General features: G+C 39.8%; 1 protein-coding gene across 3 annotated transcripts; it reads right to left on the bottom strand.

The window, feature by feature from the left end:
* Positions 1 to 21,068: 21,068 nt before the first annotated feature.
* Positions 21,069 to 212,957, bottom strand: SPHKAP (SPHK1 interactor, AKAP domain containing). Of its 3 annotated transcripts, none has more exons than XM_027515326.1 (12): positions 212,242 to 212,866; positions 157,146 to 157,251; positions 137,268 to 137,375; positions 67,083 to 67,142; positions 64,704 to 64,835; positions 59,307 to 59,562; positions 53,150 to 56,921; positions 40,435 to 40,620; positions 38,491 to 38,577; positions 36,104 to 36,156; positions 35,832 to 36,016; positions 21,069 to 22,955 (listed from the first exon to the last, which is right to left on the bottom strand). In XM_027515326.1, exons 1-12 carry the CDS (start codon positions 212,271 to 212,273, stop codon positions 22,812 to 22,814), a joined length of 5,121 nt encoding a protein of 1,706 aa, XP_027371127.1. In that variant the 5' UTR covers positions 212,274 to 212,866; the 3' UTR covers positions 21,069 to 22,811. The 3 variants fall into 3 exon arrangements, with proteins under 3 accessions (XP_027371127.1, XP_027371119.1, XP_027371135.1); XM_027515318.1 differs by having other exon boundaries at positions 64,704 to 64,838; positions 212,242 to 212,865; XM_027515334.1 differs by lacking the exon at positions 38,491 to 38,577 and having other exon boundaries at positions 64,704 to 64,838; positions 212,242 to 212,957.
* Between the last annotated feature and the right edge of the window lie 56,706 nt (positions 212,958 to 269,663).

The following is a 269,663-nucleotide window of genomic DNA, read 5'->3' on the forward strand; positions in this document are numbered from 1 at the left end:
ATTGTAAATCAACTCAATGGCTATGAATTTGTAAAGCCACTATCAGGAGGCTGTGGAGGACAGAGGAGCCTGGCGAGTTGCAGTCCATGGGATAGCAAAGAGTCGTACACAGCTCAGAGACCAAACAACAACAAACAGCAGTTATTTAAACTCCACTGCATTTTTATATTCATTTGTATCCTGAATGGCTCCCATTTAAAAGCTATCCTAGTTATTTCTAGGAGTCCCTGTAAGTGTTTCTTGCCAGCTGAATTTACTCACAGTGTTTTGTTCTGGACTGCCTTGAATATGCCCTTGAACTTGAGGGGAACCACCCATTCTGCACATCTGCCTGTGTGTGTTAAGTCACATCAGTTGTGTCTGACTCTGTGACCCTATGGACTGTAGTCCGCCAGGCTCCTCTGTCCATGGGATACTCCAGGTGAGAATACTGGATTGGGTTGCCATGCCCTCCTTGCAAATCTGCCTAGTGGGTACCCATTATTGAGGACAAGTCACATGTTGGCTTCCCCAAATTTTCAAAGCTACCAGACCTAATAATGATAAATGACCTTCTGCTTACACCCCTATGCCTCACATAGTTCCCTGTGAAAACACTTCCTTCAACTTTTATCTGCAGACTCACCTACCACAGGGCATGGGGGCAGATGTCGTACTGCTCTCTGTTCTCTTCCTCAGTCTAACTCATAAACTTCTCACTTCTTGCAGATTATCTTTACTGAAATAAGAGTACAGTGGGCTGAGAGGCCCACTGTAGCAGGTACCGTTAGACATGCCCCAATTTCTCCAATATCTCTCTATATAATATATTACAAAGGAAAGGTTCAAACATGTTTGATTTTAAGCAGCATATTATTTTAAAAAATATACTTGGGATATTCTATCATGAGTTTTAATCTTCCCAACTCCCACTCAATATTCCTAGCCAGCTTTACACATGTATCTTTTTTTTGATTCAAATGTTAACATTTCCATCAGCTGGGAGCTTGTTAAAATGTAGACTTCTAGTCCTCACCCTAGACCTACTGAATCAGAATCTTCATTCCTGTTGACAATGCCACCATTTAACAAGGTACCAGGTGGACTGTGTGTGTCTTAAAATTTGAGAACACCGGTCTCTGTTACTCTGCCATTCCCTGAATTTAGGTAATGGTGAGTTGGGTAGTTTAGGCCACACCACCACTGACATAAATAAATAAAAAGGTCGGGATAAAATACAAAGTGAACTTAAGGCAGTCTGGACTGGAAGACTTAGATGTCAGGCAGAGCAGGAAAAGAATTCTCACTCGTGGAAGGTTCACCATCATATGCCTAAAATTATTTATACAATAGTTTTCCAAACAGAATATGCAGGTTGCTATCAAAAATATCAGATGTATAAGGAACCAGGATGACATGAATGAGAACCAACAGAACAATGGACAAGCCCAGCGTGACTTCAGATCTAGGAAGAGGAGTAAGGTGAATCTTCCTGTTACTTTGCTTGTAACAGGGAACCTAGTGGCACAACACATTTTTACTGTGCTATAAAATCCTGTGGGTTAGGAATTTAGACAATATGCAGCAGAGATGATCTGCCCCTGCTCCACGGCATGTGGTTCTTGGTCTGGGTGACCTGAAGGCTACACTCACTGGGACTGACAGCAGGGAGCGTGCACTTGGTTTGATCACCCTGGTAATTTTTGACTAGGCTGATTTTTTATTTGACAGCTGGATTCTCTCATAGTGAGTACTCAAGAGCACCAGGCAGAAACTGCTTGTCAATTAATTATCTAGCCTATCAATGACATGGCATTGCTTTTACTCAGCACTTTTGCGTGAAAATGTCAGATCCATGCTCAGATTCAAGTACAGGACATAGACACTGCCCAATGGTTGTTTTGAAAAAAAAAAAAATCACCTTATAAAATTACAAAAAGCTCGATATAAACTAAGGACAACTCTTCTTAGAGTCATGAATTATTGCATTTACTTAAACAAAATTGGTCTGATATGACCTTCAAGGTGCTTTATTGGGCATCTATCATAATTGACTTATAAGGCTACTGGTTACCAGAAAAGAGATGCCCAGGCCTAAGTACATCTTGTTCCACAGAAAGATATCATGGGGATTCTTTAGAGACACATTTAATCAATTTCTTGACCAGTGGGTTTCTATAACAACAATTAAACGGTTTCTAAAAGATTGTCAGAATGATCCTGCCATATTTAGAAAGGAATACATGGCAAGAAACATCAGTTTAATATGTAATACCAAGAATCCATCTGCCCATGCAGAGATGCAAGAGATGTGCATTTGATCCCTGAGTCAGGAAGATCCCCTGGAGAAGGAAATGGTGACCCGCTCCAGCATTCTTGCCTGGGAAATTCCATGGACAGAGGAGCCTGGCAGGCTATAGTCCATGGGATCTCAAAAAGAGTCAGACACAACTGAGCACGTGCACACACACACACCCCCAAATGTTTAATGAACATGTTAGAAAAATGGAAAAGTAAAAACAAACAAACAAGCCCATTTATCCTGATACATCTATTTAGTTAGACTTTAAGAGTCACTCAACCCTTGATTAACACTCTAGGCTCAGTTGTATGTCCACCCCTGAATCAACCACTGGGGCCAATGAGATAGAAAGCAGTGACTGGATTAGCCTAGGTCCTGTGTCAACCCCTGGGGGCTTGGCAGGTGTTAGTTTCCCTTTAAGCAAGCAGATACAAGGATGGAAATTAGGAGTCATTGGCATGGGAAAAACTGATGCTAGAAGATCCACTGTCCATGATGGGAGACTGTGTAGTCCAAACAAACAGAAAAAACGGCTTGTGTAAGTTTCTCTATGATCATGTATTGCTTGTGGGAAATGGCAAGGAACTGTTATGGCTGGAGTAAGTAGTACCTAATATCTCTGCCCACAAAAATACAGGAACCAGGCTATAATTATGTCACACTGAAAGATGATTACATAATTGATTCATTATCAACACTCTTTCAAAATAAAACAGAAATATGTATTTTCATGGAGCGGAGACATGAGACTTGGAAAATATATGGAATAGGCAAGTATAAATGCAGAAATTTTACATAAAATTTCATTAAAGAAAAAAACACTTAGGTTCTCCAAGATCTTAGCAACTGTTCTTTAAGCTAAAGTTGACTACCCTCAATTACAGGTTCTATTCATGGGCTCATGAACTTGACACTTGAAGGCTTCCCCTGAGAATCGTCTGTCAAAAGTATGCTCTGCCCAGCTGAAAACTAGATTTATAAATACTTTAGCCTGTTTCAACTCTGTCTCAGCAGACTTCTATGTCATTTACAAGCAGGCATCAATTGATGTGACCTTTCCAAAGGAGTCAAGGACTCAGGAATCACATTGACACTGTTCCTTGGATAGTGCCTTTTACTTACAAAGCATACTTGTAAATGTAGTCATATCGAATATTTACAACTGTTTAATGAATATATATATATATTTGATCATTTTATTAATATATTTATCTTATATTAGAGTATAATTGCCTTACAATATTGTGTTAATTTCTGGTGTACAACAACATGAATCACTTATCTGTATACATATATTCTCTCTCTCTTGGACTTTCCTTCTTCCTCCCCCAATGGCCTTCCTCCCACCATCCTACCCATCTAGGTCATCACAACGCACCAAACTGAGCTCCCTGTGCTATAAAGCGGATTTCCATTAGCTCTCTATTTTATACATAATAGTGCATTTATATCAAACCTAATTCCCAATTCATCCCAGCCTCCCTTTCTCCGCCTGTGTACACATGTTTGTTCTCGACATTTGTGTTTCTCTCTCTGCCCTGGAACCAGGTTCATTTGTACCATTTTTCTAGATTCCACACACATGTGTTCGTATATGATATTTGTTTTTCTCTTTCTGATTTGTTTCAGTCTGTGTGATACAATATATGATCCAACAATCCCACTATTGGGCATATACCCTGAGAAAACCATAATTCAAAAAGATACATGTACCCCAGTGTTTATTACAGCACTATTTACAATAGCCAGGACATGGAAACAACCTAGATGTCCATTGACAGATGGACAGATAAAGAAGATGAGGTACATATACACAATGGAATATTGTGCAGCCATATAAAGGAATGAAATTGGGTTATTTGTAAGATGAATATATGTTGATACCCATTTTACAGATGAATAAACTGAAATTCAGAAAGGTTGGTGATTTTCCCAAAGTTATACAGATAGTCAGTGGCAAATGAGTCTCAAGCCTAAACTCCCTTATTCCAAATCCAGCATTCTTTTGGCTGTCGCTTTTTCCTATCATGAATAATGCAGGCATTATCAGAAGCTTCTTCCTTATGAAAGTATGACTTGAATCACAGCGTATGTATGTTTTAAGCTGTTCCACATAACTGGAATTATAGCAATAATTTGCGTATAATCAGCATATTAGGATAATAGAAAATGCAAGTAACATACTTTAAGAACAGGCTTCCCAGGTGAAACTAGTGGTAAAGAACTGCCCTGCCAACGCAGGAGACATAAGAGGTTCGGATTCTATCCCTGAGCTGGGATGATCCCCTGGAGGAGGGCATGGCAACCCACTCCAGTATTCTTGCTTGAAGAATCCCATTGGATAGAGGAGCCTGGCAGGCTACAGTCTGTAGGGTCTCACAGAGTCGGACATGACTGAAGATACTTAGCACACATGCACACACTTTAAGAACAAATACATATAAAATACCATACTGCTCAGATGAAGTGTATTCAAGACCTTCCAAATTTTGTCTCCAACCACTTCCAAATCATAGTTTTCCATTCTCCCATCTGTATTGTTTGTATCCTGTATTGTCTTGGCTTTGATACCATCCTATTGTCTACTTTCTTCCTTTTGCTTAAAATTTTCTTCCCAACATGTCTTCCATTTCTGCTTTTCCAAATCTGATTTGGGATTTGAGGAACAACCACATGGAACTTGAAAGTCTCTATTCCCCAGATAACCCCTCAAGCTATCTCACTATAATTCTGTTCCTGTCCAACACCATCCCTCTGTCTCAATATGTGTGTGTGTGCACACACACGTGCACACGTGTGTGTGTGTGTAATAACAGGAAGGCTGATGGGAAAATCACTGAAATCTGAAGTCATCTTAGTCAGTTTGGGCTGTTGTACCAGAATCTCATAGCCTGTGGGACTTAAACAATAAACATTTTTTTTCCCACGATTCTGGAGGCTGTAAGTCTGATATCAAGGCACCAACTGATCTTGTGTCTGTTGAGGGAATACTTCCTGTTTTCAGATGGCCATCTTCCTTCTGTATCCTCTTATGGTAGACAGAGAGAGACATGACCTCTTCCACAGCTCTCCTTATAAAGGGCTATGGTTTTTCCAGTGGTCATGTATGGATGTGAAAGTTGGACTGTGAAGAAAGCTGAGCTCTGAAGAATTGATGCTTTTGAACTGTGGTGTTGGAGAAGACTCTTGAGAGTCCCTTGGGCTGCAAGGAGATACAACCAGTCCATTCTAAAGGAGATCAGTCCTGGATGTTCTCTGGAAGGACTGATGCTAAAGCTGAAACTCCAATACTTTGGCCACCTCATGCGAAGAGTTGACTCATTGGAAAAGACTCTGATGCTGGGAGGGATTGGGGACAGGAGGAGAAGGGGACAACAGAGGATGAGATGGCTGGATGGCGTCACTGACTCGATGGACATGAGTTTGGGTGAACTCTGGGAGTTGGTGATGGACAGGGAGGCCTGGCGTGCTGCAATTCATGGGGTCGCAAAGAGTTGGACACAACTGAGCTATTGAACTGAACTGAATTCCATTTAGGAAAAATTCACCCTCGTAACCTAATTAGCTGCCAAAAGCTCTGCTTGCAAACACTATCTCATTGGGGATCAAGGCTTCAACATATGAATTTTGGGAGGACAAATATGCAGCCTGTAGCATTTTGCCTGTAGCTTCCCCCAATTTATGTCCATGAAAAAGACATCTATTCCATCCTAAGAGACCCAGACATCTTAGCTCATTTCAATAGCAAATTTAAAGTCTAAAGTCTCATCTGAATGCCACCTAAATCAGATATGAATGAGACCAGAGGTAAGATTTATCCTGAGGCAAGATTCCTCTCCAGCTGGGAATCTGTGAAACCAGAAAAGTCAAATGGTTCTAAAACACAGTGGTGAATAGGATAGACACTTCTATTCCTGATATGCTCAGTTGCGTCTGACTCTTTGCGACCCCATGGGTTGTAGCCTGTCAGGCTCCTCTGCCAATGGAACTTTTCAGGCAGGAATACTGGAGTGGGTTGCCATGACCTCCTCTAGGGGATCTTCCTGACCCAGGGATAGTACCCGCATTGGCAGGAGGATTCTTTACCTCTATCGCCACCTAGAGGTATGAAAAAGAAGAACGACACAAATGGTCCCAAGCAAACCCAGTACCTAACAAGGCAATCAATCAATCCTGAATATTCATTGGAAGGACTGATGTTGAAGGTGAAACTACAATACTTTGGCCACCTGATGCGAAGAACTGACTTACTGGAAAAGACCCTGGTGCTGGGAAAGATTGAAGGCAGGAGGAGAAGGGGATGACAGAGGATGAAATGGCTGGATAGCATCACTGACTCTATGGACATGAGTTTGAGTAAATTCCGGGAGTTGGTGATGGACAGGGAGGCCTGGCGTGCTGCAGTCCATGGGGTCACAAAGAGTTGGACATGACTGAGAGACTGAACTGAACTGAACTGAACAAGGCTAACTCCATGAGCCATTAAGGCTCAAGAATAGTCCTTTTTAGCTTGATGCTCTACCTTCTGGACTCAGTGGGTCATGTAACCTGAGCCTCACACTTAGGAAAGACTTGCATTTGGTTTAAGGACTCTGTTGTTGCAATCTGGAAAATCTTAACAATTTTCATTTTGCACTGAAGCTTGCAAATTTTGCAGCTTGTCCTGCTTCCTTGATTTTAATTATTCCAACAAGTTGGCGTGGAAGGGAGGGAGAAGGAAAGAAACAGTCATTTCTTGTTTAACTGGCCAATTTTGAAATCCCCTCTCTCTTGGTTGGCGCTACTTCTCTGCCCAAAATTGATTTCTAGAAACAAGACAAGCAAGGCTGCACAGCTGTGTTGCTCAAGCCACTTCAGCCACCCTGCTTTGTTGTCAGCGCATGACTAGTGGGTCATCAACCTGTGCTCTCCTCTGTCTCGCCCTTGTGGGGAGGGTATTTTTGTTTCCCTTTCCTTGAAATCCCAGGAAGGGGCATTAAGATGAACCAAGATCAACCAGGAAGGTAGGGATTCTGATTTACTTACTTTTGATTGGCTGCCTGTTTGGACAGACAACTTGACGATTTCACTTTCGCACATTTGAGTGGAGAAGAACATTCCAGAGAGAAGACCCAGCTCAGATGAGGGGGAAAGAGGAACAGCTTTGGTGCGGATAAGATTCTTCCTATTCAGTGTCATGCATTTGCCAAAGGTCATTGCAGACATAGGGGTAGGTGACTATTTGAACTATTCTGATGGTGCGCACCCATGGAATTGTCTATTAAATATTGGAAACCAGGTGCAATAAGCTTGGATGTGGCAGGGAAGAGAGAGAAAGAGAGGGGTCATATGAGTGTGGGCCATATGAAGGAAAAGTAAAACTGGAGTTATACTTGTGTCTTCTGTTTTTTTTTCTTTTTTAATTTTAACCTCTTTATTCTCTTCCTCCTTTTATTTTTTTAACTTTTTACTTTATATTAGAGTATAGCCAATTATTAACAATAGAGGAGGAAATGGAACCCACTCCAGTAGTCTTGCTGGAAAAAATCCCATGGAGAGAGGATACTGGCAGGCTACAGTCCACGGGGTTGCAAAGAGCTGGACACCACTGAGCGTCTGAACACACGTAGCCGATAAACAGTGTTGTGATACTTTCAGGTGGACAGCAAAGGGACTCAGCCATACACATACATGTGTTCATTTCCCCCCAGACTCCCTTCCCATCCAGGCTGCCGTGTAATATTGAGTAGAGTTCCCTGTGCTATACCATAGGTTCTTGTTGGTTATCCATTTTAAATATAGCAGTGTGTCCATGGCCTTCCCAAAGTTCCTAACTTTCCCTTTCCCCAGTCTTTCCCTCTGGCAACCATAAGTTCATTCTCTAAGTCTGTGAGTCTGTATCTGTTTTGTAAATAAATTTATGTATATAATTTCTTTTTAGATTCCGCATATTAAGGGTGTCATATGATATTTCTTCTTGCCTGACTTACTTCACTCAGTATGACAATCTCTAGATCCATTCATGATGCTGCAAATGGCATTATTTCATTTGTTGTTATGGCTGAGCAATATTCCATTGCATCATATGTACCACGGCTTCTTTATATATTATTCTGTTGATGGACATTTACACTGCTTCCATATCTTGGCTATTGTAAACAGTGTTGCAATGACAACTGGGGAGCCTGTGTCCTTTCAGATCATATTTTTCTCCTGATATATACCCAGAAGTGGGATTATAGGGTCATATGATAGCTTCCCTCCAGGGAAGATGCCTTGGAGGAGGGCATGGTAACCCACTCCAGTATTTTTGCCTGGAGAATCCCCATGGACAGGTGGCACAGAGTTGGACATGACTGAAGCAACTTCTGCTTCTGTTAGGTCTATACCATTTCTGTCCTTTATCGAGCCCATCTTTGCATGAAATGTTCCCTTGGTATCTCTAATTTTCTTGAAGAGATCTCTAGTCTTTCCCATTCTGTTGTTTTCCTCTATTTCTTTGCATTGATCGCTGAGGAAGGCTTTCTTATCTCTCCTTGCTGTTGTTTGGAACTCTGCATTCAGATGCTTACATCTTTCCTTTTCTCCTTTGCTTTTTGCTTCTCTTCTTTTCACAGCTATTTGTAAGGCCTCCTCAGACAGCCATTTTTGCATTTCTTTTCCATGGGGATGGTCTTGATCTCTGTCTCCTGTACAATGTCATGAACCTCCATCCATAGTTCATCAGGCACTCTGTCTAGCAATACATGAACTGTGAACTTCCAGATTGTTCAAGCTGGTTTTAGAAAAGGCAGAGGAACCAGAGATCAAATTGCCAACATCTGCTGGATCATTGAAAAAGCAAGAGAGTTTCAGAAAAACATCTATTTCTGCTTTATTGACTATGCCAAAGCCTTTAACTGTGTGGATCACAACAAACTGTGGAAAACTCTGAAAGAGATTGGAATACCAGACCACCTGACCTGCCTCTTGAGAAACCTGTATGGAGGTCAGGAAGCAATAGTTAGAACTGGACATGGAACAACAAACTGGTTCCAAGTAGGGAAAGGAGTACGTCAAGGCTGTATATTGTCACCCTGCTTATTTAACTTCTATGCAGAGTACATCATGAGAAACGCTGGGCTGGAGAAAGCACAGGCTGGAATCAAGATTGCTGAGAGACATATCAATAACCTCAGATATGCAGATGACACCACCCTTATGGTAGAAAGTGAAGAGGAGCTAAAAAACCTCTTGATGAAAGTGAAAGAGGAGAGTGAAAAAGTTGACTTAAAGCTCAACATTCAGAAAACGATGATCATGGCATCTGGTCCCATCACTTCATGGGAAATAGATGGGGAAACAGTGGAAACAGTGTCAGACTTTATTTTTGGGGGCTCCAAAATCACTGCAGATGGTGACTGCAGCCATGAAATTAAAAGATGCTTACTCCTTGGAAGGAAAGTTATAACCAACCTAGATAGCGTATTGAAAAGCAGAGACATTACTTTGCCAACAAAGATCCGTCTAGTCAAGGCTATGGTTTTTCCAGTGGTCATGTATGGATGTGAGAGTTGGACTGTGAAGAAAGCTGAGGACCAAAGAATTGATGCTTTTGGAGATCCAACCAGTCCATCTTAAAGGAGATCAGTCTTGCATGTTCATTGGAAGGACTGATGCTGAAGCTGAAACTCCAATACTTTGGCCACCTCATGCAAAGAGTGGACTCATTGGAAAAGACCCTGATGCTGGGAGGGATTGGGTCAGGAGGAGAAGGAGACGACAGGGGATAAGATGGCTGGATGGCATCACCGACTCGATGGACATGGGTTTGGGTAAACCCCGGGAGTTGGTGATGGACAGGGAGGCCTGGTGTGCTGCGATTCATGGGGTCGCAAAGAGTCGGACACGACTCAGCGACTGAATTGAACTGAAGTGAAGCGACTTAGCACATGGTAGTTTTATTTTTAGTTTTTAAAGGAATATTGAAAGCGTTCTCAGTAGTGGCTCTACCAATTCATATTCCCACCAGCAGTGCAGAAGTGTTCCCTTCTCTCCACAACTTCTCCAGTGTTTATTGTTTGTGGATTTTTTGATGATGGCCATTCTGACTGGAATCAAGTACTTGTGTCTTCTATTCAGAGAAATATGTTCACCATGATCCACCAAGGCCTTCCAAAACACATGTATCCCATGGGCAGAGCAGTTATTTGGGTTCCTGCTCCAAGAAGCGCATCACCAGTGGGGTGATATTAACCAGAGAAGCAATCATAGTCAACAGAGAATTGTAGTTCAACTTCCAGATAAAACGAGAGACATCTGTCCTGCTTCCTTTCCTTCCCCCACTGCCTAACACTGACCAAGATAGAACCAGAAAAGTTTGGGGAGGAAGAACAAAAACAAAAACAAAAACAAAACAAACCCAAAAAACCAGCAGCACTGTCCCTTTTCCAAATTCAAGCTCCTTAGGCTGAAGCCTAGCTGGTGCTTAGCAGAAGGGAATAAGAACTTTAAATCGCACACCAGAGCCAGGCTACAAATTGGATTAGACTGGCTGGAGAATTTAGTAATGAAAGAGAATGGAAACTATGGGATCTGCCCTAGATTTATCATAGGACGGCAAAAATATATTTGACAGAACACAGTTGGCCCAGTAGTTGAAGGAACTTAAAAATGCATCACGTTTTGTTTGCCTCATGTAATTTAGGTCATTTAATAAACCATTTGCAGTTTGCAGTTACATTTGCAGTTTGGCTGCCAGAAGTAGCCAGAGAAATGCTTTCCTGTTCACTTTTTCTCAGGAGCTGGAGAAAGATAGATAGAATCTTCTATATAATTTCTTCCCTTTGGCTTGGGAAATTTAGGTCCCAAATTGACTCCTGAACTGATAAGAATTCTAACAAGGGAAGACTGGCTCCAATGGGCTTAGTCTAGCCTGTATCCATCCACGTTCTGGGATGGAATTAGTTTCTCCTACATTATATGGGTTATGTGGAGGAACCTGAATTCCTGTACATCATCAGGTAAGAAGGAGAGATGCTGCTGACTAGGCCACCAAAACTCCCCACTGCGTGGGGCCACCATATGTGATAATCATCTGCCTCCATTTGGTGATGACCCAGTTCCCCTGAGCAGTGTTGACCAATTTCCTTTGGGCTGCTCCATGGCAAGGATCTCCTCCATTCCTCACAGTCAGTGGGAGTCGCTCATGCCCGGATAAGGGAAAGCGGGGTGTGTCACTTCCAGCAGGTAAGTGCTGACCAAAGACCTGTGTGCTCTGGTCAGTTAATCATCCTCACTCTTCTCCCCATTGACTGGCCTTCAGAGCGGTTGTTCTAACTCCCGGATCCATCATGAGTCAGCCTTGGCATTTGTTTCTTTGAAAACACTCTTCTTTTATTTTATTTTTTTCTTTTTTCTTGCTATCTTCCGGAGTCATGCTCTAAAAACAGAATTAAAAATTCATCTCCCAGTGTGTTTCTGTGATGTTCATTCTGCCCATGCTGAAAATTTGGTTGGCACTCACTTCCTCTGTGCTCCGTAGAACAATTCTACTCTTCAGTTCACTAACTTATTTTGAATAGGTGAAAGGTATGGCATTATTGGTTGTGAATGTTTAATATAACATTAAAAACAATGACCTATCACACAATATTTTATAAACATTTATGAAAGCATTATGAGAGGAGCCAAATACTTATTTTTTTTTTTAATGATTTAAGAAGAAAATTTTATTGTGATTTTAAACTTTTTGGAAACCTCTTGTAACCTGGTGTTTATCCAGGTTGAGTACATCTTTACATTTTGCAGTTAAGTGAAGTGTTTATCTGGAGGGAGATTATGTGAATGATCTAGAAGTACGATCTCTTTGCATGGGGATGTTCTAAATAAGGAGTCCCCAGGCCCAAGACCATGAACTGCTACTGGTCCCTGGTCTGTAAGGAAGTGGGCCACCCAGCAGGAGGTGAGTGGCAGGTGAGCAAGGGGAGCTATGTCTGTACTTACAGTTACTCCCCATCACTTGCCTAAGCTCTGCCTCCTGTCAGATCAGCAGTGACATTAGATTCTCATAATAGCGTGAACCCTACGTGAACTCTGCAAGTGAGGGGTCTAGGTCGAGCACTCATGAGAATCATCGTGAAACCACCCCAAACCCCCTTGTCTGTAGAAAATTGTTTTCCACAAAACCAGTCCCTGGTGCCAAAAAAGGTCGGGGACCACAGCTCTAAAGAATTAACCCAAACTTTTAGTCGTCATCTCCACTTTCCCAGCCTTAACTGCTGTCGATGTCAAGTAAGTAACACAGAGTTCTGTTCATCTATTCTCTCTCTTTATTCGGGGAGCATGATGGTAGCTGAGAAAAGATGCGATTGAACCAATAAGGATGATTTGTGGTTTGTGACTCTGCTTCTTTTCCTGTCTGCCTTGTATCTCCTTTGGCCTGGCTCACTTCTCATTCCTCTAATTTATACTAATTTAAAACCTTGCAGCAGAAGTTCAGAGTGCAGGCTCTCATCTGTCTGGGGGTAAATCCTGCTCTACCTGTTTCTAGGTCTGTGATTATAAGCAAGCTACTTCTTACCATGTTCCAGATTCTTCAATAATGAAATGATAATAACAATATTAATTCAGAGGGCTGTTGGGGGGATTAAATAAGTTAATACATGTAGAACACTTCACATGTGTCTGGTACATGGATCAAATGCTCAGGAAATCTTAGTTACCATTGTTATTTTTCTTATTATTCTTTGAAACCTTGATTAAGTTCCCTTTCACCCGTGAATCTCCACTTTCTCACCTGCAAAACTGGAGCCATAATTTTTTTTTCCATACTCAGATGACTTATATGGACCTGAACGAGGAGCACAGAGGGAGTGGTCATTAATACAGTGTTGGTGAATTAACACCAGGAAGCTTCATACCAGGGCTGTCCTCTGTTTTCAGAATCATCAGAAGTTGATGAGGTTCGAACTTCAGTTAGATGCTAGCAGATGTCACCGTCTTCCAACTCAAGGGCTTGTCCAAACCTCCAGTGCTGAGTATGGAAAATTAATTTTCTCCCAGGAAGAAACTCATTTATTTTAAAATGTTACTTATTCTTTAGCCAGAGGAATTCTGATGATGACTGTATTGCTCTTGACATTCTAAAAGATGAGGTTCCATACCTCAGACAACAGTGTACTCAAGGAGTCATCAACCCATGCATTCCTGCAGGGCAAGGAAATATACAACCTGATGGGGGTGGGGCAGCAAGAGCTGGAGATAGTTCAGAAAATGTCAGGAGAGAATGTATTGGGATCTTAGCTGAAAGTGGGAAAATACACAATCTGAGAAACGCGGGGGTGAGAGGAAAAACCGCCCAGAGAATAAGGACGTATTGACTTCTTGCAGATTTCTGTTCTTTTTAAAAATTAAAGAAAATGTTTAAATTTTTATTGAAACATAATTGATTTACAGTGTTTGGATTGGGAAGATCCCCTGAAGGAGGAAATGACAGCCCACTCCAGTATTCTTGCCTGGACAATACCATGGACAGAGGAGCCTGGTGGGCTGTTCTCCATAGGGTCGCAGAGTCGGACACGACTGAAGTGACTTAACAAGCACAGTTTCAGGTGTACAGAAAAGTGATTAAGTTATACACATATATATGTATATTATTTTTTATTTTTAAATTAAACAATTTAATTAAAAGTTTTTTGACCACACTGTACAACTTGTGGGATTTTAGTTCCCCAACCAGGGATTGAGCCTTTGTTGTCAGTGGTGAGATAGCAGAGTCCCAACCACTGGACTGCCAGGGAATTCCCTATATAATCTTTTTAGATTCTTTTCCATTATAGGTTTTTACAAGATACTGAGTATAGTTCTCTGTGCTATACAGCAGGACCTTGTTGCTTACCTATTTTATATATAGTAGTGTCTATATGTTAATTCCAAGCTCCTAATTTATCTCCCCTCTTTTTTGGATTTCTTTCTCATTTAGGTCAATACAGAGCATTAAGTAGAGTTCCCTGTGCTCTGTTGTCAGCTCTCATTTGTCATCTATTTTATATATGGTATCAGTAGTATATATACGTCAATCCCAATCTCCCATTCATCCCACCCCTTCTCCCTTGGCGCCCATACATTTGAGAACACCAGACATTCTGCTAGGTTTCTTTTCTTGGCTTTCTTTCCCGTGAGTTGAATACTAGTTGGATTCTGGGCCTAGGAAGGCATGTGATGGAATATTGAGAAATGTTTAGTCAGATACTAACAGGCTGTTACGGACTTCCTAGCTGGTGCTAGAGGTAAAGAGCCCACCCATGTAGGAGAGCCCCGATGTAGGAGACATAGGAGACTCAGATTTGATCCCTGGATTGGGAAGATGCCCTGGAAGAGGGCATGGCAACCCACTCCAGTATTCTTGCCTGGACAGGGGAGCCTGGCTGGCTACATTCCATAGGGTCAGAAAGAGTCAGACATGACTGAAACAACCTCTCACTCACACATGCAACAGGCTATTATGGGCACAAGAAGTTGGTGGTAGTGGTTTAGTTGTGTCTGACTCTTGTGACCCCATAGGCTGTAGCCTGCCAGGCTCCTCTGTCCATGGGGGTTCTCCAGGCAAGAATATTGGACTGGGTTGCCTCCTTTCTTCTCCAGCACAAGTAGTTATGACTTCCTGTTTTTTCAGAGCTGTGTATAGGAGTTCTATTTTAACTGATGCATTTTTGAATGTTTTTTTTTTTTTTTATGGTAAAAAACATGGAATTTACTGTCTTAACCATTGTATTTGGCGCATTTTTAATGACAAGTAATACATTTCATCTGCACTGAGAGGCAGGTGGTTAAAACTGTGATCACTGTTTTCAACAAACTTGGATGAAGGAAAGAAAGTGAAAGTGACGGTTGCTTGGCTGTGTTCGGCTCTTTGCAACCCCATGGACTATACAGTACTTGGAATTCTTCAGGCCAGAATACTTGGGTAGCCTTTTCCTTCTTCAGGGGATCTTCCCAACCCAGGGATTGAACCCAGGTCTCCTGCACTGCAGATGGATTCTTTACCAGCTGAGTCACAAGGGAAGCCCAAGAATACTCTTCCCAACCCTGGAATCAGACCAGGGTCTCCTGCATTGCAGGCAGATTCTTTACCAACTGAGCCATCAGGGAAGCCCTAATGAAGGGCTTTCTAAGTGGCACTAATGGCCTGTCAATGGAGGAGACATAAGACAACTAAGTTCGATCCCTGGGTTGGGAAGATGCACCAGAGGAGAGTATGGCAACCCACTCTAGCATTCTTGCCTGGAGAATCCCATGGACAGAGGAGCCTGATGGGCTAGAGTCCACTGGGGTCACAAGAGTCAGACTGGACTTAGCACTCACTCAGATGAAAGAACAGATTCTCATGGCATGATTGGGGGAGTAGCATCAGGCCCACAATCCCTAGGATTTGAAGAGAAACTAGAAGTTCTTGGAGTTGAATGGAAACCTCTTTAGGAACCATGAATTATTTTCCAAAGATGATACCAAGTGTTGGTATCATCTTTACATTTACCTTTCTCTCTGCCAAATAGCAATTTGTCGAATGTTCTAGTTGGAAGCGTTCTCATATATTGCCTTATCTGCATCCTTTATTTGTTATGTTAAAAAACAAAATGTTTCAGAAACATTTAGTCCTGTGCTGGAGGGCACATACAGCTGGGATTTAAGCTACTGACTTTTCTACTGTATCTTTGCACTTAAGTTTTAGAAGGAGATCCTGATGTCAAACATGAGGAAAGAAGGAAATAAGTGAACTAATCTGATGAAGCTTTATTAGATATTTCTGTGAGTTTCACAAAAAGACAATATGTGGTCTACTGTCTTTTTCACTAAAAATGTTGCTAGGTGTAAAAAACTGTCCTATTGTTTGAAACAGTAGGCAAGAGTAACCTTCACAAATGGAATGTGACAATGGAGAAGAATCCGCTGAAACTAGAGGCTCTCCTGGTATCATCCATCTTTATTCTGTCTTAACAAATGGCAATTTGGTTTCTTCTGCTTTCCTCTGAAAGAAGGAAAACAGTGCTTGCTCCTACTTTATCTGTGCCACATGCTACTGTTTGTGACATGATAGGAGAGGAAAATGTTGCATGTGTATAAGTATTTGGACCAGGTGTTCAGTCCAGATGCAACACAATCTGCCATGAAACAATCTTTGCACCTGGGTTTTGTGGTGCTCAGAGCATCATGGTAGAATCTGGAGTCCTTGCTACATTCTGGACCAGAAACAGGCAGAGCAGAGAGTAAAGTGGCAGATGGGACAGAATTCAACAACACAGAGGGAATCTCCCAAAGGCAAACAAATAATTGTTGATGTCAACTACAAATTGGCGCTTGCCATTAGCACTTGCCATCTTCCTCTACAAGGATTAAATCATGTGCTGTAGCAGTTGTTGATTTTCAACACCCTCTGAAAGGAGTTCAGGTTGGAGAGCAGAAATAAGGCACTACTGACTATGCCAAAGCCTTTGACTGTGTGGATCACAATCAACTGTGGAAAATTCTGAAAGAGATGGGAATACTAGATCACCTGACCTGCCTCTTGAGAAATCTGTATGCAGGTCAGGAAGCAACAGTTAGAAATGGACATGGAACAACAGACTGGTTCCAAATAGGAAAAGGAGTACGTGAAGGTTGTATATTGTTACCCTGCTTATTTAACTTCTATGCAGAGTACATCATGAGAAATGCTTGACTGGAAGAAACACAAGCTGGAATCAAGATTGCTGGGAGAAATATCAATAACCTCAGATATGCAGATGACACCACCCTTATGGCAGAAAGTGAAGAGGAACTAAAAAGCCTCTGATGAAAGTGAAAGTGGAGAGTGAAAAGTTGGCTTACAGCTCAACATTCAGAAAACGAAGATCATGGCATCCGGTCCCATCACTTCATGGGAAATAGATGGGGAAACAGTGGAAACAGTGTCAGACTTAATTTTTTGGGGCTCCAAAATCACTGCAGATGGTGACTGCAGCCATGAAATTAAAAGACGCTTACTCCTTGGAAGGAAAGTTATGACCATCCTAGATAGCATATTCAAAAGCAAAGACGTTTTTCCTGTGGTCATATATGGATGTGAGAGTTGGACTGTGAAGAAGGCTGAGTGCAGAAGAATTGACGCTTTTGAACTGTGGTGTTGGAGAAGACTCTTGAGAGTCCCTTGGACTGCAAGAAGATCCAACCAGTCCATTCTGAAGGAGATCAGCCCTGGGATTTCTTTGGAGGGAATGATGCTGAAGCTGAAACTCCAGTACTTTGGCCACCTCATGTGAAGAGTTGACTCATTGGAAAAGCCTCTGATGCTGGCAGGGATTGGGGGTAGGAGGAGAAGGGGACGACAGAGGATGAGATGGCTGGATGGCATCACCGACTCGATGGACGTGAGTCTGAGTGAACTCTGGGAGTTGGTGATGGACAGGGAGGCCTGGCATGCTGCAATTCATGGGGTCGCAAAGAGTCGGACACGACTGAGTGACTGAACTGAACTGAACTGTGTTTTGGGAACAACTGGCATAACAAGTCTTCGGATACGGTTAGGAGCTGATTTTATGAGCTCAATTCTTATAGCTCTTCATATATAGAAAAGCACTGAAATCATGGTGACAATTGCTCCTTCTGATGAGCAGAAATCTGTAAAAATATGCACTTGATTGCATGTATTCCCCCCTTTCACCAAAATCACATGTAATACTGACCTGTCCTTCTCATTCTTTGGAGCAGTTTCTCAGAGCTATCTGAGGTGCTATCTCCAGGCTATAGTCCTCATTTTGCCCCAAAATAAAACTTGACTCCCAACTTTCACATGCATTTTTTTAAGTCGACATTGATAAGTTTTAATGAAAGGCTGTTTTTAAAGACAAAAGCAGAAGAAATAGGAAGGAGATATGAGAAGAAGTGAAACTGGATATGGGGCTTTGCAAGGGTATTTTTGAGGGGATTATTTTAGGAAAAGAAAAACTTAGGTGGTCAAAGGATTCTTACATCAGTAACAGTGATTAGCATTTTGTTCTTTTGTTTGAGCACAGAAAATCTTTACTGATAGGAAGGGAGGATCAAATGATTCTTCCCTTTGTCTGTCTTGTTCAGACCTAATCTGCACCCAAATGGCCTCTAAGTCTTGCTGATAATATCCTGGATATCACTTAAATTCATCCCAGGACCATGAAGACATTCTCCTTTCTGTGACTGAATGTTCTGATGCAACTAAAATAAAAGGCAAATATTTTTAGAAAGTTTCACTTACGTAAGTAAAAAAGTAATTTTATACAAAGTCGTGAGACATTTAATACAGCAGGTCTCTGGAAAACTAAGGAGAACTTTAGAGTAAAATTGTGTTTCTCAAATTAATGGTTGACCATCACTAGATGTAAATCAAAGCCTCAATTATCCAAGGTCCATTAGCTTTATCAGTTCAATTCAACATCTACCATGGACAAGGCATTGTGCTAGAGATGATGAGCAAGTTCATACATGAGTTAAAGATGGCTCCATCCTCAAGAAGCTTACAATCAGTGATGGAGACATAGATATTCAACTTATCATGCTGGAAGGCAGACTGAGATGGTTAACCTCGAAGGCCTTGGTACTCACACATACCTCTTCCTAAAAGAGGTCTGATTTCAGGTCTTGCCCTTGACTGGCTCCTAGGAGCTGAGCTCTGAGTCTTGGACCCATGGAAGCCCCCTTGTTCACAAGGACCCTCCAAATTTCCATTCTTGGTCTCATAAATCATTAGCTGAACTGTTTGTACCCACTACAGTGGGTACAACTAGAGGAATATACTTGTTAACCAAACTTTAGTTAAGTTTCTCGACTTTCTCCAGGCTCCTTAGCTTTGAGCCATCCTTGTTGGCAGGATCCAGTATTTAGTGTCTCCTTAAAGAATCCCTCCTGAGAATAGACTGAGCCCAGCATAGAACATTCTCTCATCTACTGCCCCATTATGACACCTGCACCGGCTCATCTCATTCTCCACACCTGGCTCTTTCTAGTCCTTTTCTCTTTGAAATAAAACCTCTTTTTTTGCCCAGAACACTTGTAGATCTCACAGTTGGAGCTTTCTTACTTTTTAATAGAAATAGTCCCCCTTCCTTCCTATTGTAACAGTCCTTTTCCCCTTCTTGTAGTAATCCTTTCAAATAAAGTCACTCCTTACTAATGCCTAGAGTTTATTTTTATTTGACATTGTCCTCTGGCAGATGGAGAATTCTTTACATAAGCATATCCAAGCCTTTTTATTAGTGAATAAAATAAAATGCTCAGGTATCTCAATACTTTATATAAATCTAATAATTTTTGAGGTTGAATATGTTTTTATTTATGTAGGCTGGTGTTTATGGTGAGTGTTTTTTTCAAACATAATTAACCTATAGAAAAAGAAAATGTTTTGTTTCATTAGTCTAAATATCTGAATAGTCAGCACACACACACACGCAGTCTCATACATAAATTAACCTCAACGAAATAATTTTGATTGTAAGAGATGCATTATAAATTTTTTACCAAATATGGCTTTGCAGTTGGAAAACATCAGACTGTAATTAAAATACTGATACAACTGTCTAGCTATTTCTACACAATCTTTCCAGTTTTCATACAGGTATTAGGAAAACAGATCTCGTTTAAAAAAATTTTAGATCTTATTTCATTTACTCAAGTTATAAAAATAGCACATACTCACAGCCAGAAGTATGGTACAGTGGTTAAGATTTGCGGTCAGACTGCCTGTGCTCAAATTCTTCATAGTTGTGGGAGCTGGAAAAAATTAGCTCACCTCTTTCAGTCTTATCAGCCCCCACTTTTGCCCCTCATTGTTTTAAGCATTGTACAGATCATTTAGGTTCTCTATATATTAGCTTTCCACTTTTGGAAAATCATCATAAAAATTTCAACTAACAAAACTGTTGAGAATAGTAGATATGTTATCCTTATTTTTAATTACCTGAATAATCTTTTTTTTTCTTTTGCTATATATCTGCATCACAATACATTCTAATGAGTTCAAAGAGTCCATTTATCTCTAAGACTGAACATTTACCTCTAGCTTACTTGCTTCTAGATTGGCTTAGTCCCAGGTCTGGAGACGCCTGATTGCCTTGTGCCTCTCTCTCTTGTCGCCGAGGTAAAGGCCACAGCCCAGTCAGTCCTGGGAGGGTGTGGCGAAAGTGAAAAGTGAAAGTGAAAGTCACTCAGTCTTGTCCAACTCTTTGCGACCCCATGGACTGGACAGTCCATGGAATTCTCCAGGCCAGAACACTGGAGTGGGTAGCCTTTCCCTTCTCCAGGGGATCTTCCCAATGCCTGTTTTTTTGGGTTCCTACTGGGGTTCTCCAGACTAGGGGCTATACAGGGCCTCCTCCTTTAACCTAATGCCTCCTAGAGCCTCAGGCTCTGCCTTTTCAAGGCATTATTTACACCAAAGATCCTCAACCAATGGTGATTTTGCCCTCCAGGATCTACTTTTTTGGTTGTTATAACTGGGAGGAGATAGTCACCGACATCTATAGGTAGAAGTTGGGAGAGGGGGCGCTACTAAACACTCGACAACATGAAGGACAGTATCCCCGCCCCCCTCAACAAAGAATTATCCAGCCTAACCTGAGAGTGGTGCTAAGACTGAGAAGTGCAGATTTATGTAAATACTACGGATCCCAACAATTTAGTCAAAGAATATCTGCTTATTCAAAAATTGAAAGTGGGACAGTGAAGTTGTATAAGAGATAAATCTACCTTCATCCAATCACACTGTGACTACTTTTCCTATGAGGCACTTAAGCTCTGGGAGAAAAAAATGATCAACCAGTTGGCAACAAAAATTTATTGATTAGTTTGCAACTTTAGATACAACATATATTTCATCACATGGTTATAATTCAGTATTTGTGCTTTGTAGGATAAGTAAACATTTGAGCACAACAGAAGTCTACACACAATATTACAATCTTTTGGGGTTGTTTAAAAAATAAACATATCCTTTTCCATCTAGTATCACAAAGAACTTTCACTTTGAGAGGATGGATAAATGTTCAAGTTTGGTATTTGTATCACATGTCAATTAAATATATAACCCAAATATGGACTATTTTTCTATAATAAATGCTTAATGAGTCCTGGAAAGGATTCTGGGGGATGGGTGGTAGGGAGGATGACTTCCAATAAAGTTTGTTGACATTTCAAGAAATTTCAATTTCTTGTCAATGTGGATGACACAGAAAGCTGATATGGATGGAGTGGGACTTTGTTCACATTTAAAATTACTTGACAATCTTAAAAATAGTGTAAAAGCATAGTATTTCAGGAAATCTTTAATAAACACTTTCTTTGATCAAGAAAATAAAAGCCAGTCTAGCTCATTTAGCTGAAAGGGAAAAAGACCTATTAGGGAGAAGTTAAATACCTTTATTTTTCAAAAAAGTAAATCTCTGTTTTTAAAATACTTCAATGTGACAATAGTTTCTTTTTCTGAAATTAAGTGCCAATATCCTTAAATTAGGAAGTATATGATCCTAACTGGATATGTCAAACCCTGCATCCATCATTATAAATGTCATCTGACTAGCAAGTCTGCATACGGGTACCAACGTGTTTATAATGAAATCATAGGGCTCAAGTGTCAACATACAACTTAAAACAATAATCTCTTCATATTTTATGAACCTCTAAGGCTAACTTGATATATTATTTATGATAGTCTCTTCATAATTTACAATAAAAATGAAAGTTTATATTTTATATAATTTAATATACAAGGAGATTTTCTCTCCAAAGACTCTCTTTAGTAGGAAAGCTTTCCCATAGGGTAAGAGTTCTGTAACCATGTCACTCATGTAATAAACAGATGGAAATAAGACAATCTTCCACCTTTCTCTCTCTCAGCTGAACACCAAGAGTCTTTTGATTAGCTGGGAACTCAAGACATTGCTGGGGAGATATGAAATATTTATCAGTGGGCTAGAGTGAACAAATGAAATCACCTCTATAGGAAACACTGAGATATCCTTGCATCTCTGTTAATATCCACTGATAATGGTCTAAAACTGAAAGGCTTTTATATCAAAATTTTGGAAATTTCTCACCCATATCTTAAGTATTTACCTGGGCTGAAAGACACTTTAATCTGCTCAAAAAAGTAAAATAAAGATTACAGCAGAGTTTATAAAATGATTTTGACCAGTGATGCTGTTTCCAGTTGATTCATGTTGGAGATATTACATGACATTTTATGTTATTAAAAATATGCAAGTGCAACTCTCCTGGAGTTTAGGCCTAGCCTGAAGTTTTCCATTTGGGCCCATTACAATTTCTGTTTCTCCAGCCATTCTAACACAAGCTCTTTTAAACTCCCCTACAGGTTGTGTTGATTTGTACAGACCTATATTTTGCTTTCCTTCAGATTTATTCCATGTGCAGCAGACTTGAGGAGCAGATTTTTTCCTAGCTCGGATAATGTGATGTGATGTTTTGAGAAAGTTTAGAGCGTTTAGAGCAAACCACTGTAATCTAAGCTGGAAAGAAGGAAAGGGATACTCTGCAGGAGACTGCTGCCTTATCCCAGTTCCAAGAGCCAATCAAAGAGACTCGGGGTCCCATCCCTCCGTTCCTCATGTATCTTGCAGTACTGAACCACTGCATGGAAGATATCCCCCACCTTCCAGGACTTCTGATGGACCAGCCGCACGACATCTAGAAACTAGAGAAAAGCACAGAGTTAGGACTCACATATCACAGAGGATCCTCAAAGTCATCTCATTCAACCATTCTACCAGAGCCAATGGCTCTCCAGGCTATTCTTGAATACCTCTAGTGGCAGGGAACTATATTTCAGGACAGTCTATTTTCTTTGTAGACAGTCCAGATTATTAGAGGGTTCTTTCAACTGAACTGAGATGTTCCTCACAGCAGTTGCCATCCACCAATTTTGAGAGTCTACATGGAATTCTTCTTTCAACATCTTATCTTTTAGGTATTTGAAGAGTTCCCTCAGATCCACCTTTCTCTGGGTTAGACTCTGTCTAATGGTTCTGTATAGCATGGTTCCCAGTCCCTTCTATTAGTGCCATACACAATCTTTCATAGGATGTACCATTTAGGCCAGATAAATTGTATTAAAATTTTGGGTGCTGGAGAAGACTCTTGAGAGTCCCTGGACAGCAAGGAGATCAAACCAGTGAATCCTAAAGGAAATCAACTCTGAATATTCATTGGAAGGACTGATGTTGAAGCTCCAGGACAATACTTCGGCAACCTGATGTGAAAAGCCAACTCATTGGAAAAGACCCTGATGCTGGGAATGCCTGAGGACAGGAGGAGAAGGGGGCGACAGAGGATGAGATGGTTAGATGTCATCATTGACTTAGTGAATATGAATCTGAGCAAACTCCAGGAGATAGTGAATGAAAGGAAAGCCTAGTGTGCTGCAGTTCATGGGCTCACAAAGAGTAGGGCATGACTTTAGTGACTGAACAACAAACTTTCGGGTAGTTTTACTTACTCGTTCCTCATTCCACTTTGAAAAGTTCCCTCCTCTGTCAAGTTTCAAGAGACACTGTCTTTCCATTGGAACAGGAAAAGGAAAGATTGAGGAAACATCCTAGACTCAGCACCTGGCTAATTATATCATTTTCAATTGGCCACAACTTAGAAAGCATCTGACTGCAGGTTGAGTTGGAGCACTGGAAGATGGGAAAATCATTACATATGATCCCCTTCATGAAACTGTAGCCTAAAGCTCAGCATGAAGTCCTCTCAAAATCCTTAGTCAGATATGTATAAAGAAAAGTAACAACTATTAAGAGCCAAAACCTGTAGGAAGTACCTTTCAAGCATGTAATCTCATTTAATTCTGTCAACAATGCTGCAAAGCAGGCATTTAAAGATGAAAAATTGTGGGTTTGTGAGATGAAAAGTTGGCAGTAAGATGGTCTTCTTTTTTTAATGTGGATCATTTTAAAAGTCTATCAAATTTGTCATAATATTGCTTCTGTTGTCCACATTTTGTCTTTTTGATCACAAGGTATGTGGGATCTTAGCCCCTTGACCAGAGATGGAACCTACACCCCTGCATTGGAAAGTGAAGTCTTAACCACTGAACCACCAGGGAAGTCCCAGGATGCATGGTCTTCTGACACTGCAGACCAAAGCTCTTTTTGCTACAGTACCCCATGCCTTTTGGTGGTAGGAGAATACACTAAGTCACTACAGTCGTGTTCGACTCTTTGCGACCCCATGGACTGTAGCCTTGGAGAAGCCAATGGCACCCCACTCCAGTACTCTTGCCTGGAAAATCCCATGGACGGAGGAGTCTGGTAGGCTGCAGTCCATGGGGTCGCTAAGAGTCAGACATGACTGAACGACTTCACTTTCCCTTTTCACTTTCATGCATTGGAGAAGGAAATGGCAACCCACTCCAGTGTTCTTGCCTGGAGAATCCCAGGGATGGGGGAGCCTGGTGGGCTGCCGTCTATGGGTCGCACAGAGTCGGACACTGCTGAAGTGACTTAGCAGGACTGTAGCCTGCCAGGCTCCTCTCTCCATGGGATTTTCCAGGCAAGAAAACTGGAGTGGGTTGCCATTTCCTTCTCCAAAGTAGAATAATGAGACATTAATATTTATTTGGAACATTGGGATAAAGGAAAGGCTGGGACTCTAGTCTCGTTTACTGAGGAAGAAAAATCTATTTCTTAAAAAGATGAGAGATATGCTTTAGTTACTATTTCTTCAATGTTTCCTTCTAGAATTTTTTTGCCCTGCTCATTTCACATTTGCTCAGACTTTGAAGATGAGCCAGAAATTGGAATGCTAATTTTTTCTGATCTTCCCCCGCCCCCTTCAGTTTGAATTTGCTAATTCATTTCAATTACTGAGAAGTTGTTTCCCAGAGAGCTACTATTAAATTACGTTTCTTCTTCCAGCTGCTGTGACAGCACCAGCTATTGCAGTTACAGAAATCAGTGCTTTATTGTACTTATTCGCCTTGTGTTGGCTTAATCAGAATAAAGCAATTTTCTAGGCTGGAAAATAAAATGCTTAACTTTTAATACATGGAAACATAAACATCATCTCAAAGAGTTTTAGGAAGATGCAAAAAGGGAGACCAGTGGGAAGCTGATGGCAACAGTATTATAGACTGTAATCTCCCTGCCAGAGGACACCATCTGAACTACCTCTGGCATTTTTTTTTTTTTTTTTTTGGCTTTACCAGGTCTTTGTTGCTGTGTGTGGGCTTTCTCTAGTTGAAGCGAGCAGGGGCTACTCTGTTGTAGTGAGAGGGCTCGTCATTGCAATAGCTTCTCTTGTTGGGGGTCACGGGCTCTAGAGTACAGGCTCAGTAGTTCAGTTCAGTTCAGTCGCTCAGTCGTGTCCGACTCTTTGCGACCCCATGAATCGCAGCACGCCAGGCCTCCCTGTCCATCACCAACTCCCAGAGTTCACTCAGACTCATGTCCATCGAATCAGTGATGCCATCCAGCCATCTCATCCTCTGTCGTCCCTTTCTCCTCCTGCTGCCAATCCCTCCCAGCATCACAGTCTTTTCCAATGAGTCAACTCTTCGCCTGAGGTGGCCAAAGTACTGGAGTTTCAGCTTTAGCATCATTCCTTCCAAAGAAATCCCAGGGCTGATCTCCTTCAGAATGGACTGGTTGGATCTTCTTGCAGTCCAAGGGACACTCAAGAGTCTTCTCCAACACCACAGTTCAAAAGCATCAATTCTTTGGCGCTCAGTCTTCTTCACAGTCCAACTCTCACATCCATACATGACCACTGGAAAAACCATAGCCTTGACTAGATGAACCTTTGTTGGCAAAGTAATGTCTTTGCTTTTGAATATGCTATCTAGGTTGGTCATAACTTTCCTTCCAAGGAGTAAGCGTCTTTTAATTTTGTGGCTGCAGTCACCATCTGCAGCGATTTTGGAGCCCCCCAAAATAAAGTCTGACACTGGCTCAGTAGTTACGGTGTACCAACTTAGTTGCTCTGCAATCTGTGGGATCGGACCCATGTCCCCTGCATTGGCAGGCGGATTCTTAACCACTGAAAGTTAACCAGGGAAGTCCTTAATCACTTAATACTGGTAACATCTTATGGAAAAGACGTGAATGAACTGTTTGGCCAACCCAATATCTTTTTGGAAAATAAGATAAGTCCCTGTACCTACTAGGGACTCAATAAATATTTGCAGAAGGCGGAACACCCAAATGTGAGTCAAATACATCAAATGCATTCAAAACGATCAATAAGACTACTTGAAATATGGAGTGACATCCAGAATCACTGAAGCTGAACCTTGTATAAATATTCATCCTTGAGTTTTACATATTTGCACTTATACCATTAAAAAATTACCAGGCACATCTTGGGGCTGCTTACTCAATAATTCCCTACTGATAGGATGCTCCAAAAAATGAGTCAAGGCTGAGAACCTAAGCAAAGGCAGAGCCTGAACTGGTGCCCTGGTAGTGGGCGAAGAGCAAAGTCAGAGATGGTCATGGGGCAGGTGTTTCATCACCTGTGACTGGGAGTGGGCATGCATGCTGTGAAGGTCCCAGGGGTGCCTGGGACCCCTCTTCACTGGTCATTATTACAACAGCCCTGGAAGGTTAGCTCCAATCAGCTCCATCAGGCTCAGTGACAGAATGTCAGACTGTTAGTTGTCCGGTATCCCTCACAAGTCTGTTGAGCTGTCTGTTAGACTCCTGAAATTTTAGAGAACTTAAATCCTTTAGGTTAAGACTTTGCTCAGAACACAAATACCATCAGAAAGAGGAACACTCTAGGTGGTTATTAGTAAATTCATGGAGCTGCATAAAAATAATTTTGTGAGCTGTTACTTGTATGTTGGTGTGTATGAAAGATCCCAGGCATGCATGTTTTTCTATTGGACTAGGTGGAAAAAATATGCAGCCTCAGGAAAAAGGGGAGAAAGGCTAGGATGTCTTTGCATGATTTTGTTAATCAGACTTTTCCAGCTCTTACTGGAGAAAGGTGCTCCCAGTGCAGAAGGTTTGAAGATCAAGTTTCTGAGGTCTCACTGAGAGAGGCTCATATTAATAATTCATCGACTTCTCATCAAGATTTTCCTCCAGGGTCATCAGCGGTCTTAGACCAGACTTATCCCTTGAGGGTGTTTTCTCTGCTTTAGCATGTTTTATAAAGATGCAGTATAAAGTACACAGAAATATAAACTTAGTCTCAGCACTTTTTTTTTTTTTCTTTCTGTACACTCTAGTTTTCTGGGCCACCATCTTATTCCCAACTTTAATCTCTGAGTCATTGCTCTGGGAGAGAATGAAAATTACAGAGCAGATGTCAATATTGGCTAAACTCTTCCCAGAAGGCTGTCTGCTTCAGACCTTTCTGGAAGGTATTAGCTACTTTCCAGTATTAGCTACTTTCCATCTATTTTGGGCCTGCCGAAGCAGGGTCTCCCATTGCGGTCTGTGATGATGACCACAGGATGTTGTGAACTGACCCCAAACTGTCAAAATGTCCTACCAACTAGGCTACTCTATCAGTATTTTGTGAAATGGCCACATGCTAGAATCTGTCTCATGACTTCTAAAGTCAGGTTGATATCCCAATAAATTGGAGAAAGAAATGGCAACCCACTCCAGTATTCCTGCCTGGAGAATCCCCATGGAAAGAAGAGCCTGGTGGGCTACAGTCCATGGGGTTGCAAAGAGTTAGACACAACTGAGCGGCTAAGCACATCCCAATAAAGCAATTTTTAAAAATGATCTGGTCCCACTAAATATAGCATGCTCTTAGTCTGTGATGGCTTCTTCTCAGACATTAAGACCTTGAAACATCGGTGGGGTTGATGAGTAAGGAAGGTCTTACATTTTCTTTTCTTTCTTTATTTAAAAAAAACTCTAGACAAAAATGAAGCTAAGATTGTAAATAAACCAGAAAAGGACACTTCCAGTTCATTACTACAGTCTTTAAAAACTGCATTCTATTTAGCAGCTGTCCCTATATCTTTCACTGTGTCTGTCCAGGCTACGGACTCAGTAATCAGCTTTAGGATGTCAGGGAATCTGAGTTTTTCTTTTCAATGTACTGACAAAAATAAAAAATTTTCATTTCCTATCATTGCACAATTAATAACAATTAGTTTCCCTTCCTATGTATCATATTTGCCATTTCCTTGAACAAATGTTTCATTTTAGGAAGCTAGAAGAATTCACATTCCTTGATGGCATGTTGTGACCTGTTGGAAGGAAAGTATCACATGGTAGGGACCTTTTATATTCTCAGGTGCATTTACTTAATTAGATTACTTGTTTATAAAATCATATGGTGGGATCTACGGGTTGTTGTTGTTTAGTTGCTAAGTTGTGTCTGACTCTTGGTGACCCCATGAACTGAAGCCCCTCAGGCACATTTATCTGTGGGATGTTCCAGGCAAGAATACTGAAGTGGGTTGCCATTTCCTTCTCCAGGAGATTTTCCCAATCCAGGGATCGAAAGGAATCTATGGGAGTTGTCGCAAATTGTTTAGATTTTTGGGGAAACACTCAATGCAGATTTCTGAAAGCAGCTACCTTCTTTTGTTCCAAGGCAGTCCATTTCATTAAGCACAAGTGAGCTGGTCTTTATATTGCTCCCGCAACTATGGCCTGTAGGAGTTGAGATTCTCAGCTTTGGCTGTACCCTGGGACTCCCCAGGGATCTTGGGAAAACCCCAAAGCCTGGTTCATCCCAAGAGAAGAGTTTGATTTGATTGGCTCGAGCATCAGGCCATAAAAGCATCCCCCGGGTCATGGGGATGGGGCTCCCAGGATGGAGCTCATGCCCTTCTAAGAAGATGAAGAGATACCAGAGCTGGCTCTCTGCCATGTGACAGCACAGAAAGGAAGCTGTCCCTCATCAGGAAATGCACCTACTGGTACTTTGACCTCAGACTTTCTAGCCTCTAGAACTCTAAGAAATAAATGTCTGCTGTTCAAGCCACTGCCTGTGTTATTTTACTAGAGCAGCTTGAGCTAAGACAATATTTAATTCTTTATTTTTCCTTTGTCAGGTACTGTTTTCAAAACTGAGACTTTAAGTGTAGTATTTTGGGAAAAGTTAACTTAATAGTAAATGACATCAATATTTTCTCTCTCATTCTGTTTCCTCTACTTTGCTTGTGGAAAAGAGTAAGACATTAAAGGAGAAGCGAGTCTTCTGACACTCACTTTCTTAGGAAGGCAGGTATACATCTGTTTCCTCTTAGGACATTCTGTTCTATTCACTGCCCTCAAGAGAAGGATGTAATTCCCCAAATGAGCTTAATGATGAGGAAGGTAACTGATTTACTATGAGGCCAGTCATCAGCTCATTCCAGCTCCCCGATTATTGAATTTAAACAGAAGAAAAAGAGCTGAAGAACAATAATACATTGCCTCCACAAAGCAGAACAATTAATTAATTGATATCCTTTTGAAAAAGAATGGCTTTCATGATTTTTCCCCTTCCATGAATTAAGTAGATTAAATTTAACTGATGTCAAGGTCACTGTGAATTAAATTTATAAACTGTATTTTAGATTTTCAAGTGCTATGATTCTCAGCAATCTTTCCTTTGGAATTTAGCATACTTAAAAGCCACCTCAAATTCTGCCACTCCTTCAAGATATTTCTTATGGAAGTGTTAGTTTCTCAGTCATGTCTGACTCTTCGTGACTCCATGGACTGGAGCCCTCCAGGATCCACCGTCCATGGGATTCTCCAGGCAAGAATACTGCAATGGGTTTCTATGCTCTTCTCCAGGGGATCTTCCCAATCTGCGGATCGAACCTACATCTCTTATTGTTTCTTGCATTGGCAGGTAGCTTCTTTACCACTAGAGCCACCTGGAAAGCCCATTTCTTATGGAAGGGAGTCTCAAACTTTAGTGTTCATCAGAATCATCATACTTGAACAAATATGTTAAAAATGCGTATCTCTAGGCCCCACTCTTAGAAAGGAAGCTCCAAGAAGGGGCCTAAGATGCGAGTTGTAAGTTAGTGTCCTGGGTGACTCTTTGCATTTGGCTCACGGTTTGCAGGGCAGAAAGTACTGTTTCAGTGTGTTTCTCATTTTCCCTTATTCAGAATACGCTCCCATTACACTTCAAGTTTGGTCTTTACAAGCTGAGCCTCCTATGGTTTACCCTCTCCCTGCCCTGGGCCCTTCCTAACCTGGAATATGAACTCCCAAAGGGTAGAACATCTTGCCTCTTTTGTTCCCTGTGTCCCCAGAGCCTAGAACAACGTTGGCATGTTGTACATATTCGATAAACTTTTGATGAATGTCCTGCATGTATGATGTTCAAGTGCACCTAGCATTTTAATAATTAGATGGAACACTAAAAGAGAAAGCCTGAGACTACAGATGTCATTTACTGGAGAGGAGTGACAGGACATTAGGGACCCAGAATGTTTGGAATTCATCTTTTGAATTGAAATAAGACTGCAGGTAGTTATAAGCTGATATTAGGTGTCCTTCCACTCCAAGGCCAAGTTCACAGGCAGTGATGGGACAGATGAGATGCTTCTGTATTCAATCATGACATCTCCCGGAACTTGCTCAAAATCATGTCCATCGAGTCAGTGATGCCATCCAACCATCTCACCCTCTGTCATCCCCTTCTCCTCCCGCCTTCAATCTTCCCCAGCAACAGGGTGTTTTCCAATGTGTCAGCTCTTAGCATGAGGTGGCCAAAGTATTGAAGTTTCAGCTTCAGCATCAGTCCTTCCAATGAATATTCAGGACTGATTTCCTTTAGGATTGACTGGTTTGATTTTCTTGCAGTCCAAGGGATTCTCAAGAGTTTTCTCCAACACCACAGGTCAAAAGCATCAATTCTTCCATGCTCAGCTTTCTTTATGGTCTAACTCTCACATCCATACATGACTATTGGAAAAACCATAGCTTTGACTAGACAGACCTTTGTTGGCAAAGTAATGTCTCTAATTCTTAATACTCTGCCTTGGTTTGTCAAAGATTTTATTCCAAGGAGCAACTGTCTTTTAATATCATGGCTGCAGTCACCATCTGCAGTGATTTTGGAGCACAAGTAAATAAAGTCTCTTGCTGTTTCCATTGTTTCCCCATCTATTTGCTAGGAAGTGATGGGACCGGATGCCATGATCTTAGTTTTTTGAATGTTGAGATTTTAGCCGGAGTTTTCACTCTCCACTTTCACCTTCATCAAAAGCCTCTTTAGTTCTTCTTCACTTTCTGCCGTAAGGGTGGTGTCATGTGCATATCTGAGGTTATTGATATTTCTCCCGGCAATTTTGATTCTGGCTTGTGCTTCGTCCAGCCTGCCATTACTCATGATGGCATTATAAGTTAAATAAGGAGGTGACAATATATAGCCTTGACGTAATCCTTTCCCAATTTGGAATCAGTTTGTTGTTTCACGTCCGGTTCTAACTGGTGCTTCTTGACCTGCATACAGGTTTCTCAGGAGGCAGGTAAGGTGGTCTGGTATTCCCATCTCTCTAAGAACTTTCCACAGTTCCACAGAACTTTCCACAGTTGTGATCCACACAAAGGTTTTTAGCATAGTCAATGAAGCAGAAGTAGATGTTTTTCTGGAATTCTTTTGCTTTTTCTATGATTCAACGGATGTTGACAATTTGATCTCTGGTTTCTCTGCCTTTTCTAAATCCAGCTTGAACATCTGGAAGTTCCTGGTTCACATACTATTGAAGCCTGGCTTAGAGAATTTTGAGCTTTACTCTGCTAGCATGTGAGATGAGTGGAATTGTGTGGTGTTTGAACATTCTTTGGCATTGCCCTTGTTTGGGATTGGAATGAAAACTGACCTTTTTCAGTCCTGTGGCCACTGCTGAGTTTTCCAAATTTGCTGACATATTGAGTGCAGCACTTTAACAGAATCGTCTTTGGGGATTTGAAATAACTCAGCTGGAATTCCATCACCTCCACTAGCTTTGGTCATAGTGATGCTTCCTAAGGTCCACTTGACTTTTCGCTTCAGGATGTCTGGCTCTAGGTGAGTGATCACACCATCGTGGTTATCTGAGTCATTAAGATCTCTTTTGTATAGTTCTTCTGTGTATTCTTGCCACCTCTTCTTAATATCTTCTGCTTCTGTTAGGTCCATACCATTTCTGTCCTTTACTGTGCCCATCTTTGCATGAAATGTTCCCTTGGTATCTCTAATTTTCTTGAAGAGATCTCTAGTATTTCTCATTCTATTGTTTTCCTCTATTTTTTCGCACTGATCACTGAGGAAGGCTTTCTTATCTCTCCTTGCTGTTCTTTGGAACTCTGCATTCAGATGGGTATATCTGTCCTTTTCTCCTTTGCCTTTTGGTTGCTGAACTTAACAGAGACACTCCTTTCACCTTTTCCAAGCTGATGAGGAGCTAATGAGACACTGCTGCTTTCAAGTGGCACAGCCTCCTTGGTGGGAAGCCATAGTCTCTCTTTCACACCACTTGAAAATGGCCACTTAACTTCCTGACTAATTAAAAAACAGTCAGAATGAGGGCTCCAAATAAAAGACAGGATATCAAAATTCTCATAAGGGTTTGCTTTATTTCACCAGTTCTGTCACAGAACTGGGCACAGGCAGTGCCCTTTTATGGAGAAGCCATTACCTGTAGAGAATTTTAACTGACTCAGAAAAACAAGATGATTCAGTCCTCTAAAATTATATTACTTAGAAATAAGTCCCTTGAGGTGATGCTAGATAGGAGTGAAATATCATTTAATGTATCTTGACATACTAATGGAACATTTATTTTTATGTTATGAGCAAAGACAGGTATCCCCTTTGATAACTGAAAATCACTGGGGAGAAATAAATATCATGTCAAAGCATTGTTTACATAATTAAGGTGTTAGCGACATATTCCTTGTCCTTTCATCTAAACAAAAATTTATTAGACATATATTCACATAGAGTGTTACACTGTTTCTTCAAAATGGTGGACTGTATAAAAATCAACGGGATATGAATGTGAGCAAACTCTGGGAGATAGTAGAAGACAGCGGAGCCTAGCATGCTGCACCCCACAGGGTCCCAAAGAGCTGGACCCAGAGCAACTGAACAATAACATAAAAATCTGTTTCATTAAGAAATCATCTAAAATACACCATGCAATGCTTTTATGCAGGAAGAGGCTGGGGATAAAACTAGAAACCAACCTGCCTTTCATTTTTCCAGGAAACCAAGAACTCTGGCTAAAAATGTCTTTGTTCTCCTCCCCCTGGCAGGCGGTCTTGGGATTATGTGTGGCAGGAGGGAGGGGGCAACACGGAAGCACTCTATCACTGCACCCTTTGCGCTGGCTGGCTGGATGGTAAGGTGGGAGGAGAATTTATAGTGAACCAGTACAGCAACCCACTCCAGTATTCTTGCCTGGAGAATCCCAGGGACAGGGGAGCCTGGTGGGCTGCCGTCTATGGGGTTGCACAGAGTTGGACACAACTGAAGCGACTTAGCAGTAGTATAGTGAAACACTCATCACCTTGAAAATAAAAGTGTGCCAAGTATGGGGTAGCATCTAGATTCAGAGAAGATAGAACTATAGGCAGTCCTAGGCATAAACAGAAACACGAATCACTGGCTAGAAAGAGAAGCCAAAGTGGATGAGTGTATGGAAAATAAACTAAGTCTTCTCAATTTTTCCAGTAGCCAAGTCCATTGTCTGGGGAGGCAGAGACAGAGAGAAAGAGAGAGAGAGATGCTATTCTAACTACCATGTACCTAAGCCTGAGCCAGAGAGTAAAGGACCTCTCATCTCAGGATGTTTCAAGATGCTAGATTTTGGCAATAAAAATTAAAATGCAGTTACACCTTTTAAGAAAATCTAGATTGTAACTTCAAGGCAATTTAACTTGAGAGAGAGAAACTATCGAGAAGTATATGTAGAGATAGTGAGGTTCTAGGACCAGGCTTAGCCATCAGTATCTGAGGACTCTCATGGACCAACCTCTCTGAGTCCTCACTTGTTTATCAGTATAAAAGGAATGGCAATATCCATTCTGCTCTTCTCACAGGGTTGTTGAGAACCAAGTATAATGAGTATGTGGAAATACTTTATAACAATAAGACATTAAAAAAATGCACAGTGGTAATGATAGGCAGTATCCTATCATTACCTATTAGCTCCCCAAATTTTCTGTCCTAATCCTCAGTACCATGAGTAGGACGAGATAATTAATGCCCTTATTAGGGCATATCTTAAATGTTATCTTAAATGGAAAATAGGATTCTTCAGTTACTTTTGAGTTATCAAAAGGGGGACTATCTGGTGAATTTAATCTGTGTAATTTGATTGAATGAACCCATTAAAAGCAGAGTTTTCTCTGGCTAGTGCAGAAGAAGTAATGGAAACTAACAGCATGAGGGCATAAAGGGACCACGTGACAGGAAATTGTACAACTTCTAGAAGCTGAGAGTGGACTTCAGCAAGGAAATGGGACTTCAGTCCTACAACCCCAAGGAACCGAGTCAGGACAACAACCCTAACAAGTGTGGAAGCTTATTTCTCTCTGTGGCTTCCAGATAAGTGCCAAGCCAGGATGGCAAGTTGATTTCTGCCTTGTAAGTCCCTCAGTAGAGAGAATGGAATTCACCCAAATGTCTAACAACAGACAGACCTGGGTGTTGCTGTTTTAAGTTAGTAAATTTGTAACACAGAAATAGAAAACCAATATAGCAACATTATTTTTAATTATTTTAAGAGTATACATTTAAATTATGGAAATTGAGCTTGAAAACATTGGTGTGCATGATCAATAGTTCAGTCATATCCAGTTCTCTGTGACCCCCTGGACCACAGTCTGCTAGACTTCTCTGTCCAGGCAAGAATACTGGACTGGGTTTCCATTCCCTTCTCCAGGGGACCTTCCTGACCTAGGGATGGAATCCATGTCTCTTGCATCTCCTGCATCCTTTGCTACTGAAATTTACTACTGAGGTAGGCAGATTCTTTACTACTGAGCCACCTGGGAAGTCATTGGTAGTTGAATTCTTGTTTTAACCTTAATAATTGATATTCTATAATAGTAAGTGATTGGTCTTAGAGAATAGGAATTAGAGTGACAGTTGCTATTAATTTTGATGTTGGCCAAAGATCTATTCCTTAGCTTTATATTTTTGGTAGGTGGAGAATAATAATGAGAAAATCCATCCAATGCAAATATGTTTCATAAGGAATTAAAAATGCCTTCTCTTTGACACCATGCCAGTTTGTTTTAATTATCAGTGTGACCTCACTTTGGTCTAGTATTATCAAATCTTTGCTTTTCTACTTTTAATTTAAATGAACATAAGAAGAGGTCAGTTCAAGAGCAAGGAAACACACCTAAAGAAAACAGACTCTGAAAATATTCTGTCTCCTCAATTTACTTTCTCATCATCCCCAACTAGTGGAAACAAGCTTCCAGTCAAAGAGTTGCCACGATCACATTTATGCAGGTGGAAGGCTTCAAAGTTCTAATCAAAATTCTAAGGTGAAAAGTCAAGAACAAAAACATTCAAAGGGGCCAACTGAACATTTACTCAGTTTCAAGCAGGGATAAAAACACAAAGCCTTATGATATCGAAGCAGGGGTCAAGGTACCTTTTCGATTCTGTTTTCTTGAGATTTCTTAAAGTAGATGGTGGGGATACCGAGTTCAGATGCAGCTATCCACTGCAGAGTGGCTCGCAGCTCCGTGTCAGGACACTCTGGCTCCAGGTCAAAGTTGATCACCAGCAGGCTCCCCTGGCGGCTGGCTGTTCCAACCGGCGTTCCAGAGGCACGTTCTGAACACAGACATAACCACCTTACTACGCTTTCCATGGGAATATCATAGGCAAATTGCATCTCAAAATTATGGGAAAGTTGCTTACCCTCCATGGTTTCTGCCTGTCCTTTAAGAATCTCCTTTTCTTCTACCAATTCACTTTGGGAGAAAACAACAGTATATGGTTGGTAATGTTTAGGAAGAACAAGCTGTAAATGGAAGATGAAGTGATGGGTCTTATTGATATAAAAGCTCTTGAAATATATTTATGGTTTTTGTGGAGTAAACGAATACTAGAGAAGTACTAACATGGCTATTACATTGGACTGCTGCTAAGTCACTTCAGTCGTGTCCAACTCTGTGCGACCCCATAGACAGCAGCCCACCAGGCTCCCCTGTCCCTGGGATTCTCCAGGCAAGAACATGGAGTGGGTTGCCATTTCCTTCTCCGATGCATGACTACTGGGTCTGAAATAGATATTCTTGCCCCTAAAAAAAAAGGCCACATAAACTGCATGGTTTTGGTTGAGATGACTGGTGTGGGAGACTCTGAGAGATGCAATTTTCAATTCTTCTCAACCTTCCTTCTACAAACCCTCACAGGTTTGAATAGTCAAGAAAATATTTAGTAGGTAACTAGATCCGATTGGAGGATTTATCCTTCTTCTGCATTTTATTTGTCATTTAAAGGATCTTGTATTTCCATCTCAAGACTGATTATTTTTCTATACCATGATAGCAACATAAATTTGCATTTTAGTCTGGGAAAATATTTTTCTACATATTATCTGGTTCTTTGACCTGAAATGAGGAAAAACACAATCACAAACTTTAGATCTTAAGTTGTACAACAAAATATCTCAATTAGTTGAAATTTTTCTTTTTTTTTTCATTTTATTGGGAATTGTTAGCAGGCTGAGGGTTGTTTAGAACTAGAGACTCATAACTGAAGTGAGTTCAGTTCATTCGCTCAGTCATGTCCGACTCTGAAAACTGGAAGTAAGGATCTCATTAAATATAGGCATGTTGAATATCTGAGGTATTTTCATTATAGTGAGTACTTATTAGGGAGCCTTGAAAATAGTGGGAAGCTTTAGTAAATGATTTTAAAATTAGAGTATATGTTCCAGTAGCTGGAAGCAAGTGGCCATATTGGGAAACTCATCATTGTCCCATATTTTTGTCCTGTCTAGAAATTAAACTGTAGGTGCTCTTAAAAATGTGTCTCTTTATGGGGGAGGATTCTTCCTTATATTCTCTGTTACTGCTAAAATCTGGCTAGTAAATTCCATTGTATTCCTAACGCCCAGAGAAAGTACAATTGTTCTTTCACAAACACCTATTTGTTTGTGGAAGAATGGCCAATTTCCCAAAGGGTCTGTATTTTTCGGTAGATCTCTATCCAAGGAACATAAGTGAAATGAGGTACTAGATACAGTTTCTGCTGTTATGAAGCAGCAGGATGCTAATAGGGGTAGTAGAGATGGTCTTGGTTTTCTCTTTCTGTATTCTGTGGGGTCCTAGACTCATACTGGGGAGAAAGACGGACAACTAAACAAATGTTGTCTGAAGGAGAAAAAGAAATTTGCCCCAAAGTAGTTTTGTTTGTTTTGTCTCCTTTCAAAACCAAAACAGACCCAAGATAATGTTTATGTTCATCTCTAGCTGCGAGTTATGGCTGTGTGGCTCAGTGAAGGATGCACTGCAACTTTTAATCACTGAGGAATATTCCCGCAGGCAGAATACTGATTGAATAGTGACATAAAAGTGCTTTCGCTATGGATAATAATAAAAAAAAAAAAGAACAGGGAGAAGCTTTAGCCCTATATCTCATTTCTATTTTTCTGAAATTTCAGAAATCTCCATATAATGTCATAATGGTCAAAACTAGCTTTTGGTTCATTTAATTTTCCAGAACAATCACAAATTCTAGATGAAGTCCTGACCTCATGTTGCTCTCCCTTTATATACCACATTTCATGCCTTACTGATTGTACTTTTTTCCCTTGGTATTTTAGAAGGGCCTCATAATGTGGGGAGCAGGTGATGTATCTCCATCATAGTGCCATTTGGTATTGGATTCATTAATGGCAATAGTCCCAGGTGTCTACAAGAAAAGGAAAAGCCTCTCACACTATATTCTACTGAACAATAGTTTTTGTTGGTTGTCATGGTACATTTTAAATGGGTTTTTGGTTCTCTGTATCCATCTAGGTAAAATGACATATATGTCTGAACACATGGATAAGCTTTATCCAAAACGATTATAGTATAAGGGATAGACTTGAAATATAGAAAGCGGTTGATGGTAGGGTGAGGCTACGGCACGCCTGAGTTCTTACTCCAGTGACATGAAACCACACGTCTCCGGGAACCTTGGTAGGACAGACATGATGAAGCCGGTGGTCGGGCACAACCTGAATGATCAAAATGGATTGCCAGATGGAATCAGAGTAGCGGGCTCACAATCACTGCATCTCAGTGGCTACTTACTTAATCATGGGAGAAGATGGCATGCTTTCCTGATAAATGTCCAGGTCCATAATGCCAAGACTGCTAGTGGCACTACTGTTGCCATTGCTGACAAAGCAAAAGTTTACATATTAATGCCAGTCTCCGCCACCTGGCCACACTGCCGACACCGACGTTCCACCATCCTAAGAGGTCCTTCCTTTGATCCCTAGGAGAATATTGCTTTGTGTCTAGGACCCCTAAACTGAGGTTTATTTCTGACCAAATCAGGAGAAAACACAATAAAAGACTCTTCTGACTCACCACCATCATCCTCATCATCAGTATTTTGTAATTTCTGCAGTGGGCTCAGACTTGGTGGATCACACCTGGTGGGTGACAATCAGCATAACCCCTTTCTTCCTCATTCTAGTAGCAGTGAGGATATTTATCCATCAGCAACAGGCTTCTTGGGTATACCTCCAGAGACTGAGATACTTCTGAGAATGCTGGCTTGGGGGAGATCTTCCTGCTTCTTGGCTTTTTGACAGAAACCAGTAGGGTTTTCCCTTTGCCATTCAGGGGATTTTTCTGAGGCATATTCCATAGGATATGCACTTGTCTCATTTTTTTTTTTCCCTATGGGGCTACAGAATTTGTAAGCACAAAGTTGGGTAATGTCAGAGTTTTATAGCTCCTTTATCTTAAAATCTTGGAGAAGGAGCCACATCTGATACTTCAGTGTGTTGTAGAGAAGGAGGAATTATATATTGTATCATTTTTGTAGGTTGCACAATTAACATATGGTCTAGTTACTAGCCTGGAATCTATTTACTGAAACACAGAAGAGTTGAGCCCATTTTTAGGTTCTGTCTGTACTTGCACAATGGAATGTATCCAATTTCACCAAACTCACCAAGTGTTCTCATACCTTCTCTAATTTCCAATGACTTCTCTTGCAAGTAAGGTTTTCTAAGGATGTGTGCTGGAGTGTTGCGTAATGGGACGGTCTTCCCTCTGGAGTTCTATGAATAAACAACTGAACCCCCTCATTTCAAATTCTTGTCTTGGGTTTCACGTGGGGGTACTGAATGTATTCACTGATTGAAATTTGATGACTCAAACATTACGCTGGAGTAATTAACTGTATAAACTTATGATAAACCCAAAGATTCAAATTCTCTTTGCTTTTTATCCCTATACTGCAACATTTCCACCAGTGTTTGAAATGTTCGATAAATCATTTAACACTGTGACATTTTCTAAGTCTAAACAGACTGAACTGCAGGAAAAAAAAAGAAAAATCTTTCCAGGAGGCATATACTCAGATGCAACTGAAGCCACTTTCCAACTGATCTTTCTGGAAAGTCCTTAGACTTGCTGGCCTGGTATCAAATAAGATTTGGGATAGAAACGTGAAGATTGTTTCATTTTCACCTCGCAGAGGACTAGTTTTTAGTTTATGTCTCCTGAGTGGCTTAGGTTCTCCTAAATCTAATCTCTCTAAGCTCCTGTCTAGCTTTCTAGAGCAACAATACAGAGGGCAGGGCAGGGCAGAAAAAGGGAGGAACAGTAAATCCAAGAAATACAACACAGTGTGAAAACACTTGCCTCATGTAAACCCAGCCTCTCTTGCATCTGAAATACAAATGAACCAGAAAGAAAGTATCAAACATACCAGCTGTAATAGCAACTCATTAAAAAAAAAAAAACAACAAACCTCACAGTTGTCACATAATTGAATGCACTAGCTGGAGCCTGCAGAGAAGGGAACACAGATGACTCTCAACCTTGGTCGAGCTAATTGAAGCCATAACTGGATATTAAGAGCTCTCAGCACAAATCATGACAGGCAGGCACTTGGTCCTAGCAGAAGCTTTCCTTTTTGCTCTTATCAGGGATCCTTTGGAGAGAATGATTTAAAATGCATTTCTGGAATCTGCGCTGAGACTTATTTCCCTGGGAAGTCAATTAAAGAGCAGGTACCTCATGGATCGCTCACTGAGCTGCAGGAAGCTGCTTGTGTCGTCTGGGTTGTCCTCCTCGTTGGCGAGCTGGGACCAACTGTCCATGCTCTCCCCACTGCTGCCGGGAGGGCTGGAGAACTCATCCAGGGCTCTGCCTTCTTTTGAGACTTCAGCCTCCGGTACATCTCTGGCATCAAGGGTTTCACTGTAGATGGTAAGACATTACTAAGAGTGTAGGCATAAAACTGAACTTTTCCGGGGAACCTCACTGCCCCTAGTGTATATCCCATATATTATTAAGAGTTTGTATGTGTTTGGGGTAGAGCTGTGGGCACACTAAATATTCTGTAAATTAATGTGTGTGTCTGTAAAGTTGCTTAGTTGTGTCCAACTCTTTTGCAACCCCATGGACTGTAGCCTGCCAGGCTCCTCTGTCCATGGGATTTCTCAGGAAAGAATACTAGAGTGGGTTGTCATACCCTCCCTCCAGCGGATCTTCCCAACCTAGGAACTGAACACAGGTCTCCTGCATTGCCGGTTCTTCACTGTCTGAGCCACCAGGGAAACCATAAATGAACATGTTATTGTTAAAACTGCCTAGCTCATAATTAGATGCATACTCTCAATTTAGGTAGCCCTACCTGTTAAGTCCCAAGTGGAAAGATCTGGATAACTACAGTATGGAGATGTGGCAGTTTCTATCACACTCTAGGCAAAAGAGTTGGGCACAACATACTGACTGAAAAACAACTGCTGCTAACACTTGGTGGACTTTCCCGGTGGCTCAGATGGGTAAAGCGTCTGGCTGCAATGCGGGAGACCCAGGTTCAATCCCTGGGTTGGGAAGATCCCCTGGAGAAGGAAATGGCAACCCACTCTGGTATTCTTGCCTGGAAAATCCCATGGACGGAGGAGCCTGGTAGGCTACAGTCCACGCGGTCACAAAGAGTCAGACACGACTGAGTGACTTTCTTTCTTTAACACTTGGTGAAAGAGGGTTCTTGACAAGCTTGACTTTCCATTTGTTTGCCCGGCAGTTATACATGCACACATACACAGGTGCTCTAGATTAGGGATCAGACCATTTCTTTGCATCCATTTCCTCAGTCTGTCCCAATTTCCTAGAGCACACTGCAGATGTAGTGAGGTTTGCACCACAGGAGAGGAGGCTCAAAATTAAGACCCTAGGACACATCTGCCTTCTTTTCTTCAGGGAGAGAGGGGAGAGAGAGAGAGATGGATGGAAGAGAGAGAACTTTGCTCTAGATTATAAATAAATTAAAATCTTCTCTGTGGAGAGGAGTTGGTGTCACCATCCCGGAATATAAACAACCAGCTCTAGGAAAATGAAGCTCTGTATCTCTCTAGAAGTCTCTTAACTTGAGGGTTTGTAATTGATCAACCATCAATCCAGGTGCCAGGGCTCTTGGCTCAGAGAGCTGAATGTACAGAAATGGGGAGAGATTCATGCAAACTTTTCTCCACAGGCTCATTGAAAACTAATAGCATGGACGAGAAGGGCTTTAATGACTGTAAACAAAAAGCAAGAGTGTATTTTTCAGTTGATGATGAAGAATAAGGTAACTCAGTGAGTGGACACTGGAATGCTTTCCTTAGCCATTGTGCACTGGCTGTAGAGAGTATTGAGGGCTTCCAGTGAGGACTGTCCTCAGGTCTGGAATTGTCTTGCCAAGGTTATACCCTTTCCCAGTGAGTACCCCAAGGATGCGATGATACAGAGCTACAAAAACCTACTCATTGGCTCCATTTGCACTAAACCTGACAGACCATCCCGGTTTCAGGGTTTCCTGGAGGCTGTGCTGTGCTTTCAGTTGTAAACACATTTAGGGAGGGGGGACCATCTCCCTCTGTCTAATCTTGTCTTGCCCTGCTCCTATACATGGATGTAGACTTTTCTCTGGAGAGCACTCCAAAAATTATCTGTCTGCAGCTCTCTTCAAGATCTGTTCCTGGGACATACAATTTAAGATATTTGATAAATTTCATTCAGAATTCTTGTGTTAGGTAGGAAGTTAGGCATGAGTAGCAAGGGTGGCCTACTGGAAAAAGTTGCAATCTGATCTCTAAACCTAGACTTGCCCAGGAGAGCACACAGTGGATACACACTAACTGCTGGGGCTTCCCCAAGTAAACTTAGTGAGCTAGAAGTCAATTAAGGGTTCATAAATATTCTATACTGATTATAACAGGCTGAATTATCAGAAGGCATGCACAACAGAGCAACTTTCAGTCGACCATGAGCATATGACCATCTGCAGTCCCTTTCTTGATTGGTAGTGGGTACAAGCCCTAAAAGTCTACATAATTTTCCTCAATCTTAGAATGAGTACTGTTATCCTTTTTCCAAAAATGATTGTATTAAAAAAAAACAAAAAAAACAAACCTCAGTTGGTAAAGAATCCACCTGCAATGCAGGAGACCCTGGTTCGATTCCTGGGTTGGGAAGATCCACTGGAGAAGGGATAGTCTACCTACTCCAGTATTCTTGGGCTTCCCCTGTGGCTCAACTGGTAAAGAATCCGCCTGCAATGTGGTAGACCTGGGTTCGATCTCTGGGTTGGAAAGATCCCCTGGAGAAGGGAAAGGCTACCCACTCCAGTATTCTGGGCTGGAGAATTCTATGGACTCTGTAGTCCATGGGGCCACTAAGAGTCAGACATGACTGAGTGACTTTCACTTCATTTCACTTCAGAGAGTTTCAAATGCTTAATTTTGGGAGTGTGATTAAATACCACCTCTGAAATGTGAATGTGTCACCTTGGTAATTTCACACAAGATCTCAGATTCCTTCTCACAGCATCTGGACAAGTGCGGTGTTGGGGTGTGGCTGCTTCCAGTGCAATCTGCTGCTAACCTTTGGTGCAAAGAGACCCATATAAACTTGATCTTTCTTTCAAAAATGTTGAGATTTTCTAAATTGAGCAAGGAAAAGGGGTGGGGAGGAATAGATGCAGCCAAAGAAACATTTACTGAATTTAACTAAATTCAAATGAAAGAGAAGTTCATTGATGACAAATGGAAATAATATACATGTTCCGCCAAGTGGAAATGAGCCAAGCGTTGAGCACAAAGGAGAGAGATCCTAAGCCAATTGTTCATTTGGTTAAAAAATAATTTCCTAGACCAATTCCTTACTGAGTTAGGACCTTATATTATTAGCAAAATTCGTTCCAGGACATTTCTTACTAAAGCAGAAGTTAAATCTCAGTGATTGACATTAAACATTCAGGTTAAAAAATGAAGCTGTCAGAATATTTTATTTTATCTCAATTTCACACTCTATTTACTGTAAACTTCATATCCCATGTTACATAACCAGGAATTCAGAATGAATAATGATTATCTAAAATAGTAGTTTTCATTTTCTTTTGAGAGAAATTTATAGCTTTGCTCATTTATTTATGAATAATGCACATATATGTTTTGCAGATGTATGTGTTGGCATTTTTTCCTACTTCTGATCTTACCGCTCACACACAGTGCTTTAAAGGACCGTACTTGATCTGACATCAAATTGAACTGTAGAATTTCTGAGTCAGCAGGGAGTTCAGAGACCACCTAGTTCAGAGTTCCTCCAACTTCATTTGCTAGCAAACCATTGTCATAATTTTTTCCATATTTGCATTACCCTTTATAATAATAATAAAAAATTTTAAATTAGTTTATATAACCAAAATACGTTTATTTTAGAAAGAAAATTTGAGTCATTACTATAAATGGAAAGCAGGAATCACTCGCCATAGGTAGACAGTAACAATAATCCTAATGTAAGTGAAATGATGTATTATGTTGGTTTATTAGCAGTAACAAGTGAACCACTGGTATACGATGGTGATAGTGGGGGAGGCTATGCTTATGTGGGGGTAGAGGACATGGAAAATTCTCTGTTCTATCCACTTTACTGTGAATCTAAAACTGCTCTTAAAAAATTAAGCCTGTTTAAAAAAATGAAAAAATAAGGCTATCAATAAATAGCAATTTTTATTTAACAAAATTTCACTAGGAGATTTGCACAGTAAGAAGTGCAGTGGAAGTCCTTAGGTGGAAGGAAAACACTACTGATTGGAACTTGGATACACAGAAACAAAGAACACCGCAAATAGTAAATAATTTTCAAGATGATAATTGTAACTCAGGCATGCTGATAAGTGCATTAATTTTTTAATGGTCAAAACACTCTAACAAGATTGTCACTTTTGTTTCAGATCCTTCCATTTTCTGCCTCTGAGACTGTCATATGACTATGATTATTAAGTTCAGCCCTAGATTTAAAAGGATGTTTATTACATCACTAGATGGTCAACACCGAAATCAGATTGATTATATTCTTTGCAGCCAAAGATGGAGAAGCTCTATACAGTCAACAAAAACAAGACCAGGAGCTGACTGTGGCTTGGATCAGGAACTCCTTATTGCCAAATTCAGACTGAAATTGAAGAAAGTAGGGAAAACCACTAGACCATTCAGGTATAACCTAAATCAAATCCCTTATGATTATACAGTGGAAGTGAGAAATAGATTTAAGGGACTAGATCTGATAGATAGAGTGCCTGATGAACTGTGGACTGAGGTTCGTGACATTGTACAGGAGACAGGGATCAAGAGCATCCCCATGGAAAAGAAATGCAAAAAAGCAAAATGGCTGTCTGAGGAGGCCTTACAAATAGCTGTGAAAAGAAGGGAAGCAAAAAGCAAAGGAGAAAAGGAAAGATATACTCATCTGAATGCAGAGTTCCAAACAACAGCAAGGAGAGATAAGAAAGACTTCATCAGCGATCAATGCAAAGAAATAGAGGAAAAAAACAGAATGGGAAAGACTAGAGATCTCTTCAAGAAAATTAGAGATACCAAGGGAACATTTCATGCAAAGATGGGCTCAATAAAGGCCAGAAATGGTATGGACTTAACAGAAGCAGAAGATATTCAGAAGAGGTGGCAAGAATACACAGAAGAACTGTACAAAAAAGATCTTCACGACCCAGATAATCATGATGGTGTGATCACTCACCTAGAGCCAGACATCCTGGAATGTGAAGTCAAGTGGGCCTTAGAAAGCATCACTACGAACAAAGCTAGTGGAGGTGATGGAATTCCAGTTGAGCTATTTCAAATCCTGAAAGATGATGCTGTGAAAGTGCTGCACTCAATATGCCAGCAAATTTGGAAAATGCAGCAGTGGCCACAGGACTGGAAAAGGTCAGTTTTCATTCCAATCCCAAAGAAAGGCAATGCCAAAGAATGCTCAAAGTACCGCACAATTGCATTCATTTCACACGCTAGTAAAGTAATGCTCAAAATTCTCCAAGCCGGGCTTCAGTAATACGTGAACCATGAACTTCCTGATGTTCACGCTGGTTTTAGAAAAGGCAGAGGAACCAGAGACCAAATTGCCAACATCCACTGGATCATCGAAAAAGCAAGAGAGTTCCAGAAAAACATCTATTTCCGCTTTATTGACTATGCCAAAACCTTTGACTGTGTGGATCACAATACACTGTGGAATATTCTGAAAGAGATGGGAATACCAGACCACCTGACCTGCCTCTTGAGAAATTTGTATACAGGTCAGGAAGCAACAGTTAGAACTGGACATGGAACAACAGACTGGTTCCAAATAGGAAAAGGAGTACATCAAGGCTGTATATTGTCACCTTGCTTATTTAACTTATATGCAGAGTACATCATGAGAAACGCTGGGCTGGAAGAAGCACAAGCTGGAATCAAGATTGCCGGGAGAAATATCAATAACCTCAGATATGCAGATGACATCACCATTATGGCAGAAAGAGGAACTAAAAAGCCTCTTGATGAAGGTGAAAGAGGAGAGTGAAAAAGTTGGCTTAAAACTCAACATTCAGAAAATGAAGATCATGGCCATCTGGTCCCATCACTTCATGGGAAATAGATGGGGAAAGAGTGGAAACAGTGTCAGACTTTATTTTCTTGGGCTCCAAAATCACTGCAGATGGTGACTGTAGCCATGAAATTAAAAGACGCTAACTCCTTGAAAGGAAAGTTATGACCAACCTACATAGCATATTGAAAAGCAGAGACATTACTTTGTCAACAAAGGTCCTTCTAGTCAAGGCTATGGTTTTTCCCGTGGTCATGTATGGATGTGAGAGTTGGACTGTGAAGAAAGGTGAGTGCCAAAGAATTGATGCTTTTGAACTGTGGTGTTAGAGAAGACTTTTGAGAGTCCCTTGGACTGCAAGGAGATCCAACCAGTCCGTTCTGAAGGAGATCAGCCCTGGGATTTCTTTGGAAGGAATGCTGCTAAAGCTGAAACTCCAGTACTTTGGCCACCTCATGAGAAGAGTTGACTCATTGGAAAAGACTCTGATGCTGGGAGGGATTGAGGGCAGGAGGAGAAGGGGATGACAGAGGATGAGATGGCTAGATGGCATCACTGACTCGATGGACGTGAGTCTGAGTGAACTCCAGGAGTTGGTGATGGACAGGGAGGCCTGGCGTGCTGCGATTCATGGGGTTGCAAAGAGTTGGACACGACTGAGCGACTGAACTGAACTGATTAAGTGCATTAATTTTTTAATGGTCAAAACACTCTAACAAGATTGTCACTTTTGTTTCAGATCCTTCCATTTTCTGCCTCTGAGATTGTCATATGATTATGATTATTAAGTTCAGCTCTAGATTTAAAAGGATGTTTATTATACTCAATCTAGGATTTCTAGGTGATTCATCCCGGGACAATTTTTGTCTGTCTAGAACACAATGATGTTAAAGATTCAGTTCAATTCAATTCTTCATATCATTGGCATCATTTCTCTCTTTTTTCACATTTTGTCTCAAATGCCAACATTCTATCTTAAGAAGCCACTCCCCCCAACTAGTTATTTTCTGTCACATTACTCTTCTTATTTTCCTCTCATCACACTCTACAGTAATCTTTTTCAAAAGGGTTTTTCCATGCACACTGTCTATTTCTCCCACTGGTGTGCAAGGTAGCCCTCTAGGCTGCTCTGTCCATGGGATTTCCCAGACAAGAATACTGGAGTGGGTAGCCATTTCCTTCTCCAGGGGATCTTCCCGACCCAGGGATTGAACCCAGGTCTCCGGCATTTCAGGCAGATGATTTACTGTTTGAGTCACCAGGGAAGCCCAAGAGCCATGGGTGCAGGCACGAAATCTTTATGTTCTCTTGTGCTTGCAGCTCCAGTGGCAATGTGTATCCCAGATGAGCATGCAAATATTTGTCAGGTGAAAATTTTTTTTTCTTGAAGCAAACATAATTGAATACACAATGTATTTCTAAAAAATTATATAAGGTGAGTGCAACATGTGAATGATCAAAATTTTCAGTTTGGTGTTTATACCTTGGTCTCCAATTATCAAAAAGTTAGATAACTGCTTTTCAATAATCTCAGAGAAGGTGGTTGAGTTAAGAACACATTGCTGTTCACCAATAGGATAATATTTTCCCAGAAATCAAGAACTGGGCTATCCTAAATCACTTAAGCTCTTTAAAATTGATTTAATTCGGTATGTGGACAAATGAGATGGCCTGAAATACAATAGTAGCAGTAGTGGTGTTAGTTGCCCAGTCGTGTCTGACTCTTTGCGACCCCATGGACTGTGGCCCACCAGGCTCCTCCGTCCATGGAATTGTCCAGGCAAGAATGCTGGAGTGGATTGCCATTCCCTTCTCCAGAGGATCTTCCCAATCCAGGGAAAGAACCTGGGTCTCCTGCATTGCAGGCAGATTCCTTACTGTCTGAGCTACAGTATTTCTATTTGGGTCTGATGGCCATGATGAATTCTGGTTTTACATAACAAAAAAGTAAGAATGTGATTTTTATTTCATTATGTTGAGCTTTTACGAAGCTTTTAGTACGAATTATGAGAATGTCCCTCAGAGAATAGCCTAATAATATCTTCAGGACATGACACCTCCCCACTTCCAAACAATCTAATGTGTGCCTATGTCATCTCCCTCCCTCTTGTGTATAAGTGGGTAGGAAGTCTTTCACAGGGAATTGAGCTCCATAGTCAGGTATTTTGACACATCAAATCTCCTGATAACAACCCTGAACTTAGAAAATGTGATCTAAGTATGACTAATTTCCCTCTTGCAAATCCTGAGAATTCTCTGGTTTTAATAAAATTCTCACACTGTTTATAACAAGTTTCTCTTGGGAAAAAGATCTTCTGGAATAAAAGCAACCATATACCTTAAGCCCAAACAACAACTATAGAGTAAACATTTATTGAGTGTTTGTAATAGACTAGGTGCTGAGTTAAGAGCCTGGCTACATTTCTTTATGTAAACCTTAAGAATCTTCTGATGATTACTGCCTACAGGTGAGACAGAGTGCCTGAAGAATGATGGATGGAGGTTCGTAACATTGTACAGGAGGCAATGATCAAAACGATCCCCAAGAAAGAGAAATGCAAAAAGGAAAAATGGTTGTCTGAGGAGGCCTAACAAATAGTTGAGAAAAGAAGAGAAGCAAAGGCAAATGAGAAAAGGAAAGATATACCCATCTGAATGCAGAGTTCCAAAGAATAGCAAAGAGAAATGAGAAAGAATTCCTAACTGATCAATGCAAAGAAATAGAGGAAAACAACAGAGTGGGAAAGATTAAAGATCTCTTTAAGGAAATTAGAGATACCAAGGGAACATTTCATGCCAAGATGGCACAATAAAGGACAGAAATGGTATGGACCTAACAGAAGCAGAAGATATTAAGAAGAGGTGGCAAGAATACACAGAAGAACTGCACAGAAAAGATCTTCATGACCCAGATAACCACAAAGGTGTGATCACTCACCTAGAGCCAGACATCCTGGAGTGAGAAGGCAAGGGGGCCTTAGGAAGCACCACTATGAACATAGCTAGTGGAGGTGATGGAATTACAGCTGAGCTATTTCAAATCCTGAAAGATGATGCTGTGAAAGTGCTGCACTCAATATGCCAGCAAATTTGGAAAATCCAGGTGACAGAACTGGAAAAGGTCAGTTTTCATTCCAATCCTAAAGAAAGGCAATGCCAAAGAATGTTCAAACTACTGCCCAATTGCACTTATCTCACACACTAGCAAAGTAATGCTCAAAATTCTCCAAGTTAGGCTTCAACAGTACATGAACTGTGAACTTCTAGATGTTCAAGCTGGATTTAGAAAAAGCAGAAGAACCAGAGATCAAATTGCCAACATCCACTGGATCATAGAAAAAGCAGAGAATTCCAGAAAAACATCTATTTCTGCTTCATTGACTATGCCAAAGTCTTTGACTGTGTGGATCACAATACACTGTGGAAAATTCTTAGAGTTGGGAATACCAGACCACCTTTCCTGCCTCCTGAGAAACCTGTTTGCAAGTCAAGAAGCAACAGAACCAGACATGGAACAACAGACTGGTTCCAAATAGGAAAAGGAGTTCGTTAAGGCTGTATATTGTCACCCTGCTTATTTAATTTATATGCAGGGTACATCATGAGAAATGCTGGGCTGGATGCAGCACAAGCTGGAATTAAGATTGCCAGGAGAAATATCAATAACCTCAGATATGCAGATGATACCACCCTTATGGCAGAAAGTGAAGAAGAACTAAAGAGCTTCTTCATGAAGGTGAAAGAACAGAGTGAAAAAGCTGGCTCAAAACTCAACATTCAAGAAACAAAGATTATGGCATCCAGTCCCCTCAGTTCCTGGGGAAAAGATGGGGAAACAATGGAAACAGTGACAGGCTTTATTTTCTTGGGCTCCAAAATCACTGCAGATTGGTGACTGCAGCCATGAAATTAAAAGATGCTTGCTTCTTGGAAGAAAAGCTATGACAAACCTAGATAGTGTATTAAAAATCAGAGACATTGCCAAGAAAGGTCTGTATAAAAGCTATAGTTTTTCCAGTAGTTATGTGTGGATGTGAGAGTTGGAACATAAAGGAAGCTGAGTGCCGAAGAATTGATGCTTTTGAACTGCAGTGTTGGAGAAGACTCTTGAGAGTCCCTTGAACTGCAAGGAGATCCAACCAGTCCATTCTAAAGGAGATCAGCCCTGGGTGTTCTTTGGAAGGAATGATGCTAAAGTTGAAGCTCCAATACTTTGGCCACCTGATGCGAAGAGCCAACTCATTAGAAAAGTCCCTGATGATGGGAAAGACTGAAGGCAGGAGGAGAAGAGGATGACAGAGAATGAGATGGTTTGACTGTATCATCAACTCAATGGACATGAGTTTGTGCAAGCTCCAGGAGCTGGGGAAGGACAGGGAAACCTGCTGCAGTCCAGGAGGTTGCAAAGAGTCTGACACGACTGAGTGACTGAACAACAGCAGGTGAGTAAGGTCTTTCCTGGTGCCTGAGTGGTGAAGAACTTGTTTGCCAGTGAAGGAGACATGGTTTGATCCCTAGGTTGGGAAGATCCACTGGAGAAGGAAATGGCAACCCATTCCAGTATTTCTGCTGGAAAATCCTAGGGACAGATTTGCCTGGTGGGCTATCATGCCCCTTGCACTGAAAGCACTTGGCCTGTGGTCTAACCCCTGGACCACAAGGGAAGTTCCTACAATTCTTTATATTGTGCCAAAAAGAAAAATATATTAAATGCTTAGTCTGGATGCTTTGAGAAAAGATTTAGCTCTCGAATTTTGAAGGCTGATGATTCTACCAAGTTTTTTTTCTCTTTCAGTGTTGGAAAATTGAATCAGGAATCCACATTATGAGATAATATGTGTTTGGGTCATTTATTGGGAACACAAACTAATTCAGTTGGAAGTTTTATTCATGCCTATTTCCCAACCTTTTGGAATGTTCTTAGGTTGTACCTATTTTGAGTATCATTTGTGACATTTAACTCAAAATTGTAGAATGCATGGTATCTAATTTCAGTGACCGCCACTATTAGATTTGAGCCTACAAGTATGAACCTTGTTGAACTATTGGTTCAAGAATGCTCCCTAGCTAGATGATCTTCTTTTACTAAGAATCTCAGCTGGAGTTTTCAAGTCAAACCCGGAATCCAAAACAAGTCTTTAATCACAATTAATACCTTGTCATGCATCATATTTCCTGGAGGTGGTAAACACTATGGTAAGATATGGTACTTCTGTAAGATTTTGACAAGTATTGTCGGAGAATTACAATATGTAAGAACTTGTCTTCTTAGTCAGTTCATGTTCTTTTGCTTGTACGTTTTCATGCCTTTGTCCCCTGCATTCTTCTAGGATTTAATCCAACTGGAAAGCTAAACTTTTAGCACTAAGTAGCTAAGAAAGTGCAACTGGAGCACCCACTGCCCATAACTTGTAAAGATGCTTTATAATGATCGTTTGTACCTGAAGATGGATCCATTTGGGGGATTTCTCATTCTTGGTGGGGGTGTGGATGTCCTAGGGATTTTCCAGAGCTGACAAAATTTGAAGAAGCCTATGTTCAACTGGTTAATTGCAGCTAAACACTTAAAAATCATAAGCTCTCTGAATGATAGATGTGTATCTCTGAAAAGATAATGCAAGCTATTTCTCAACTTATGTTTCCCAAAGCCAGTAGATTAATTTTTGTCTCTGTTTATTTCTGTAGCTTAGAAAAAAACTTAAAGTATATATCAAATTTTTAAATGCTACAGTGGTTTCATATTCAAGAATCTTATGAATTTGCTACAGAAAATGGGAGTTGTAAAAGGAACTGATATTTCTTTAAGCTGCCTGAGAGAAATAATTACCTTCTCTCAAATTCAAAATGCACTGTCACCTGCATTATGATTTTCTGGAAAAAGAACTATTGAAATAACAATATCCCAGTGTTTATTTCTGCACTTATCCTACCATGATTATGTTGAAGTTTAGTCACTAAGTCGTGTCTGATTCTCTTGCAACCCCATGGTCTGTAGCCTGCCAGGCTTCTCTGACCATGGAATTTTCCAGGCACAAAAACTGGAATGAGCTGCCATTTCCTTCTCCAGGGAATCTTTCCCACCCAGGGATCAAACTGTGTCTCATGGGTTGGCAGGTATTTTTTACCACTTGCACGGAAGCCTGTATTATACTATGAATCTAAAGAGTCAGCACTGTGGGACATGGTGTCCTTGCAAAGATCTTTAGGGTAAGACAAGAAAGAAAAACTTGAGAGAACCTGGGGGAAAATTACACCAAAATATTTAATGTCAGATTCCAATATTAAAACTTATTTAAATTTAGCTTTTTTTTCAAGTGATCAAGTTGATGTGTTTTCTTTTTTGCTTGAAAGTTGCCATGAATTAATTTCAAAAGGTAGCTTACTATGGGAGATTAATTTTAATGGGGAGAATGATATCGCATTTCTTTTATTATACACAGAAACCTAATTTGTTTTAGGAATTAAAAAAAATTTACTTCTGCCTTTCTATTATATGTATGCTAAGTCACTTCGTGTCTGACTCTTTGCCACCCTCTGGACTGTAGCTCGCTAGGCTCCTCTGTCCACAGGCATGCACATGTCTCCAGGCATGAATACTGGCGTGTGTTGCCATGCCTCCTCCAGGGGATCTTCCCAACGCAGGGTCTGAACCCATATTTCTTATGTCTCCTGCATTGGCAGGAGGGTTCTTTACCACTAGCACCACCTGGGAAAGTGTATATTAACTCAGGGAGGCCAATGACTATCTCAGGAATTCAGTTCCTGCACCAGTAAGTTCCTAAGATTTAGAATAAATAGTGATTAAGGTGCAAAGTGCAGTCCCATGAACCTTCGTTCGTCTAAGAGATCACTCACTCACCTGGGGTTCCGGCAGGCACTCAGGGCAGCGTCTTCACCCTTCCCTGACTCTGGGACCTTTTCTTCTTCCAAACACCTTTCTTTTTCCTCTAGGGGGCTGTGTTCGGAAATAACGTGTTCAGGTTCTCCCACACATTCTTCTCTCTGATCTGTTTCGATCTGGATTAAAGGCACTTCCCTTGAGCAAAGTGATCGCCGGGTGTGGCTTAGAGGGACCGCATGGTGGCATGAGGGAGTTTCCTTTTTAAAATCTAAACTGCTGTGACTTGTAAAAGGAGCAGCTTTGCTTGGGGACGACCCTGGGAGATGGCTGCTTTCTGTGATTGAGTTTTTCCTCGGATAATCCACAGACTCCTGCACAAGCAGAGCTGGTCCACTTTGCACCCTGCCCGAAGCTAATCTGCCCGCACACTTTTCCACTTGCAAGGAGGGGCCCCCTGAAGGAGGTTCAGCATCAGCCGCGCCGGCATCATCCACTATAATTTTGTTCTTCCGCATGAGAGCCTCGATTGAGTTTGCCCACGTCTCGTGAATTAACATGTTTGTGATGTGGTCAGCCCCGCCTCTGCTATACAGGCAAGAGTCAGATTTGCAGAGACCCGAGGAGGAAGCGCCGCCGACTGGCTGGACGCTGAGGAAGTCTTGCTGGCTGTGTTGAGAAAAGCCGTCTAAGGAGTTAGCTTTGATGGGCACGTTCACCGTGAGCCTGGCGCCCGGAGATCTGCCGTCGGGCACAGACGACTGTCTGTAGTACAAGGGGGACCGCAGAGAAGGCGAGAGCAAGCCAGTGGTCCAGTCCTGGCTGCCTTGCCTGGAGGAGGGGCCGTCTTTGCCCTCTCGTTCAATGTCCCTCAGCATGTACCTGTAGAACTCCTCGGTGATGCTTTCGGTGCTGGACTGCTTCGAGGGACAGCTTGGCTTCACACTCAGATGGTCGTTTTTCCGGCAGGCCTGTTGCACAGCTGAGTTCAAGATGCTGCTGGCATTCTTGCCTGCGTAGTAATCCAGCAGTAACTCGAAGCCTCTTCCTTCATTTTCCATCTGGTTCACCATGAACCTGGAAAACTCATCGGTGATGCTCTCACAGCTCGACTGCTTAGAGACGGAGCTGGCCCGGCTAACTGGCTGACTCAGGGTACTCATTAAACCCAGGCTGTTCACATAGGCCCGGGTGTTAGAGTCCTCCTCTGGAATGCTCTCGCAGCTGGAGGCCTTCAGGCGGTTCCACCTGTCCCCACCCAGTAACCGACTCCGGGGGTAGCCCTGTGCTTGCCACACACCGTCCACCAAGGAGAACTCTGTGAGGTTCATGATCTTGGCTGCCACTTCGTTTGCAAAAATACTGACAGAGTCTGGGATGTCCTCGAGGTTCATGGACTCGTCCACCACCCTGTTCATCAGCTTCTCTTTCAGCTCCGGGTGCTCATCGGTTTTCCTCTTGATCTCGCTGAGTCGCGGGGGCTTGTGTTTCCTCACAGTGGCCCCGCTGGCCTGGCTCTCTTTCTTCTTCTTCAAGGATCGGCAGGAGATGTTGGGGGTAACCAGAAACTCATTCCCTCTTTTCCATGCACAGAACCAGGGTTGTTTTCCATTGGAGTTGTCAAGGCAAATCGCTGCGATTTCCGTTGCCATGGAGACGATCGTCTCTGCTAATTCTTCTGCGAAGTCTGCAATGCAGTATATGTCTGGGTCTTTTTCTGGTAGCGTGGATTGAGCAGGAAGCAGCAAATCATCCCCCAACAAAGACGGGCAAACTTGAAGTTCACTGTTCAGAGGCAAGGCACCATTGTACTTTTCTTGAGCATTTGCAATGATGCTGTCCTCAGTGTCCTGAGAGATGATGCTGTACTTGCCAACTGTTGGTGTCATTTCTTCCTCTGGAGGGGCTCTGCATTCATTCTCATTATCACTGGGTGGTGCAGGAGGGTTTTTCATATCCTCCACCACCGATCCTTTCAGATATATTTCCTTGGGTGGTGTTTTAGCAGACATGCTGGTACTGCAGGATAATTCAGATTGCAGTGTGGGGATCTGGGAAAGACCTGACTCTGCTGGACCCTTGCTATCTTGCTTCGGATGTCCAGCACCTACAAGATCATTGATAACAGGACTGCTGATATGCAGGTTGCTAAGTGGATGGCAATTGGAGTATTCAGCGGCTTTTGTCCATGCTGGACAAATGGCTTGATCAGTTGGCTGGAAGTCTGGTTCAGTTTCCCTCCATCTGATGGTCTCCTTAGAAAGGACAGGGGGACATCCCCCAAGCTGTACAAGGTGGCTCATCTTCTCGAACGTGAAGCGTATCACATTGAAGAGCAGCTGATTTACACTTTCCATTAAGGATTCCAGGGTTTCAGATGAGTCCCTGTCATCATTGGGGTCTATCATTTTATTTTTCTGGTGAATTTCATCAATGGAATGCTTCAGGATAACATTAGACAGGGTCTGTGCCAGTTCATTCCCAAGGGTGTTTTCTGGGCACAAGGTCTGAGGCTTTGAAACAGCTTCTACGATCCTCCTATTCACTGACTCCATGAGGTCTCCAATGCTGCTGTAGGCATTAGGTCTTGTTAAGACCAAGGCAACCTCCTTGAGCAAGGCCTCTGCAATGGCTTCATTCCCCAGCTCCATGCTCTTTTCTGCCACTAAACCACAAAGTGGGGGGATGGCTGCAGGGGCCTCAACTTCAGACAGGAAGCCACTGGAAGCCACCGGGCACTTCACCTCTCCTGTTTCTCCCAGGCCACAGACAGCAACAGCACTGGCCACCTGAGTCATGCCACATAAAGCAGACGGAAACGAGTATTCACTGAGGGAGGGATCCTTGAGTACTTGAGAGGCCTGAGTTTGTCCTGGCTCATCACCTCCCAGTGGATGGTGTGAAACCAGAGGTTCTTGCTCCATTTTGAATCTTTCTGTGGCTTGTGGACTGGAAATGGTCCCAATAACAGTGGCTGCACAAGCTAATGCTACTTCTAGAGGACTCTGGGGGCGTCTTCTGGAGTTCTCTCCAGAGGGGACACCTGAAGTTTCACTGGAGACTTCTGTCTCGGGCCACGAGGAGATGCCTGGCTCAGGGCCAGCATCACTGCCTTCTGGACTCTGGACAATGACGATTTTGGGGGGCTCGTTCCATGACTGAGGTACCACGATATCTTTTGTGGAAGAGCCACTGGGAAGCAGAACACTTCCTACAGAAACACTGACTGCAGATTCCTGGGGGAGGGCAGGCTGAGACTTACAGAGTCGAAGAAATGCATCTTGCATCACAGATTCCGCTAAATTCGTGGCATACTCGCCTGTTGTGGCTTCTCCATCTTGTAAGGGAAGAAGAGAGCTTGTGCGGTCTTCACGGTCTCCTGGGTCTAAATTGCTGTCACGCTCAGAGAAAGTCCCACATGCAGAAAGTCCATCCCTCTTAACCATCTTTGAGAAATAAGCATTGCCTGGACTACATAGCGCCTGTGAGTTTTCCTCTTGACTTTTACACTTTTCTGAAGAATAATCCTTTGTGGTTGACCGCTCATTCCCCACAGCTTCACCTTTCCACTTTGATATCTTGGCTGAAGGATCTAGACTCTGCAGACTTGTATATTCTGCCACTCTTCCCAGAGATCCTTCTGTTTTAACCAGTGGTGGATGATATTTGCTAACATACTTGTCTTCCAATGTATAAAGTAATTTTTCCTTGCTGTAATTCCATTCCTCCTTAGTGGCTTCCTTTGGCTTTTTATTTTCCAAGATACTGGTTGAGACATTTATATTTTCATAACCTGGTAAAGAGAAAATGATACTACTTATTTATTGTATTTAAGTAAAAATATTATTTTTTCACTTTTGATCATCTGCTTTTATTCTGTTTTTTTGCAATTCTGAGTCCTTTTTTTTTTTTATTGGAGTACAGTTGATTTACATTGTTTTGTTGGTTTTAAGTATGCAGAAAAGTGAATCAATTATATATATATATATATATATATATATATATATATATATATATATAAATATAAATATATATATATAAACACACACCCGGTCATTTTTAGATTTTTTTCCCATGTAGGTCGTCACAAAGTATTGAATACAGTTCCCTGCACTATACAATAGGTTCTTATTAGTTATCTATTTTATATACAGTAGTATGTATATGGGGCTTCCCGGGTGGCTCAGCTGGTAGAGAATTCGCCTGCAATGCAGGAGACCCTGGTTCAATTCCTGAGTTGGGAAGTTCCCCTGGAGAAGGGAGAAGCCACCCACTCCAGCATTTTTGAGCCTCCCTGGTGACTCAGATGGTAAAGAACCCAACCACAATGCGGGAGACCTAGGTTCAATCCCTGGATTGGGAAGATCCTCTGGAGGAGGGCATGGAAACCTACTTCAGTGTTCTTCCCTAGAGAATCCCAAGGACAGAGGAGTCTGGTTGGCTACAGCTCATGGGTTTGCAAAGAGTTGGACACGACTGAGCGACTACGTCCAGCACAGCACACTGCGTATATGTCACTCCCAATCTCCCAGCCCGCCCCCCGCCCCTGACCATTTCCACCTGGTAATCATGAGTCTGTTTTCAACATCTGTGACTCTATTTCTGTTTTATAAATAAGTTCATTTGTACTATTTTTTTAGATAAAGAAGGACAAACAAAACCCAAAGTTAGTAGAAGGAAAGAAATCATAAAGATCAGAGCAGATATAAATGGAACAGAGACAAAAACAAACATAAAAAGCCATAATTCGAGAAGTTACATGCACCATTACTTTTTAGATAGCAGGTTCACATGAGTCTAAAATAATCTTTATTTCCAAAAATGCCTTAAAGGATCAGTTATCTTTTTTATCTGTTTTTTGAAAATAGTATTTTGAATATTTCTTCAAGAAATATGAATCTGCAAAAGCTTTTGAGTTTCATTGTGAACTGCCCTCAATAGAATGGCTTTCAGTGTGGAGTACAGATGCCAGTGCTAGACTGGAAGAGGGCATCTGGGAGCTGAGGGCTGGTCACTGTGCTTTGGCGAGAAAGTAACCAAGACAACTGTGTCTTGCAGCTGCCCAGTGGATACAGAGGGAGAAGGCAGGATATGCAGGATATCGTGGGCCTTGTTGAGAGAGTTTCTCTCGTGCCCCAAGGACAGTGAGAACAGAATCTGGAGTATCCCTTCCTCTTTGGGGAAGAGTAACTCATTGTTCACTGAGCTCTATTAATGAGTCAAAAGAAAGAATTAATAAACACACGCTAAGCACTTTTCTGGAGAAGGCAATGGCAACCCACTCCAGTACTCTTGCCTGGAAAATCCCATGGATGGAGGAAGCTGATGGGCTGCCGTCTATGGGATCGCACAGAGTCGGACACGAATGAAGCAACTTAGCAGCAGCAGCAGCAAGAACTTTTCTGGGTTACTTGCTCCTGCCCTGGAGAAATAATCATGCTGGCTCAGTCATGTCCGAGTGACCCCATGGACTGCAGCCTGTCAGGCTCCTCTGTCCATGGGATTTCCCAGGCAAGAATACTGGACTGGGTTGCCATTTCCTTCTCCAGGGGATCTTTCTAACCCAGGGATCTAACACGGGTCTCCTGTGGCTCCTGCATAGATAGGCAGATTCTTTACCAGTGAGCCACCTGGAAAGCCCAGAAATGTAATAAATATATATTTTAAATGGCTAAATATAATACATATAATAGTTCTGGAGACACTGTTATACTCCCAAATTATGGATAAGGAAACTGGAGCTCAGAAAGACTTAGATCACTGGCCCCAGCTTTCACAGCCTCAAAGAGGCAGCGCTCGGATTCAGGCCAATCTCACTCAGCCTCAGCTAACAGATGGCTTTAATGGAAATCTTAGGGAAATTAACTTTCCTCCAAGTGATAGTCTCCATCTCTTGGCAGGCAGGAAGATTTTGTTTTAAAACAGAGATTTCCTTCAGCATCCCTAAGGCATCTTTATGGAGAATGGGGCCATCTAACCATTAAATCTGTTAAAGTGCCTCCGTCAGCATCCTCACTAGTGTTTTCTTATTCTCTCTCCCTCCTGAAACTTCTTACATGAAGATTGTGATGCGTCAGCCAAACTGATGTGGCCTGAAACTTTTCTGAAATGTAACCAAGACATTTTTATAGGGTGACTAATTTCAGGATGCACATTCATTTTACAGGAAAGTTCTCACCGTTCCTATACTCTTCCACTTCACTTTCCTCCTCCAAGTGCTCGGATGCGGTGAGAAAGTCTTCTTCAATTGAAGACAAGGAGCAGTTCGTGTCATCCTCCACTTTCAAGATGTTTGTTTCAAGGTGGAGCTGCCGCTCCTGTACCAGTTCCAGACCAATCAAAAATTTGTTGATTTCAAAGATGATGCAATTGGTACTGTTTGGTCTGTTCCCTCTTGCACACTGGACCAAGCAGACATCTGACATCCAAGGACACTGCAAGTAGAGAGAGAATAAGGCATTTGTTAAAAACAACAACAACAAAAAAATACTACAGAGATTCTTGGGGGATGCTAGTGGTAAAGGATCCACCTGCCAATGCATGAGATGTAAGAGATGCGAGTTTGATCCCTGGGTCAGGAAGATCCTCTGGAGAAAGAAATGGCAACCCACTCCGTGTTCTTGCCTGGAGAATCCCATGGACAGAGAAGCCTGGTGGGCTACAGTCTGTGGGGTCACAAAGAGTCCGACACAACAGCACACACACACACAAGAGAAAATATAAAATCCGACCTTTCTTCTATTAGTCTCTCCCATTAGAAGGAATGGTGACCTTTAAAATACTTGGAATATCTTCAGGGCCTATATTGATGAACTGCTTGAAAAAATTCAAATGGTGCTTTGGAACACAGGGTATATAGGTGAGAAGTTGACTAGTTGTATGGCATATTTTTGTTCTCTCCTGTCTAGGTGAAAATTTCACTAGGCAAAGTTTAGCAGGCACAGAAGACCTCATTCAAAGCTTTTAAAATAAGAGGAGGAGGCCAGAACTGAGTTGGATTACAACTCCACTGAAACAAAAAAAAGGCAATAGGGTTTTGAAGAGCTGGTACAGGAGGACTGAAGTCCAACTGTGTTTGCTTAGGAAAAGGAAACTTCTTGTATCTTCTTGGCTGGAGGTAGTTTTGTAAATTGGAGCAAAGTGCCTGCAGAAGTTAGGCTCCCATTCTTCCAAAGACATAGGGACACTAACTTCTTTGATGACATTTCCAGGAGATGGGTCCAAGGTCCTTGAGAAAGACATTCTTGGGTTGTACAGTGTCAAAAGGCTTTTAAAATGATTTATATCTCAATGGGGCAGAGAAGCAATTTATAAAAATAAGTTCTCTAAAATCAATATTCTAAAAAAAGGGAAGTTTGGGGCCTGGAGTTAGGAATAAGGCTGTCTAAAATTTAATAAAGCCTAGGGGAAAGTTAAGGCTGTCTTGGGTGCTCCTTTTGATTAAATGATTCCCAAGTTCTCAGACCAATAGTTTTTCTGCCTTTCTGATGTTCAGTACAACCTCTCTGTTAGTATTTCACACAGACGGAAAGTGTTCTATCAACTATGGTTATATTTTATAATTTGTAGTGTTTATTTGAACAAGCAGCCAAAATGAGATGTAAAAAGATCCACTGAAAGTGATCAAATTCTCTCTAAAGGACAGGTTTATGGGGCCAGCAGTGAGGGAGACAGATCACTGGAGAGTGTCGCACGGAGACCTGCTGATTCTCCTCAGTTCCAAGGCTACAGACTGCCCCGCTATTCTCCACTGCATATTTTCACCATTCATAGTGTCGTTCATTAGAACAACAGTAAAGTCTCAGTTGCCCTTGGCACAGATTACTAGTAAGTTACACATATGACTTGTGCATTGGGTTTTCATCTTTGTAAGAGGAACAATATGCTGATTTCTAGCAATTTTTAAGAGAAAATTATTTGCATGGAAACAACAGTGGGCAAAGGGAAGATAAATAAATTTATCTCAAGATGGAATTTAAAATGCTTGGGAATATTTTATGTCTACATGTTCCTCTTATAAAAAGAGATTATTTAAAACACATGCTTATCTGTGGTTGGAGGTAATTAGGTCTCATCCTAGTTAACTTGCCATTTTGAAATGCTTGAGTTTGAATGTAGATATCTGAATGTATTATATATATGTATGTACATAAGTATATATGTGTGTGTGTGTGAGTGGTGAGGATGCATACATGCAGAAGAACACATACACATAGATATTCATATTGTATCTCTGAAAGTAGTATATCTTTGTGTGTAAATATCATTTATCAATCTCTTTGTATACTATATATAATTAGAGTAACTCTAAGACAGATGATTATAAAATGAAAAATTCAATCATTCTCTGAGTACAGGGGTCCCTAGGAGGCTCAGAAATAAGATTTATCTATGTCCTTAAGTGACTGGGTCTTTTCCCAAGGAAGGTGGCCTTGCTTTTCAAAGTGTGGTTTGTGTACTACCAGCCTCAGCATCACATGGGAGCCTGATAGAAATATATAATCTCAGACTCCACCCAGGTCTACCACATTAGAATCTACATTTTCAAGAAAACTTTTGGTGATTCCTACATGCATTAACTTTTGAGAAGTACTGGTCTATAGATTCTGTGAAATTCACAAAGAATCTGTGATTCCCCCAAATGGTGAGGACCCACTGCTCTAGAGTAATGGTGGCTGACTTTATTACTTTTCTTTCCACTGAATTCAGAAGTAAGACAATAAAGTGAAATTTGCCAGATATTTTCTGAGTGCCTATTATATGCAAGATATGTTGGGAAGTACAAGTTCTGTTCAGTTCAGTTGCTTGGTCTTGTCTCATTCTTTGTGACCCCATGGACTGCAGCACACCAGGCTTCCCTGTCCATCACAAACTCCCAGAGCTTGCTCAAACTCATTCCCATAGACTTGGTGATGCCATCCAACCATCTCATCCTCTGTCATCCCCTTCTCCTCCCACCTTCAATCTTTCCCAGCATCAGGGTTTTTTCCAGTGAGTTGGCTCTTTGCATCAGGTAGCTGAAGTATTCAACTTCAGTATCAGTCCTTCCAATGAATATTCAGGACTGATTTCCTTTAGGACTGACTGGTTTGATCTCCTTGCAGTCCAAGGGACTTTCAAGAGTCTTCTCCAACACCCCAGTTCAAAAGCATCAATTCTTCAACTCTCAGCTTTCTTTATGGTCCAACTTTCATATCCATACATGACTACTGAAAAAACCATAACTTTGACTAGATGGACCTTTGTCGGCAAAGTAATGTCTCTGCTTTTTAATATGCTGTCTAGGTTTGTTATAGATTTTCTTCTATGAAATGGAGGTACAAACATGAATCAAATAATTACTCTAGGGAATACGGCACGATATATTCCCAGTAGATCACATAGGAATAAAAATCATAACAAAGTTGAACCATATGAAATTGTCACATATACAGATTAAATGATTGGTTATTTTATATCATTTAGACTAAATATAAATAACATAAGGTGAAATGGGACAGAAATCAAAAGGAATGTTAACAAAGTAATATAAGCAGTTAAGTCATACTTCAAGACAGACTTAGGGAAAGGATGTTACTAAACATGCGATGTTACACAGATGTGGTACCCTTAGGAAGAAACTCTATTTTGTTTACAATCTTCTTGAAAGTAAATAAACATCCTGGGCGTCTTAGGTACATGATGGCAAACAGAAGAGGCTGGAAAATAATGGGAGATACACCAAGGGGAAAAGGGCTATGGGTGGGAGGAATTGGGAGATTGGGATTGACGCATATACGCTACTGATACTATGTATAAAATAGATTACTAAGAAGATACGCTGAATAGCACAGGGAACTCTATTCAATGCACTGTGGTGACCTAAATGGAAAGGAAATCCAAAAGAGAGGGGATACAGGTATTAACATTTGTATGGCTGATTCATTTTGCTGTACAGTAGAAACTAATACAGCAGGGTAAAGAAACTATACTCCAATAAAAATTAATTAAAAATAGTGGCAGATATTAGTATATGACAGTCTATTGGGTGCTTTGTATACCTTATTGCCTCTAATGTTAACCATTTTCTACAAGGTTGCTGGTGCTACTGCCCCATTACAGATAGAGGCACAGAAAGGCCAATTCTTTTTATACAAATTTTTTATTGGAGTACAGTTGCTTTACAGTGTTGTGTTAGTTTCTGCTGTACAGCCAAGTGAGTCAAGTTATGCATACATATATCCCCTCTGTTTTGGATTTCCTGCCCATTTAGGTCGCCACGGAGACCTGAGTAGAGTTCTCATTAGTTATCGATTTTATGCATAGCATCGATTGTGTATATGTGTCAATCTCTGTCTCTCCATTCATCCACGTCACAGAAATATAAAGGGGAAGAACCACCACTGCAGTTCAGGTCTGCTGGACTCCATTTCCTGTGTTTTTTCCAACTCTCCTCATGGAGAGTTTAATTAGAAATCATAACTAATAGGTCTGGTGCAGAAACCACTCTTAAAACTCTGGTTTGAAAAAATACATTTGGTTATTGTGGCTTTGCCTAATATAAATAGCACGTAGGTCCACTTCCATATTCTCTTTTCACACAATTATTTTTCTCACTAAAGAAATGTGTTATTAGATTGGGAATGATCTTGTTCTAGTCTTGAGGAGCAAATTGTAATGGGCTGTATGTAGATTTTCACTGAGCATCTGAAGTATGGAAAGAAATAGTGGGTGGCCCACTAAACGTTTTCTGATATTTTGAAGGATTAAAGAATAAAAGAAGATTTAAAAACTTTCCAGCAAAACTAAAACACAAAGAAGAACAATTTATAGAGGAAAATAAATGCTCATTATTTTAGTCTGTAGTTATCAATCACTATTCACGTATCTTATGTGAGAACATTCACAATCTTTTATACAGCATGTCTTCAGAAATTTTATGTAAATTGGCTAAACAATTTAAAATGTTAAAGTTTTCTTCAGCATTATAATTATTTATTTAATAATAACAAACATTAGTATAATGGATTGAAGGATAATAGTATTTTAAACTCAATTTTCAGTAACATTCTTTTCTTCTGGGAACTTTATTTTGGGCCTAGGAAACTCCATTTTCATCTTTGGGACTGTTATCCTGTATTTATTTGCTTGGCTAGTTTGATATAGCCTAAAAAATAAATAGTATCCATAAAGAAGAAATTATGCCATTTTGGCATCACACGGTATGAATTAGAATTTTGCTATTTTTCCTGAAACAGAAGACAATTCTGGTTTTGATTACTCAGCAGATTAGTAGAAAACCAAGCTAACCAACCAATGCCTGGTGTGTCTGTTCTAGTTTAAGTGCAACTTCGTACTGTAAACTTGAGAAGATAATATATGTTAGAAATCAATGTAAGGGAAACTCTGTCAAACTTGAAGGGGTAATATTTAAAAGAAGTACAAGTAAAGTCTATTATAGGATACAAAGACATTTAGATTCACATGCTATGGGAGTCTACATATTGCTTCATTTGGGCCTCTTACTGATTTGTGCCAAGAGCTGACCACAGATAACTTACTAGTGAATTGCTTATCAAGAGCTACTATTTCTTACCTGTGAAACTTCAAAATCTGCCTGTAGGTTTCCAGATGTTAACCCACTTAGGAGGACAATTTCATTTTCTTTTGGCTGTTGGACATTCATGGAGCTTATAAGTTTTGGAAGATCTGGTGAAACATTGACCAACTTCTGTAGAACAAGAATCTTTATTAGTTGAGATAATTTTCACTTCCAAAATACTACCTCAAAATTATTTTACTTGCAAAACTAATATACTCATATAACTATTCATAATATAGATGACTGAATCTACTAAGATTATTACGAGAAGAGATTGTATAAAATTGAAGCATAAAGGTTTAGACTGGAATAGAAAATTTCCTAAACATAAAGATTTAACAATTTTTAGTTTGAAGTTTCCCAAAGTAAACACTTAATGATTTTATTGTGACACCACAGGCATCCATGGTAGTTTGGGACTTTTCTTCCCTTTTAAGTCCTTGAATAAGCAACTCGTTGACTAATAATCATGTGTTCTAATGAAGCTAATAATAATAAAATTGCCTGGTAAGTCGCTTCAGTCATGTCTGACTCTGTGCAACCCTGTGGACTGTAGTCTGCCAGGCTCTTCTGTCCATGGGATTCTCCAAGCAAGAATACTGGAGTAGGTTGTCATACCTTCCTCCAGGGGATCTTCCCAACTAAGAGATCAAACCCGAGTCTCCTATGTCTCCTGCATTGGCAGGTAGGTTCTTTACCACCAGCGCCACCTGGGAAGCCCCCAGTAATAATATTAATAATAAAATAATTACTGGCATTGATTTTTCTGTATATTGAGGTACCATATTAAGGACTGCATGTATGTTACATTGCTACACTCAATCACTGCAACACCCCTAAATGAATTAGGCAGCACTATCACTTCATTTTCACGCGTAAGTATCCTGAAATCCAGAAAGATGAGAGAACAACTTTATGTAGCTAAATCAGCTTATGTATGCCCTTAAGCAATAGCCAAAGACTGTCTCGAATCAGTCATAAATTTGTTAAATACAGTCTTCATTTTTTTTTTGCTTTAGTCTTTTATTGTGCTCCACATATATACTTATTTTTTTTCATATCAAACAAAAGAATGTTTATTTGATACAAAAAAACAATCAAAACCTGAGAACACAGAGAATTCTAAGAGATTCATATACAACAGATTAATCAGAAATACACATCTACATATTTATTTTATATACTCTGAAAATATAATTTTCATATTACCAAATTTTCATTTCACACATATTTAAAAATTAATATCTGTCATCTATTTGCATATTTAAATACTGCAATAGCTGTCCCAAAGATCACTGCTGAAACATTTTTGTTTCCATGAAGATCACATTAATTGGAGAAATAAAAGTGGGAAAAATGCTGTTATGCTATAATGCATATTTTCTGTATCATAAAGTTTGATGGAAACACACAGTTCTTAAGATGACAGCTTGCTTGTTCCTTCCTGCTCTCTCTGATCAACTTAGCACCACAATTCTATAAAATGAAATTATTTGTATAATTTCTTTAGAAAATCTCTATAGTACTACACAGATGAGGGATATTTGGGGCTCAGTGGAAATCTGTAATAAATTATCTGTATGGACAATTAAATTTGAGAATCTTCAGGTGGAGCACTGTCAAGAAAAAGAAGTTATAGGAGTAACTGAGTAATTTCAGATCCACTGTCCTATGGCAATCAAGATGCAAATGGTATACTATTATACATTAAAGAGTGTTGTACCAAACAGTAAAATCAAACCATCTTCAGCTTTGGGCATGAAATGATAAATCATATCACACTAACGAACCCTTCCCATTGTACCGACAGGCTCTGGTTCCAAAGGATTGAGTGAGTCTTCAAGTTTTTGCATGTTGTCAGGGATTTACATCAGAAATCTCACAACCTTGGATAAGTTTGGAATATTTATCTCCCACAGAGTGCAAAAAATGTGAGTCCCAGATGAGTGTGGGGCTGAGAAACTGAGGTTAGATATAAAATATTTGATGAGAGCAGCAAGAAGGAGCAAGCCAGAGGGAAGGGCTAGCTGGTATCAAGCAGGTTTTGGAAAAACTTTGGAAAAGTCATCACAGAAAGAGTGCTTGAGTGCGTAGAAGGGGGCAGTAGAAAAGTCACTCCTAGGCACTGGGGGTGCAGGAGAAAGAGACTGCTTAGGAAACAGCCTAGACTACTTGGGAAAGCAATTCTCAAATGTAAGGAGAGCAAACTGTAGAAAAATGTCAGGAGGAGGTCAGGGAGATGGGCTGTGATGAAATCATCTAATTAATGAGTCTCCTACAAAGCGAGCATCACTGAGGCAGAGTCATGATAGGTCTCTCGCCAGTGCAGCCAGCTCTTGAAGGGAGCTCCCAGAGTTCAGTTCCCCGAGTTACCTGCTGCAGGCGCTCTGTGCTGCATGCATCCTTGTTCACATCCAGGTTCACAAAGCAGACCTGGGAAAAGGGCAACAACTGTCAATTAAGTGAAAAACCTGACAGTCTTTTTTGAAGAAAGCAGGAATTAGTTGCGCGCAAATGATTCAAGAGTCAAATATTTCCATATAGTTGATCTGGCATAGAAACAGCCATCTTACCTTTGAGCTTCTGCATGGGTCTCTAATATCCTACTCATGATTCCCACTGATTACACCAAATGCCCTCTGCCTTTCATGGCCCAGCAAACAAAACAAAACCTCTTTGTACAGAACCAGTGTAACAGTCTTAACACAATCTTCAGGTTTTTAGAGGGTTGTTAAATCTCATGAAACAGAAAAAAAAAAGCTTTTAATACTTGCAAACTCTTTATAATTGCAGCAAATATTTCTTGCTGGTTTTCTCTTTTCTCTTATTTCCTGCTCCCTTTCTCCACCACTTTTCATATCATGTATTATCAATGGAGTTCTTCGTGTCTCATTATTTAATTTTTAATGTATTTAATCTTGTAAACTCTGATGCTTTTGTAGCTATCTTAAATAAGTGTCTGGATAAATAAGAGTGTAAAAACAATAGCTACAAGATTAAATAGTAATTCAGAGCAACATTCAAAGAATTGTTATAATTTAAAACCATCACAAGCAGACTTGGAACAACAGACTGATTCCAAACTAGGAAAGGAGTATGTCAAAACTGTATATTTCCACCCCACTTATTTAACTTCTAGGAAGAGTACATCATATGAAATGCAGGGGTGGATGTAGCACAAACTGGAATCAAGACTGCAGGAAGAAATATCAACAAGCTCAGATTTGTAGATGATACCACTCTAATGGCAGATAGTGAAGAGGAAATAAAGAGCATCTTAATGAAGATGAAAGAGGAAAGTGAAAAAGCTGGCTTAAAACTCAGCATTCAAAAAGTAAGATCATGGCATCTGGTCCCATCACTTCATGTCAAATAGATGGGGAGAAAGTGGAAACAGTGACAGATTTCATTTTCTTGGGCTTTAAAATCACTGTGGACGGTGACTGCAGCCATGAAATTAAAAGATACTTGCTCCTTGGAAGAAAAACTACCTAGACAGCGTATTGAAAAAGCAGAGACATCACTTTGCTGGCAAAGATCTGTATAGTCAAAGCTATGGTATTTACAGTAGTCATGTATGGAAGTGAGAGTTGGACCATAAAGAAGGCTGAGCACCGAAGAATTGATGCTTTTGACCTGTGGTGTTGAAGGAGACTCTTGAGACTCCCCTGGACTGTAAGGAGATCAAAGCTGTCAATCCTAAAGGTAATCAACCCTGAATATTCATTGGAAGGACTGACGCTGAAGCTGAAGCTTCAATACTTTGGCCACCTGATGTGAAGAGCCAACTCTGGAAAAGACCCTGATGCTGGGAAAGATTGAGGGAAAGAAGAGAAGGGGGCTACAGAGGATGAGATGGTTGGATGGCATCACTGACTCAATGGACATGAGTCTGAACAAACTCCAGGAGATAGTAAAGGACAGAGAAGCCTGGCGTACTGCAGTTCATGGGTTCACAGAGAGTTGGACACAACTTAGCAACTGAACACAACCACAACCACATCACATTAATTAAAATAAACTACCATGGGTACTGCTATATATGAAACAGATAACTAATAAGGACCTACTTAATAGCACAGGGAACTCTACTTGGTGCTCTGTGGTGACCTAAATGGGAAGGAAATCCAAGGAAGACGGGACATATGTATGTGAGTGGCGGATTCACTTTGCTATACTGCAAGAAATTCACACATCGTGGTAAAGCAACTATTCTCTAATTAAAAAAAAAAAATAAAGGAAGAAAAACAGTAGGACCATAAAAAACTGGATGAGAATATTAATTACCTGAATAGTTGGTCAGATATTTGGACTTAAGTGGATATCTGAAAGCATATAGGGATTTCTGATTTCAGTTAGTTGTTTGGGGTCATCTTTCTTAGAGTCCATCGTTTTTCTTTTTGGGGTTGGAAAAGAACCATAAGGGAAAGATTTTGGGAAAGGCCTTAAAAATTAAAATAGTTATATATTGATGAAGTGTAAAGTTCACTATTGTTTTAATCCTAATTATTGAGAGATTTCTTCAAGTTTCCGGGGCTCACAATATCATTGCAGTACATTTCTTGGATAGAGTATTTGCTTGTTAAGAATAACTTGATGGACATTTGGAATAAGGAAGGGTGTGAAATGCCACCCACACTCTCAATCTTTTGGTTAATAGGGAAGATTCGGGCATGAGACCTTTTACAGACAGAGAGCAAATGGGAGCATGGAGAGTAGGTGCTTCCTGGTTTACAATCTAGAGCAGTTTGAGAATATTCATATAATAATAGTAACTCTGCCCTTGGAAAGCTGGTTCAGTATCCATTAGTACTCAGGGGCTTTTCATTACAGGCAGCTGGGATGGCAGTTATTGAATTGATTAGACAATTTTCCATTCACCTTAAAGAAAGGTGCATTACCTGGCCCCTGGGCATCACAAAGCTCTATTATCCTATTTCACAGTGGAAGAGGGCAAAGCAGAGAGACCCAAGAAAAGCATCTATAATAACCATTTCTCTGCCCTCTGATACTGTATTTCGTTTCTGAAGATGAACATTTTTTGAAATTAATTTTGTGTTACAATGTGAAACTCTGCCTATGTTTGGAGGAGGAAGCTCTCCATACTTGCTGGCTGGACCAAGACTGGAACAAAGCAAGACACAAACCAGTTGCTTGCTGATATTGTACTGAACCCATACATCTTTCTGGATGTTGGTGGTAGGGGAAGTTTTTAGGGCCTGATGTACATACACTTTTGGGAGACATTCCTTTAGAAAAAGAATGATGAAATTGAAAAGTTTAAATTAGATGCGAAAGTGACTATTTATTTAGAAAGAGAAAGGAAATCACAACAAATCTCAAATTTAAAAAGACTGACAAATACCATAAACACAAGAACTTTCTGAAAAATGCTATTTTTATTAATAAACAGCCTGGTACACTTACATAATATTTCCCCCTACAGTGTTGGCTCAATACTCTGATTATCTCTTCATATAAAAGCAGTGCTATAATATCATTTTCTCTAGCAAGAATAGAAAGATAATTCATCCCCAATCTTGTTGATTTAATTTTCTTCAGCTTCACAAACTTATATTGATAATATCTTGCACATTTTCCAGGTTGTTGTCAAATCTTGTGAGAAATCACTAAATAATTTCTTTCGTATATGAGTGGCTATAGGTATATTCATTCATTTTAATACTATTAAAATTTGTGCTTTACAAACTAACATTTGGATAAATTCTCTTTTGATTCCTACTGAAAAAGAAAGACAAGGACATGGTACATTTATAATTTTCAGTGCTATGTTACTGAATTTTCCACTGGGGGGAACTTCTGTGTTGTCTAGACACCAGTGGAACCCAATCTTGTATTTGTAATTTTACATGTTTGGTGACTAGAATTCTTCACAGACTAGCTCCTGGCTCATAAACCTTGTTTACTATTTTCTATTTCTGGTATTGGGGATGGTAGGACACATTCAATTGGAAAACTGTCTCTCATCTGAAATCTTCTTGGTGCAATGTCTGGCTGGGTTACCCTCTGTCCAAGATGGGAGCATTCAGGAAGACATTCCTACCTTCCTACATGGACGTGATCTCAAACTACATAAACATATCTCAAGGAAATACAAATCCACTCATTTTCTTTTGAGCCAGACCCCACACATGTCTGGGGTCACTCTGATGACCCTCCACATGAGAACAGGTAAGATGCAGGGAGTCTGAATGGAAAGAGACAACCTCAATTTAAATATCTTCAATTCAAAAATCACAAAAACATATAACTTTGTGAATACCTACGAGAGGATCCTATGTACCCGAGGAGCCCTGAAATTGAAGCTTTGATAGTTTTACTGTAAGTGCACTTCACAGTGAAATGGTCTCTGTGATGGAAATGCTCTTAGGATATGCTCACTCTCTATGACTGTGGACTGTTTACTTGAGATTCAGCCATCCTCTGATGCTGAACTCTGAGTGGAAAGTGTACGACAAGCCTCTGTCCAGTAGGACTGGGGAATGGTTGCTATGGAGTGGAGATTGTATACGTTGATCGGAGGACTAAGGGCCCTACACGTCCAAGGTTTACAGCTTGGTGCTGGGTGCTGAGAAGACAAACAGATGTTTTTCTCGCTCTCAGAAAGTTTTGCTGTGCTGAAAGCTGAATGCATCCCTAAAAAGATGACCATGAAGTGTTACAGAAGTAACAGGCACATGTACCGGTGGAGAAAGCTGGGAAAAGGGATTCATCACAAATGGCATCTCTGAGAAGATAGATTTGAGGTGAGCTTGGCAGGCAGGCAGGCAGGACACATGTAATTAGCAGAAGAGGGAAAACGGCACAAAACAACGAATGGATGGTTTTCCCCTGACCAGCTGTTGAGTAATGAATGATAAGAATCTCTGTATTAAGCACAGCCTGAGGAGAAGGAGAAGACAGAGGTTGTGAAATCCAAGGCAAGGAAAACTTTCTAGAGGAACTCCAGAGTGAGATCAAAGTGGGTTGACAAAATGTCCTTCTTTCTGAACAGTAAAAGACTCGGAATAATTTCAGCGGACTTTTAAAAGATGAATGAAAGGGGAACTCATAACTTTGTGATACACTTCCTGTGCAATAAGAATTGAAGGAGACCTATGGGTTAGAATTAGGTATTTCCATTCCTGCAAGTGAGACTGCTCCCATGTTATTACAGGAGGAAACTTAAACAGGAGGACATTATATAAGGAAACTTGGTAACAGGAAGTTAAAGTTTCTAACAGCTTAGGGTAAGTGTTATGTATGACCAACATTAAAGCCTAGGAGATTATTCATTATGGTTTAATGGGCTGCATGGAGGCTGAGTCGGTATGTCTGAGACATCATCCAATTAGGAATAAATGTAACTGCTCTGTGTTGACACTTTATCTCAATCTGGAGTGATGTTACTGTTCAGTTCGGTCACTCAGTCATGTCCGACTCTTTGTGACCCCATGGACTGCAGCACGCCAGGCTTCCCTGTCCATCACCAACTCCTGGAGCTTGCTCAAACTCATGTCCATTGAGTAGGTGATGCCATCCAACCATCTCATCTTCTGTCGCCCTCTTCTCAATCTTTCCCAGCATCAGGGTCTTTTCCAATGAGTCAGCTGTTTACATCAGGTGGTGAAAGCATTGGAGCTTCAGCTTCATTATCAGTCCTTCCAATGAATAGTCAAGACTGATTTCCTTTAGGACTGACTGAATGGATCTCCTCCCAGTCCAAAGGACTCTCAATGTCACTGAGTTATCTGTCAAATGACTGTATGTGCAAATCCAAATACAGTAAGTCCTCGAAATACAAACTTTAATTTGCAAACATTCAAAGATGTGAACATACCATCCATGATGAGAAAAAAGAGAGCTACTACCCAGACATCACTGGATCATTTTTTCCAAAAGGTAGATAGATTTGAATCCAGCAAGGAATCAGAACCTGTGTTATTAATGTCAGAGGTGAATGAAATTGCAGCTTGCCCTCCATCTGCTATTGCTGACAATCCCTCATGTCTACCTTGTCCCCACCTTCTCTCCCCTCTCCAGTCAGTAACTCTTCCTGCCTGTCCACTCAACGCCAGCCCTCGCTTACCAGCTGTTGCATTATACTTCTGTGCCTTTCAAGGCATGTACTATAAGATTAAAAATACTTTAGCTTTTTTGTATTTCATTTTTATGTATTATTTGTGTGAAAAGTATTATAAACCTACTACCGTACAGTACTATATAGTCAACTGTGTTAGTTGGGTACCTAGGCTAACTTTGTTGGACTTACAAACAAATGGAACTTAGAAATGCGCTTTTGGAACGGAACTTGTTTCTATGTAGGAGCCTTACTGTGTGTCAAGTGATATGGGGAAAGATTTTTTTTTAATTTATTTATTTTAATTGGAGGCTAATTATTTTACAATATTGTGGTGGTTTTTTGCCATACATTGACATGAATTAAAGTACAGGTGTTTATTTAATTACCTTTGTTCTTGAGCACAGTTTATTTCCTTCCGCCTGGACTAGATTATTCGTTCATGAGGTCAGATTCTGGTCATCACTGTATCCTTAGTGCTTATCACTGCCTGGCATTTCAGAGATGCTCAATGAATCCTTGCTGATAAATGTATATGTGTGAAGTGAAAGTCGTATCACAGGGGATAGGTGTAATAATCATCAATTTAACTAAATATTTTCCTTATTTGTTGCATAGTTTTCTTCTAACAAGAATGTAAGGGATTAAATACAGAAGTTATGGGAGGATTAACTGGGCTAATATGAATCAGGCTGTTGATATGGCCTAAAGTGCTTAAAAATTGGCTTCTTTATCCCCTAATAAGGATTTGCTAAAAAAGAGAAACAGGCAAAAAGTTGAGAATCATAATAAATACACATAAAAGGTACTAGTTTTTTTTTGGACTCAAGGCTCCTTGTTCTTCACATAAAATGGATTTCACATTGTGTCTGCATTTGTCCTTGTTTAGAGCATCTGCAGATACATTCAGTTAAAGCAGATGGAAACACAGTATCATCATCAAGAGAACACAAACAACTTTTCTTGCTAATTTTATGGTTGTGCATAACTTTTAAATTCAAAGCCTCTCTTCTGTCATTATTATGGTTTTAAAATGAAACACTGTAGGAATAAGTATCACAGAATATTATGCCACTTTATGATTTTGACTTTTCAATAATCTAATAAAATATTCTTCAAAGGAACTCACACGTAGTAAACATTTTAATGTTTGTAGGTGATACACTGTTTTCTCTGTATTATTAAGTCAAGCATTTTACCTATAAGTCTACTTTCATAAATGGAGGATGTAGGCACGTAAAAATAAAATTTTACTATACTTTATTAGATAGTGATTTAAGATGTTTTGGTGAAAGCTACTATGAGAAAAGGTTAACCTTAAAACTATATTAAAATAAGAAAATATAAATAATTTTAAGTAGATTGTAATTCATAACACGTGAAGTCAAGTGGGCAGATGATACCACTCTAATGGCAGAAAGCGAAGAGGAACTAAAGTTTCTTAATGAGGGTGAAGGAGGAGAGTGAATGAGCCAGCTTAAGACTAAATATTAAAAAACACTAAGATCATAGCATCTGGCCCCATTCAGTTCAGTTCAGTTCAGTGGCTCAGTCGTGTCCGACTCTTTGCGACCCTATGAATTGCAGCACGCCAAGCCTCCCTGTCCATCACCAACTCCTGGAGCTCACCCAAACTCATGTCCATTGAGTCAGTGATGCCATCCAACCATCTCATCCTCTGTCGTCCCCTTCTCCTCCTGTCCCCAATCCCTCTGAGCATCAGGGTCTTTTCCAATGAGTCAGCTGTTTGCATGAGGTGGCCAAAGTACTGGAGTTTCAGTCTCAGCATCAGTCCTTCCAATGAATACCTAGGACCGGTCTCCTATAGGATGGACTGGTTGGATCTCCATGCAGTCCAAGGGACTCTCAAGAGTCTTCTCCAATACCACAGTTCAAAAGCATCAATTCCTCGGCGCTCAGCTTTCTTCACAGTCCAACTCTCACATTCATACATGACTACTGGAAAAACCATAGCCTTGACTAGACGGGCCTTTGTTGGCAAAGTAATGTCTCTGCTTTGCAATATGCTATCTAGGTTGGTCATAACTTTCCTTCCAAGGAGTAAGTGCTTTTAATTTCATGGATGCAATCACCATCTGCAGTGATTTTGGAGTCCAAAAAAATAAAGTCTGAAACTGTTTCCACTGTTTCCCCATCTATTTCCCATGAAGTGATGGGACTGGATGCCATGATCTTCGTTTTCTGAATGTTGAGTTTTAAGCCAACTTTTTCACTCTCCTCCTTCACTTTCTTCAAGAGGCTTTATAGTTCCTCTTCACTTTCTGCCATAAGGGTGGTGTCATCTGCATATCTGAGGTTATTGATATTTCTCCCAGCCCAGTGTTTCTCATGATGTACTCTGCATAGATGTTAAATAAACAGGGTGACAATATACAGCCTCGACGAACTCCTTTTCCTATTTGGAACCAGTCTGTTGTTCCATATCCAGTTCTAACTGTTGCTTCCTGACCTGCATACAAATTTCTCAAGAGGCAGGTCAGGTGGTCTGGTATTCCCATCTCTTTCAGAATTTTCCACAGTTTATTGTGATCCACACAGTCAAAGGCTTTAGCATAGTCAATAAAGCAGAAATAGATGTTTTTCCAGAACTCTCTTGCTTTTTTGATGATCCAGCGGATGTTGGCAATTTGGTCTCTGGTTCCTCTGCCTTTCTAAAACCAGCTTGAACATCTGGAATTTCTGCATGGCAAACAGAAGGAGAAAAGGTGGAAGTAGTGACCGATTTCCTCTTCTTGGGCTCCAAAATCATTGAGAATGATGACTGCAGCCATGAAATCAGAAGATAATTGCTTCTTGGCAGGAAAGCGATGAGAAACCTAGGCAGTGTGTTGAAAAGCAGAGACATGCCTCTGCCAACAAAGGTCCCTATAGTCAAGGCTATGGTCTTCCCAGTGATCATGTATGGCTATGACAGCTGGACTGTAAAGAAGGCAGAAGGTCAAATAATTGATGCTTTTGAAATGTAGTGCTGGATAAGACTCCTGAAAGTCCTATGGACAGCAAGGAGATCAAACCAGTTAATTTTAAGGGAAATCAACCCTGAATATTCACTGGAAGGACTGATGCTGAAGCTGAATCTCCAGTATTTTGGTCACCTGATGTGAACACACGACTCACTGAAAAAGTCCCTGATACTGGGAAAGATTGAGTGCAGAAGGAGAAGAGGGTGTCAGAGTATGAGATGGCTGGATGACATCACTGATACGATGAACATGAACTTGGACAAACTTTGGGAGATGGTGAGGGAGATGGAGGCCTTGTGTGTTGAGTCCATGGGGTTGCAAAGAGTTGGACACAAAACAACTACAAAGAAACAATTCATAACAACTTTTCTAAGTTAGCTATATTTAATAAAGAGTCAAAAAGTTGGCTTAAAACTCAACATTCAGAAAACTAAGATCATGGCATCTGGTCCCATCACTTCATGGGAAATAGATGGGGAAACAATGGAAACAGTGTCAGACTTTATTTTTGGGGGCTCCAAAATCACTGCAGATGGTGATTGTAGCCATGAAATTAAAAGACGCTTACTCCTTGGAAGGAAAGTTATGACCAACCTAGATAGCATATTCAAAAGCAGAGACATTACTTTGCCAACAAAGGCCCGTCTAGTCAAGGCTATGGTTTTTCCCGTGGTCATGTATGGATGTGAGAGTTGGACTGTGAAGAAAGCTGAGCGCCAAAGAATTGATGCTTTTGAACTGTGGTGTTGGAGAAGACTCTTGAGAGTCCCTTGGACTGCAAGGAGATCCAACCAGTCCATTCTAAAGGAGATCATCCCTGGGACTTCTTTGGAAGGAATGATGCTAAAGCTGAAACTCCAATACTTTGGCCACCTCATGCGAAGAGTTGACTCTTTGGAAAAGACTCTGATGCTGGGAGGGATTGGGGGCAGGAGGAGAAGGGGACGACAGAGGATAAGATGGCTGGATGGCATCACCAATTCGATGGATGTGAGTTTGAGTGAACTCCAGGAGTTGGTGATGGATAGAGAGGCCTGGCGTGCTGCAATTCGTGGGGTTGCAAAGAGTTGGACGTGACTGAGTGACTGAACTGAACTGAATAAATAGTTTTATTTCAATGCAAATTAAGTCAGATAAAAACAATACTAATGTGTCAAGTAAAAATTTCAGATTTCAGTCTTTGAACTGATCCACTGTATGTGGACAGTTTCATTTTTTCATGTATTCATTTTAGTCAACATTTTGGATTGTTCAGATAGTCAAATGCAACAGTTGAGAAATGCCATTACATAATGCACCCACTAAAAGCAAATCGCTGTGCAAGAGGATATATGACAAGTGGGTTTTAGCCCAGAATGTGGGAACCTTGCTTTTCTTTCCTGGGTATGTTTTCATCTCTCCTGAAGTCAGCTAAAATCTATTTCTATTCTTATGGAGATTCTGCTTAGAAAATGTTAACAAAGATCATGATGTCAAATTGCTTTTGAAATCTAGGCATTTGAATGTTTACTATGACCAAATATATACTTAGGCTTTATCTTAGAAGAAACCCAATTCCTTTTTTCTGCAGCTTCTAACAATGCAGCCATCTGGCCATGTGGTGATGAGAGGATCTCTTAATTTGGTAGTTTAAAATGCTGATTGACAAATCTTTCAAAATAAAAATTGCCTCCTTTCTTCCTCAACCAAAAGACTTCTGCTAGATTCAGGATCCTGGACCATGGTTACCTTTTAAAGGATGTGCCTTTTCCTCTGATTAGTCCTTTAGGTTGATGAAAACTAAAATGGCAATTTATATATCAATGTTGTCAAGCCACAGAGCTGTCAGACATTCTAGAACATACTTGACTGTTTGGAATTACACTGCATGTGTATCCAGTTATTGTTTTGAAATGATTTCAGCAATCATGCAAAATAAAATATGAAGTTTTATTTACACTTGAGACTGTCAAATTTTCCTCTATTTTCATTGGCAATATTTTTTTTAAATAACTTTGAAATGCTGTTGTGGGGTAGCTATTCAAGTAAAAGGCATAGACTTTCAAGCAATGACAGGCTTTTTAACTAACCATAAGTCAGGCCAATTTTACTGCTAACCTAAAAAATAAATGAAAAATAAGGATGCTACTCTAGAGTAATTATTCATTTTCCCAAAATTTTTGTTGTTTTAAAGACAATTCTTTTGGAGTATGAGGATAAATTTAATGTCTGATATACATTTACCAGATAAAAACACATGATATTTATTTTAGATTTCCATTTAAAATATGTTTTATTGAGATATAATTAATATACCATATGACTTATCCATGTAGAATGTATGCTTCTATGGTTTTTCATATATTCACAGAGTTGTGCAATCATCACCACAGTAAATTTTAGAATATTTTTACCATCAATGAAAGGAAATGTACAATCAATCTTTATTATTAGCAATCAATCTTTATTTCTCCCCAAGTACCCTCCCTCCCTCCCTCAAAAACGACAGAATGATCTCTGTTCGTTTCCAAGGCAAACCATTCAGTACCACAGTAATCCAAGTCTTTGTCCCAACCAGTAACGCTGAAGAAGCTGAAGTTGAATGGTTCTATGAAAACCTACAAGACCTTTTAGAACTAACATCCAAAAAAGATGTCCTTTTCATTATAGGGGACTGGAATGCAAAAGTAGGAAGTCAAGAAACACCTGGAGTAACAGGCAAATTTGGCCTTGGAATACAGAATGAAGCCGGCCAAAGACTAATAGAGTTTTGCCAAGAAAATGCACTGGTCATAACAAACACCCCCTTCCAACAACACAAGAGAAGACTCTACACATGGACATCACCAGATGGTCAACATCAAAATCAGATTGATTATATTCTTTGCAGCCAAAGATGGAGAAGCTCTATATGGTCAACAAAAACAAGACCAGGAGCTGACTGTGGCTCAGATCATGAACTCCTTATTGCCAAATTCAGACTGAAATTGAAGAAAGTAGGGAAAACCACTAGACCATTCAGGTATGACCTAAATCAAATCCCTTATGATTATACAGTGGAAGTGAGAAATAGATTTAAGGGACTAGATCTGATAGATAGAGTGCCTGATGAACGATGGACTGAGGTTCGTGACATTGTACAGGAGGAGACAGGGATCAAGACCATCCCCATGGAAAAGAAATGCAAAAAAGAAAAATGGCTGTCTGGGGAGGCCTTACAAATAGCTGTGAAAAGAAGAGAAGCGAAAAGCAAACGAGAAAAGGAAATATAAAAATATCTGAATGTAGAGTTCCAAAGAATAGCAAGAAGAGATAAGAAAGCCTTCCTCAGCGATCAATGCAAAGAAATAGAGGAACAACAGAATGGGAAAGACTAGGGTTCTCTTCAAGAAAATTAGAGATACCAAGGGAACATTTCATGCAAAGATGGGCTTGATAAAGGACAGAAATGGTATGGACCTAACAGAAGCAGAAGATATTAAGAAGAGGTGGCAAGAATACACAGAAGAACTGTACAAAAAAGATCTTCATGACCCAGATAATCACGATGGTGTGATCACTCACCTAGAGCCAGACATCCTGGAATGTGAAGTCAGGTGGGCCTTAGAAAGCATCACTATGAACAAAGCTAGTGGAGGTGATGGAATTCCAGTTGAGCTATTCCAAATCCTGAAAGATGATGCTATGAAAGTGCTGCACTCAACATGCCAGCAAATTTGGAAAACTCAGCAGTGGCCACAGGACTGGAAAAGGTCAGTTTTCATTCCAATCCCAAAGAAAGGCAATGCCAAAGAATGCTCAAAGTACTGCACAATTGCACTCATCTCACATGCTAGTAAAGTAATGCTCAAAATTCTCCAAGCCAGGCTTCAGCAGTATGTGAACCGTGAACTTCCAGTTGTTCAAGCTGGTTTTAGAAAAGGCAGAGCAACCAGAGACCAAATTGCCAACATCTGCTGGATCATGGAAAAAGCAAGAGAGTTCCATAAAAACATCTATTTCTGCTTTATTGACTATGCCAAAGCCTTTGACTGTGTGGATCACAATACACTGTGGAAAATTCTGAAAGAGATGGGAATACCAGACCACCTGACCTGCCTCTTGAGAAATTTGTATGCAGGTCAGGAAGCAAAAGTTAGAACTGGACATGGAACAACACACTGGTTCCAAATTGGGAAAGGAGTACATCAAGGCTGTATATTGTCACCCTGCTTATTTAACTTATATGCAGAGAGCATCATGAGAAACGCTGGGCTGGAAGAAGCACAAGCTGGAATCAAGATTGCTGGGAGAAATATAAATTAGCTCAGATATGCAGATGACACCACCCTTATGGCAGAAAGTGAAGAGGAACTATAAAGCCCCTTGACAAAGGTGAAAGAGGAGAGTGAAAAAGTTGGCTTAAAACTCAACATTCAGAAAATGAAGATCATGGCATCTGGTCCCATCACTTCATGGGAAATAGATGGGGAAACAATGGAAACAGTGTCAGACTTTATTTTTTGGGGCTCCAAAATCACTGCAGATGGTGACTGCAGCCATGAAATTAAAAGACGCTTACTCCTTGGAAGGAAAGTTATGACCAGCCTAGATAGCATATTGAAAAGCAGAGACATTACTTTGCTAACAGAGGTCCGTCTAGTCAAGGCTATGGTCTTTCCAGTGGTTATGTATGGATGTGAGAGTTGGACTGTGAAGAAGGCTGAGCGCCAAAGAATTGATGCTTTTGAACTGTGGTGTTGGAGAAGACTCTTGAGAGTCCCTTGGACTGCAATGAGATCCAATCAGTCTATTCTGAAGGAGATCAGCCCTGGGATTTCTTTGGAAGGAATGCTGCTAAAGCTGAAACTCCAGTACTTTGGCCACCTCATGCGAAGAGTTGACTCATTGGAAAAGACTGTGATGCTGGGAGGGATTGGGGGCAGGAGGAGAAGGGGATGACAGAGGATGAGATGGCTGGATGGCATCAGTGACTCGATGGATGTGAGTCTGAGTGAACTCCGGGAGTTGGTGATGGACAGGGAGGCCTGGCATGCTGCGATTCATGGGGTCGCAAAGAGCCGGACATGACTGAGCAACTGAACTGAACTGAACTGAACCCTCCCTCTAGCCCTAGACAATCACTCATCTACTTTATATCTGTACATATTTGCCTGTTTTGGACATTTAGTATAACTAAAATCATGTGTCTTAGAAACAAAACATAAGGTTTTTATTTTTGGTGATTAAAATTTATTGTTTACAGTTGCTCAGTCATGTCCAACTCTTTGCAACCCCATGGACTGCAGCATGCCAGGCTAACTTGTTCTTCACTATATCCCTGAGTTTGCTCAATCTCAGGTCCACTGAGTGATGATGCCACCCAACCATCTCATTCTCTGTTGCCCCCTTCTCCTCTTGCTCTCAATCTTTCCTAGCATCAGAGTCTTTTCCAATGAGTCAGCTCTTTCCATCAGCTGGCCAAAGTTTTGGGAGTTTAACCTTCACCATCAGTCCTTCCAATGAACATTTGGGGTTGATTTCCTTTAGGATTGACTAGTTTAATCTCCTTCCAGTCCAAGGGACTCTAGAGAGTCTTCTCCAGCACCACAATGTACTGCATTTTATTTGTTCCTTTATGGATATTTGGGTTGTGCCAAGAAAATATTTATTTTTCAAAATCTCCCCTGGTAAAAGGATTTGGGACTCTTAGGATATAATAATTTTTTATTGTAATTTGTCATCTATCATCTTGGCTATAAGAGTTTCTCCTGTTATCTCTTCTTGATAATGGGGGATGATTCTAAAATAAAAGTGATGCCCAAGGATGGAGGGGCAGGGATGAGTCAAATTTCCCTTAGAACAGGGTTTATCTGGAAGTTTTACCTTTTTTTGCATGTTAAATTGAAAGGAAAAAGAATGTATCAGACTTGGTTCCACCTTGTTTATTTCTTCTCTCACAGAGGTTATTTAGATTACTAACACAAAGAGCTGAGATACAGTCCTAAACTCTCAGGAGTCATGTCCAGGGGTAATGCAGGCAAAGAAAACTCAGATGCTGATCAACTGAGTAGATGACTTGCTATAGATATCCTCAGTGGCAGTGGGGGATCTTCTACTTGACAGCAAACTTCTGTTTTCTTTTTGATCAAGATGATTTCTCAAGTCCCCATTTTGCCTACTGTAATTAAACCAAGTTTCAGAGAATCACAACAATCACTAGCATGTTTAATAGAGCATGTGTTGGGTAGGGGAAGTAGTCAGAGGCTTCACATTTTTTTGACAGGTGAACAACACCTCAGGAGATGGTAGGCGAGATCTTTTTGCTGATTCTGAAACACAACTTGAGCATGAAATTCTTACTTGTTATCAAGTTCAATATGATGGCTCTACACATCTCACTCTTCAAAATTCATTGTGCTCAAACTGCTGTTTTCCTTATAAGTTCTTGCATTCTCTTGGATGCCTTCAGTTCAAAGGGTTAACTCTACTTAATCTGGATAAACATAGTCTAGAAAAGAAAGACTGAAAGAACAGGACTGTCCCTAGGTTATGAAAGCCAGAAATAACCCAGAGCCTTAAAGTCTATGAACAGCCATAATAAAGGAACTAACAACAAAGAACTGAAGAAATAAGTAAGCTATGTAGCAGAAAGCCACCCAATTTTCAAAGCTTTCAAAGTAGTCCTATGTTTTCTATGTAGAGGACAAAGTCATTGTTCAGAATATTAAAATTTTAGAGGTTTCACCAAATACCAATGGAGGAAATTCCAGAAACAGTAAATGGGACAATATGATCCCTGTCTATGGCTGGACCAATCTTTAAGGCACAGAGTACAGAAGAAACAGAAGGGCTTTGCTTTCAGACAAGCTTAGTTTTCATATCCTGATTTCACTTCTTAATAGTTGGTAGTCTTAATAAGGAGAAGGCAATGGCACCCCATTCCAGTACTCTTGCCTGGAAAATCCCATGGACAGAGGAGCCTGGTAGGCTGCAGTCCATGAGGTCGCAAAGAGTCGGACATGACTGAGCGACTTCACTTTCACTTTTCACTTGCATGCATTGGAGAAGGAAATGGCAACCCACTCCAGTGTTCTTGCCTGGAGAATCCCAGGGACGGGGGAGGCCAGTGGGCTGCCGTGTATGGGGTCACACAGAGTCGGACACGACTGAAGCGACTTAGCAGCAGCAGCAGCAGCAGCAGTCTTAATAAACCATGGGGAAAATGGGGGTCGTAAATTTATAATAATTTGCATAATTCCTGTGAAGATTAGATGAAATACAAAATAAAGAACATTGGAGTACACTAGATGACATTTTATTGCTTTCTGGATTATAATGTGTAAAGGTGAACTATTTTAAAGTGCTGCTCTTTAACTTTTTTCACACAAAACATTTTATAAGGTTTAATCTAAATAACCTAAACAACACGAATAGAATTTTATAAAGAACAGCTATTTCTGAGTGTAAAGCAATTAAATTTTGGCTTCTTATATACAGATAGTCATACAGAGTGAAGTTAGTCAGAAAGAGAAAAACAAATATCTTAACACATTTATGTGAAATCTGAAAAAAAAAAAAACTGGTATGGACAATCTTATTTACAAAGCAGAGGTAGAGACACAGAAGTAGAGAATAAATGTATGAACACCAAGGGGGTGGGGGTGGGATGAATCCAGAGATTGGGATTGACATATATACACTATTGATAGTATGTGTAAAGTAGATTGCTAATAAGAACCTACTGCATAGCATAGGGAACTCTACTCAATGCCCTGTGGTGACCTAGATGGGAGGGAATTCCAAAACAGAGCGGATATATGTATACATATAGCTGATTCACTTTGCTGTTCAGTAACACAACTAACAACATTGTAAAGCAACTATAAGACAATAATTTTTTTTAATGCATGAGATTAAAAAAAATCATATTATTAATAAAAAAAAGTCATTCTTAGAGTCCTAGAAGTTTTGCCTAAAGAATTTCTTCTCTGGCGTTTTGATAAAGCAGAATGAATCCTTGTGATTAAAGAAAGAAGAATTAAACTATTTTTTTAATAAATGTTTACTTCTCTATTTGGAATCTAATATATACAAGAACTGTGTTACTGTATTTTTCAAGCTATAAAACATTTTATTAAGAAACGCCTTCGTTCTTTTTCTCAGGGGCATTTATGACTTATTTATCTAAATACCTGAAAGTGCTATGGGTGATATTGTCATCACATGCCATAAAACCAGCGGGTGATTGCAACAGACATGAAATTGGGAGACGACTACACGTAGGGAGAGCAGAAAGATTATAATTTGCAGCAGAAATGTAGACATGTGAAAAACATCAACCACTGCTTAACAGATTGCAACAGACATGAAATTGGGAGACGACTACACGTAGGGAGAGTAGAAAGATTATAATTTGCAGCAGAAATGTAGACATGTGAAAAACATCAATCACCGCTTAACAAGCATCACTTACTAAGTTGCTTAACATGAATAGTGCTGTTTGAGGGAACTTATACGGATTTGCAGGCAAAATAGACTCTATTCTTAGAAATAAATGTCTTTGATGAGAATGAGAAAACATAAACTGTTATACATACATATCACCCCATTGAATCCAATGCATGATTTCAATTTCTCAATATAGCATATGAAAGCATATATAGGGTAGCTTTATTTTAAAACATTTAAAAAACCAGCTGAGAATGTGCTTTTCATCAGTGTTGAAAAGCTGATGAGTTAACTGACAAAAATCTTCCTTCAGGCATGATAAGAATATTGAGTTTTGACTACGGCATGAAATGAATGCAATAGAAATGCATTAGATGATATGCGTTAGAACAAAATGCAATAGATAAACTGAGCGTAAACTGAGCAAAAATACTGCATGGCTTTAAATTTTGTAGAATTTTATGTTTTAACTCTTTAAAATTCTGTTAAAGTTATTTCTAATTTTCACCTGTAATGTCACCATTTCCTCTTCTCAAAGTTATAAATATTTGTACAAAGAAATGTAAAAAGTGTAGAAATGGATGTTTGTAGCCTTAGCAGCTCAATTATTTTAGAGTAGATGAAAGGCCATTTAAATACTTACAATCACTGGGAATAAATGATACTGAACCTAATTTTAAAATACAAATAATGAATCTAAACTAGACCTTTAACTAGCATCTCTTATATTATGTGACATCCAAACAAACAAATAACTCCAAGCTTTACCTCTCCCGGATGCCTTAGGTACATTTGAGCGAAAACTGTGTCCCTGTCAATAATTAAGGGATGCCGTCATTCCACTGGTATATGCAAAAAAAAAAAAAATGTATAAAAAAGAAAAATGCAACAGCAACTGCTGAATGTGCATCCTGGTTGAGGCCACACAGAAAAGTGAATTGATTATTTAGATAATTTAGTCCTCAAATCAAGCTGCTAACGATACAGATGTACTTTTCCTTCTTTTGAAAAGAACTGTTCAGATTCACTATCTACATTGAAAGTTGTTCTCAATTCTATTTCATTGGATGTGTAAGAACTACTTCATTTGGCCTGCTCTGTGGCTACGTATTAAGTCATTAGCTCCAAGCATGTATCTGAATCACTGCTCCCTATAGCTTGGATTCCTAGAGCTCTTCAGAGACTCATTAAGGTAAAATGTTCTAACAGACTGGCAAGTGCTTAGATGTAACTTGCTTTTCAAATTAATGGCCATTAAAGCTAAGTCTTTGAAAATTGGAATTCTGAAGTCTGTCATTTTCACACAATGAATAAATAATTAGATAGATAGATAAAGCAATTAGAGAGAAACAAAAAAGTGCCAGAGGGGATTATCTATTGTTCTGAAGAGATAAAAACTAGTCTTTCACATTTGTTTCCTTTGACAATGATTTTGATTAATTATTAAAATATTCATGTTTCAAAGAGACTTTCTGCATGATGACTGCTGTTGTTTTCTTTTTTCCCTTCATTGGATTTTTGTCTCTGTTGGTAAAACTGACATATATCCTAATTCTGGCTTATTTTCCAATTTACTTTCTTGAACTTTATTCATTTAAGGCAATGACTTCTGGAAAAATGACTTTTGTAATGGAGGTGTTAATTCAAGTTAGCTCTAGGCTTGCTGTTAACAAGACATGACCAATAAACTTCTGAATTTAAGCTTTGATTATGGGATCAAGTGTTTGAAATAGATAGGTGACTCAGATGCTCTTCAAACACTTCACATTCTCTGACCTCTCCAGACATCATTGCCAGCAAGAGAGCAGGAAAGTGTTTTGTGTTTTGTTTCATTTTGTGTTTAGACTTAATATTTCATGGTTTCTGACTTCAATCATTGAGGCATCCATCAAGAATTAAAAAAAAAAAAATTATTATAGTTTGTGTCTGAGATTCCAAATGTCAGCTTTTAACTGAAGGATACTATGAATTGTCTACTTTTGTGGAGTTGGAGAAGACTCTTCAGAGTCCCTTGGACTGCAAGAGGATCAAACTAGTCAATCTTAAAGGAAATCAGTCCTGAATATTCATTGGAAGGACTGATGCTGAAGCTGAAGCTCCAATATTTTGGCCACTTGATGTGAAGAACTGACTCACTGGAAAAGACCCTGAAGCTGGGAAATACTGAAGACAGGAAGAGAAGGTGACAATAGAGGATGAGACAGTTGGATGGCATCACCAACTCGATGGACCTGAGTTTGAGTAAGCTCTGGGAGTTGGTGATGGATGGGGAAGACTGGCATGCTGCAGTCCATGAGGTTGCAAAGAGTCGGACATGACTGAGTGACTGAATTGAGTTGAGCTTTTGGAAAGATTAAAAAATGCACCCTTCTCTGTGCAAAGGAGGAGATAGTAGTGTCTGGGTGAGGACAGCTGGAGCCCTGACTTTTGTTTCTTTGTAATGTCCACACCTCATCATCATGCTTTGTCTGTTGCCAGCTAATATTTTCTCACTTGAAAGGAAAGGAGAAGAGAGCACAAAAATATTCCTGGGTTTCAAATCAGTCTTGTCAAATAAATTTTTACTTTACTAGGAGTAAATAAAAATTTGAAATTCCAAGTTGAAAAGTCATTTCACTCAAAAATTTGAAGACATTGCTCTGTTGTTTTCTAGCTCCCCTGCAAACTATGTACGACTCTTTGCGACCCAATAGACTGTAGCCTGCCAGGCTCCTCTATCCATGGGATTCTCCAGGCAAGAATACTGGAGTGGGTTGCTATACCCTCCTCTAGGGGATCTTCCCAATCCAGGGATCAAACCCACTTCTCTAAAGTCTCCTGAATTGGCAGGCTGGTTCTTTACCACTAGCACCACCTGGTAAAGCCTCTGACAAGCTGTACTCTGTGGCAAATCTTGGTCTCCTGCAAACACCAACAGTAGTATTTAAGGGCTTAAGTACAATTCTTAGAGATTCCAGGATCTTAAGTTGTTACTCCAGTTCCTTGGGGCACATTGCTGCCAGTGTCTTCAACAGTCCAGAGACCCCAGATGGAGAAACAGCCAATGGGAGATTTTGTGTACTTGATCTCCACATTCAGTCTTGAAGAGTATGATGAGGGTCAGATTTCTTCATATCTCTCAGACCTCCTTACGAACTACCTTGTCACAGTGAATTTTTCTGATGATTCTGCTTTTTGCTTATAGCACCATGCAATTCTCCTTCACAGCAGTCATTACAATTTGCATAAACATTTTAAAATTATTCCTGTCTTTTCCCCCAAACGTGTGTGTGTGTGTGTTAGTCACTCAGTTGTGTCCAGCTCCTTGCAACCCCATGGACTATAGCCCTCCAGGCTCCTCTGTCTATGGAATTCTCCAGGCAAGAACACTGGAGTGGGTTGTTAGTTTCTTCAGGGGATCTTCCTGACCCAGGGATCAAACATGCTTCATTTATGTCTCCTGCACTGGCAGGCAGGTTCTTGACCACTGGTGCTACCTTGGAAGCCCTTTTCCCAAACAGAAGGTAGGCTAATGAAGAGTGGGGCTGATGTCTTGTAAGCGTGAACTGTGCATCTCCCCAAGTGCATGGTGCAGCAGATGTCCAGACAACAGCTGCTAAGGACATGAAGAATGACCAGGTCATAGATGAAGATATAGAGATCTTGAATTGGCCATATCAGTGGCCCATTTTGGCCCCATCTGTGTTTCGCTGGACTATTACTTCCAGCCCAGCAAGATTTGGAGCTATATTGCAGTGAATCTTGGCTTAATCTGGGGGACCTGTTTTCTCTAAGCACTGAGATAGCAATTCTTATTCTTTATGACTTAAGAGGTCTTTAAATGTTTGTTTTTCCCTTTAAATGTGAGGAGAGTAAAATAAATAAAAGATAATATCTCTGATCTTTATTACATATGAGCATGAGCCACAGGAAATCATATTTGCACAGGGAGTAAACAGTGAATAAAAACTTGCTTATGAAGTATTGGCAAGTGTACTTTTAAGCCAATTGTCAGGCAGCTTTCAAGTAGAAGGAGGCATAATTACCTTCATATTCCCTGCAGCTCACACTATAGGGGCCTCATTTACTTTGAAAGACTGTATGTGTGAATGTCCAGGAATAGTTTTAAGATGGGCTGGTCTAGTAGTATTTCTGAGAGTAGCTTAGAATGGCTCCCATGGTTAAGAAAGAAATAAGTCATAAATCATCAGTGCTCAAAAGCACGTCTGACTTGTTCAGTGGACTGAGGCAGTTGCATCAAATATCTGTATCTGACAGAGGCATACATTCTCAAACGCCACTGTACGATTAGGAAGGAAGGCATGATTGAAAGTAGAAATTGACTCGGCTTGACATTCTACTTTTTTCTTTAAAATTATCTTATATACCATACATGCAGAAAATGTTCAGATGTTCTTCACAAGTATTCTAGATTATCTTTAAAGAGAATACTATTGGAAAGTATACTAGAAATCTTGCCATAGGAAATAAATATTAAATAAGTCTTTTTATTCATGTAACACCTATTATTGACTCAAAACACCTTGACATGTATCACTGATTGTACATTATTTTTATTGAGCTAGTAGGCAAAAAATTCTCAAATGCAAAGCAAAGTTGTCTCATTCAAACTGTATCCTTTCCCAGTGTTCCTCCATTTCCACCTGTGTATCTGAAGAATAAGCTGGAGTCAAGATTGCCAGGAGATATATCAATAACCTCAGATATGCAGATGACACCAGCCTTATGGCAGAAAGCAAAGAGGAACTAAAGAACCTCTTGATGAAGGTGAAAGAAGAGAGTGAAAAAGCTGGCTTAAAACTCGACAATCAAAAAACAAAAATCATGGCATCTTGATTGTAAATTGAAGATTTACAATCCATTGAAGAAACAATGTAAACAGTGACAGACTTAATTTTCTTGGGCTCCAAAATCACTGTAGATGGTGACTGCAGCCATGATAGTAAAAGACTATGATGGATAGCTCCATGGATGAAAAGCTATGACCAACCTAGACAGCATATTAAAAAATAGGCATTACTTTGCCAATTATTACTTTGTCTGTATAGTCAAAGTTATAGCTTTTCCAGTGGTCATGTATGGATGTGAGAGCTGGACCATAAAGAAGGCTGAGCATCGAGGAATTGATGCTTTTGAACTGTGGTGTTGGAGAAGACTCTTGAGAGTCCCCTGGACTGCAAGGAGATCCAACCAGTCCATCCCTAAAAGAAATCAATCCTGAATATTCATTGGAAGGACTGATGCTGAAGCTCCAATACTTTAGCCACTTGATGTGAACAGCTGACTCATTGGAAAAGACTCCGATGCTGGGAAAGATTGAAGATAGGAGGAGAAGTGGAGGACAGAGGATGAGATGGTTAGAGAGCATCACTGACTTGATGGTCATGAGTTTGAGCAAGCTCTGGGAGATGGTGAAGGACAGGGAAGCCTGGCGTGTAGCAGTTTATGGGGTCACAAAGAGTTGGACATGACTGAGCAACTGAACAAGAACAATTTGAAGTTCAAACTTATGAGACGTTTCATTCATCCCTTGAGAAAATATTTGAGTCCCTATGAAAGTAATAACTGTGAAATGAAAACTGCAAGGAAGAGCCCACAGATTGTGTGCCAGATGATACTGAACAGATAAAGGAGGGAGGGCAAGGCTTCCTGAGGAGGTGAAGTTTGAAGGAAGATCTGAAAGTCTTAGAGGTGAGGTCAAGGCATAGATGGAAGATGAGTGGAAAGGTGGTAAGCTGGGAGAGGATTCCGGATAGACAAGTAACACATGTCAAGTTTTTAAAAATAGTGCATTTAAGAAGTGGTAAGGAAGATTGGTGGAATGTAGGGAGTGAGCAGATAAATGGGACACTCTGAGGCCAGAGGAATAAGGTTTTGGAGTATGTGGGATTTGGAGGGAATTTTAAAGACTTTGTCTTTATCTTGAATGCAATGGAACAGCAGTAAAGAGAAAGACTCCCAGATAAGAGGAGACATAACTATATCTTTGTTTGTAATGCAGGAGAACCAGGTTCAGTCCCTAGGTTGGTAAGATCTCCTGGAGGAGGAAATGGCAACCCACTCCACCATTTTTGCCTAGAAAATCCCACAGGCAGAGGAGCCTGGTGGGCTACAGTTCATGGAGTGGCAAAGAGTTGAACATGACTGAGTGACTAATACTTTCACTTTCAACTATATCTTAGCTTGTCGAAACTGTAACAAAAACTGTAAACTGGATAGTTTATCAACAAGAGAAATCTATTATATTTCTTGCAGTTCTGGAGGCTGGAAGTGTGAGATTAGGGGGGCACAATGGCCAGACTCTGATAAGAACCCCCTTCCAGATTACAGACTGCTAACTTCTCATTGCACCCTCACAAGGCAGAGGGTCTTTAAGTGCATTAATCCCATGCAGAAGGACTTCACATTCATGATTTTATCAGATCTTAATCACCTCCCAAAGGCCCCACCTCCTAAGGCTGCTGTCACACTGTGGTGATAGGATTTCAACACATAAATTCTGGAAGGACACATTTATTCTATGACATCATGTTTCTGTTTTGGAAAGACCACTCTGTGGCAGTTTCTTTCCCCTGAGCTCTACGCCACTCCACAATTCTAAAGATCAGATTAAAAATTAGTTTCATTTAGTTTCATTCCTTGAACATCTAGAGTTGCAGACATGAGTCTACATTCTGTTTTGTTCTTGCTGCCATTGCCCGATTCAGAACATTTCTCTGTAACCAGGAGCAAAAGCCTTTAATTAGGATCACCAACAGTAGCTCCCTCAGATCTAGACCATTCTGTGTCCTGCCCCTCCCAGCCTAAGAAACTTCCATTTTCCTTTAATGTCTAGAAAAACCTCAGTAAGTGCTATGAGTCACTCCATGTCTTAAGTGCTTAACCATACATTATACAGACATTATGTTACATTTTACACCCTTTAATCTTCACATATATTATACCACTGTACTTGCATTATATCATTTAAACCTCACCACCCCCGGGCAAGGTAGGCACCATCATTTCAGTGCACTTCGCTTGTCGACCCTGTTCTCTAAGCTCCAGGCAAATGCCACCGATGTTGTTTGCTGAATATGCCCAGAGTCGTCTTCCCTCTGTACTTACTCTCACACCTTTAGCACTGCGGGAATGGGGAGATGTTACCTCTGCTCTGTTCCCCACCCCCTCATCAGAACATCCATTCAGACTTGAACTAATATGCTACCTTCAATACCTCCACTTGCAGATTTTCCGAAGTGCTGTGTCCCTCTTCGCATTTGTTTTTAAGAACTCCTATGTAGCACTCACGTGAATAAATGAAGGGGTTTCTTTCAGTAGTTCATCACCTCCCTATTAGAAGGGTCTGCTTATTTACTTTCTTAGCTCTTAAATTTATGTAGAGTAAAATTTACAGATAATAAAGTTCACTTTTTTGGGTGTACATATCTATGCAGTCTTACACATGCATACATTCCTGTAACCATGAGAAGATATAGAACACTTTCAACATCCCCAAAGAATTCTCCTGTGCTGCTCTTTTATAGGCAGACCATCTTTCCCTCCTTAATCCTTACAATCACTGACCTGTTGTTCATTCCTATAGTACTGCCTTTTCTAAAATGTTGTGATAGTGGAATCATATAGTATATAACCATTTATATACCTGATGGGAAGAGCTGATTTGGAAAAAACCCTGATGCTGGGAAAGATCGAGGGCAGGAGCAGAAGGGGGCCACAGAGGATGAGATGGTTGGATGGCATCACCCACTCAAGGGACATGAGTTTGAGCAAACTTTAGGAAGTAGTGAAGGACAGGGTAGCCTGGCATGCTGCAGTCCACGGGGTTGCAAAGAGTTAGTCACGACTTAGCAACTGAACAACAATGACAACAACATAATCATTTAAGAGTAGGTTCTTCCGCTCAGCAAGCTGCATTTGAGATTTCTCCATGCTGTGTGTGCTCCATTTACTGTTTGTTTCTCTTTATTGCTGGATAGTATGCTATTGTTTAGATGTATCATGGTTTATCTATTCATCTGCTTAGTCATTGACTACAGGTTTTCATATAAATATAAGTTTTCATTCAATTTGGGCAATACCTATGAATGGGATTACTTGGTTTTGTGGTAAGTGTATGTTTAACTTCTAAGAAGAGGCCAAACTCTTTTCCAGGGTGACTGTCTTTTATCCCCTGCTTATTCACTTTTGTAATTTTTTAATGTGGCTGAAAAAAATCATCTTCCCCAATCATTTTGTTAACTGACTTATACAGGCGGCAAGACTGAATTGCAGTCATGATGTTGAAGAAGAAACTGCATGTGCTGGCTAAATATTCCATCCAGGGAATGCAAAGGCTGATTGAGAGGAAAAAGATTCTCTGAAAAACAGAGTCTGAAACATGAGCTCATTATTTGTTACCTTATCCTCCAATTCTTGCTTTTTGATTATGTGAAACTTAAAATATAGCAAACAGCTTTCAGGTATTCCTATATGGAATTGATGGTAAATTTTATCTTGCAGAAACCAAGCAGGAACCACCCACCTCCTTGTGACCTGCATCCTGTTTGTAGAAAACCTTCAGGCTTTTAGGCTTTTCAGAGTTTCAAAGAGCAAATTTAATCAGAAAACTGAAAAAATGCAGAAACAAAGGAAAACAGTCAAGCAAGATAAAATAATAATAGTTTAATCATAAAACAAAGTGAAAGACCTTTACTTTCTCCTCAAGGGTTACAGATAACATCCTGAACCATATTCTTGTGTTGTTTTGCAGACACTAAAAGCCCTACCAGGTAGAAGAAGATGTTAACTGCATGCTGACCACAAGCCTATTGATATCAACACAATATACCAAATTAACACATTTAAGAATAAAAATCATATGATCTCAAAAGATGTGGAAAAAGTTTTTGGCATTAGTTAATATCCACTCAAAGAGATTGGGATACCAGACCACTTTACCTGCCTCCTGAGAAACCTGTATGCAGGTCAAGAAGCAACAGTTAGAACTCTGCATGAAACAATAAACTGGTTCCAAATCGGGAAAGGAGTATGTCAAGACTGTATATTGTCACCTTGCTTATTTAACTTATATGCAGAGTACATCATGAGTAATGGCAGGCTGGATGAAGCACAAACCAGAATCAAAATTTCCGGGAGAAATATCAATAACCTCAGATATTCAGACGACACCACCCTTATGGCAGAAAGCGAAGAGGAACTAAAGAGTCTCTTGATGAAGATGAAAGAGGAGAATGAAAAAGCTGGCTTAAAAGTCAACATTCAAAAAACTAAGATCATGGCATCTGGTCCCATCACTTAATGGCAAATAGATGGGGAAACAATCGAAACAGTGACAGACTTCATTTTTTGGGCTCCAAAATCACTGTGAATGGTAACTGCAGCCATGATATTAAAAGACGCCTGCTCCTTGGAAGAAAAGCTATGACAAACCTAGGCACCATATTAAAAAGCAGGGACAACACTTTGCCGACAAAGTTCTGTATAGTCAAAGCTATGCTTTTTCCAGTAGTCAAGTATGGATGTGAGAACTGGACTATAAAGAAGGTTGAGCACTAAAGAATTGATGCTTTCAAACTGAGGTGTTGCAGAAGACTCTTTGAGAGTCCCTTGGACAGCAAGGAGATCCAAGCAGTCAATCCTAAAGGAAATCAACCTTGAATATTCATTGGAAGGAGTGATGTTAAAGCTGAAGCTGCAATACTTTGGTGACGTGATGTGAAGAACTGACTCACTGGAAAAGACCTGGATCTGGGAAAGACTGAGGACAGGCGGAGACGGGGGCATTGGAGAATGGGATAGTTAGATGGCATCATTAACTCAACAGATGTGAATTTGAGCAAACTCCGGAAATTGGTGATGGACAGGGAAGCCTGGCATGCTGCAGTCCATGGAGTTGCAAAGAGTCAGGTTGGATATAACTGAGTGACTGAAAAACAACAATATCCACTTAGGATTAAAAACTCTCAACAGAGTGGGTATAGAGGAAACACACCTCTACATAATAAAGACCATATATGGCAAACATACAGACCGCATCATACGCAATGGTGAAAAGCTGAAAGCATTTCCTTTAAGATCAGGAATGAAACAAGGATGTCCACTCTTGCCACTTCAATTCAACATAATATGAGGCCTTGGGATGAACTGTTCCCATCGAAGATTTCTGTTTTCCTTTTTGATTATAGATACAGTCCTTAGGGAGAAGGTTAATTAAATGTCTACAGAAATTCAAACATTAATAGTTAGACATAAATTAATTAGAAAAAGTTTTCAGGCAATTTATACAGGAGACATAAGAGATATGGGTTCAATGCCTGGTTCAGGAAGGTCCCCTGGAGAAGGAAGTTCCAACCCACTCCAGTATTCTTGCCTGGAGAATCCCATGGACAGAGGAGCCTGGTGGGCTACAGTCTGTAGGGTCCCAAAGAGTCGCACATAGCTGAAGCAACTTAGCATGCACACATACAGGTGCTCATTTTAGACCTTCAGAAGTAATGTGATAGCAGATACTTTCATTATGCATCTTCTCAGGCAGACATTTGGTGCTCATAAAAATCCTATAAAGATGCCATTATGATTCTCATGTCAGGAATCTAAGACACAGAAAAGTTAAGTTACTTGTGCAGAGTCACAGAGCTGCTGAGTGGTAGGGTTCATTCGCAAGCAGTCTGTCTTAGAGGTCTGTACCATGTTATATTATCTTTTTAACATAGTATTTACTATATGCTCTATCATAATTATATATGATGTTACATATGTTGTGTGACATACTATATTATATATATATATTTTTTACTATGTTGCTTTTAAAAGATGAATTGGATAGACTGCTAAGGGTTCCAGTTCAATTAAAAATTGCATATACTGTCAACATTTCATTCTAGCAGTCTAAGATGGTCTTTTTAAAAAAAACCATGAGTTAGTGACTGGAATGTGATACTTACTTCCAGGTCTTTAATATATTTATGATTGAAGCCATGATGGTTGCTGAGAATTTTTTTCTTCTCAAGGCATCTCTTGTCAATCTCAACTGTGATTTGGTTAATCTCAAAGAGCTTGAAGTAGGAGCCAATATGGATGGCAGAGCTTGGGAGAAGTATTCCCCAAGGAGAGGGTGACAGCTCTCAGGAAGTATTCTGAGTTTGATGGTTGATGCAGAAAGGACCAAGGGACGAAGAGACACCACCAAGAGCAGCCCATAAGAGGGGAAGGCAGGGGCCTCATCTCTAAGGGCAGAGCCCAGGTTGAAGCAGGAGGCTTCATTAACCACACTGGATTTAGCACTAGACTTGGACAACTTTTGTGGAATCTTGAAGTTCTCCATTTTCATGTATGTGCTTCAAATATGATGTGTGTGTCCGACTCTGAGACCCTATGGACTGCGGCATGCTAGGCTTTCCTGTCCTTCACTATCTCCCAGAGTTTGTCATACTTATGTCTACTGACCAAGCAACCATCTCATCCTCTGTTGCCCGTTTCTCCTCCTGCCTTCAATCTTTCCCAACATCAGGGTGATATTTGGACCAAGGTAATTATACTCCTGTAATTTAGGAGATCTGGGTTCAATCCCTGGGATGGGAAGATCCCCTGGAGAAGGGAATGGCAACCCACTCCACTATTCTTGACTGGAGAATTCCGTGGACAGAAGAACCTTGTGAGCTATATAGTCCATGGCAGTCTCAAAGAACTGGATATGAATGAGCTACTAACACATGCATTTATACTCTGAATATTCAGGACATGGATTTTCTTGGAAAAGAGCATTAGCTGTAGCATCTACATGCACCCTTTGCAACTCTTTGCAACTCCATGGACTATACAGTCCATGGAATTCTCCAGGCCAGAAAACTGGAGTGGGTAGCCTTTCCCTTCTCCAGAGGATCTTCCCAACCCAGGGATTGAACCCAGGTCTACCACATCGCAGGCAGATTCTTCACCAGCTGGGCCACAAGGGAAGCCCACAAAAAATTCCTTTCCTTGAAAAACTAATGGATCTTATAGTGACCGAATCTAGACTCCAGCCTGTTTAGCCCTGAGACAGTAAGTATCACTCAATTCCTTTCACATGTTGCAAACTGACATTTTCACTCCAAAATCAGTTGATATCCAGTCTAGAAAATATGCAGTGTGCATAGGTAGTGTTTTAAGTAAAATCAAGGTAACATTAAACAATTGAGTGATCTTTCATAAAAGTTCTGAGTTTCCAACCTCTAGAGAAACTCTGGGACAAAAACCTTCATTTCCATATGACCACTGTCCCCAGATCGTTTTAAGTGTGTCAAGTCCTCCACCAGTTCCTATTGTATTCTGGACTCTGAAGTTGCATGGTAATTGTCATGTCATTGGTTTCTGCATTGGTCATTTTTTTAAGAACAGAGAAATATGTCTCTGTACCCCAGTGGGGAAATAAAAATGCCAAGACCGTGAGTTTAAAGAAAAATGGTAGTAAGCCTATTTCTTTGTGAAAGTGAGTGCTAGATCCACATGTTTGATACGCAAAGTGTATCTGTGTTCAAAAGAAACAAGACAAAATCATAAAATAATATTATGAAATCATTGATCATAAAGAACCACACAGGTATAGAGAAAAGATGTATGGTGAAACAACTGGTGATCTGCTGAAAAGGACTGAAAATGTAAAAGCGTTTGTTTTGGATGTGAGTAAAATAACTGATGCTCCTGTGGAATTAGTTATGCATTAGGGGAAATAATTTGTCTGTGCAATTGCTTTTTACAGATGACAGGCTTATTAAACAAAGTCTATTGAGTATAACAGAAATCATGTGTTCTGAACAGAAACAAGTTTTACAAGTAAAAGTCTGGCTGGAAATAATGTTGCTTGGCATACTGAAGCTACTATTAAGATTTTACTGTATACTTTACATGGAAAATGTTATTTGTGGCCTCTGCTCAAAGCACAGATTGATTCCTGTCTATCTATAAATTATATTTATCTATCTGTCTATGTAGTATCAGCCAGTTATTTATATTTGTTCTTGGTATTTTGATGATTTTGATTTTACTGAGAACTTTTGGATATAGTGTCCCTCATGGCATAATATCAAGAAATGAGCTACTTTACTGAGAGAAGTCGAATAACTTATTGTAGACTGGTCAAAATTGGTTGAGTGGTATTGCTGCTGTGGTTGGTATTAAAGTTAGACATTAGGGAACTAACATATATACAGGGTGGTAATATTTTTCAAGAATGTAGAATTTTAGTTCATGAAGTACATTATGAACTAGTATTTGTTTCGGTTAAAATGTTAATACTAAACAATACTATGAACATTGTAGTTAACTCCATTAACTCAATAAACTCCTACAGCTTGAGTCAAAGTGAGATTTCTGGATGAACTGGACAGGTAGTAAGACATAGTTTTTTAATAGCTTCATATGACAAAATACTGAGCAGAGTTTTAACTGTTCAAAACATTGACTTATTCATGGAACCTTGACTGCATTAAGGATCTGGCCATTGAAGTTGCCCGTATAACTCACCTAATCACTGAATAGCTATTAAAATGCATGATTTCACTGCTCTAGTAATCCTGAGATGATGTGTTTGGAGATACAATTTGGGAAGAAATTACCTGGTCCACTTTTATATGCTAAAGTCAGTCTCCCTAATGAAATGGAACCACATACTCCACACTATGGTTTTGAAGTCTGATGTTTAAAAAGATTTCTCTGGTTGATGTTAAACTGCAAGTAAAATTAATTAACACTGCTCAGTTTCTCTTAATATTTCCACTTGTGAAGTGAGAACTACTGTTGGATACCACTGAAATATAGGATCGTAAAAATCATTAAGTACTAGCATCTAAAAGTGATGACATTGGGACACAGTAATTCCATCTGGGAGACGTCTGAAATACAAAAATTTACAGGTCTATATATTTATGTCTGGGAACACTTGTTTTCCACTATGGAAAGCAATAAAAGTAAATATCACACCCGGCTAGAGGAACCATGACTGAATTTGATATTACAAATTGAATAAACTGAAATAAAAAACACCTGCTATTGACATGGTGTGTAGAAGAAAAGGCTTCACATATTTGTTTTTTTTTTTTAAGTTTCAGAACAAGTTCTACTAACTTACAACACATAAAATGTAATAATGGGACGTTTCTATTTTTTAGAGTATATAGTTTAAATGTTGGCTTTAAAATTATTTTCAGTATCCATCCATACTATGTTAGGTATTTTTGTCTTTGTTCAGTAAAAATGAATGGCAGATGATTCTGTTTCTGGCAGATACTGGCTTTCTTCCTGGTGTGTGTCACTCATTTCATTACCTGCTTCACCTCTTTAGGTATTTGAGGTCGTGTTTCCTGATACAGATGTGAATTAAAGCACAAGATTATGAAGAGAAAGAGCATGTAGAACAAGAAGAGAGGAGGAGCCAACACAAAATTTATTAAAATGCTCACATACGGGCAGAGTAAGAGAACAGACAGAGGACACGGGTACCCAGAGAGGTAACCAGAAAACCAGGAGAATGTGGGGCTGCAGGGCTTGAGGGAAGACATTGGTGGCAGAGCAGAGGCTATCTACCATGAGCCCTGAGCATCTCTGTCCTTGCTGGGTACACCAAAAATGCAAGGTCTGAATTCTCTTTCCGAGGCCATTTCTCGGCCTTGTGCCTGCAGAAAGCAGTCTTAAAGGATGAAATTAATTTCTTCCTTCCCCACCAACAGAGTACAGTCGCTCCTGGTTCATTATAAAATCAGTAGATGCTGCATACTCAGCATTCCTTCGTTGCAATGCAAACTCACTGTATGCATGACATACGCCTGGGACGCACCTGAGTCATCCCCATGGTTCTTGGGAGGCAAGGGAGATTGACTCAAACATACTGACTCTGGCTACTGCTGTGCTGTGCGTAATAAAGAACTTTTTCTCTGACCCAGAAATCTCATGTCTTTTCCAAGCATTCACCTAACAGCAACAGTCAGCTTGAAAGTAGGGCAAAATCTCAGCTCTTTCACAGTCTTAGACACTCATTCAGGAGAAGAGCTACCAATGCTGCCAAGTGTTCAGAAGCACAGGAAGCTCAGCGTGGTGCTCTGTAAGGACCTAGATGGGTGGGATGAGAGGAAGGTGGGAGGGAGGTCCAAGAGGGAGCATATAAATGCACACACACAGCTGATTCACTTCACTGTACAGCACAGACTAACAACATTGTAAAGCAATTACACTTCAACAGAAAGGAAACAAATGATAAGCAATTAAAAAAAAAGGTAGACATCAAAAAGGGTCTATTGGCCCTTAATAAACTTGGCAAAGAACAGTTTCCATGGAGTGCTGAGGGCCAAAGAGATGAGTCTAAACTATTTTAATATGTTTGGCTATAAATGAGAGTATAGAAGGTAACTGCTAAAAGATGATATAGGGTCAAAGGAGGATTCTAATTCCTGGCAGCAAGTTTCCAGTTATTTAATGATTTTGTTTGGGATTCTTGCTAAGACAGCTGGTATGGTTGTGTCAGTGTGCTTTGTAGTATAATTTCAAGAGGCCAAGGGGTACCATTTACTTTCTAGTTACAGTGCAGTTGTAGGGTTATTATAATAGTTTTCTGAAGAGAAGCATTATATTAAATTGAAGAAGGAAACCCCTTCGCATTTGTGGCGAGGCTGCCTCTGGGGCACACTCAGGAGGAATCTGCTCCCAAGAAAACCAACCCTGGACTATAGAGGTGACTTCCTTGCCTGCACTCAACATTCTTATTGTGAGTCACCTAAGTACCAAGAATAGTACTGGGTGATGATACCAGGGTGTAGAAGATGATACAGTTCCAGCCCTTAGAGTTCCAGAAGCCTTTCAGAGAGATGCTGAGTAAGATGAGCTGTGATGAAAAGAGCTATTAGTCACCAAAGTAGGGAATAGAGAGTCTGGAGAAGTGTGAATAGTTTCTGTAAAGACTTTGAGTCAGAATGACCCATGAAGGATGGGCTAAAGAGCAGAGAGGTGAAACTTCAAAAAGCATCCTTTATCCCCGGAGGCTCCTGTTTACATTTTGTTGCTGTTTAGTCCCTAAGTCGTGACCGACTCTTTGCGACCTCATGGACTGTAGCCTACTGGGCTCCTCTGTCCATGGAAATCTCCCAGGCAAGAATACTGGAGTGGATTGCCATTTCCTCCTCCAGGGGATTTTCCTGACCCAGGAATCGAACCAGTCTCCTGCATTGGCAGGTGGGTTTTGCATCAGTGAGCGAGCCACCAGTTGAAACCCACCTTTTACACTGGAAGGGAATAATTTATAGTGACTTAAATATGCCGTTAGGTGCTAAAGTGAAAGTGTTAGTGGCTCAGTTGTGTCCAACTCTTTGTGACCTTAGGCCACCAGGCTTCTCTGTCCATGGAATTCTCCAGGCAAGAATACTGGAATGGTTTTGAGTGCCCTATTTCATGCATCAAACTTGGACTGATGATCTATTTCACACATGTTAATATACATGTTTCAATGCTATTCTCTCAAATCATCCCACCCGTGCCTTCTCCCACAGAGTCCAAAAATTTATTCTTTATATCTGTGTCTCTTTTGCTCTCTTGCCTATAGGGTCATTGTTACCATCTTTCTAAATTCCATATATATGCGTTAATATACTGTATTGGTGTTTTTCTTTCTGACTTACTTCACTCTGTATAATAGGCTCATTTTATCCACCTCATTAGATGGGATGAGGAGAGAGGTGGAAGACGGGTTCAGGATAGGGGACACATGTACACCCATGGCTGATGCATGTCTGCTGCTGCTGCTGCTAAGTCACTTCAGTCGTGTCCGACTCTGTGTGACCCCATAGACGGCAGCCACCAGGCTCCCCCGTCCCTGAGATTTTCCAGGCAAGAACACTGGAGTGGGTTGCCATTTCCTTCTCCAATGCATGGAAGTGAAAAGTGAAAGGGAAGTCGCTCAGTCATGTCTGACTCTTCGTGACCCCATGGACTGCAGCCTACCAGGCTCCTCCATCCATGGGATTTTCCAGGCAAGAGTACTGGAGTGGGGTGCCATTGCCTTCTCCGGATGCATGTCAATGTATGGCAAAAATCAACACAATATTGTAAAGTACTGAAGTTGCTCAGTCGTGTCCAACTCTTTGTGAACCCATGGACTATAGCTCACCAGGCTGCTCCGTCCATGGGATTCTCCAGGCAAGAATACTGGAGTGGGTTGCCATTTCCTTCTCCAGGGGATCTTCCCAACCCAGGGACTGAACCCAGGTCTCCCACATTGCAGGCAGACGCTTTAACCTCTGAGCTACCAGGGAACCCCTTGTAAAGTAATTAGCCTCCAATTAAAATAAATAATTTAATTTTAAAAAAGAAAAAAGAATACCGGAGTGGGTAGCCATTCCCTTCTCAAAGGAATTTTCCTGACCCAGGGATCAAACCCAGGTCTCCTACACTGCAGGCAGATTCTTTATTGTTTGCCACCAGGGAAGAACAAAACAAAAACCTGTAGCAGTACAAGAAAGTAGGAAAGAATTATGCTTAACTTTTTCCCCCCTAATAATCAGGCAATTAAATAAAAGCCAGAGAAGCTCCAAGCGGTTTTTTGTTTGTTTGTTTCATATTTTCTCTTAACTTTGGTCTCCGATTGATTTTCAATGAAATGGGCATTATCCTGCAGTTGAAATATGCCTGTGTTCAGAAACTCCAGGCTTGGGATCCCATCACGCCTGACCTCATCATTAGCCAGAGGTTGCATCTTTTTGGCACTTTCCACTCTTATCTCTCTCCTGTGGGTTTCACCCTGACACAAGGTAATTGATTTTCTATAACATGTTTATTTGTGTCTCTTGGAAATGTATCCTCTTCTAATAATAAGGTTGTACAATTACCCTCTGTTCCCGTTTAAGGCACAGTCAAGCTGGTGGAATCCACCCACGCAAAGTTCCCTTCACCTTCCAGAGAAGATGCCTTTCAGGCCGGTTGGTGCCGCCCTGAGCCGCACATTGTGTGGGGGCCGTAGATGCAGATCCCAGGGCTGTGATGAGCACATTGTTTCTAGTTTCTAGGTTGCACGTTGCTCTGACAGAGAGAAATCATGCGCATTTCTGCATCCATGCAAAAGAGAACATGTTTCTCAACTAGTAGAGCTCTCTGGTACTGAAGAAGGAAATGGCAACCCACTCCGGTGTTCTTGCCTGGAGAATCCCAGGGACCGGGGAGCCTTGTGGGCTGCCGTCTATGGGGTCACACAGAGTCGGACACGACTGAAGCGACTTAGCAGCAGCAGTAGCAGAGCTCTCTGGAGCCACAGGAGCATCCATTTTTCCTTGATCAATTCTCATTTGAACACAAACTGACCAGAGAAGGTAATCTCTTAAAATTTCACCTCTTGTTTTTAAGCACCCATTGAAACAAACTGCAGCCACAAAATTAGAAAACGCTTGCTCCTTGGAAGAAAAGCTATGACAAACCTAGACAGTGTATTAAAAAGCAAAAGACATCACTTTGCTGACAAAAGTCCATATAATCAAAGCTATGGTTTTTCCAGTAGTCATGTATGGATGTGAGAGTTGGACCATAAAGAAGGCTGAGGGCAGAAGAATTGAGCCTTTTGAACTGTGGTGTTGGAGAAGACTCTTGAGAGTCCCTTGGACTGCAAGGAGATCAAACCAGTCCATCCTAAAGGAAATAACCCTGAATATTCACTGGAAGAATTGATGCTGAAGCTCCAGTACTTTGGCCACTGGATGCGAAGAGTCAACTCACTGGAAAAGACCCTGATGCTGTGAAAGACTGAGGGCAAAAGGAGAAGGGGGTGACGTGAGACGGTTGGATGGCATCACCAACTCAATGGACATGAGTTTGAGCAAACTCTGGGAGATAGTGAAGGACAGGGGAGCCTGGCGTGCTGCAGTCCATGGGGCCACAATGAGTCAGACATGACTTAGTGACTAACAACAGCAGACAGACACGTGGTTGGTAGTGGGGAGTGGACTGGGAGTTTGGGATTAGCAGATGCAAACTATCATATATATAACGGATAAACAATAAGGTCCTACTGTGTAGTACGGGGAACTATATTCAACATCCTGTGATAAACCATAACAGAAAAGAATATGAAAAAGAATATATAAAAACTATGCATATACACACATATATACATATATAATTTGAATAACTTTGCTGTACACCAGAAACCAATACAACATTGTAAATCAAATCAACTACACTTCAATTAAAAAACATTTTCACTAATATTTTTACTGTAGTTACTTAGTAAACTATTTTTTTAGAGATAATACAGAGACAATTCCTAACTCTTTACTAAATTATATTTTCGGACAGAGTGTGATTTAATTTAAAAGCTATTTCTGTTTTTTTTTAAATTAAAAATTAAAAAAAAAAAAAAAAACCAAGGCAAGAAATTGAAGGGATAATATTTCAGAGACTGTAAAAATGTATTTTTCATTTATTATCCTGCCTATTAATCATCCTTTCATTTTTTATCCATCTGTCCTGTTTCATTGCTCTTTCTCCTTATTGTGAACATATCCAGGATTGACCTCCATCACCTAATCTGAAAATTCAGCTTCGGTGGATGTGACTTTAAAAGTGCAAACCACAGAAAGTACGTTCAAAGACTCAGCAACCTTGGCCTCAGGGCAGAAGATTCTTCGGCTTCTCTCCTTCAGCACAAGAGTTAAAAAGCTAAGAAATGGAGAGAGTGTTTGCCCTTTCTATTTGTGCGCTCCTGAGGCTCAATTATTTGAGTCCCAATGACTCAGTGACACTTGCTGGGACTACTGATGGACTTTCCCAATCACAGTGAAAATGAATCTACTCTTGGAATCACAGGATGAAATAAACTTGAGAGAAACTAAATATCAAGCTTACAAAATGTAAAATTGTATACAAACTGCATACATGGAGTTGGGAATCTGGGAAAGAGGAGGTAGCTCATTTCATATGCTCCAATTAAGTCATCCTGACTTAGTGTTGACAGGGCCTCCTGGGACTGAGCTAGCCCTCAGACAGACGGGTACATGTCAGAGAGACAGACCATCATTCGGTCATCTGTCATGTTACTGAGGGCCTCTAGTTGAGAGCTGTGAGTGAATCTCATTCCAATCAGGGCTCTAGGCCTTTAAACAAGCAGTTAGTCATCTCCCTCTTCTCTCTGTCATGTATATTGGGAGACAGATACGATTTCATTTGAAAAAAAAGAGTTTTGCTTCTTAAAAAAAAAGACAGTGATGCAGAGCACATTCAGAGGCTGTGCTTGAATTATTTACAAACATGTATGAATAATCACTGAAACTTCAATGTGAATTATTAAACATATAAAGAGACAGAAACCTTTCTCTTTGGCACCAAACACATTTTAGGAGTGTTAACTAAACCAAGTTAGAATATATTGGCATAATATTTTGAGCACCTTAAGATGGTAAGTTCAGAGGTTCTTCAGTTATCTTTAGAAGATGTTTGTTATTGCTTAAAGTTTCAAAGATTTTTCTCTCGCTTGTGGCATTTTATATTTTAGTCCTTTGGATTTTAATATTACTCTGAGCTTTGTTTTTGATGAAAACCAATTGCCAGATAACTAGAAAGCCATTGAGTTTTGGTTTTAAAATCACGAAAGTCCAATAATCCTTTCTTTCAAAAATGCATTACGATCTTTAATGTATATTAAGCCTGGTGTACAAATATATGTGCTTACCTTTGGTCATATTTCTGCACTCGACTAAAATTCTCTTTCCTGCCTTCTTTGTTCAGTTAATGTTTTCCTATTTTTCATGCTGTGACTTAAAACAAAATCACATCTCAGACATCTGCTTTGATGTGTAGCTTTTTCCATCACCTTCTCTGACCAGAAATAACTTTTGCCTCTCCTGTGATCCCACCGCCCTCAGTTGTAGCATTGGTGCTGATGTATCACACTGAAGTAGCTGAGAAAATCTGAAATTTCCCCCAGCCCTGAGGAGTGTCTGGTAGATACGCCTTATCTAGCTTTATTTATTTTTAAAATGCTTTTATTTTTTACAGGTAATATGGTCATTACAATAAATAAAACAAAAAATAATAAGAGATATGTAAAGGTAAAACTGATCATTTCAACCTTCTCTCACGTCTTCCTTCTTCCAATACCTGCCAATGGGGCGAACAAATTTAATAGCTTAATCTGTATCTTTCTACATCCTTCTCCAAGGGAATCTATATTGATTTATCTATGCATTTAAAGATACAGATCTCTCTATCTCCATCTGTATCTTTATACCTTTATCTGTTTATCAGTATGTATATGATATAAGGATTTTATTTTGCAACAATATAATTTTACTATATATATTATAACATGCTTTCTCTCATGGACACCCATATATCTAACTTTCTATATATATTTTTTCTTCTAGTGTTGCATACATAAACTATAGCTTTCAATAAATGGGGATCATAATACATGTTAAACAACAGTTAGAACTGGACATAGAATACCTGGCTGGTTCAAAATTGGGAAAGGATTTCATCAAGGCTGCATACTGTCATCCTGCTTATTTAACTTCTATGTAGAGTACATCATGCAAAATGCCAGGCTGTGTGAATCACAAGCTAGAGTCAAGACTGCTGGGAGAAATATCAACAACCTCAGGTAGGCAGATGATGCTACTCTAAAGGCAGAAAGTGAAGAGGAACTAAAGAGTCTCTTGATGAGGGTGAAAGAGGAGAGTGAAAAAGCTGGCTAAAACCTCAACATTCAGAAAACTAAAATCATGGCGTCTGGTCCCATGACTTCATGCAAATAGATGAGGAAAAAGTGGAAACAGTAACTGATTTTATTTTCTTGGGCTCCAAAGTCACTGTGGATGGTGACTGCGGCCTTGAAATTAAAAGACTCTTGTTTCTTGGAAGAGAGGTTATGACAAACCTAGACAGTGTATTAAAAAGCAGAGATATCACTTTGCTGACAGAAGTCTGAATACTCAAAGCTATGGCTTTTCCAGTAGTCACGTACAGATGTGAGAGTTGGGGGTCACAAAGAGTCAGACACGACTTATCCACGGAACAATAATAACAAAGAGTACGTGTTGGGTTTTTCATCTGCAATATGTGAGTGTGTATTTTGTGGGGCAGGCAATATGCTGAGGCAAAGTGCAATCTTTATTTTATCTATTTCCTTTTTACTGAATTTACTCTACTACTCTCACTTTCATTTTTGTGTTAAATCTGTTCTTCCAGTCTGTGATCTTATGACAAGAACTTGACATATAACATGTATTCATGTGTGTCTACATATGTGTGTATATATGTATGTATGTGTATGTATGTGTGTATGTGCATGCTCAGTCATGTCTGACTTTTTGTGACCACGTGACTGTAGCCTGCCAGGCTCCTCTGTCCATGGGACTGTCCCAGCAAAAATGGTGGAGTGGATTGCCATTTCCTCCTCCTGGAGATCTTCCCAACACAGGGATTTCACTCGAGTCTCCTGTGTCTCCTGTATTGCAGGAGGATTCTTTACCACTGAGCCAGCAGGGAAGCCCTTCTTTAAACCCCTCCAAAAATAGTGACATAGCCCCAGCTCATTCTTTTGTAGGACTGCATTCTGGCTTATGAGCTGAGGTAGGGTAATTTTTCCAAATTGTTAATGGGAATTTGCTTGCAGGTTTGTTTGTTTGTTTGTTGTTGTTTTTTCTCTTGCTGCCATTGTGAAGAAACGCCATATTAAAGATTTTTGTTTTTGGTTACTTTTATGATTTCAACACACACACAAACAAATGGGATTTGGGGGTTGAAGGGCACATAATTTAAGTTCTAACAAATGTTTTTTGTTTACTATTTAAACAGCTTCAGTTCAGTTCAGTTCAGTTCAGTCGCTCAGTCATGTCCAACTCTTTGTGACCCCATGAATCGCAGCACGCCAGGCCTCCCTGTCCATCACCAACTCCCGGAGTTCACTCAGACTCACATCCATCGAGTCACTGATGCCATCCAGCCATCTCATCCTCTGTCGTCCCCTTCTCCTTCTGCCTCCAATCCCTCCCAGCATCAGGGTCTTTTCCAATGAGTCAACTCTTCGCATGAGGTGGCCAAAGTACTGGAGTTTCAGCTTTAGCAGCATTCCTTCCAAAGAAATCCCAGGGCTGATCTCCTTCAGAATGGACTGGTTGGATCTCCTTGCAGTCCAAGGGACTCTCAAGAGTCTTCTCCAACACCAAAGTTCAAAGGCATCAATTCTTTGGCACTCAGCTTTCTTCACAGTCCAGCTCTCACATCCATACATGACCACAGGAAAAACCATAGCCTTGACTAGATGGACCTTTGTTGGCAAAGTAATGTCTCTGCTTTTCAATATGCTATCTAGGGGAGGTCATAACTTTCCCTCCAAGGAGTAAGCATCTTTTAATTTCATGGCTGCAATCACCATGTGCAGTGATTTTGGAGCCCCCAAAAATAAAGTCTGACACTGTTTCCACTATTTCCCCATCTATTTCCCATGAAGTGATGGGACTAGATGCCATGATCTTCGTCTTCTGAATGTTGAGCTTTAAGCCAACTTTTTCACTCTCCTCTTTCACTTTCATCAAGAGGCCTTATAGTTCCTCTTCACTTTCTGCCATAAGGGTGGTGTCATCTGCATATCTTGGGTTATTGATATTTCTCCTGGCAATCTTGATTCCAGCTTGAGCTTCCTCCAGCCCAGCATTTCTCATGATGTACTCTGCATATAAGTTAAATGAGCAGGGTGACAATATACAGCCTTGATGTACTCCTTTTCCTATTTGGAACCAGTCTGTTGTTCCATGTCCAGTTCTAACTGTTGCTTCCTGACGTGCATATAGGTTTCTCAAGAGGCAGGTCAGGTGGTCTGGTATTCCCGTCTCTTTCAGAATTTTCCACAGTGTATTGTGATCCACACAGTCAAAGGCTTTGGCATTGTCAATAAAGCAGAAATAGATGTTTTTCTGGAATTCTCTTGCTTTTTCAATGATCCAGTGGATGTTGGCAATTTGGTCTCTGGTTGCTCTGCCTTTTCTAAAACCAGATTAAACATCAGGAAGTTCACAGTTCACATATTGCTGAAGCCTGGCTTGGAGAATTTTGAGAATTACTTTACTAGCGTGTGAGATGAGTGCAATTGTGCAGTACTTTGAGCATTCTTTGGCATTGCCTTTCTTTGGGATTGGAATGAAAACTGACCTTTTCCAGTCCTTTGGCCACTGCTGAGTTTTCCAAATTTGCTGGCATATTGAGTGCAGCACTTTCACAGCATCATCTTTCAGGATTTGGAATAGCTCAACTGGAATTCTATCACCTCCGCTAGCTTTGTTCGTAGTGATGCTTTCTAAGGCCCACTTGACTTCACATTCCAGGATGTCTGGCTCTAGGTGAGTGATCACACCATCGTGATTATCTTGGTTGTGAAGATCTTTTTTGTACAGTTCTGTTTATTCTTGCCACCTCTTCTGAATATCTTCTGCTTCTGTTAAGTCCATACCATTTCTGTCCTTTACTGAGCCCATCTTTGCATGAAATGTTCCCTTGGTATCTCTAATTTTCTTGAAGAGATCTTTAGTCTTTGCCATTCTATTGTTTTCCTCTATTTCTTTGCATTGATCGCTGAAGAAGGCTTTCTTATCTCTTCTTGCTGTTCTTTGGAACTCTGCATTCAGATGCATATATCTTTCTTTTTCTCCTTTGCTTTTTGCTTCTCTTCTTTTCACAGCTATTTGTAAGGCCTCCCCAGACAGCCATTTTTCTTTTTTGCATTTCTTTTCCATGGGGATGGTCTTGATCTCTGTCTCCTGTACAATGTCACGAACCTCAGACCATAGTTCATCAGGCACTCTATCTATCAGATCTAGTCCCTTAAATCTATTTCTCACTTCCACTGTATAATCATAAGGGATTTGATTTAGGTCATACCTGAATGGTCTAGTGGTTTTCCCCACTTTCTTCAATTTAAGTCTTAATGTGGCAATAAGGAATTCATGATCTGAGCCACAGTCAGCTCCTGGTCTTGTTTTTGCTGACTGTATAGAGCTTCTCCATCTTTGGCTGCAAAGAATATAATTAATCTGATTTTGGTGTTGACCATCTGGTGATGCCCATGTGTAGAGTCTTCTCTTGTGTTGTTGGAAGAGGGTGTTTGCTATGACCAGTGCATTTTCTTGACAAAACTCTATTAGTCTTTGCCCTGCTTCATTCCATATTCCAAGGCCAAATTTGCCTGTTACTCCAGGTGTTTCTTGACTTCCTACTTTTGCATTCCAGTCCCCTATAATGAAAAGGACATCTTTTTTGGGTGTTAGTTCTAAAAGGTCTTGTAGGTCTTCTTAGAACCGTTCAACTTCAGCATCTTCAGCGTTACTGGTTGGGGCATAGACTTGGATTACTGTGATATTGAATGGTTTGCCTTGGGGAAATGAACAGAGATCATTCTGTCGTTTTTGAGATTGCATCCAAGTACTGCATTTTGGACTCTTTTGTTGACCATGATTGCTACTCCATTTCTTCTAAGGGATTCCTGCCTGCAGTAGTAGATATAATGGTCGTCTGAGTAAATTCACCCATTCCAGTCCATTTTAGTTTGCTGATTCCTAGAATGTCGACATTCACTCTTGCCATCTCTTGTTTGACCACTTCGAATTTGCCTTGATTCATGGACCTGACATTCCAGGTTCCTATGCAATATTGCTCTTTACAGCATTGGACCTTGCTTCTATCACCAGTCACATACACAACTGGGTATTGTTTTTGCTTTGGCTCCATCCCTTCATTCTTTCCGAAGTTATTTCTCCACTGATCTCCAGTAGCATATTGGGCATATACCGACCTGGGGAGTTCCTCTTTCAGTATCCTATCATTTTGCCTTTTCATACTGTTCATGGAGTCCTCAAGGCAAGAATACTGAAGTGGTTTGCCATTCCCTTCTCCAGTGGACCACACTGTGTCACTGTGGTCCTGTGTCATTGTGACTAACCTAGACAGCATATTAAAAAGCAGAGACATTACTTTGCCAACAAAGGTCCGTCTAGTCAAGGCTATGGTTCTTCCAGTAATCATGTACGGATGTGAGAGTTGGACTATAAAGAAAGGTGAGCGCCAAAGAATTGATCCTTTTGAACTGTGGTGTTGGAGAAGACTGGAGAATACCCTGGACTGTAAGGAGATCCAACCAGTCCATCCTAAAGGAGAGCAGTCCTGAGTGTTCATTCGAAGGACTGATGTTGAAGCTGAAACTCCAATACTTTGGCCACCAGATGCAAAGAGCTGACTCATTTGAAAAGACCCTGCTGCTGGGTGGGAAAGATTGAAGGCAGAAGGAGAAGTGGACAACAGAGGATGACATGGTTGGATGGCATCACTGACTCAACGGACATGAGTTTGGGTAAACTCCAGGAGTTGGTGATGGACAAGGAGGCATGGCATGCTGCAGTCCATGGGGTCACAGAGTTGGATATGACTGAGAGACTTAACTGAACTGAGCTGAATAAAGCATATGGGTATTAGGTGGAGGGTAGGGGGATGCAGGAATTTTTCCAACTCTGATTCAGCCGGATGTGTGAAATGGAATATTTGCTGCCATATCAATAAACAAAGAGCTAACAGCCTACAGTGCTTTCAGACCTTCAAATGTTAGTGAGGGCCCCTCAAGGGGAAAATAAAGCCTGCAGTCCAGCAGATATTGCCTCCCCCACCCTCCCATGGAGATTGCTGAGGAGCTGGGTTGGGAGAGGGGGAATAGGAGAAATAAAAAAATAGAATGCTCGCCCCAGACACCAGAGGTGCATATGAAAGGAATGACTTCAATAATCCCAGACTCTTGCATCTTCCCAGACCTAGAAGAGCACTAAATTCCTTGAGATACCTGGTTTTTCTTAATTAACAGTAATCTTTGATGTTCAGACTGCCTGCCCTCCTTTGTTACAAACTTCTGTCTATCCTGACTCCTTTCCCTGCCTCCTCAGGCATGGTTTTCAGGGTTACCTGAGATGCTGCCTCCCCGGCTTGAAGTCCTAATGTTCCCACCAAATAAAACACTCTCTACTTTCATGTTGTAACTATATTTTTTAGTTAACATATGACTACTGAAGGAGAGTATCTACAAAATTTAGGTGAGCAGTCTAGAAAAACTGCATTATTGATGTACTGCTGAACATGCAGAAAGGATGTATGCCACAGTGCTCTCCAAATTACATCAACATATCAATAATTATGTGGCTTCCCTATTGGCTCTGTGGTAAAGAATAAGTTTGCCAATGCAGGAGAGGTGGGTTCCATCTCTCTGGGTCAGCAAGATCCCCTGGAGAAGGAAATGGCAATCCACTCCAATATTCTTGTCTGGGAGATTCCATGGACAGAGGAGCCCGGCAGGCTACAGTCCATGGAGTTGCAAAGGAGTCAGATACAACTTAGCAACTAAACAACAACAACAAATCAATAATTACATAATTTCTGGTGCACTCTGAAGTCTTAAACCATTGCCACGTGACTGCCATACTTTACCTGTTTAGAGTCAAACCTACTGCCTTTAGGACCATGTGGCCTGAAGGTTTACATGCCTCAGCCACACTCGGAGTGATTTTAATATATGCTACTTAAGTTACTCTTACCACCATTTGAAATAATTTTTTTTTTAAAATAAAATTAATGCCTTTGGATCTGAAGTTAGCAGTGATATGGTGCCATAAGAAAGACCAAGGAACCATTCCCAATGACCTGAGTTAATTTAGGAGAAAATAACCCAAAGAAATAGCAAAGAGAGTGTTAAGAAAACAAGAAAAAAAAAAAAAAAAAATCACCATTCAGCTGCTGCTGCTGCTGCTAAGTCGCTTCAGTCGTGTCTGACTCTGCATGACCCCATAGATGGCAGCCCACCAGGCTCGCCTGTCCCTGGTATTCTCCAGGCAAGAACACTGGAGTGGGTTGCCATTTCCTTGTCCAATGCATGCAAGTGAAAAGTGAAAGTGAAGTCGCTCAGTCGTGTCCAACTCTTAGCGACTCCATGGACTAGACAAAGATAAATTTTTGGAGATTAGCCCTAAGGTAGAAATTTCCATAATGTGCCCCTATGACCTTAAGCTAAGCAACTTAAGCTAAGGCAGGCAGTATTTTTTGACCATTTGAAAAGAGATCTTAGCAATGCAAAAATTTCTGTAAATATATACTGTGATTAAAACATGTATTTAAATGCAAAAATGTTCTATAATGGGGGTTAATTGATATAATCTCAGATCCAAATTATCTGTATTCTATGTTAATGTTCATAAGATGTTAATCTTGAATTAGTGAAGTATCCCAAATTGTATGTAACTTTGCCTTTATTTCAGAAAGTAAAGTTCTGCCTGCAATGCGGGAGAACGGGTTCAGTCTCTGGGTTGGGAAGATCTCGAGAAGGAAGTGGAAACCCACTTCAGTATTCTTGCCTGGAAAATCCCATGGAAGGAGAAACCTGGTAGGCTACAGTCCATGGGGTCACAAAGGAGTCGGACACGACTGAGTGACTTCACTTTTCACTTGCCTTTATTTCATTTGAGCCTGCCTGCCTTATTTTCTTCCTTCCCTCCCTCCCTCCTTTCTTCCCTCCTTCTCTTTCTCTCTCCCTTGTCCTTTCAACATGTATTCCTGCCAATCAGTTTCTGATTATATAAGATAGCCAATATAATCATCAAAAAGTAAGATTCCAAAACCAAGAAAATTTTAAATGCAAAAAGGCAGAGACTGTGTCGATCCAGTCACCACTATAGTTCCAGGGTGCAGTACAATGCTTATTAAGGTAGGAAGAACATAATTATGGAACTAAATTTAAATTACAGAATATCATCACTAAGATGGACCTCAAAGATGAAAACATTCTTATAATACCTGCATTTTTTCTTTTATACCATGGATGTTGTAAACTTTTAGTGTATTGTCTTTGGGTATACACAAATGTGTCTATTTTTTAAATTAATAATGATTTACTTAGGGTGTATGTGCTTACTTAGGGTGTACTTACTTAGGTGTGTATGCATACTACCACTAACTTACTTCTGGAAATCTGATCACCCTCTCTTTGAATTACCAAGGGCCTGCTTTCCTTTTCTAAATAGCTGACAAGCATTTGTTCTTCTTTCTGAATTGCCAAACACACATCAAATATTTCTCAAAGACCGTGGCTTTTGTGACTTCTGGTAGGTTGTGATTAACAGGCAGCAATAAAACGGGATGGCAAATTAGGGTTTACAGAACTAAAAATACAGTTAGTAATTATAGCTTTGAGACAAACAAAAGCTAGATTCATGCAGGAAGCAATACTGTTCTCCTAAAAGATGCCAGATTACTCTTCAGAGGGACAAGAAAAGGCAATATATCTGTCTAATTCTCAAGAGTAAGCCAGGAGAAAATGCTATGAAACATGTAATTTCTTAGGACACTTGGACTAGTGAAATTGGAAGCCACTAAGAGGTGAAGCACAAAAAGGCTTTACTAATGAGAAACAAAAATAACAGAGTTTGTGGGAAACAGCCATGGAACTATTCTTTGAAAAAATTTCAAAACTTGTCATTTTTTTTTTCAATAGGGTAAATTAAGTATATTTTTAGAATAGGGAAGTCAATTAAAAGAACCCCAAATTTAGGTGGAAACATGAAAATCAAATATCCTGGGGAATTTAAAATCCTAAGGTACAGTTCTCTATCAAGAAAAATTAAGACTTCAGTTAAAGTTCAGTCCACAGAGCTTATAGTCACTCTGCTGCTGCTGCTGCTAAGTCACTTCAGTCGTGTCCGACTCTGTGCGACCCCATAGACGGCAGCCCACCAGGCTCCCCCGTTCCTGGGATTCTCCAGGCAAGAACACTGGAGTGGGTTGCCATTTCCTTCTCCAATGCATGCAAGTGAAAAGTGAAAGTGAAGTCGCTTGGTTGTGCCCAACTCTGTGCGACCCCATGGACTGCAGCCTACCAGGCTCCTCCATCCATGAGACACAATTCAATACACCGAGAATCTTATGCAGAGATCGACGAATTAAAGTCTTGATGGTGAAAAGTAATGTCCTTCAAACACTTGATGTATAACAGATCTGACAGATTCCACAGATAGAACAGAAATAGTCTTGTTTTTACCCATACTAAATCAATAATGCAAAGAAGCTGTGTTTATCTTTCAAAAGTTTCGCTGCATTTACCCACCTCTTCTGTGGTGATGGGGAAACAGTCATAGGCAGTATGGAACGGAATGGATGTGACTGTGTCCCAGTGAAATTATTTACAAAAACAAGCAGTGGGCCAGATTTGGCCTGAGGACTACATTTTTGTCAGTTGTGTCTCTAGAAAATCAAGAATGTGAAATCATAAGACTTTACTTTCCCAATTAATCGTTGCTTAGCAAATGTAACTGGAGACCTGATTTCAAGCATTAAGTCCATCACTTTTTGATCCTGGACACACATTAAACCTTTCAACACCAATGCACATTTCTTTACATACAATAACTATTCTGGGTATTTCATAGGGTTTCTGTAGAAATAATAAATAATAAAAAATAATATTATTATTTCCCCATTTCATCTTGCACAGATAGCATATATTATTAATGGCTTCCTGGCACTGATAGTATTAAAATTAAAGAAATTTAAACAAGAGATGACATTAATAGCAGTATGGCTATGAATAAGAAGGCAAATAAATGCCTGCACAGCTGATCTGAAAGAAGTTGAAAGTCTTCAAGAATTTTTTTCATAATTATCAACACACTACGAAAACATCCATCTGTTAATATCTCATTTTTATATATTCATACATAAATATTAATATTGATTATTATAAGCCATTTAAGTTCTTTTGGTTTTGTTTTTCAAACAAATTATGTGATGTAAATTTTCAAGCACCCCATTGTATCATCTTAAATGTCTTGTGGGATTTCATTTCAGGTAGTTTCTAAAATGTTCATGACTGATTAGTTTTCAAAAGTGTTTCATAAACTAAAAACTTAAGAGGACTTTGCCCGAACAAATTATGTCTCCCTTCAGTTTCAAGACACATAAGCAGGGCTCAAGTCTAATTCTTTGTTTTCCCACTTTGAAGGAACTTCTCTTCAGATCAAAGAAATCTCTGCCTATATGAAGAGTGAGAAAGGGCTGTGATGGATAAAGGGGAAAAGAGCATCTTTACAGACAAACTTACTGAAGAAAAAAAATAATCAATAAAATTGAGTTGTCATAAGAATAGCTCAAAGCCTGTGACATTGATTGATGACTTCCCTTTGCAGTTACCAAGGTAAACCAAATATATGCCCCTAGTTCTCTGCTTCTTAAGCAAAGCAAACAGAATGTGTTTTCACGCACTTAACACCAGAACAACAGCAGTCTGCTGAATTAACAGAACACCATGCTGAAGTTCAGTGTAAAAAAATAAAGGCAGCAAAATTCTGCTGTTTTCACTAATTAAGCACAATATCACTTTCTTCCAATATTGCACTGTTAAGAACAATGATTCTGCTTTGACTGTGTGGATCACAATTAGCTGTGGAAAATTCTGAAAGAGATGGGGAATACCAGACCACCTGATGTGCCTCTTGAGAAATCTGTATGCAGGCCAGGAAGCAACAGTTAGAACTGGACATGGAACAACAGACTGATTCCAAATAGGAAAAGGAGTATGTCAAGGCTGTATATTGTCACCCTACTTATTTAACTTATATGCAGAGTACATCATGAGAAACGCTGGGCTGGATGAAGCACAAGCTGGAATCAAGATTGTTAGGAGAAATATCAATAACCTCAGATATGCAGATGACACCACCCTTATGGCAGAAAGTGAAGAGGAACTAAAAAGCCTCTTGATGAAAGTGAAAGTGGAGAGTGAAAAAGTTGGCTTAAAGCTAAACATTCAGAAAACTAAGATCATGGTATCTAGTCCCATCGCTTCATGGCAAATAGATGGGGAAACAGTGTCAGACTTTATTTTTGGGGGCTCCAAAATCACTGCAAATGGTGACTGTAGCCATGAAATTAAAAGACATTTACTCCTTGGAAGGAAAGTTATGACCAACCTAGAAACCTAGACAGCATATTAAAAAGCAGAGACATTACTTTGCCAATAAAGGTCCATTTAGGCAAAGCTATGGTTTTTCCAGTAGTCATGTATGGATGTGAAAGTTGGACTATAAAGAAAGGTGAGAGCCAAAGAATTGATGCCTTTGAACTGTGGTGTTGGAGAAGACTCTTGAGAGTCCCTTGGACTGCAAGGAGATCCAACCAGTTCATCCTAAAGAAGAGCAGTCCTGAGTGCTCATTGGAAGGACTGATGTTGAAGCTGAAACTCCAATACTTTGGCCACCTGATGTGAAGAGCTGACTCATTCGAAAAGACCCTGATGTTCAGAAAGACTGAAGGCAGGAGGAGAAGGGGACAGCAGAGGATGACATAGTTGGATGGCATCACCAATTCAATGGACATAAGTTTGGGTAAACTCTGGGAGTTGGTGATGGACAGGGAGGCCTGGCATGCTGCCGTCCATGGGGTCGCAAAGAGTCAGACACGACTAAGCAACTGAACTGAACTTACCTGAAGAAGAATGAATATGCATCTGAAAAGAATCTTCAAAATTGGAAGGAAGCTTTGTGGTCACATAGGCCAAGTCACTTGGGAATTTGTTGTGATAAATGAAATGTGTCCCTTAATTTTAATATCAAATTTTTTAGCCTGCACAACCTACTTTTTATTAATGCTATTAGACAAAAATTACAGTGACCAGAGAATTGTCTTTGATACAGATATACCTATCTATGAATTTCTACTTGAAAATTCACAAAATTCTGCAGATTTTAAGGATACATGACTAAATTCTATTGGAGGTTGATAATATAATTTTATCAGAAAAAACAAATTAAATGAATAGACAATTGGGTTTGCTATACAATTAGTACTAGAGAGAATGACTCAGTTTTAGCTATTTCACATTTATCATCCTTTGCCAGACCTCATTTAACGTCTAAGTAGCTTCCAACCAAAAAGTATATTGTTAATCACTTCATGCAGTATCAAGAGGAATCCCTTACAGTTTATTTTTTAGGCTCATGATGAAATTATAGTCCTTAAAGTTGAAAAATCATTATTTAACAAGTTTTTAATGGATAGCTTCTCTAGACAACTGTGACATCTGTTAAATGTTTTCAGAATAAAATCAGTAGAAGCATCTGAAGTTGAACTCCATGGATTATAAGAAACTTCTATTTTTTTTTCCTGAGAAACATCTTGATTCTCTCCCCAAACATTCACTTGTCAACTTTGTAAGAAAATGAGATGCTCTTCTTTGGGGAAATTAGATTCCTTAACTTTCATGAGGAATGTCAGCTCTATCCTCAACAAGGCTGAAAGCTAAAGCATATAAAAAGATCTTTAACTGGTGATGAGAAATGCCTGACTTTATTGTAAACCCTGCCTGGGTCACAAACTTGAACATCTCCAAGCGTCAGGCAGGTAACATAAATATAGTAGAAATTTCCAGGCCTGGGACGGCAGCATGAAGAGCTCTTTGGACCAACTCCTCAGTGAAGGAAGCAAAGCAGTGGGGGGCGGCAGAGGGGGGGAACTATAAAAACAAATGCTTTAATTCCCTAGAAACTGTCATGAGAACACCGAGAAAAGGAAAGATTTTCAAGAAAATCTACTAAAACTCAAATAGAGAAAAAGTCTGTGGTATTTATGCCACACCTCACTTTCTCCTTTCCCCTCCCTCTGCTTCCTTCAGTTCAATTTGACTGAGGCTCCATTTGGGTCTCCTGTCCCCTCAACACCCAGACAAGAGTTACTCTCTCTTATCTCACTGAGAGTCAGAAACTGCCAGCATTACTCATCCCCTCCAGTTCCAAAGTGAAGAGGCTAGATACTTGGTGAGTGAAACCAAGAAACTGAGATCTTCTTTCTTGCATGTGGGTCCCATCCAGGTGCTACTTAGATACAGCAGGCTGGGAATACTAGGGCTATTGTAGGGAAAAGTCAATTCTGACTCCATGTTGGAACTGTTGCTTCAACTAGCTTTTAGTTGCTTTTGTTATTATAATCACACATAATGGCTTCAGAGAATCCTGCCCCTCTGCTTAACTGTTAAACTAAAGTGCCTTTGCAGAATCTTGCCCACTTGTAGATGACAGAAAGAAAATAACACATCCCCTGCCTGAGACTTGCCATTCTAGGAGATATTTGCAAGATCAATGTCCTTTTTACTTTGTTTCCTCCCCTCCCCTTATCTCTGATCTATAAAAGAACCTGGCATCCAGACACCGATAAGATGATCATTTTGAGACATTAGTCTGCCATCTTCTTGGTCAGTCAGCTTTCCAAGTCATATTCCTTGCCTCAACACCTTGTCTTCGATTTATTGGCCTGTCATGAGATGAGCAGAGTAAGCTGGACTCGCTCCAGTGTCTTGTAGAAAGTAGCAGTTCTAACTTAGAGAGGCAAGCCAAGAACATCAGAGGCTACTGTTACACCCAGTGCCCTGTGTGACCACTTAAGAGATGCTGCCTAGGAGGAAAGGCAATCCATAAGAAAAGAAAACTAGGAAGCTCTTTCCAAAGGGCACTGAGATTATTTGAGACAGTGTCTAGAGAAGTTCAAGCCTGAGTGCATCCTTAAAAATAATAGCTTCTCTTAATTAAGATCGACAAGCTACACCATAGTCAGCTAGTTTATTAGAGTGAATTAGAAAGGTATCTAAAAAGAACTCTCATGGGGTCACAACAAAATTCAAAACTACAGAAACTACACCTGCCTAAGTTTAATTGCATCAGTCTGTTGAGCAATTTATATTCCAAGGCATTTTTAAAAGCAATAGAATAACCACCTGTCAAGTAGTGGAGGTTAACATGCAGGAATGTACTACCAAATGAAACAGGCAGCTTAAAAGGAAGATTAGAGAAAGACACAGTCAGAGAGAGAGACCTGCTAGGATCATGGTTGTCGAGGTGACTGTGCACAGGCCCAAGGCTGTGCATCTCTGAGGAGTGACACCAAAGACTTCACAATATGAAAAGGAAATAAACTTCACTAAACCAATCCAGGCAAAAAAGAAATTGGAGAAAACAACAACAATATAAGCCCAGGAGAGTGGGAGTGGAATCAGTATCCAGAATTATTATGGCATATTATTTAAAATGGGCTTCCCAGGTGGTGTTAGGGGGAAAGAACCCGTCTGCCAATGCAGGAGACATAAGAGATGTGGATTCGATCCCTGGGTTGGGAAGATCTTCTGGAGGGGGGGAATGGCAACCCACTCCAGTATTCTTGCCTGGAGAATACCAAGGACAGAGGAGCCTGGCAGGCTACAGTCCATAGGGTGTCAGAGTTGGACATGACTGAAGTGACTTAGCATGCATTAGTTAAAATGTCCAGTTTTCTGAGCTACTTAAAATGTAGAGAATCTTTGCTCATGTTTCCATATACCTCAGAGACTCTAGTGGAGTGGTTTGAACATCATAAGACCCGATAAATGTCAGCTGGAGGACTAAGTGTAGGCACTGCCACTCGAGGTTACCAAGGGCTACGTTGCTTTGGTTGATGGTACAGACATATCAAACGTAATTGTTGTTTGTTGTTAAGTCATGTCCAACTCTTTGTGACCCCAAGGGCTGCAGCCCACTTGGCTGCTCTGTTCCAGGCAAAAATACTGGAGTGGGTTGCTATTTCCTTTTCCTGGGGAATCTTCCCTACCCAGGGATCAAACCCATGTCTCCGCACTGCAGGTGGATTCTTTACTACTGAGCCACCCAAACCTTAATGGTATTTATAACTATGAATGATATAATTATATGTGCCCCAGATATAATTTGACAGTATTATGTATACAAAATGTGACAATCTTAAATTTACTAAAAACAGTCATAAAGCTAAATATTTTGGAACTTTTTAATAATTTAAGGTCTTCAGAATGGATTAGTAATAAAAATCATTCATGCTTCAAATAAAATAACCCTACAAAAGAAATTGTACATCTTATTACATTTTAATAAAATTATTATGGCTACTGTAGAAGGGGATCTACCAGAATATTGAAAAAGTGCTATATTAATTTTGCTAGGAACTGGTGGATCTGCGCTTTAGACCCGGCCTTGCTGCTAATTCAATCCGTGGCTTTGAGCAATCCTTCTCCTCACTTCTATTTTGTTTTCTCATTTGAAGTGTAAGTGGAATGGGCAGTATATCTTCTCAGATTTATTCCAGTCCTTGGGGTGTGCAATTTCATGAAAAGAAGTTTAGTCACTTCAGTTCAGTTCAGTTTAGTCGCTCAGTCGTGTCCAACTCTTTGCGACCCCGTGAATTGCAGCGCGCCAGGCCTCCTTGTCTATCACCATCTCCTGGAGTTCACCCAGACTCATGTCCATTGAGTCGGTGATGCCATCCAGCCACCTCATCCTCTGTCGTCCCCTTCTCCTCCTGCCCCCAATCCCTTCCAGTGTCAGAGTCTTTTCCAATGAGTCAAGTCTTCGCATGAGGTGGCCAAAGTACTGAGGTTTCAGCTTTAGAACCATTCCTTCCAAAGAACACCCAGGACTGATCTCCTTTAGAATGGACTGGTTGGATCTCCTTGCAGTCCACGGGACTCTCAAGAGTCTTCTCCAACACCACAGTTCAAAAGCATCAATTCTTCAGTGCCCAGCTTTCTTCACAGTCCAACTCTCACATCCATATATGACTACTGGAAAAACCATAGCCTTGACTAGACGGACCTTTATTGGTAAAGTAATGTCTCTGCTTTTTAATATGCTATCTAGGTTGGTCATAACTTTCCTTCCAAGCCACTGCTTAGTCTTCCAAATTTGCTGGCATATTGAATGCAGCACTTTCACAGCATCATCTTTCAGGATTTGAAATAGGTACACTGGAATTCTATCACCTCCACTAGCTTTGTTCGTAGTGATGTTTTCTAAGGCCCACTTGACTTCACATTCCAGGATGTCTGGCTCTAGGTGAGTGATCACACCATTGTGATTATCTGGGTCGTGAAGCTCTTTCTTGAACAGTTCTGTGTATTCTTGCCACCTCTTCTTAATATCTTCTGCTTCTGTTAGGTCCATACCATTTCTGTCCTTTATCGAGCCCATCTTTGCATGAAATGTTCCCTTGGTATCTCTAATTTTATTGAAGAGATCTCTAGTCTTTGCCATTCTATTGTTTTCCTCTATTTATTTGCATTGATCGCTGTGGAAGGCTTTCTTATCTCTCCTTGCTATTCTTTGGAACTCTGCATTCAGATGCTTATATCTTTCCTTTTCTCCTCTGCTTTTCACTTCTCTTCTTTTCACAGCTATTTGTAAGGCCTCCCCAGACAGCCATTTTGCTTTTTTGCATTTCTTTTCCATGGGGATGGTCTTGATCCCTGTCTCCTGTACAATGTCACGAACCTCCATCCATAGTTCATCAGGCACTCTATCGATCAGTTCTAGTCCCTTAAATCTATTTCTCACTTCCACCGTATAATCATAAGGGATATGATTTAGGTCATACTTGCATGGTCTAGTGGTTTTCCCTACTTCCTTCAATTTAAGTCTGAATTTGGCAATAAAGAGTTCATGATCTGAGCCACAGTCAGCTCCTGGTCTTGTTTTTGCTGACTGTATAGAGCTTCTTCATCTTTGGCTTGAAAGAATATAATCAATTTGATTTTGGTGCTGCCCATCTGGTGATGTCCCTGTGTAGAGTCTTCTCTTGTGTTGTTGGAAGAGGGTGTTTGCTATGACCAGTGCATTCTCTTGGCAAAACTCTATTAGCCTTTGCCCTGCTTCATTCCATATTCCAAGGCCAAATTTGCCTGTTATTCCGGGTGTTTCTTGACTTCCTACTTTTGCATTCCAGTCCCCTATAATGAGGAGGACATCTTTTTTGGGTATTAGTTCTAAAAGGTCTTGTAGGTCTTCATTGAACTGTTCAACTTCAGCTTCTTCAGCCTTACTGGTAGTTTGGCACTATAGGAGAACTCTAGTACATTCTGTTAGTTTAGCATGTGTTTAAATATGCTTACTTAAGCTATTTTATTTTGGGGCTGCTGCTGTGTGCATGCATGCTAAATCATTTCAGTCATGTCCGACTCTTTGTGACCCTATAGTCCATAGCCTTGCCAGGTTCCTCTGTCCATGGGGATTCTCCAGGCAAAATTACTGCAGTGAGTTGTCATGCTCTCCTCAGTGGGGTCACAGAGTCAGACATGACGAATGCATACATGGGGCTGCTGCTAGGCTCTGGCAAACGAATATTGTGATTGTATCTTCAATGTCAGAGAGTACCAGTGTCAAAGTGCTTCTTCCTCAACCCGTCATTTTGCAATGCCCTTTAAAAACTAGGATGGATATGCACACATTGCTACATTTAAAATGGATAACCAATAACGACCTACTGTGTAGCATATATATAGAACTCTGCTCAATGCTATGCAGCAGCCTGGATGGGAGGGGAGTTTATGGGAGAATGGATACATGTATATGTATGGCTGAGTTCCTCTGTTGTCCACCTGAAACTATCATAACATTGTTAATCGACTATTCAGTTCAGTTCAGTTCAGTCGCTCAGTCGTGTCTGACTCTGCGACCCCATGAATCGCAGCACACCACCCCAACACAAAATAAAAAGTTTTAAAATATAAAACCCAGGATAACAGGGTGAATCATATCCATATCCCCTTGGAATTGATATTCAATTCAATTAAAAACTAGAGTCATGGTCTTGAATTAGATACTGAACTGACTAAGGGGCCCCTGAGGAATTATGTGACACAGCATGGTAGCAGGGTAACTGCTAATGCAATTATTTGTAACACTAGAACCTTAAAGTAAGTCTAGGAATTTGATGCTACAAAGGAACTCAGGACAGAAAGATAACAAAATACCAGTGGACTTTCAGGATTGCTAAGGTCTTCTTTGTTTTTTTGTCTCTTGTTTTCTGTGTTTGCTTTAGATTTTTGCACATTAAATATTTAGAAGAAATATGTGGGGCATTAAACAATAACTGAGAAATAAAAACAACTTTTGATAATGAATTAGAGATGAAGCCTAAGAGAAAAATAAGATGAGTGTGGTTCTAAGGACTACAGCCTGGGAAAATGTGTAGATTACAAAACCATCAACAGAAATTTTGGGAGAAGGACCATATTTTTGGATATTTACCCAATTTATGTTGATTATGTGTTATTTTTGAGATTTTTCAGATGAGTTTATCTAACAGGCACTTGGAAAGAAGTCTGTAGTCCTGAGACGGCAATCATTGGTATATAGATGTGGCTAAAGCCATTAGTTATGGATGAATGATCCAGTGAGAGCTGTGAGAAAGAAAGGATGGGCTTCTGCACAGGCCTTTGGGAAAAGCCACATTTAAGTGCTAGGTTGGGAAGTCCAGGAAAAAGACAGAAGCAGAAGTCCAGGAAAAAGACAGAGGAGAAATGATACGAGAGGTAGGGAAATAATTAGAAGAGAGAATGATGTTCAGGAAGCCATGGAAAAAAAATAACTACTCTTCAGAAGCTGGGTGGGGGTATGAGTTTAGTTTGTTGTACTCAAAAGTCAGTAACATAAGCAGTGACAACACATCAGTGGATAAGAACAATTTCAGCAGAAAGCTAAGATAGCCAGATAGTGGCCCAGAATAGCAAGAAGAGATAAGAAAGCCTTCTTCAGCGATCAGTGCAAAGAAATAGAGGAAAACAACAGAATGAGAAAGACTAGGGATCTCTTCAAGAAAATCAGAGATACCGAAGGAACATTTCATGCAAAGATGGGCTTGATAAAGGACAGAAATGGTATGGACCTAACAGAAGCAGAAGATACTCAGAAGAGGTGGCAAGAATACACAGAAGAACTGTACAAAAAAGATCTTCACAACCCAGATAATCACGATGGTGTGATCACTGACCTAGAGCCAGACATCCTGGAATGTGAAGTCAAGTGGGCCTTAGAAAGCATCACTACGAACAAAGCTAGTGTAGGTGATGGAATTCCAGTTGAGCTATTTCAAATCCTGAAAGATGATGCTGTGAAAGTGCTGCACTCAATATGCCAGCAAATTTGGAAAACTCAGCAGTGGCCAAAGGACTGGAAAAGGTCAGTTTTCATTCCAATCCCAAAGAAAGGCAATGGCAAAGAATGCTCAAACTACCGCACAATTGCACTCATCTCACATGCTAGTAAAGTAATGCTCAAAATTCTCCAAGCCAGGCTTCAGCAGTATGTGAACCGTGAACTTCCAGATGTTCAATCTGGTTTTAGAAAAGGCAGAGGAACCAGAGATCAAATTGCCAACATCTGGTGGATCATGGAAAAAGCAAGAGAGTTCCAGAAAAAAACATCTATTTCTGCTTTATTGACTATGCCAAAGACTTTGACTGTGTGGATCACAATACACTGTGGAAAATTCTGAAAGAGATGGGAATACCAGACCACCTGACCTGCCTCTTGAGAAATTTGTATGCAGGTCAGGAAGCAACAGTTAGAACTGGACATGGAACCACAGACTGGTTCCAAATAGGAAAAGGAGTACATCAAGGCTGTATATTGTCACCCTGTTTATTTAACTTATATGCAGAGTACATCATGAGAAACGCTGGACTGGAAGAAACACAAGCTGGAATCAAGATTGCCGGGAGAAATATCAATAACCTCAGATATGCAGATGATACCACCCTTATGGCAGAAAGTGAAGAGGAACTATAAAGCCTCTTGATGAAAGTAAAAGTGGAGAGTGAAAAAGTTGGCTTAAAGCTCAACATTCAGAAGACGAAGATCATGGCATCTAGTCCCATCACTTCATGGGAAATAGACGGGGAAACAGTGGAAACAGTGTCAGACTTTATTTTTCTGGGCTCCAAAATCACTGCAGATGGTGACTGCAGCCATGAAATTAAAAGATGCTTACTCCTTGGAAGGAAAGTTATGACCAACCTAGATAGCATATTGAAAAGCAGAGACATTACTTTGCCAACAAATGTTCATCTAGTCAAGGCTATGGTTTTTCCTGTGGTCATGTATGGATGTGAGAGTTGGACTGTGATGAAAGCTAAGCGCCGAAGAATTGATGCTTTTGAACTTTGGTGTTGGAGAAGACTCTTGAGAGTCCCTTGGACTGCAAGGAGATCCAACCAGTCCATTCTGAAGGAGATCAGCCCTGGGATTTCTTTGGAAAGAATGCTGCTAAAGCTGAAACTCCAGTACTTTGGCCACCTCATGCGAAGAGTTGACTCATTGGAAAAGACTCTGATGCTGGGAGGGATTGGGGGCAAGAGAAGGGGACGACAGAGGATGAGATGGCTGGATGGCATCACTGACTCGATGTACATGAGTCTGAGTGAACTCCAGGAGTTGGTGATGGACAGGGAGGCCTGGCATGCTGCGAGTCATGGGGTCGCAAAGAGTCGGACACGACTGAGCGACTGATCTGATCTGAAGTTTGGTGGTCAAGAGAAGGAGGAACATAGGGAGAGTGATTTCACAGGGAGAGGGTCAAAGAAAGTGTTTTGCTTGTTTTAATATTTGCTTTTTAAAGAGGATTTGGAAGGACATATGAATTAATATTCATAAAGGAGGAGGGGAAGCATGTATGTAAATGTATGTGTACATGCTAGGAATGCCAATGCGAAGAATACTTTCATTAAGAATGAAGACATTTGTTCGGCAATGGTGCCGAAGATTGGAAGACTCTCTTCTGGAAGAATTCATCCCTGGGTACCTAGCAAAATCACCTTAGATACTGCTGACCTGTGAAAGTGTTAGTCAGTCAGTCTCGTCTGCTGACTTAGGCTGTCTCTTTAACAGTCCTATTAAATCAAACCTGAGGCATAACTGTTGCTATTCTTTAGTCACCAAGCTTTGACTCTTTGCGACCCCATGGACTATAGCCTGACAGGCTCCTCTGTCCATGGGATTTCCCAGGCAAGAATACCGGAGTGGGTTGCCATTTTCTTCTCCAGGCTATCTTCCTGACCCAGGGATCAAACATGCATCTCTTGCATTGTGGGCAGACTCTTTAGCCCTGAGCCACCTGGGAAGCCCACAAGGAAGGCATAACTTAGCAATGGACAAACTTTCCTTCACTCTTTTCAGCTAATTCAGATAATTCTGGCAAGTACACTGAATGCCTCCAGATAATCCAATTAAATTCCACTAACACCATAGAAGCTATGAACCAGCTGACCTGCCAGGCACTGTTTGGAATATATAGTGAGGGCTGTCTCTGGTAAAGAGTGTAATACAAAAGGGTAGAAGGGCAGCATTTCTGCTTGAAGCACTTTCTCATTTTTAATAAAGGTCTAGGGGTGAGTTTGTGTCATTATTATAAAAGAGAAATAATACCCCAGAGGCTTGGAACTGAAAACAGACATTCTATGGTGGTCATTAGCCAGGCACACTTTGTTTCTTCCTCTTATTTATTTGTTTTTAACCTTTAGACTCTAAGTTATGAAAAAAAAATAATGCTGTTACTTCTGACTAGTTTTCCTGGGAATTTGGAATAACTGATCAAGAAAGACAAGTTACCAAAACAAATAATTCGGCCAAAGAGATACCTAAACTATGTAATAAATATCCTTGAAGCTTAAAGGTATTTTAATGAGAAACAGTGTTTACTGCTCTTGGTTTTTGTTGACTGATTGGCTTTCTACTCAAAGGAAAATTGCTGTAATTGCAGGAATTGTTTGAAATATGAAATTCAAAACTATTCCGAGCTATTTTAATAACGAGATTCTTTTGTCAAAATTAATTTTTTTTAAAAACTGAGAATGGTTTGAATACCCAAGTTTAAAAGTACATTCAGATCTATTCATCTGTCTGTATTTTTAGTGACAAAAATACCAGGATACATAAAACATTTCATTGTGTATTTGAAATTCAGACTTACATGCTTAAAAAATAATCTCTTGCTTTTGTGGGGTCCTTGGGAGATGGGGATCCTTGTATGAGCACTTATCAGAATACTCCAGCTCACAGTTACAAGCTCCCTTCTTCTATACATTCTCCCTGGTGTGACTGATCTCTACTTTCTGCCCTCAAATCCCTTCTCTCTCTTCTTAATCTTGCCAACAATTCCTATTTGTACATCTACCTACCAAGTTGACATTTCTACCTGGATAATTAAAAGACGCTCAGAATCATCTCCCTCCTCCTACCTCCAACTACTTCTCCCAACCCTTAGTCTCCCCCATCACGGTAACTTAAATCCACCTAAGAGCTTATGTCAAAAACATAGCAGTTATCCTTGACTTCTTTTTTTCATTCAGTTCATTAAAGTGTTTTGTTTAATACATAATATGCACAGTTTTGAAGCATATTTTTAATAAATAATTACACTGGGAGCCTTGGTTTCTATTATGAAATATTACAAGTCTCATTCCACTTATTTAATGCTTAGATAAAATGGCAATCTACTTTTCTAACAAAAGTCCGTATAGTCAAAGCTAGGGTTTTTCCAGTAGTCATGTATGGATGTGAGAGTTGGACCATAAAGAAGGCTGAATGCCACAGAATTGATGCTTTTGAACTGTGGTGTTGGAGAAGACTCTTGAGAGTCCCTTGGACTGCAAGGAGAACAAACCAGACAATCCTAAAGGAAATTAATTCTGAATATTCATTGGAAGGACTGATGCTGAAGCAGAAGCTCCAATACTTTGGCCACCTGATGTGAAGAGCTGACACATTAGAAAAGACCCTGAAGCTGGGAGAGATTGAAGGCCGGAGGAGAAGGTGACAACACAGGATGATACAGTCGGATGGCATCACCCACGACTCAATGCACATGAGTTTGAGCAAGATTGGGGAGATGGTGAAGGACAGGGAAGTCTGGGATGTTGTAGTCCTTGAGGTTGTAAAGAGTCAGACATGACTGAGAGACTGAACAACAACAACTCCAGTATTCTTTCCTAGGAAATCCCATGGACAGAGGAGCCTGGTGGGCTACAGTCCATGAAGCTGCAGAGTCAGACATGACTGAAAATCTGAGCACATATATTGTAATTTCTGGGACAGTAAACAAAGTCAATGATCTTAATTTTTATTATGTATCATTTTACCTATAGCTTAGGAGGAGCCTGGTGGGCTGCAGTCTATGGAGTCACAGTCAGACATGACTGAGCAACTTTCACTTTAGGACATAGAATTTGGATTCAATTTTCAATCAAAGTAACTTTCATGCACTGGAGATGGAAATGGCAACCCACTCCAGTGGTCTTGCCTGGAGAATCCCAGGAACGGCAGAGCCTGGTGGGCTGCCATCTATGGGGTCGCACAGAGTCGGACACGACTGAAGCGACTTAGCAGCAGCAGCAAACTTATAAAAACATCCTCCTGAACAGTTTCAGGATCTAAGACACTGATAAATGTATGGACTAAGCCTAAGACTTACTCCCAAATTGAAAGTCAAAGTGTGAACGTGTTAGTAGCTCAGTCGTGTCCAACTCCTTGCAACCCCCCTGTTCATGGGTTTCTCCAGGCAAGAATACTGGAGTGGGTTGCCATTTCCTTCTCCAGGGGATCTTCCTGACACAGGGATCGGATCCGGGTCTCCCGCATCACAGGCAGATTCTTTACCATCTGACCTCCAAACTACTGCAGTATTGACTGGCCACACAGTTTAGACTCAGCCTTCAAATTATTTATCAAAAGCTTTTTCTCAGTTTGTTGATCACTCTTCTATGTTTTAGTTTCTTGCACATGACCTTCATAAATGTAGAGCCACACAGTTGATTTGTGGGAAACTCCTTTCTCTACCATCCCTCTGGGTCATGCTTCACAATAAAGTGCCTTTCCAGTTCACTGGCTTCTAAAAGCTTGGGAAGGTTCAGTGAAACTTTCACTTGACTGAGAAACAAAAGTTTTCTCCGGGATGCTTGGATTTTTAAGATGTCTCCAAGGCTACTGCCCAGGTGAGTGAGGTCTCATGGTCCAGCTCTACAGCCTCATGCTGCTTTGCTTTGTCTGTTTTATCTAGAGCTTTTGTTTTGCTCAGTCTGTCTGACTTCCATCATCATCCTTTGATTTTTCACTTTTTGCAGGCAGAATGTAGCTTCTCCTTGAAAACTGCTGAATAAATATTTAAAGAATACCATTGTGCAGTGGGTACTGAGTTCCTCGCCTAAACAAGGGTTTCTGCAACTCTGGGTTCAACTTGGATTTCAAATATTTACATTTCACACCAAAGTATGCAGGGATAAAAGGGCATTGTGTCATTCTCAAAAGTTTTAGGAAAAAAAGCACCTCTGTATATTTACACACAGAAGCATATACATGCACAAAGGAGAGGGTGAAACATGTACAATAACATTTTTGCATGTCAGGAATCTGCGAATTCTTTGCACTCTTCATGCAAGTTTTCTGTAAGCCTAAAGTTAAAGAATTAAAAAGGAAGTTCCAAAGCTTATTCTTTTAGGGGAAAAAAACACACATTAATAGTTCCTTGAAAACTTGGTAAATATCTGTACCAGATCATGTAAATATCTCTTCACATTTTATATTTCCTTAATCATGTAAACCTAGATTTTTCCATAGACCAACTTATCAAGTGGGCTATTTGTCTCTTCCTTAACTTTTCTACTAAGTTTCAGAAAAGACTAGATACAGACATATTTGGAGAAATAATATACAATAAAAGGCAGTCATTCAAGATACCATTCTGTCATTGTTGCCCCTGGGTTTCACTCACATCAGAGACCCATTGAACAGCTGTCAAATATCTTCCTAGTTTCACAATATCATGTCTGAAATTTTAAAGACTGCTCGAAAATCTTATTAATTTATTCACAAATTTAAGACAAATGCAAAACATTTTCAAATGCCAAGATTCATCAGTTAAAATGCATGCTAAAGGGTATAATTTATTTGCAGGGTGATAGCCAAAAGTCTTAAAATGATCAGTAAGGAAAGAGCTGCCTGTAACTATGAATAGAAATAATGTGAATTTCAAGGCAATTTTAATGAAGCATTAAACCAAAAGATAGTTCTGGAAAAATTAGAATTAAATTCTAGTAAAGAGCAAAATGATAAGTCTCTTATCCTTATTCATCAAGGGGCAGGCAGAATGAAAACCACAATCACAGAAAACTAAGCAAACGGATCACATCGACCACAGCCTTGTCTAACTCAAGGAAACTATGAGCCATGTCATGTAGGGCCACCCAAGACAGATGGGTCATGGTGGAGAGTTCTGACAAAATGTAGTTCACTGGAGAAGGGAATGGCAAACCACTTCAGTATTCTTGCCTTGAGAACACCATGAACAGTATGAAAAGGCAAAAAGATAGGACCCTGAAAGATGAACTCACCAGCTTGGTAGGTGCCCAGCATGCTACTGGAGATCAGTGGAGAAACAACTCCAGAAAGAATGAAGAGGCAGAACCAAAGCGAAAAGAACACCCAATTCTGGATGTGACTGGTGATGGAAGCAAGGTCTGATGCTATAAAGAGTAATATTGCATAGGAATCTGAATATTATGTCCATGAAGCAAGGTATTGGAAGTGGTCAAACAGGAGATGGTAAGAATGAACATCAGCATTTTAGCAATCAGCAAACTAAAATGGACTGGAATGGGTGAGTTTAACTCATGTGACCATTATATCTGCTACTGTGGGCAAGAATCCCTTAGAAGAAATGGAGTAGCCATCATAGTCAACAAAAGAGTCCCAAATGTAGTACTTGTGTGCAGTCTCAAAAATGACAGAATGATCTCTGTTCATTTCCAAGGCAAACCATTCAGTATCACAGCAATCCAAGTCTATGTCCCAACCACTAATGCTGAAGAAGCTGAAGTTGAATGGTTCTATGAGGATCTACGAGAACTTCTAGAACTAACACCCAAAAAAGATGTCCTTTTCATCATAGGGGACTGGAATGCAAAACTAGGAAGTCAAGAGATACCTAGAGTAACAGGCAAGTTTGGCCTTGGGAGTACAAAATGAAGCATGGCAAAGGCTAACAGAGTTTTGCCAAGAGAATTCACTGGTCATAGCAAACACTCTCTTCCAACAACACAAGAGATGACTCTATACATGGACATCACCAAATGGTCAATACCAAAATCAGACTGATTATATTTTTTGCAACCAAAGATGGAGAAGCTCTATACAGTCAGCAAAAACAAAACTGGGAGCTGACTGTGGCTCAGATCATGAACTCCTTATTGCCAAATTCAGACTTAAATTGAAGAAAGTAGGGAAAAACTACTAGACCATTCAGGTATGACCTAAATCAAATCCCTTCTGATTATACAGTGGAAGTGACAAATAGATTCAAGGGATTAGATCTGATAGACAGAGGAGTGCCTGAAGAACTATGGATGGAGGTTTGTGACATTGTACAGGAGACAGGCATCAAGACTATCCCCATGAAAAAGAAATGCAAACAGACAAAATGGTTGTCTGAGGAAGCCCTACAAGTAGCTCAGAAGAGAGGCTAAAGGCAAAAGGGAAAAGGAAAGATATACCCATCTGAATGCAGAGTTCCAAAGAACAGCAAGGAGAGATAAGAAAGCCTTCCTCAGCGATCAATACAAAGAAACAGAGGAAAACAACAGAATGGGAAAGACTGGAGAACTCTTCAAGAAAATGAGAGATACGAAAGGAACATTTCATGCAAAGATGGGCACAGTAAAGGACAGAAATGGTATGGACTTAACAGAAGCAGAAAATATTAAGAAAAGGTGGCAAGAATACTCGGAGAAACTATACAAAAAATAACTTAATGACCCATATAACCACGATGGTGTGATCACTCACTTAGAGCCAGACATTCTCGAGTTTGAGGTCAAGTGGGCCAGAGGAAGCATAACTATGAACAAAGCTAGTGTAGCTGATGGAATTCTGCTGAACTATTCAAGTCTTAAAAGATGAAGCTATCTGTTAAAGTGCTGCACTTAATATGCCAGCAAAGTTGGAAAGCTCAGCAGTGGCCAAAGGACAGAAAAAAGGTCAATTTTCATTCCAATCCCAAAGAAAGGCAATGCCAAAGAATATTCAAACTACCACACAATTGCACTCATTTTACATGCGAGCAAAGTATGTGAGCTAGCAAAGAATGCTAAAAAATCTCCAAGCTAGCCTTCAACAGTGCATGAACTGAGAACTTCCAGTTGGTCAAGCTGGATTTAGAAAAGGCAGAGGTCCAGAGATCAAACTGCCATCTGTTGGATCATAGGAAAAGCAGAAGAGTTCCAGAAAAACATCTACTTCTGCTTTATTGACTACGCCAAAGCCTTTTTGTGGATTACAACAAACTGTGGAAAATTCTTAAAGAGATGGGAATATAAGACCACCTGACCTGCCTCCTGAGAACCTGCATGCAGGTCAAGAAGCAACAGTTAGAACTGGACATGGAACAACAAACTGGTTCCAAAGGGGAAAGGAGTACGCCAAGGCTGTAAATTGTCACCCTGCTTACCTAACTTATATGCAGAGTACATCATGAGAAATGCCAGGCTGGATAATACACAGGCTGGAATCAAGATTGCCGGGAGAAATATCAATAATCTCAGATTTGCAAGATGACATCACCCTTATGGCAGAAAGTGAAGAGGAACTGAAGAGCCTCTTGTGCAAGTGAAAGACGAGAGTGAAAAAGCTGACTTAAATCTCAACATTCAAACAACGAAGATCATGGCATCTGGTTCCATCACTTCATGGTAAATTGATGGGGAAACAATGGAAACAGTGACAGAGTTTATTTTCTTGGCCTCTAAAATCACTGCAGATGATTTGCATGACTGAAGTCATGAAATTAAAAGATGGTTGCTCCTTGGAAAAAAAGCTATGACCAACCTAGACAGCATATTAAAAAGCAGAGAGACATTACGTTGCCAACAAAGGTCCATGTAGTCAAAGCTACGTTTTTTCCAGTCGTCACGTATGGATGTGAGAGTTGGACTATAAAGAGTGCTGAGTGCTGAAAAATTGATGCTTTTGAGCTGTGGTGTTGGAGAAGACTCTTGAGAGTCCCTTGGACAGCAAGGAGATCAAACCATTCAATCCTAAAAGAAATCAGTCCTGAATATTCATTGGAAGGAGTGATGCATTGGCCACCTGATATGAGGAACTGACTCACTGGAAAAGACCCTGATGCTGGGAAAGATTGAAGGCAGGAGGAGAAGGGGATAACAGAAGATGAGATGGTTGGATGGCATCACTGACTCAACTGACATGAGTTTGAGCAAGCTCCGGGAGTTGGTGATGAACATGGAAGCCTGGTGTGCTACAGTCCTCCGGGTCGAAAAGAGTCAAACGCAACTGAGCGACTGAACTGAACTGAAAGAGAAATAGGGGGTTAAAAAGTAACTAAATTAGTTTTTAATTTAAAAATGTCAGGCTTCCTAAAACATCCACATCCTACCACTCAAGTTAAGGACTTCTACTAAGATAATGCCTCAGCTTCTGGATTTAGATATTGGCTTCAAACGTTATTATTCTACATTCCTCTTTTAATAATTAGATTTAAAAAATTTCCAAGGCTAATATATGCTTTTTCCCCCAGAATGGCAAATCAGAAATAAAAAAACATAATGTAGTTTGATTGTGCTCCGTGCTCAGTCGTTCAGTCATGTCGGATTCTTTGTGATCCTATGGACTGTAGCCCATAGGATCATCTGTCCATGGGATTCTCCAGGCAGGAATACTGGAGCAGGTTGCCATTCTGTCCTCCAGAGGATCATCCTGACCAGGGATCGAATCCACATCTCCTGTGTCTCCTGCATTACAGCCAGATTCTGAACCCACTGAGCCATCTGCGGAGCCAACTCTATTTACAAAAGCAAAACCACAGTTTTCATATTTAATCTCTTTTGGAAAAAATATTAAGAGTGACTTTCAGGGGGCTTCTGAGTCAGATTTCTCTCAAGTTTGGCTTGCCTATCATATTTCTTTTTTAATTTTATTATTATATTTTTGATTTTTAATTGGAACATAGTTGACTTAAAATGTTGTGTTAGTTTCTGCTGTAAGGCAATGTGAATCAGTTATACATATACATATATCCACTCTTTTTTAGATTCTTTTCCCATATAGATCATGACAGAGCACTTATTGTATTTCTGATAGTTTCAGACAGCTCACTAAGACACATCATTTTAGCTATAAAGTGAAAGCAGTTCTTTACTGAGATAATGGTCAAATCTGATTTGTGAAGCTCGTTTGATGCTTGAGAACAAACAGCTGTACTGACCCATGCCCATAACACCCTGAAGGGCTTCCATGCCTGAGACTGTCCTTCAGTAAAAATTTTAAATGAAGATCTTGTCTTCAGAAAATATTGGTACTCTGAAGCACTTAGTTCTGCTGCCACTGCTGCTGCTAAGTCACTTCAGTCGTGTCTGACTCTGTGTGACCCCATAGACGGCAGCCCACAAGGCTCCCCCATCCCTGGGATTTTCCAGGCAAGGACACTGGAGTGGATTGCCATTTCCTTCTCCAATGCATGCAAGTGAAAAGTGAAAGTGAAGTCGCTCAGTTCTGTCCAACTCTGAGCGACCCCATGGACTGCAGCCCACTAGGCTCCTCTGTCCATGGGATTTTCCAGGCAGAAGCACTGGAGTGGGGTGCCATGAGAAACTGCAAATCCAGATACTTAAGAGTTTAGCATGATGGATAACAAGCCAATCAAAACTGGATGTGAAACAGCTGTATACAAAGTTTGATCTAGAAGAAATGACTTAAAGAAGCAACAGTTAACACAGCGGAGCATCCCCCAGAGTTAGAACAGAGTACAAAGTAATAAAATATGCGGCAACTTTGCTAGAGGGTCCTCAGAATTCAGTTGTGATTATTCGTTAATAGATGTAGATTCAGGATAATCTCTTTAGAATAATTTCTTAAACTAGACTTTAATGAAGATATTATTTTAAAACACAGTATTATGGTTTCCTTAAACTACACTTTCATGTTTATCCTACTGAGGAGAATTTGCTTGGAAGACGAATTATGTACTTTTCCCCTGACCATGTGGCTACTTCTTCCTTGTGTGTAGCTGTTTTGGGCAAGAAATTCTTGTCCTTTCCACCAGTGCTGTGTCCTTGCTGTTGTTTAGTCACTAAATCATGTCTGAGTCTTTGGCGACACCATGGACTACAGCCCACCTGGCTCCTCTCTCCAGGGAATTTTTCAGGCACGAATTTTGGAGTGGGTTGCTGTTTTCATCTCTTGGGGATCTTCCCTCCTGACCCAGGGATTGAACCTGAATCTCTTGCATCTCCTGCACTGGCAGGTGGATTCTGTACTGCTGGGCCACCAGGGGCAGGCCGACCACTGCTGTAGATCAGCTCTGTTTCCCTCTAGATAATAGCGTCGCTTCAGCAATGTCCAGGTCTAGACTGTTTCTGTGCCAACTAAGAGAGAAAGGACTTGTAAACTAAGAAAAAGTAAACTACAAAGTACTTTTTAGGAGATTAAGGTTTATTTTTCATAGGGATTCTGAAATTTCTTTAAAGTTTACAGTCATGGACAATTTTCAACATCTGAGTCAGTTTCATTTATTATAAACTCTTGCAGAAAAATAAACCTTCCAGTATGCCTTTTATTTGTGTTTAGATTTTTCCCCTTTGGGGAGGAATAGAAAGAACCATAAAGACAGTATGAATCAGCTAGCTCAAACTCACTGACGTCATTAGAAACTGTAAAGGGACAAAGAATTAAGAAAGAAAGTCATACAGTTTTATGTCCGAATGTGAGTTCCTTGAGATTGGGGCAGGGGTTGTGAGTAGAACTTTCCTACGCTTAGGGAGATCTAAGATCCAATGGTAATCTTAACTTTGGCTATAAATCTATCATTTCTAATTGTAGGTCTTCAATACAGATTCCCAAAATATAAAGTTTAGAAAAGGCCTCCTTGCCCTTTATTATGCAATTGTTAGTGCCTCAACTTTTGTGCCTGCTGCAAATGACAGATTCCTTTAGATAGGAGCTGCCAGGATGAAGCCTTTGACTGAAGTGTAGATGCTGATAGCTTTTCCTCTCCATTTCTCTCCCTTTTGCAATTCATAGCTGTATAATTAGAGATTAGTATCAGCAAATGTCTGAATTTTTCTACCGCATCTTAGACCTGAATTTCCAAAGAGGGTATCGCTGTTAAAAAACTCACCACCTAATCCTTTTTGTTTTCACCAAAGATTTTTAGCCATCAACTGGTTTTCTGGACAAGGGATTAAAAAGTCCCCAAAATAGCACAATCAAATCATTTTGCCTAAACAAAGAGATTGAATTAAGTGTGTTGAATGGACTCTGTTTTCCTTGGGCTATGAGACTCTGCAGTGTGAAATGTTTTACATTCTCTGTCTGCCAATTCTGGTTCTGCTCATTATATTTAAAAAGCTTCTCCATCCCATTTTCAGCTTCTTCTTTTTCTTTTTTTTTCTTTTAACATAAATGCTGGCATGCAACTTACTTCTAGGAATAGCTCTGAGCTGATGCTCTCAACTTAGTCATGAGAACTACATTTCTCTCCTCTTTGGAAATATTCTCCCCCAATTTCTGTAATTATGACCCCATAAGAGCTAGGTAATTTCAGTTAAAATGAAACATATAGCTTTGTAGAACATACAGGAAGCAGACTACTTCATAAAGGAAGGAGAGATCACAGTGTTGATTTCTCATACCAACAATACGCCTTTACAATCTAAGCCACAAGAAACATTTATCTATAAGAACATCTCTTCCCTTGAAAAGGAGGGTTTTTATACGTAAAGCTCAGATACAGTACAGAATATTAAAATTCATGGTTGTAATTTCTTATGTTGAAAGGTTTTCAAATAATGATGATAACATATGAAAGTGGTAGAACATTTTTACCGTTTTCACGCTGCAAAATACCTATTAGAAGAAGTGATAAAATATATTGAAAATAATCTAAGAGAGCTCTTGACCAGGCTTTTGTTTCTCATCATGCAATTCTATTTCTGAATCTTTTTCTGTTTTAAAAATAAAAACAACATGGATAGAGAATTGGTAAGATTAATTTGCCTGTTGAAATGAGAAAAGCAGAAGAATTATGAGCTTTGGCCTGTCACCCTCTGTATAAACCAATTACGTATTTTCAAAAGGTTACTTTCCCAATGCTGTATTAAGTGCTTAGGTCCTCATGAGCGCAGGTTCGCAACTCCCCACTTTTTCAGCCCTCAGCCCCGGAGCTGTGTTTACTTACAGAAGCGCAGTTTTCAGACTTGTCTTCCACGAAACCAATCTGGCAGGGTGTTCTCTGATTCTGCAGCCAGTAGTCTGTAGACTCCAGCAGGCTATTACTGCGGAGAACCTAAGGGAACCAAGAAAACCTTCTCAGAGCTACTGGCAAGACTTTCTATTTAAACAAAGAGCTCTTTTCTAAAGAATCTAGAAGTGTTTTGCTGGCCTCATAGCATCTGGATATTAGGAAAAAAAAATACTTCCAGGATAATAGCACCTCTAAAATGTATAAAACAATCAACCAAGAATCCACTTTAAAGGAACGTACTGACGTGAATATTGTTGTTTCTTCTCTCATCTAATTCAACATCTGGAAACTTCAGTGTACCTGTGACTTTTGCATAACTTGCAGTCAAATGACTGTTTGGGATATGGTTCAATTGGCAATGGGGATCACACTTCATTTAAGTGTTGGAGCTCTTTTACATTCTATGAATACTTTTGATTGAAATGTAGTGTTTCTCCATTTGGTGCAATAATAAAATTATTCTTCTTTAGATTTCCAGCTGTGCTAACCTATCTATGAAATAAGGCACAGTTCTTTTAGAGCATTTAGGGTACTACACTAAGTTTAAAAATTATTAGGAATAAATAAATGCATTACAACAACCATTTCTCTTGTAGAAACAGTATGGTAATGCAAAGTGAATTTCAATACACAAATTAACAACACCAAATATGGTTTACAAATGTCTTGTTTCTGGGCTTTGATTTTAAAGAAATAAAGAAAAATCTTATTTCTGAACTGAAACATTTTAAAGATGTAGTCTCATAAACAACCAAATGATTCAGCTTCTGATGTTTTAATGCGAGTCAAATATTGTATAAGATTTTTCTCATATAAGATTTCCAGTGCTCTCCTGGTACTCTCTACTCTATTAGGACACATGTCTGCCAATCACCTTCACTTAAGTAATAGAATAGATTTAATCAGTTTGGTTACTGCCACAAGAATAGAATGACACTTCGATTATATTTCATTTGCACACTGAAGGATTGTCTTCCTTTGTTCTATAAAAATACTTTAATTTTTGTCTCTGCATACTGAGTTAACCAAATATAATTCTGACACATTTTTCTATAACATTTTTGTGTTAGCCACATGATATTTTAATATTTTTCCCCCTCAAGGTTTATTATTCTGGAGATAACAAATTTTCATCATTCTTTTCCAGAACAATACCAAGAGACAGTGGATAGACTTCAGTTATCACTGGAGATGAAAGTTCGAGACGGAACTTTTCAGGTCTCTTAGAGTTTATCTAAAAATTGTGGTACTTCAAGTGTGAGTTGGGACCTATAGAGGCCCCTGGGGTCTTTCCTGGAGTCCAGTGGTCAAATTATTTTTATAATAATATTGTCTTTATTTTCTCTTTTCAACTGAATTGTCTCCTGAGTACTCAGTGGAGTTCTCCAGGGTCCACACGAGGTATGATAATGTAATAGGTTAAATGCAGAAGCAAATAGGAGAGTCTAGCCAAGCTCTTTTAAGTTAGATATTAAGGAGATTGGCTAAAAATGTAAAATAAAGTTAGTCTTCTCACTAAACTGTTTTGTTTTGGAAAACATAGGTATTGGCCATAAAAATATGTATGTTAACTTGCAGTATGTTTATTTTTAAATTATTTTTAAGTAATAAATTATGGCTATTTAAATTCTAATTGTTATTTCAAGATTAAAGAAATATGTATTTAGAATTTTCTTGGCTTTTTTCTTATGAATTATACGTTTATTTAGCTGCTTTAAGATTTTGTTGGGGCTTCCCAAGTTGCACTAGCGGTGAAGAACCTGCCTGCCAATACAGAAGACATAAGAGACATGGGTTTGATCCCTGGTTTGGGAAGGTCCCCTGGAGAAGGAAATGGCAACCCACTCCCATTCTTGCCTAAAGAATCCCACGGACAGAGGAGCCTGGTGGGCAACAGTCCATAGGATCACAAAGTCAGTTATGACTGAAGAGACTTAGCACACATGCACAAGTTCTGGTATTTTTGTTTCTATGTGGCATCAGACTTCATCAAAATATTCTGAAAATACAATTTGGCAAATCGAAAAAGTTATTTTTAATTTTTTTAATTAAAAATTTTATTTTATATTGAAGTATAGTTTATTAACAATGCATTAGTTTCAGGTATGCAGCAAAGTGATTCAGTTATATATATATATGTATCCATTCTTTTTCAAATTCTTTTCTCATTTAGGTTATTACAGAGTATTGAGCAGAGTTCCCTGTGCTATATAGTAGGTCCTTGTTGGTTATCTACTTTATACAATAGGGTTCATATGTTAATCCCAAATCCCAATTTATCCCTCCTCCAACCTTTCCTCCTTGGTAATCATAAATTTGTTCTCGAAGTTTCTGAGTCTGTTTCTGTTTTGCAAATAAGTTTATTTGTATCATTTTTCTTAGATTCCACAAGTGAGTCAAAGACAAATATGATATGATATTGCTTATATGCAGAACTTTTCTTAGGTTTAATTTATAATATGGAATATACCAGTAAGAACAACCCATATAATCAAAATTTTCACAAGATCCCCAACATTTTTTTAGTGCAAAGGAGTTTTGATTTCAGAAACATTAAAATTGAGAACCATTGATCGAGATTAACTTTATTTGAAGTAGAAAAAGATTCTCAGTTCACTTCTTCCACTGCCATTCACTCTTACTTCCACCATAGAATAGAATTTAAGAAAACGGACATTTGTGATTTGTGTTGAAATCTTGTCCTGGTCATTAGTAGCAAGAAGACCTTGGATAGCCAATTTAAGTTCTGTCTCAGTTTCTACACCTGTGAATGCAGACAGTAAACACCTACTTGGAGGTGGGATCACTGGGGTATTCAGTGAGACGACGTGTGTCAAACACAGCAGTATGCAAAATGGTACGTCATCCTCTCAGTACATGGTTCTCATTGTTACTGTTTGATATGAACTACAAAGGAAAAGAGTGCTTCCCTGGTGGCTCAGAGGTTAAAGCGTCTGCCTGCAATGCTGGAGGCCTGGGTTTGATCCCTGGGTTGGGAAGATCCCCTGGAGAAGGAAATGGCAACCCACTCCAGCATTCTTGCCTGGAGAATCCCATGGACGGAGGAGTCTGGTGGGCTACAGTCCACGGGGTCACAAAGAGTTGGACACGACTGAGCAACTTCACTTTCACAAAGGAAAATAGAAAATTGGATGCCTTTGTTTGAAATTAGTACATTGAAAACATTTCAGATGTGTGAAGACAAATCTTCTTTAGCAAATCTTCTGACCTAAAAAGTGTAAGTTCAGTTTCACGTATTGCTGTGACCCTAAAACTGCTCTGAAAAATAAAATATATCATGCATTTAAAAAATAACTAAAATGAAACCTACATCTTTCAATTGCTTAACAACAAATACTTTGAAGAGAATGTCTCTTGTGAGAATAATCATTCCCTGTGTAACTTTAAAATGTGAATTTTACTTATAATTAAAAAATAGCTTACTTGATTTTATCAACAATTAAATTTCACTATTTATTTAGAGATATTTAGAGATTATTCATTATTTAATACTTTATATTCTTTAATTATTGACCAAGAAATGCTACATTTAATTGAGAACTCTCTGGGCTAAGGTCCTATTTAGTTATTACCTGAATTAAACACCTAGACTTATGAAATAGAATTTGAGGGCTAATATGTGACATGTGCTTAAAATAGTTCTTGGCATGTAGCAAGTGTTCAAGAAACATGAGTTCAGTTCAGTCGCTCAGTCCTGTCGGACTCTTTGTAACCCCATGGACTGCAGCATGCCAGGCCTTCCTGTCCATCACCAACTCCAGGAGTTTTGGAGTTTCAGCTTCAGCATTAGTCCTTCCAATGAATATGCAGGAGTGATTTCCTTTAGGATGGACTGGTTGGATCTCCTTGCTGACCAAGGGACTCTCAATAGTCTCCAACACCACAGTTCAAAAGCACCAATAAACACCAGCTATTATAAAAATTATTATTCTCTTTGCCCAGACTTCAAGCGATTTATACTTTTTCTTCACACTCTGTGAACCAGTCTCTCTGGTCCCAAAGCTCGCATAACAGATTGCTCCATTGCAAGGTAGTAAAGTTACATAATTTCTCATCTTCCAGTTCTACCAAATATGTGTCTATGCACTTATCCATCTGTCCCTCAGGGACCTGGTCTGCGTGGTCAGAAGGCTTGAGTTCTAGTTCTGGCCCTACTGTCTGTGTGGTCAGGTTACCCACCAGCTCCCAGGCTCAGTTGTCCTTTGTACACAATGAAATCATGTGATCTGAAGTGCCCTTCTCTGGAACAACAGTAATTCTCTGCCTCTCTTCTCCTTTTGTTCCTTCTGCCCTTCCCATTCCCAAATATATTATGAAGCAAATAAGCAAAGAGAATAAAAATGCAGGCATCAGTAAACCATTTAGCATCATATGTTAAGCAATTTTGACCTGTGAAAAGCTTTTGGTGTAATGGTTTAGACAAATCGCTAGAAAAAAAGAAGAATGCTTGAAACAAGAATATGTGTTTGAGAGTGTAATGATTTTAAAGCTTTATGAATATAATCTCCCTGAAGAGAGTCACTTTCTGATGGGGGTAGGGAAAAAGAAAAACTCACCAGGCTTTCCATGGCTCATTCATTTATCTGCTATTTTTAGCTGCAGGTTCAATTATTTCAGATGAAGAGCTAAGGACAAACATGCTATGCATTCACAAGTTTGAAATAATAATGACACATTTTCTCTTAAAATTTCGTTGTGTCCTAAACAATGAGGAAAGATCATTCTGCTTTCCTGTACAGTGATTTTCCGTTTTTATACAGAAAACCAAGTTGCAATTGATATGGAATCCATGCACCTGAACATGGATGGATTCTTGGTAACCTGAACACAGCTCTAAATATTACTGAGCAATGCTTTAAAATTAATAAAAGTAATTAAATTGGAGAAGACAGCAGTTTAAGTTTCGTCACATTTCTAGTTCTATACTATCAAATACTGTCAAATTTTTTTTCTGATAATTTTAAGTATCATGATGTAAAGCAACATCAATGCTCTTAAAAGAGAAAATTTCACACACAAAATACTGTATTTGCCTAATGTATGTATCATGATTGGGGCTTCCCGGAACCCAGCTCAGAACCTTCTTAGGTGGGAAAGAACCTGCCTGCCAATGCAGGAGACACAGGTTTGATCCCTGGGTTGAGACGATCCCCTGGAGAAGGAAATGGTAACCCGGTCCAGTTTTCTTGCCTGGGAAATGCCATGGACAGAGGAACCTGGTAGGCTACAGTCATGGGGCTGCAAGAGAGCTGAACACGACTAAGTGACTCAACAACAACAGCAACGACAGGTATCACAACTAATGTTATTCAACTGAATAACATCATCAGAACAACGAGCTCATTCATCTTCAGCAACAGATTTACTCTCCCTCCCACCCCCAAACAAGTGGACTCAGAAAAGCTGAGAAGTGCTGGGACTTTGAGATGCACTCAGCTGTCTGAAGGCTGGACAGCGCCCGGTTGGCCATTCTAGGGCAAGCACCCTTGACCATCTGCTTACTGGAGTTCCAAACAAATATTTTAAAAATATGTATCATAATGTGGAAAAGATTTGGAAACACTGTTTAAAGAAAAATCATTCTTTCAAATGTGGTACACAGTTTCCATGGATGTGTGCTGGAGATAAGGAAAGAAAAAGAAAGAGGAGCAATAAGATAAAGGAAGCCAGATAAGCCCATTAGGAGAGTCCTGAGTATTCCTCAGAGAAGACTCTCCAGACCACTACTGCAGTTCTAGCCTTTTTCTAGGAAACTCAATTAAATTTTCCTTACACAAAGAGATTGTAAAGTGAGCAGGTCAATTAGATTTGCATAGTGAGATGCCAAGAGTTGGGACATCCCTGGTGGTCCAGTGGTTAAGACTCCACCTTCCAATGTAGCAGGTGAGGGTTTGATCCCTGGTCAGGGACTAGGATCCCACATGCTGCACAGTGAATCCAAAAAAAAAAAAAAAAAAAGATGCCAAAGAGCTGATGAAAATGATATTAGGGAAGAATGAAGGTAGCTACTCACTAAATACTATTATATATTTGCTCAGCAATAAACAGTGGTATCTCTACTGTGGATAACATTTTATTCATAGAGATAACGCATTCCTATAGAACGCACCTTTTTGTGTAAAGTTCTATGAGTTTTGAAGAAACCACATAGTTGTGTAACCACCATCTCAATCAAAATGTAGAACAACTGTTCAGCTTCATCACCCCCAAAATTCACGTCTGCTCCTTTTAGTCGAAAGGCCGCCCAAATCCCAAACTCTGGCAGTCTGATTTGATATCTACTTCTAAAATTTGCCTTTTCTAAAATGTTGTATGTGTGGAATAATGTAGTTTGTTGCCTTTTTGTGACCTGTTTTTTTTTCCCCTCACTGAGCGTAATGTGTTTAAGATTTATCTATTTATTTAGTTGGGTGTATTAATTTTCTTTTATTGCCAGCAGTATTCCATTTTTTGGATGTATGCATATTTTCAAAAATATCCATTTACTAGATTAAGAATACTTGAGTAGTTTCTATTTGGGGGTAAGCTGCCAGGGAAGCCCAAATATGAATACAGCTGCTATAAATATATACATACAGGTTTTTGTCTGAATTTAAGTTTTTGCTCTGCTTGAGAATGAGATTACTAGGCAGTGATGTAACTCAGTAAGAAACTGATGAACTGTTTTCTAAAGTGAATTTGCCATTTTCATTCCCATCATCAGAGGTCAAGTTGCTCTGCATCCTTGTCACTACCTGGTATTGTCAGTTTTTGTTTTCAAGTTTTAGCCATTCTACTTGGTGCACCATGGTATTTCATCATGGCTTACTTTCCTTTTATTTTTAAAAGATTTTTCTCCTTTTTTTTAAATTAAAAATTTTAATTTAGATTCTATATTGGTGCAAACCATATTCCTCAATCATAAAGCATTAAATAGACTCTACATTTGATACTAACTTTGGGATATCATTTCCAAGAGAAGGATAAGCCATCCATGTTGTTTTCATTCCCTCATTCATTCATTCAATGGCTGCTTGTTGAACACCTACTGTTTTTAGAAGATGTTGCTTATTTACTAAGCAATCGGGGGGTGGGCAAAACAAAAATCATGAGAAAGCAGAGAGTTTTGTTCTCATTCTGCCAAGGGAGGACCCACCACAATCAAATAAATTTTCCATATTTATATATGCTCTGTGAAAACTACTGTGACCATTGTGATGATAAAGCCAGAGAAAGAAATGAAAATGTAAGGGGTACAGTTTGGGGAAGTATTTTCTGGCTTCTGTGAGGGTGACATGGAGCAGAGATCTGAAAGAAATGAAGTGCCAGCCACACACCCACCTGAAGGAAGAGCATCTCAGCAGAGATCACCAGCAAAAAACAGAGGCTCAAAGCAGAAATGCATTTGTTGATGCTGAAGAGCAGCAGAGAATCCATCATGGCTGGTGCAGTGTGAATGGTTGGGGAAGGGATGAGAAAGGGCATTTTATCTTCCACTGAAAAGAAATTCATGGCTAAGGGAGCCAGATAGTCTTTAACATCATGAAGTACTCTAAGTTTTAATTTAGAAAATGTTTAATTAAAATTTTTGGATATTTAGTCACTGGCTCAAGTAATGCTTAATTGTTTGCTTAAATTTTTATAATAGCTTACAAACCTACCTCCACCAGATACACTGAATTAGAAGTCAGAAGATTTTGTGTCACTTTACATACTTAATTTTATGTTGATTTAATCTGTGCCTTAGGGAACTTCCTGAGAACTCTGTAATCTTTTATTTTCCACTCTGGGATAATATTTTTCCATTACCTCACAGGGAAACTCTTATGCTTTAGAAAGTACACTGAATTTCTAAGAAAAGACAAAGAAACAGACTGGAAATAAAATGATTGTGTGGAGGAAAGAAGCAGCACAGAACACTCAGTGGTTTAGTCTCAGTTTCTCGGAAGGTTGAATGAAATATTAAGATAACATTTGGTTTTTAATGATGATTCTTCTGGCTGACTGCCTGTCTTTTTGTGTATTTAGCTTCCTTTGACAAAAAGGGGAAACTGTTTTCAAAGTATGAATAATCATGTTGGATGTGAAACATTCTTTCACGACAAGGTTGACACCTAGCACAAAGTAGCAATCTTATAACTGATTGCTGCAAAAGTATTGGGAAAAAATGGAGTTCTGTTAAGACCTTGGAACTAGCAATTCTCCATTGTTAAGAAGCAAAGAACCTCGATAGCACCAGATCAAAGGTATTGTTGGTTTGGAAGTTTGGGAAGGAAATGGTTGGCAGTGGATCTGCAATTCTTTCTTGACTATGGAGTAGAGTGGGAGGGAATAGTCCCAGAGAAGAAAGAAGGTGACACTCTCGTATTTCATTGTAAACATACTAACCTCCAGATAAACTGCACTTTTATAGCAGCAGAGTCCTTGTCTATGGGATGCTGTTAGCAATATGTACCCAGTCTAACTAAGCTTGCCTCTGGTAAACAGGAAATATACTGATTTATACCAGTCTTCCCTGGTGGTTCAGTGGTAAAGAATCTGCCTGCTAGCGTAGGAGACGTAGGTTTGACTCCTGGGTCAGAAAGATCCCCTGGAGAAGGAAATGTCAACCCACTCCAATATTCTTGCCTGGGAAATCCTATGGACAGAGGAGCCTGGTGGGCTACAGGCCATGGGGTTGCAAAAGAGTGAGACATGGCTTAACCACTAAGCAATAACAGCAACACACTGATTTACAAGTACTTCCAACAAATGTCACACGTGCAAGTATCTCTCTGAGTATAAAATGGAAATGTTTCATGAACAAGAGGGCTCTCTCCTTTGAAGTTACAGTTCCCATGGATGTAATCTGGAGATTTTGTACATTATCTTGGCCCAGAGTGTATCCTAATGCGTCAAGAAATGAACTAGGTAGGCAGTTTTAAGTAGCTTTCTGTTTTTCTGCACCACACAATTACTTGTATCCTGGAAGTTACATTGTATTTCAATGCAATCACAAGAATGGTGTAGGAGCACAGAGGACAATTTAGAAGTATCAAGCCACGCTGTTTACTTCTCCACACCACACAGATGTCAGCTGGCTGAAGAATGCTCTGAAAGCTGATCAGAGCTTTTTCCACATGAAAATGATTACCAAGTTTGTCTCAAGCATAAAATGCAAGAGTTACAGAAACAGATATACTCAGTAAAGGCAATTATAGCATAACTTATGAATGGTCTGATTTAAATAGCATCAAATTAGACATAAATGGAAGATAGCTGATTAATTTCTGTTTAGTTTCTATTTAGGTGCCATGTAATGCTGTCATGTTGATATGACCTGTTATGGAAATAGGATTTTTCATGTTAGGAGAAGCAAAATACAGGAAAAAAAGAACACATATAGGAAAATCTATAATGTACATCTCTGTGAGCTGCATGCTAAATAGCTCCAATCATGTCTGACTCTTTGCAACCCCATGGACAGTAGCCCACCAGGCTCCTCTGTCCCTGGGGATTCTCCAGGCAAGAATACAGGAGGATGTTGTCATGCCCTCCTCCAGGGGATCTTCCCAAGCCAGGGATCAAATCCAGGTCTCCCTCACTGCAGGTGGTTTCTTTACCATCTGAGCCACCAGGGAATCCCATAATGTACATCCAGGCCTGCCACTGACTTTGGATGATTTTTGTGCAAAGTGTACATGGTGCAGATTTGCTACTCATCAAAGGGACAGCGCGTTTGGCCATGCAACACTTGAGTATTGGTCTGTGTATTTGGCCTTTGGCATAGAGGGTAAAGCGTCTGCCTGCAATGCAGGAGACCCGGGTTTGATCCCTGGGTCGGGAAGATCCCCTGGAGAAGGAAATGGCAACCCACTCCAGTACTCTTGCCTGGAAAATCCCATGGATGGAGGAGCCTCGTAGACTATATATAGTCCCTGGGGTCACAAAGAGTCAGACACAACTGAGAGATGACAGGTTTAATTATAAGAAAGTGGCAATTCTCATCTTGACTCTTTTCTTTGCTGCTGGGAACAACTGCCTTCTAAGGTGTAAGCAGAGGGACACACACTTTGCTAAGGGACACACCTGCTTCTTGGATGCTCTTCATCCTTGAGAGGAAGAGCCCTGATCTGGGTCTTTCAAGATGGGTCTCCTTCTCTAGACACAGAGAAAAGCCTAGTAAATGCAGGCACACACAGCAGAGACTCAGTCTCAGGGATTCATGAACCAGAAGGCTCTTAAGGAGGATTGTTCAAGTTTATCCGAGTCACAATCTTTCTTCCCACCCTGCCACTAGCAGAACTGAAAAGTGAGCACTTTTATCAGAAAGGCAAGCCCGGCAGGATACAGGGAAAGTGAAGCCTCTTAGGACTGGTGGGGAACAGAGTGTTTACTCCAGGCTACAAAGTCGAAGGGATGCTTAGATGGAGGACTAAGGGGAAAGTGAGAAAAAACAAAAGGCTAGTGATGGGGAGCGTGGATGGTAAGATATTTTAAATGCCTGAAGGGAAAAGAAGAGAGTTCTGAATTCCATCTTAGGTATTTTAAAAATATAGACCCTTTCCATTTTTGAATAGAAATTTTGAATAGCTAATACAAAGGTTTGGGGCAATTAAAATAATTCAAGGAAAAAAAAAAGATCACTTGCCTGGTTTCAACAGCGCAACATCACCTTCCATTCCACAAAATGTTCTAAGCTATTCTGAGTTTTCAGAGCCCTACTTTTTGGTTAAAAAAAAGAAATAAAGGCACTGCAAAATCCTTCTAGGAGTTCTTCGCACATAGCAGGGAGGATGCTCAAGGAATGAATTATAGAGAACAGAAAAACTAGTGTATTGGAGTCTCAAACAGTCTATATAGCAGTTGTTGGCAGGAAGGAGAGGTGGTGTGGAATCCTGAATGGAAGTCCTGACTTTTGGAATAAGACGCTGAATCACATTCAGATTGCAAAATGAGCCATAATTGATAGTTTTAAACAGTTTCCCACCTAAGATTACTGAACTGACATTTGTCAAAGAATGAACTCACCATGTAGTACACCTCTCTAGTTCAAAGTAGACCACGCTGCTTTAAAGGCAAGAGAAGATGTTTATCATTTCAATTTGCTTTTGCTGATGGCAGAGGAAATGAATCCCCACCAGAGTCCTCATTATCTGTGTTCTGGCCTCAGAGCAACCTTGAAGCTTTCTAGATGTTAGTGTGGCTCAGGACAGGTAGATGTTTCCTTGGGCAGTCAGTGAAATGACCCCCAGAGGGAATTTTGTGGCTGGCTCTTCAGATGCAACTGGGCTAAATCTGAACCTGTGAACCCAATACCTTGTCTCCTAGCTCCTCTTCCCAGTGACCTCAATGACTCACCACTCATGGATGTCCTGGCTCAAACAGAGTTCGTGGTTCTGTTTAACTCTCAATGTCATGGAATCCTATGGACCTTGACTTCCTCGTGTGTCTCGTCCCAGAGCTTGCTTTTCCTTCCTCTCGCTTTCTGTAGACAGGGTCTGCCTCTCTTCTCCCTGCTTTCCCATCCATATAAGCTATGCTTCTTCTGGCATCCTAGATTTCACTCTCATTTTTCTCTAAGTAACTGCCTTTAGAACTACTAGACAAACCATCTTCAAATACCACTTTTAGGAAGATATCCATTTCTTTTCTTAAAAATCTCCCTGTTTCTTCAATGCCTCTGATTATTCCTGTAGAATGGCAATAAAATAAGACACCTTGCTGTTTGACAAAACTTGAAGAGGCCATTCTCTGGTTTCAGAAGGTGCACCTGAACATCGCTAACAGGTGGCTTGATCAGAAGAGTGTTTCTAGATCTGTGAGTGGGTTACATCCCAGAGGGAAAGCCTTCAACAGAAAGGTGATTATGGCCCAATTATGCTGGCCTTGTTTTAAATTTTACTTGCTTAGTTATATATATTTTAAAGGCCCTTCCTTCCTTTAAGGAAACAGCTTCTACAAATACAGACTATTATAGCTATTTTCCATCATGTACTTCCTGGAGTTACTACTGGGGCTTTTGGCCAAGAGCAATGCAATTCTGATTAATAAAAACATCTTTAGAGAAAAGGATAGGATTCTGAAAAAGTCTTTCAATTTGTATGCTCGTGCATGAACATATTAATTAAATTGCTTTTCTTAATTACATGTCATCAAAAAGATATGGGCTGAGATGAAATGTATCTTACAGAGCAGGGCAATATCAGAGCAGGTAAAATGTCAAGAGGCCTCCATTCTGTTTTTATTCAGTTGTATCTGTGCCACTGTTGACAGCAAATTTCAGTCAGTTTAAAAGAGGTCAGTCAAGCCAAAGCATGCTTTTGAAGCTTCAAAGAGACGATCAGATGTCATGTTAAGATCAAATCTTGCCTCTGGGAACCTGACTTGTTTTCAGTCTGATGCCTTTGTTAAGTCCAACTCTAGGGTGGATTTAATTAACATGACTTAAAAAGAGAAGGATATTTGAGGTGTTGATTTTTCTCCAAAATTCTTTTCATACAGTTGGTTCTACTATATCCTGAGTAACAAATCTTCAGTCTGTGATGTAAAGCAGACTTTTGATGATGAATCAAAAATGCCCTGCTCTTGTGGACATACATCGACTATAGTGCTTTCAAGGGGCTTCCTTGATGGCTCAGATGGTAAAGAATCTGCCTGCAATGCAGGAGACTCCAGTTTGATGTCTGGAACAGGAAGATCCACTGGAGAAAGTGATGGCTACCCACTCTAGTATTCTTGCCTGGAGAATTCCATGGACAAAGGAGCCTGGTGGGCTACAGTCCATGGGGTCATAAAGAGTCAGACATGACTGAGTGACTAGCACTTTCAATTCACTTTCATAATGTTTTCAAACTAGAGAAGAGTCCAACAGATATCAACACAGTGAAAGCACATTGTGTGGTACATCCAGATTAGTTTGTCAATTCTACTTAAATAAATTTTACCCTGTGGGCTTCTTTGGTGGCTCAATGGTAAAGAATCCACCTACTAATGCAGGAGATGTGAGTTCGATCCCTGGGTAAGGAATATCCCCCAAAGAAATGGCAACACGCACCAGTATTTTTGCTTGGGAAATCCCATGGAAAGTGAAGCCTGGTGGGCTACAGTCCATGGGGTCCAAAAAGAGTCAGATATGACTTAGCAACTAAACAACAACAAAAGATTATTTATTTTTTGGTTAAAAAATTAATTTTTGTTAAGCATGAATTATGTACTAAAGACTTACACAAAGCTTTTGGCATATAAATGTCATGTTGTTGTTGTCAGTCACTAAGTCGTGTCCACCTCTTTGCAAACCCCATGAACTGTATGTAGCCTGTCAGGATCCTCTGTCCATGGGATTTCCCAGGCAAGAATACTGGAGTGAGTTGCCATTTCCTACCTCCAGGGGATCTATTCAACCCAAGAGTCAGGCCCTTGTTTCCTGCACTGGCAGGCGGAATCTTTACCACTGAGCAACCAGTCAGAGTGAAGTGGAAATGGATGTCGCTCCGCCCTGTCCAACTCTTTGCAACACCATGGGCTACACAGTCCATGGAATTCTCCAGGCCAGAATACTGGAGTGGGCAGCCTTTCCCTTCTCCAGGGGATCTTCCCAACCCAGGCATAGAACTCAGGTCTCCTGCATTGCAGGTGGATTCTTTACTAGCTGAGCTACAAGGGAAGTCCAAGCTCTTAGACTCGTGATGTAACTTCTCTGACTCAGATGTCTTAAGGGTTGTTATGAAGGCTTCCCAACCCTTAAGACATCTGAGTCAGATATGTTACATCACTGGTCTAAGATCACACAGTAAAACGAGAAACCTGAAATTTGACTCAGGACTTTGGATTCCAAGTTCAGCTTTGCTACACAGCACTTTACTGTCTCCCCCGCCTTTTTTTTTTTTTTTTGGCTAGTGATTTTTTAGAATATAAATTTATTTATTCTAATTGGAGGCTAATACTTTACAATATTGTATTGGTTTTGCCATACATCAACATGAATCTGCCACGGGTGTGCACGTGTTCCCCATCCTGAACCCCCCTCCCACCTCCCTCCCCATACTGCCTCCCTTTAGATAAAAGATTTTGATTTATTATAAAGAGAATATTAAGGACATTTCATTTAGTGTTTAATAGACAAAAAAGGATAACATTTATAATTTAGCTTATTTAAAGGGAAATCCATATGATTCAGTTTAACAAAGGTGGTTGTGTTTGTCTTGTAAGGAGGAATTATCCAAAAGGGAAGGAAACATCAGGGAATGTCCAGGTGAGAAACAATTTTAAAAGACACCATGGAGGGCTCCAGTGTCCCCTCTTCACCAGCAGCTTTCTTTCTTTCTCTCATTTTTTCTCCCGGGCAGTATTTAGAATTTCATCATTTAAATGCATTATATTGCGTACCAATCCTAAAGGAAATCAACCTTGAATATCCATTGGAAGAACTGATGCTGAAATTGAAGCTGCAATACTTTGGCCACCGGATGGAAAGAGCTGACTCATTGGAAAAGATCCTGATGCTAGGAAAGATTGAGGGCAGGAGAAGAGGGCAACAGAGGATGAGATGATTGGATGCCATCACCAACTCAATAAACATGAGTCTGAGCAAACTTCGGCAGACAGTGAAGGACAGGGAAGCCTGGTGTGCTGCAGTCCATGGGATCACAAAGAGTTGGACATGCTTAGCAACTGAACAACAACAACACTGCATACATTAAAACTCCCCTGGGTCTGGTGGTTGTTCAGTCACTCAGTCATGTCTGACTCTTTCCAACTCAATGGATTGCAGCATGCCGGGCTTCTCTGTCCTTCATCATCTCCTGGAGCTTGCTCAAACTCATGTTCATTGAATTGGTGACATCATCCAACCATCTCATCCTCTGTTGTCCCCTTCTCCTCCTATCTTCAATGTTTCTCTGCCTCAGGGTCTTTTCTAATGAGTAGGCTCTTCAACATCAGGTGGCCAAAGTATAGGACTGATACTGAGCTTCAGCTTCAGTATCAGTCCTTCCAATGAATAGTCAGGGTTGATTTCCTTTAGGATTGATTGGCTTGATCTCCTTACAGTCCAAAGGACTCTCAAGAATCATTTCCAACAACACAGTTCAAAAGCATCAATTCTTCGGTGCTCAGCTTTCTTTATAGTGCAACTCTCACATCCATACATGACTACTGGAAAAACCATAGCCTTAACTAGATGGACCTTTGTGGGCAAAGTAATGTCTCTGCTTTTTAATACACTGTTTAGGTTTGTGATAGCTTTTCTTCTAAGGGGCAAGCGTCTTTTAATTTCATGGCTGCAGTCACCATCTGCAGTGATTTTGGAGACCAAAAAAAATAAAGTCTGTCACTGTTTCCATTGTTTCCCCATCTATTTGCCATGAAGTGATGGGAACAGAAGCCATGATCTTCATTTTTTGAATGTTGAGCTTTAGGCCAGCTTTTTCACTCTTCTTTTCACCTTCACCAAGAGGCTCTCTAGTTCCTCTTCACTTTCTGCCATTAGAATGGTATCATGTGTATATCTGAGGTTGTTGAAATTTCTCCCGGAGGTCTTGATTCCAGCTTTTGCTTCATCCAGCCCAATATTTTGCATGATGTACTCTGCATGTAAGTTAAATAAGCAGGATGACAATATACAGCCTTAATGTACTCCTTTCCCTATTTGGAACCAATCTGTTGTTCCATGTTCAGTTGTAACTGTTGCTTCCTGACCTGCATACAGATTTCTCAGGAAGGAGGAAAGATGGTCTAGTATTCCCATCTCTTTAAGAATTTTCCACAGTCTGTTGTGATCCACACAGTCAAAGGCTTTAGCATAGTCAGTGAAACAGAATTAGATGGGTCTTGGTGCTCATTAAATTAGGGTGACATCAAAGTTAGCTTAAATCGCAACTTGGATGGATTGATGCTTTGTGAAGAATAGAATTCTGAAATCGTGTCCAGGCTCTATAGGCTCAGTTGCCAATGTCAGTCGAGGGAGGTGATAATCATACGAGTTCAGCAGTAGCAGTAGTTAAGTAAAAACAGATTTTTATTTGTTACAACAACATTAAGATGTGTAGTTACTAACACCGCAGTGTGAGTTTATCTGATAACTTTCATAGCACTTAGAGGAAGGGGAGAAAGAAGAGAAAGAATAATTCTGAAGCTAGAGCTGGGATAATCATATGACACTGTGCATACCAGGGAATTTTTGAGAGCAAAAGGGGATTCTATCAACAAAATGCCAGGACAGTATATATTAGCTGTGATTGAACGATATGGTAATCTTAGCTCTGGGGAAAGACAGTCCCTCTCAAATAAACACATATATTACGGAGTTAAATAAGAAGTGGTCCTTCAAATAAGACAACTAAATTCTTTTTCCTAATGGTATGGCCTTTTCACAGCTATGGCATTCAGTGACATATTTCCTTAACAACAAGAAACTAAAGCAACTGAACCTGGATAGGATTCCAAAAACCTCAGAGATTCACTATCAAGCATACAGCATATGAAATGCATTTGGTCAATTTGCAATTTTTCAGAGGCTGATTATTCAACCAATGCATTATCTTTTGGACCCTTGTTTTATTTCTTCTACTGGTTAATTTAACAATATGTCAGTTCTGATAAGAAGGTTTGATGGAGAAGAAGATGAAGCTATTATATAAAATGAGTTTGGGGAATTACCAATAGATTTCAATTATCCGTGTTGCTCTTACTGAAGGCTGATTCATTGTGAAGAGTAGAGATTTGGCTGGACAGTCTTGCTGTTTCTAAGACAGAACTGTCCTTACTCTTTTTGTAATTATTGTACAGAACATATATGTGCAATTGTGAACATACAGATCCTTACTTCCCCAATCCTGTGACCTGTGATTAATGCAATGAAAACATAATCATGATCACTTAAATCAACTGTAGTTACATATAAAAATAAAATAAAGGAATTAAGTTTCAATATTCATGCCTTTTATTGTGGGGCCATGGTCTTGACACAAAGAAGAAGAAATATTGGTGAGCTACGTTTTGGAAGGCGAGAAAAACAATCAGAGTCCACATGGTGTATAACCTACGGCATATAAGGCTACTAAATTGGCTTAAAATGCAATGTTTACATAAGCTTAAGAATGAAAGGAATGTACCATGAATATTAGAAAAATATTGCCATACACAAAAGTATTGGCTTCTCCTACATTAATTTGGCTCCACCTTCTTAAATTTAGTTGAATAATCTCTTCACTTATTCAAATCTTATTCACACTTCAAAGTCTGAATTAACATCCACTTCTCTTTTTGAAGGTTGTTGTCTATTACAAATCCAGTGTCTCTCTGTGTTCTCAGCTATAAATACCCATAATGTTCATCTGTCACCTAATTTATACTATCTTGATATGTCACTGCAGTTATATTATTTAACTTATTATTTGTTGCTTGATTTTTCACATCAGAAACCAGTACAATCTCCCAAACCATATTGTAAATTCTTTTAGAGTGGGGGCCATTTGTGATCTATCCTTGTATCTTTCTGTGCATGTGTGCATGTGTGTGTGTGTGTGTGTGTGTGTTAGTCACTCAGTCCTGTCCCACTCTTTGTGACCCCAAGGACTGTAGCCCGCCAGCATCCTCTGTCCATGGAATTCTCCAGGAAAGAATACTGGCGTGGGTTGCCATTCCCTTCTCCAGGGGATCTTCTCAACCCAGGGACTGAACACAGGTCTCCTGCATTGCAGGCAGATTCTTTACCATTTGAGCCACCAGGGAAGCCCCTATCTTTCCTTAGGAGCTAACAAAATTTTAAATGTATTTAGGTTGGATTGTATGAAATTACCCATATTTGGTCATTTTTGATAAATGATCAATAAAAAGCGAATTTTATATGGTTCAGCCTAATAACAGTTGTTCTAGAAATAATTGTGGAATGAGTAGAATTATATTCAAAAACTTAAAATCATATATATATATGCATATATAATAGATCATTTAGAATAGATCATTGAATTTGTTTTACTTTTTCTAGAAGCTATTCAGTCCCAAATGGTTTTATTATTAGTTCATTAGCTTCTAGACATGATTTAAAAAAAAAATGAATATGACTATTTTCTAGGGAAATAAGCATAATTGAAATAACAGATCATAAAGTACTAACTATCTTAGCATGGTAATGCTAATATTGAATTTTTCTGGCACTGTTTACCAGTTGATAAAACCATTCGTTAGACTAATATTAGTTATAGGTAATCTTTATTTTTGAATATATATATAGTATCCCAGGCACTGTTCTAAGCATTTCCTATTGATACACTCATTGAAGAATCTGCATCTCAACCCTGTGAAATGGGTAATAATATCTTTTTTCAGATAAGCAAATTGAGGCATGAAGAGGTAATTTGCTCAAAATCACACAACTAGTAATCCTAGAACTGGGTGTCAAATTCAGGCAGTCTGGCTTCAATCCTTCTTTTAAATGCCACTGGAATTCTAATCAATAGAAATAGAGTTATTCAAAAGTTAGAATAAATTAAAAATAATTTAGCCTTATGAAAGATATAGCATCTGGTGGTGACTTTATAATTTAGAGTTACAGAGCTGAACAGACCATATTTAGGGCCTGAAACCTGCAGCTTTAGTTCTTTCATAAGCAACTCAAAACCAGTTTGTGTTACAGGGCCTCAGTTTTCTGCATTAAAATCTGGAATCTATAGCTTTGAATCCTCTACAAGAATTTTATAAGAGGAGAGAAAATAGGATTATGTAACACGTGATAGTAAGATAGGATTATATAACACGTGTGCCTTAATTAATCAGGCACATTTATTTTTATATTTAGTTATGAATATATGCATGCAAATACTTTTTTAAGATTATGTTTAATGCTACTTTTTTTTATAATCAATGTATGTTCTTTATTGAAGGTATTTGTTTTCTTTGGTACTTGAAAACTATACAAAATCACATGAACAGTGAATACTGCTGATTCACTCAGAACAGTAATCAATAGACTGAAATATATATGCATATATAACGTACATTATGTTATCATAATTAAATATACATATAAAACATGATCAGTAAAATAATTTGTCTTAATGTATAACCATAAGCATTCTTTATAATTGAAATTTTTTTAGCAATAAATGAAATAATCCAGTGTGATTTTTCTTTGTTTTCAAGAAAAGAAATATACTTTCCTCTGGAATTCAACATCAAATAATGACAAATGCATTAAATAGGTAAGTGAGCATTTGGCTTTAAATTTCTGGGCCTGAAATTGGGTTAGGTTGGCTTGAAAAATGGGACCGTTAAATTAGATGATTTTATGTTGTTCAAATGGCAACTTTCTACAAGTGTCTGAAAGCAAGATTTGTTTATCAGTTCTAAAATCTTTACTCTAGGAAATGCAATTCTGTTCCTATTAAAATAACCAAGCGTACCCTCCCCTTTAAGAAAACAGCTAAAGGAAAACAGCCATGAATGTATTTTTCTTAGATATAGACTTAGGAGCTTACTATAATAAGTTTGAGTCCATTCAAAATCCATGAAAATTTTTCTGTAAGGAGATCCAAGAAGCCCTTACCCATGGTTAAGTTTAGGAAGAGCTACTAGAAAAGTTTGGAGGTGTTGTGTATGACTGGAGGCTTAGAATTTTTAAATCAGACCTTTCTGAAATGCTTGAGTTTTCTGATCATTTCCATGAATTACATGTTTAATATCATCAGGGGGTTATCCCCATGAGCATACTGTGCATGATTTTGCTGTGTGGTTTTACTGCTCTTTCTGCTTTTGAAGAAGTGCTTGAAAACTCAAACCAGTGTTCAATCAGCTCAATCAGTTCAGAGAGAGCGGTGTTAGAGGCAGCGTTACCTTCTTACACGCAGTGATGGAGCCGCCCAGGCTACTTCCCGAGCTGGCGCTGGCGCTGCCCTGCTGCGTTTCCGGAACCTGGTACATCAGGGGTGACTCCAAGCTGCTGTTTGTTCCCCAAAACACAAAAGAGAACACATTCAGTGAGTCATCTGCATATTCAGAAAGAAAGAAGCACAATGCGCTTTATGCAAAATCATCTTTTCAGATTGAGCTGGACACTGCAAACCTTCTGCTGACATTGATATTTGTTTCCTTGCTGGTTTCATTTTTGTATTTGGCGGAACCGCGATGACCTAGTCCATTCTGAATATAAAATTGTGACCCATCGCCCTCCACGGACTGTGGATGGACACCTCTGCATGAGTTCTAGCAGAGCTGACACATTTTCTTAAGCAGGCAGTTTTAAAACCCAAGTAATATTCTTTCCATTGTCACATTATTTCTACTCAGCCAAAATGAATACATAAAAAATACTCATATTATTTTTTCAAATGAGAGGAAAACAATTTTAATTGGGAAGCAGTGTGGTACCATGAAAAGAACATGAGCTTTAGAAAACACAGGTCATCTCTTTATCATCCCTGTGACTGGAGACAGTATCTTAACTTTCTTGTCTCCAAAATTCTAGACTTAAATCCTCCTCCCCTGTTCCTGTCAAGTCTTGGTGGGCTTGACTATATACAGGGGTGTATACATATTTTAAAAGATCTGAAATTGCTTACAGCCTCAAGACATGATAAGAATCAAAATTATTTTTAGAAAATAGTTTTAGAATATTGAAGGGAACAGCTACCCACTCCAGTATTCTGACCTGGAGAATTCCATGGACTGTATAGGCCATGGGATTGCAAAGGGTCAGGCACGACTGAGTGACTTACTGAGCTGAGCTGAGAAATATTAAGATTCAGAGGGCTTCTTGTATATTTAAATTAGGCTGAATAATTTTCTTCTGAAAATATGCAAAGCTAGATTTTAAGAAAGTATACTGATATCTCAAGTCTACATATTTTATTTTTGTGGTTGTTGACTACATAGAACATGTACAATTCATTAAAACACATTTTTTGAAATATTGTCTAATGACTCTTTATGTAAGTATCAACCCAACATATAGAATTTTTTCCTTCAGATTAAGAAGCACCAAACAGAAGATCTGTTAAATAAACATTGTGTTTCTAAATAACCTATAAGCCTCATGCCTGAGGTTCTGAATTAGTCAATTTTCACTGCATTGCAATTAGCCATAAGTCAAATATTGCATGCATGTAGTCCATTTGTATTCCTGTTATTAACTACTATGAATAACATTCTTTTTTCACATGACCACAGATGGTGCTCTGTAACAGATCAAAAATTTGGGTAAAAATTTTATAGAATAATTCAAGTAAAGTCTGTTTTGTTTTAAACATTATGTAGTGTTTTCTGAGTAACTGCCACCTTGAGGAATAGAATGAAAAGACAGCATCCATATTATTTTTGATGAACTAGGGAAAGATTGGGAAAGGAAGGATGAAAGGAAGAAAGGACGGAAGGGATAGAGGAAGGAAAGAAAAGGGAAGAAGGAGGGGGAGGGATCAGGAAACAGAGGAAGAAGGTAACTGACTCTAGATCCTGGTTCTAACGCCTGAGCCAAGACACTGCCTAGCTTTTCAGGGTCTGTCTCTTTTTCGTTTATAAATGAAATGCTTGGAGTCAAGTGTGTGGTCCCTGCTAGCTCTGGACCTCACTTTCAAAGTATTACCGAGAGTCTGAGTTTTCAGCCCTGTTTTTACAGGCTTCTTGCAATGTAGGGCCTGTACCCTACTCACTGTCAGTAAGTGATTCTCCCTCAAACTCAGCTCCAGGCCTTCTGAATGCTTTCTCGGCCACAGGAGAGTTTGACTTTTATACCAAATAGGTTATCATTGTGAGATTCTAAATCATTTACATATGGAAGATAGGATCACTGACCAAGGTAACTACGGTCTGTAACAACTTGGCCCATGACTCAAAAGAAATTGAGTTATTATTCTTAGTGGGAGCCAGTCAAAGCTCTGTGTGCAGTTCAGAGAGACAGGCCGAAGAGTTTACATAGCTGCCTGCCCTGCTTCTGCTATGTCCATTAGGCATCTCTAGTGACCTGAAGGATCACTTCCATCTAGGCCACCAAAGGATTTAAGTCCAGTGTTGGGACATTCCCCATGTCTCATTGCAGGGTTAGCAGTCCTGAGAGTAGGAAGGAGGAAGGCTGAGAAATGAGGTGGACACAAACCTGATACAAAACACAATAGAAACAGAGCTTCAGCAATTGGTATCTCTCTAAAGGTGGATCATATCTAACTTAGGGAATGTTGGGTAGGTCCAAAATCAGGGAACCTAGGTTAGAGTAAAAGATCAGCCATGGAAGCTCCTTGTTTTCCCATAAAGCACATTGTACATGGCTGCAAGTAGCCACATTGCTCAGCCGTGTCTGACTCCTTGGGACCCCAGGAACTGTAGCCTGCCAGGCTCCTCTGTCCATGGAATTCTCCAGGCAAGAATACTGGAGTGGATAGCCATTCTCTTCTCCAGGGGATCTTCCTGACCCAGGGATCGAACCCGGGTCACCCCCACTGCAGGCAGATTCCTTACTGTCAGAGACATCAGGGAGAGTAGCCACAGTACCATAGTGATTATTATACACACAAAAGTTTAACTGCTGAGTTAGTCTAGGAGAAAGAAGAGATACCAAGTCACCAGATCACCAGATGGTCAATACCGAAATCAGATTGATTACATTCTTTGCAGCCATAGATGGAGAAGCTCTATACAGTCAGCAAAAACAAGACTGGGAGCTGACTGTGGCTCAGATCATGAACTCCTTATTGCAAAATTCAGACTTAAATTGAAGAAAGTAGTGAAAACCACTAGACCCCATTCACATATGACCTAAATTAAATTCCTTACAATTATGCGGTTCAGGTCAATTCTGCTCAGTGGTGTCCAACACTTTGTGACCCCATGGACTGCAGCACATCAGGCCTCCCTGTCCATCACCAACTCCCAGAGCTTGCTCAAACTCATGTCCATCGAGTTGGTGATGCCATCCAACCATCTCATCCTCTGTCGTCCCCTTCTCCTCCCGCCTTCAATCTTGCCCAACATCAGTGTCTTTTCCAATGAGTCAGTTCTTCGAATCAGGTGGCCAAAGTATTGGAGTTCCAGCTTCAACATCAGTCCTTCCAATGAATATTGACTGATTTCCTTTAGGATTGACTGGTTGGATCTCCTTGCAGTCCAAGGGACTCTCAAGAGTCTTCTCCAATACCACAGTTCACAAGCATCAATTCTTTGGCACTCAGCTTTCTTTATAGTCCAACTCTCATATCCTCTCACTACTGGAAAAACCAGAGCTTTGACTAGACAGACCTTTGTTGGCAAAGTAATGTCTCTGCTTTTTAATATGCTCTCTAGGTTGGTCATAGCTTTTCTTCCAAGGAGGAAGCATCTTTTAATTTCATGGCTGCAGTCACCAGCTGCAGTGATTTTGGAGCCCCCCAGAATAAAGTCTCTCAGTTTCCACTGTTTTCCACAATTAAACAGTGGAAGTGACAAATAGATTCAAATGATTAGATCTGATAGACAGAGTGCCTGAATAACTTTGGACAGAGGTTCGTGACACTGTACAGGAGGCAGTGATAAAGACCATCCCCAAGAAAAAGAAATCTAAAAAGGCAAAATGGTTGTCTGAGGAGGCCTTACAAATAACGAGAAAAGAAGAAAAACCAAAGGCAAAGGAGAAAAGTAAAGATAGATCCATTTGAATGCAGAGTTCCAAAGAATAGCAAGGAGAGATAAGAAAGCCTTCCTCAGTAATCAATGCAAAGAAAGAAGGAAACAATAGAATGGGAAAGACTAGAGATCTCTTCAAGAAAATTAGAGATACCAAGAGAACATTTCATACAAAAATGGGCACAATAAAGGACAGAAATGGTATGGACCTCTAAGTGGACCAACAGTTAGAACTGGACATTTCTGCTCCTTGGAAGAAAAGCTATGACCACCCTAGACAGCATGTTAAAAAGCAGCGACATTACTCTGCCAACAAAGGTCCGTCTAGTCAAAGCTATGTTTTCTCCAGTAGTCACGTACGGATGTGGGAGCTGGACTACAAAGAAAGCCGAGTGCCAAATTGATGCTTTTGAACTGTGGTGTTGGGGAAGACTCTTGAGAGTCTGTTTGACTGCAAGGAGATCCAACCAGTCAATCCTAAAGGAAATAAGTCCTGAATATTCATTGGAAGGACTGATGTTGAAGTTGGAACTCCAGTACTTTGGCCACCTAATGTGAAGAGCTGACTCACTGGAAGAGACCCTGATATTGGGAAAGATTGAAGGCAGGAGGAGAAGGGGACAACAGAGGATGAGATGGTTGGATGGCATCACCGACTCAATGAACATAAGTTGAGCAAGCTCTGGGAGTTGGTGATGGACAGGGAGGCCTGGCGTGCTGCAGTCCATCGGGTCACAAAGAGTCGGACACGACTGAGCAACTTAACTGAACTGACTGACCCACATATATCCTGGTATGAAAATCTTTCTGCCTTTAAGATGATTGTGAGATTGAGATCCTAGTCAGAAGTGAAGGTGAAGAAGGGGATTTGAAAGTGTTGCTTGCCTGCAGGTCTTGCTCCATTTGTTTAAGGACAATGGCATCCCACTCCAGTACTCTTGCCTGGAAAATCCCATGGATGGAGGAGCCTGGTAGGCTGCAGTCCATGGGGTTGCTAAGAGTCGGACATGACTGAGCGACTTCACTTTCACTTTTCACTTTCATGCATTGGAGAAGGAAATGGCAACCCACTCCAGTGTTCTTGCCTGGAGAATCCCAGGGGCAGGAGAGCCTGGTGGGCTGACGTTTATGGGGTCACACAGAGTCAGACACGACTGAAGTGACTTAGCAGCAGCAGCAACCATGTATAGCATTAACAAAATTAAAAATGTGTCCTCCACGCATCTTCTGGTCTCCCGAAACACATTATGAATCAATATAATGATGCCTATATCTAAAATATATCTAGAGAGGCACATCTTTTAAACCACGTGACATGAATGTAAGTTTCCAGTAGGTGACTACAACTCAGCTCAATCTATTCGCATGCCTTTGGGAAGGAGATGGAATTTTCAGAGTATTTGCAAAAATGTTTTCTCTCTAGAAGCAGAACATTTGCTGCTACAGGATGAGACAGCAATGGCAAGAACATGAAACTCATGCATTTATCAAAAATGAGCACAAACTGGCATTAAAAGAACTGCTGTCAAGATATAGCACAGCCTTATAACTTGCTTTTAATGGGGAAGGATGTAAATACTTCCCTGGGACATTTTTGTTTGATTTTGACAAGTGTTGACAGTATTTATTAAGCACATCCTTTCTGTCTGGTTTCATGCTGAAACTGCTAAATGCATTTCAGTGAGGAGGAAGATCAAGGTAGGAAGGAAAGCACCAACGCAGAATTTAAAGTAGTGGCTTTAAAAGTATTATAGGAGGAGAAGCAGACACCTTTGTAGAACAATGTCATATATCAATGAGATCCTGAGTTGCCACCACACTGCAATCAATGGCTCATGCAATGTTAATAAGTAGGTCAACCATTAGTGGTGAAAATAGCTTAAGGAGTATTCAGTGATTTCATCAGAGAATGAAGGGACCCACTACTGGAAACAGTAGTTTATGTTGCTACTCGAAGTTCAGTCTATGTACCCGCAGCACTCTTGGAAGCTTGTTGCTACCCAGGATCTCATGACCTGCCCTAGAGCTACTGAATCAGATCTGCATTTTGACACTAAACTCATGGGATTCACATTCTCATTAAAGCTTGAGAAGCATTTATCCAAGGTCTTAAGTTAAATTTGTATTGTTTTTGCCCTTGCGTCTTTGCACATGATATCACTTCTTTTAGAAATGTACAGATGAACCTATCTTCAGGGCAGGAATAGGAATGTATTTGCAGACGTAGGGAACAGACACATGGAGACAGGGTAGCAGGTGTGAGATGAACTGGGAGATTGGGATTCACATATATCCCTTGCCATGTGTAAAACTGATAGCCAGTGGGAAGCTGCTGTACAGCGCGTGGAGCTCAGCTTGGTGCTCTGTGATGACCTAGATGGATGGGATGGAGGTGGGGTGGGAGGGAGGTCCAAAAGGGAGGGGACTGTTGTTCAGTCATCCAGTCATGTCCAACTCTCTGCAACCCCAAGGACTGCAGCACGCCAGGCCTCCCTGTCCCTCACCATCTCCCAGAGTTTGCCCAAGTTCATGTTCATTGCATTGGTGACACTGTCCAGTCATCTCATCCTCTGATGCCCTTTTCTCCTTCTCCCCTCAATCTTTCCCAGCATCAGGGACTTTTCCAATAAGTCATCTGTTTGTAGCAGGTGACCAAAATACTGGAGATTTCACATCAGTTCTTCCAGTGAATATTCAGGGTTGATCTCCCTTAAGATTGACCAGTTTGATCTCCTTGTCGTCCAAGGGGCTTTCAGGGTCTTCTCCAGCTCCACAATTCGAAGGCATCAGTTACTTGGAGTTCTGGCTTTTTCACGGTCCAGCTCTCACAACTGTACCTGACCACTGGGAAGACCATACTCTTGATTGTATGGACCTTTGTTGGCAGAGTAATGTCTCTGCTTTTCAATACACTATCTAGGTTTGTCATCGCTTTCCTGCCAGGAAGCAACCGTCTTCTAATTTCATGGCTGCGGTCACCGTCCAGAGTGACTTTGGAGCCCAAGAAGAGGAAATCTGCATGTAGTATTGGGTGCAGATGCTATGATCTTATGTTTTTTTTTTAATATTTAGTCTTAAGCCTGCTTTTTCACTGGGATATGTGTGTACATATAACTGATTCATTTCACTGTATAGCAGAAACTAACACAACATTGTAAAGCAACTATACCCCAATTAAAAAGAAACACCCTTCCTGTACCCACCCCCCACCCCAGCCCACACCCCTGCTTCCTTCAGAATAATCTCTACTCTATCCTTTGAGTCTCCATTTATAAATCACCTCTTGCACCTCTTTCTTCCCCTCTCTCTGCTAAGGAGACCACCGCTCCTCTCCAACCTCCAATGCCCAACGCACACACATGCATACACACCGCACACTCACATCCACACCCTCACATTTCCTCCACCCTCATCTTCCCAATCTCAACTCAACCCAAGAAATGAGATAGATACTCTTGTGAGTTTCAATAGCACTTGTCCTATGACAGCACTTGTCAAAATGATACATAATTGCATAATGTTTGTCTGTCTCCCTGTTTAGGCTATAAATAGTGCTTTCACTGTTAGGGACCACCTAGGATAGCACTAGGCAGTGATGGATGCTCAATTAGTGTTTATCAATGTTGTTTTTCCTTATCTTTCTGAGCATCCTGGTTGACCTCAAAAGATTATGCACTGAAGAGTGTTTGAGTTCAATGCTAAATTTCCTGCCGTGGTGACAGATGGTGAGATAAGCTACATCTGAAAAGATAATTTAAAGAATTTCCCAGGATAATTCTAACAAAAAGGGATCCTGCTGCTGCTGTTGTTGTCGAAGTCAAGTAAACACAGTGAAAGTTAGACAATTTGAAGATTCTAAGAGCTAAGGTTTATTCTTAGCTTCTCCCCCACATGAAGAATGCTCTTAGTAAAATATGGTAATTGGTTTGATTGTCTCAATCCTATTAAGGATATCTATTTTTGGGCCTTATACTAAATCCTTTAATCTCAACACCAGAAGAAAAATAAAAGCTCCTATCTATCAGAAGGGATTTTGAGTAAGAAATCAAGTGCCCTTTGTTAAAACCAGTTTAACAACATGCCACAACCTAGAATTTAGAGGATTTTAAAATACACATTTGTGTGGTTCAAAATGAAAGTTTGCTAAAGTGAATGTCCTTATTTTACCCTTATCTAAAGGGATTCATTTGTTAGATGAAGAAAAGGGGTTTAGGTCAGTCTTTCTAAAACTGATATGTTTTTGGAAAACTGAAAACCCAAAGCAACCTTGAGAAAGAACAAAGCTGGAGGCATCATACTCTCTGATTTCAAACTATATTACAAACACCTATAAAACAGTGTGATCTTAGCATGAAAAACAGACACAGAGATTACTGGAACAGAATACAGCACCACAAGTAAATGCACTTATATAGGGTCAATTAATCCATGACAAAGGAGCCAAGACTATACAATGTAGAAAAGGCAGTTTCTTCAGTAAATGGTATTGAAAAATGGAACAGCCACATGAAAAAGTATGAAACTGGATGCCCTACCTTATGCTGTGCTGTGCTTAGTCTCTCAGTCATGCCTAACTCTTTGAGATCCCATGGACTGCAGTTCACAGGCTCCTCTGTCCATGGGAATTCTCCAGGCAAGAATACTGGAGTGGGTTGCCGTGCCCTCCTCCAAGGGATCTTCCCAACCCAGGGATCAAACCCAGGTCTTCCGCATTGCAGGCATGTTCTTTATCAGCTGGGCCACCAGGGAAGCCCATGAATATCGGAGTGGGTTGCCTATCCCTTCACCAGGGATCTTCCAGACCCAGGAATTAAACCGGGTCTCCTGTGTTGCAGGTGGGTTCTTTACCAGCTGAGCTATGAGGGAAGCCCCCCACTACCTTATATCATATACAAAAATTAACTTGAAATAGATTAAAGACTTGAAAATAAGACCTGAAATCATAACACTCCCAGAAGAAAATAAAGGCAGTAAGCTCATAGAGGATTTTTAAAAATCTGACACCAAAAATGAAACCAAAAAAGCAAAAATAAATTAAAAACATTCTGCACAGCAAAGGAAACCATCAACAGAATAAAAATGCAACCTACAGGAAGGGAGAAAATATGTGCAAATCATATATCCAATAAGGGGCTAATATCCAAAATATGCAAAGAACTCATAATATTCAATAGCAAGAAAATGAACAGCCCAGTTAAAAAGGAGGCAGATCAGAATACAGATGACCAATGAACAGATGCACTACATCATTAATCACCAAGGACATGCAAATCAAAATAACAAAGAGATATCACTTCATACCTGTTAGAATGACTAACAGACAAAATAGCAAATATTGGAGAGGATATGGAGAAAAGGGAACACCAGTACACTGTTGGTGAGATGTAAATTGATGCAGTCACTTATGGAGAACAGTATGCAGTTTCCACAAAAAATTATAAATAAAAGTACCACATGATCCTGCAATTCCACCTTTGGGCATTTCCCCAAACAGAACAAAAACACTCATTTGAAAAGATATATGCACCTCATGTTCATTGCAGCATTATTTACAATAGCCAACACATACTAAGTACATGAATCAATGGATGGATGAATACAAACACATAGCATGCATGCATACATGCACACAGAAACTGGAATATTATTCAGCCATAAAAACAAATGAAATCTTGGCATTTGCAATGACATGGATGAAACTTGAGGGCATTATGCTAAATGAAATAAGTCAAAGAAAGACAAATACTATTTGTACAATCTCTCTTATATGTGGAATTGAAAACATACATGTATATATGTGTATTTATCTATATCTATATCATCTGCATCTATAAAACAAAAGGGAGAGGTAGGTGGAAGAAATGGGTGAATGTTTTTTGATTTGTTCTTTACATTTTAAATAAATTACATTAAAACTGATTTGCTTTAAAAATCACATGATGTGTAAATTTCTTCATCTTCTGACCAGTTCAGTCACTCAGTCGTGTCCGACTCTTTGTGACCCCATGAATCGCATGAATCCTGGCCTCCCTGTCCATCACCAACTCCTGGAGTTCACTCAAACTCACATCCATCGAATTGGTGATGCCATCCAGCCATCTTATCCTCTGTCGTCCCCTTCTCCTCCTGCCCCCAATCCCTCCCAGCCTCAGAGGGACTCATTTTTCAATGAGTCAACTCTTCGCATGAGGTGGCCAAAGTATTGGAGTTTCAGCTTTAGCATCATTCCTTCCAAAGAATGCCTAGGACTGATCTCCTTTAGAATCGACTGGCTGGATCTCCTTGCAGTCCAAGGGACTCTCAAGAGTCTTCTCCAACACCACAGCTCAGAAACACCAATTCTTCGGCACTCAGCTTTCTTCACAGTCCAATTCTCACATCCATACATGACTACTGGGAAAACCATAGCCTTGACTAGATGGACCTTTGTTGGCAAAGTAATGTCTCTGCTTTTCAATATGCCATCTAGGTTGGTCATAACTTTCCTTGCAAGCAGTAAGTATCTTTTAATTTCATGGCTGCTATCACCATCTGCAGTGATTTTGGAGCCTAAAAATTATTCCACTGTTTTAATCTTCTGACCAATCTATTGATAAATACTCCCTCCCTGGCCAATCTTTAGTCAAGTTCATTACACTGTTCATGAATCAGAAATCTCAGCCTTGTGATGCTGCCAATGCAGGAGAATAGGAAATGTGGGTTTGATCTCTGAGTCAGGAAGACTCCCTGGAGGAGGAAATGGCAACCCATTCCAGCATTCTTGCCTGGAAAATTCCATGGACAGAGGAGCCTGGTGGACTACAGTCCATGGGGTCGCAGAGTTGGACACGACTGAGCACAAGCACAAATTGTGATTGTTAGTTGCTCAGTCTTGTCCGACTCTTCTTAATCCCATGGACTGTAGCCTGCCAGGCTCCTATGTCATTGGAATTGAATTCTCCAGACAAGAATACTAGGGTGGGTCACCATTCCCATCTCCAGGGGAACTTCCTGACCCCGGGACTGAATCCAGGTCTCCTTCATTGCAGGCAGATTCTTTACCATCTGAGCTGAAAGAGTAGGACATGACTGAGCACAAGCACAAATTAGCTGTACTCTAATTCAATATTGTTTTGCCAAAGCAAAAACAATACCCAGTTGTGGATGCGACTTGTGATAGAAGCAAGGTCCGATGCTGTAAAGAGCAATATTGCATAGGAACCTGGAATGTCAGGTCAATGAATCAAGGCAAATTGGAAGTAGTCAAACAGGAGATGGCAAGAGTAAACGTCAACATTCTAGGAATCAGAGAACTAAAATGGACTGGAATGGGTGAATTTAACTCAGATGACCATTATATCTACTACTGTGGGCAGGAATCCCTTAGAAGAAATGGAGTAGCCATCATGGTCAACAAAAGAGTCCGAAATGCAGTACTTGGATGCAATCTCAAAAATGACAGAATGATCTCTGTTCGTTTCCAAGGCAAACCATTCAATATCACAGTAATCCAAGCCTATGCCCCAACCAGTAACACTGAAGAAGCTGACAATGAACGGTTCTATGAAGACCTACAAGACCTTTTAGAACTAACACCCAAAAAAGATGTCCTTTTCATTATAGGGGACTGGAATGCAAAAGTAGGAAGTCAAGAAACACCTGGACTAACAGGCAAATTTGACCTTGGAGTATGGAATGAAGCAGGACAAAGGCTAATAGAGTTTTGCCAAGACAATGCACTGGTCATAGCAAACACCATCTTCCAACAACGCAAGAGAAGACTCTAAACATGGACATCACCAGATAGTCAACACAGAAATCAGATTGATTATATTCTTTGTAGCCAGAGATGGAGAAGCTCTATACAGTCAGCAAAAAACAAGACCAGGAGCTGACTGTGGCTCATATCATGAACTCCTTATTGCCAAATTCAGACTTAAATTGAAGAAAGTGGGGAAAACCACTAGACCATCCAGGTATGACCTAAATCAAATCCTTGATGATTATACAGTGGAAGTGAGAAATAGATTTAAGGGCCTAGATCTGATAGATAGAGTGCCTGATGAACTATGGACAGAGGTTCGTGACATTGTACAGGAGACAGGGATCAAGACCATCCCATGGAAAAGAAATGAAAAAAAGCAAAATGGCTGTCTGAGGAGGCCTTACAAATAGCTGTGAAAAGAAGAGAAGCGAAAAGCAAACGAGAAAAGGAAATATAAAAATATCTGAATGTAGAGTTCCAAAGAATAGCAAGAAGAGATAAGAAAGCCTTCCTCAGCGATCAATGCAAAGAAATAGAGGAAAACAACAGAATGGGAAAGACTAGGGTTCTCTTCAAGAAAATTAGAGATACCAAGGGAACATTTCATGCAAAGATGGGCTTGATAAAGGACAGAAATGGTATGGACCTAACAGAAGCAGAAGATATTAAGAAGAGGTGGCAAGAATACACAGAAGAACTGTACAAAAAAGATCTTCACGACCCAGATAATCACGATGGTGTGATCACTCACCTAGAGCCAGACATCCTGGAATGTGAAGTCAAGTGGGCCTTAGAAAGCATCACTATGAACAAAGCTAGTGGAGGTGATGGAATTCCAGTTGAGCTATTCCAAATCCTGAAAGATGATGCTATGAAAGTGCTGCACTCAATATGCCAGCAAATTTGGAAAACTCAGCAGTGGCCACAGGACTGGAAAAGGTCAGTTTTCATTCCAATCCCAAAGAAAGGCAATGCCAAAGAATGCTCAAAGTACTGCACAATTGCACTCATCTCACACGCTAGTAAAGTAATGCTCAAAATTCTCCTCACCAGGCTTCAGCAATATGTGAACTGCTAACTTCCAGATGTTCAAGCTGGTTTTAGAAAAGGCAGAAGAACCCAGAGATCAAATTACCAACATCTGCTGGATCATCGAAAAAGCAAGAGTGTCCAGAAAAACATCTATTTCTGCTTTATTGACTATGCCAAAGCTTTGACTGTGTGGATCACAATCAACTGTGGAAAATTCTGAAAGAGATGGGAATACCAGACCACCTGACCTGCCTCTTGAGAAATCTGTATGCAGATCAGGAAGCAACAGTTAGAACAGGACATGGAACAACAGACTGGTTCCAAATAGGAAAAGGAGTACGTCAAGGCTGTATATTGTCACCCTGCTTATTTAACTTCTATGCAGAGTACATCATGAGAAACACTGGGCTGGAAGAAGCACAAGCTGGAATCAAGATTTGTGGGAGAAATATCAATAACCTCAGATATGCAGATGACACCCCCCTTATGGCAGAAAGTGAAGAGGAACTAAAAAGCCTCTTGATGAAAGTGAAAGTGGAGAGTGAAAAAGATGGCTTAAAGCTCAACATTCAGAAAACGAAGATCATGGCATCTGGTCCCATCGTTTCATGGGAAATAGATCAGGAAACAGTGGAAACAGTGTCAGACTTTATTTTTTGGGGATCCAAAATCACTGCAGATGGTGACTGCAGCCATGAAATTAAAAGACGCTTACTCCTTGAAAGGAAAGTTATGACCAACCTAGATAGCATATTGAAAAGCAGAGACATTACTTTGCCAACAAAGGTCTGTCTAGTCAAGGCTATGGTTTTTCCAGTGGTCATGTATGGATGTGAGAGTTGGACTGGGAAGAAAGCCGAGCACTGAAGAATTTATGCTTTTGAGCTGTGGTGTTGGAGAAGACTCTTGAGAATCCTTTGAACTGCAAGGAGATCCAACCAGTCCATCCTAAAGGAGATCAGTCCTGGGTGTTCATTGGAGGGACTGATGCTGAAGCTGAAACTCCAATACTTTGGCCACCTCATGTGAAGAATTGACTCATTGGAAAAGACTCTGATTCTAGGAGGGATTAGGGGCAGGAGGAGAAGGGGACGACAGAGGATGAGATGGTTGGATGGCATCACCTACTCGATGGACGTGAGTTTGAGTGAACTCCGGAAGTTGGTGATGGACAGGGAGGCCTGGCGTGCTGTGATTCACTGGGTCACAAAGAGTCAGACATGACTGTGCAACTGAACTGAACTGAAATCAATATTGATCATTTAAAAATAGAATTATTACCTCATGTGGGATATAATTTGTAAACACCAATGGTTGGTAGTTTTTTTTATTTTTATTTTCAGTGTTAAATTATATCAAACACTGTTCAATGAAGACTTTTTCATTCAGGCAACCCTTAAATCCATCAGACATATCCAGTGAAAGCCTAATAGCCCATCATAAGTAGATATTATGCACAATAACTAGATTATAATAGAAAAAGTAAATAATAACTGCTTAATATAATACAAGAACTGTAGTGTAGAAAAGAGTGTATTGATGATCATATACATAATACAAAAGCATTTATTGAATGATAGTCTGTGTGTCAGATGCTGTGCTTTGAAAATTCATATACTATCTCTGAGTAGATATATGGCAGCAAGTAATGGCCTGAGGAATTTCATCACTACCGTAGGGGTTTATTTTTGTACCTTAAAACTCAGTTTCACAATCTCAGCCTGCACCAACACCCCAAGAATTAACCTTGAAAATATAAGTCCTTATTCAGAAAAGAGGATCAAGCCAAAGAACGATATAGTTTAGCTTTTCCCCGCTTTTTGTTAACAAGAGCTATGGGAAACTTTTGAAAACATATGTCCTACAAATGGTATTCGGAAAATATTATTTTAATGTCAGACAAAAGGTACCTATCACTGCTAAGTTAGAGTTGCATGAATCTGCACTATGAAGGCCATTAGATGATGACTATTGACATACTTATTCCAAAGTTCTTTATGTCTTCAGGTGATATTTGTTTGGATGGTCAAAACACATCATGTCACTGCATTCTGCTACATCTAGATTTTAGTTCAGATACATTAGTAATATATGGTATAGAATCCACCTGCATTCCCAACTAATTTCTGCTCTTCCATCAAACCACCTGGGCAAGTGCTTCATTCTGTAATCTTGTCTACATTGCTCCTAAACTTATTGCCACCATTTAATGCATAGCAGATGCTTCGTGTCTATGGACTATTTTACACTGTCTTTTAATTATACCCCTTTTATAGATCAGGAGTTAGAGGTTAACGTAATCCAAGTTTATATCCCTGGTAAATAACTGCTCTGTGATTTGCTCTGCTTCTCTTTTCTCTACATCATGCTTTTTTCCATTGTAACTTCTAATTTCCCCTCTAGTCCTTGGCTTCCATGACCGTGTCCTCTAAATGAGCCCCAGTGTAGCCAAATCCTAGTGCTCTGGTATTTGAGAAAGTCTAGGTTCAAGTTTCTACTTTAGTACTTATTAGCTGGGTGAAATTGGACATGTGACTTAAACCTCTCTAAGCATTCATTTCCTCATCTGTAACATACAGATTATAATAGAAGCTGAGTCATGGAACTGTTCTGGTGGTTAAATGGGGTTATTGTCTTGTAAAGCAGTAGCATAATGCTGGCACAGGGAAAGCACTAGATATTAAATTGAGGAATGATACCATGTTAAGCTCCATAAATTGACTTATTCTCAAGATTCTCCTTATCAGATTTTAAGCATATTTTGATAATAAACAGAGTATGTGCAGACCTTTTGAATAAATGCATAAACATTTAATACTTGTGATTTTCTTGTTTTCTTATAATTTTTATTGGAGTATAGTTGCTTTACAATATTGTGTTAGTTTCTGTTGTAAAGTGAGTGAGCTATACATATACATATATCCCCTCTTTTTAGGATTTCCTTCCCATTTAGGTCACCAGAGAACACTGAGTAGAGTTCCGTGTGCTATGCACTAGGTTCTCACTAGTTGTCTATTTTATACACAGCAGTGTGTATATGTCAATCCCAATCTTCCAATTCATCCCAACCTCCCCTTTTCCTCCCTGGTGTCCATACATTTATTTCTTACATCTGTGTCTCTATTTCTGCCTTGAAAATAGGTTCATCTGTATCATTGTTCTAGATTCCACCTACATGCGTTAATACCCAGAGGTGGTCATACAGAGAGAAGTAACTCAAAAAGAGAAATAAATACTCGTTGTAGTGACAGTTCCCTTTTCTGTTCTCAGACCTGAGTTTCTAAAATATATACATACTTATGCTGTCTCTTGACTGTCACCATGAGATTATAAAATAAAGAGCAATTAACCGCTTTTAAATCCAAGGAAACATAGAATTGATTCAATGAGTCTAAAGCTGTACAAATACATGGCCTGTTCAGACACACAGTCTTTTATTTGTCAACAGGGGGAATATTCAAGCTTACAGAGGACTAATATGACTTCAGTGAAAATTTGAATTGAAAGTGTTTCTTGAGGAAAGAGGTATTACTATTTTAATAGAAAAAAATGAATACTTTAATACACAAGAATAACTTTTCTCTACAGTGGAACTACATGTAACTTTGTTCTGTATTTTCTAAATCTCCTATACATGTGTTTTCATGTTTTCATAATTTAAAAGATAAAAAAAGAATTATTTTTCTGAGACATTTTATGTGTATTTTCCTCTGTTTGCCTTCTTCATTTGCTTGGCAAACCCTTTCTTCTGAGATACTGGGAGTTACGCTTCTGTGAAGCCTTTGCTTCAGGTATCATCGGAATTTACTGTATGACAGAAGGAGTTCAAATCTGGTGCTCGGTGACAACGTAGAGGGGTGGGATGGGGTGGAGGGTGGATGGGAGGTTCAAGAGGAAAGGGACATGTGTATACCTATGGCTGATTCATGTTGATGTACGGCAGAAAACAGCACGTTAAAGTAAAGCAATTATCTTCCAATTAAAGAGAGAGAGAGAGAGAGAGAGACATTAGGAGAGGGAGGAGAGGGGTCATGGACTCAAGCCAGAGCTGGCTTGAGTCATGCATGTTGTTTATTTACATTGAAAGTCAGTTATATCTGGACTTCCCTGGTAGGTCCAGTGGTTGAGACTCTGCAATGCCAGTGTAGTGGGTACAGACTTGATCTTTGGTTGAGGAACTAAGATCCCACATGCTGTGCCGTGAAGCCAATAAATAAACACAACAATGATTCACTAAAGAAAATCAGGTCTCTTCTGTGAAAGTGGGTTAATGAAGAAAAAAGGAGTAAAAGAAGAAAGGTAAGAAATGTAGGTGTGTGTGTGAAAAATATGGGCCTCCATCATTCTGATTCTGATTGTTGTATGGATTTTAAGAAGTCTTTTTTGATAAATAAGTGAGTCTCCTATTTGTTAGTCTCAAGTTTAAAAGCTGACATATTATTCTGTTGATCAAAATAATGTCATCTTTTACAAGTTGCTTCTGAGGGCATAAATGTATATGACACTTTTGGAAAACAATCTGGATGCACATTTCATGACTCTTCTTCTTACGTGTTACTCCGTACTGCCGCTTAAAAGGATTTACGCTAGAGGACTGACAGTAATGTCTGAGATAAAGACTCGTGTATTGAGGTTTCCATTCAACATTATGAATAGGGAAAACTGAAATAAAGAATACATTCACTAATGGGTACTTTGATTGAACCAGTATGCCTCTTCCCCATAAATACAAAATAACTTGGGGAGATGCTCCCCTGTTGAATGACCACAGTCAAACACAAAATGTTATACAATATGACTATTGACATAGGTGGCATCCTTCTAGAATGTAAGCTTGATCAAGTTATCTTTATGCTTAAAACTTTGCTGTGGGTTTGTGTTTCACTTTGAGTAAAACTATAAGTCATTGCCATGGACCACACAGTTCTACATGCTTGGAATCTCATCACCTCTGAGGCCTTGTGTCCTTCACACTCTTTCTCTCTCCACTCTTGCTATTCCGAGAACAGGACAGGCACACTGCTGTCTTAGTCCCTTCCCCAGCTGTCCCCTTGCCTGGAATGGTCTTTGTCTGCAAAATCCCTTCATCACCTCCTTCAGGTCTTTCCCAAATGCCCCTTCTCAATGTGGCTTTTCCTGATCTCTTTTGTTATCACCCAGACCTCCCTACACTGGACTTCCCAATCTCTCCTACTTTGTTCTATTTTTCTCAGTATCAATCTCATCTTCTAACATTCTATAGGATGTATTATTTACTATATTTATTATTTATTACAGGTCTCTCCTCCCTGTCCTCCCTCACTCCACCCTGCTGGCTGTAAATTCTAAAAAATGTGGGGATATTCATTGATTTTTCATGATGCATTCTCAGTCCAAGCATAACATCTGGAGTATAGTAAGAGCTCAGTCAATGTTTGTGGAATCAATGAGCTACTTAAAACAAATGTATACATAGTTTAATATACATGGAAACATACTGGAGTGGGTTGCCATTTCCTACTCCAGGGGATCTTCCCCACCCAGGGATGAATCTTCTTGTATTTCTTGTATCTTCTGCACTGCAGGAGGATTCTTTACTGAGCCATCAAGGAAGCCCCTGAAAATGTAAACAGAACTTATCTTTGGCTTATGGGATGACTTGTGACATTTTCTTTGTTGTTCTTTGCTACATTTTCTAGATTCTTTACATTCTTTATATACACATGTGTACGTGTGTGACTCAAAAGAATTCTCTATTTTAACCCTTGGTAGATTCATGTTGATGTATGGCAAAACCAATACAATATTGTAAAGTAATTAGCCTCCAATTAAAATAAATAAATTTAAATTAAAAAACATTCTAAAAAAAATAAAATGTGTGATTTCTGTAAGCTCTGAAAACCCAGAGCTTCTGAAAAAAAAAATGGAGATGCAAAATTGTATTATATCTACACTCATAAGGAATTTATCTGGTTAGTAAACTTTTTTTCCTTCAAAATAAATGAAATTTTCCATTTTAGCATATAGGTTACTATTTTAGTAGTAAGTTCTCATGGGTCCCATCAAAGGTAACAGACAATCCAGCTATTACAGTTAAAATGAACTACTGTGACTGGTAGAACCAGCAAATGCTGCCCTTAACCAAAGGTAAATTCCATGGCAAAGTTTTTATGCAGAAGAACCCTTTATCACGGATGACTGGGTTTGAGCCTACATCTTGTTTTCCTTACATCTCTCGGGGATGAAGATGTTGAACGGTTTCATAGTTGTCTACGTAGATAACTGGCAAAATGAAATTAAACTTCGACAACCCTATGGAACGCTTCACTGATTCTGGATAATGAGATTTAGATCGGGAGCAGAAGATGTTGGAAGCTGCTGGATGGAGTTGCCTACACAGGTTAAAAGAGCACCATAATGCCAAAATACAGATCCTCTCAAAAGAAGTAGCTCCTGTTCTCCTGATTGGTGAGGACAGCCAATGCTAATGGCTTCATTTCTCTGAAACCATCAGAATAGTCTAATGGTTTTGTATTGAACTCTTTATTGGGTATACCAGATTGTCTTTTAAAATATCTAAAGCCTGTAGGAAGCCTTTCATGTGTTAGAATAACACTGAATAACATTCCTTTCAAAGGGTAGAGGGATAACCTTTCCCAGATCATTTCTGTCCTCAGACTTGCTGCAAATACATTTGGATTTAATAAATGGATCGTCTAAGTGAACCTGGAATTTGTATTACTACAATTATAGATTATTTTCATAGAGTCCAATTAACTTAATTCCTTAGAGATGAATGTATTTTCATTTTATGGCTTTAAAAGGTACAGCTTGTTAAATGTCAAAAATTTATGAATAGAACAAAATAAATTTAAAATTGAGGTAATTTTACATCCCAAACATTTAGCCATGAGAGAGTTTAAATAGAATTCACAAACTGTGCAGTATTAAACTATTTTAAACTAGTTGCCAACTCTTGAAAACTGGAAGAATGCGCCTTAAAAGGTTTGAGTTTTGTCTCCTCTTGAAATACATAAATCAGGCTACCCTGGCAGAACTTGTTGAGCTTGGGACCTGTTTAAATTCAGCATGCTTTTTTAGTTTCAAGTGTATAGCAAAGTGATCCCATACACACTGCAAATCAACTACACTCCAATATTAAATTTAAAATTAAAAAATAATTTCAGCATGCTTTGTGAGCATGCTGTTGCACTCATTTTCATTACAAGTGTCAGCCTGGAAAATATTTGATCATGCGACTTCAGAATAAAAAACATTCTTGACATATTTTTTGCCTCAGATTTTCTTCCCTCAGATTTTTAGAATTGTAAAACTATGCCGTGAGTTACCATTGCTCTTAGATTTATTTATTTTTTAAATTATTTTTGCATTTTGAAATAGAACACTCTGATACACACTTTTATTAGAGTTTGAAGAAGTCTTTTCTCCTGTCATAGCAGAGATTTCATAAACTATCCAGCAGGCTACTTTTACAACCAACAAAGAGTTGGGTTTGTATTTTCTTGGAGAGAGTATCTGGAGAAATCCCAATTCAGACAATATTATATATATATATTTGTGTGTGTATCAGCTTCCCTGATGGCTCAGCAGGTAAAGAATTTCTCCTGCCTGCAGGAGACGCAGGAGACCCAGTTTCGATCACTGGGTCAGGAAGACATCCTGGAGTAGGAAATGGCAACCTGCTCCAGTATTCTTGCCTGGGAAATTCCATGGACAGAGAAGCCTCGTGGGCTACAATCCAGGGGGGTCACAAAGAGTCAAGACATACCTCAAGCAAGTAAGTAAACTTTACCTATAAATGTTAATGTACATGAATCTCCATTTTATGACATAATTATATTTTCTATTGAATGAAGAAGGAATTTCCAATTTAGCTGAGGTTAAATTTAAACTGCCAAATTTTATTTCCAAATTTGTTCTTCAGTTCTTGAGGTGAAAAGGAGCATCTGATTCGCTACTGAACCATACAAAACACTTGGCACAATGTCTGCCAATTAGGCAGCACTCAGTAAAAATGATAGGATCGAAGAATGGCACCATAGACATTGTAGTGATCCATCCGCAGTTGTCAGATAAAGGTGAACATGGTCTTTTAATTTTATCTCCATGTCTTTGTCTGTGAGAATCTATAGTCCTGAAATATAAATGTTAGTAAAACCAACATTTAGCTAGAAATAGTACAAATAAGCTGTAAGTAGAACTGTCGTTTTTTAAAAATCAACAAAAAACTCATGTAAATTATATTTGCAATATTTGAAACCAGTAGAATGGAGAAATGTATAACATCCACACACTAAACAATAGGCCATGAGAAGCATTACAATTAATATAAATATATATGTCAAAATAAAAAAAAGTATTCTTGTAATGTGATCTAGTAACAATATTGCTGTGTACTGGAAGTTAGAAGATTTGAGTTTGAGTCACTTTTACTAGCTCGATCTTGGGAAAGTTACTTTATGTCCCTGAGCCTCCACTTTCTCATCTGTTAAATGGGACCAATACTATCTACAAGATTTGCTGTTAACGAAGGGAGTCTCGGTTAATGTTAATAGACACACTTGGCCAAGCACCCGCTCTACCTTAGTTGCTGTGATAGGACCTTTACCTTTGTCACTTCATAGCTTCAGAGTAGGAGAGATGCTATTACCCTATTGTATTCAGAAGAAGACTGAGACTCAGGGGTTTGGAGTTCGCTAGGAGTTACACAGTTAATTAAGTGGCGTAATTTGGGATTCAAGCCTAGGTGAATCTGCCCTCAGTCTGTGCTCTTTCCCTCAGAAAACTTTCCCCTAGAAAACATGCTAACTTTCTCAAGAACTGTGTTTTCCTTAAGGTCTTCCATTTTATGGGGATCCTGGAGCCCAGAGAAGAGCAATGAAGACAAGGGTGAAGGTTTGTAGGAGAAGACGTTGCTGCTGCACCAGACTGGATGGGTGCTCCTATGGAGGAAAGAGGGGACTTGAATCATAGAGGAGCATTGCCAACCACACTACCAGGCCTAGACCTGCATGAAAATGAAATAGGAAAACATCCTTCTTTTTTGATTGAAAGAATGAGGAAAACTAACTAAGCCTGTCTAATCGTCATGATGGAATCCCTACTAATGGCTTGAAGTCAGTCATTTAAACTAGAAGAGGGTAGAAGGACCCCAAAGGGATGGAGCATAGAAAGGGTAAAATTTGACAGTTCAAAAAAGAGGTCAGGTGCATAGCACAATTTGCATTTTGTCAAAAGTGGTTCCATGACCCAAGAAGCCTTCAGAGTCAGGGTCAAAATCTGGGGGGTTGGGAACCAGGGCACCAATGGAATGCTGGCATGAGAGAAGGGGTCCTGGTCACGACTTGGCTGTATATTTCCCAGGACCCCACACCCCATGACCAACCTGGATTTCTGGGAGGGTCTCCTGGCAGACAAGGCAGCAGAGAGACAGGTAGGTGAGTTTGGTTCAACTACCCACATGGCTCATGGAGAGGACCACACCCACAATAAAGGACTTACATACACCAGCACATTTGGAGAGGACATGGGAGAGGAGAAGGGTAGAATGGGGAAGAAACAAGTTTTAGTATCATTCAAGGAGAAAGACATACTCACAGCAGGCTGTCTTTAAAAAGAACAAGAACAGCTAAACAAGAAACTGTGATCATTTTTAAAAACTCAAAAATGTGTTCAAAAGTTGCATGCAGATAGTGCCTGTCTTGGGTAATATGCTGGATTTGTAACTGAGATTGGGTTCCACATCTTTGATGCATCAAAAGGCAAATTACATCTAGTAGATAAGAATTCCACAGCCTTCCAACCTGGTCTACGGGTATGTATAGGTGAGGAGCTCAGTACGTGCTACTCAAACTTACTATTTTAATATTAAAGTTAATATTAAGAGAACAGTAGGGCAACAGATTTTTACAGACATTTGTTACAGCTTCTTTGAATGCCTTGTAATTAATTTTCTATACAACACTTGCCTGTAAGCATGCTCTGGCACCTTTTTTTCAGTCAAAATGAATGGTACATTACCTCAAACTTCAAAGGCTATAAAGTCATTATAGCTATGAAAAACTAACAATATCAATATATATTGGAGCACAAAATAAATGAGAAGTCAGCGAAATTATCATCACACCTCCACTGCTGGTAGTTACTTACACATCATTGGTGGCTTAGTCACTAAGTCGTGTCTGATTCTTTCAATCCCATGGACTGTAGCCCACCAGGTTCCTCTGTCCATGGGATTTCCCAAGCAAGATTACTGGAGTGGGTTGCCATTTCCTTCTCCACCAGGGATCTCCCTGACCCAAGGATTAAACCCAGGTCTCCTGAATTGCAGGTGGATTTATCAACTGAGCCATCAGGGAAGCCCTATGCATCATTAGAATTCAGGAAAATTTTACTTTATGGATGAAGATGTCAGAAAAGTAGGGCAGTAAAATATCAGAGATATCAAATCAGGAGACACTTGATTTAGAGGCATGGGGTAGAGCACCATGTGTCAATAAGTGACCATTTGTGGTCATATAAAGTCCAATCTGGGCTTCCCTGGTGGCTCAGTGGTAAAGAATCCACCTGCCAATGCAGGAGACCCAGATTCTATCCCTGGGTCTGGAAGATCCCCTGGAGAAGGAAATGGCAACCCACTCTGATATTCTTGCCTGGAGAAATCCACACACCGGCGAGCCTGGCAGGCTACAGTCCAATGGGTCACAAACAGTCACACATGACTTCCATATCTTTTACTTTTTGTTTCTCATTATTGTCTTCCTGCCTTGGCTAGGATCTTCAGAGAAATGCTGAATAAAGTAATGAAAAAAAAAATCCATAGTGTTACACCAATGTGTATTATATTTGCTATAGAGTTTTACTAAGGAAGTTTTGCCTATTTGTTATTTTTCTAGTTTGTTTTTTTTTCAATTAACTGGAAAAGGGTGTTGCTTTTTATTGAATGCTTTTTTTGCATTTATTGATATAACCACATTTTTGCCCTTTAGATTACTAATTTGATGGATTATAAAAATTGAATTATAATGTTAAATCAGTCTTGAATTCCTGAGCTCAATTTAACTTCATAGTAATAATTAACATTTTTATATGTTGTAAGACCTAGATTGCTGATAATTTCCTTGGGGTTTTTTTCCCTTTGTGATCATGAATGAGATAGACTGTGTTTCCTTTCTTCTTCTGTCATGTTGGTATCAAAGTTATGCCAGTCTCATAAAATATATTAAAGCTATTCCTTTTTTTCTGTTTGCTGGATGAGTTTGTGTAATATGGAAATTATCTATTGTCAAATGTTTGGCAGAAATCTAACAAAGGGAGATGAAGCTTTTCTGTTGGAAGGGTTTTGATCACAGAATAAATATCTTTGATGTTTACCATGGTTTCTATTTCTTCTTGAGCTACTTTGGTAAACTATATTTTTAGTCAAAATTGTCCATTTACTCTAAGTTGAGTGTTTATGTGTTGGCATAATGTTTTACAATATTATCATAATTTGTCTGTGATATATGTAGTGATGTTCACTTTTTTTTCATTCCTACATTGTTTTTGTTCTTCAACCCCATTTTGAAAAGAACTATCCTAGGGAATTAATAAAGTATTTATATATAGTTATGAACAGTGTGAAATCAAATGGGCCTTAGAAAGCATCACTATGAACAAAGCTAATGGAAGTAATGGAATTCCAGGTGAGCTATTTCAAATCCTAAAAGATGATGGTGTGAAAGTGCAGCACTCAATATGCCAACAAATTTGGAAAACTCAGCAATGGCCACAGAACTGGAAAAGGGCAGTTTTCATTCCAATCCCAAAGAAAGGATATGCCAAAGAATGTTCAAACTACTGCACACTTGCACTCATCTTACATGCTAGCAAAGTAATGCTCAAAATCCTTCAAGTTAGGATTCAACAGTATGTGAATTGAGAACTTTCAGAAGTTCACGCTGGATTTAGAAAAGGCAGAGGAATCAGGGATCAAATTGCCAACATCTGCTGGATCATATAAAAAGCAAGAGAATACCAGAAAAACATCTGCTTCATTTACTACACAAAAGCCTTTGACTGCATAGATCACAACAAACTGGGAAGTTCTTAAGGTGGTGGGAATATCAGATCACCTTACCTGCCTCCTGAGAAACCTGTATGCAGGTTAAGAAGCAACAGTTAGAACCAGACATGAAACAATGGACCCAAATTGGTAATGGAGTACATCAAGGCTATATATTGATACCTTGCTCATTTAACTTATATGCAGAGTACATCATGAGAAATGCCAGGCTGGATGAAGCACAAGCTGGAATCAAGATTGCCTGGAGAAATATCAATAACCTCAGATATAAAGATGACACCACACTTATGGCAGAAAGTGAAGAGGAATTAAAGAGCCTCTTGATGAAGGTGAAAGAGAAGAATAAAAAAGCTGTCTTAAAACTCAACATTCAAAAAATGAAGATCATGGCATCTGGTCCCATCACTTCATGGCAAATACATGGGGAAACGATGGAAACAGTGACAAACTTTATTTTTTGGAGATCCAAAATCACTATGGACAGTGACTGCAGCCATGAAATTAAAAGATGCTTGCTCCTTGGAAGAAAAGCAATGGCAAACCTGCTGCTGCTACTGCTAAGTCGCTTCAGTCGTGTCTGACTCTGTGCGACCCCATAGACGGTAGCCCACCAGGCTCCCCTGTCCCTGGGATTCTCCAGGCAAGAACACTGGAGTGGGTTGCCATTTCCTTCTCCAATGCATGAAAGTGGAAAGTGAAAAGTGAAAGGGAAGTCACTCAGTTGTGTCTGACTCTTAGCGACCCCATGGACTGTAGCCCACCAGACTTCACCATCCATGGGATTTTCCAGGCAAGAGTACTGGAGTGGGGTGCCATTGCCTTCTCCAAATGACAAACCTAGACAGCATATAAAAAAGTAGAAATATTACTTTGCCTCCAAAGGTCTGTATAGTCAAAGCTATGGTTTTTCCAGTAGTCATACATGGATGTGAGACCTGGACAATAAAAAAGACTGAAGGCCAAAGAATTGATGTCTTCAAACTGTGGTGCTGGAGGAGACTTGAGAATCTCTTGGACAGCTAGGAGATCAAACCAGTCAATCCCAAAGGAAATCAATCCTGAATATCCATTGGAAGGACTGGTGCTGAAGCTGAAACTCCAGTACTTTGGCCACCTGATTCGAAGATATGAGTCAGTGGAAAAGACCCTGATGTTGGGAAAGATTGAAGGCAGGAGGAGAAGGGGACAACAGAGGATGAGATAGTTGAATGTCATCACCAACCCAATGGACACGAGTGTGAGCAAACTCTGGAAGATGGTGATGGTGATGGACAGGGAAACCTGGCACACTGCAGTCCATGGATTGCAAAGAGTTGGACATGACTGAGTGACTGAATCACACCAATAAATAGCACTCAGTGTCTTTCTTGAAAAGCAGTATACTTTTGAAGAAGTTTACCTCTAGGTAATATATCAAAATGCCCATGCAAAGAACACATATTATGTGGACTTGTTAATAATCTTATTAAATCTTATTTTTTTTGTGTTATAAATTCATTATACCAATATTTTGTCATTGTGTATGTAGGTCTCATTTTCAGAAAAACCTTAAATAAATAACTCATGTACAAAATTCAAGTAGGATCCATGCTTTCTCCCTGCCAGTTCTAAATTGTTTTCCCTACAAAAACATTTTTACCCTAATGGAAGTTGAGTAGCACAATCCAACATATTAGAGAAGCAGGTAGAATGGCCAATTTTTCTATGACTCTTATTCTAGTTCAGTTAAAAAAAATAACTTTACAACTATTAGGTTTTAGAATGAGCTGTAAAAATGGAAATAAACATTTATTTTCTCTTTTTTCATGAATTTATTCAACTAAACAATAAGTGAATAAATTAATAAAAAGACAGACAAACCAGCTTATCATACTAGGTCCTAAGCTATAATGCTTAAGTACATTGGCTTTTAAGCCAAAAAATAAATACCTCTATATTTTCCACTTCATGAAAAAAGTATGTGAGTCAAGGCACATGTAAAACATTTTCAAAGTGCAAAGAATATTAGGGAGATTTTATATTAAATAAAGTTTTTATATTAAAGGGGAAATTTTTTTGTTAAAAATGATACTTTAATTTGAGCAACATTTCAGAAATCGTAATAACAGATATTATTAGCTAATTTATATCTTTGTATAATTTATAGATAAAATTTTAAGCCAATTATACCAGCATGTCTGTTGGAAGTTTAGCAGTGAGTACTCCTTTCACCCATTCAGCAGTAGCTATTTCTAAGATAAGACCTGGTAAGAGTAAAACTTCTTTACTTTCTAAAATGCAGCTAGAACCCAAATTATTAAATACCATAATCTATATGCAACTATTATTAATGAGAACTTTAAGTATTAGGCCACATATGAATTATAGCAACAGAAAAATGTTCACTAAAAAGGCCATAACATAAATATGATATAAATATACACTTAAGATTTTATAACTCTATGGATGCCCACATCACCAAGATTCAGGAAACTGTCATTTGTTCTTGGAAATCACATTTCATCCTTTCTAGGTGAAGCAGAGCAGAGAATTTTAGTGAGGCTGAGCAGATGAACATGTTTCCTCATTATTAGGACAATATATCCATTCGCACAGGAGATTTTATCTTATTGCCTCATGAGATGCCACTGAGAAAGGTGAGCTGAGAGCAGACAGTGAGCAAATCCCACTGGAGGGATTATGTAGAGACATCCAGGCTGCTTAAGGGCTTAAAACAATTATTCCCTTATTTCAGTGTTCAAGAGTGCTAAAAAAGCATATTTCTGAGAGAAATCTCATAAATTTAATATTTATAACAAATTATCATTGCACACAGGAAATAGAGCTCCTGTGCAGCACAGGCAAAGAGGGCAGGCAATGCCTCAAAGTTTAGGAAACGTTAATCTTGGCTCAGGGAGGGCACGCAGCAGGCCATCTAATTCATTAGCCAGTTTCTTGGCGGAAGAGAACAGACTGGGTCCTATATAGAAGATTACCATGGTGAGGAATACCTTCCCTTGTGAAAGAATTAAGCTAAGATATGCCAACTAAGAGAATAAGACTCCTTCCCCTTCATCAAGACCTTCTTTGAAATAAGGTTACTTTTATCTCTATTCTCATAATGTCTATAGGATTACCCCTGAAATCTGATATGCATGTCTCAAATGTGTCAAACCAGTCAGTCCTAAAGGAAATCAACCCTGAATATTCATTGGAAGGACTCATGCTGAAGCTGAAGCTCCAGTATTTTGGCCACCTGATGAAAAGAGCCAACTCACTGGAAAAGACCCTGATGCTAGGGAAGATTGAGCACAAAAGGAGAAAGGGGCAGCAGAGGATGAGATGGTTGGATGCCATTCTCGATTGAATGGACATGACTTTGAGTAAACTCTGGTAGATAGTGACGGACAGGGAAACCGGGCGTGCTGCAGTTCATGGGGTCGCAGAGGTGGTTATGACTTAGCAACTGAACAGAAGCTATGGGAGAACTACAAACAGGAATCATGAAAAAGCTTTATTTATATCAGTATTGCTGGTCTTCTCTGCTGACTCAGTAGTTAAGAATCTGCCTGCAGTACAGGAGACGTGGTTTCGATCCCTGGGTTAGAAGATCCCTTGGAGAAGGAAACGGCAATCCTATGGACAGAGGAGTCTGGCGAGCTACAATCCATTGGATCGCAAAGAGTTGGATACTACTTAGCAACTAAACAACAATTGTCTTCTCCACTGAAGACAGAATTAAGTTTATCCCGCCAACAAAAATTACAAGTGCAAGGATTAACACCAATAAATAGTCATAGATATATATCTCAGACCTTCTGGTCATTGATTCAGATTTACTTCTGAGCTTCTCATTTTCTAAGGCAAGATCTAGAAACACAAATGTTTCATTTCTTCTGAAATTCAATCAAAATAAGCTCTTTCTAACAAGATATTATTAACAGTTCCACTAACCACTCTGTAAGTAGAAAAAGCGGGAGAAGTATACTTTCTGAGCAATTATAAAACTAAGCAGAAAACTGAATTCACACTTTTATTCTTTCAACAGATAACTACTGAGCACTTGCAGTAATAAAATGGACAAAAAAATCCTCACTTTCATGGAGTTTATGTTGTATTGGAGAAGAAAGAAAAAAAATATAAAATTAAAAATATGTAAGAGACTAAAAATATTTAAATGTTTATTTTATATAGTGAATATTTTCATTTAGGTTGCCTAGGTTTTTTTTTCCTTCACACAAATAATGAGAATCAGGTCAGGAAACATTAATAGACAACTTCAAGATAGGTAAGCAATTTTGCTGACATCACACAGTATACCGAAAGATATGATTTCAACTCTGTCTTCCAATTCCACGCCTGGGATTTTTCCATTATAAAACATTGTCTACACAGCAATAAAAGTAAATTAAGTGTTCACAAAGAGTTGTGTACTGAGAATCATGGAAAGAGAACAGCCAAACGAACTTAAAAATTGAATATACATCTGAATATTTCAGAGTTCTCCACTCATTGTTTCAAAGAAAGCAGGACTCAATGAGAAAAAAATAAAGCAACTGCATAATTTGCAACAGAACACCTGTTATTCTCTTTTTACATTTTTTTTATGGTACTTGCTTTGAGAGGATTTTTTAATCTGTTTCATTGCATGTGCTTCTATTACATAGTTCTATCAATACAAGGGATAAGGAGATAATATTTAGGGTGGAGAAGCAGTGGAAGAAAACTCAAGAACAGCATAAGTACCTAAGAACAGGAATAGCCAGCAGAGACCACCGGAATTTGGGTGAGTCTGCTTGTTCTACAATTGCTAGGACAGCTTCTTTAGATAGACTTGGAAATAAACACCGAGGCTGAAATATTTTCATAGCCTATTTAGATGGCCACAGATGGGTAGTGGTTGTTTTGTCTAGGTAGAATAATTATGATTCTTGAAGGGAAAGTAAAATTATCAAGGAAAACAGGAAATCAAATTTTAAATAGTGCTGCTTTTTATTAAGCCATCGTTATTGGCCTGCTTCAAAATGCACAAGACTGTTGTGGAGATGCCAAGGGCACAACAACATGCCAAGTGTACTGAAGTTAATTATGACTGATGTGCTTGCAAAAGGTCAGGAATTAAATGGTAGAATGGACAACACACTCACAGGTTTGCTTCTTCTAGGACTGCACAGAGGCAGAGCAACAGGGAGAATCGAGCAATTAATTATCCAGTGAATTTAATCAGTGCTGATGTTCAGTGTTGATCATCCAAGCAACTTCCTATTTCCTGTCCAAATGGTCCACTAACTATATTCTTCTCCTACTTACTTCTTTTTCAGACCTCAGAGGGCTATGTGAAAATAAAACAGGCACATGTAAGATAATTGTGATTGTATTTTACTTCTTTCTTTCCCAGCATAGACTGTATTATTTTACCGTTTAAAATAAGGCCAAGAGACCAACCACATCCAGTGCAGGAGGTGGTTAAAATAGCCAGGTGTGTGAAAAACCAGGGGCAAACTTAAGGTATGTCCTAGGGAGTATGAAAATCAAGTCCAAGAGACTGAACTTGAATTCTATTGCCATTTCTATAGAGTGAGCATGGGGTCCACCAGGAAATTAAATATATATACATTTTAGATAGATAGCCATGGGCTTCCCAGGTTGTGCTAGTGGTAAAGAATCTGCTGCCAATGCAGGAGACGCAGGAGACATGGATTCAATCCCTGGGTCAGGAAGATTCCCCTGGAGGAGGGCATGGCAACCCCCTCCAGTATTCTTGCCTGGAGAAGAATACAGAAGAGCCTGGCAGGCTTCAGTCCATGGGGTTGCAGAGTCAGACAGGTCAGAAGCGACAGAGCACACATGTGTACATATAGTAGGGTGCATATGTCAATTACAATCTCTGCATTTATATCTCCCCAGACTTTATTTTTCTGGGCTCCAAAATCACTACTGATGGTGACTGCAGCCATGAAATTAAAAGATGCTTACTCCTTGGAAGGAAAGTTATGACCAACCTAGATAGCATATTCAAAAGCAGAGACATTACTTTGCCAACAAAGGTTCGTCTAGTCAAGGCTATGGTTTTTCCTGTGGTCATGTATGGATGTGAGAGTTGGACTGTGAAGAAGGCTGAGTGCCAAAGAATTGATGCTTTTGAACTGTGGTGTTGGAGAAGACTCTTGAGAGTCCCTTGGACTGCAAGGAGATCCAACCAGTCCATTCTGAAGGAGATCAGCCCTGGGATTTCTTTGGAAGGAATGATGTTAAAGCTGAAACTCCAGTACTATGGCAACCTCATGAGAAGAGTTGACTCACTGGAAAAGACTCTGATGCTGGGAGGGATTGGGGGCAGGAGGAGAAGGGGACGATAGAGGATGAGATGGCTGGATGGCATCACTGACTCGATGGACGTGAGTCTGAGTGAACTCCGGGAGTTGGTGATGGACAGGGAGGCCTGGAGTGCTGTGATTCATGGGGTCGCAAAGAGTCGGACACGACTGAGCGACTGATCTGATCTGATCTGCCTTCCTTGGCTTCTCTGGTGGTTCAGCCAGTAAAGCATCTGCCTGCAACGTGGGAGACCCAGGTTCAATCCCTGGGTCAGGAAGATCCCCTGGAGAAGGAAATGGAAACCCACTCCAGTACGCTTGCCTGGAAAATTCCATGGACGGAGAAGCCTTGTGGGCTATAGTCACTCCCTTCCTTGTTCCCAGGTAACCATAATTTTTCTGCTTTTTTGTTTTTATTTTTACACCTGTAACTCTGTTTTGTTGATAAGTTCATTTCTGCACTTTTATTAGATTTCTCATATAAGCAATATCATGTATTTTTCTTTGACTTACTTCACTCAGTATGACAATCTCTAGGTTCATCCATGCTACTGCAAATGGCATTATTTCATTCCTTTTTATGGCTTAGTAATATTCCATTGTATACATGTACCACCTCTTTGCTATCCATCCTCTATTCATGGACATTTAGGTTGCTAAGGAGAGCTATTCTTAGTTAACCAATTTACCCAAGAGATCTCATACCTCTGATATATTTGTCTAGATTCATCCTTTTACTCCAAACTTCTCCCTTGAGTTTTAGATATGAAAACTCAACAGCTTGCTGAATGTCCTCATCTATATGTCTTGCACCTGTCTTAAAATCCACTTACTTCTACCTGACCTGCTTTTCCTCATGAATTTTCAGTTCCACTTTTGCTATCATAAACAACTCAAAATTCCCAAACTAAAACAACTTGGAATTTATCTTTGAATTCCTTTCATCTCATCTATAATATCTAATCAATTACCAAATCTTTCCAATTTTATTCTCTAAATGTCTTTCAAAACAAATACATCTTTCATTCTATCCCGTTCTTTCCATTATTATAATATTACCTCTGAAAGAATTCAATGCCTGTTTATGTGTCATAGATGAAGAAATTCAGACTGAGGGATAAAGTAATTTATAAATGAGCAGTAGTAGAGACAGAATTCTAGTTCAGGTTGTAGGACTTCCAAGTCTGAGTTCTCCACCACTATCCTACTAACTTAGATATCCTACTAACTTAAACATAATCTCAAAGCTAATTTCTACCAGACAAAGTTAAACAGGTAAGACAAACTTTATTCAAAGTTATTGCAATAGGGGACAGAGACCAGAATGCAGTCTAAACTCAGTTCCATTGAAACAAAGGGTGAAGATTGTTTAAGAGCAGAGATGCTGATGGTTGGTGGGGGAGCACAGGCCATCTGAATTTGTTAATTGACCTTACCCAAAGGAAAAATAAACTCTCATATCTTCATGACACGGGATAGTTTTATAATTTGGAGCAAGATGCTCACGTAATCCTGGCTCCCCTCTCACACAGAAGCTCAAAGATAGGCACACTATCTCCCATGATGCTTACATTTCAAATAGATGACTTCTAGGTTCTTAAGAAAGATATTCCTAGTTTGTAAAAGTGGCAAGAGGCTTTTGAAAATATTTTCATTCCAGAGAGGCAGAGAAAGAATTTATAAGTTTTTTTTTTTTTTTAAAGGCTCTAAGAAAAGAGAAGTCTGCTCCCAGAGTCAAGAAGGTAATTACTAGTGTAGTTAAGATGAGGAAAGTGTTAAGTTCATCTTGGTCAATGGACTGCAGCTTCCATCGTGGAGACCTTGGCTTCTTCTCCATCCTTATTTCTCATCACAGGATACCATGCCCTTCACTTCTACACCACCCTCACTATATCTGAGGAAGTAATTTCCATATAAATGTGTCTTTAAATTCTCCCTCCAGATGGGTGCTGGGAATGTGGTCTGGTGCTAGGAGCCTGAAGCCATGTGTTGTTCTTGTTGTTAATAGTGGCTCAGTCATGTCCGACTCTTCGTCACCCCATGGACAGCAGAAGGACAGGCTTCCCTGTCCTTCACTATCTCCCAGAGCTTGCTCAAATTCATGTCCACTGAGTTGGTGATGTCATTCGACCATCTCATCCTCTGTCACCCCTTTCTCCTCCTGCCCTCTTTCCAGGAATCTTTCCTGGAATCATGTGAGTCTTGTTCATTACGAAAGGGAGCAAAGGGAATTTGGCATTCACTACCCTCAGCTGAAAGATAAGGTCTTTATGTAAAACTATCATTTTGGGGAAGACAGAAATAAGTAAAAATATTGATTGGAGAGGAGGAAATTTAGCTTTGTGTGATGTTTTGAATGATTTGAGATTTGATATTGTCAGTGGAATTTGTGGGCTTGGAAGTAGGGGAAGTGGCATATTGCAATAATCATGTTAGTCTTCTTCATGATCATGAAATCCAGATAGTCTTTATATCTGGAATGTCTTTATATCTGGATAGTCTGAATCTATGTGAACTTTCTGAATTGAAATACTGTACTATACAGGCATGCCTCATTTTATATTGCACTTTGCAGATACTGTTGTTTTTTTTTTTTAATAAATTGAAGTTTTGTGACAACCCTGTGTCCTGCAAATCTATTGGCGTCATTTTTCTAACAGTGCTCACTGCTTGTCTCTGTCACATTTTGGTGATTCTATTAAATGTGCAGTAGCTTTATGTTTAAAAAGCAATATAATTACCTTAAGTTGAAAACACATAAAGCTACTATACATTTAATAGATTACAGGGTAAACAGAACTTTTATATGCATTGGAGAACAAAAAAAAAAATTGTGTGACTTGCTTTACTGTGATAATCACTTTATTGTGGCAGTTTGGAACTTGGCCTGTAATATCTATGAGATGTGCTTATATTTATTTTGCTAGTGATAAACTTTTGTTTACTAATTAATGACACTGTGATAGAGCAAAGAATGCTTTTAAAGTATATTCTTTCAAGATATTCTAAACCTTTGCATATTTGTAAGGTAATGTTTACATCTAGTGTCCCAGACTCAGTGTCTCTTTCCTTATACAGACTTTCGTGATCTCTCATACGTTAGAATATACAAAGGGGAAAAAGTGGAAGCAGTGACAGATTTTATTTTCTTGAGCTCCAAAATCACTGCAGATGGTAACTGCAGCCATGAAATTAAAAGACACATGCTCCTTGGAAGGAAAGCTATGACAAACCTAGACAGCATATTAAAAAGCAGAGACGTCACTTTGCCAACAGAAGTCCATAGAGTCAAAGCTATGGTTTTTCCAGTAGTCATGTATGGATGGGAGAACTGGACCATGAAGAAGGCTGAGCATTGAAAAATTGATGCTTTTGAAATGTGGTTTTGGAGAAGACTCTTAAGAGTCCCTTGACTTGCAAGGAGATCAAGCCAGTCAATCCTAAAGGAAATCAATCCTGAATATGTATTGGAAGGACTGTTGCGGAAGCTAAAGTTCCAGTACTTTGGCCACCTGATGTGAAGAGCCAACTCACTGGAAAATCCTGATGCTGAGAAAGACTGAAAGCAAAAGGAGAAGGGGAAGCAGAGAATGAGATAGTTAGATATCATTACTGACTCAATGGACATGAATTTGAGCAAACTTTGGGAGACAGCGGAGGACAGAGGAGCCTGGCATGCTGCACCCCAGGGGGTCACAAAGAGTCAGATACAGTTTTGTGCCTGAACAACAAATTCTCGGCTCAAAAATTATCAGGAAACATGTGTGTTTAATTAGTTCATCTAAATAATTTATCAGAACTGACATGGTGCCAAATACTATATAAGGCACTGCTGCTGCTGCTGCTGCTGCTGCTGCTAAGTCGCTTCAGTCGTGTCCGACTCTGCGCGACCCCATAGATGGCAACCCACTAGGCTCCTCTGTCCCTGGGATTCTCCAGGCAAGAATACTGGAGTAGGCTGCCATTTCCTTCTCCAATGCATGAAAGTGAAAAGTGAAAGTGAAATCGCTCAGTCGTGCCCGACTCTTAGTGACCCCATGGACTGCAGCCTACCAGGCTCCTCCGTCCATGGGATTTGCCAGGCAAGAGTACTGGAGTGGGTTGCCGTTGCCTTCTCCATATAAGGCACTGCCAACACAATAATGACTGAAATTAAACATAGTATCTGGTTTTAACTAACTTGAAGTGAGTGGAGAAGGCAGGCATCAAGTGAATAATATTATGAACAAGAACAAATGCTTGGTGAGGTCATACTTAGAGGCATCTGAGTTAGTAAAGGGAGTCTGGGGAAAACTTCACTGTAGGTCCAATCCAGAAACAATGCCATTTTTGCTTCAGATAGTTGGCAGTTAAATTGTCATGTGTCACAGGGATTTCACCCATCAATGAGTCAATAGAAAAAAAAAAAAAAGGATTCAGGATATATGTCCTCTAGAAGCACAAATCCTCATGACATCTAATTTTGCAAACTGCCTCTGACTAAAGTCTTTCTGTCCCATTGGTGCTGAACTTCCATGACAATGGAGCTACATCTAATTGTGTTCCTTAGTGCATATCTAGATGACATTATTTGACATAAAGTAAGGCCTCCTTGGTTGCTCAGTGGTAAAGAACCTGCCTGCAATGCAGAAGATGTGAATTCAATCCCTGGGTCAGGAAGATCTCCTGGAGAAAGAAATGGCAATCCACTCCAGTATTCTTGCCTGGGAAATCCCATGGACAGAGGAGCCTGGTGGGCTACAGTCCACGGGGTCGCAAAAAATTCAGACGTGACTTAGTGGATAAACAACAACAACAGCAGCAAGGGGTCAATATTTGTACTGAATAAATACATGAGTAAATGTATTTTGTTTTTAAAGGTTTATGTCTTACATTTGACCTTAACTCTTCATAAATTGGGCTTCCCTGGTGGCTCAGAATCTGCCTAAGAATCCCTGGTAAAGAATCCGCCTGCCAACACAGGAGACCCACGTTTGATCCCTGAGTTGGGAAGATCCCCTGGAGGAGGAAATGGTAACCCATTCCAGTATTCACGCCTGGAAAACCCCATGGACAGAAGAGCCTGCCCGGCTCAGTTCATCGGGTTGCAGAGTCAGACATGACTGAGCAAGTAACAAACAAGGGCTTCTTTATGTGGTAGGACTTGTTTTTTGGTTTTTTTTTTTTCCCCCTCCTCAGAAGTATAAAGAGACCTATTATAGGGGCATTCAGGGACTATGGGCTTCCCTTGTGGCTCAGCTGGTAAAGAATCTGCCTGCAATGCAGGAGACCTGGATTTGATCCCTGGGTTGAGAAGATCCCCTGGAGAAGGGAAAGGTTACCCACTCCAGTATTCTGGCCTGGAGAATTCCATGGACTATAGAGTCCATGGGGTTGCAAAGAGTCAGACATAACTGAGCGACTTTCACTCACTTACTCACTCGGTGACTATGAAGGATTAGACATGAAACTGTTTCACCAAGATCCCGGTCACCACAGACACTGTCTAAAGACCCACCACATGGTTTTAATCCTGTTGGTCTACTTGTTGCTTTTAGACTTTGATCAACACGGTGGTCTTACAGAAAGAGTAAAGAAGCAGACTGACATTTATCCTGCAACACCTTTTGGTGCTTTTCATTTATTCAATTCAAATGAATACCTGTGCATTAAAAAAGGACTAATAACTGTGAGATATTTTGGAAACAGAAAGACTTCTGCAGTCTTAAAAATAGTGGATAATTTCCCAGAAGGATAGGTTTTTGAAACAGTCAATTGTATCTGCATTGCTTCATTAGATAATTCACTCATCTGTAAGAAAATGTTTGGGAAAATGAAAAAGATTTTCAGCAGTGCCTTCATTTGAGAAAATCTGGTAAATTTAAAATCATTGGAAATTGTCCTCCTAAACATCAGATGTCCTTGTTATTCATGTTCCAGTCTTTGTAATTAAAAGATTGTACAAAAAAAGCAAACACTTAATTAACTAATAGACTGACAGCTCCCAATTAGTCTCCAGTGAGGATTCCTCCCAACCAAACTTGAGTGTTTATCTCTGCCCATGGCATCAATATCTTTGGCAGTTGCCTGTTGATGATTTAAGAGGTCATCAGTTTTATTTGGAGAAGGCAATGGCACCCCACTCAAGTACTCTTGCCTGGAAAATTCCATGGACGGAGAGGACCCTGGTGGGCCGCAGTCCATGGAGTCGCTAAGAGTTGGACACGACTGAGCGACTTCAGTTTCACTTTTCACTTTCATGCATTGGAGAAGGAAATGGCAACCCACTCCAGTATTCTTGCCTGGAGAATCCCAGGGACGGTGGAGTCTGGTGGGCTGCTGTCTATGGGGTCGCACAGAGTCGGACACGACTGAAGCGACTTAGCAGCAGCAGCAGTTTTATTTAAATAAAATGTTCATAAATTAAGGTGAAAAATCTTGCAGAAAATGCAGAACTGCAGGAAAGAGAAGAAAATGATGAGAACTCGTTATCACAGGTCAAACTGTTGATAAATGAGAGTCTGTCTGAATTAAGATCAGTTAAAATTGGAAGAAGAGAAGATCAGACACGTCTATCATGACATGATAGACATTTCACAAGGCACTGATCTGAGAATCAAAGAAGTAAAGGAACAACTGGCAAAACTTATGAGGCTCTTGAATATATTTACAGAACTGACTTCTTTATTCTTTATGCGCCATGTTAGCACACAATTTTCAAGGAAAAATTATGATCTTCCAATCTAATTAATACCAAATTCATTATTTGTTCATTTTAATTTTTTTTTACATTATTGATTCCATTATTCATTTACTTTTGGCTGTGCTGGATCTCGATGTGTGGGTTTTAGAGGTGGGGGCTACTCTCTAGTTGCAGTGCACAAGCTGCTCAATGCAGTGGCTTCTCTTACTGTTAAGCAGGAGTTCTAAGGTTCTCTGCTTTAGCAGTCAGGGCTCCTAAGCTCCAGAGCACAAGCTCGATAGTTGTGGTGCACAGGCTTAGTTGCCTTATGGCATGTGGGATCTTCCGGGACCAGGGATCAAATCCACGTCTCCTGCATTGGCAGGCGGATTCTTTACCACTGAACCACCAGGGAAGCCCCATTATTTGATTATTACATAATTCATGCTTATTTTTTATTTTTAAAACATCAATAGAGTGAAATAATTTTGAAATATAAACGTTATTCTTCTTAAAGATACATTTCCAATCAAACTGGTTAATTTTGTCCACTATTTAGTAGCGTTCAATCTTCACTGCCCTGGGTGTTCTTTGGAAGAAATGATGCTAAAGCTGAAACTCCAGTACTTTGGCAACCTCATGCGAAAAGTTGACTCATTGGAAAAGACTCTGATGCTGGGAGGGACTGGGGGCAGGAGGAGAAGGGGACGGCAGAGGATGAGATGGCTGGATGCCATCACCCACTCGATGGACGTGAGTCTGGGTGAACTCCGGGAGTTGGTGATGGACAGGGAGGCCTGGCGTGCTGCGATTCATGGGGTGGCAAAGAGTCGGACACAACTGAGCGACTGAACTGAACTGAATCTTCACTGTAGGAAATTTATGTGACCTTTTACAGGTTCCAATTGTCCTCACATGATGAAGATGGCTTTGAAGTCATTAGAGTTCATTCTTTCCTATCAAGTAAAAAGTAAACCCTCCCTCTTACTTTTTTCCCCTCCATTGCCAAACATCCACACCAGTTCCATATAATCTACAAGCTTAAAACTCGTAAGACATCTCACCTTTTCGGATTCATTCTTTATAAATGTTGTTATCTGTAATTATGGAAAAATATGAAAATCAGTAAAAATACTGAGGAAAATATCATCGTCATTAGCAGCGTGTGCATACTGCTCTCCTTCATAAAGACTGACTACAGTCTAAAAGGCCTGAGGGTGACTAGGGTTAGGGTAAAAGCTTCTCTAGATGACAAGTTCTCTGGATCACGAATCTCTTCTCTGGACACTTCTTTTACAGTGATTCAAGTGATGAAAGTGCAGCTCATTATCCAAATGACCTGATTCTGATGAAGTCATCATATTTTATCCATTATTGCAAGGGAGGAAGACTAACAGTTGAACAGAATGTCAGGTCAGATCACTGACCGTTGATAATTACACAAGTAAAGGGCATGCATTTTTAATTGCTATTTTGAAGCATCGTTGATTTATTCAGAAAAAAAGTTAAATAAGAGGTAAAAATCATCAGGTTATACTGAGTGTATGAGTCAGCAATGAGCACGTTAGATGGAGCCAATATTTCACTTAGAAAAAAATGTTTCCAATCAGTCTTTGATTTTTATACGATTTTTGTTTTGAATTAACCAGATAAATTATTTGTCTTCATAAATTAAGTGGAAGAGTCAGTTCCTCAAATTGTAATTGAACAGATCAATCTATTTATAGGCATAAGGCATCAAAAGTCATTTATTGAAGTCTTATTATGTTCTTTTTATGTTAAAAATTATAAATTTTTACAAGAGAAGCAACTAAGTATGTTGTTTAACTTATGTTAATACTGAAGTATGTGAGAAAATTATCAATTCTCCTTGTATCTTTCAAAGCAAAAGTATTTTAAAATTCTTATTATTTTATTTAATGCATTTTAATCCCTGAGCAAAGTACTCTAAAATATAAAACGTACAAACCAAAAATAGCACTTTTAGCTATTAATATCCTTGATACAAATTGAAATTCATTACTTACGCACATACATTTAAAATAGATGTGTAACATCATATTTGGGCTTCCCTCACAGCTCAGTTGGTAAACAATCTTCCTGCAATGCAGGAGACCCAGGTTCAATCCCTGGATTGGGAAGATCCCCTGGAGAAGGAAATGGCAACCCACTCCAGTATTATTGCCTGGAGAATCCCATGGACAGAGGAGCCTGGTGGGCTACAGTCCATGGGGCTGCAAGAGTCAGACACGACTTAGTGACTAAACAATCATAACATCATGTTTAATAAATAATTGAGAATTATGTTTCACAAAGCTTTCACATTTTATTTTTTATTTATTCTAAAACAGTTGGTTTTGCTTTAATGTTAATCATCTAATAATCATTTTGTAGGAATTGCTTATAACATTTCACATACGTAAGTCTGTCTTTAAGGTAGGTTTAATTATGTATAGGCCATTGATTCATATGAGTTCCAACTTGCCACAGATCAATTTAATTCCTCTAATATGCAGGAACATTATTCTTTTGCATTGCTTATAAAGAAATCAATTGACTGCATGATTGGTTTAATGATGTGTATTCCATCTTGTTCCACTAAAAATATATGACAACTAACAGAAAACATGGGCTTCCCAGGTGGTACAGTAGTAAAGAATCCGCCTGTCAATGCAGCAGACGTGGGTTCAATTCCTGAGTTGGGAAGATCCCCTGGAGTAGGAAATGGCAACCCACTCCAGCATTCTTGCCTGGGAAATCCCATGGACAGAGGAGCCTGGGCGGACTACAGTCCATGGGGTCACAAAGAGCTGGACACAGCTGAGCACGCATGGGCACACACAGAAAATGTATGTACAATAAAATGATCAGACATAGTTTAAAACTTAGGGCTAAGGAAAATAGACATTATGACAAGTGGTTAGTATCATGGTTAAAAACGGCATAGATATTTAAGTTATAAACTCCTAAATTGCTGTTATAATTAAACTTTTGATTTGTTTCTGGCATTACTGGCAGCTGAAGTGAAATGGAGACATAAGCAATCATAAAAACATTGTTTTTTAAGGAAAAATAAGAAAGGTATTTAGACACAGGTGATTGACAAGTTCTGTAGTAATGGAAAATGCCAAGAGCTTCCAACTACGTTTTGGAGTTGATTATTATTATTATTTTAAATAAATCAAGTGCAGTGATAAGCATAGGAATCAGGAGCTTAGTTAGGGATTCATTCTTGGCTCCTTGACTCTCCCAAGTGGCTCAGTGGTCAAGAATTCGCCTGCCAATGCAGAAGATTCAGGATACTTGGGTTTGATCCCTGGGTCAGGAAGATTCCCTGGAGAAGGAAATGGCAACCCACTCCAGTATTCTTGCCTAGGAAATCCCAGGGACAGAGAAGCCTGGTAGGCTAGAATCCATGGGGTCTCAGAGAGTCGGATGTGACTAAGCAGGCACACACACATCTATAAATATCAACATTTGTATAATTTGATTAATTCATTTAACTTTTCCTGAATTCCGTTTTTTAATCTGTAAAGGAAAAGAGTTGAGCAAAGTGGCAGTTATCAACATCTTTATAGCTACAACATCCCATTCTCAGAGGGCTCCACTTTCTCAGCACAGAATTTCAAAAGGTCTGTATTTTAGCTAAGTTTCTCATTAGGGAAAACTTGTTTGAAGAAGTTAGGGGTCACCTCTCCCTCAGGTCAATGCACTCAGAATCAGGAAGAGAACTGATCGGTTTGGCTAGCCTGAGAGGTCCCTCAGGAAATGAAGAGGATCTAGTCACTGGGTGCTGTGTGTCAACTTCCCAGCATGTCTCCTTCCTCACAAAGTTCAACTGCCACCAAGATGAAATGCAATGAGGGCAGGAACTGGGTCTTGCTCCATCCCAGGACTGTGAAGGAGCCAGGAGAGAGTGCTGCCTGATTAACTTTCCAGTCATCCTCTTCTTGCGGTGACAGGTTACCAAAATCAAAGTGTTTTGACAACCACTGGGAAGCAGAGAAGCAGCTAATGTGGGATTTCAGGTCTAATGTCATAGACTATCTTGAAAATTGTGTGGAGTAAAAATAACCTTTGAAAATCCTTTAAGAAGCTTATAAATCATGGCATGTTGGATTTTGCAAAAAAAAAAAAAAGCCTAATAAAGTGGTTTTTTTTAGTGTGTGTATGCTATATAGAAATGTGCAATGTGACAGAAATACAAGTTAACATAAGCTTACCATATTTTTTTTTTTTTTTTGCCTTTTCATATTGTTCATGGGGTTTGCAAGCCAAGAATACTGAAATGGTTTGCCATTCCCTTCTCCAGCAAAGACTCTTGAGAGTCCCTTGGACTGCAAGGAGATTAAATCAGTCAATCCTAATGGAAATCAACCCTGAATATTCATTGGAAGGACTGATGCTGAAGCTGAAACTCCAGTACTTTGGCTACCTGATGCGAAGAACTGACTCATTGGAAAAGACCCTGATGATGGGCAAGATTGAAGGCAGGAGGAAAAGGGGACAACAGAGGATAAGATGGTTGAATGGCATCACTGACTCAATGGACGTGAGTTTGAGCAAGCTCTGGGAGTTGGTGATGGACAGGGAAGCCTGGCGTGCTGTAGTCCATGGGGTTGCAAAGAGTCAGACATGACTGAGCGACAGAACTGAACTGAACTGAACTACCATATTTTTAAAAAAGAAAGAGAGACAGAGAAATGAGAGAATGAAAAAGGAAAATGAACATGTAGTATTGAATTTGCATGAGTTAAATGTGTACACGATGCAGTTGTTGTTCAGTCACTAAATCATGTCCCACTCTTTGTGACCCCATGGACACTAGCCTGCCAGGCTCCTCTGTCCATGGGACTTTTCAGACAAGAATACTGGAGTGGGTTGCATTTCCTTCTCCAGGGGATCTTCCCAACCCAGGAATTGAACCCACATCTGCTACATTGACAGGCAGATTCTTTACCACTGAGCCACCTGAGAATCCCATATGATGCACTGCTGCTGCTAAGTCGCTTCAGTCGTGTCCGACTCTGTGCGACCCCATAGATGGCAGCCCACCAGAATCCTTGTCCCTGGGATTCTCCAGGCAAGAACACTGGAGTGGGTTGCCATTTCCTTCTCCAATGCATGAAAGTGAAAAGTGAAGGTGAAGTCAGTCAGAGGTTTTCTACTCTTAGCGACCCCATGGACTGCAGCCTACCAGGCTCCTCCGCCCATGGGATTTTCCAGGCAAGAGTACTGGGGTGGGGTGCCATTGCCTTCTCCAATATGATGCACTACTATGTCCTAAAAAGCAGCAGCTGTGTGAGATTGTGAAATGGGAAGGGTGTGAACTGACATCAGGATGAGTGAGACTCCTAGTTCACACGCCATGTCCTTAGGATGGGAGACCTACAGGCCACACTGTATTTATTGTCATTACGTGGGGCTGGTCCAAAGGACCTGGTTCCTGACTGCTTCATGAATTAGTTAAGGTGAATTCCATTCCTCCCTTTCTCCAACCCTATCCTTGTATCACTACACCAAGAGTATGCCGTTAGGTAGTGATGAGGATCTTTTGAAGTTCAGAACAAGACAAGAACCTGTGAGATCCTTTGAAAACCTTCACAAGCGAACCACCCACCCACCGGACCACCTACCATTCCAACCCCAAAGGTGGCAGGGTCAGACATAGGGGGTTGGGTGATGCTGCATTATTAAACAACTCCAAAATCTCAGGGGGTTAAAATGACAAAGATCTAATTCTTGCTTATCCTACGTGGCCAGTATGATTTAATGGGGGCTGTGTTCTACACTGTGCTCCTTCTGAAACTCAGGCTGATGGAGCAGCCACTGTGTGAACTGTTATGTAGCATGGCAGAAAGCAGAAGTGAAACAAAATCATATATGGGCCCTTTAACACGTCCACCTGGATGAGACACATGTCTCTTCTGCACACCTTGCATTGAAGTGAAATGAAGTGAAAGTTGCTCAGTCGTGTCCAACTCTTTGCAACCCCATGAACTATACAGTCCATGGAATTCTCCAGGCCAGAATACTGGAGTGGGTAGCCTTTCCCTTCTCCAGGGGATCTTCCCAACCCAAGGATTGAACTCAGGTTTCCTGCATTGCAGGCAGATTCTTTACCATCTGAGCCACAAGGGAAGCCGAAGTATACTGGAGTGGGTAGCCTAGCCCTTCTCCAGCGGATCTTCCCGACCCAGGAATCAAACTGGGGTCTCCTGCATTGCAGGCAGATTCTTTACCAACTGAGCTACGAGGGAAGCCCCACCTTGCATTGGCTCAAGCAAATCATGAGATCATATCTTGTACAAAGGAGACAAGCAAGGACAACCTGGCTTTATGCTTAGGAACACAATCGGAAATATTTCCTGACTCTCACTAATGACCATTGCAATAAAGAGATGTGCCAACGAGTGAATTCTATTAGGTCTTCAAGTACACCCCAATCTGGCCTTACGTTATTGAATAAGATTCTGGAATTGGGTGGTTGTTTCACTTTGGCCGCACTGAATGGATTGCATATTGCAGTGGAGGAACAAACAGTCCTATCACTCTTCCCCTTTATTTAATAAGGAAGGAGGATGAGGAGAGAGGGAAAGAGGGAGAGAGAAATTACTCCTAGTAGCCTCTCAAGTGCAATTTGAAAGCCAGCAGGATACATTTTTTTTTAGTTAAATTAATGCTCGTGATAGACAGAACACTGGGCCTAAAAAGATGGTCATGTTCAAATCCCCACTACCTAGGAATATTGTTACATGGCAAAACAGAATCAAGATTCTAGATGGCATTAAGGTTATTAATCCATGACCTTGATATACGGACATTATTCTGGATTGTCTGGGTGGATCCAATGTAATCACAAGGTTTCAAAAGTGGAAAAGAGAGGCTGAAAAGGAGGTCAGAAGTTAGAAGAATGAGACGTAAGAACTCAATCCACCATTGCTGACTTTGAAGACAGAGGAAGGCAGTCATGAGGCAAGGACTTCCAGCAGTTTCCAGAAGTTGGAAAACACAAGGAAATAGATTCCTCCTAAACCTTCCAGACGGAGAAGGCAATGGCAACCCACTCCAGTACTTTTGCCTAGAAAATCCTATGGATGGAGGAGCCTGGTAGGCTGCAGTCCATGGGGTCGCTAGAGTCAGACATGACTGAGCGACTTCACTTTCACTTTTCACTTTCATGCATTGGAGAAGGAAATGGCAACCCACTCCAGTGTTCTTGCCTGGAGAATCCCAGGGACGGGAAGGCTGGTGGGCTGCCGTCTATGGGGTCGCACAGAGTCGGACACGACTGGAGCGACGCAGCAGCAGCAGCAGCAGCAAACCTTCCAGATACTGAAGCTGAAACTCCAATATTCTGGGCACCTGATGCGAAGAACTGACTCATTGGAAAAGACTCTGATGCTGTGAAAGATTGAAGGCAGGAGGAGACAAGGAAGACAGAGGATGAGACGGTTGGATGGCATCACCGACTCAATGGACATGAGTTTGAGTAAGCTCTGGGAGTTGGTGATGGACAGGGAAGCCTGGTGTGCTGCAGTCCATGAGGTCACAGAGTCAGACACGACTGAGTGACTGAACTGAACTGAAACATTCCAGAAAACAATGCAACCCTGCTAACACTTTGATTTTATCCCAGTGTGGCCCACGTCAGATTTCCAACATACAGAATTATAAAATAATACATTTGTGTGCTAATCTACTGATTTTATAGCAATTTGCCGAATTAACATAGAAAATGAAAATAATATCTTGACATTTTTAAAAATTGTTGGCCATACTGCAAGGGATCTTAGTTCCCTGATCAGGAACTCTTAACTGCAGGACTGCCACGGAATTCCCATATGTTTACATTTCTAAAGACTAACTTTTATTTCAAAAACCATGGATACTCTAAGAATTTCTGTTAATTATTTCAAGATACCAATAATATGTATTTAAAATGAAAGGAATAAAAAGTACACTGGTCTGTATGCTATTTTTTCCCAAGAGAAGTTCTCTCAAGCCATTTGTTTGGATATGCCACTTTTTCTATCTCAAGCAGGAATGCAGCATGGTTTTCAGATAGAGGTGTTAATGTCTGAATTTTTAGACTCCGCTGGATATAGATACAAACTTTTAAATTAATGTCTTAATTTTTTACTCCATCATGCTCTAGGTTTCCATTGCTTTCTTATGGCTGACTCAAAATTTCTTTGAGTGTCCACCTGTCCATGCAGCTGCTTTTGATTCAGAGGCCATATGTTGAAAAAGATGGAATCAAAAGGCATTCAGAAAAAATAATGACATTTTAAAACTACTTGGTGACTTTTATGAAGGGCAAGAACCATTTCTCACTCATCATTATGCATGCTTCAGTAACTTTCTTGGGGATAGGAGGTCAAAAATGTCTGAAATAAATGAAGCCATGTGGCATCAGTAAGTGTCCTGGAGGCCTCCAGAGTGGGAATGTACATGCATTAGGAAGTAGAGAGTAACAGTGATATAGTCAGACAACATAAGATTTGGAGTGTAAAAACCAAGGGTGAAGTTTGGCATCTGTCACTCACTAGTTGACTGACCTTGGGCGAGTCATTTAACCTCTCTAAGCCTAAGGGTATTCTTTTACACATGCATTAAATAGTAGCACTGACTTCCAGTTTCCACTTGGGGAAATGTTATCCTACCAAGGTATCTGGGTTTCAGTAAAAATATTATAAGCCACGTGAAAAGGCAAGGTAAAAATGCTCTTCCAAGGGATAAAGCAACATACCAAACCAGCCTATTACAATTTTAACTTAATATTTTCAGAATTAATAATCAGACACCAAACCACAGCGAGAATCTCAGAGAATACCAAGCAGGATAAATACAATACACACACACACACACACACACACACACAAACATATATACTCAGTCCTTGGCATATCACATTAAAACTGCTCCAAACAAGAGACAAAAAGAAAATGTGGAAGACAGGCAGGGGAAAAAACACACGTGACATAGAAATGAATAAAAATAAGAATGAAAACAGTTTCTTGGCAGAAACCATAGAAGCCCAAATACAAAGGAATGACATCTTTAAAACAATAAAAAGAAATTTTTTTCAACCCAGGACTCTATACTCATAAAATGTATGATTCGAAAAGTAAAGGAAAAATAGACACTTTAGATAAACAAAAACTGAGAGAATTCACTGCCAGCAGACCTGCATGATAGCGATGTGAAAGGGAGTTCTATTGACAGAAAGAATATACAAGACAGAGAAGCTTGCCTCTATACAGATGAAGTGTCAGAAACTGAATAAATGAGGGTAAAATAAAATCTATTTCTTCTTATTTTTAATTTTCTAAAATATCCAACTTTTTAAAGCAAACATAGTAGCATTAAATAGTGTCTATAACAGAAATAAAAATAAAATATAGGACAGTGGCACACAGGATCAGAGAAGACAATTTGGACATATAATTATAAGACCCTTACACTGGATGTGACGTAGTATATTACAATTCGAAGGTATATACTGTTAAAGTGCTGCACTCAGTATGTCAGCAAATTTGGAAAACTCAGCAGTGGTCACAGGACTGGTAAAAGTCAGTTTTCATTCCAAATCCAAAAAAGGGGCTTTCCATCTCTCTCACGGCTAAATAATATCCATGTATCTGCCACAGCCCAAGGGGTCACAAAGAGTCAGACATGACTGAGTGACAAACACTTTTACACTTCATGCATATAAATATTCACTTACTCATTCACTGTTGATGAACACTTAGGCTGTTTACATACATTGTCTATTGTGTGTAATGCTGCGATGAACACTAGAGTGCAGGTATCTCTTCAAGATCCTGCTTTCTTTTTTTCTCTCTCCACCCACCACCCCACCACGTATTCTCTCTTTTTATCGTCACCTAAAACGAGATGGCTGGCTCAAATGGTCATTCTACTTTCAATTTTTGGAGGAATCTCCATACAGTTTTTCATGGTGGCTGCACCAATTTACTTTTCTACCAACAGTGTAGAGGGTTCCCTTTTCTCCACACCTTCACTACCATTTGTTATCTCTTGCCTTTTTAATGATAGCCATTCTAACAGAGGAGCCTTCCCTGGTGGCTCAGATGGTAAAGAATCTGCATGCAATGCAGGAGACCTGGGATTGATCCTTGGGTTGGCAAGATCCCCTGGAGAAGGAAATGGCTACTCACTCCAGTGTTCTTTCCTAGAGAATTTCAAGGACAGAGGAGTCTGGCCTGCTACAGTCCACGGGGTCGCAAAGAGTTAGACACGATTGAGCACAGCTAACATTCTAACAGATGTGAGGTGAAAGCTCATTTATGACTTTGATTTGTATTTCCATGACAATAAGTGTGTTGAGCACTTTTTCAAGTACCTGTTTTCCATTTGCACATCTTCTTTGAAAAATATGTTTATTCAGTTTTTCTGTCCGTTTTAAAACCAGATTGTTTAGATTTGTTGCTGTTGTTGTTTGCTATTGAATTGTATCAGTTTTTATATACTTTGGATATTATCTTTTATCAGATATATGATTCATAAATATTTTCGCTCATTCCATGTTTGCCTTTTCATTTGTCGATGGTTTCCTTTGCTGTGCAGAAGCTATTTAATTCGATGTTACCTCGTTTAGTTTTGCTTTTGTTGCTTTAGTTGGTGGCTTTTAATACAGCCCTATCTAGAATCATAATGTGAATGATCTAAATTTAAGCATATCAATTAAAAGATTGTCAGATAAAATATAAAAGTAAGAGACAATACCCTGTCTATAAGAAACAATTTTAAATATGAAGAGATAGATTATAAGCAAAAAGATGGAAAATGGTAAGCCAAAAGAAGGCTGGAATAGCTATGCTAATGTCAGACAAAGTAGATTTCATGTCTGACTTATGTGGGCTATTCAACAACTAAGACAACAAAAGTAGGAAGTGGTAGAACCAGGATCTATAGTCTTTACAAAAAAGTAAGCTTTTATTCTGCCTTCTGTGAGCCTTTTGGAAGGATTTAAAAACAAACATTGATTCTCTGAGCTGGACTTTTTTTTGAATGGATTAGTGTTGCTTTGGTTCTTTTTTCAATGCCTTGATTTTGCCTGTATATTTCAAGAGGATGATCTTATTCATATCATGTCAAGTTGAGACATGATACACTAAAAGAAAGAAAGAAAGTGAAGTCACTCAGTCGTGTCCATCTCGTTTTGACCCCATGGACTGTAGCCTCCATTGCCATTTCCTTCTCCAGGGGATCTTCCCGACCCAGGGATTGAACCTGTGTCTCCCACATTGTAGGCAGACTTACCATCTGAGCCACCAGGGAAGCCACCAATAAAGGTCCTGTACAATAAAGGTCATGGCATTGTAGAAGGTTAGAAGTGAGAGGGATTCAGATCAGTATATGTAGAGTATGCATTACTATAAACAGGAGGAGGTAGAGAATCAACAAGTCAAACAATTAATTGCGCAGTTACAGCCATTAATTTCAGAACAGAACCAAGTACTACATGTCCCAATAGTCTCCTAATGTCAAACACACCATTTTTTCCCTCTTCCTACAATTCTTTTTAGTTGTAAGCTTTAATTAGAGTAAAACTCCATTCAAATAAATATTAGACAAATGGACCCTTTGTGAATGAGACATTCTCTAATAGTTCATTTACAAATTGATTATTTGGCAGCAGATACATATTTTTCAAAAGGAACCAAAAGGATGGAGATCAGGGGCCCCTAAAAGGGTCGGGGTGTGAAATGCAGGATAAATGGTGGGTTTCAAGACTTTTAAAAATAATGTTTCTGTGGGAAACTGCCTTTAGAGTTCCCATCTCTTCTCCAGATGTTTATTACCCTTCGGCCACATAGAATCTGAGTCCTGAGCACCAAGACTTACTAATTTACAGTTTTTTTTCTCCGTAAGAAGCAGCACCTCCTGAGCAGTGCGTCCCTGAGAATTGTAAATTAGGGGATATGGCCACATCAGCCCTGATCTTATAAAGAACATGCATTTCAGTCTAGAGAATAATCTCAAATTTTGATTAAGACAGAATCTGGTATTTGTCCCTGATTCCCAATTTATTAAGAGTGATGGATTCTTTTTTAAAGAGTTTCTGATAAATAAAAAACAGAAATGTAAAGGTACTCTTAAATTTCTCTGTTTGTTTTGAATTTGAATGGAAGACTTTCATTTACAGCATTGGGTTGTTGCTGCTGCTGCTGCTGCTAAGTCGCTTCAGTTGTGTCCGGCTCTGTGACCCCATAGACAGCAGCCCACCAGGCTCCTCCGTCCCTGGGATTCTCTAGGCAAGAACACTGGAGTGGGTTGCCATTTCCTTCTCCAATGCATGAGAGTGAAAAGTGAAAGTGAAGTCGCTCAGTCGTGTCTGACTCTTCACGACCCCATGGACTGCAGCCTACCAGGCTCCTCCATCCATGGGATTTTCCAGGCAAGAGTACTGAGTGGGGTTCCATTTAAAAAACAGCTTTTTTTCCCCCTCTAGTACTAACATTCTTGGAGACAAAATTTTGATTCTGATGGGCTTTGGTGAAATATTGCTAGGCTAAACTTAGGCTTGGGCAAACTAAACTGATGGGAAATTTAAATTAAAATATCTATTTTTTCAAACATCTTTCTTTAATGTTTTTGTCATTCAGAGTACCATGGGTTGGGGGAGGGATACACTAGTAGTCTGGGATTAACATACACATGCTGCTGCTGCTAAGTCCCTTCAGTCCTGTCCATCTCTGTGAGATCCCATGGAAGGCAGTCCACTATGCTCTGTCCCTGGGATTCTCCAGGCAAGAATATTGGAGTGGGCTGCCATTTCCTTCTCCAATGCGTGCATGCATGCTAAGTCACTTCAGTCGTGTCCGACTCCGTGAGACCCTATGGATAGCGGCCCACCAGGCTCCTCTGTCCACGGGATTCTCTAGGCAAGAATACAGGAGTGGGTTGCCATTTCCTTCTTCCTATACACATGCTAGTATACATAAATAGATAATCAACAAGGACTTACTATACAGCACAGGAACTCAACTCAATATTCTGTAATAACCTAAATGGGAAAAGTATCTGAAAAAGAATGGACATACATGCATGTATACCTGAATCACTTTGCTGTATACCTGAAGCTAACACAGTATTGTAAATCACCTATACTCCAATAAAAATAAATTATTACTGAAATAGAATCCAGTAAGCCAAACAGAACTAAAAGAACAAAATTAGTATAAATGCAAATAATTTAGAAAATAAAAGAAGGCTTCTTCCTTAAATTTGAAGTTCAAGCTTAGACATGGTCAAGGTGACAAATTATTTCTGTTTGCAAAAATGGTATTTTCAGCATTTGTTGGCTTTAAACAACGATTTGGCTTTTAGGCTGCCCCCACGTGTTCTAATGACATCAGAGTTTGTCCAAACTGTGCACCGGGATCTCTTCTCCTCTACCCCCATTTAAAATAATGTGTGAATTTTCAATCAATACAAAAAAGGAAACTGAACTTCAAGTCAGAAGAACTTGTAGATGATCCAGCTTTCTTATATACTATTGTACAAATATTTAAATCTAATTATTTTCTTCATTTAATTTCTTTTTACTTCAATTTTTTTTCAACAAATTCATGGAGGCAATTATATTTGTTATAATTAACTCACATGGATGTGATGATCAAATAATTTAATATATGGGAGTTCTCAGTCACTCAGTTGTGTCCAACTCTGTGATCCCACAGACTGTAACCCACCAGGCTCCTCTGTCCATAGAATTCCCCAGGCAAGAATACTGGAGTGGCTTGCCATTTCCTCCTCCAGGGGAATATATGAGATAACACAATAAAATACCAACTTGACCATTCACACACTTCCCTGGTAGCACAGCTGGTAAAGAATCTGCCTGCAATGCAGGAGACCCTGGTTCTATCCCTGGGTCTGGAAGATCCCATGGAGAAGGAATGGGCTACGCACTCCAGTATTCTTGGGCTTCCCTGGTGGCTCAGATAGTAAAGAATTCACCTGCAATGCGGGAGACCTGGGTTCAATTCCTGGGTTGAGAAGATCCCCTTCCCCTGGGCTAGGAAGATACCCTGGAGAAGGGACCAGCTACCCACTCCAGTACTCTTGCCTGGAGAATTCCATGGACAGAGGATACTGGCAGGCTATACAATCCATGGGGTAGCAAAGAGTCAGACTGAGTGACTTCCACTTTCAACCCTACCATCCACACAATCAGTTCAGCTCTGTTCAGTCACTCAGTCGTGTCTGACTCTTTGCAACCCCATGGACCGCAGCATGCCAGGCCTCCCTGTCCATCACCAACTCCTGGAGTTTACTCAGACTCACGTCCATTGAGTCGGTGATGCCATCCAACCATCTCATCCTCTGTCATCCCCTTCTCCTCCTACCCCCAATCCCATCTTCAATCTTTCCCAGCATCAGGGTCTTTTCAAATGAGTTAGTTCTTCTCATCAGGTGGCCAAAGTATTACCAATCAATATAAGTCAGATCAACTTTCCTTCTGTGAGAGGTGACTACTGCATTGTAGTATAACATGCTACAGCAATACAATGCATTTTGTCACTCTGGGATTCTATTCTGTTTTCATAAATTCTAGTTATGTGGCCTTGGCAAATCAAATAAGCCTTTTGTAAAAGATATGATGAAAGAATCTCTACCTAAACTTTTAGAGCTAAAAAAAAAAAACAAAAATTTTTTTTTGTTTGTTTTTTAGATTTTGTGTGTTTGTTTTTTCCTTGAACTGGATTACTAATCAGAAAACACTTAGGTTCTGGGTCTACTATATAACTAACATGGAAACATTTCATGTTTCCATAGCTTAGTTTCCTTCTTTGAGACACCTTCCAGCTTTAATAAAGAGTGGTTTTAAGAAAACTGTAATATAATCCACATAACCTATTGCACATTTAAAGATTAAAATATTCAAAGTAAAAACTAGCTGGAGCTTTCACAGAGGTAAGGTAATATAGTGTAATAACTCAAAAAAACATAAACAATTCCTTTCAAAAAAACCATCTTTCAAAATTTCTACAGTGTATGAATCAAATAAGATCAATCTCTACAGAATATTGTTTGATAAAAATTTCATCAATTATATCTTTGATTCATTAAACATTTTAAAATCTAAAGGCCCACACAAAACATATATTCTTTAATTAACTTGATATATTAAAAAATCTTTTTGTTTTATCCGTCCAATTGTCGGAGCATCAAATTGCTTTTATAATTCCTAAGAGAATCAATGATTTATAATCACTAACTTAATTTTATTAAATACTGAAAACATACCAGATTTAGACAACACAAATCTTGATTTATAACAATTTGATTTTTCCTCTTTATTTCCATTTTCTTGAAAAGTTTGTAGAGTATCCAATCATCAATTATTTAAATTTCAAAGTTTTGTGGAGAAATGGTACAATGAATATAATTTCTACACACTGTTTTTAAATTCTAGTTTATTTTTTGCATATCACTATGACTTCCAATTAAATATTGCAGAAAGAAATTGTATTTCTTGTAGTAAGTGAAATAAGGGTTAAACGTAACTATTTTTATATTAATAAGGATGCTCATAAAATAGCTGAATTATCACACTGATTTGTGGAAATATGTTGTATCTTGGCGAATAAGCAGTAATATTCAAAAGGTTTAATACCTGAAGCTGGTGTTAATTCTATATTAACATTTTTACAGGCTACTACAAGATACAGAGTAATTTCATGGCAGTTTATTTGCTCTTCAAAAGGTCATTTTACAATCGTGCAGAAGAAATAATTTTAAGGAGTTATTGGTATAAAGTATTTCTAATATTTTAGAAAATGTCTCAGATGTTTAATAGATATATAGTTCTGATTCAAGCACCACTGTTTTGATCAGCAAAACTGGATTTAGAGCAAGCAATCTCCTATCAAAAATGTCTCTATTTTATTGGAATGTTGCAATCACACAGCTCACTATTTCCATTCTAAAGACCTTAGGTAGTAGACCAGATGGTGTAGAACGTGAATACCCAGTTTGTTCGATTTTAAAATGCTTCACATTTTGACCCAAACTAAGTGACAATATATACTTTTAAGCTTTAAAAAGTCTTCCTGCGGTTCTTATTGTCCTTTTCGTGCATTAGGATAGAAAGGAATGACTTAGTGGTACTTTGACTGTGTTTGACTCCACAGATATTGGAGCAGCTTCAGGCTAGGCTTAGAAGCCTTTGTAAGAGCCCTTTGCTAATCCCCAGGGAAGGGATGTTAGCGAGGAAATGCCTGTGGAGTTGGAAAAGCTCTATTTCCTTACGGAATACTAATATTAACACTTCAAGTCTCTAGATGGCAGCCTTCAACACGTTTGAAAAGCGGTGTCCATCCACCCCGACTCCAGTCCCACCCGCGTCGCGGCTATTCGGCAACATAGTATCAGCTCCGTGTCTGCTTTAGCCAGTGCATGGTGGATTTAGGTGCTCTCCAAGAATTCGAGTTCCAAATACCTATTCCAGAGCCTGACACTCGGCTGCAAGCTGCCTAGATGTTTGCTTGGGGAAAATGAGGAAGTAAGGGATGACAAAATAGTCCACACGAAGCCCCTTCTGCCTCGGAAAGGTGGGGCTGTGCGGGCGGCAGAGAGACACCTGCATCCTCGAGCAGCAGCATCCTCTCCTCCAAGGGGATGGACGCTCCGCGCGGAGCACAAAGAGCGCAAAAGCCCACCTGCCGGCTGACGGAACCCCACCAGCGCCACGGCCTCAATTCACCCCTAGGGTTTACGCGGGTAGAAATACTAAAATCTGTTTCCTAAATGCGCAAAGGACTGAGTCTGAACCGAGCGCGGAGCACCGGCAAAGCGAGGAGACAGGACGGAACGCACACCAGGGAAAACGTGTTGTTCCCCACCTGGGCAGCGCCTAAGGTGGCCTCCCCCCCACCTTCTGGCGTGCGCATCCCAGGGCTGGGGTAGTCAGGGAACGCTCGAGGCCAGAGATGCTAAGGAGCCTGGCAATAGGTGTGGGGGCAACTGAGGCGGGTGGGACTGGGGCGGACAGAGGTCCTTTTTGGTACAGGTCTCCGGCGGGCGCAGTCTAGGCCGGTCGGGAGTTAGAGGCAATCGCGCCCACCTCGACCTCCCCACCAGCCACCGCAGACACTCGCCTAGGGGGTCCGGAGGGACGGGATGTAGGGGTGCTGTACCCCAGTCCTATTCCCTTCCTGTTTTCATCCCTACCTTGGAACCGCTCTCCCCTCAAGGCGCAAAACCTCTCCGGGCCGGGTCCGCAGAAAGTCCGGCTCCTGGCTTCCCGGGGCCCCCGCCCTAGAGGCGGACACGAGCTCTCCCCCACCCCGTGCGGCTCCGGCGCGCAGGCTCACCCAGCAGCGCTCCCCGCGGGCTAGTTGACAGGGACCACGAAGCTCCTCGCACCCCCGCAGCCGGACTTCCTGTAAGTTCCGAGTCCTCGGTGTCCTGGGGAGCCCCGCGCCCCCACGGCAAGTTCGCGAGCGACTCGGAGCTGAGAACCGAGTTTGACGCGCGTCAGCTTGGGCAGAGGGGAAAGCGGGTCTTACCTTGGTGCGGAGAGCAGGGAGCTGCCATCCATTGTCTGGGGGCGCGTCGAGAGAGGCAAGACGGAAAGTGCGCGCGAGGGATGGGAAGTCTGCGGTGCTAGGACCCGGTTCCCAGAGCGCCGAGACGGACGCGCGGCGCGCGGGCTGAGACCACCGCGGCGCGGGGCGGTCGGAGCCGCGCTCCTCCCTGGCAGGGAAGCGTTGAACCCCGCGGCCGTCAAATAGTCTCCTCCCAGTCGTCCCCTCTGAGCTTGCAAGTGCGCTTGGCCAAAGCTCCAAGCGGTCTACCCAGCTTCTGCCCTCCTCCAAGGCAGCTCGTGTCTCGGTAGCCAGAGGCGCCTAATGAGCTTTCCCTGCCTCTGCTGGCGCCCAGCTGAGGTGACTCCAACAGAATTTCTCTCTCCCCGCCTCACAATCCCGTCCCCTCGTCTCTCCCTGAGGTAAAGCCGTCTGAGCCCTGAAGTTGTTCATCCACTTTGCCACATTCAGGCTCAACTCCTGGCCATGTCCCCCATCCCCCGCTGGTCGCTCACCATTCCTTTGAACTGTCTCCCTGAATTTTAGTTCTGTTTGTCTTCTACCAAGTCATGGTTCATCACTCAGAGCAATGCTCTTTGATCTGCCAGCTGCTTTTGCCTTTACCTGGGCTAGATTTGATTCTCAGAATTCTGCATAGAACTCATTTGGCTTAATTGTGACTCACTCATACCTCATCTGTTAGAAGCCTGTGTGCGCAGAGATTTCAGAAACTATGACAGTGGTCATCCGTCAGAGGCCAGCAACCAGACCCTGGATGGAAGGGCTGTCACACACACACACACACACACACACACACACACACACACACACAAATCTGTAAATGCCTGCTTCAGTGTCTTGAGCAAAAAAATGACGCTTAAGAAGGAAGACATTGATGATTGCAAATGACTGTTAAGATGAAGGTACTCTTGATTCTGCTTTAGTTTCATTAAATTAAAACAAATAATAATAAAGCTATGGGACTTACTGGCTTCCCAGGTGGCGCTAGTGGTAAAGAACCCGCCTACCAATGCAAGATACATAAGACACGCGGGTTCCATTTTTGGGTAGGGAAGATTCCTTGGAGAAGGAGATGACAACCCACTCCAGTATTCCTGCCTGGAGAATCCCATGGACAGAGAAGCCTGGGGGCTACAGTCCACGGGGGCTCACAAAGAGTCAGACACGACTGAGCGACTTAGCACATAGGACAAAGGGGAAGATGGAGGCCGTGCCCTTGCCCCTCCTCCTCCTGGTAGCCACAGATTAAAGCTCCGGAGATTGTAAAACAAGCATAAGAAGACCAAAAGTTGGACAGAAGAAGGCTGACAAACTAGAGACCTTGAAACTCAAGGAATGGCATGATCTTGAGTTCCTGTTTTTTTTCCCCCCCCTTTATCTCTTATGTTTCAAACTTGAAACTGAAGCAGCTGAACAAAACCAGAACTGTCCATGAGTGCAGACAAAAAAAAAAAAAAAAAAACCAAAGCCGCCTCTTTTTAGCCAAAGGACCAAGAAGGGGACAGCCCAGCAGACAGAAAATTGTCTGGCAGAACATCAAATTAAAAAAATCCTGTGGTCCCTCTCAACCATGCCATCAAAGGCCAAGTGTGGCCCCTAGATTTGTTCTACTGTTTCTAGGCTCTTAGGAGGCATCCCAAACCCCCAGCCCAGGTTGGCTCAGTGAAAGCTGAATAGGGAGCCAGGACTTTCACCTCGGGAAGGATGTATCAACTCCTACTCCCTGCCTTTGTGTCCCTGAAGCCTATACGTTGCTGCCACATAGCAGCAATGTGTCCCCCTCCCACTCGGCACTGGGGAATGTAAGAGGAGCCATGGTGGAGAGTCAGGGCTTCCCCCACTGCCTGGAAGTAATGAAGCCACAGGCGAATTGATACCTGGGCACTCACACCACTCCACACACACCACAATGGAGGTTTAGTGGAGCATCCTGAAGTCCCGGTCTGTGCCCAGTAGCAAGGGGGACACCCTTCCTCTCAGGTGTTGAAGGAAGTTATGAGGACACCCTGAATTCTATCCCCTGACGTACTTCCCTCACCTCCCCCCAGGCAGTAATGAGGCTGTACTTCCCCACTTGCCCCCAGGTCCTGCAGGAGCACTGTTGAGAGATGCCCATTATAAAAAGAAATGAGATTCAGTCTCCCAGATAATATCCTAAATGTACAGGCTTAATAGAAAATTACTCATCTTGCCAAGAACAAGAAGATTTCAAACAATGGTTTTGAAAAATCAATAAATTAAGATAACGAAGAGGTCTCAAATTATCTGACAAAGACTTTAAAGTAGCCATAATAAAAATGCTTCAATAAGTGATTACAAACACACTTGAAAAAAATTGGAGAAATAGAAAAAGGAGAGAGGTGCGGGAAGGAGGAAAGAAGGGCAAGAAGGAAGAATAAAAGAAGAAATGAAGTCTTACAGGTAAATAGAACACATACATAAAGAAAAATGGAAACGTTTAGAACTGGAAAATATAGTAATCAAAATATAGCACAATGATTTTAACAACATAATAAAGTGAAAAGAAGAGAAAATCAAGAAACTGGAATATAGAGCAATGTAAATTATCCAATCTGAACAAAAGAGAGAAAATGTTCTAAGAAAAGAAAGGAAAAAAACAGAGTACCAAGAACATGTGAAGAAAAAGAGTTGAAAAAATATCCCCAAATTTGGCAGAAGACTTCAAAGTACAAGTTCAATAAGTGGAGCAAAATCCCAATGTAATAAACATAAATAAATCTACATAAAGACATATCATAGTCAAACATCTAAAACTTAAAGACAAGGGCAAAATATTGAAAGCAATTGTGGAGAAACATCACCTTATCTATAAGGGTTGTTGCTGTTGTTCAGTCACTAAGTTGTGTCTGACTCTTTGCAACCCAAACTGTAGTCTGCCAGGCTCCTCTGTCCATGGGATTTTTCCAGGCAAGAATACTGGAGTGGGTAGCTGGTCCCTTCTCCAGGGAATCTTCCTGGACCAGGAATCAAACCCGTATCTCTTGCATTGTCTTACCAGAGACACCTGGGAAGCTCACCCATAAGGAAAAACGGTACAAATCAATAGCAAATTTCTTGTCAGAAACCATGGAGGCAAGAAGTAAGTGCAACAACATTTTAAAACTGCTGAGGAAAATAACTATCAACACAAAATCCTGTGTCCAGTAAAAATATTCTTCAGAAATGAAGGTGAAATCAAGACATTCTTAGACGAGGGAAGACTAAGAAAATTGGTCATCAGTGCTGGTGGTGGTGGTTTAGTCACTAAGTCATGTCCAACTCTTGCAATCCCATGGACGGTAGCCCGCCAGGCTCCTCTGTCTATAGGATTTTCCAGGCAAGAATACTGGAGTGAGTTGCCATTTCCTTCTCCAGGGGATCTTCCCAACCCAAGGATTGAACCCGGGTCTCCTGCCCTGGGGGCAGATTCTTTACCGACTGAGCTACCAGGGAAGCCCAAAGAAGTTCTCCAAATAGAAAAGAAACTATAAGGAAGGAATCTTGAAATATTAGGAAAAAAATCCAATACACAGTAAGCAGTAGTATGATAAAAAACAATAGGTTTCCTTTCTCCTCTTGGGTTTGCTAAATCATGTTTAACAATAAAGCAAAAATTATAACATTGAATGATGCATATGCAGGGAAACATTTAAGACAATGGTATTGTAAAGGGGAGAAAATAAAGGGACACAAGAGTCATAAGTTTTCTACACTTTGTTCAAACTGGTAGGTCGCCATTCTGTTTTCCACCAGATCTTCCTGACCCAGGGGTTGAACCTGGGTCTCTTGCATTGTAGGCAGATTCATTACCATCTGAGTCACCAGGGAAGCCAAAATTAATACCAAAGAAGACTTTAATAAGTGATGTGTATTTAATGCAATATGTAAAGAAATGACTAAGAAAAAGCCATACAAATAAATATGCTCAAAATACTATGGGTAAATAAAACTGAAATAAATAAGTAACTGACAGGCAGAGAGAAAGAGATTAGAAACAAAAAGAGAAAACAAATTTTAAAAAATACAAAAGAATAGTTTTAAGCTCTAATATATCAAACATTGGGCTTCCCAGGTGGTGCTAGTGGTAAAGAACATGCCTGCCAATGCAGGAGACCCAGGTTTGATCCCTGGGTCAGGGAGATCCCCTGAAGGAGGGCACAGCTAGTGTTCTTGCCTGGAGAATTCCATGGACAGAGGAGCTGGTGGGCTGCAGTTGATGGGGTAGCAAAGAGTCTGACATGACTAATGCGACTTAGGGTGCACGCATGCACATATCAATGATTACATGAAATTTCAATGATCTAAATACCAATTAAAAGACAAAAATTGGCAGAATGGATTTAAAACATTCAAGTTATGCTGTATATAAGAAATTAATTTCAAATATAGCTATATAAGAAAGTTGGAAAAAGGTGTATTGTGCTAATATTATTCAAAAGCATGAGTGGCTGTATTAATATCAGATACAATAGATCTCAGAGCAAAGAAAATTACTAGAGACAGAGGGGGAGATTACTCAGTGATAAAGAAGTCTTTCTAAACTATACAGCTACATGTAAAAGAATGAAATTAGAACACTACCTAATACCATACACAAAGATAAACTCAAAATGGATTAAAGACCTAAATGTAAGACCAGAAACTATAAAACTCTTAGAGGAAAATATAGGCAGAACACTCAGTGACATAAATCAAAGCAAGATCCTCTATGACCCACCTCCTAGAGTAACGGAAATAAAAACAAAAGTAAACAAGTGGGACCTGATTAAACTTAAAAGCTTTTGCACAGCGAAGGAAACTATAAGCAAGGTGAAAAGACAGCCCTCAGAATGGGAGAAAACAATAGCAAGTGAAAGAACTGACAAAGGATTAATTTCCAAAATATACAAGCAGCTCATACAACTCAATACCAGGAAAACAAATAACCCAATCAAAAGGTGGGGGAAAGACCTAAACAGACATTCTCCAAAGAAGACATACAAATGGCTAACAAACACATGAAAAGATGCTCAATATCGCTCATTATTAGAGAAATGCAAATCAAAACTACAATGAGATGGTAGTACATTCCTCACACCGGTCAGAATGGCCATCATCAAAAAGTCTACAAACAAATGCTGGAGAGAGTGTGAAGAAAAGGGAATGCTCTTGCACTGTTGGTGGGAATGTAAATTGATACAGCCACTATGGAAGATGGTATGGAGATTCCTTAAAGAACTAGGAATAAAACCAGCATATGACCCAGCAATCCCACTCCTAGGCATATACCCTGAGGAAACCAGGGTTGAAAACGATAGATGTATCTCATTGCTCATTGCAGCACTATTTACAATAGCTAGAACATGGGCGCAACCTAGATGTCCATTGAGAGATGAATGGATAAAGAGATTGTGGTACCTATACACAATGGGATACTACTTAGCCATAAAAAGTAACACATTTGAGTCAGTTCTAATTAGGTGGATGAACCTAGAGCCTATTATATGAGTGAAGTGAGTCAAAAATAGATAAATATACTAATGCGTATATCAGAATCTAGAAAGAGAGTACTGAAAAATTTATTGACAGGGCAGCAGTGGAGAAACAGACTTAGAAAACAGACTTATGGACACAGGGAAAGGGGAGGAGAGGATGAGATGTATGGAGAGAGTAACATGGAAACTTACACTACCATATGTAAAATAGATAGCCAATGGGAATTTGCTGTATGTCTCAGGAAACTCAAACAGGGGCTCTATATCATCCTGGGGGAGGGCGTGGGGAGGGAGATGGAAGGGAGGTTCGAGAGGTAGGGGATGTATGTATACCTATGGCTGATCCATGTTGAGGTTTGACAGAAAACCACAAAATTCTATAAAGCAATTGTCCTCTAATTAAAAAATAAACAAATTTTTGAAAAAGCTACCAAAGGAGTGAAATCAAGAAATTTATATTTATTTCTAAAAAACAGAAGTCAATCTATTAAAAAGACATAGGCTCTTTAAATGCCTATGTGCAAAACAACAGAGCTGCAAAATATGTGAAGCAACAAACTTGTAGAACAGACAGGAGAAATCAACAAATTTACATTTATAGTTCCACACTTTAGGCATTTTTCTCAACAACTGATAAAACAACTAGACAGAAAATCATCAAGGATATAGAATGACATAACAAGATCATAAACCAATAGGATCTAATGAACATTTATAGAACACTGCATCCTGGGTTGGGTACAAAAGTGAAGGTACCCATCCCCCACTCTCCTTTTAGTCTCTTCCTGTCTACATCACTATCTGTAATGACTGTACTGATTACTAGCACGGAGGTTTTTATTCCAAGATATATAACAAACACAATATACATTTCTCCATTTAAAAATAAAGTAAAAGAAAAGAAAAAGTATCAGGGGAAAAAAAGATCACTGTTGTAGAGAAGTGGTTCAGTGTGTACTTTTTATATTACACATTAAGGCATAATACTTGTTCAAAGACAAAGAAAACATCTATGTGCATTCAAAGTCCTATAAATCTCTTGATTCCTGAGACTCAGAGTCTTAATTTGCAAAATAATGTTCTTGTGCTTTGCAATTGCAGTGATCACTGCACCTGTTTAAAAAATAAAAAACAACTAAGCAATGAAGTTCTGAAAGAATTAATGGAAGATATTTTTGTACATCATATTAAAATAAGTAGTTGGGAAGTTTATGTTTCAAAACAGCAAATGAAAGGTATGACATCATGGAAACTGGAAAAAAATTAGTTTGGCTGAAATCTTCCTTTCCAGGTTCTTAGCTTTGTCAGTGTTCTCGATTCTTGTGCCCGTGGTAATGCTCTCCAAAGTGTAAGTGTCTACCAATTATGAGAGCAGGAAAAGGGAGGTGCAATTAGGCATATGGTACTGGATGATGGCCATCAGAATTTGAGCTCCTGATGGTGTGGGAGGGCGCCAGGTGCTGTTCTTTTAATGTGGTCTCAAAGCATAGTCAGAAATTAGTGGGTTTGGTTCAGATTTCTGAAACAAGGCTCAGTAGCTAATTGTGAGGGTTCTGACATTTCAGATTCAAGATTGGATTGATGGTAGTCATAGAACTTGAAAGGATATAGTGCAGGTTCAGCAGTTCCTGAATGCATGAAGATGACCTACTTACCTATAAGGATGTAAGTGTAGAAGGCAAACAAGTGAGGGGTGAGGGTTATTTAGCAGCTTAAGGAGTTTGGAGATGGCCGGGGTCAGTGTACCCAGAGGCAGTAAAATGGGACGACGCCAGCACAAAGCCCAACTTTGCCCACTCTTTGTGCAGCCTCTCAGTGTCTGCAGCTGCATTGGTGATATTAATCAACTCAACAGGACACATCACAATATGATCAACTAAATGTGATCCACATTCAACTTTTAACAGTAAAAAGCCAGACACTGTAACACATCCATAGAAGACTGCTTTTGAACGTGGTTGAACCATGAGCTTTTGGTCCTATAGTTAGGAGCTTTCAGTCCTAACTATAAATCAATGCTTAAACTCCACAAAGATCAATTAAGTTAGAATCTTTGGAGATGATGCCTTTCCAGGAAGCAACATTTTATAGAAGTTTCTGATGTGATTCTAATGTGCTCAGTCTATTAGAATTTCTGCTAAGTCTATAGCAGCTTTTGAAAAGCTTTTTACCAAACACCGTATTTTATAGAACAGAAAAAAAATCTATGGAAAAGATTACTTGCTTAAAATTTCAGAATGAGTTAGGTGTACAGCCAGGCCAAGAATAGAGTTGTTCTAAATTTTGCCATTTGAGAAAGCCATGGTAGTGCTTGTGAAAGTGCCAGGTCATGAAAAGCAAATATAATTTTACTTTTAATGAGCCTTTAAAAGATTCCTTCATACATCCTTAGAGTTTCCAGTAAGTCTTATAAATTTCCATGTGCATGCATCTAAGTCACTTCAGATATGTCTGACTCTTTTGCAACCCTATGGACTGTAGCCTGCCAGGATCCTCTGTCCATGGGAATCGCCAGGCAAGAATACTGGAGTGTGTGGCCATGCCTTCCTCCAGGGGATCTTCTCAACCCAGGGACTGAACCCACGTCTCTTATATCTCCTGTGTTTACATGTAGGTTCTTTACTATTACCACTACCTGGGAAGCCCATGTAATGGTATATCGACAGTTACTTTGCATTTAACTAATAAAATGGTTAAACATCTGTTTTGTCTGCATTGCCATCCACACCCTTTAATGAAGTGTCTGTTCAAATTTTTTGCCCGTTCTTGTTAGTTTGTTTTTTATTGAAACATTGTTGAGTTCCATAATTGGGAACATTGTTGTGTAAACACATGAGCACATTTTGGATATAATACTTTGTCAGATATCGGATTCAGATCAGATCAGATCAGATCAGATCAGTTGCTCAGTCGTGTCTGACTCTTCATGACCCCATGAATTGCAGCATGCCAGGCCTCCCTGTCCATCACCAACTCCCAGAGTTCACTCAGACTCACGTCATCGAGTCGGTGATGCCATCCAGCCATCTCATCCTCTGTCGTCCCCTTCTCCTCTTGCCCCCAATCCCTCCCAGCATCAGAGTCTTTTCCAGTGAGTCAACTCTTCGCATGAGGTTGCCAAAGTACTTGAGTTTCAGCTTTAGCATCATTCCTTTCAAAGAAACCCCAGGGCTGATCTCCTTCAGAATGCACTGGTTGAATCTCCTTGCAGTCCAAGGGACTCTCAAGAGTCTTCTCCAACACCACAGTTCAAAAGCATCAATTCTTCGGTGCTCAGCCGTCTTCACAGTCCAGATTAAGGAGTATTTTATCCCAGTTTACAGGTTGTATTTTGTTCCTTTAACAGAATCTTTTACAGAAAGAGAGTTTTTCATTTTGAAGAAGTACAATTAATCAATTTTTTAAATTTGATGAACCATGATATTGGAGTTGTATTTAAATACTGTTTCTCTAGGCCAATTTTTCTATTTTATCTTGAGTTTTAGAATTACACATTTTACATTTAGATCTATAACCCTATTTTGAGTTAATTTTGTGTAAAGAATAGACTGTTGGTCAATGTTAATTTTTCAATGATGTCTAATGTTCCAATACAGCATGTTTGATTGAGCCGCCTTTGTACTTCTGTCAACAGTTGATCATATTTGTATACATTTATTTTTGCGCTTTCTGCGTCTACCCTTTGGTCAGTACTATACAATCCTGATTACTGTAAGTCATAATAAGTCTTAATAAGTATAGTGTGCATTATTTAACACTGCTTTTCTCTATCAAAAGTGCTTTGGCTATTTTATTCTAGTTTCTTTGCTTCCTATGCAAATTTTTAGAGTTAGCTATTAACATTGTGTTAATCAGCTTAGGCTGCCATAGCAAAATATAAAAAACCGTATGATTTAAAAAACCAAAATTTATTTATCACAGTTCTGGAGACTAGAAAGTCCAGGTCAAGGTGCTCACCTATTGTGTTCTTACATGGGATGGAGAGAGAAAAAGAGAGAGATAGCAAACTCTTATGTCTTCTTATAAGGACACCAGTTCTGTTGGATCAAAGCCCAACTCTTATAACCTCATTTAACCTTAATGACCTGCACAAAGGCTCATATCTCCAAATAGTCAGATTGGGGGTTGAGGCTTCAACATATAAATATAGAGAGGAAGTCTACAGTCTGTCCATAACAGATATCTATGAGAAACTTTGCTGGAATTATAATTAGCATTGCACTGAATTTATAAGTCAGTTCAAGCAGTGTGGTTTTGAATTGCTCATTCTTATAAAAAAGAGATTCTTTTCTTACCTTCTGGAATGCTGTATTTCTTCTATCAGAGTTAATTCTTTCAAACTTCCAAGTATTAGGAAAACATATACATGTGGAATAACTAAGGTGGTTTCTGGCAGTGAGTAAAAAACCCCCATATCTGTGAAGTAATTACCACATGATATGTACCAAATCAGGAAAAAGTGTGCAGGCTTGATATTGATATACAGAGGAAATACAGTGAAAAATAATTGTGTATTTATGAAACCATAAATTTTTAATTTATGCAGAATAATTAAAACCTCTATACTGAAAGTTCAACAAATGGGTACTTGTTGTCATTTATTGTCTCTGCTTTTGTTAGATTTTGTGCACTGTTTAATAGTTAACCATTTTATAGTTGCTTTTCATGTTATGTGAAAAATATTGGCCTTTTTTGGATTTTTCAAATCTTCTGTTTGAAAAGATCATTTGAAAGAAAACCTTGCATTCTAATTGTATTGAAAATAAGTTAGGGAGTTTGGGATTGACATGTCCATACTGCTCTATTTCAAATCGATAACCAACAAGGACCTATGATACAGCACAAGGAATTCTGCTCAGTATTATGTAACAATAAAAATGGGGAAAGAATATGAAAAATGCATGCATATATATATATGTACATGGATATGCACAACTGAATCACTTTGCTGTACACCTGAAACTAATATGACATTGTTAATCAACTGTAGTCTACTGTAAAATAAAAAAATTTTAAAAAGAGAAAAAAAATGAGGTGAATTCTGGGAGAGTAAATGGCATTGCAGAAAAAATACAAAGCAAGGATCAAGCGATCAGAAGTTGGGAGATCTTTCCCCCTACCTCTAAAACGCTAAATGATGCTAGGTCAGTCCACCTTCCACCCAGGCACACTGACGACATCTGTTGTACCTGGGAAAAGTGCACCAATAGAGGCCCTGTGCTCCAGTGCTAAATAATAAAGCTTTACATAAAATGGGATTTTATCCTTGTGTTTCATTAAAGTATCTTCACACTCTCTTAGAGGCCAGGTTCTTATATCCCTCCAGGTTCCAAGAGGGAACCTGTCAGGTGAAGACAGAGGAGGGGTCTTGTCCTGCAGAGTCTGCCCCTTCCTCAGCCACCCTCCTTGCTGGGGAACCCATTGTCTTCAAATGCTTGTGATGATGCCTAGTGTTTAGGGTGAGGGCTGGTTTACCAGATGGCTTTATTCAGTGTCTGTTACACTTTCATCTTTATATTTTCTCTTTTTTTCTGTCCTCACACTGATTTGCCTCTTTGCTCTTGCAATTACTCAAGCCATGCTCCATATTCCTGTTATTCTACACTTCTCATCCTGGTGGTATATGGAGGGGTAGGGGCATTCTTTCACCCCTGATTAAGCCTCAGCCTTGGGCAAGCAGTGTGAGCCTGGGTCTCCTGGCTCTGACTGTCACTGCTCCCTCCCCCAGGTGTAGTTCTGAGGCCATCATGGTACTCTCATGGTATTCCTGCTCCTTCCTTAGGGGAAGAAATGTTTTTCTGCTCAAATTTTCCAGCTGCAAATGATTATAATAGGGCCTAAGGCTTGTCCACCATGACCCGCCCATCTTGGGTTGCCCCACGGGCATGGCTTAGTTTCATTGAGATAGACAAGGCTGTGGTCCTAGTGTGATTAGATTAACTAGTTTTCTGTGAGTATGGTTTCAGTGTGTTTGCCCTCTGATGCCCTCTTGCAACACCTACAGGAGAGATCTGACAGAATGTGGTCCACTGGAGAAGGGAATGGCAAACCACTTCAGTATTCTTGCCTTGAGAACCCCATGAACAGTATGAAAAGGCAAAATGATAGGATGCTGAAAGAGAAACTCCCCAGGTCAGTAGGTGCCCAGTATGCTACTGGAGATCAGTGGAGAAATAACTCCAGAAAGAATGAAGGGATGGAGCCAAAGCAAAAACAATACCCAGCTGTGGATGTGACTGGTGATAGAAGCAAGGTCCGATGCTGTAAAGAGCAATATTGCATAGGAACCTGGAATGTCAGGTCCATGAATCAAGGCAAATTGGAGGTGGTCAAACAGGAGATGGCAAGAGTGCACGTCGACATTCTAGGAATCAGTGAACTGAAATGGACTGAAATGGGTGAATTTAACTCAGATGACCATTATATCCACTGCTGTAGGCAGGAATCCCTCAGAAGAAATGGAGTGGATATCATGGTCAACAAAAGAGTCTGAAATGCAGTACTTGGATGCAATCTCAAAAACGACAGAATGATCTCTGTTCATTTCCAAGGCAAACCATTCAATATCACAGTAATCCAAGTCTATGCCCCAACCAGTAACGCTGAAGAAGCTGAAGTTGAACGGTTCTATGAAGACCTACAAGACCTTTTAGAATTAACACCCAAAAAAGATGTCCTTTTCATTATAGGGGACTGGAATGCAAAAGTAGGAAGTCAAGAAACACCTGGAGTAACAGGCAAATTTGGCCTTGGAATACGGAATGGAGCAGGACAAAGACTAATAGAGTTTTGCCAAGAAATTGCACTGGTCATAACAAACACCCTCTTCCAACAACACAAGAGAAGACTCTATACATGGACATCACCAGATGGTCAACACTGAAATCAGATTGATTATATTCTTTGTAGCCAAAGATGGAGAAGCTCTATACAGTCAGCAAAAACAAGACCAGGAGCTGACTGTGGCTCAGACCATGAACTCCTTATTGCCAAATTCAGACTGAAATTGAAGAAAGTAGGGAAAACCACTAGACCATTCAGGTATGACCTAAATCAAATCCCTTATGATTATACAGTGGAAGTGGGAAATAGATTTGAGGGCCTAGATCTGATAGATAGAGTGCCTGATGAACTATGGACTGAGGTTCATCACATTGTACAGGAGACGGGGATCAAGACCATCCCCATGGAAAAGAAATGCAAAAAAACAAAATGGCAGTCTGGGGAGGCCTTACAAATTGCTGTGAAAAGAAGAGAAGCGAAAAGCAAAGGAGAAAAGGAAAGATATAAACATCTGAATGCAGAGTTCCAAAGAATACCAAGAAGAGATAAGAAAGCCTTCTTCAGCGATCAATGCAAAGAAATAGAAGAAAACAACAGAATAGGAAAGACTAGAGATCTCTTCAAGAAAATCAGAGATACCAAAGGAACATTTCATGCAAAGATGGGCTTGATAAAGGACAGAAACGGTATGGACGTAACAGAAGCAGAAGATATTAAAAGACATGGCAAGAATACACAGAAGAACTGTACAAAAAAGATCTTCACGACCCAAACAATCATGATGACGTGGTCACTGACCTAGAGCCAGACATCCTGGAATGTGAAGTCAAGTGGGCCTTAGAAAGCATCACTACAAACAAAGCTAGTGGAAGTGATGGAATTCCAGTTGAGTTATTCCAAATCCTGAAAGATGATGCTGTGAAAGTGCTGCACTCAATATGCCAGCAAATTTGGAAAACTCAGCAGTGGCCACAGGACTGGAAAAGGGCAGTTTTCATTCCAATCCCAAAGAAAGGCAATGCCAAAGAATGCTCAAAGTACCACACAATTGCACTCATCTCACACGCTAGTAAAGTAATGCTCAAAATTCTCCAAGCCAGGCTTCAGCAATACATGAACCATGAACTTCCTGATGTTCAAGCTGGTTTTACAAAAGGCATAGGAACCAGAGATCAAATTGCCAACATCCGCCACATCATGGAAAAAGCAAGAGAGTTCCAGAAAAGCATCTATTTCTGCTTTATTGACTATGCCAAAGCCTTTGACTGTGTGGATCACAATAAACTGTGGAAAATTCTGAAAGAGATGGGAATACCAGACCACCTGACCTTCCTCTTGAGAAATTTGTATGCAGGTCAGGAAGCAACAGTTAGAACTGGACATGGAACAACAGACTGGTTCCAAATAGGAAAAGGAATATGTCAAGGCTGTATATTGTCACCCTGTTTATTTAACTTCTACGCAGAGTACATCATGAGAAACGCTGGACTGGAAGAAACACAAGCTGGAATCAAGATTGCCAGGAGAAATATCAATAACCTCAGATATGCAGATGACACCACCCTTATGGCAGAAAGTGAAGAGGCACTAAAGAGCCTCTTGATGAAAGTGAAAGTGGAGAGTGAAAAAGTTGGCTTAAAGCTCAACATTCAGAAAACAAAGATCATGGCATCCGGTCCCATCACTTCATGGGAAATAGACGGGGAAACAGTGGAAACAGTGTCAGACTTTATTTTTCTGGGCTCCAAAATCACTATAGATGGTGACTGCAGCCATGAAATTAAAAGACGCTTACTCCTTGGAAGGAAAGTTATGACCAACCTGGATAGCATATTGAAAAGCAGAGACATTACTTTGCCAACAAAGTTTCGTCTAGTCAAGGCTATGGTTTGTCCAGTCGTCATGTATGGATGTGAGAGTTGGACTGTGAAGAAGGCTGAGCACTGAAGAATTGATGCTTTTGAACTATGGTGTTGGAGAAGACTCTTGAGAGTCCCTTGGACTGCAAGGAGATCCAACCAGTCCATCCTGAAGGAGATCAGCCTTGGGATTTCTTTGGAAGGAATGATGCTAAAGCTGAAACTCCAGTACTTTGGCCACCTCATGCGAAGAGTTGACTCACTGGAAAAGACTCTGATGCTGGGAGGGATTGGGGGCAAGAGGAGAAGGGGACAACAGAGGATGAGATGGCTGGATGGCATCACTGACTCGATGGACGTGAGTCTGAGTGAACTCTGGGAGTTGGTGCTGGACAGGGAGGCCTGGTGTGCTGCGATTCATGGGGTCGCAAAGAGTCGGACACAACTGAGCGACTGATCTGATCTGAAGGCTTGTCCTCCTTCCTTCCTCCCAATATTAAGGGTTTCATTCTTTGAGTCATGTGAGGTGGTTTCGCACCTTTTCTGTAGACGTTTGTTGTTCCTCTCCCCAGGCTGGTACCACATCTTTTCATGACTCTCAGCAAACATTTTTTGGGATCCATAGAGAAAGGCTCATAAGAGGGTGAAAACTCTCAGCACAGCTACAGTTCTTGGGTTGTTCCCTCGCTTGTCAGACCCACTTGACTTCCACCAATGCCTTAATTATTTCAGCTGGATTTTTTCTACTAGTGTCTGGTGTGTCTGCTTCAGGTAAACAAGAACTTTCTCTCCACTTCTTTCTGAAGCTCCTGTCTCTCCCTAGATTTTAGTCTAGTTAGTTACCCAGGGCTGTAGATCTGATGGATTCAAAGAAAAGTCATAAACTTGCTATTTCTCTGCTTTTGTTGTTGTCTCAAGAGTGGAAACAAGGACGTTTTCAGCTTGCTACATTGGGTGGAGGGTGGGGAACCTGCTATTCCTTTCTAAAGAGAAAATACCTAAAAATAAAAATGTTAATAATGGTTATTTATGAGTAATGGGATTATAGGCAACTTATTTTCTTCTGTGTTGATCTGTGTTTTCTAAATTTTTCCTAACAGATATTCCTTTGTTAATTAGAAAAGACTAAGAAGCATTATCTTAATGCAGAAATGTAAAAAATATTAAATAAGAGACTGTGAATTTATTTTATGGGATGAGTCAAATTTTTGCTCCTCAGACATACCAGCCAGCTAACTATGCAGTTTGGCTTTAAAACTGAGGAATCATTTGTCTTCTCCCTTCCCCAGGGTTAGTGATTGCCATGCCCTGAAAGCATGCATTGTTTATGGGTCAGTTTCTTCTTCGTTAAGTACTGGAGACCAGCTGGGAGGCTCCAAAGTGGGGAGATTCCTGATCAACAAGCACAGCAGACCAAGATGACACAAAATCATAATGTCTGTCAATTTTTCCTTTTAACTCCCTGCATCTGTGACCCTCCTATTCCCACTCCTTTTGTTCTTACCAGGCATCACTTCTGTCATTATTCAGGTCTTAGGCCCAACATCTCTAGAATACCTTCTCCATGCTCACACAAGTAAAACCATTACTTGGATATCCTCATGCTTAATTTAATGTATTGTTTATTATTCATTGATAAAATTTAAGATTAATTAATGCAATTAGTTAATACAATATATCTTTAATACATAATATAATTTGACTAACAACTTTTATGTACTGATTTGCAGTAAAATAAATTTCAGGAAGCAAATAACTCCTTTAAAAGCTACTCTCTAGTTTCTTTTCTTTTTCTGGGTCAAGTTTATTTATAAAGAAAGAAGCTTCATGATGCTTAAATCTTGTATCAGTTCTTACCTTCTTCATCTACTACATCCTGTTTATTATCTTTTTTACCATTTTATATATTGGCCTAGTAAATTGAATTCTCATATCAGCACAAACACATTTGGGAATATGGAATCAAAGAATCTCTCAATTGATAAAAAGCTCTTGGTGAAATATATTCTTGTTATTCCTTATGAGTCTTTTTGTATAAGTTATACAGATGATAGATATGAATGACTAAGGCTTAAATTTTATGCTTGCTCAGTCGTGTCCGACTCTTTGAGATCCCATGGACTATACAGTACATGGAATTCTCCAGGCCAGAATACTGGACTGGAGTGGGTAGCCTTTCCCTTGTCCAGGAAATCTTCCCAACTCAGGGATCAAATCCAGGTCTCCTGCATTGTGGGCAGACTCTCTACCAGCTGAGCCACAAGGGAAGCCCAAGAATGCAGGAGTGTAGCCTATCCCATATTCAGCGGATCCTCCAGACACAGGAATTTAACTGGGGTCTCCTGCATTGCAAGTGGATTCTTTACCAACCGAGCTATCGAGGCTTAAAACAGAGGCAGAAATCCATAAACAAAATGAGATTCATTGTCAATGCAGGGTCAGCTGAGGCCCTCTACTAACCAGTCAGTGCAATGGACATCTGTTTTTATTCTTTTAGATTTTTTCTCTCTCTCTCTCTCTCTCTTTTTAATGAAAAAAGGACAGGATATTGATGTAGAGAAAACAGTGTTGTTTTGAAGGTAGAAGGTCTAGTTTCATTCCTTTACTGCTTTCTAGTTGGGTCACCTTGGACAAATCTCATAATGTTTTTGAGCTTGTTTCTTCACCTAAAAAAATAGTAGAAAATATAACCTTGGTAACAGTACTGTGAGATAGGTATTAAAAGAGAATTCATAGAAAGACAGAGGGAAATTTATACAGCATTGCTGTTTGCTTTTATGGAGTAGTTCTGCAAAAGACTCTGTGCAGTGTTTTTAATCCTTCAGATTTGGAAAATAATTTATATGTTGACAATATACAATAGCTTCAACTTGTGAATAATGTTGTTATTGCTTTTACTGGTGGCCATTATTTAGCCTACCATAGGAGATTATTCATATACAGTCTTTATCATTTTAAAAGTATAATGAAACTACTAAACTTAGGTAAAGAGTGTGTGTATGTATGTGTATATATATAATATATAACACAATATTATATATAATGTATATTATATTTATATAATATTATATATATATTTCAGATAGCTCAGCTGGTAAAGGATCCACCTGCAATGCAGGAGACCCCAGTTCAATACCTGGATCAGGAAGATCCCACTCCAGTATTCTTAGGCTTCCCTGGTGGCACTGACAGTAAAGAAACTGCCTACAATGTGGGAGACCTAGGTTCCATCCCTGGGTTGGGAAGATCCCCTGGAGGAGGGCATGAAAACCCACTCCAGTATTCTTGCTTTGAGAATCCCCATGGACAGAGGAGCCTGGAGAATCCCCGTGGACAGAGGAGCCTGGAGAATCCCCGTGGACAGAGGAGCCTGGTGGGCTACAGTCCATGGGATCACAAAGAGTCAGACAAGACTGAGCGACTAAGCACAGCACAGTACAGAAAAGAGGAATATGGCATCTGGAAATAGCTCATACACTATCTGAATGAATTTATAAGCTGTTGTATTAATGTATAATAAGAGCTACATTTTCTCTAGACATAAGTACTTCATATACAAACATAGTAATGTTGCTATAGATGTTATAGATATATATATAATTATATAATATAAAATATAATAATATATTATACAATATGTATGTGTACAATATATTTGTGTATACATATAATATGATATATAATATGTTTGTGTATAATAATATAACTGTAGAACAAATACATACTGTAAGGAAAAGAAATTAGATACTGCTAGAAATTAATGGTAAGCTGAATGAGTGGAGGTCTGTTGACAGTACATTCTCAGGAAAAATGTCTCAGGTGAGGGTTGAAAAATTATTTTCTTTTTAATGAACATATAACTTGTTTTTAACTTATATATTTTTATTTTTTAATTTTTAATTTAAGGATAATTGCTTTACATGTCATGTTGGTTTCTGCCATACAACAACATGAATCAGCCATAAGTATACATATGTCCCGTCCCATTTGAATATCCCTCCCACTCCCCCAAATTACTTTCTTGGCATTATAGGATATGTGTTTGAAGAAGAGAGAAGTATGGTAAACATCTGAAATACCACAAAAAAAGCTGGCAAGTTTGCACTGCTGTAGAGGCACTGGTTGAATCAACCCATTTCCCAGCCCAGAATCGTTCACAGATTTTTCAAGGGGTAGAAATAAGTGACTTACAAACACATACTCTTTTTTTTTTTAATTTATTTATTTTAATTGGAGGCTAATTACTTTACAGTATTGTATTGGTTTTGCCATACATTGACATGAATCCACCATGGGTATACATGTGTTCCCCATCCTGAACCCCCCTCCCTCCTCCCTCCCCATCCCATCCCTCTGGGTCATCACAGTGCACCAGCCCCGAGCATCCTGTATCATGCATTGAACCTGGACTGGCGATTTGTTTCACATATGATAATATACATGTTTCAATACCATTCTCCCAAATCATCCCACCCTCATCCTCTCCCACAGAGTCCAAAAGACTGTTCTATACATCTGTGTCTCTTTTGCTGTCTCGCATACAAGATTATCATTACCATCTTTCTAAATTCCATATATATGCATTATTATACTGTATTGGTGTTTTTCTTTCTGGCTTACTTCATTCTGTATAATAGGCTCCAGTTTCATCCACCTTATTGGAACTGATTCAAATGTATTCTTTTTAATGGCTGAGTAATACTCCATTGTGTATATGTACCACAGTTTTCTTATCCATTTTTCTGCTGATGGACATCTAGGTTGCTTCCATGTCTTGGCTATTATAAACAGTGCTGCAATAAACATTAGGGTACACATGTCTCTTTCAATTCTGGTTTCCTCGGTGTGCATGCCCAGCAGTGGGATTGCTGGATCATAAGGCAGTTCTATTTCCAGTTTTTTAAGGAATCTCCACACTGTTCTCCATAGTGGCTGTACTAGTTTGCATTCCCACCAACAGTGTAAGAGGGTTCCCTTTTCTCCACACCCTCTCCAGCCTTTATTGCTTGTAGACTTTTGGATCGCAGCCATTCTGACTGACATGAAATGGTACCTCATTGTGGTTTTGATTTGCATTTCTCTGATAATGAGTGATGTTGAGCATCTTTTCATGTGTTTGTTAGCTATCTGTATGTCTTCTTTGGAGAAATGTCTATTTAGTTCTTTGGCCCATTTTTTGATTGGGTCATTTATTTTTCTGGAATTAAACTGCAGGAGTTGCTTGTATATTTTTGAGATTAGTTGTTTGTCAGTTGCTTCATTTGCTATTATTTTCTCCCATTCTGAAGGCTGTCTTTTCACCTTGCTTATAGTTTCCTTTGTTGTGCAGAAGCTTTTAAGTTTAATTAGGTCCCATTTGTTTATTTTTGCTTTTATTTCCAATATTCTGGGAGGTGGGCCATAGAAGATCCTGCTGTGATTTATGTCAGAGAGTGTTTTGCCTATGTTCTCCTCTAGGAGTTTTATAGTTTCTGGTCTTACGTTTAGATCTTTAATCCATTTTGAGTTTATTTTTGTGTATGGTGTTAGAAAGTGTTCTAGTTTCATTCTTTTACAAATGGTTGAGCAATTTTCCCAGCACCACTTGTTAAAGCGATTGTCTTTAATCCATTGTATATTCTTGTCTCCTTTGTCAAAGATAAGGTGTCCATAGGTGTGTGGATTTATCTCTGGGCTTTCTATTTTGTTCCATTGATCTATATTTCTGTCTTTGTGCCAGTACCATACTGTCTTGATGACTGTGGCTTTGTAATAGAGTCTGAAGTCAGGCAGGTTGATTCCTCCAGTTCCATTCTTCTTTCTCAAGATTGCTTTGGCTATTCGAGGTTTTTTGTATTTCCATACAAATTGTGAAATTATTTGTTCTAGCTCTGTGAAGAATACCATTGGTAGCTTGATAGGGATTGCATTGAATCTATAGATTGCTTTAGGTAGTATACTCATTTTCACTATATTGATTCTTCCGATCCCTGAACATGGTATATTTCCCCATCTATTAGTGTCCTCTTCAATTTCTTTCACCAGTGTTTTATAGTGTTCTATATATAGGTCTTTAGTTTCTTTAGGTAGATATATTCCTAAGTATTTTATTCTTTTCATTGCAATGGTGAATGGAATTGTTTCTTTAATTTCTCTTTCTATTTTCTCAGTATTAGTATATAGGATTGCAAGGAATTTCTGTGTATTAATTTTATATCCTGCAACTTTACTATATTCATTGATTAGCTCTAATAATTTTCTGGTGGAGTCTTTAGGGTTTTCTATGTAGAGGATCATGTCATCTGCAAATAGTGAGAGCTTTACTTCTTCTTTTCCAATTTGGATTCCTTTTATTTCTTTTTCTGATCTGATTTCTGTGGCCAAAACTTCCAAAACTATGTTGAATAGTAGTGGTGAGAGTGGGCACCCTTGTCTTGTTTCTGACTTTAGGGGAAATGCTTTCAATTTTTCACCACTGAGGATAATGTTTGCTGTGGGTTTGTCATATATGGCTTTTATTATGTTGAGGTATGTTGCTTCTATTCCTGCTTTCTGGAGAGTTTTTTTTTTTTTATCATAAATGGATGTTGACTTTTGTCAAAGGCTTTCTCTGCATCTATTGATATAATCATATGGCTTTTATTTTTCAATTTGTTAATGTGGTGTATTACATTGATTGATTTATGGATATTGAAGAATCCTTGCATCCCTGGGATAAAGCCCACTTGGTCATGATGCATGATCTTTTTAATGTGTTGTTGGATTTTCTGTTTGCTAGAATTTTGTTAAGGATTTTTGCATCTATGTTCATCAGTGATATTGGTCTGCAGTTTTCTTTTTTTGTGGCATCTTTGTCAGGTTTGGTATTAGGGTAATGGTGGCCTCATAGAATGAGTTTGGAAGTTTATCTTCCTCTACAGTTTTCTGGAAGAGTTTGAGTAGGATAGATGTTAGCTCTTCTCTAAATTTTTGGTAGAATTCAGCTGTGAAGCTGTCTGATCCGGGGTTTGTTTGCTGGAAGATTTCTGATTACAGTTTCAATTTCCGTGCTTGTGATGTGCCTGTTAAGATTTTCTATTTCTTCATGGTTCAGTTTTTGAAAGTTGTACTTTTCTAAGAATTTGTCCATTTCTTCCAAGTTGTCCATTTTATTGGCATATAATTGCTGATAGTAGTCTCTTACGATCCTTTGAATTTCTGTGTTGTCTGCTGTGATCTCTCCATTTTCATTTCTAATTTTATTGACTTGATTTTTCTCCCTTTGTTTCTTGATGAGTCTGGCTAATGGTTTGTCAATTTTATTTATCTTCTCAAAGAACCAGCTTTTGACTTTGTTGATTTTTGCTATGGTCTCTTTTGTTTCTTTTGCATTTATTTCTGCCCTAATTTTTAAGATTTCTTTCCTTCTACTAACCCTGGGGTTCTTCATTTCTTCCTTTTCTAGTTGCTTCAGGTGTAGAGTTAGGTTATTTATTTGACTTTTTTCTTGTTTCTTGAGGTATGCGTGTATTGCTATGAACCTTCCCCTTAGCACTTCGTTTACAGTGTCCCACAGGTTTTGGGTTGTTTCGTTTTCATTTTCATTCATTTCTATGCATATTTTGATTTCTTCTGTGATTTGTTGGTTATTCAGCAGAGTGTTGTTCAGCCTCCATATGTTGGAATTTTTAATAGTTTTTCTCCTGTAATTGAGATCTAATCTTACTGCATTGTGGTCAGAAAAGATGCTTGGAATGATTTCAATTTTTTTGAATTTACCAAGGCTAGATTTATGGCTCAGGATGTGATCTATCCTGGAGAAAGTTCCGTGTGCACTTGAGAAAAAGGTGAAATTCATTGTTTTGGGATGAAATGTCCTATAGATATCAATTAGGTCTAACTGGTCTATTGTATCATTTAAAGTTTGTGTTTCCTTGTTAATTTTCTGTTTAGTTGATCTACCCATAGGTGTGAGTGGGGTATTGAAGTCTCCCACTATTTTTGTGTTATTGTTAATTTCCCCTTTCATACTTGTTAGCATTTCTCTTACATATTGTGATGCTCCTATGTTGGGTGCATATATATTTATAATTGTTATATATTCTTCTTGGATTGATACTTTGATCATTATGTAGTGTTCTTCTTTGTCTCTTTTCACAGCCTTTGTTTTAAAGTCTATTTTATCTGATATGAGTATTGCTACTCCTGCTTTCTTTTGTTCTCTATTTGCGTGGAAAATCTTTTTCCAGCCCTTCACTTTCAGTCTGTATGTGTCCCTTGTTTCGAGGTGGGTCTCTTGTAAACAACATATATAGGGGTCTTGTTTTTGTATCCATTCAGCCAGTCTTTGTCTTTTGGTTGGGGCATTCAACCCATTTACATTTAAGGTAATTATTGATAAGTATAATCCTTTTGTCATTTACTTTATTGTTTTGGGTTAGAGTTTATACACCCTTTCTGTGTTTCCTGTCTAGAGAAGATCCTTTAGCATTTGTTGGAGAGCTGGTTTGGTGGTGTTGAATTCTCTCAGCTTTTCCTTGTCTGTAAAGCTTTTGATTTCTCTTTCATATTTGAATGAGATCCTTGCTGGTACAGTAATCTGTGCTGTAAATTATTTTCTTTCATCATTTTAAGGGTGTCTTGCCATTCCCTCCTGGCCTGAAGAATTTCTATTGAAAGATCAGCTGTTATCCTTATGGGAATGCCCTTGTGTGTATTTATTGTTTTTCCCTTGCTGCTTTTAATATTTGTTCTTTATGTTTGACCTTTGTTAATTTGATTAATATGTGTCTTGGGGTGTTTCGCCTTGGGTTTATCCTGCTTGGGACTCTCTGGGTTTCTTGGACTTGAGTGATTATTTCCTTCCCCGTTTTAGGGAAGTTTTCAACTATTATCTCCTCAAGTATTTTCTCATGGTCTTTCTTTTTGTCTTCTTCTTCTGGGACTCATATGATTCGAATGTTGGGGCATTTAACATTGTCCTGGAGGTCTCTGAGATTGTCCTCATTTCTTTTAATTCGTTTTTCTTTTTCCCTGTCTGTTTCATTTATTTCTACCATTATATTTTCTACCTCACTTATCCTATCTTCTTCCTCCGTTATTCTACTGTTGGTTCCCTCCAGCGTGTTTTTGATCTCATTTATTGCATTATTCATTATATATTGACTCTTTTTTATTTCTTCTAGGTCCTTGTTAAACCTTTCTTGCATCTTCTCAATCTTTGTCTCCAGGCTATTTATCTGTAACTCCATTTTGTTTTCAAGAGTTTGGATCAATTTCACTATCATTATTCAGAATTCTTTATCAGGTAGATTCCCTATCTCTTCCTCTTTTGTTTGGTTTGGTGGGCATTTATCCTGTTCCTTTACCTGCTGGGTATTTCTCTGCCTTTTCATCTTGTTTATATTGCTGTGTTTGGGGTGGCCTTTCTGTATTCTGGCACTTTGTGGAGTTCTCTTTATTGTGGAGTTTCCTCACTGTGGGTGGGGTTGGATGGGTGGCTTGTCAAGGTTTCCTGGTTAGGGAAGCTTGTGTCGGTGTTCTGGTGGGTGGAGCTGGATTTCTTCTCTCTGGAGTGCAATGAAGTGTCCAGTAATGAGTTATGAGATGTCAGTGGGTTTGGTGTGACTTTGGGCAGCCTGTATATTGAAGCTCAGGGCTATGTTCCTGTGTTGCTGGAGAATTCACATGGTATGTCTTACTCTGGAACTTGTTGGCCCTTCAAACACATATTCTATAATGCAAAGAAAGTAATTTTTCAATCCTCACCTGAAAATAGAGATGCTCGCTCTAGCCACTAAGCAAGTCAGAAGACTCTTACTTTGCATTTGTATATAAGTGTAAAGGGAGGCATAGAAAAGAATGGTTACTTTGTTGCAGAAAATGGACTTTTTAATTTAAATGTTAATTTCAGCAATGAAAGTGCTTACTGATATCAATATTAAAATAATCTAGAATCCAACCCATTGTTGATAAATATTTTATATTCATTTTAACATTTGATAGCTGAAGTTATTGTTTTAGCTGCTCATTCAATATAAGTTAACAGTGACTAACACATACAGATGCATTGCATTTGGGTATTATGAATACATCAGTAAACAAAGAAATCACGATTCATTTCTCTATGGAGCATATGTCCTAGTTTGGGAGGCATCCAAACAAACAAACCAAAACCAACTATGATCAAATACCTGTCTGTTTGTACAAATAAATATACTGATAAAAGTTATATTATTTAAACTCCTTTGCCATGTTTTCCTTGTTTAAAAAGTATTAAGTTTCTAGGATTATTGAAGGCATTAAAATCTAGTACTTAATTCTTTCTTATCATATACCTAGTATTAAATTAAATCTTGCTCTAAGTATTAATTATTGCAAGATACCTGTCTTAATGTTTAGCTTCAGTTTTGATGTTTCCATTTTAAACAGAGGTGCTGACATTAAGAGATATCCAACGGCCACCTTCTCCAATCTTCCACTTCTCAGAAAATGAGAGTACAGTTACCCAGCAGTTCAAAATAACACCTTAGCATCTTTTAGGATCTATCTTTCTCTCCTTTTTAACCTCTATATTCATGGATAGAGGGCAGTCAGTGGGCAAAAAAGGTCAGGACAAGGAGAAATGGTGAAGAGTTGCTGGTTCCTATGGGGTTTTAATCAGTTCTTACAGTTCTGCTATGAGAGTTTCAGGAACGTTTAACATGACTATGAAGGCTGTGAAGGTTGAAAAAGTTATATGTTTTTTCTATTCTAAAGAACTGCAATAAGATGAGACAGCAAGAAATCAAACTAGAATCAGAGACAGACCAATCAATGCATGTATCTAGAAAAGATTTTTTTTTAAAGTATTGATGGAGAATCTGTAGGAATCGGAGGCAATTAAGACAGAAAAAACCAATGAGGTACAAGTGGATATAGTGGGAGTGATCCTGTGTCTACTTCAGAGAGGCATCAGAGAAGAGTGGTTGAAGACACACCTACCTTCTAGTAATGGGGGATTGTATTCTAACCCAAAGTTTGGCACTTGGAATTATCATTTGTTGCCTCATTTTCCTCATCCTAAAATGAAGACTATAGCTCTCTATCCTAAATAAATGCTCTCTCAGCATTACATAAATGTATCAGATGAGATAACGTAGGCAAAGCACTTTGCATATGCTTGACAATCAGTTGTCACCAGAGGTGGAATTACTGTGATGCTCGTAAATCTTAGCCTTCAGGGGCTGTCTTATTAGTGGCCCTTTTTATGCCCTTGTAGAGATTTACGAGGTCATGTTTGGGGTAAAATTAGTAACAGTAAAATATTTAACTGTACTTTATTGTCTTCTATTTCTTTCCACCCTAGCTACCTTTATTTTGGGTTTCCCTTTGTTTCAGGAGGTCGTTATAAAACTACAGAAATGTGTCTTGTGGTAGCGGGCTCAAAGGAGCTCCAGTTCTTTATGTCTTAACACAGAAAGAATTCAATGAGAGGCAAAGTAAGAGATAAGTGATTTACTAGAATAGGATGCTTGTGAGGCTTATAAACAACTAGACAAGGGAGTGCTGCACCCCCAAGAACTTAGTGGGCTATGGTTTTAAAATCAAAGGAAAAGAGGAGGGGTGGGGTAGAAGACCACTTTCTTCCTCATTCTTGAGTAGACATCAAGGCTTGCATCATTAGTTCCTCCTCCAAGTCAGGCAAGGGGTTTTTCCTATTTCCTACCTTGTCAAATTGGGTTTGTCATGGCAACAACGGGAATAAGCAAAAAGGTGGTAACATTTACTAAAAATGGTAAATCATCTCAGTTTCAATATAATGTCACCTTTTCTTTATATTTTTTAAATTATTTTTTTATTGAAGTATGTTTGATTGACAATGTTGTGTTAGTTTCTACTGTATGGCAAACTGAGTCAGTTATACATATATACATATTCACTTTTCTTTAAAGATTCTATTCTCATATAGATCATTACAGAGTATTGAATAGAGTTCAGTGTGCACAGAGGAGCATCTCCTGGGAATCATGAAGTTATTGAACTCATTGGGTGGGATGTGGATCTCATTCCACTATTGTTTTATTGTTTTGGGGGCCTATCCCATGCTTCTGTTGCATGCTTCTTTTGCTAAGAAAGCCTGCTTGGTTTTATGATTAAGCAAATTATTACTGAGTGATCATTAACATATAGGGGTCTCCCATACTTTTCCCTTTACTTGTGATCCCTTGGTGATGTTAATCACTCAGTCATGTCTGACTATTTACAACCCTATGGACTGTAGCCAGCCAGGCTCCTCTGTCCATGGAATTCTCCAGGCAAGAATACTAGGGTGGGTTGCCATCCCCTTCTCCAGGGGATCTTCCTGACCCAAGGATCAAATCTGGATTTTTTGCATTGCAAGCAGATTCTTTATTGTCTGAGCCACCAGGGAATAGGATTAATTATTTAATCACCTGCTTTGTGCCTTTACTGTCTCTATTAGAGTGCCTGTAAGGAATAATTTGAAAAAAGTTTAAAAGAAAGCAATCTCAGAAACATAAGGCTCAAAGAAAAACAGGTTCCAAGGAAATTTTAATAAGGCATATCAAAGAAAGATATGTAAAGAGTCAGAAGAATGAAAATTACAGAGAGAAATTTTAAAAATTCATATAAAAAGTGGTTAAAATGGAACCCAGAAAAAGAAGTTCCAACACACATGAAATTGGAGTTCTTGAGGAAGAAAAGCAAACAAATAAATAAAAAATAGATCAGAATTAATATTCAAAACTGTAACCCAATAGAATGTGTTCTAGAAATAAAATATTGAAATAGTTTAAGAAAATTGACTTTGTGAAAATAAACTCTAACACTTTCCCTTAGTAAAGCTCATAGTCTTTAAGAATAAATAATAAAGGATTCTCAGGACCTTAAAGCAGAAAGATCAAACTTCATAAAGGTAAAGAGAAATCAGGCTGGCATTAGATTTCTCAAGAAGTAAATGTAAGGCAAGGGAATAGTAGAGCAGCATTTTCAAAATACACAGAGAAAAAGAGCATGAGCCAAGAATGTAATCCCAGTGAAGCTGTATTTTAAATACTGAGTCTATAGAAAGGCAGTTTTAAATATTCAGTAAGTCAGGGAATACTAAACATAACAGCCTTTTCCAGAGATTTGAATATATGATGTATTTAATTCTAGCAAGAAATAACTGGAGCAACTTCAGTAAAAAGACTAATGGAAATGATTTAATATATGTAGATATAGAAATATGACTAAAGTGATGGTGATACGGGTGGGAGACATCCAGATAAATGTATGTTCTGAAATAGTGGAATGAATAAAAGTAAAACAGGAGGAAAAAGGAAAAAAAGAAGGAAGTAGAATAAGATCATTGATTATTTTAAAGCTAGTGTCAAAGCAGACTAGTTTAAAAAGCAGACTAGTTAAAAAAGCTAGTGTCAAAGCAGACTAGTTAAAACCAACACATCAGATAGTAATAGATTAAGTTTGAAAATGGGAGATTAAAAATAATTAAAGGATTTAAATACAAATATTTCTACTAGAATGAAAAGGAAGCTTCCTAAATACAAAATGACATTTTGAAATATAAAAGATGATATGCCACTTAGAGAAACATAGCAAATATTACATAGTACACACAGTAATGGCCCCATAAAATACTTTGACTGTGTGGATCACAACAAACTGTGGAAAATTCTTAAAGAGTTAAGAATTCCAGACCATCTTACCTGCCTTGCGAGAAATCTGTATGCAGGTCAAGCAGCAAAATTAGAACTGGACATGCAACAACGAACTGGTTCAAAACTGGGAAAGAAGTACGTCAGAGCTGTGTATTGTCACCCTGTTTATTTAACTTATAGGCAGAGTATAACATGTGAAATGCCAGGCTGGATGAATCCCATGTTGGAATCAAGATTGCCAGAGTAAATATCATCAACCTCAGATATGTAGATGATACCATTCTAATCGCAGAAAGCAAAGAAGAACTGAAGAGCCTCTTGATGAAGGTGAAAGAGGAGAGTAAAAGAGCTGGCTTAAAACTCACCATTCAAAAAACTAAGATCATGGCATACAGTCCCATCACCTCATGGCAAATAGATGGAGAAACAATGGAAACAGTGACAGACTATATTTTCTTGGGCTCCAAAATCATTGCAGATGGTGACTGCAGGAATAAAATTGAAAGACACTTGCTTCTTAGAAGAAAAGCTATGCCAACCTAGACAGCATATTAAAAAGCAGAGACATCACTTTGCCACCAAAGATCTGTATAGCCAACTCTATGTTTTTTTCCTGTAGCCATATATGGATGTGAGAGTTGAACCATAAAGAAGTTTAGTTCAGTTCAGTTCAGTTCAGTTCAGTCACTCAGTCATGTCAGACTCTTCGTAACCCCATGGACTGCAGTACGCCATGCCTCCCTGTCCATCACCAACTCTTGGACTTTACTAAACTCATCTTCATTGAGTCAGTGATGCCATTCAACCATCTCATCCTCTGTCCTCCCCTTCTCCCACTTTCAATCTTTCCCAGCATCAGGATCTTTTCCAATGAGTCAGCTCTTCGCGTCAGGTGGCCAAAATATTGGAGTTTCAGCTTCAACATCAGTCTTTCCAGTGAACACTCAGGACTGATCTCCTTTAGGATGGACTGGTTGGATCTCCTTGTAGTCCAAGGGACTCTCAAAAGTCTTATCCAACACCACAGTTTGAAAGCATCTATTCTTTAGTGCTCAGCTTTCTTTATAGTCCAACTCTCACATCCATAAATGACCACTGGAAAAACCATAGCCTTGACTAGATGGACCTTTGTTGCAAAGTAATGTCTCTGCTTTTTAATATGCTGTCTTCAGTTCAGTTCAGTTTAGTCACTCAGTCATGTCCGACTCTTTGCAACCCCATGAATCGCAGCACGCCAGGCCTCCCTGTCCATTACCAACTCCCGGTGTTCACTCAAACTCACATCCATCGAGTCGGTGATGCCATCCAGCCATCTCATCCTGTCGTCCCCTTTTCCTCCTGCCCCCAATCCCTCCCAGCATCAGAGTCTTTTCCAATGAGTCAACTCTTCGCATGAGGTAGCCAAAGTACTAATATGCTGTCTAGGTTGGTCATAACTTTCCTTCCAAAAGCAAGCATCTTTTTATTTCATGGCTGCCGCCACCATCTGCAGTGATTTTGGAGCCCCCCAAAATAAAGTCTGCCACTGTTTCCCCATCTATTTGCCATGAAGTGATGAGACCAGATGCCATGATCTTAGTTTTCTGAATGTTGAGTTTTAAGCCAACTTTTTCACTCTCCTCTTTCACTTTCATCAAGAGGCTCTTTAGTTCTTCACTTTCTGCCATAAAGGGGGGTGTCATCTGCATATCTGAAGTTATTGATATGTCTCCCAGCAATCTTGATCCCAGCTTGTGCTTCATCTAGCCCAGTGTTTCTCATGATGTACTCTGCATATAAGTTAAATGAACATGATGACAATATACAGCCTTGATGTGCTCCTTTTCCTATTTGGAACAAGACTGTTGTTCCATGTCCAGTTCTAATTGTTGCCTCCTGACCTGCATACAGATTTCTCAAGAGGCAGGTCAGGTGGTCTGGTATTCCCATCTCTTTCAGAATTTTCCACAGTTTATTGTGATCCACACAGTCAAAGGCTTTGGCATAGTCAATAAAGCAGAAATAGATGTTTTTCTCGAATTCTCTTGCTTTTTCAATGATCCAGGGAATGTTGGCAATTTGATCTCTGGTTCCTCTGCCTTTTTGAAAACCAGCTTGAACATCTGGAAGTTCACAGTTCACGTATTTTTGAAGCCTGGTTTGGAGAATTTTGAGCATTATTTTACTAGCGTGTGAGATGAGTGCAATTATGTGGTAGTTTGAGCACTCTTTGGCATTGCCTTTCTTTGGGATTTGAATGAAAAGTGACCTTTTCCAGTCCTGTGGCAACTGCTGTGCTTTCCAAATTTGCTGACATATTGAGTGCAGCACTTTCACAGCATCATCTTTTAGGATTTGAAATAGTTCAACTGGAATTCCATCACCTCCACTAGCTTTGTTCGTAGTGATGCTTCCTAAAGCCCACTTGACTTCACATATGAGGATGTCTGGCTCTAGGTGAGTGATCACATCATCATGATTATCTGGGTTGTGAAGGTCTTTTTTGTACCATAAAGAAGGTGGAGTGCCAAATAATTGATACTTTCAGATTATGGTGGTGGAAAAGACTCTCAAGATTCCCTTGGACCACAGGGAGATTAAATCAGTCAATCCTAAAGGAAATAAACTCTAAATATTTATTGGAAGGACTGATCCTGAAGCTGAAGCTCCAATCCTTTAGCCACCTGATGCAAAGAGCTGACTCATTAGAAAAGATCCTGATGCTGCTAATGATTGAGGACAGGAGAATGGGGCCACAGAGGATAAGATGGTTAGATAGCTTCACTCTCAGTGGATATGAGTTTGAGCAAACTCCTGGAGAGAGTGAAGGACAGGGAAGCCTGATGAGCTGCAGTTCATGGGGTTGCAGAGTCAGACACAACTTAGTGACTGAACAACAACAACAAAATACTGTGATGGGGGGAGAGAGATTCCTACTCAGATTTAGAAAATTGCAAGACAATGTTGCTATCAGCTTAACAACTAAAACTATTATCTATATCAGTTCAGTTCAGTCGTTCAGTTGTGTCCAACTCTTTGTGACCCCACAGACTGCAGCACACCAGGCTCTAAATAATCATGTTTTCCAGACCCCAAAGGAATTGAGGGCACAAGAATAGCTAATAAACCAACCTTCAGAAACTAACATAATCTTTTCATACTGTTTTCTTTTTTAAATTATTATTTATTTATTTTAGAATTTTTTACTGGAGTATAGTTGGTTTACAATGTTGTGTTTGGTTCAGATGTTCAAATGAACTTATTTACAAAATATGATCTTAACAACAGATAGGGAAGAAGAAATTTATTATGACAGAATGGATGAGCAGAAGAGAAATCCACTCTAGGAGAGAGAAGATGAAAACCGGACTAATATGTAACACATTTTTAAATTTGCACTGGGTCTGGCATCACAGGTGTGTCATGCCAGGTCTAAGAATTGCCTCAGTTGAGTTCAGTTCAGTCCAGTCGCTCAGTTGAGTCTAACTCTTTGCGGCCCCATGGACTGCAGCATGCCAGGCCTCCCTATCCGTTACCAACTCACAGTTTATTCAAACTCTTGTTCATTGAGTCAGTGATGCTATCTAACCATCTCATCCTCTGTTGTCCCCTTCTTCTCCCACCTTCAATCTTTCCCAGCATCAGGATCTTTTCCAGTGAGTCAGCTCTTTGCATCAGGTGGCCAAAGTATTGGAGTTTCAGCTTCAGCATCAGTCCTTCCAATGAACATTCAGATCTGATCTCCTTTAGGATGGACTGGTTGGATCTCCTTGCAGTTCAAAGGACTCTCAAAAGTCTTCTCCAACACCACAGTTCAAAAGCATCAATTCTTCGGTGTTCAGCTTTCTTTATAGTCCAACTCTCACATCCATACATGACTACTGGAAAAACCATAGCCTTGACTAGACGGACCTTTATTGGCAAAGTAATGTCTCTGCTTTTCAATACGCTGTCTAGGTTGGTCATAACTATCCTTTCAAGGAGCAAGTGTCTTTTAATTTCATGGCTGTAATCACCATCTGTAGTGATTTTGGAGCCCCCCAAAATAAAATCTGTCACTGTTTCCTCTGTTCCTCCATCTATTTGCCATGATGTGATGGGACCAGATGCCATGATCTTAGTTTTCTGAATGTCGAGTTTTAAGCCAACTTTTTCACTCTCCTCTTTCACTTTCATCAAGAGGCTCTTTAGTTCTTCTTCACTTTCTGCCATAAGAGGGGTGTCATCTGCATATCTGAGGTTATTGATATTTCTTCAGGCAATCTTGATTCCAGCTTGTGCTTCATCCAGTCCAGCGTTTCTCATGATGTACTCTGCATATAAGTTAAATAAGCAGGGTGACAATATATAGCCATGATATACTCCCTTTCCTATTTAGAACCAGTCTGTTTTTCCATGTCCAGTTCTAACTGTTGTTTCCTGACCTGTGTACAGATTTCTCAGGAGGCAGATCAGGTGGTATTGTATTCCCATCTCTTTCAGAATTTTCCACAGTTTGTTGTGATCCACACAGTCAAAGGTTTTGGCATAGTCAGTAAAGCAGGAATAGATGTTTTTTGGAACTCTCTTGCTTTTTCCATGATCCAGGGGATGTTGGCATTTGATCTCTGGTTCCTCTGCCTTTTCTAAAACCAGCTTGAACATCTGGAAGTTCATATGACTAAAAGAATGACAGACTTCCATGAAGTACCTCTTCTTCACTAGGAAGGCCTGAAAGCAGGATCCTTAGCAATTCGGCTTATCTATGCATTTATTGTTTAGTAGAAAACAGAATATTCTTGCTTTTTCATAAGGCAATTGTATGACTTTGATGAGAAAAATCTTATTCTCTTTGTCTCCTTTCCTGTGCCATAATTTCCCATTGTCAATCTCTTGACATGGGTTTTAATTTCCTTGTGTCTGCTTCATAGAAGTGCTGTGAAAATTAAATAAAATAACCAAGGAAGAGTTTGCCACAGTGCCTGACATACACTGAGGGCTTAATGAATGCTAACTACAGAAATGATGATTATTAGAGACCATCTTTTCCCAAGAAGTTGCAGAGAGGAGCATTCTTTAAGCCTTTCCAGCACCTCTTCACAACCTGCATTTCAGGTTCATGTAATTGGTGCCTCCCTGAGGCAGTGGGCTTCCTGGCTTCCATTGATGTCCCTCAAAACCCAGCAGAGGAAGTGCCTGTTTGTTCTTTTTCACCTCAAGGCTGATTCAAGTTGGGATTAAGCCATTTTGTATCAATAAGTGACAACAGAAAAATCGGTCTGGCTCAGGAGACATGATCTGTGATTCTCAGTTCAAAGAAAATGTTTTGATAGTTTAACTACTTTATAAAAGTGTATAGCATAAGTTGTATTATTGCAATAAACACTTTCCAATCAGTCTAGGGCAAATTGTGGATAAATCATGCTTGGTCCTCCCATTTTTTCCCTCTTGTTCTTGTTATTTCCCCCATCTTTCTAGCTAGTCTGCATTTTTTTCACCCCTACTTTTAGCTTCTTCTATCCCTTCCTTCTAAAAAACTAGCTGATAAAATTTTAGATTTTTTAATCACTTTGATGTGTTTCAACTCACAGATATTTGTTATACAAAATGAAAAAGAAAGTTCTTCAGGTCTGGACTCCAAGATGACACCATTAACATAGTTGGCTTACATGTAATTCTCATTTTCTTCCAGAAAGCTAAAAAAAGTCTGGTAATTTTGCTACAGATATGTAAATAATTTCCCATATTTTACCCTGTGTCTCAATCACATTAGGAAAGGTAATTGAATAAAGCTGTATGGCCTAAAGCAACTTTCTGAACTTAACTTCTTCAAGCTTTCATTTTTATTGTGTGCTGGAGAAGGAAATGGAAAGCCACTCCAGTATTCTTTCCTGGGTAATTCCATGGACAGAAGAGCCAGGAGTGCTATAGTCCATGGTTTAGCAAAGAGTTGACACGACTTAGCAACTAAACTGCCACTACTCACAGTCAGTTTTCTCTAACAGGGTGGTCCTTAAAGATTCATCGTCTCTAAATAGCTAATTGGTGATCTGCACAGCAGGTAGACATATGACTTCTTAACACAAAATGTTTTTCAAAGATCTGTGTGTGTGTGTTTGTGTGTATGAAAGACAGGGAGAGAGAGAGGAGGAGATGTTTGCTTGGAGTTTCTCTTACTGATGAAGAATCTTGCCTCTCATGGCCAGCCTTTTGCCAGAAAAATTTTCTAACTCAATTCTAATTCCTTAGGATATAGAAAATGTGAAAGAAAATAGCATTCTAAGACTATCTCTAGGAAAAATAAAAACTGAATAAAACATAGGACAAAAACAATAGCAGAAATAGGGAGTACTTGAAGATGATTTTCAACTGAGTCCTAGAATTTTCTAGAATGGATTCAAGCTTCAAATATGATTCTTTGGAAGATGCAGCAGATTGACATGAAAGGGAGAATAACATTTTTTCTTCTGGTGGGGGAAAAGACTGATATTCAGAGTTGTTTCTGAATATGCAAAGTAAATAAAAGATTTCAGAATGATAGTATTTCTGTATGTATTCCCTAGTGAAGATGGAGAGGCCAAGACATTTCTAACACAGGAATTCGTAAGATAGGTAAACCTCTTGAAAGAGGTATTCAAAATTAAATAGATTAGTATTAAATAAGTCCTCATTGTGGACATGCATATAAATATAAACAGGAATAGAATATATTATGAAAAAAATAAGACTGAGTCCACCTGTGGCATTTGTAATAAAAAGAATAGTACATTTACATTCCCTGTTCCTACACTTTAGGATTAAATAACTGGGATTTTATATATTCCAACCAAGTTTCCCATTAGTTAAATATATCTCAGTAATGAAATTTGTATCCTTTTTTTAACTCTTGAAAGGCCCACAATCAATTTACTTCAAACATCAAATATTTGAGAAAATAAATGAAAGAAAAGAGAATGAAGTTTTAACACACTTTAAAGACACTAAAGATGACTTTAGCATTCTTTTGTCATGGAAAACACACAGGTCCTGTCTTTTATTTGTTGGTGGCATTAAATCAGGGAAGGTGTTGGCAACATCCAACAGTTGATGGTGCAGAGTCTGCCTACTGACACTACACAGAGCATAAGAGCAATTGACCTCCAGAACCCTCAGTTCTACTCAGCGCATGGGCACAACAGGCACCCCAGACATTTCAGTCCTCTGTTCAGGACCTAAGAGAACCAAACTGAATTTTCAGTCAATGTATTACTCGCTGATGTGGAACACAGATTTGCTTCTATTCTTTTAACCCTTTCAGAAAGAAAGTGTATTATTGATCTTCTTGGAATTCCTCAAAATGTGGCTGTAGTCACCCTGATATTTAGAACGTGCTGCTAGGTACATAATACATTGACTCTCATGGGTAGTAAGAGGTGGATTGTGAACTGTGCTATTCAGAAGTGTTTTATGTTGGGCTTATTGACAAATACACCACGATGGCTCTTGAGTCACCATCTCTGGGTTAATAAATAAAGCATTATCCTTTATGACTTTCTCATTCTTTCCTCTTTTTCAACTGAATAATAAAATATTTAAATTCTTTGAATTAAACAATGTAGATAATCACTCCAACTGAAATATATGAAACATTCAGTTTACACAAATATTATTTAAAAGTGCAAATTTATTACTCAATGCAAACAGCAAGCCTGAATAAATAACAAATGTAAATACAGTTATTTTTCTGGAGCATGGATTGGTTTTTTGCTCATTACTGCTGGTTAACTATTCCTTTACATAGATTTTCTGTTTTTACCCTGATCCTAAACAGAATTGTAGAAAATATGGAACATGTTTTAAAAAAAAGTTTAGAGCAATATAATGGAAATGACCTATAATTTAAACAATCAGAAAGAGCAAATACCGATCCTCGATTAAAAGAGTGAAAATCAGGTTGGCTGGAGGAAGAAACACAGAAGCTCATTAATCAGGCCCCAGGACAGATGTAGATAAAGCCAGCTGCAAAATTAGCAGGAAACAGAATTTCTCCTGGGTCAGGCAGCAGCTGTGAAATGCCACAATGACCTCCTCTTGGGGTCTTTCTGATTGACTCCTATTTTCTTGCCAGTAAGGGCTCCAGACCTCCTTTTCTTTCCCATAATTGCTGGAACACAGTTACTAAACTGCTCTCATCTCTTGGCACCCAATTCTTAATTAGTCCCACTTCTATTGCTGCCTCAGAAATGGCAATCAGCAAAAGGTACAAACTTCCAGTTATCAGATAAATAAGCCCCAGAGTTGTAATGTACAACATGGTGCATGCGTACATGCCTAGTCGCTTAGTCATGTCTGACTCTTTACAACCCCATGGACTGTAGCCCTCCAGGCTCCTCTGCCTGTGGTATTTTCCAGGCAAGAATATTGGAGTGGGTTGCTACTTCCTACGTTGGGGGATCTTTTGCATTGGCATACCCATTCTTTTTTTTTTTTTTTAATCATTTCTCAATATATTTGCATATCAAATCATTATGTTGTACAGCTAAAGCTAACTAAATGTTATATATCAATTTTGCCCCCCAAAAATGCTAGAAAATTTTAAAAATTATCTGATGTAATTGAAATAGCTATCATATTTAAGGTGGGACATTATGCAATTGCTGCTCTTTGTGTTGAACAAATTTAAGTCTCTTCCAGTATTAAAGGGGGGCACTTAATCAATGTTGGGGTTAATGAGTGGAAAAAAAAAAAAAAAGGAAAGACAGGAAAGGATCCTGCCCCTTTATGGACCTGTCAGGAGAACTCAAACTTTACAGCAAACACCTCCTTCTTCCCTTTGTCTTGGTTAACACTAAGCTTCTCCAGGAGTGTCTTCTCACTGTATTAGGTTAATAAATGTACTTTTGCAATTTTTTTCTATGCAGTGGCTTTCAAAATTATTTTTTTAATTTATTTTTTATTGAAGGATAATTGCTTTTCAGAATTTTGTTGTTTTCTGTCAAACCTCAACATGAATCAGCCATAGGTATACATATATTCCCTCTCTTTTGAACCTCCCTCCCATCTCCCTCCCCATCCCACCATTCTAGGTCAATGCAGAGACCCTGTTTGAGTTTCCTGAGCCATACAGCAAATTTCCCATTGGCTATCTATTTTACATATGGTAATGTAAGTTTCCATGTTATTCTTTCCATACATCTCACCTTCTCCTTCCCTCTCCCATGTCTGTAAGTCTATCCTCTTTGTCTGTTTCTCCATTGGAGCCCTGTAAATATATTCTTCAGAATGATTTTTCTAGATTCCATATGTGTGCATTAGAATATGATATTTATCTTTCTCTTTGTGACTCACTTAACTCTGTATAATAGGTTCTAGGTTCATCTGCCTCATCAGAACTGACTTAAATGTGTTCCTTTTTATGGCTGAGTGAAGAAGAAGTAAAGAGCCTCTTGATGAAAGTGAAAGAGGAAAGTAAAAATGTTGGCTAAAAGATCAACATTCAGAAAACTAAGATCATGGCATCTGGTCCCATCACTTCATGACAAATAGATGAGGAAACAGTGGAAACAGTGGCTGACTTTATTTTGGGGGGCTTTAAAATCACTCAGATGGTCATTGTAGCCATGAAATTAAAAGACACTTACTCCTTGGAAGGAAGGTTATGACCAACCTAGACAGCATATTAAAAAGCAGAGACATTACTTTTCCAACAAAGGTTCATCTAGTCAAGGTTATGGTTTTTCCAGTAGTCATGTATGGATGTGAGAGTTGGACTATAAAGAAAGCTGAGTGCCGAAGAAGTGACGCTTTTGGACTGTGGTGTTGGAGAAGACTCTTGAGAGTCCCTTGGAATGCAAGGAGATCCAACCAGTCCATCCTAAAGGAAATCAGATCTGAATGTTCATTGGAAGGACTGATGGTGAAGCTGAAACTCCAATACTTTGGCTACCTGATATGAAGAGCTGACTCATTTGAAAAGACTCTGATGTTGGGAAAGATTGAGGGCAGGAGGAGAAGGGGATGACAGAGGATGAGATGGTTGGATGGCATCACCGACCCAATGGACATGAGTTTGAGTGAACTCTGGGAGTTGGTGATGGACAGGGGGGCCTGGTTTGCTGTGGTTCATGGGGTCGCAAAGAATCAGACACGACTGAGTGACTGAATTGAACTGAACTGAACTGAATATTGCATTATGTATATGTACCACAACTTCTTATCCATTCATCTACTGATGGGCATCTAGGTTGCTTCCATATTCTAGCTATTGTACATAGTGCTGCAATGAACAATGGGATGTATGTGTCTTTTTCAACCCTGGTTTCCCCAGGGTATATGCCTAAGAATGGGATTGCTGGGCCATATGGTGGTACAGGAGTGGTGGCTGTGCAGTGCAGAAACGGCTAAGAGGAGCTACCCCACATCCAAGGTCCAAGGTCAGGAGCGGTGGCCATGAGAAGATACTCCACGTGGAGATACCCCACTTCCCCAAGTTCATGGTTAGGAGCAGCAGCAGTGAGGAGATACCCCACATCCAAGGTAAGGAGCAGCAGCTGCTCTTTCCTGGAGCAGCCATGAAGAGATACCCCACGTCCAAGGTAAGAGAACTCCAAGTAAGATGTTAGATGCTGAGAGAGGACATCAGAGGCAGACAGACTGAAACCACAATCACAGAGAACTAGCCAATCTGATCACATGGACCACAGCCTTGTCTAACTCAATGAAATTAAGCCATGCCATCTGGGGCCACCCAAGACTGACGGGTCATGGTGGTTGACAGAATGTGGTCAACTGTAGAAGGGAATGACAAACCACTTCAGTATTCTTGCCTTGAGAACCCCGTGAACAGTATGAAAAGGCAGAAAGATAGGACCCTGAAAGATGAACTTCCTAGATCAGTAGGTGCCCAATATGCTAGTGGAGATCAGTGGAGAAATAACTCCAGAAAGAATGAAGGGATGGGGCCAAAGCAAAAACAACACACAGTTGTGGATGTAACTGGTGATAGAAGCAAGGTCCAATGCTATAAAGAGCAATATTGCATAGGAACCTGGAATGTTAGGTCCGTGAATCAAGGTAAATTGGAAGTGGTCAAACAGGAGATGGCAAGAGTGAACATCGACATTCTAGGAATCAGCGAACTAAAATGGACTGGAATGGGTGAATTTAACTCAGATAACCATTATATCTACTACTGTGGGCAGGAATCCCTTAGAAGAAATGGAGTAGCCCTCATGGTCAACAAAAGAGTGCGAAATGCAGTACTTGGATGCAATCTCACAAACAACAGAATGATCTCTGTTCGTTTCCAAGGCAAACCATTCAATATCACAGTAATCCAAGTCTATGTCCCGACCAGTAACACTGAAGAAGCTGAACTTGAACAGTTTTATGAAGACCTACAAGACCTTTTAGAATTAACACCACAAAAAGATGTCCTTTTCATTATAGGGGACTGGAAGGCAAAAGTAGGAAATCAAGAAACACCTGGGGAAACAGGCAAATTTGGCCTTGGAGTACAGAATGAAGCAGGGCAAAAGCTAATAGCGTTTTGCCAAGAGAACGCACTGGTCATAGCAAACACCTTCTTCCAACAACACAAGAGAAGACTCTACACATGGATCACCAGATGGCCAACGCTGACATCAGACTGATTATATTCTTTGCAGCCAAAGATGGAGAAGCTCTATAAAGTCAGCAAAAACAAGACGGGGAGTTGACTGTGTCACAGATCGTGAACTCCTTATTGCCAAATTCAGACTTAAATTGAAGAAAGTAGGGAAAACCACTAGACCATTCAGGTATGACCTAAATCAAATCCCTTATGATTATACAGTGGAAGTGAGAAATAGACTTAAGGGATAGATCTGATAGACAGAGTGCCTGATGAACTATTGAAGGAGGTTCATGACATTGTACAGGAGACAGGAATCAAGACCATCCCCAAGAAAAACACATGCAAAAGGGCAAAATGGCTGTCTGAGGAGGCCTTACAAATAGCTGTGAAAAGAAGAGAAGCAAAAAGCAAAGGAGAAAAGGAAAGATAAACTCATTTGAATGCAGAGTTCCAAAGCAAGGAGCGATAAGAAAGCCTTCCTCAGTGATCAGTGCAAAGAAATAGAAAAAAACAATAGAATAAGAAAGACTAGAGATCTTTTCAAGAAAATTGCAGATACCAAGAGAACATTTAATGCAAACATGGGCCCAGTAAGGGACAGAAATGGTATGGACCTAACAGAAGCAGAAGATATTAAGAGATGGCAAGAATACACAGAAAAGTGAAAGTGAAGTTGCTCAGTCGTGTCCCACTCTTTGTGACCCCATGGACTGTAGCCTACCAAGCTCCTCCATCCATGGGATTTTCCAGGCAAGAGTACTGGAGTGGATTGCCATTTCCTTCACCAGAGTATCTTCCTGACCCAAGGGTTGAACCCAGGTCTCCTGCATTGGAAGCAGGACGCTTTACCGTCTGAACCACCAGGGAAGTCAATACACAGAAGAACTGTACAAAAAAGATGTTCACGACCCAGATAATCACGATGGTGTGATCACTTACCTAGAGCCAGATGTTCTGGAATGTGAAGTCAAGTGGGCCTTAGGAAGGTGATGGAATTCCAGTTGAACTATTTCAAATCCTAAAAGATGACGCTGTGAAAGCGCTGCACTCAATATGTCAGCAAATTTGGACAGCGCAGCAGTGGCCACAGGATTGGAAAATGTCAGTTTTCATTCCAATTCCAAAGAAAGGCAATGCTAAAGAATGCTCAAACTACCGCACAATTTCACTCATCTTACACGCTAGTAAAGTAATGCTCAAAATTCTCCAAGCCAGGCTTCAGCAATGCATGAACATGAATTTCCAGTTGGCTTAAAAAGTTGGCTTAAAGCTCAACATTCAGAAAACTAAGATCATGGCATCTGGTCCCGTAACTTCATGGCAAATAGATGGGGAAACAGCTGAAATAGTGGCTGCCTTTATTTTTTGGCCTTCAAAATCACTGCTGGTGGTGATTGCAGCCATGAAATTAAAAGACACTTACTCCTTGGAAGGAAAGTTGTAACCAACCTAGACAGCATATTAAAAGCTAAGACATTACTTTGCCAACAAAGCTCTGTATAGTCAAGGCTATGGTTTTTCCAGTAGTCATGTATGGATGTGAGAGTTGGACTACAAGGAAAGCTGTGCACTGAAGAATTGGTGCTTTTGAACTGTGGTGTTGGAGAAGACTTTTGAGAGTCCCTTAGACTGCAAGGAGATTCAACCAGTCCATCCTAAAGGAGATCAGTCCTGGGTGTTCATTGGAAGGACTGATGTTGAAGCTGAAACTCCAATATTTTGGCCACCTGACGTGAAGAGCTGACTCATTTGAAAATACTTTGATGCTGAGAAAGGTTGATGCCAGGAGGAGAAGGGGACGACAGAGGATGAGGTGGTTGGATGGCATCACTGACTCAATGGACATGAGTTTGGGTGAACTCCAGGAGTTGGTGATGGACAGAGATGCCTGGCGTGCTGCGGTTCATGGGGTTGTAAAGAGCTGGACATGAGTGATTGACTAAACTGAATGGTGGTTTTATTCCCAGCTTTTAAAAACTCTCCATACCATCTTCCATAGTGGCTGTATCGATTTACATTTCCACCAACAGTGTAAGAGCATTCCTTTTTCTCCACACCCTTTCCAGTATTTATTGATTGTAGACTTTTTGGTGGTGGACATTCTGAATGGTGTGAGGTGCTATCTCATTGTAGTTTTGATTTGCATTCTCTAATAATTAGTGATGTTGAACATCTTTTCATGTTTTTGTTAGCCCTCTGTATGTCTTCTCTGGAGAAGTGTCTGCTTAGATCTTTTCCCCACCTTTTGATTGGCTTATTTGTTTTCCTAGTATTGAGTTCCATGAGCTGTTTGTATATTTTGGAAATTAATCCTTTGTCAGTTGTTTCATTTGCTTTTATTATCTCTCATTCCAAGGGTTGTCTTTACACCTGATTAGAGTTTACTTTGCTGTGCAAAAGCTTTTAAGTTTAATCAGTGTTTACTTTTGCTTTTATTTCCATTATTCTAAGGGTTGGTCATAGAGGATTTTGTTTTGATTTATGTCATCAAGTGTTCTGCCTATGTTTTCCTCTAAGAGTTTTATAGTTTCTGGTCTAACATTTAGGTCTTTAATCCATTTTGAGTTTATCTTTGTGTATGGTGTTCAGTTCAGTTCAGTTCAGTTCAGTTGCTCAGTCGTGTCCAACTCTTTGCGACCCCATGAATTGCAGCATGCCAGGCCTCCCTGTCCATCACCAACTCCCGGAGTTCACCCAAACCCATGTCCATCGTTTTGGTGATGCCATCCAGCCATCTCATCTTCTGTCGTCCCCTTCTCCTCCTGCCCCTAATCCCTCCCAGCATCAGAGTATTTTCCAATGAGTCAACTCTTCACATGAAGTTGCCAAAGTACTGGAGTTTCAGCTTTAGCATCATTCCTTACAAACAACACCCAGGACTGATCTCCTTTAGAATGGACTGGTTGGATCTCCTTGCAGTCCAAGGGACTCTCAAGAGTCTTCTCCAACACCACAGTTCAAAAGCATCAATTCTTTGGTGCTCAGCTTTCTTCACAGTCCAACTCCCACATCTATACATGACCACTGGAAAAACCATAGCCTTGACTAGATGAACCTTTGTTGGCAAAGTAATGTCTCTGCTTTTGAATATGCTATCTAGGTTGGTCATAACTTTCCTTCCAAGGAGTAAGTGTCTTTTAATTTCATGGCTGCAATCACCATCAGCAGCGATTTTGGAGCCCCCCAAAACAAAGTCTGCCACTGTTTCCACTGTTTCTCCATCTATTTCCCATGAAGTATATGGTGTTAAGAGTGTTCTAATTTCATTATTTTACATGTAGCTGTCCAGTTTTCCTAGCACCATTTATTGAAGAGCTATCTTTGCTGCATCCTATATTCTTGTTTCCTTTGTCAAAAATAAGGTACCCATAGGTGCATGGGCTTATTTCTGGGCTATCTATCCTGTTCCATTGGTCTGTATTTCTGTTTTTATGCCAGTACCATACTGTCTTGATGACTGTAGCTTTGTAGTATAATCTGAAGTCAGGTTGATTCTTCCAGCTCCATTCTTTTTTCTGAAGACTGCTTTGCCTATTCAGGGTTTTTTGTGTTTCCATACGAATTGTGAAAAATTTTTCCTAGTTCTGTGAAAAATACCACTGGTAATTTGATAAGGATCACATTGAATTTGTATATTGCATTTGGTAGTATAGCCATTTTCACAATATTAATTCTTCTTACCTAGGAACATGGACTATCTCTCCATCTGTTTACGTCATTTTTTATTTCTTTCATCAGTATCTCGTAATTTTCTGTGTACAATTCTTTTGTATATTTAGGTAAGTTTATTCCTAGATATTTAATTCTTTTTGTTGCAATGGTGAATGGGATTGATTCCTTAATTTCTCTTTCTGATTTTTATTTGTTAGTATATATAAATGCAAGTGATTTCTGTGTATTGATTTTATATTCTGCAACTTTGCTAAATTCACGGATTAGCTCTAGTAATTTTCTGATACTATCTTTAGGGTTTTCTATGTGCAGTATCATGTCATCTGCAAACAGTGAGAGCTTTACTTCTTCTTTTCTGATCTGGATTCATTTTATTTCCTTTTCTTTTCTGATTGCTGTAGCTAGGATTTCCAGAACTATGTGGAATAATAGTGGTGAAAGTGGACACCTTTGTCTGTTTCTAATGCTTTGAGTTTCTCACCATAGAGAGCAATCTTTACTGTAGGCTTATCATATATGGCCTTTATTATGTCGAGGTAGGTTCTTTCTTTGGCATTTATTGAAGAGTTTTAATCATAAACTGGTGCTGAATTTTGTCAAAGGTTTTTTCTGCATCTATTGAGGTTATCATATGGCTTTTATCTTTTAATTTGTTAATATGGTGCATCACATTGATTGATTTGTATATATTGAAGAATCCTTGCATTCTTGGAATAAACTCAACTTGATCATGGTGTATGAGCTTTTTGATGTGTTGCTGAATTCTGTTTGCTAAAATTTTGTTGAGGATTTTTGCATCTATGTTCATCATATTGGCCTGTAGTTTTTTTTTTTTTTGTATTGTTTTTGTCTGGTTTTGGTATCAAGGTGATGGTGGCCTTGCCAAATGAGTTTGGAAGTGTTGCTTCCTCTGCAATTTTTTGAAAGAATTTTAGAAGGATAAGCATTAGTTCTTTGCTAAATGTTTGATAGAATTCTCTTATGAAGCCATCTGATCCTGGGCTTTTGCTTCTTTTGGGAGAATTTTGATCACAGCTTCAATTTCAGTGCTTATAATTGGGTTGTTCAAAATTTCTATTTCTTCCTGGTTCAGTCTTAGAAGACTGAACTTTTTAAAGAATCTGTCCATTTCTTCCAGGTTATCCATTTTATTACCATATAATTGTTCATAATAGTCTCTTATAATCCTTTGTATTTCTGCATTCTGTTGTAACCACTCCATTTTCATTTCTAATTTTGTTAATTTGATTCTTCTCTTTTTTTTATTGATGTCTGGCTAAAAGTTTGTCAATTTTGTTTATCTTCTCAAAGAACCAGGTTTTAGTTTTATTAATCTTTACTATTGTTTCTTTCATTTCTTTCTGCTTGGATCTTTATGATTTCTTTCCTTCTACTAATTTTAGTTTTTTTTTCTTTTTTCTTTTTGGTTGTTGCTGTTTTTCCAGTTGTTTTAGGTATAAAGTTAGGCTGTCTATTCAATGTTTTTCTTCCTTCTTGAGGTATGATTGTATTGCTCTAAACTTCCTTCTTAGAACTGCTTTTGCTGCATCCTATAGGTTTTGAGTTGTCACTTTTTCATTGTCATTTGTTTCTAGAAGTTTTTTTATTTACCTTTGACTTCTTCAGTAACCTGTTGGTTATTTAGAAATGTGTTGTTTAAGCTCCATGTGTTTGTGTTTCTTACAGTTTATTTCTTGTAATAGATATCTAGTCTTATAGTGCTGTTGTCAGAGAAGATGCTTGCTATGACTTCAACTTTCTTAAATTTACTGAGGTTTGATTTGTGACCCAAGATGTGGTGGTGCCAAGTGGGGAATACAGCAATGAAAACTAAACTAAAAAATATGTTGAAAGAAAAGAAAGAAAACAAAGACTAGATATGCAAAATTAAATAGAGGTAGATGAAGAAGATTTATATAAAGATTAACTTCAAAGGGAAAAGAACAGTAGGAAAGGTAAACAAAGGAATAAATATAGAAAAAATAATAATAGGTTTAAAAAATTAAAATTGAAAAAGGAGAGGGAGAAAAAAAAAAAAAAAAAAACCACCAAAAATACTCCCCAAACTGCAAAAGCCCAATGTAGAGGTTTTGGGGTCTTCTTCCTTAGTCACACTGCCCCTGGGTTTCAACTGTGATTTTATTTCTACCTCTGGATATGGATCATCCACTGAGATTTGCTCTTGAGGCTGCCTTAGAGGACTTGGGTCTGCCCCTGTGAGGGCCAGGTGTAGAGATGGTGCAGCTGTTTGAGTCGCAGGGGTTCTGGCAGCACGAGGTACTCAGGGAAGTTGGTGGCTAGGGCAGCAGGAAATATAGTGCTCTAGAAAGTTATGGCAACAAGTATTGCCAATACGCTCCAGTATTTTCAGCAAATTTGGAAAACTCAGCAGTGGCCACAGGACTGGAAAAGGTCAGTTTTCATTCCAATCCCAAAGAAGGGCAATGCCAAAGAATGCTCAAACTACCGCACAATTGCACTCATCTCACACACTAGTAAAGTAATGCTCAAAATTCTCCAAGCCAGGCTTCAGCAATATGTAAACTGTGGACTTCCTGATGCTCAAGCTGGTTTTAGAAAAGGCATAGGAACCAGAGATCAAATTGCCAACATCCGCTGGATCATGGAAAAAGCAAGAGAGTTCCAGAAAAACATCTATTTCTGCTTTATTGACTATGCCGAAGCCTTTAACTGTGTGGATCACAATAAACTGTGGAAAATTCTGAAAGAGATGGGAATACCAGACCACCTGATCTGCCTCTTGAGAAATTTGTATGCAGGTCAGGAAGCAACAGTTAGAACAGGACATGGAACAGACTGGTTTCATATAGGAAAAGGAGTACGTCAAGGCTGTATATTGTCACCCTGTTTATTTAACTTCTATGCAGAGTACATCATGAGAAACGCTGGACTGGAAGAAACACAAGCTGGAATCAAGATTGCTGGGAGAAATATCAATAACCTCAGATATGCAGATGATACCACCCTTATGGCAGAAAGTGAAGAGGAACTAAAAAGGCTCCTGATGAAAGTGAAAGTGGAGAGTGAAAAAGTTGGCTTAAAGCTCAACATTCAGAAAACAAAGATCATGGCATCCGGTCCCATCACTTCATGGGAAATAGATGGGGAAACAGTGTCAGACTTTATTTTTCTGGGCTCCAAAATCACTGCAGATGGTGATTGCAGCCATGAAATTAAAAGACACTGACTCCTTGGAAGGAAAGTTATGACCAACCTAGATAGCATATTCAAAAGCAGAGACGTTACTTTGCCAACAAAGGCCCGTCTAGTCAAGGCTATGGTTTTTCCAGTGGTCATCTATGGATGTGAGAGTTGGACTGTGAAGAAGGCTGAGCGCCGAAAAATTGATGCTTTTGAACTGTGGTGTTGGAGAAGACTCTTGAGAGTCCCTTGGACTGCAAGGAGATCCAACCAGTCCATTCTGAAGGAGATCAGCCCTGGGATTTCTTTGGAAGGAATGATGCTAAAGCTGAAACTCCAGTACTTTGGCAACTTCATGTGAAGAGTTGACTCATTGGAAAAGACTCTGATGCTGGGAGGGATTGGGGGCAAGAGGAGAAGGGGATGACAGAGGATGAGATGGCTGGATGGCATCAGTGACTTGATGGACGTGAGTCTGAGTGAACTCTGGGAGTTGGTGATAGACAGGGAGGCCTGGCGTGCTGTGATTCATTGGGTCGCAAAGAGTCGGACATGACTGAGCAACTGATCTGATCTGATCTGATTTTTGCTTGGAGAACCCCCTCTTCCTGACAGAGAAGCCTGGCAGGCCACAGTCCACAGGGTCACAACCAGTCGGTCACTACAAAAGCCACCCCGTGTGTATAGGCACAAGATTTTCTTTTTGCCTGTGGCAGCTCTTTCCCAGTGAGAGTTGATTGTGAAGGTAGCACAGCTGCTTGGCTTGCGGGGACTCTGGTGGCACCAAGTGTGCATGGACTGCCTCTGCCACAGGAGTTATGGCCCTATCATAGTCTTTTTCTGAGCCTCTTGTAGCTGGTGATCTGAAGACTTCTTTGACAAGTCTTTCTCCATAGCTCTGCCCATTAAGGCACTTAGAGGGCTTCCTTGCCTTGGGGTCCTTCTCTGTTGTTGGGTGCATCAGGCACATAGAGGGGCCATCTGCCTGGGATCCTACTCTGTAGATCGCACATCAGGCACTTAAAGGGGCACCCTGGGTGGGGTCTTACTCTATAGTTCAGTGCCTCAGGTGTTTGATGGGCCAGCCCCTCTATTGTTTAGCTGCCAATGTTGGTGTGTGTAGGGAGAGAGGCTATGATGATGGCTCCACCCTCTACACATGACTCAGCAGTATCACCTTGCTTCCATGGCTGCCGGGCTTTCCTCCACAGGCATTTCCCAACACAATCTCCTCCCTCACATCCCCTCAATCTGTCTCTCTGCAGTCAACAGGAGCCCTCACCCTGGGATTGCTCCACAACCCCAAAACTCCAGGTCCTAGCCACTGTGCCATCTAAAGTATGTATGGCTGAAGCAAGGACTGTCTGATTCTCATTCCATTTAGGCTGCCACAAATCAGCTGTTTCCCTATAAGCTTTACATGTTTCTCCTCTGACTCAGACAATTACCCTGGTGTGGGGATGGGACCCGTGCTTCAGTTCCCCCACCTGCCTAATGGCAGGTCTGGTCCTACTAACACTCTCATTTTTCTCCCTAGTTCCTTTGTCCTACAGGGTTTTGCATGGGTCTATATATTCTTTTCTGCTGGTCAGGTATTCCTGTGCACTCTCAGCTGGTGTTCTGCATGTACTTCTGTGTCTGAAGGTGTATTCCTGATGTATCCATGGAGAGTGATGTATTCTACATCCAACTACTCCTCCGCCATCTTGTTTCTGGTGTTAATTTTTATTTCCTATGTTTTCATCCTCTCTTACATCCTGCTAATTAAATCAAGGACATCATCAGTGTTCAAGTATCTGGAGTTTACATGTAAAGCTCCTGCCCTGCTATGCAGCTGGGCTAGTGTTGAATCCACTTCTCCCACGTCCTTCTCCAGATGTGATGAGCTTGACCATGCTTGCCCTCTGAAGAAGCCAGGGCCCTGGCCACTCCAATACTGGCGCCTCAGGTACCAGCTGCTGGGATTCTCAAACTGATTTTTAATGACAAAATACAAAGGTCTGAAAGCTAACTAGGAATGTAAGGGAAATTCTTAACATACATCAGCATTACCATGGTTTCTAGATAAAAGGAAATTATACCGGACTTTTTGAAACTACAGCAAAGTAAAACTTTATCACTAAGTTTTCAAAAAATAATTATGAGGAATGTACGTTTTTGAAAATGAAAAATATAGAATTGCCTTGGTTGTAATAGTTGACAGAACGGAAGAAAGAGAAGAGGTAAACAGAATGAGGGAGGTTTACCAGGTGGCTCAGTGGTAAAGAAAGAGCCTGCCAATGCAGGATTCACAGGAGATGCAGTTTCAACCACTGGATTGGGAAGATCCGCTGGAGATGGAAATGGCAACTCACTCCAATATTCTTGCCTGGAAAGTCCCATGGACAGAGGAGCCTGGTGGGCTACAGTCCATGGGGTCACAAAGAATTGGACATGATGGAGCAACTGAGCACACACATGCTTATGAGAAAGGACACCAGAATGAACCCGTCACACCCAAACCATGTGAGGACATAGTGAGAAGGTGGCCACCTGCAAACCAAGTAGTCTTCACTGGAAACCAAATCTTCCAGGACCCTAATCTTGGACTTCTCAGCTTCTACAACTGTGAGAAGTATCTGGTATTAAAGCCACCTTGTCTATGGAGTTTCTTATAGGAGCTTTAACTAACTCAGACACCGGGTTTAGGTCATAGATATGCGACTCATTACTATATGATTTAGGGGCAGTTCATTAATTTTATTATTCTCAGTTTCGTACTAGATAATATCTTCCTCTCCAGATTGTTTGTAAAGTAGAGAAAGAATGTGTACAAAGCAGCTAATACAGTCCAATTAACCATTGCATGCTCAGTTGTGTCCAACTCTTTTGAAATCCCATGGACAGAGGAGCCTGGAGGGCTAGAGTCCATGGGATTTCCCAGGCAATAATACTGGAGCAGGTTGCCATTTCCTACTCCAGAGGATCTTTCTGACCCAGGGGTTGAACCCCCACATCTCTTCGGTCTCTTGCATTGGCAGATTCTTTACCACTATGCCATCTAGGACAGCAATGAACAGCAGTTAACCATTATAGGATGGATACATGGCAGTAATTTTTTCCTATTTTTATAACCATCAGGCTATCATGCAGCTCTCTATGCATACACACATACATATCAACACCTAGATTTTGTTCCCCACCTGATTAATGACTCAGCATGCACATACACAGACTTACATCTTCTCTCTAGCATTTGGGGACAGAGTTCTCATTTTTGTAAAATTGAGGCTTTATGAGAACCCAACCACTTTAAAAAGCAGTGAGAGGTGCAATCAAATACCTGTTGTACAGCCTTTGGGCTTTATCTATTTAATGATATAAAATGTATACAATAAGACAAAAGTCCCAGAAGGTTTTGGAAATTCTGTCTTTAGTTTTAGAACCTGGAAAGCTGATTTACTTACATAAATATTTCCCTTCAATTAAGAACTCACCTTGCAATAACAGAAACATTATCAATGAAAATATATTATCTAGGCATGATTATATATTAATCATACATCAATTAACTTACTTGGTCTTTATATTTCATACTATACTGTCAGTTGATTTAGTTATTGTAAACATAAGTCTCAAAGTAACTTTGGCTTTAGTTACAGACGAATAGATATAATTTTCAGGGTGTGTATCTTCCTCTGAGCATTGAAAATTCTTTATTCACTCAACAACTGGTGCCTACAGGAGATTGACTCATTTCTTTTAGAATTTTGGGGTCTTTTAAAATGGGAATCTCTGTGGGAAGATAGTTCTAGATGTGCTAAAATTCTTTATTTGGTATCTGGGAGTAAGCTTTAGTTGGAGAAAAGGAGAACTAGTGTGAAGACACTGGACATCAGAGAAGGGTGGACTAGTTTTCTGACTAGTGAAAGAAAATCTTCTACCAAATCCGTCAAGTGATGACTCCAGAAAGCAATCATCACTATTTCATAATTGACTGGTTAAACAGAGACCTTGGTTTGTCTGTATAATATGATTATTTATGGATAGCCTAAGACAGGTGGCTAGTGATTGCCTATGTACGGCAGATATTACCACAGGTTAATTCTCATCATTTAGAAATTTTGTCAACATTATCTTCCTGGTAGGTAATAGGTATAAAGTACCATGTTCTAAACATTAGGTTAACTAGGATGCAGGTGTTTTCTCAACAACACTACTTGCCAATAACCCAATGAAGAAGGTACGTATTATTCTCACTTTACAGATGTGGGTCAGACGTAGAATATTTATATAAATTGCTACTAATATCAGGGATATAAAGTGGGAAAACTGATCTAATTGTATATAAATATAAAACTTGGAAATTTTTTTTACCACCTTGATATGTTGTTGCTCTGATGCTTTTCTTCAATTTTTATTCCATTTATTTAAACTGGAAGATATTTCTCAGAGTTGATACCTGGGAAATGAGGTTGGGATGTTTACCATGACCCTGGCATCTTTCTGGGAAGTCTACTTTATTCTTTTCATGATACCATACTATCAGATTTACAAAATACTTATTTGAAAAGTGTTTTGAATTTTCAATGAACTGCAAACTGCTTGAGACAGACACCAAGTGTTATTCATACATATCTCACTTTCATCTAGCAAGCAGACTTTAAATTAGATGGTGCTGCAGAAATTTATTTATATTTATTCATACATATTCATGTAAACTCTAATAATGGGTGAATCTAGGTAAGCCTGAAATTTTGCCTGAACTGAGGATAAAAATCCTTAAGCTACATATTGTAGCTTGATAACACTCATCTTCGTTCAAAAAAAGATCTCTAAATAGGATGGATGGGAGTTGCATATAAGTAGATGTAAAACAATAAATTATTTTAAGGCTCTTTTTTGAAATCAAGCCCAGAAAATGCCAGTGAGTTAGTTTCAATGGAACTAATCAACCTTTTATAGAGTGTAGCAGCATTTTATTCTGTTAGAGTGATCAGTTGCTCTTAGGTATTTCCTAGAAAATGAAAGAACAAGGTACCTGGTAACTTTGCCAAGAACAGTTTGTTAGTCTTTGAAAGACACAGAGTTTATGAGTGATAAATCAGTACAAAGAATGTCATGAATATACAATTTTGGCTTAAGATTTTTCAGAAATTTAAAAAATATGCTATAGGAGTTTTCCCTTTATATATTCACATATCCTTAAATGTGTAATAATTTTATACGCAATAGATGCAATCTGACTCATAGAATTGGAAAGAGACCAGTTCTCTTCATTTTCAGATGGGAAATTGAAGTCTACAGAGTTCAAAATATTGGCCCAAAGTCATAAGCTAATTATTGATAGAACAAATCACAATTTCTGACCTCTGATTCCCTGCTTTTGGCTATAGCATACCAAACATGAAGTATTATTAAAGAAAATGTTTTTACTTGTAATGTTACTTTGCTTTTCCTATAATAAATTTTACCCCAAACTTGTCACAATGTGTGCTACAGGCCCATATGCATTCCCTCAATGACATTCATTTTTATGATCATTTGCTTGGTCTCCTGTTGTCCTCACTAAACTTCTGGGAGGGCAGCAAGTATGTATTCCATCATCTACTGCTGAGTAAATACCATCTGAAAGCTAGGTACTTAGAAGACCAATTTATTACTATTCCCTGTAATTCAAAGAATTAATGGACTCCACTGGGAAATTCATGCTTTGGGTCCTTCATATAGTTGAAGTTAAGCATGAAGTTAAGCAAAAAGACAGATTCATTTGAGGACATCTTGTGGCTCAGCTGGTAAAGAATCTATCTGCAGTGAGAGAGACCTGGGTTCGATCCCTGGGTTGGGAAGATCCCCTGGAGAAGGGAACGGTTACCCACTCCAGTATTCTGGCCTGGAGAATTCCATGGATTGTATAGTCCATGGGGTTGCCAAGAGTTGAACATGACTGACTTTCACTTTCACTTTCTATCCTTTATGGTGCTAGGGCTGGACTTTATGGTGCTGGTGCTCTGGCCAGCCAGAGACTGGCCAAGGCTGACACCTGCCACCCTCATCCTTTCACTTCTCTCTCTCTTCCCATATTTTCTACACATGGCTAGCTTTGGGCTTCTTCAGGGATGGAAATTTCAGGATAGTTGGAAATCTTACATGGTGGGCTCAAGATTCCACAAGCTAGTATTCCAGTAGACAGGAAGTAGAAGCCTTACATGGAACAACTGACTGGTTCAAAGTTGGGAAAGGAGTATATCAAGGCTGTACACTGACTGTATATGTCATCCCGCTTCTTAAACTTGCAGAGTGCATCATGCAAAATGGTAGACTGGATGACTCACAAGCTGGAATCAAGATTACTGGGAGAAATATTAACAAACTGAGATATGCAGATGATATCACTCAGAAAGAGAAGAGGAACTAAAGAACCTCTTGATGAGGGTGAAGGAGGAGAGTGAAAAATCTGGCTTAAAACTCAACATTCAAAGAGCTAAGGTCATGGCATCTGGTCCCATCACTTCATGACAAATAGATGGGGAAACAGTGGAAACAGTGACAGACTTTCTTTCCTTGGGCTCCAAAATCACCACAGATGGTGACTGCAGCATGAAATTAAAAGACACTTGCTCCTTCAAAGAAATGCTATGACCGACCTAGAAGGCATATTAAAAAGCAGAGACATCACTTTGCTGACAAATGTCCATATAGTCAAAGCTATGGTTTTTCCAGCAGTCATGTGTGGATGTGAAAGTTGGACCATAAAGAAGGCTGAGCACCAAAGAACTGATACTTTCAAATTATGGTGCTGGAGAAGACTCTTGGGTGTCTCTTGAACAGCAAAGAGATCAAACCAGTCAATACTAAAGGAAATCAACCCTGAATATCCATTGGAAGGACTGATGCTAAAGCTGAAGTTCTAATACTTTGGCCTCCTGAAGCGAAGAGTCAACTCATTGCAAAAGACATTGATGCTGGGAAAGATTGAGGGTAGGAGGAGTAGGGGGTGGCAGAAGATGAGATGGTTGGATGGCATCACCGACTCAATGGACTAAAGTCTGAGCAAACTATGGCAGAATGTGAAGGACAGGAAGCCTGGTGTGCTGCAGTCCATGAGGTCACTAAAAGTGGAACATGACTCAGCAACTGAACAACAACAACAACAAGCCTTCAGTTTCTTAAAGCCTGGGCCCAGAATCTGACACCAATTTTATTATATTTTATTGAGCAATTATTTAGAACCTACCTATGTTCAAGAGAAGGGGGGTTTTTATTCCATATTGCTATGGGGAAAATGAACATATGGGGAGGGAAGACATTGATGATGGCCTTCTTCAAGGCCAGCTGCCATAATCTGTTTAGGGTAATCATTTTATTGTTAGTACCTAGCCCTGTATCCAGCCTGGAGTGGACACTCAAGGAATATTTGTTTAATAAGCAAATAAATGAGAATACTGAATATCAGACTAGTTGGGTGAACTGTACGAGATCTGACATCTGGTAAATGGAGGGGATGAGAAAAATAAGTGTTTTCACCTGAAACTTGGGACTTCCTTGCTGGTCCTGTGGTAAGATTTCATCTTCTAATGCAGGGAGTGTGGGTTTAATTCCTGGTTAAGGAGATAAGATCCCACATATTGTTCAGTTCCTAAGTCATGTCTGACTTTTTGCAACCCCATGAACTGCAGTGCTCCAGATTTCCCTGTCCTTCACTATCTCCTGGAGTTTGCACAAATTCATGTTCATTGAGTCAGTGATACTATCTAACCATCCCATCCTCTGATGCCCCACTTTCCTCCTGCCCTCATCTTTCACAGCATCAGGGTCTTTTCCAATGAGTTGGCTCTTTGCATCAGGTAGCCAAAGTATTGAAGCATCAGCTTCAGCTTTAGTCCTTTCAATGAATATTCAGGGTTAATTTCCTTTAGGATTGACTGGTTGGATTCCAAGGGACTCTGAAGAATCTTCTCCAGCACCATAATTTGAAAGCATCAATTCTTTGGTGCTCAGACTTCTTTATGGTCCAACTCTCACATCACTTTTTCAGCTCTGCTTTTTAATATGCTAAATTTGTCATAGCTTTTCTTCCAAGGAGCAAGTGTCTTTTAATTTAATGGCTATAGTCACCATCCATAGTGATTTTGGAGCCCAAGAAAATAAAATATGTCACTGTTTCCACTTTCTCCTCTTTAATTTGCCATGAAATGATGAGACCAAATGCCACGATCTTAGTTTTTTGAATGCTGAGTCTTAAGCCTGCCTTTTCACTCTCCTCTTTCATTTTCATCAAGAGGCTCTTTAGTTCCTCTTCACCTTCTGCCATTAAAGTGGTATCATCTGCATATCTGAGGCTGTTGATATTTCTCCAGGCAATCTTAATTCTAGTTTATGAGTCATTCAGCCCGGCATTTTGCAAGATGTACTCTGTGGCCAAGAAAACAAAGCATAAAACAGAAGCAATATTGTAACAAACTCAATAAAGTCTTTAACCATCAAAAAAATCTTTAAAAAAATCTAATGCTGTTTTCATGACATTGCACTATACAAGTAAGTGGTCAGTGACATGAGGATGGATAATCTCAAAGAGTTTAGAGGCATTCCTGGGAGATAAAGCCTTAAGCCAGGATTATTGTTAGACTATCCAGCACAGGAGTGGACTAGAAGGAGGCATGGAGACAACAAAGGTGTCAGGAAAGACTTAGCACAATACTCTTTTCCAACTCTTCTCTCACCAGAATTAGTACTATAGGCACAAACCGTCAAATTCCTTTCAATGGTTTCCCCTTCAAAGGAAATTAATGAGATATTATATATTAAATGATTCAGATCTTCTGACTGAAGCCTGAGTAAAAACATTATTCTCCACTAGTGAAGGTGGCAGGAAATACATATATTAATGTACTGTGTGCTAAGTCACTTCAGTCATGTCCAACTCCTTGTGACCCCGTGGACTGCAGCCCGCCAGGCTCCTTTGTCCATGGAATTCTCCAGGCAAGAATACTGGAGTGGGTTGCTATCCCCTTCTTCAGAGGATCTTCCTGACCCAGGGATCCAAGTCAGGTCTCCCTCATTGCAGGCCTGAGCCACCCAAGCCACCAGGGACGCCCCTGCTGCTGCTACTGCTGCTAAGTCACTTCAGTCGTCTCCAACTCTGTGCGACTCCATAGATGGCAGGCCACCAGGCTTCACCGTCCCTGGGATTCTCCAGGCAAGAACACTGGAGTGGGTTGCCATTTCCTTCTCCAGTGCATGAAAGTGAAAAGGGAAAATGAAGTCGCTCAGTTGTGTCCGACTCTTCATGACCCCATGGACTGCAGCCTACCAGGCTCCTCAGTCCATGGGATTTTCCAGGCAGGAGTACTGGAGTGGGTGGCCATTGCCTTCTCCAAGGGACACCCCTACTTGTCTGTAAACAAACCTGGACTCCACAGGGGAGGAAAGCATATTATGTAATATTCTCAAATGTGATGCAGAGCTTGGGACTGCCCGTGCAGAATTTCCCAACTCATTAAAATCTGGAAATGTAAGAGACCTTTCCAAAAATCCTGTCCTTGAAAAATTTCCAGCCTAGTTTGTAAATATATTTCATTTTGTGCAACTTTCAGCTTCATGAGCATTTGATCAAGCCGTATTTACTCCCAGGAGATGATCACATGGCCAGTAAGCCTTCGCTTTTGTCATCATGTCTTTTGTTGAGGATTTGAAAATGATGAAGGGAACAGTGCTTGTAAATCACCACATTTGACACTGTAAAACATCCCCTGACTGTCATGCCAGAATTCTTTACGAAATGCAAGAGTTAATCTCCATGAATAGCAGCGTTACTTGGGGATGAAGGTCTGAAGACGTTGTTCCAGTTCACTCAAGCAGAAACTCCTGTTGCTCTAAGCATCCACTGGGGAGCATTTTAACTGAAGCATTTATGTTTACTGATTACGTGCAGATGCACCTATGGGAAGAATAGAGTTCAGTGTCCCTGCTCGGAACCTTGAAGGCCAACGTGTGCTCTAGCACGTCTGTAAACTACTTTCACCCCTAATTCCCAACCCAGTTTTGTTCAAGGACCAACCTAAAAAATTCCAGGTTTAGATTTTTTTTTTTTCCGCAAAGCAATACCCACTGGGGCATCAGCTGTCTTCTATATCTAATGAACGAGAAGACACAGGAGGCTGATTTCAGTGAGGCAGGTGGATCCTGCCTAAATGATCCACCCTCACCTTGAATGCCATTTCAGATATTTCCAATAGCTGCCTGAGATATTCCTAATATCTGTGATGACATGAATGGGATATCTCAGGAAAACAACCTGCTGACCAATACAGAATGGTTTTCAGCACAGATGGTCCCACAGAATTGCCTGTTGAGTCACCAATGATAAAACTTCACACCCTGCATGTCATTGTTGGAAGACCAGACACAAATGTTTATGCTCCATATTGAAAGGTTTGCTCATATCACAGCAGCTAAGCCTAGGCACTGCTGCTCCATCTTTTCTTGGTAATTTTTGTTGTTCAGTCGCTAAGTCGTGTTCGACTGTTTGTGACCCATGGACTGTGGTAGGCCAGGCTTCCCTGTCCTTCAGTATTTCCCAGAGTTTGCTGAGATTCATGTCCATTGAGTTGGTGATGCTTTCTGACAATCTCATCCTTTGCTGTCCCCTTCTCCTTTTGCCTTCAATCTTTCCCAGCATTTCTTGGTAATAGGGATGCTTTTTAGTTTATATAGAAAGAAGTCAGAAGAAATATTTCTACTCATTTATGGAAACAGTTTTTCATTAATATGCAAACTTTAGTAAACAATTGTATACAATTTTAACAGGTAGATGTGACTAAGGGGTTCCTTCAAGCTGTATTCTGTGATCATAACACAGGGGGATAAATTTCTTTTATTTACTCAGTCAACAAATATTTATTCAGCATCTAGTCCATACTCACTGTGTTATTATAATTGCTGAAAGCTACATTGTGAAAAAGATACAGTGCAAGGGTTTATAATCTAATTAATCATTAAATGGGTTATAAATTTAAAATTAAACCTTTATGAGTGACTTTATAAAGTTATCTCATATGTATTCTATCATGTGATACTCATGACCACCTAGTGATCTTAGTAAAACAGATATAATTCACATGTTTATGGATGAGGAAAGAAAAAGAAATTAACCATTAGGTGATATCAGAACTGGAACCAAGTTTTACTTTTTGTTTAAAAAAATTCTCAACATTAATCCTTTTAATTACCAGAAGAGATAATTATATTACTCCAGGTTCCACAAAAAAAATCTTACTTTTTT

Source organism: Bos indicus x Bos taurus, chromosome 2, assembly GCF_003369695.1.
Source record: "Bos indicus x Bos taurus breed Angus x Brahman F1 hybrid chromosome 2, Bos_hybrid_MaternalHap_v2.0, whole genome shotgun sequence".
Lineage (NCBI taxonomy): Eukaryota > Metazoa > Chordata > Mammalia > Artiodactyla > Bovidae > Bos > Bos indicus x Bos taurus.

What these genes read in the sequence shown, in the direction of transcription:
- SPHKAP (XM_027515318.1), bottom strand. Translation starts at nt 212,273, where the DNA reads ATGGATGGCAGCTCCCTGCTCTCCGCACCAAG. An exon ending in AGTGCCTGCCGGAACCCCAG is followed by an intron (nt 40,621 to 53,149) that starts GTGAGTGAGTGA and finishes TACCATCTACAG; the next exon opens with TGAAACCCTTGATGCCAGAG. An exon ending in AAGAAAACAGAATCGAAAAG is followed by an intron (nt 22,956 to 35,831) that starts GTACCTTGACCC and finishes GCTTTTCTCTAG; the next exon opens with TTTCTAGATGTCGTGCGGCT.